Genomic DNA, 288,358 nt, shown 5'->3' with positions numbered 1-288,358 from the left:
CCCTGGGCCAGTGTTGTTTGGGGGATACCCGGAGCCGGATCAGATGGGGGTTGTAGTCTCCGAGTGGCGGTGACCCGGTCCGTGCCCAGGGTGTCAAGCTCAGTGTGTGGCAGTCCTACAGATGTTACTGGATGTTCTTTAGTGTCGACTACGCCACCCGTTGATTTGCGGTCACTACGGCCGCCGCTGCAGCAGGGTCCGCTGAGGCTGGTGGTGTGTGTGCAGCTCAGGTAGTATAACCCCCAACGGGAGGGGTATAGCCTCAGGGGGTCAGTTGCAGAGGATGGTGGTTGTGGAGGTGCAGTGAGGATGGTAATGAAACTCTGAGTCGGGCTGTGCAGTTCAGGGTTTTTACTTACTGCTTTTGTGTTGGTCACTCCGGCCTTGAGTGACCACCTGAGCCGTGCTGCGTCCACCAGGTCCTGGACTCGGCCAACCCCCAGGTGATTCTGGAGCGTGTTCCTGAGCTCCCTTTCTGACTTGTCCTTCTCTCTGGCCTTCCCCACCAGGGATCCACCTAAGTCCGGCTCCCTCGGGCCTCTTGTTGGTAAAACCCTTGTCTCTGGGTTCCCTGACCCTATTCTTGGTTTGCCTTCCGGGTGGATTTAGTGGGTGGTCGTGGCAGATCCTGCCCACGACCTCCGGTCTCTGGCTAAGGATTAGTGCCCTCCACCAGCTTGGGATCCGGTACCCTTGTGCCAACTCTTCACCCTCTGGTCTAATTTTGGGTTCTTGGAGTTCCCTCTTCTCCCCCTCTGGGTCCTTCTTTTCTCCTCTCTCTCACTCTCTTGGCCTTGGAGCTGGCTGAGCTGCTCTGCTTGTCGGACCAAACCTCTACAAAAGACCCTGTTCTAAGATGGTTCCCACCTTATATACTCCCTCTATGTGTGAGCTCAGGTGACCAGCACCCAATGAGCTCCTAGCATTACCCAGACTGCTCCCCCTATCTGCCCCTACACTACTGGGATGTTCCACCCCCCTCCCACTCCAGCCAGGGACAGACGCTGTCGTACCTGCACATTTCTCTAGTGGGAGTACCATTGGTCTGTCCCCCGGAAATGGGATGTATGTAGTGCATGCAGCCTACTGAGCTCAGTTCCACACTCCATCCTTACCCGGGAGTGGAATACCACACCTCTGGCTTGAGGTGTAATACCCCTGTAGCAGCCGAATACTCAGGGTGCTACATAACCACTCCCTTCTTCCTCTTGTACAGAGGGTAACATGAGAGAAACTGACCATCTCTGGCTAAGCATCCTCTTTTCACCTGTTAGACGTGCCAGATTCATGAAGAGACAGACCACTCTTAATGAATTTGGTGCTTGTGAAAAGTGGAATACGCCTCTGTGTGCCCTCACCACAAATCTTACTCCAGTCAGGGACTAGATTAAGATTTCTTGCATAAGGCAGACAACAGCTCATCATGAATTAGACAAGATGTGGCATCATGCCCAGGTTCCAGCCTCATCCCTCCCCAGCTCCGTCGACGTTGGCAGAGCTGGGCTAAACAGGCGTAAAAGGCCAAAAGTTGTGAAAGTTTTGCACAACCCCCAGTTGTGCTGTTTTAGACCTTCCTTGAAGTGTTTTATGCCCGATTTCTGGTTAAAACATTTTGATGAATCAGGGCCTATGTGTCTAGGATGACTAGTTTGTGGCAAATCTCCCATGGCTTCTCCTTGTCCCATTCATTTGACTGACAAGTCTCTCCCCATGTGTGTGACCATCGCAGACATCAGATTGTCAACAGATCTTGACAAAGTTAAATGATTCTGCCAGTGACCTGCAGACAAATATCTTTAAGATCAGAATAAGGCCAGGTTCAGGCTGTCGTATATGACCATAATGACCGGACTCTGACTTATAGCCTCAAAAGCAAATATGAGGTCATAAGTTCAGCCAAGCATTGCTTTCCGTGTATGGACCATGAAATACAGCCATCCGCCATGTATGCCTATGAGGCTCTTGAGCTCAGGTGAGGAGACTCGTACTGGTTCATGCATTATGGGCCGTACAAGGATAGAAAACATGGATGTGTGAATCTGTCCCAATACAGATGAGATTTCCAATCGGCAAACGTTAAGACCAGAAGGTATACGTAATCTTAATGCATTGCAGCTCCTTCCATTTAAAAAGGTGCTAGCTCACAGTTTTCCCCCCATTTTAATTTTCTAATATCTATGACAGTAGAGGATTTTCTATTGAATTTTCTCTTTAAAGGGAATTTTTGTGAAAGAAGCTGCTATTATTTTTTTTGCACTCCTCATTAGTTGTTATCCACAAGATCCAAGTGCAAAAGATAAGAAATATTTATTAGAGCGTTAATAGGGTATACTGAAGTCAGATGATGAGGGAGGAAGGTTTCAATAGGAAAAAAAACTCACTTGGAAATGTACTTGTCCTTCCCGCAGGGAACTAGTGATGGGTCAAGAAAATGCTCCATGTGTTCATCCCTTGGTTTATGGGAGGGAAAGCCTGAAAGAGAAAAAAGTATTATAATATAATTAAGGTCAGGAACATTCATCATTAAAGACTGGTAAAATCAAGTGATGGCAATGGAAGAGGGATCATGGTCATTCGGCCGCATGACATTTATCAGAGTCACCATAGTGCCGCCATAAAAAGTCACAACTAGAAAACCAGTATCACACATATGAATTATACTGCATTGCATGAGTGATGAGATTACAAAAAATCTAATTAAGATGAAGTGAAATCGCCTGAAACTGGGCGAGATCTCTCTAAGAGCAGCAATATTTGTAGTCTTGATAAAAGTGGAAGACTCAACTAATATACATAGTACTGGTATACTGGATGGAAAATGCCCTTTAAAGAGTTGTCCTGCTGTTAGCAGCAGAGCATCAGTCTGACGAATACACTCGTTTTTAACTATGGCCCTTTTACATCCATTTTTGTCTTCTCACAGTCATTGTACCCAGTGAGTATTACAACCTAATTGTACAATTATCTCTTGTCCTGTCACATTGGCCACAAAGACCAATCTGAGGACAGCAGGTTATAGGGTAAAAGGAGCTCAGCAGATAGATATATAATGGGAGAAGATACTGTATACATTTTTTTAGTATGTTTTTTTTCTCCTTTAATCCATATTTATTTTGGACTTGGAACAGTTCAGTGCGTGGTCTTTTTTCTGACATACAGAACTGTGCAAAAGTTTTAGACAGGTGTGGAAAAATACTGCAAAGTAAGAAAATATAGGTGTTCGTTTATTTTTATTCATAAACAAAATGCAAACTGAATGAACAAAAACTAAATCAAATCAATATTTAATAAATTGCACACAGTTTTTGAAGGAACTCGGTAGGAAGGTTGTTCCAAACATCTTGGAGAACTAACCACAGATCTTCTGTGGATGTCACTTGCACGAATATCTCCATGTAATCTCAGACATACCCGATGATCGTGAGGTCAGAGCTCTGTGGGGGCCATATTATCAATTCCAGGACTCATTCTTCTTAGCACTGAAGATAATGTTATTAAGAATTGTTTGGGGCCATTGTTGTGTTGCAGAATAGTTTTTTGTTTTTTTTTACAGACACCTACCTGATGGTATTGCATGATGGACAAGTATATGCCTATATTTCTGAGCATTATGGACATAAAAAATGGGTAGTGTAGAGGACTGTAGATGCAGTGGTCGCACAAAAAAAACAGTACAGCAGATGAAAGACACATTATGCTTACTCCCATTGGAAATCGGAAGCTGTCCAACAGAGTCATTAGCTCAAAACGGACAGCAATCAGTGGGAGACAGTTACACTATGGTTCAGAAAAGTCTGGTCAGAAATTATGTTCATGGAAGAGTTGTGGCCAAAGAACTTTGACATTGAAATAAAGCCAAGCGACTTAACTATGCATGATAACACAAAAACTGGGTGCAAGACTGGATGGGTCAAAATTTGAAATATCTGACTGTAACAAAAGCAGTTTATTCACTGAAGAGCGCTACAAAAATGAGCGTCTGCAGTAAGAGTGAAGCATGGTGGAAGTTCCTTGCAAGTTTGAGGATGCATTTCTGCAAATGAAGTTGAGGATTTGGTTAAGATTAATATAGTCCTCAAGGCTGAGAAATAAAGGCAAATACTTATCCATCATGCAAAACCATCTAGCAGGTGTCTGATTGGCTTCAAATGTATTCTACAGCAGGACAATGACCCCAAACATCCAGCCAATCTCATCAGAACACAAAAATATGGCAGTCACACAAAATATTCATTTGATTTAGATTTCTCTTTTGTTCATTCCCTTTATATTCTGTTTATTTTTTATCAATTAACACTTGTATTTTTGAAAGCATTATTACTTTTCCACACCTTCCTAAAATATTTGCACAGTACTGTATAACACCAATAAGACCACCCATTGGACTCCTAAACCCAGAGAAAGGTGGAATTAAAATAACAAATTAAAAGTTACACTGAACCTTTAATGACAAACCAACATATCAATCTGTTCATCTCTTCCTGCTGTGTAGCAAACTGACCACATATCGGACTGTGTAACGGTAATACCGGCGCCCCTATGTGGTTCCCTGACTGCCTCCATGCAGGGACACCAACATAATCACTGCTCCGGCCGCACGTCATGGTCTCTGTCATTGCTCCCTGCTTCCTGGTCTATGCACGTTGCACAGGCTTCCCAGCGGCGTGCCTAGTGCAAGCACACGCTCCACTGTTCTTAAAAACGCAGCACGTGCACTTTGAAAATGACCCCAGCCAATAGCTGAGAGGCATCTTGTATATAAGGCACCCTCCCCAGTAGGGAGGTGCCTGAGCAACCCCTGTAGTTCCGTACATTGAGAATATATGCACCTATATGTTGCCAGGTCCCCTGCCCTAGTATCTTGTGTAGTTTGTTTGTGTTCCCATGAACCTTTTCAGTCTGAAGGCTACCCTGTATCCTGAGGTGTTGGAACCAGAATCTGAAGCCACTTTGACAGTACCTGAATCTGTTTTGGAGTGGCCATCACAAAGTCCTGATCTCAAATCCTATTGAAAATTTATGGGCAAAGCTGAAAAGGCAGGTGGGAGCAAGGCGACCTACAAACCTGGATCAGTTACACCAGTTTTGTCAGGAGGAATGGGCCCAAATGCCATCCAACTATTGTGAGAAGCTTGTGGAAGGATATCCCAAACGTTTGACCCAAGTCATTCAGTTTAAGGGCAATGGTACCAAATACTAATGAAATGTATGTAAACTTTTGACTTTGCAGTAAGTGATAAAAATGCCTTAAAATATTCTCTCTCTCTCATTATTCTTTAAAAATTTTGGTAATCCTAATTGACCTAAAACGGGAAAGGTTTATCCTGATTTCATGTCAGATATTGAGAAAAACATTCATATGTGTCTTTTTATATAGTGTATGGAAACTTCTGGTTTCAACTGTATTTTCAGCCACTAAAGCACATTCCAATAAGTAGACAATGCTTTCAGCATATTGCTTCCAGTGGCTAGCAATGTATGGATTGCGCAGCTCCAGAAATTATTTATTGCCGAGCGCCGTAGTTCATCTCCCATACTAAACAATGTATGGCACTGCGATGATCAGTCCGTCCATTGCTTACATCCGGCCGCTGCCAGAGCAGATATCGGCTGATCGGTGGAGGTGCCAGCTGTCAGACCCCCATCAATCTCATACTAAAAATAGGTCATCAATAGTTTAGTCCCAGGCAGCAACTTTAAGAATAGGAAGAAAATGAAAGAAAATATATTGCTAAAGTTTCAGAGCCTTAATGTACCATAGAGAGAAAAATGTAAAAAGTATTAATAAACTAATAAACAATTCTATTGTAGTTATTTCCAGAAATCCTAATGTAATTACCTGTCCCGAGCTCATGTGGCTGGCTGGAAAGCCTCAGTCTAATACACTCCACAGATGTGCGGACTGCAGCGTGTCGCTACAATATTAGAATTTCTGGGCTTTTTTTTTTTTTTTTTTTTTTTTCGAAATTGTATTACACTTCCTGTTTTCAGACATGAAACCATAGATGAGGCCTGTCATCGAGCCCTGTGATAGTCACTTCCTTCCTAAAGTCGCAGAGTTTCCCTTCTTACATGCTGATGAGGGAGCAATTGACAGAGAAAAGGGTGAAAATGTTGTAATAGTTGTCGCAATGTTATCTTTTCACCTTCTACCTGGGTAAGATGACGTACAATACATCATTGTCAGTAAAGGTACATTTAAAGGAGTGGTCCACTAATTGGACAACTCCTTCTCATACCCCATGCTTGGCCCGATAAAATAAAGAAAGTCTATGCTCACCTCTCGTGCCGGGGGCGTTCCATCGGCGTCGGCACTCGCGGTCCCGGGGCTCCCGTGCTGTTGTTGTGACAGGTGAGCCCAGAGCCCAATCAGTGCTGGTGTCACTGGCCCCGACTTCGCACAAATGGAACATGAAGAGGAAGTCAGAGATCAGCTGCAGCCCGGACTTCCTTTTCATGTTCAATTCGATAGAAGTCGGGGCCAGTGACATCGGCGCTGATTGGGTGCAGGGCTCACCTGTCACAACAACAGCACGGAAGCCCCGGGACCGCGAGTGCCGACACTGCTGGAAAGACCTCAGCATGGGAGGCAAGTATAGGCTTTATTTATTTTATTGGAGCCAAATATTTAGATCAAGAAAGGGTTGTCCTAGTAGTGGACAACCCCTTTAAGCACCCCAATGCACTTTAGATACCTGCTGACCCTACGATGGTTAGCAGCCGTCTCCCTAACGGTGGCTCGGTGGTTAGCACAGCAGTCTTGTAGCGCTGGGGTCCTGGGTTCAAATCCCACCAAGCACAACATCTGCAAGGAGTTTGTATGTTCTCCCCGTGTTTGTGTGGGTTTCCTCCGGGTTCTCCGGTTTCCTCCCACACTCCAAAAGACATACTGATAGGCAATTTAGATTGTGAGCCCCAATGGGGACAGTGCCCATAATGTCTGTAAAGCGCTGTGGAATTAATGGCGCTATATAAATGAGTAAAATAAATAAATAACTCTGCCATATACAGGAGCACTCCTGCGTTCTCTGCTGCTAGACCTCTGGTGGCGGCTCATCTCTTAAAGAACAAAAGGATTGGTCATCCAAAATCGGACATGCTGTATTCTGATCTCCCCCACCATAACCTATCAGGGAAGAAATGGGGGCCCCCATACACATTACACTGTCAGCCAAATCAATTGATATTACAGAGTTCAGTCGACATTAGTCTACTGTATATTTAGACTTTTAACCGTTTTAATGCGGCCAGTCGGCTATATGCAAGCTGACCGGCGGTCGTTTTTTGGTCTGCTTACACAGGGCGGTGAACTTTCTACGCACACAGTTCGATCGGCTCGTCCTGTTTACATGGAGCCATGTGTTGTCGATGAACGAGTGTTTGGCATTACCGGCATGTTTAGACAGGCCAATAATTGGGAAACTAATCCCGATTATCAGCTTGTGAAATTGGGCCTTAATGCCGGGTTCATCAAGCTATCACTGTGCGCAAGAAAACACGCACCGACAACCCAGTGAAAATTTGTGATTTTCCACAAGGTATAGCGCAGGATTCTGGTCCATTTTTTGGACAAGAATAGTGCATCTAATGACAAATAGACCCTCCACCCGTCTGTGGTATAGTTTAGCACACGGACTCAGTCATGTCTGCAATTTGTGTACTTGCACAATAATTTCAACCTTCCTCTTAATCTGGCCTAAAACTTTCCCTCCCGAAAGTTAGTTTCAGTCAATTGAAATCTATAATTGTGACTTGGTATGTGGTAGTGACTAGGAAGGGGTGGACACAGAAAGCAGCGGTGTGCACAGATCACACCACAAGTAATCCATACTTGCACGTTGTGCAAATACCTCTAAAGGGAATCCGGCACCAGGTTTTTGCTACCTCATCTGAGAGAAGCATGATGTAGGGGCAGAGGCTCTGATTCCAGAGATGGGTCACTTACTGAGCTGCTTGCTGTCATTTTGATGAAATCACTGCAGATCTAGCAGTTCTCTGAATGCTGAGCTATGTATAACCTCACCCACACCACTAATTGGCAGTTTTCTTGGTACACTGTGCATAGACAGAAATCTGCCAATCAGTGGTGGGGGCGGGGTTATACATAATGAATATGCTTGACTACCTGGCAAAACCAAAGAAATAAGCCAGAGCATAAGCTGGTATATGTGCAATGTGTAAGCGCATGTTCACACTGTGGCCATTTCACAAACCCAAGACAAAAACAAAATCAGCAAATACCGCGTAGTACGTAAATGAGTAAATAGTAAAAGTACATGTAAATAACATAGGGTACTTAGTTAATACTATTTTGATCAAAAAAGCATAAAAACCATCCCACCACGAAGAGGTGCACCCACTATCAAAACTACACTAAGAAGTCCAGTAAGTGACACATCACTGGAATCAGTGTCTCTGCCCCTACATCATGCTGCTCTCAAAAATCTTGTGACAAATTCCCTTTAAGAAATGTCTACTACTGTTCTTGCTCTGTTATCGTAAAGCCATAATCTACCCTAGACACAAAATTTGACTATACATTGATTACTCCACAGTGATGGAGGTGAGGGATGTGGTTCAGACTTTCTACAGATCTTCTTAAGTGACTGTAGTGGCTATTGTGGACACAGAGAAAAAGGCCACCCAAGTTCAAAAGGAAGGCACCAGGTATGGCGACTACACATTTGTAATGTTTATGGTGGAGAATTGTTTAAAGTAGAATTGTGTGAATATGTACCGCATGGAAGGGTAGTGGAGTTGGAATCGTGGAGTTGGAGTCAGTGTCCATTTTGGTGGAGTCGAAGTTGGTATAAAATGGACACCGACTCGGACTCCTAATCTATATAATAAATTGGGTACAGTAGTTCAATGCAGTTTGTGGGGAATATTTTTTCATAAGAATTTGGGAAAGTTATGAAATATCTGTCCTATTCCTGATATAAGGGTCTAGACTTTTAGCTGAGATGAATCTGTGCTGCAGTTTATGTGCATGATAAGTAGTGAAGCTGCTCCTCTACAGATAAAGGGAAAAAAACAAAAACACACAGGGAAAGAATGCCTGCACTCATCTCAGAACTGCTAGAGTGAACAGGAAAGCAGGATTAAGAACAAAAAAGAACAGGTTCTTGCTATTATAACTGATAATGCTTCAAACATGATAAAGTACAATTAAATTGATGAATGAGCATAATGAAGGTGAACAGCAGCTAGAAGAACATTTCAGATTTAGTAAGTTTGAGCTGGAAGGCCACAGTCCTGTTCCCATAACGGAGGAACAAATAGATATTACTACAGAAGAACCGCAAAATGATTCTTTACAATTAGATGATCTTGTTGAAGCTGCTTCACACCTCTCTCCTATTCATCACATGCGCTGTGTTGTGCACACGCTGCAGCTGGCAATAAGAGATAGTCTGCAAGAGGGACATGCTGCAACTCTGATTAGCAAAGTGAGGAAATTGGCTATTGCTGCCAGAACCCCTAAAATTGATTCCATCTTGAAGAGACGTGCTGGAAAAGGGGCAATTGTGGAATTACAACATTTTTCACTTGCTCATAAAAAAAAGAAGAGTTCAATCGTTCATCAAAACTGACTGTGCACGAGGCAATTCCTTTATACCCTGAAATTGTTAGAGATGTTGCCCATGTGGTTACTGCTTTGCCACCAACCCAAGTTAGTGTAGAGAGATTGTTCTCTAGTCTTAAAATAATAAGGTCAGATTTGAGGTCATCTATGAAGGAGGTTCTGATGGAGGTGATACTATTTCTCATAACAAATTCATAGACTGCACAAATGTTATTCAGTATGTTTTTGTTGAAAACTGTTTTTTCCCCACTTACTGCATAGTGTATAATAATTTTTTTAGTCCAAAAAGTGAAAAGCCTATTTGGCACAATACTTCTATTCAACAAACACCCAATCACGTCAAAGAAGTATAGATGCACAAGTTTGATAAAAAGGTTTGGAACTTTTATTGAATTATTTAAAAGACATTTATAAAAACATACATAAAGGGGAAGTGAACCAATGAAGGTGCCTGCAGTGCTAGTAACAAGGATAATCAATCATTTATTCTGTTTAACAAGACTAACAAAAGGAGATCATATCAATGAACCCAGTAATAAATATATGAAGAATTCAATAAATAAGTAAAAGGATCAGTATCCAAAATGCATTCATCTAATAAGCATTAGTGGATAACAAGTACACACCTTAAAGTATTCAGCATAGAACAATATAGTCAAAATGCCATGAAAGTATATATCTATAAATATGTCAATAGATCATCTAGAGAAAAGCCATAAAGCCCACAAGTGGTAGACAAGTGTCAATATAGGGCAAAGTCAATTATAGCCCACAAAATACAGAAGAAGAAGCGATTGCGAAATGCGCATTGGGGCTGTCCTTACCTGCAGCTGAAAGGTTGTATTGTCTTTATTTACATTCTGCTTATCTCCATGCTTGGTGATACCATCTGTATTTTGTGGGCTATAATTGACTTTGCCCTATATTGACACTTGTCTACCACTTGTGGGCTTTATGGCTTTTCTCTAGATGATCTATTGACATATTTATAGATATATACTTTCATGGCATTTTGACTATATTGTTCTATGCTGAATACTTTAAGGTGTGTACTTGTTATCCACTAATGCTTATTAGATGAATGCATTTTGGATACTGATCCTTTTACTTATTTATTGAATTCTTCATATATTTATTACTGGGTTCATTGATATGATCTCCTTTTGTTAGTCTTGTTAAACAGAATAAATGATTGATTATCCTTGTTACTAGCACTGCAGGCACCTTCATTGGTTCACTTCCCCTTTATGTATGTTTTTATAAATGTCTTTTAAATAATTCAATAAAAGTTCCAAACCTTTTTATCAAACTTGTGCATCTATACTTCTTTGACGTGATTGGGTGTTTATAGTGTATAATAAATTGTAAATATGCAAAAGTTTTTTTGTTCTAAGGCTGAGTTCACACGATGCGTATTTAATGCGTTTCCGCGGCGTTTTTGCAGTTGCGTAAATGCCGCGGAAACGCATTAAAAACGCATGGTAGAAGGGCAGCAATGTTCCCCAATTGAAATCCGTATGTGCTGTGCCCATGATGCGGATTTTTACGCAGCGTAAACGCTGCGCTCAAAAATCCGCAACATGTCAATTAATTTTGCGTAAACGCGGCGTTTTCGCCGCCATTGACTTGCATTAGACCGCGCCAATTCCACAAGACTGCATCTGTACTTGCGTAATTGGTGCGTTCTAATGTGCGGATGGTACCCGGGTGTGGAGGAGAGGAGACTGTAAAACAAGAATAAAATAAAAAATATATATATACTCACCATCTGTCGGCCCGCGCAGCGCTCCTGCTTGGTTCCCGGCACTTGCAGTGAGTTGAAGGACCTGCGCTGACGTCAGAGTCATGTGACGGGTCACGTGACGCTGACGTCGGCAGGTCTTTCAATTCAAAGTTGCCGGCAGCCGGGAGAACGGAGTGAGCAGGACAGCGCGGGCCATCAGAGAGTAAAGTATACATGTATTTTTTATTTTTACCATTCTCTTGGGTCACACTATATAATTCCATGCTGGTTGCATGGATTTATATAGTGTGACCTAGTTGTCAAGCACTTTCCAAGTGATGCTAAAATCACCTGGAAAGCGCTTGTCAATCCACATGTGGAAACGCATGTGAATCCGCATGTATTCCGCAGGAAAAAAGCATGCACAATCTGCATGCGTTTTTTTCTGCCAGGGAGATGCAGAAATGATGCAGAAATTTTCTGCTTCATTTCTGCATCGTGTGCACATACCCTAAAGTTGTATTCCAATAAATATTTTATGTTCTATCTAAACAGCCTGATTATTGTATCATAATAATGATTAAAAGTCTGATGTTACCATTTTACTACAGTAAATTTATCACTTAAACTTAAACATGAGCCATGTATGAGGGAGTTGGAGTTGTAGAGTCGGAGGTGGAGTCTGTGTCATGGAAATTGAGGAGTCTGAGGTATGGCTTACCGACTCCACAGCCCTGCCGCACGGTTCACTTGTTAGGCTGCATTTGCTACAGGCATCTGCACTGCTACTCCAGGAGGTGCCATGCCTTGAATGATCATTTGGCACCAGAAATATTGTTTCTGGGTCTTATTTGCAAAACTGTCAAAACCATTTGATTAGCTGCAGCAATAGTAAAATGACAAAAGCACAATTCTAACAAAACATTGGACTGGGATTGTTTCCTGGATGCCAACTTGCAATAGAATGTATGTCAGTGGGGCCAGTCTACTAAGATCTTATGCTGATGAATCTCTGATTTTACATGGAACAGGTGGAGGATTTACTTCGGTCAGATTCCATAGGAAACACGCACTAGAAAATTATAGTATGCTCTAGTACTTCTCTAACATGTGTGCGCTTTGGCTAAGTTCACCCCAGCTTTGTGTTAAAGGGAATGTGTCATGAGAAAATGACCCATTGTTTAAATCAGATTTTTTTTTGCAATAATTGTGCGTGTGTGTGTGTGTGTGTAATATATATATATATATATATATATATATATATATACACACACACACACACACACACACACACACACACATACACACACACTATAGACCAAAAGTTTGGACACCTTCTCATTTAAAGATTTTTTCTGTATTTTCATGACTTTGAAAATTGTACATTCACACTGGAAGGCATCAAAACTATAAATTATATACTTAACAAAAAAGTATGAAATAACTGAAAATATGTCTTATATTCTAGGTTCTTCAAAGTAGCCACCTTTTGCTTTGATGACTGCTTTGCACACTCTTGGCATTCTCTTGATGAGCTTCAAGAGGTAGTCACCGGAAATGGTTTTCACTTCACAGGTGTGCTCTGTCAGGTCTAATAAGTGGGATTTATTGCCTTATAAATGGGGTTGGGACCATCAGTTGTGTTGTGCAGAAGTCTGGTGGATACACAGCTGATAGTCCTACTGAATAGACTGTTAGAATTTGTATTATGGCAAGAAAAAAGCAGCTAAGTAAAGAAAAACGTGTGGCCATCATTACTTTAAGAAATGAAGGTCAGTCCGTGCGAAAAATTGGGAAAACTTTGAAAGTGTCCCCAAGTGCAATTGCAAAAACCATCAAGCGCTACAAAGAAACTGGCTCACATGAGGACCGCCGCAGGAAAGGAAGACCAAGAGTCACCTCTGCTTCTGAGGATAAGTTTATCAGAGTCACTAGCCTCAGAAATCGCAGGTTAACAGCAGCTCAGATTAGAGACCAGGTCAATGCCACACAGAGTTCTAGCAGCAGACACATCTCTACAACTGTTAAGAGGAGACTTTGTGCAGCAGGCCTTCATGGTAAAATAGCTGCTAGGAAACCACTGCTAAGGACAGGCAACAAGCAGAAGAGACTTGTTTGGGCTAAAGAACACAAGGAATGGACATTAGACCAGTGGAGATCTGTGCTTTGGTCTGATGAGTCCAAATTTGAGATCTTTGGTTCCAACCACCGTGTCTTTGTGCGACGCAGAAAAGGTGAACGGATGGACTCTACATGCCTGGTTCCCACCGTGAAGCATGGAGGAGGAGGTGTGATGGTTTGGGGGCGACACTGTTGGGAATTTATTCAAAATTGAAGGCATACTGAATCAGCATGGCTACCACAGCATCTTGCAGCGGCATGCTATTCCATCCGGTTTGCGTTTAGTTGGATCATTATTTATTTTTCAACAGGACAATGACCCCAATCACACCTCCAGGCTGTGTAAGGGCTATTTGACCAAGAAGGAGAGTGATGGGGTGCTACGCCAGATGACCTGGCCTCCACAGTCACCAGACCTGAACCCAATCAAGATGGTTTGGGGTGAGCTGGACCGCAGAGTGAAGGCAAAAGGGCCAACAAGTGCTAAGCATCTCTGGGAACTCCTTCAAGATTGTTGGAAGACCATTTCCGGTGACTACCTCTTGAAGCTCATCAAGAGAATGCCAAGAGTGTGCAAAGCAGTCATCAAAGCAAAAGGTGGCTACTTTGAAGAACCTAGAATATAAGACATATTTTCAGTTGTTTCACACTTTTTTGTTAAGTATATAATTCCACATGTGTTAATTCATAGTTTTGATACCTTCAGTGTGAATGTACAATTTTCAAAGTCATGAAAATACAGAAAAATCTTTAAATGAGGTGTGTCCAAACTTTTGGTCTGTACTGTACTGTATGTATGTATAAAAAAAATTTTGCCCCTTTTTTCAGACTTTAATTTTCTATTGTTTCAGGAAAGAACACATGTATATAGTCACAATGGACAACCCTATCTTTTGTACTGAAGTTTCAAATGAGTTTGTGCTATGGCAGGGGAGCAGGGTCAGATGTGACACCATCTATTGTGATTGGTGGATCCTGTGTTATCAGCTGTATACAGAGGTGCAATCAGTCATTGTAATAGTGCCTCTGATAATATGGAGCCTTGCTAAAAACCCGTGTGGAATGGAATCTGTCACCAGGTATTTTCTACCTCATCTCTGAGCAGCATGATGTAGGTTAAGAGACCCTGATTCCAGCAATGTATCATTTACTGGGCTGCTTGCTGTCATTTTGATAGAATCATTGGTTTATCTGCGGCAGATCTAGCAGTTCTCTCAATGCTGATCTCTGTATAACCCTCCCACACCACTGATTGACATGTTTCTGTGTACACTGTAGATAGGCTGAAAGCTTCTGATCAGTGGTGTGGGCAGGATTATACAGAGCCCTTGAATATGGAGGACTACATAACAGCAGGTTTAGTAGTCCTCTAGGATTAATCTGCTGATAAAACTATGACACATAGCTGGAATCAGGGTCTATGCTGCTCTCCGATTAGGTGCCAAAAACCTGGTGACAGATTCCCTTTAAGAAAAAATTCTGCATACTGTGCTTTTTCTTCCATTCTACAAACGGACACCAAAGAAAGACCAAAAGGAGCCCATAATAACCAAAGGGCCCCTATGCTTCTGTCTACATTATTTGAGCATGGATTCATTTTGTCTGTTCTGTTTCAGGAAAAGACTCAGGCTATGTGCCCACGATGCAGAAATGCTCTGGATTTTTACTGAGCGTTTCTGCATCTCCCTGGCAGAAAAAATGCATGCGGATTGTACATGCGGATTTTACATGCGGATTTTACATGCCAGGGACATGCAGATGTGAAGCGTTCTTCACTTCCATTTCCGCATGCGGGTTGTCAAGCGCTTTCCAAGCGATTTTAGCATCACTTGGAAAGTGCTTTTCAACTTGGTCACACTATATAAATCCATGCATATAAATCCAAAATATTTTTTATTTTATTCTTTTTTTTACAGGTACTATGGTACCCGGTTCTGGAGGAGAGTCTCCTCTTCTCCAAACCCGGGTACAATCCGCACATTGAACCGTATTATATCCGCTTGTGCAGATGCAGTGATGCGAATGTCATGCATTCCAATGTAAGTCAATGGCGGCGAAAACGCCGCGATTCCGCAAACTAATTGGTAGTGCTGCGGATTTTTCCGCAATGATAATCCGCAGCGGAAATTTCCGCAGCATGTGCACAGCACATGTGGATTATCATTGGGGAATATGGCAGACCTTCTACCAAGCATTTTTTAAGCGCTTCTGCAGCGAAATTGCCGGTGCGGAAACGCTTAAAAAACGCATAGTGGGCACACAGCCTAACAGAATTCCCAAATGAAAATGTAGATGTGGCACCCCAGGGGTCCGGTTGCCACAGTGGCATTGCCTCCCTCACAAGAGGTGATGCCATGTCTGGAAGCAAGCAGGGGTCCCCTAATCAGGTTTTACTAAGCATGCAACACTTTCCTGGCTCCAGACCAGCAAGGGGAGTTACTCCCCTTGGCAACTGGGATCTGGAGGCGGGGTTAGTTAGTCTTAGTGTGAGGAGTTGAAGTGAGGATGTTGATGAGCAAGGAGCTGGGGAGTGAAGCTGTGCAGCAGTTCACCCCAGAGGGACACAGAAGAACCGGACATCGGAGTCCGAGGCTGTGGGGCACTGAAGGCCCAGCAGCAGAAACCGGAGGGCAGGAGACTGCAGGTCTCCTGGCCCCATCAGACGCCAGGAGGCTCAGCAGCACCGCAGGGCCCAGCACTGCCACGTGGGAGCGACGCACCAGCAAGGCCCGAGCTGCCTGCCATACGGGTGAGCACAGAAACATTGCACTCAGGGACGAGGGCCACCGCACAGCTACAAGCAGCAGGGCCAAAGAGTTTAGTGGAAAGGGAAGGCCTCCAACTTCACTTGGCAAGGAGGATTCTTTACTTGCTTCCAGGCTGCCCGGACTTCCACTTCTAGCCAGTACCCTAGTCCCGGCTTGTCTAATCACCACCAGTAAAGAAAAGAGGAAACAGCCATTAAGTTGTGGAATGATTATTGCTGCACCATCAACCCCTGCACTACAACGCTCAGCATAACCCATAACATCTACACTGCCCTGGAGCTAAGCTCTACCTGCGGAGAGCCACATCATCCCTGCTGCAGTAACATCATCAGCTCCAGAGGACTGCTCTGCAGCAGCGGCACCCCTTAGCCGCATACCACAGGTGGCATCACAAACTTTATACAATCACTATAAATCCCCTATCAATAACCCCTTTTGATTGACCGCCCTGGGTCACCACCACTGTGACATCCCCCAGCATCTACCAGCCTGGCACCGGGTACCCCACGGCCCAGGGGGCGCGTCATAGACACGCTAAGCAGTGAGCTGTAGGTTTCTGAAATATTAGTGATGTATATGTTGTATGCATCTAATATGTGAGCGGTGTATACTGTATGTGTCTAATATGTGAGCGGTTTATATTTTGTTCCCATCTAATATGTGAGCATTGTGTGTGCTCTATGTGTATAATATGAGTGGTGTGAACAGTGGTTGTACTGTATGCATCTAATGTGTGATATATATATATATTATATATATATATATATATATATATATATATATATATATATATATATATATATATATATATATATATATATATATATATATATATATATATATATATATATATATATATATATATAATGTGGAATAGGGCTGCAGCCATTGGCGAGGTACTCGTGCTTCACGCCCCGGCATGCTACATGGAAATGGGGGTCCTGGTTGGGTGTGTGGACTTTAGCTGTGCTGGCAATGCGCCCCTGCAGACTGCATGATGCCGTTGTATTCGGCCTGCTAAGGAAACTGTACTGTTTGTCAATGGAGCCTGTTGATCATAAGGCTCAACTTGCACTGGCTGTGCGGCTTCTTATTAAATGCTACTGTTCTAGTGTTTATGAGGACTCTTATCAAGTGTGTCTGATCAGCAAGTGAAACAACCTATGTGTCTGTGCCTGAGGGTCAATACCCCTGTGTGCCTGAGAGAAGCTACAGCACACAGTCTATGATCACCCTGAGTAACGGTTACCCCAGGATTCCAAAGAATTCATGCGACCTATCTCGCCCCTATCTGAACCTAGCGGCGTGCTTGTAACACTAGCGTCACCCTGTCCTCAACTACCATCCCTATATTGGCTCTTCACCAATCGCCGCACACGTGCCTCACCCTGGCGTATGGCTAAGGCTAGGGATGGGAGGAGATGAGTACTAGTCAATGTCCACTAATCTCTATAGACAACAAGGGTAGACAAACAGGGGGGATTGCTTAGCTTTAGACGACTCCAAATGTGCACATGGCCTCAAGCACCAGAGAGGACAAAGTACTGCTCTTGCTAAAGCCTCACAAGTAGTAATGAATAAAGCCAGCACCTTCCTCTCAGACACACCAGGTATTTATACACCCAAGCTAGGGAGCTAACTAACCAGAGGGAGGTATCCACTAGGTCCTAGAGACAGCCTCTCATCTAAGAAGATGTCTGTAATGCCAAACGTAGAGATCTACTACAAACAACTGCAGTGCCACTGTGTCACCTCTGATACACCCATGACAGCAACATCTCCACTTCCTTACATGTGCATCTAATATGTGAGCAGTGTGTGCTGTATGCATCTAATATGAGTGCTGTATTTATTTATTTTATTCACTTATATAGCGCCATTAATTCCACAGCGCCTTACAGACATTATGGGCACTGTCCCCTTTGGGGCTCACAATCTAAATTCCCTATCAGCATGTCTTTGGAGTGTGGGAGGAAACCGGAGAACCAGGAGGAAACCCACGCAAACAAGGGGGGGAAATACAAACTCCTTGCAGATGTTGTTCTTGGTGGGATTTGAACCCAGGACCCGCATCTAATATGTGTGCGATGTGTGTGCTGTATGTGTGACGCGCCCCCTGGGCCGTGTGTGGGGGAATACCCGGAGCCGGGTCTCTGTGTAATGTCAGGGGTTGTAGTCTCCGTGGTGGCGACCCGGTCCCGTGGCTCAGGGTGGTCAAACCAGTGGCGGATCTGTTTATTTGGTTTTTAATGTTTAAATGTCCGACTACGCCACCTGTGGATTGCGGTCACTGAGAACCGCCGCTGCGGGGCAGACCGCTGAGGCTGATGTTGTGTGCTCAGCAGAGGGTAGTATAACTCCCCACGGGAGGAGTATAGCCTCAGGGCAGTGAGTGCAGATGGTGGGGGTGATGGTGCACGGGAGCAACAGTAATGACTCAGAGTCCAGTGATGCAGTCCAGGGTCTTGACTCACAGTTTTATACTCCATGCCACTTCTGCAGGTAATGGCTGCCCACCAGTTGAGGGGCTCGGCCAACTCCCAGGTACCTTTGGAATGCTTTTCAGGACCCCCTTCGTGTGTCCTTTCTCTGGCCTGTCATACCCCACAATTGACCACGTTTCTGTCCAGCTGCCTCGGGCCTTGGCGGGCAAACGTATGTTCTGTTTCCCTGGGCCCTATATGGTGCCTTCCTAACGGGAGTAGTGAGGGGCCGTAACACGTGCAATGCCACGGCCTCCGGTTACTAGCTGAGGGTAGTTGCTCTCCTCCACTAGATGAGGGATCCGGTTCCCTTTCTTGGCCTGACCCCCCTTACTCTGGTAGCGGCGGGCGTACGGTGGCGACTGGCCGATCCGCACCCCTGGGGTCCCTTCACTCCACTCCTGGAGCCTCCTCAGTTCCTCTCCTCTCCTTTCTTCTCCTCCAGGCCCAGGCCTTGTGACAGAGCCCCTGCTCCCAGTCTTCTTCTCTCTTTTCTCCCTCCTCTCTCTCTGACTCCAAGATGGTGCCCACCTTATATACTCCTCCTTCCAGTGCACCCTGGATCTACTCTCCCCACCCACACACTACTTGGTTCCCCCTTTCTAGGTGTCCCCCCCTCCCCACTCCAGCCAGGGACAGGGGCAGTTGTGCTCACTCTTGGGAGCATTGTCGCCCTGCCCCCCCCGGAAATGTGGTTTAGTGCATGTAGGTGTTAGGGTCCTGAGCCACACTCCATCCTTACCTGGAAGTGAGATATCACACCTCTGGGTGAGATGCAATACCTCTGTAGCGACCGAACCCTCGGGGCGCTACATGTGTCTAGTAGGAGAGGCAGGGGCCAAGATGCCTTGGCTGTATAGGGCCTAGAAATTCCCAATGGCTGCCCTGAGAAAACATCTGACAGTGGCCACAGTCTGATTGATACCTAGGCATCCATTCCATAGGGAACAATTTAAAAAAAAGAATATATACATTATTTTTTAAAAAATGGTTCCCTATGGGAAACGGATGCTTAGGTATCAGACTGTGGCCACTGTCAGAAGTTTTCTCAGGGCAGCCATTGGGAATTTCTAGGCCTTATATTATATATATATATATATATATATATATATATATATATATATATATATATATATATATATATATATATATATATATATATATACACACACACACACACCACACCCATTTTTTTTCTCATAACCCTCTAATTAGAAAAAAACTAGTCTTTTGTACTTTCTTATACATTTAAACCAATAGTATGTAGATGCATACCGACTTCACAGAGCCCAGGAGAACACACTTTTGCCTCCATCTGGTAAGAAGTGGCCTGCAGTAATATTAGTAATAAAGTTTATACAAGAAAAGATCCCATGGAATACATTAGGCTAAGTGCACAAACGCAGTTTTCACTTAGGCTAAATCTATAAACTAGCACCTGGCAGAGCACAATACAGCAATATGGAGTACTATTGTTGGATTATACAACAGCTACAGACTTGTGGTAAGGGACTGATATGAGCAGGCAGCGAGATGGCGCTTCCTTAAATGTTCTAGTTGGTTAATACTCTACTATTCTATGATCCCTCTGGTTTGTTGGTCTCAGTTCCTTTCCTGTATCCTCCATGTTGTTGATGAAGATAATGGTTACTGTATGTCACGTGTCCTTCTCCCACAATGTCTGAGTGCAGAATGATTCTGCTGAAAGCTGAAATCTGCAACACATATGGCCATGCTGTTAGCATGAAACCTTTCTCTCATCCGCCATATATTTTTCTGCCATAAAGTAAGATTGCAAATAAATCTTAGAGAAATAGTGAAACCTTTCATTAGGTTTTCCCATTTCTTTCTGATGGGATCGAACCGCAGTGTTAACGAGGAGGAAACATGGACCACAAGTAACAGTGTAGAATATCTTCCATCTCACATTTTAACGGCATATGTCTAAAATCATAACAGAATAAAAAGACTATGGATTTATATAAACGCAGGTCATTTAAGCATTTAGAATAATCATTTAGATTAGCCAAGGAAACTATAAAAACAATAAAAACTTTTGTGTACATACGTGTAAGTAAGAAATGAGAGTTACAACATGGAGTGACGGTGACAGCGGTGGAGTGTTGACAGGAAACCACATTACACAGCAAGTACTACAGAAGGAAGTGTTCACAGGTCACAAGCTCCATGTACTGCAGCTGCCGCAGGCCTGTTCTCTGTGTCTCATTATATAGTGAATATCATGGGTTTTTTTTTTTTTACATAGAAGTATATGGTAGAGTGAAGATTAAGAAAAAGAGTCTGCCCCACAAAGACAGCACCACTCTTGTCCATTGGCTTTGACAGTTATTGCTGCTCAGCCTCTTTAAAAGGAAAGATTGGCATGCAATACCAGACATGGCCCATCGCATTGACTGTGGGGAACAGGAAAATAAAATAAAGAGAAGAGCCTGTTCACACATTGCAAATTTTGTGGTAGAAATTTTGTGATTGAAAACAATCTCCATTCATCTGGATGAGGCCGTAAAACATCAATGGGACAGATGCAAATATCTGTAGCAAATATGCACCATGATGTGATTTCATCCTTATTCTCTGCAGCGTTTTTTTTTTTGTATTTTGGTTTTTTTTTGTATTTTTTTTAATTCATGGGTGAACTGGCACATGAATAACTGTTCCACCTGGTTTTGTGGATGAAACATCTGTTCTTCTGCGAAACAAGGCTCCTTTTTTTTAAAAAAAAAAAGAATCAATTGAAAAACAATCAAAACAAAGCTCAGCAGCTGTCAGCCAAATCGCCCTTTCACCACTGCCCCTCTGTGTGGCCAAAGGGCTCATGCAGACGTCCGAGCGCATCGGTCCAAGCACGGACCATTAATGCACGGATTTCTATGAAGCTGTCACAATCTGTGCATTGTGGTTCGATCTCGGACCGATTGCACAGACGTCTGAATGAGCCTTTACTCTGAAATTTTTTAAAAAATAACAGCAAGGTCCACATCACTTGGGCCATACATCATGGCTTCATCTAAATCAGGATAAAAAAAATCTGGATTCTTTTTAGGCAGACACAAAGGCGTACTCTTACACACTTCTGTGAACAACTTAAAAAGAAAATGGACATTGTTAGAATGGAGACCAAATAAAGTACAAAGTGACTTTGTCTGCCTCAATATAGTGACGATCTGACTTAACCCCTGATGAAGTCTTGAACGTAATGTGAAACAAAACAGTTCAGTTTTCTACTTATGACAAGCAATGAAACATGTTATAAAGCAATTACAGCCCTCATATCGACTATCAGGCTACAGTATGATCACGAGTGTATAAAAAAAAATTGTCAGTGTTTCTTCCAGAAAACTATTTTTCTTCCTCATTTGTCATCCGTATGCAATCCATTTTATACAGCAGCAGTTATTAAAGATTTACAAGACTAAATACAGTTTATGTATGTTAAAGAATTGCAATGTATCCGGAAAACTCAGAAGGTACATGGTGGCTCTGGATGGAATCCGATTTTTTTTTTTTTGTTTATTCAGACTTAAATGGGCGAGTCCCATCCGACATACGGAAGAAACGAGTGCATGCAGCACAGACATAAGGGCCGTGAAAAAATGATATATAAAAATCGCTCTGTGTGTGCATGTAGTGTTGTGTGAGTGTAGTAATATATTCCCCCACTATCGCCGCCGTTCTTCTCAGCTGCTCACTGAAGTCACTGCAATTATCACTACCTGGCTCCTTCTTTGCTATTGTGAGAGTGTGAACTGTGATAGCAGCAGGAGAGCATTAGGACCCTGTGAGTTTTGCCTGGCTGAGCTCAGTACAGGGGCAGATCAGGAGACCCTGTGTGTTCTGAGGGTGTCTGCTGTGGGGGGGGGGGGGGGGGAGTCTGAGGAGAGCTGTGAGGACTGAACTGCAACAAGATGCTCTCTCTACAAGCTTTCCTGTGGGGGCTGTTAACCCCTGGCCCTGGTGAAGCTGTGTCCCTGCTTAAGAACCAGTGCTGAGCTGGGGAAAGCTGTGTGGCTCTTTGGAGTTTTGTGGAAGTCCATGCTGAGTGACTAGAGACTTTGTGCTGAACGAGCCAAATGTCGAGTGAGAGGGAAAGAGACTGAGGATATCATCTCTGTGACGGAGCGCATGGTCGGTGGCCTGGAAAACAGTGAGTGACTATGAGAGGAGAGACGGGGTCCGATGTCATTCACATTGAGAGGATACTGACAAGCCTGGTGAAGAGTTCTTCCCAGACCTTAACCCGAGGCTACAGGACTAAAGTCTCCGGTGTGTTGGTTCGGCATTGGCCGACAAGACAAGGAACCTTTGCTGTTTTTGTGAATGTTGCTTTTTATTTGGCGCGAAAGTTTTCCCGGGACTAGCTGCAGCCACCGCGATTCACAGGCCTCTGATAGACCACGTCTGAGGTTAACGGTACCGTAACTGTAAGATACCCGGGTATCCCTATACTAGGGGTATAAGAGCAATTGGTATAGTTTCATGCATTGTTATGGTTAATAGTGGTAGGATTGTACTCAGTGTGCCATCTCAGGGGTCCCTATAGAACACCCCCATTAGACTGACAGTGTTTAGGTAAAATTGTTCCAGATTTTTAGTACTGTATAATTCACAAACTGGAAACCTTGAGATTGGCACATTGATTTCAGCTTTTGATGATTGTGTGTATTTAGTAGAGACAGTGTCCCAGATAGAACCCGAGATTGATTCATGCAATACTGAATTTTAGTCTAATCCGTTTTAGTAAAGAAAGTGTAGTTTACTTCTGTCTTTGTCTGTGACTCACTGGATCTCTCTCGGACCTCCGGTCATTACACTATTCAGGAGCCGGAAGTCAAAATTACAATGAAAGTCTATGGAGCCTTGTACTGATGTTCCATAGATTTTCATAGTAGTAGAGACTTCTGGGTCATGCAGAGTGCAGCATGACCATGACCAGTCTCCAGAACGGTGACGTCAATGAGCAGCAGAGAAGAACGGCGCTGGATCCTGGACACAGTGGCGGTAGGCGAGTATATTACTACACTCACACTACAAACACATTTACTACATAAAAATTATTGTGGGCTAATGCTTCTCTAAGTAACATTGGTCTGAGTGTTGTCCATTATTTCTCACACAGTACTCAGAATTAAAATACCATCATGTGAACTAGGCCTCACCAAGGGTGAGATTCAACAGGGTCACCTCAGTTCTCCCGACTCGAATGCTAAATTAATAGCCAGCTCGGCAAACTAAGGGAGCTGAAGACTCCAATCTGGTTTCCCAGTGGGTATCAGTGTCTGTAAGGGCCACAGCTTAGGACTTATTAACACCACAATATGGCAGATATTATTTTCTTGGGGCACTATAATGACACCGTACTGTGCTGAGATGTGCTGCAGAAGGCCGGAGAAGATAGAAGTCTGCAGAGACGAGCTGTGAATGTGATCATTGCGTCTGGACAAGATGAAGAATAAAAGGATGAGAATAACTGCAATAAGAGAAGATGTCACCTATAAGGTACCTGCAGGTAAAGGTCATGCTGGGAGCTATAAGTTCATGCAATACAAATGGAACAATGGAAGGGGCTGACCTGATATTGCAATTCACTACTGTACTAAGCACGATGCTGCGTTTGTGTGCTGGTGGCGGTTCCGGGGCTGCGTTTGTGCGCTGGTGGCGGTTCCGGGGCTGCGTTTGTGCGCTGGTGGCGGTTCCGGGGCTGCGTTTGTGCGCTGGTGGCGGTTCCGGGGCTGCGTTTGTGAGCGCATGGTGGTTCTGGGGCTGTATTCGTTTACTAGTTTTCATTTTGTGTAAATGTAAGAATTCTTGTGAGATGAATTGCTATGTGGCTATGTTAATAAAATAGTGTGATGACTGAGAATTTAGTCAGAAAGATGGGAGCAGATGTTTTAATATATTTTAAAATTCTGTAATCTTATGACATACTTTTATAACACCTACTACACAATCTGTACTCAGAGAGGTTCCACTGTGTGTTATTTGTGGCATTAAGTAGGACTGTAGTGAACATTTACCACATTACCTGCAGGAAAATGCGCCTTTGAATGTCAGTTACCATTACTTTTATATTATGGATGAAGGAAGGATGTGCATAAGAAGGCAGATTGGCAGTTTCAGGCCTTGGAAAGTAGGTGACAGGTCCTCATGAACGCTGCATTTTCAATACCTGCTATTCCTTAGTTTTGTTGAACCAAAAAGAAAAAAAACACAATAGTATTTACTGAAGTGGAATCCTGTTAAAAAAAAAAAAGTTGCTTCTTTCTGTCTCTAAATATCTCTATATCAATATACCCTTAGGGTGTGCGTGCACAGTAGTTTTGACATTGTTGTGCACCATGTTCATTTTATGAGGGGCTTTTGTTCACATACTCTGACAGTGTTCACAGCGACCTTACACCTCCTTCAGACTTTATTTTTTCATGGATAGAAGCTGTACCCTTTATTTTTTCTGTGGCTCTCCACAATTCCATATATCTTTTTTTGTGGACTGTTTCCACGAAAAAAAAGTTACAGAGACATGTCCATTTTTTACCATGGATAAGATCACCCATGAGTCTATGGGTCCGTGAAGATCATGGACAGCACACAGATGCCATTTGTGTACTGTCCATTTATAGGCTCAGGACATACATCCCATGCTACACTGTAGTATATGGAAGGAAATCAGTCCATTTTCTCACGCACTTGAAGCCTTACGCCACTTTTACACTTTTGTATTTTGCATGAATATTTGTAAACCAAAACCTGGAGAGGATCCAAAGCATAAAACAAAAGTACAAATCTTCCCATTATAGTTTTTCTTTTTATGGGACCATCCACTGACTTTGGTGTTACAAATATTGATGTAAAATACTAATGTGTGAATAAGGTTATAGGCTATACTCGCATGACATATTTTCGAGCAACACACTGACCAATGAAATGTAATGGTACAAATGAGCAATTTTCCACATGGACCAGGGGCATACATAGAAATCATGGGGCCCCATAGCAGAAGTTCTAATCCCCCCCCCCCACAGTAATTTTCCTCCTGCTGAAGTCCTAGATTCCTCTTTCATGGCCCCCATATAGTATGATGCAAACAAAAGTGCCCCTCCCCCCCAAACACAGTATGATACCCCCATGGTGCATTCCTCCACATGCACAGTATAATGACCCTACTGCACCCTACCTCAACTCCCAAGGCAAAGTGTGGTGACCCCAACACAGTATGATCCCCCAACTGTGACCCCCACACAGCTCCATGCAGTATAATGGCTCCCACTAGCCCTCTAAACAGTATATTGGCCTCCACATAGTATGAAGTATGAAGAACCCCACACAAACCTTCACACTGTATAATTGCTTGCATACAGTATAATGGACCCCCACATATTATAATGGCCCCACATAGCCTTCCATATAGTATAATGCGCCCCCCACGGTCCTCCATACAGCATAATGCGCCCCCCACGGTCCTCCATACAGCATTATGCACCCCCCACGGTCCTCCATACAGCATTATGCACCCCCTACGGTCCTCCATACAGCATAATGCACCCCCCACGGTCCTCCATACAGCATAATGCACCCCCCACGGTCCTCCATACAGCATAATGCACCCCCCACGGTCCTCCATACAGCATAATGCACCCCCCACGGTCCTCCATACAGCATAATGCACCCCCACGGTCCTCCATACAGCATAATGCACCCCCCACGGTCCTCCATACAGCATAATGCACCCCCCACGGTCCTCCATACAGCATAATGCACCCCCCACGGTCCTCCATACAGCATAATGCACCCCCCACGGTCCTCAACACCCCCATACTGTATTATGGCCACCGATAATACACTGGTCACTGATTTAAAAAAAAAAATAAATACAGTAAGGACACACGGATGGTAAAACGGACACATGGATGACACACGGATGATAAAATGGACACATAGATATCATTGATACCAGTTTTCCACGTATGCATTTTATATGGATGGTGAATAGATTATATAATTAGACCGTGGCATATTTACCGTGTATTTTAGGTAATATTACTATTTTCATCTGGATTTGTAGGAAGGAGCATAATGGAGGTGTGGTTGTGGTTGTCATGGCACATAAAATGCTTGTTATTTCTAAAAAGCTACATCTGCTTGACAGGGCCGACATTCACACACGTCACATGGAAATCTAATAACTATCCTGCCCACCTGTTCATACTATATCAAGACACATATGAACTATTAACACAATGTTTCTATGAATGTGCCCATTTTACACCCCCACATGTAGCAGAGATGGATTTGTAATTTATAGTTTTGTTGGGGGTATCACGGTTGGGTTCACAGACAAACCGAATTAATGGATCCGTTGCATAACTGGAGCAGAGGGGCCCCATTGATTACTTCGGGGGTCCATCTGGGTTACATTATGTATCAGGTTTTAACACAAAAAACAAAGTTGAGTATTATGCGCTTTTTCTTCCATTGTAAACACGTGACACATGGCGGAGCGCAGCGTACCCTGTAACAGCCCGTGGAGCCCCTCTGCATCAGTTATGCAACAGATCCGTTTTTGACATTAAAGGCCCCAGCCCCACAATCAGTATTTGGTCAGTATTCAGTCAGTATTTTTTCTCAGGAGTGGGAGCCAAAACCAGGTGAGGAACAATCAGAGAAAAGGTATAATAGAAACAAGTCACCAATTCTGCATTTATCACCCACTCCTGAGAAAAACTACTGACCAAATACTGATAGTGGGGCCGTGACCTAATTCTGGTTGTCTGTTTCTTAGAAAGGAACAGGTCAATAACGGACTATCTGATTAGAAGTATGAACTGGGTCTTATTTCTCTGCCATCCTGATATCATTGTGATGCGTGTCAGATGAACAACTCACCTCTGCTACATCTGCACATCTTTTACGGACGCTTATGCAGCTTTCAGCGAACATCAGTACAGGGGTTAACGCAGAATGAGCAGTGCCGGGGAATGTAGGAAAGTTGCTGTCCTGCCAGCAGAATGCATTTTGCTCACATACACAGCCTGCGTGCCAAGAAATCAAGTTTAACCCTTTCTACCGGCACCGGGGTAAAATGATTGAAGCATACAGCTGGCTGTATACCAGTGTATATACACAGCAGTGCAGCTGGGTACGTTATTCGGCGCAACTCGTCATATGTCGCGGTTTGCGATCGGCAGATTTACGTAGGATTGATGGTAAACCGAATGCATTATCGAAGCGGCGAAACGTGCTGCAAACGATCAAGTGACAAACTCAACTCTGCTACATCTGTATGTTAGAACAGTTTAATGAAACACGAGAGGAGGTAATAGAGCAGGAATAAATGTAGGGTTAACGGCAGACAATAAGAACATGGGGTAACGGGGAAATTAGGAGAATTGGAGTGTTCTCACCTGATGGTGTCCTCCGCTGTGTGTGTCCTCACGGGGTGCAGCCACTGCCCCTCTCCCCATCAATATAGGGAAGTGAGTGTATGGAGGAGCACTGTCTATACAGCACTGTGATAGATGGCTCAGTCTTCCCTCCTGCTGCCCAATGACAGCTGGTGGTGGTGCCGGGGCCTGACAATCATTGGAGAGCCTGGGCTCGGTTGGGCGTACCCTCTTATAGACAATGCTAAGAAAGGGAGGGGGTGTGCTGGTCACAGCATCTGTCTGAGGAAGCAGCCCAAATACTGGTGCAAGCAGGAGGAGATGGAGGGGGCGACAGCCTTTGTCGTACTTCAAGGGACGTGGGAAAGTTGCTAAGTGATACACAGGCCATCCGATATACCGCGAGCCCCAGAAACATGGGGACTACCCAGCCAAGAAGTAAAGCCCACCACCAGCACATACAGGGGCCGGCGAAAAGAGAAGATGCCATTACACACGCAGGAGTCCATTGAATCAAAGAAATGTCTATTGGTGTCATACTAAGGGCTCATTCACACACAAGGCCTCATTCAGACGTGCGTGATTGTTGTTCATCAGTGTTTTGGATCTGACTTTCATCAGTGTTTGGTCAGTGTCAGTTTTTGCCATCAGGATTTCATCGGTGATTTTCATGAATAGATAACATGTTCCTGCAAGGAAAATGTCTACATTGCCACATCTCCTTTCCCTAGTAAAATCAACTAAGGCCACGGCCCCACTATCAGTATTTGGTCAGTATTCGGTCAGTATTTTTTCTCAGGAGTGGGAGACAAAACCATGTGAGGAACAATCAGATAAAAGGTATAATAGAGAGAAGTCACCAATTCTGCATTTATCACCCACTCCTGGTTTTGGCTCCCACTCCTGAGAAAAAATACTGACCGAATACTGACCAAATACTGATAGTGGGGCCATGTGCCCATGATGAGTATTTGGAGAGGTTTTGTCCTTGCGTATTTTCTCTGTGTCAAAAATGCAGGCCACGTTCACATTATCAGTATTTGGTCAGTTTTTTGCCTCAGTATTTGTAAGTAAAAATCAGGAGTGGAAAATCAGAGGAAAAGTATAATAGAAACACGTCACCACTTCTGTATTTATCACCCACTCCTGGTTTTGGTTTACTAATATTGAGGTAGAATACTGACCGAATACTGAACGTGTGAATGTGGCCTTACAGTTCCAGCAAAGTGGATGTGTCTAAGGCTATGTGCACACTGTGCGTTTTTTTTTGTTGTTTTTTTTTCCGAGCAGAATTGGCCCCAAAAACGCATGTTAATCCTTACGCCAGCATTGCCTATGAGCATTTTGAAGTTCTGTGCACATGATCTGGAATTTTCCTGACAGGATTTCATCTACAGCATGTCAACTCTGTGTGCGTTTTTTTTGGCTGCATCTTTCCTATGTAATGCATTGGAAAAAAACGTATCAAAAAGCGTGGAATTTCCGCAGGGTTTTTTGCTGCCAAGAGGTGCAGAAATTTCTGCACAAAATACTGATGGCGCGCACATACCCTAATAGAAATCTTATGGCCTCTGTGCTTTTATTTTACGCACCTGCGGTGCGTGTTTCAAAGCCGCAGCATGTGAATTTCTCTTGCAATCACGCTGAGGTTTATGTGCAGATTTTTACCACAGATTTACCGCTATCCCCATGACCATTCAGTGCTTCCGCATGCGCGTAGACTGGCCACTGCCTCCTAGTACACCAATTGTTTATATTCTCAGAAAATCCGCCACTAAAAAATGCACGTGTGTTTTTAGTGCTGGATGTTGAGGTCCTGGGCTGCTGTGTTTACACGTGGTCTGCGGTTGTGAGGCCAGGTGGATGTACTGCCAAATTCTCTGAAACACCTTTGGAGATGGCTTATGGTAGAGAAATGAACATTCAATTCACGGGCAACAATTGACGGGTGGACATTCCTGCCGTCAAGATGCCAATGGCACGCTCCCTCAAAACTTGTGACATCTGTGGCATTGTGCCGTGTGATAACTGTACATTGTAGGCTGTGTGCACACGGTGCATATTTGCTAGCAAAACCTGATGCCAACAAAGTGAATGAGAAGCTTTAAGTGTCATGCGCACACTGAGTATTTGTGACTTGCAGATTTGGTGCAGAAAATAATCTGCAGCGTGGCAATTCTCTGTGCGTTTTTCACCCATTGAATTCACTGAAAAAACGCAGCAAAGATGCAAGGTTTTTGAGGCTGCGTTTTCCTTCCAACAGATGCAGAAATGGTGCAGAAATGTGTGCATCAAATACTCAACATATGCACATACCCTTAGAGTGGCCTTTTATTAGTTTCAATGGTTTTTATTACATTTATACATAGGGAAGGAAAGCGAGGGGAGGGAGGTTAAGGAAAAAAGGAAGGAGAATTTATTAGGGTAGGGGTAATAAGGAAAGGGCGGTGAAGAAAAGAAAGGAGAAGTCAGATTATATAACAATATTGCATTGTGTCCTGCCTAAGGCTCACCTGTGCAATAATCACACTGTCTAATGAGATTCTTGATACGTCACACCAGTGAGGTAGATGGATGATCTCGGCAAAGCAGAAGTGCTCACTAACACAGATTTAGACAAATTTGTGAACAATATTTGAGAGAAAAAGGCCTTTTATGTACATAGAAAAAGTCTTAGATCTTTGAGTTCAGCTCATGAAAACTGGGAGCAAAAACTAAAGTGTTGTGTTGATATTTTTGTTCAGGGTATAATGGATGTCTATCTATATCTTTGCACATCTTTAACACGTAAGCATCTGTAATTTCTATTTTGCATTTTATTCCGGTATGTGTCACACAGACGGCACTCGCATGTCACACTCATGTCATCCGTGTGTATTGATATCGTGCTGCCAGAAAAAAATGGACATGTCTACGTGTGTAAAATCACGGATATGTGCGCAGCCTTATAGATTATAATGGGGGTGTGTGGCTCCCCTGGGGGTTCAGTCGCCACAGAAGTACTGCACCTCACCCAGAGGTGTGGCGTCTCCCTTCTCTCAGGTAAGGAGGGAGTGCTGCACGGAACCCCAACACCTGCATCCAACACTACACTGCTCCAGGCCGGCTGGAAGGGCAAAATACAATGTGTTTTCCTGCTGAGCCCTGTCCCTGGCTGGAGTGGGGGGGAACCAAAGGTAGGGGGAACCAGTAGTGGGTGTGGGTGGAGGAAGTAGTTAGAGGAAGCACAATCATAGTGAGGTATATATAGGGAGGCCATCTTAGGGTGGCAGGAGAGTTCAGAATGTAGATCAGTTGTGAGGGAGCAGTTCAGAAGAACAGCTCGGTACAGTTCAGAAGAACAGTCTGGGAGCAGAGGCTCGTTAGGAGCTCTGCTCCACAAGTAGGGCCTGGTCTGGAGGCCCAGGAGGGGAGCAGGGAGTAGGCTCCATTCTTAGAAGGGATCCTAGGGGGTACGGCGCGTGCAGGACGGCACCCGTACGCCCTGCATCTGTCAGAAGACAGAGGGATCGTAAGCCGCATTCTAGTCCCCTGAGGGTCAAGCAAGTCTGTGTAACTTCGACGGACAGGAGTGACTTCAGAGTACCCGAACAGGATTCAGAGTGGGCAGCGCAGGGCAGGAGGGAGAAAGACCCAGTGTGAAGACGGTCAAAATAGGAACATGAGAAAGTGGGGTTCTGCGAGGTATTCCCATGCTGCCTGAGGAAGGATTGAACCCCTGCCCGGTGAACACAGCGCGACGCGGGAGGCCTGCACCTGTACAGTGCACCTGTGGACTGTCTTAAGAACTGTGAGTAAAATCTCGGATGACTGCACTGTACTGCCTCCGTCCATTCTTTCATCGGCGCCATTGTTCCCAGTGCACTACAACGCCCAGCGCAACCCACGCTCTCACTTCACTGCCCTGAGGCCTGCTCCACCTGTGGGGAGCCGTCCCATCACAAGCTGCCCTAACATCTGCCTCAGAGGACTGTTGCAACGCTGGTGATCCTCACCAGGCACCATAAGTGGCGTTACGAACTTCCAAAAAATATTCCCCTTTTGCACTCACCGCCCTGGGTCACGGACCGGGCCAGCCACCGTGATCTCCCCCAACCGGCATCCAGAGGCCCGGCTGCCGAGTACCCCACGGCCCAGGGGGCGCGTCAGGTGCGTGTGTACGTGTCTCCGGTACATGTATAAACAGACACCACACGTACCCGAAAAATGGACGTGTAAAGGGGATACATACTCCGGCATTGTGTCCTCTCTAGGCTAGGTTCACATATTGTATACATAGTGCAGGTTTTATGTACATAAAATGCAGATTTTACAGTACCAGCAAAGTGGATAAGTTTTAAAGAGTACCCATCATCAGTCTAGGGCTGCCAAGTTGTGGGATTTCTGCATGCAGAGCAAGATCCCACAACCCTCCGTGCCAATATGTGATAAGGGTCCATGCAATTGCCATATCTATGTACATAGTCAGTACAATAGCCTTCTCCTTTGAACATATATACATAGGTTTACATCTTTTTAATCGCCTTTTAGAAGCATTGTCTTCATTTCTCTGTAAGGCCGGTTTCACATGTCCTGATTTTTCCAGTACCGGAAAAAACAGTACTGGAGATATCCGTGTCCGTGTGTGGCACATGTGTGCAACCGTGTGCCGCATCAGGATCACACGTACCGGCGCCTGGGAATCAGCTCTACAATTAGAGGTGTTCTCAAGAGCTGCCCTCATCACTGGCCCTTGCTCATGCTGTGATCAGCATCAGCAGGGACAATGTTGGGAGTAGTAGTCTGCTCCCGCAGTGTCCATGTGTAAAAATGAATAAAATAATAAAATCCTTATACTTACCTGTCTGGAGATGTCCCCCACTGTAATCCTCTGACCGCTGACACCGGGGAGAATGAGCCGCTCCAGTGAGCGCCGGTACGTGTCACACTGATGACAAACAGATGTCGTCCATGCGTGTTCAGCGTGAGACATTTTGCGAACCATGCAGCGTGTGGAGCAAATGGACTCAATGTCCGTGTAAACACACTGACCTATGCACAGATCCATAAATTTGAATGGGTCTACGTGTGGAAACAGTCACCACATGTACCGGACACACTGACGTGTGAAAGAGCCCTAATACAGCATGCAATGGATGCATCACACCTCAACTCTGTTTCCGATCCAAAGAAACAAAAATTATCATGTGGACCCATAGCAGATCCAAAATACCGCCACATGTACAGTATTTATTTTTTTTAAAGAGCAATAGTTTAATCATAATCATTGTTTTACTCCATTGTATCTGCTCTGTGGGTATTCTACTCTCCAACTACAAGTCATAATGTCCATTATTAACACAGCACTGGTCAGGATAACAGAAATCTAACACACAATCTACCGGAAAAAGGAACCCTTATGTACCAAATACTTCTTTGACCCAGTAAGGCACACCAAGGTTAGATAGAATTATACTTAAGGCCATGGCCCCACTATCAAATCAGCTGTCATGTGCCGGAAAAGATGCGGGCTCATTGCCGGAGCCTGCATCAAATAGGGGGAGGCAACCTTGGACGTACCTATGCAACCAAGGCCATAAAGGGGTTAAAGGGTTTATCTGAGCACTGGGCCATGAACAGTACTTCATGGCTGTCCTAATATTTAATCCCCATCAACCAACTTTTTGAAGAGATTTGTAGTGTTCCTACGTATCATTTTTGATCTCCCCATGATTTCATATGGCAAGCAAAAAAATAATGATCACTTTTAACACTAGAACTACCGCATGTTTCATAATACCTATAACTACCATTAGGGGTCATTTTGACCCCCATTCAAAAGTACTGACTGTGGAGTAAAAATAACTTTTTTTTGCCAACAAATTAAAGAACATTTATTTTAATTTAGTAGGAACAGTGTTAAGATCAAGTACAGCAGTTTAAACGCATTTTCCTTTTACATGGTCATAGCATGCGGTGTCCAACAGTTAACACCTACAGTACTTTCTTCCACTTTCCCAGTGCATTTTCAACAAACTGGTTTGTTACAGCTTGCGCAAGTTTTAATTGTTTTGTTTTTGTTGCATCTTCCAACTCCACATTTTCGACGCTGTCGGATTTCTTGTCCTTTTGTTTGTGGTTCAGACATTGCGGATGATGGGCCACTTCTTGATTCCAAATAATTATTGTGAAGGTCTAATGCCAGCTGAAGAATGAACTCCCGTCTGCTAATTTGACTCCCAGTTGCTGTTTTATAGAGTATTGTTGCGTTTATAGCTGCTAAATCAAGTACATTACAAAACACCTGAACAGGCCATCGGCGGCTTCAAGATTTTGTGGTGTACTTTCGAGCCATCTGGTCTACTGTGTCCACTCCAACCTTTTGTTTTATTGTAAAATTTTACCGTTTCCGTTTTTTTTTCTTGTCGTTTCCAACTGCTACATCTGGGTGAAGACTACTGAGCAAAATGACATTCTTATTTGGTTTACCTTGGTAAACTGTAAGAGTGATGTCACCATTCTTCATCAGAGTAGTCTCATATGTATTTGTTCGTAGGTTTTTTGCCAAAGATGGAATCTCTTTTCTTTCACGGTTCATCGTTCCCACAATGCTTGTTCTCTTGGCTTTCAGTGTATTGGCAAGTTTCAATGAAGTGAAAAAATTATCTGTAGTAACATTTCTTCCCTTGTTCAAAAATGGATCCATTAGTTTGAGAACAATGTGTTGTGCAAGAGACCGATCAGCCGGTCGTTGTTCATCTTTTCCCAAATATGGAAACCCGTTGCAGAGGTATTTGGATTCTACGTCAGCTACCAGCCAGAATTTTATTCCAAATTTGTCCGGCTTATTGGCTATATATTGGGTGAAAGGACATCTTGATTTAGTTGGAAAAAGCTGTTCATCAACTGTCAGGTTTTGTCCAGGTTTGTAACACAGTATACAATTTCCAATGAAGCGATTCCACACTTCAGAAAATAAAGCAAACTTGTCATTCTTGTCATCGACAAGCCTACAACCTGCAGTAACCACCGCTCCACCATACCGCTGCACGACCAGCTCTACCCTCACCTACTGTATCCTCACCCATCCCTCGTAGATTGTGAGCCCTCGCAGGCAGGGTCCTCGCTCCTCCTGTACCAGTCGCTGTCACATTGTGTTCAAGATTATTGTAATTGTTCTTGTATTATACCCCTTTTTCACATGTAAAGCGCCATGGAATAAATGGCGCTATAATAATAAATAATAATAATAAATAATAATTCTTCAATGTATCAGATCGGGTGGATTTGATGTCAAATCGTACAAATCGCATCAATTCTTCGAACCTACTTCTCGGCATAGTGTCTTGAAAGAAGCGAGGACCCCAAGTTCTTGACCACAAGGTTTTTACAGAAAGACCATTTGCATTATATGCGCCCCTCGCATATAATATTGCAGTAAATGCATCAAGCTCGATTAGAGAAACTGTCCATTTATCATCTTCAAGTTTCTGACGAGCCTCCATTTCTGTACACTTTTTTATGTGGCGAAGTATAGGTTCATCAATTAGCAACCTCCATGCACTTGATACATTCCCATTGATGATCTCCCGTTTGGCATAAGGGGTGGGTCCAGCTGTTTCGGATAGAATGTTTTGTTGGGACAGTCGGCCAGTAGATGCAGAAGCAATTGGGACAACTTCCCACACAGTTCCATCGTGACAAGTCTCTTTATGACCCACAGCAGGTGGAATGTCCACTGTACCTTTCTTTCTCCCTCCGTATCCAAAATATTGTGGTTGGGTCCCTCTTCCTCTACCTCTCCGCAATTGTGGTGTGGTCGTACATCTTGTTGACGTAGTAGGACGTCCATCATCCTCTCCAGAATCTTCGGTATCGTCAATTATATCACTGTTACTGCTTGAATCTGATTCTTTGGAAATATCATGAGGAAAATATTCTTCATCAGACTCTGAGTCTATTTATTCCTGATTTTCCTCTTCTGACTCATTTTCAGATAAATTCTGAAGACATTTCAAAATTTCATCACTTGTCAGACCCCTCTGCTTACTCATGGTTCAAATATACGTCACAAAAAGGGACTTGTAAGATCGCAGAAGTAATAAAACGACACTGTACAAACATGCAGAGTTGTAGCTTCAACTGTAATGTTTGCTACTGAAGTGCAGACAGAAATCGCTAGAAGAGACATGGATCAAACATGTTCAGACAAGTTTAGACAAAACAAAATTCTGAATCATCCCTGATATGCAAAGACACAATTACACTCTACAACTAGGGAGAAGCACTGTGATTTTCTGTACTCTGTAATATTAGGTGACTTGCCTATTACTACTTTTATGTATGGGGTCAAATTGACCCCTTCAGTACTTATAGGTATGAATTGTAAAATCCGGGCCCCTGAAAAAATTACAATTCATTTTTGTGTCCTAAAATATACACTACCATGAATAAATAAAAGTCACAAAAACTCAGAACTCATTTGTTAAAATTTTAGAAATTATAGGAAAAATAAATAGCAAAAGGGTCAAAATGACCCCTCCGGTAGTTCCAGTGTTAAAATTGATGCAAAATGATGCATTTATATCTGTTTTGTTTCTACATATATTCATTTGCATCCTTTATAATAAAAAAAAAAAAAGTAAATAAAAATTTTGGATCCTTTTTTTTTAAATGACATGGAGGAGGAGTGTCAGGTTATCATGCGACTTGTTTTTTTTTTATAAAAAGATGGATGAAAAAAAGAATGACAATATGTTTGCATTCGTCTTGCGTAGACTGCAGTGTAATAAAAAAAAATCTATTTTTTTTCATTAGTTTTTTTTTTTAGGAAAAAGTGCAGAAGATTGCATTTTTTTATATCATGTAAAATAATGGATCGGAATGGATATGTGCACAAACGTATGTCAAACGGATACTAATTTAACATCTGTTTTTCCCATTACGTTCTATGTCATACAAATCTATACATTCAAATATTTTTTTTTTAACCTGACAAACAGATACACCACGTACCGCACAAAAACGTGGTGTGGAACAGACATTAGCCACGGATGTTTTCACTATTAGGCTATGTGCCCACCATGCAGAAATGAAGCAGAAAATTTCCGCTTCATTTCTGCATGTCCTTGCCCGGAAAAACACGTGCGGAATTTGACACGCGTTTTTCACGCGTTTTTGTAGCGTTTTGCACATGCGGAATTGCCTTGCGTTTTCTAATGGACATGCTGCGGAAATTTCCCCACATCAAAAATGCTGCGGAAAATTCCGCAGCATGGGCATTGAAATTGCGGATTTACATTGGGGACCATGGGAGAAGGATTACCAAGCGTTTTACAAGTGTTTACACTGCAAAAATTCCGCCGCAAAAATGCTTGAAAAACGCATTGTGGGCACGGACCCTCACAGCTCAGGCTCGTTCACTAAGCTGCTCTCAGCCATACCAGGACCAGCCAAGTACTGAGCTGTTCCTAGAAAACTATGATGGGGTCATTGCTAATTGATGGGGGGTCCTGAAAGGTGGACTTCCCCAAATCTAAGATTTACAACTCTGAGGACAAGCCAACACCAAATGCCCTGAAAACCAAGACAAAACACAATAGGCCCCATTTATTAACACTGTCTAACAGAAAAACTGACTTTGTTGCCTATAGCAACCATTGACCAGTTCTTCTGTTAGACGGTTTGGAATAAATGAGGCTGAAAGTCTTCACTTATCCTTGAGGTGCATGAACACAACACACACGCACAAAGCCTGACTTTGCTGTAGTACGCAATCATCTGTCTCTGTATTTAACCCCTTAGTGACACAGCCAGTTCAGGCCTTCATGAGCCCCATTTTTCAATTCTGCTATGTGGTAATAACTCTGGAATGTTCCTACATATCCCAGTGATTCTGTGAGGGGTTGGTTTTTTTTGGTGTCACATTGTACTTCACGTAAGTGGTAAAATTAGGTTGAAATATTTTGCGTTTATTTATAAAAAATTTGATGAAAATTTTAAAAAATTTGCAGTTTTCAAACTTGTAATTTTAATATTATTAAACCAGACAGTCATACCATGCAATGCAATATAATTTTAAAAATACCATTTACCGTATGTCTACTTTACGTCAGCATCATTTTTCAAACATCCTTTTATTTTGTTATGATGTTAGAAAGATTGAAAAGAACCTGTCATGTAAAAATTTTTCATTAACCTGCAGGTATGGGGTTAATCTGCAGGTTAATAGCGTTCTGAAGCTGCCAGTGTCCGTCCGCACTGACAGCCCCGCTGCTGGGAAATGCAAGAAGAAGATTCATGACAAGTTGAAGAGACGGAGAAAACGAATGGTAACCAAAGAGCCCAAAACAATTTCCAAAGAAGTTAGAGGTGAACTCCAAAGTCAAGGTACATCAGTGTCAGATCGCTCCATCCATCACTGTCTTAGCCAAAATTGACTTTATCAACCCAAAATAATGATAAAAATTAACTTTTATTCATAAATAGTATAAAAAGTTACTCCATAATCAGTATAAGGCACAGTACAAAAAATACAGAAAAACACATATCATGTAGAATGACCATCTCACTGAAGGGACGATCCGGTCCACATATTATAGGGTTCGAGGCACCACAGCAAAAAAACATATATGTAGTCCTTCATATGACAGACCAATAAAGAGGATTATCAAATGACCACAGTATAATACCCATAAACCTATCCTGTCAGGGTGCCATATACCAGCAGCTAGGATATACATTCATCATATCAAATGCCACATAGAGGACACTAGTAATAGCCACTATAGCCCCCTGAAGAAGGCAAACGCCGGAACGTGCGTTGGGGTGGACGAGCGGTCCACGTGAGGGTGCCCTGACATCACAGCTTGTGGCCCAGGTAATTCTCCCCTATATAACGCAGCACTTGCTTTTTACTTACCTATCGTTATATTTGTCTGGAACACACTCTGCCAACATAACTTTATTAGCTGAACTCTCATAGCTGTCATACCCTGACTATAATAATGCTATAGTGGCTATTACTAGTGTCCTCTATGTGGCATTTGATATGATGAATGTATATCCTAGCTGCTGGTATATGGCACCCTGACAGGATAGGTTTATGGGTATTATACTGTGGTCATTTGATAATCCTCTTTATTGGTCTGTCATATGAAGAACTACATATATGTTTTTTTGCTGTGGTGCCTCGGACCCTATAACATGTGGACCGGATCGTCCTTTCAGTGAGATGGTCATTCTACATGATATGTGTTTTTCTGTATTTTTTGTACTGTGCCTTATACTGATTATGGAGTAACTTTTTATACTATTTATGAATAAAAGTTAATTTTTATCATTATTTTGGGTTGATATGGTCATATTTCTCTCTTCAAGTATTTATCTATGTTGAGCGACTTAACCTATATTTCCACCATTAGGTGCTAGCCATTGAGCAGTATATATTATCTTTAATATGCACCAATTGAGAAACTTATATTGGATTCCAAAATTGACTTTGTGGAAGACGGCCAAGGAGGAAACAACTGTTGAAAGCGAATCAGATAAAACCAAGACTGGAATTTGCCAAAATACATATTGACAAGCCACAAAGCTTCTGTCAGAATGTCCTTTGGACAGATGAAGCGAAATGTGCTGCCCAGTGTCAGAAAGCTTGGTCTGAGACGCAGGTCATGGGTTCTCCAAAAGGATAATGACCCTAAACACATCAATCATAACATCCAAGAATGGGCAAAGAGTAAAGCATTGCACTATTCTAATGTGTTTCTATGAGTCCTGATCTAAATTCTATTGAATATCTGTTGAACGAGCTGAAATATGTCTGTAGAAGGCGCCTTCACACCTGAGACAACTGGAGCAGTTTGCTCACAAGGAGTGGGACAAAATACCTGTGGATGGGGATAGAAGTCTCATTTCCAAATCATTTGGTTGCAGAGATTGCCTCAAAAGGTTGTTCAAAAAAATATAAAAGGAGTTGTCCACTACTTTTTATTATCCCCCTAATGTATTCAGCCAGTGCCCATAGGGTTTTTGTAATTACCTTGCTGTGTCCTTATTGCCTGTGAGCGGCGCTATAGCAAGCCGCTCACAGGCATCACGTGAACCCCGGCTGCAGCCGACTCGGACATCCGCTGATGTCAAGTTCCGGATGCAGCCGGGCGTGACTCATTGCTGCGTTCCACGGTGGATCCTGGGCTCTGGGTGAGGTTACCCTGTGCGTCACACCCAGCATCCACCGCGCGCTCTCCCTCTCCTGATTCATTGGGAAAACGCGCTGTAGATGCTGGGTGTGACACGCGGGGTAACCCCACCCACAACCCAGCAGCCACCGCTTGGACCGCTTCACTGATGTCACGCCTCACTTGACATGACATCAGCGGGGGTCACGTCATGCCTGTGAGCGGCCAGCGATAGCGCCTCTCACAGGCAAAAAGGATAACTATAGGTAATTACAAAAACTCTTGGGAACACCGGCTGAATACTTTAAGAGGATAATAACAAGTTGTGGACAACTTCTTTAAGTTAAGGAGACGATCATTTTTGTCCATTTTAATTTGTTTTTAATACACAAAAATGGATATATGGACTAATTTTGATTAAAGTAATTTGTTATGAATTATGGGGATATCCAATATTTGACATATCAAGACTAATGCTATATTTAAAATCATGTTTGTCCTTAATCAACTAGAGGCCATCTATACCAATGTTGCCACTTAATATTATTATCTTGAACCACACTGCCCAATCTTTTTAAATTTGGGATTTTTAGGTTTTTTTTTATAGGGTATTTTTTGTTTGTGTGTGTCTTTTTAATATAATAAACTTTATAAAATAATAATCAATACTAGATGTATTTTGTATATTCTTATTTCTAAATGGTGGTATTAGTCTTGATACATTTTCATTTGTTTGTTTGCTCTTTCATTTAAAATGAAAATGGCTTTTGTCTGTTTCACATTATTTTAGGGACCGTTGTGGGTTTTTCTAACTGTAATAAAAGGGTACCAACAATTTTGTCCATGTGTGTATCTAGTGGAATAATGAGCATTCTGACAACACAGGTCAGGGCCGGTGTCACCACCCAACGCACAGGGCAAGTGTCGGAGCCCTGGACAAACAATGGGGCCCACTCGCCATCGTGGACAACGGCAGGCTATGTGGCCCATGAGTCGGGGGGCCCTGTGCCAGCGCCTGCACTGGACTCCCTGCATCGTACTTTCAACTATGTTAGCATCCTGGATGTTGATACAGTTGAAAACAATGATGGGAGAGGGAGCTGTCAGCTGCCGTCATTCCCCCTCTACATCTGAGCTCGGTGATGTCTTAGCACAGCGGGCGCAATGACGTCACTACAGAGTGCCCTCTGTGCCGAGTAGGCAGCGGGTCAGAGGACGCTGCGGTGACCGGAGCAGCAGGGAATGGGGAGAGGTTAGTATATGATTATTTTGGAGCACTATGTGGGGCCATTATACTGCATGGAGCACTACATTGGGTCCATAATAATGTACGGAGCTCTATATAGGGCCCAAAATACTGTATGGAGTACTATGTGGGCACCATAATACTGTATGGAGGACTGTGTGGTGCCCATAATACTGTATGGAGGACTGTGTGGTGCCCCTAATACTGTATGGAGGACTATCAGTGAAAGTAAAAAATAGTTTTCCAGCACACGATGTAGAAAAATTACAAAAAGCCTTTATTTAATCCATCGTTAAAAAAATACAATTCCAACAGAGATAAAAGCGTGTGTAGGCTTACGCGTTTCGGATCATATTTGACCCTTAGTCATACTGTATGGAGGACTATGTGGTGCCCCTAATACTGTATGGAGGACTATGTGGTGGCCATAATACTGTATGGAGGACTATGTGGTGCCCATAATACTGTATGGAGCACTATGTGGTGCCCATAATACTGTACGGAGGACTGTGTGGTGCCCATAATACTGTATGGAGGACTGTGTGGTGCCCATAATACTGTATGGAGGACTATGTGGTGCCCCTAATACTGTATGGAGGACTATGTGGTGGCCATAATACTGTATGGAGGACTATGTGGTGCCAGTAATACTGTATGGAGGACTATGTGTTGGCCATAATACTGTATGGAGGACTATGTGGTGCCCATAATGCTGTATGGAAGACTATGTGGTGCCCATAATACTGAAGGAGGACTATATTGTCCGGTCTAAAATGATAAGTCTGCAGTCACTCTGTGTGACTGCAGACTTTTGAATCACCCCAGGTCACGCACTGTGCGCTGTGAGGATTCCCCGGTTTCTGAGCTATTGTAGAATTTACAATAGATATCACTCGTGTAATGTAAGAAGTAAGTGAAATCCTTGGCATTGCACTATACCTATATTTCTCTGCCTATCTGTGCATCTTGAATCGTGGTACAGTGGCATGTAAAAGTTTGGGCACCCCTGGTCAAAATTACTGTTATTGTGAACAGTTAAGCAAGTTGAAGATGCAATCACCACTAAAAGGCCCAAAGTTAAAGATGACACATTTCCTTTGTGTTTTAGGCAAAAAATAAAAGTAATTATCTGGTGCTCAATGGAGATATATTCCTTCCAGCAAGTGCTTTTCACACAGGTAAACAGCAGAGAAGGAGGTCAAGACTTGACCTGGACCTTCTTTGCTATTCCTGTTTTTTGGGGCAACACCCAGATTGCAGAACTGCAGGTCTAAGGACAGCATAAATAGCCAGAACTCCTCAGTGTGTTGGTGAGTGGGAAAGAGCTGAGAGGTGTTTTGTGGCAATATCAGACCTGTACGCACTGGCACGTCTGGGCCCTAACCCATGTGGTTGCAGCCCTGGTATTTTAAAGCACACAGCCCCATGCTGTCCCCGCCCCAGATGGGGATATCTTTATGTTACACAAACGCCGCTAGGTTCAAGTAGGGGCGAGACAGGTTACATGAATTCTTTGGAATCCTGGGGGAACCGTTACTCAGGGCGACCATAGACCATGTGCTGCAGCTTCTCTCAGGCATACAGGGGTATTGACCCACAGGCACAGACACGTAGGTTGTTTCACTTGCTGACCAGACACACTTGACAAGTTCTCATAAACAGTAGAACAGTAGCATTTAATAAGAAGCCGCACAGCCAGTGCAAGTTAAGTCTTATGATCATCAGGCTCCACTGACAAACAGTACAGTTTCCTTAGCAGCACAGCAGTTCACAGTCTTCCCAGTAGTACAGGACAGCACAGTTCTAATGCAAAGGCACATTAATGAACACTGCATTCTTTACAGAACAGTGAGATGGAGGAGAGGGGGGGGGGGTTGCTGAGGGAGATGATCCCTATGACACCATTTCTTCCAGTCCTTATATTTCTGCTTGACAATACTCTGCACTGCTAGTTCAGAAACTCTACCTGACCTGTGCTTAGCTTCACTCCTGACTTGAATCCTTTTTACTTGCAGGGTCGCTTCTGTCAGATGCAGAATGCACACACCACCTTTCTATTCAGCTCAGGCAAGACAGTAAACAACTTCCCCACAATCCCCCTGGGGCTCTGCTAAAACACTCCCCTTCTCCTGTGACTGTGTTAACCCCTCTAGTTGCTGGATGCTTCTGGAGCACAACACTTCTTGTCTCATGTGCTTGTGTTACTTCTAACAGTTGCTGAATGCCTTTAAAGCAACAGCACTACTTCTGCATGTCACACTCTACAACAGCACTACTTCTGCATGTCACACTCTACAACAGCACTACTTCTGCATGTCACAAATAACTAATGTTACCCTCCCTGGAGGAAATCAAGATTTTCAATATTTCAAATACCGCTATATAAGATTGAATAATAACAATATTGCAATACAAAAGACAAATACCAACAAATTATAACCAAATATTATAGCATATTCCATAGTGATAATACCACATTACTGATTGTTAAAGGGGCAGTCCAGGCTTGGTATTAAAGTCTATGTGACTTAAGACTTCTGAATCCTCACAGCGCGCACTCTCAGGATTAAAAAAGAGCGAACTCGTTCGGAAAATGTTCACCAATCTCAAATTCATTGCACATTTGTTTGGATTCCTGTTCGGTTACCCAAGCATTTTCCTCAAAATTCGGCTACAGTTCGGAAAATGATTGCGTTTTCACTAATGCTTTTGTTAGGACTTTGGCCAGGATAGTAGTGCTGTATGATGAGCCAGGGGGGCGTGTTTGATGTGGGAAGGGTGTGGGTCAGCCAATCAGGGCGCAGAAACTATCCACAACGTTCAGACACAAGGGCTTGTGTCTTTGGCTGCCGAAGTCACATGTCCCTCTCCATATAAAGAGCGAGCATGTTGTTTTGGCGCCATTTTGTCAGTGTAACAGCACAGAAAGGCTGATCCTGCTACAGGATAGTCAGATAATTAGCTAGGCGGTTGATTGTGAGCCAGCTAGTTCAGATAGATAGGATCCTGTGTGGCTGTGAAAAATCGACTATCCAGCAAATCAATCCTTTTTTCTTATTGTGTGGTCCGGAAACACCAGGCCACATTTCAGCATATAATTATTTTGTGCTCATATTTTTGCTCCAGCCAGGAGTCCACACTTCAAAATCTAAATTCTTTGTGTTAATAGCATGCTCCAGCCACACTATCTCAGTAAATAAATTCTGATTGGTAATGTAGTGACAGGTGACTGACAGGTCTGGACCTAGGGTTGTGAAACATCTGGTTAAAAGAGGGGCAGGGTACATCCAACATGAGTGAGAAAAAGCGAGGTCGTGGTGGAAGAAGGAATAGGCTTGGTGTTCAAGGTGTATGTGGGGTAGGTGGTAATGTTACTGAAAGCTCTACTGAACAAACACCGGCTCGTCCTATCCAAAGACAACTGACAACTGCTGTTTCTGGATGGGCTACTCTACTCCCTTTCTTTTGCAGCCGCACAGTGGTATTCTTTCTATATGAGGGACAGAAAGAGTATGTGCTCCAGTGGATGGCAAGCGCTGCATCAAGTGGCCTCTCCTCCTCTTCCTCCACCTTAACATTACACACAGTACAGCCCTCAGAGGTGTCACCCCAATTACCCCAGTTTCTTCCACGTCACAACTCTCCAACTGCCCTACCGACTGTGGGGAACCACAGATGTAGGGTCCGAGCCGAATCCAGACCTTCGTCACCAGACGTTAACCCCCGGGGGTGGAGGTGATCCTGATGAGACTTAGATACCTGAGGCGCACGCGGACTGTACTGTGCTGTCAGAGGAGGAAGAGGAGGAGGGTGACTCTCAGGGTGAGGAGTGCGAGAACAGAGAGGATGATGATGAAGTTGTAGATCCCACTTGATGTTTACCCAGAGGAATGCAGCTGAGTAGCTCAACAGATGAAGTGACGGAGGAGGATGAGGAGGTTACGTTGCGGCTTCCCACACAGACACAGAGTGATGCAACCCAAGCACTGCACCCTCAGCCACAACTGTGGCTGTGGCCAGCTGCAGTCACGGGTCTGCAGTTCACAGGGTCAGTAAGAGTTGCCTTGCCTAGGCCTTTTTTTGAGACTGCTAAGGATGACCCAACTCACAATTTCTGCCAAGTTGGTAAAAAACGACTCAGTAGAGGCAAAAATTGCAATAATTTGACTACTACATGCATGAATCGGCACATGCACGATCAAAATGCATTACTCTGAAAATCTCACTGCTCTAAAATGCGGACTAGCGTGCCCCGTCAACCACTGGCCGCCCCATCAACTGCATCTTCTGCTTCTTGATCCTCCGGCACCGTGGCAAATGTTCTCACACAGGTCTCCGGCTGCAGAACCTCCACTTGTTTACCCACTCCAGTCAGGGTGAGTGAGAGCCTGTCAGCTGTTACGGAAATGGACATGCCTGCTGTTTTGGTTTCACCGAGCACACCACCTCTTCCTCAATCCACCGTAATATCTCCTCCTGCTCCTCATTCACAGTACAACAGTTTATCATGTTCACCCTACTCCACCCTCTCTCAGCACAGCAGCCAGCTCTTGGTCGCGCAGTTGTGGTCATGTAAAATGTTTCCTCCCACACATGCCAAAGCTAAGAGCTTTAACTCCACCATCTCTAATCTGTTGGCCACGGAAATGCTGCCTTTCCGCCTGGTGGATACAGACGGTTTCCGAAAGCTGATGGCCGTCGCAGTCCCCCAGTCCCAGTTGCCCAGTCACCATTACTTCTCTAAGAAATCTGTGCCTGCGCTACACCAACATGTCACAGACAACATCACCCGTTCCTTGAAAAAATCTATGTCTGACAGGGTGCATTTCACCACTGACACCTGTACGAGCAAGCATAGCCAAGGACATTACATCTCGCTGACTGGGCACTGGGTGACTCTGGTGGATATGGGGGCTGGCGAGAAAGGGGCTGCTCAACAAGTCTCGGAATCCCCAAGGCTTGTGGCACAATCCTTTGTATCGAACACTTCCTCCACTGCTTTTGCTTCCTCAATCTCTTCTAGGGCCTCCACCTGCACCCTCAACCTCTGCCTTAATGCGACACGCATTCCAATAGTGCAGAGAGAATCCCCCCCATCTCTGTACTGCATAGCCAGGACTCACCGCAATCAGGCAGTGTTTATATTAATATGTCTTGGAGATTGCAGTCACTTAGCTCAAGAGTTGTGGACGGCTATTTAGGCCGAGTTTGAGCAATGACTGTTTCCACTGAACCTGGAGCCAGGGAAGACCGTGTGCGATAATGGTGTGAAACTGGTGGTGGCCCTTTGCCAGGGCAACCTCACACACGTGCCTTGCATGGCTCACTTCCTCAACCTGGTGGTACAGAAATTTCTCCGCCACTATCTCGGCCTGAATGCGCTGCTACAGAAACCACAGTCGCTGTGTGCTTACTTTTGCCATTTGCACCCCGCGGGTCATTGACTTCCATTGATAAAGAGATCTTTGGGCCTGCTGGTTAATATGCAATGTGTCGACAGGGTGGAATTCCACTCTGCACATGTTGCAGCGACTGTGGCAGCGGCGACGAGCCCTGGTGCAGTATGTCATTTTGCATTACTTGGGCCAACGCAGTATGGACGTGGTGCAAATCATGCTTGTGGGGTGGGCACAGATTAAGGACCTCTGCACCCTTCTGCACAGTTTTGAAATGGCTACTAAAATGGACAGCGCTGACGATGCCATCATCAGCATCCCTATTCAGGTCATCTACATGCTGGAGCACACTTTGAATAGTCTGCGGGAGGAGGTGGTGGTCCCAGAGCAAGTGGAGGAAGCAGAGGAGGATGGGAAAGGGATAGCAATATCTCTTAAGTTCCAGACTGTCGCCTCACAGGCGGGTGTCAAGGGAGGGTGGATTACAGCGATCGAGGGGGGCTTATGGTACCAGACAAACTGTTAGTGAAGGTGCAAAAGCTGAGGAACAAATGGAGGGGGATGAGAAGGAAGAAGTGATGGGCGCGCAGCAGTCAGGAGATGAAGAGGATAATGATCCCCTCTCTGTTGTCCGTGGTTGGCGGGAGGGGACAGAGGGAGCAAGCTTGAGTGTTATCTCGCCACCAACACACCATGGATTTGGACCTCATGGAAGAGCCCGAGACATGAGCGCCTTCTTGCTGTACTATATGCAACATGATGCCCGTATTGTTAGGATTAGAAATAGTGCTGACTAGTGGGTTGCCACTCTGTTAGATCCACGGTACAAGAGTAAATTTTGCCAGATGCTTCCTCCCCTGAAAAGAGACACGCGCATGCAGGAGTATCGAATCACGCTTGTAGACAATCTTAAGAGTGGTTTTCCCCAAGACAGCAGTGATGCACACAGTGTGCATCTCAGTTCTACACTTCCAACCCCGGGAACGTCGAGTCGTCAATGCAAAAACATTAGCAGTAGCAGCAGTGTAAGTGGCAGAAGCAATTTCTGTGAGTTGTTTCACACATTTTTTAGACCAGCTCGTGCACCAGCACAACAGAGTACAAGTCTGGCACGTAGTGAACGACTGGAGAGGATGGTGCAGGAGTATCTCAAGCTCAATATCAATGCCATCAAAGGGGGTTTGGACCCTTTTGCATTTTGGACTTCAATAATGGAAGAGGCCTGAGGTCGCCTGTCATGCCTTGGAGGTTTTATCATGGCCGGCAGCCAGCGTTCTCTCAGAACGTGTCTTCAGAGCTGCTGGTGGTGTCCTGATGGATAAACGCATCCAACTGTCCCCTGAAATTGTAGACCACCTAACTTTCATCAAGATGAACAAGTCATGGATCTTCAATGACTTTTGCATCCCATTCGCAGACTGGGCAGACTAGACGATGGTGTAGTTTTTGGTGTGCAGCATTGATCTCACATTATTGCAGTCTGTGACACCTTTGTCTTGGCTTCTGTGCTTGCTATTGCTACTGATTTTACTAAAAAAAAATGTTGTAATGTGGAGACTCCAAGTTGGGTCTCCATCTGGTGTGTTGCCTGTAGTGGAAGGGCTGTCAGAGCCCCATTATAATATTTCTACTCTAGGGAAATTGATGCCACTTTAATGGTGTGTGGCAAACATTTTTTGAAATGTGGACACTCCAAGTTGGGTCTCCTTTATGTATGTTGCCTGTAGCAGTAGGGCTCCCAGACCGGAAGGCCTGCACTTACTGTACTTTCAGTCAACTATCTGTGTTACTATCCTTAAATTTTTCTACCAATAGTAGTCTACAATACTGATGTTTGTGCCACCTGAGTGTGGCTGAGCAGAAAAGCAGTTTTAGCTGTTGAATGAGGTATCATGGCTCCCAGCACAGCAAGCCTACACCCATCCCTCACCCACCTCTTAATTTGAACTTAAAGAGGTTCTCCACTATTACAGTATATAAAATTCGTCAATATATTTAAACAGTGTAGAGAAGTGTTTTTGCAAATACTTTGCGTTGTTTTTATTGCCTGTGAGCGGTGCTATCGCTGACCGCTCACAGGCATCACGTGACCCCCGGCTGCAGCCGGCTCTGGCATCCGCATACGTCACATCAAGTCAGGCGTGACTCAGTGACGCGCTCCCCGCTGATTGATGGGCTGTGGGCGGAGTTTCCCCCGCGTGTCACAGCCCAGCATTCACCACGCGCTTTCCCAATGAATGCAGGAGGGAAAGCTCGAGGTGGATGCTGGGCTGTGACGTGCTTCCCCACCCCGCCCACAGCCCATCAATCACTGGGGAGCGCGTCACTGAGTCACGCCTGACTTGATGTGACGTATGCGGATGCCAGAGCCGGCTGCAGCCGGGGGTCACGTGATGCCTGTGAGCGGTCAGTGATAGCACCGCTCACAGGCAATAAAAACAACGCAAAGTATTTGCAAAAACACTTATTTACACTATTTAAATATATTGAGGAAGTTTATATTGTAGTGGACAACCTCTTTAAATTCAAAGCTGTAAATTCTGGCCCAGACCCTGATACCTCATGCATGGCCCATGCCTGACTGCTGTGCCATTATAAAATTTCTACTGTGGGTCAATTGATGCCATTTTTCCTGGTGTCTGCCCCTAATTTTTGTAAATGTTTGGACTCCAAGTTGGGTATCCGTCATGTGTGTTGCCTGAATTTGGCTGGGCTCTCAGAGCACCAGACCTACACCTGTCACTCATCTACCTGTTACTGATCAATGTTTAAGCTAGAAATGCTGGTCCAAGCCCTGTCCCATGCATCCATGCTGCACAATTATACTATTTGTACTCTGGGTCAATTGATGCCACTTTTCCTGGTGTCTGTCCCTAATATGAGCTGTTTTGGCAGCTTTTGGGCCCCCTGAAGGTGTTGTCTATGTGTTTGGTTTTGCCTCCCATTGAATTCAATGGGGTTCCGATATGTTCGACAAATTGTTTGGCAAACATCGGGAAGTTCGCTGATCCGAATTTTGAAAGGTTCGCTCATCTTCAGTTAGGATTCTCCGATGCCAGCATTGGGAGTGGCTGTCATGTGACCACAAGCATGGGATTTCCACAACTCCGGCCACATTCCCACTAAATGTACTCTGCTCTGTCAAATTCACTTGTATCGAGGGAGGCCGTGCACATCTAGTCAGCATGTGACCACATGAATTCAAATCATACTTGTGGTCACATGACCGGCCTCTCCCAACACCGGAGAATCCTCACAGCACGCGATGCACACACTGTGAGGATTCAGAAATCTGCAGTCAAAAAGAGTCACTGCAGACTTTGACATCAAACCTGGACAACTCCTTTAACCAAAACCACTGCACTAGGACTGATATCACCACCATATAATGGTAATATCAGATCTACACCAGTGCTCTGCAGACCCTATATGTGTGTACTGTGCGGGATCTCACCAGTGACTTTCTCGCTGATTGTTGTCATTAGTTTCCCCTTTTCTTTTTCATTCGACCCAGACCGCCATGACCTCTTCTTCTGACCATAATTCATCCCTGTAAAATATAACACAGAGACATCTTTATTTTACTGCTGTTCCAAGACCCTCCTCTCATTCTACCACCTCTACACAAACCACAATTTGTGCTGCCTTATAATAATTCCCCTTTGCCTCATTTAATAATACTCCTCTTGAACCCTTATAATAATGACCATGCACCTAGTTATAATAATACAAACAACCCCTGTGCTTTCTTATATAATAATAATGCTACCTAGCTTCCTCATAATGATAACGACCCCCCTTGGGCCTCTTTATAATAATGACCCTCAGTACCTCTTTATTGTAATAAATCTCCTGAGCAGAAGAGTACATAGGACTTTCTATGGAACCTGTTATTTCTATCACGACACAGTCAAAGAATGGCATATCTCCCAACTTTCTAAGAAACGGTGGATATGTATTGCAGCACTTACATTTATTTTCCTTCTACTAAAGCCCCTAAGTGGTCTCACCCACTATGATACCCCTTTTGTGACTCTCGTAGAGTATTATGCCCCAACACGGTATGATAACCCCACAAACCCTATACAAAGTATGTTTCAGCACAGCACCCAAATATTAAGATGGTCACCACAGACCCCCATATATAATGGTATTCACCACAGCCTTTAATATATAGTATGAGGTGCACCACAGGCCCCTATATAAAGCATGATGTCCCTCATAACTACTCCATTAAGTTTGAGGTCCACCTTAATCACCCCATACAGTATGAAGGTCACCACAGCCCACCACATAGTATAATGGACCCCATAGACCTCCACACGGTATAATGTCCACCACAGCCCCCACGGACCACTATATAGTATTATGGTCCCCCAAACAACCCCCATATAGTATGATGGTCCCCCACAAACATTCCCTATGTAGTATGATGGTTCCCCACAAACAGCCCCCAATATAGTATTATGGTCCCCCACAAACAGCTGCCATATAGTATGATGGCCCCCCCCACAAACAGTCCCCTATATAGTATGATGGTCCCCCACAAACAGTCCCCTACATAGTATGATGGTCCCCCACAAGCGGTCCCCTAAATAGCCGGATGATCCCCCACAAACAGTCCCCCATATAGAATGATGGTCTCCCACAAACAGCCGCCATATAGTATTATGGTTCCCCACAGCACTCAAAAATAAAAAAATTCTTTATACTCACCTAATCATGGCTCCTCGTCCTGCGCAGCATCCATCACCTCTTCTGTCCCGTCTCTCAGTGGACACTGGCAGTGCGATGCAGTGACATTATCGCACAGCCGACGTCATCTGCGAGCGACGGCCTCCAAAAGGGCCCTGGCAGATGGGATGCCTGCGACCTGCCTGAGTAAGTGATGGGGCCTGCGGCTCTGTGCTCCATCACAATTACTAATAGCAGGTAATGCAGCCCATGGCTGGACCGGCCCATCTGGCATTTGCCAGAACTGCCAGAAGGCTGGCCAGTCCGGCCCTGCTACGAGCACAGAGCCCTCTGATGATGAGGTGTGACTGCCAATGTCATGCTGATTGACAGCTGGCAAACTGAGGGGAGCTGGCCAACTGCGGGGAGCCAGCTGTCAATTAGCATGATTCAAAGCGGAAAAAATACCGCACTTCTGAAAAGAGGTGGTGCACAAGTAGAATACCAAACCCATCATCATTATTGTAAAAACACTTGCCACTCGTTTTGGCGTGTTCAGCAGGATTATTTATTTTACAGTGGCAAAATCCAGAAAGAAAGTATAGAGACGTTTTGATCACTACAAGACCTTCATCAGAACACCATTTAAACCAGGGGTCTCAAACTCAGCTGGGTATATGGGCCGCACACGGAAAAACATTTAATTTGGGGGGCCGCATGATTTGCAGGACAAAGTGACATTTTTAGTGATACCATTTTTTTTTTATACACCTTTTGAACTGGTCCTCATCTTGTAGTAATGCCCCATGCTGGTCCCTATCTTGTAGTAATGTGCCCCATCCAGAACCCCATATTGTAGATATGTCCCCATCCAGGTCCTCATCTTGTAGTAATGGCCCCATCCAGGTCCTCATCTTGTAGTAATGGCCCCATCCTGGTCTTCATCTTGAAGTAAAGTCCCCATCCTGGTCCCATTCTTGTCGTAATGTCCCCCATCCAGGTCCCCATATTGCAGACATGTCCCCCATCCAGGTCCCCATATTGCAGACATGTCCCCCATCCAGGTCCCCATATTGCAGACATGTCCCCCATCCAGGTCCCCATATTGCAGACATGTCCCCCATCCAGGTCCACCCCTCTCCCATACTGCGGACAGGTGTTCCCCCCCCCCCCATACTGCGCACATATGTCCCCCCCATACTGCGCACAGGTGTCCCCCCCCCCATACTGCGCACAGGTGTTTTCCTCCCCCCCATACTGCGCACAGGTACTCCCCCCCCATACTGCACACAGGTACCCCCCCATACTGCGCACAGGTGTATTCCTCCCCCTCCCATACTGCGCACAGGTGTATTCCTCCCCCTCCCATACTGCGCACAGGTTCCCCCATACTGCGCACAGGTACCCCCTCCATACTGAGCACAGGTGTTCCCCCCCCCCATACTGCGCACAGGTGTCCCCCCCCATACTGCGCACAGGTGTTTCCCCCCCCCCAAACTGCACACAGGTGTTTTCCTTCCCCCCATACTGCGCACAGGTACTCCCCCCCCCCCATACTGCGCACTGGTACCCCCCCTCATACTGCGCACAGGTGTTTTCCTCCCCCCCATACTGCGCACAGGTACCCCCCCCATACTGCGCACAGGTACCCCCCCATACTGCGCACAGGTGTATTCCTCCCCCTCCCATACTGCGCAAAAGTGTATTCCTCCCTCTCCCATACTGCGCACAGGTTCCCCCTCCCATACAGCGCACAGGTCCCCCCATACTGCGCACAGATAACAGGTACCCCCCCCATACTGCACACAGGTGTTCCCCCCCCCATACTGCGCACAGGTGTTCCCCCCCCCATACTGCGCACAGGTGTCCCCCCCCAACTGCGCACAGGTGTTTTCCTCCCCCCCATACTGCGCACAGGTACTCCCCCCCCCCCATACTGCGCACAGGTGTATTCCTCCCCCTCCCATACTGCGCACAGGTGTATTCCTCCCCCTCCCATACTGCGCACAGGTTCCCCCTCCCATACAGCGCACAGGTCCCCCCATACTGCGCACAGGTGTTTTCCTCCCCCCCGTACTGCGCACAGGTCCCCTGTGCTGTATTTCACATAGACATGACAGAAAAAAAAAAAGATTCTTCTCACCTGTCCTCCGTTCCCTCGGTGTCCTTTCTGTACCTGTGGCCCGCAGGCACCATAGACCCCTTGATGATCGCGGCCCCGTCCTGCAGCCTCCGACATCAGTGCTGTAGTGCAGTGTATTGCCACACAGAGACCGGCTCTCTGCACAGCAATACCAATGCCTGCCGCCGGCCTATCAGAGGCCAGCAGCTGACATCTGCGTCCCAGCGCAGCGGCGTATTACGTCACTGCCACGCGCAGATGTCAGCTGCTGACAGGCCGGCGGCAGGCATTGGTATTGCTGTGCAGAGAGCCGGTCTCTGTGCGGCAATACACTGCACTACAGCACTGATGTCGGAGGCTGCTGGACGAGGCCGTGATCGTTACGGGGTCTATGTGCCTGCGGGCCGCATGAAGCAGCCAGAGGGGCCGCATGCGGCCCACGGGCCGCGTGTTTGAGACCCCTGATTTAAACAGTTATGTCATAAAGTATAAAGCAAAACATAATCATAAATATATACAATAATGACAGTACATAGCAGAAAAAAGGAACTTTCACACCAGCATCATTACGGTGTTAGCTGTTCTGTCAGTCATTCAGATAAGAACAGAAAAAAAGGGGAAGAACTGGAAAAGAAAGACGGGGAGAAAATCAGAATCCTACAGATCAAGTAACATCATACCAAAGCTGTGATGTCTGTATTATCATAGTGTCATATAATAGAAAATAGTATATGGTGCTTGAAGAATCCGGGGTGAAGTCAGATTAAATACTCAAAGATCCACTGGCTAGGACAATGCTGTTGTACATTACATATATAGTCTAGGAAAGCATAACCAGAGAAAACGTGCTAACAAATGCTTAAATACAGTAAGCTAGAAGGTGCAACTAAAGAACATTCCCAGTGGCATACCGCCAATGGTGGCAGGCCACTCGACTGCTATGGGGCCCATGAGCCGGGGGGGGGGGGGTCCAATGTCAGCGTCTGCACTGCGCCCCCCAGCATCTAGCCCCCGCTCCGCTTTCAAATGTATTGGCTGATGCCAATACAGTTGAACGCAATGATGGAGGAGAGAGCGTCATGTGACGCTCTCTCTCCCATCATTCCTCCTCTGTGCCTGACGCAGCGGGGCGATGATGTCACTTCATCGCGCCACGCTGGGTCAGACAGTGGAGCTGCTGAGGAGAGGAGAGGAGATGCACTGCAGAGACTGAAGCAGCAGGGGAATGAGGAGCGGTTAGTATGTTTTTATTTATTTTTTAAAATCAGTAAGTACATGGTGCCTGTAGCATCGGCGTCTCTGCCTCCTGCTAGGCAGAGACGCCGTCCCTCTCACCTTCCTGTTCAGCGCGTGGCGTCCTCCTGCGCTCCTTCCCTCGCTGCTGCCGGCGCGCACTCCTTTCCGGGCACTGTGCTTAGGGCACGCTCGCGCGCACTCCCACTCTCTTTAAGGGGCCGCACGTCCTAAGGAGTCCCGGGTCAATTGCCGGTGGACTTCCCATATATAAGGCACCTCCTTCAAAATGGAGGTGCCCGAGCAAAGTTGTTAGCACTGTGTCTCACCTGTGCTTCAGCCCTCAGGTTCCGCTGCTAGCCTGACTTCTGTTCCTACCTGCCTCGTCTGTCAGACCGCTCACCTGGGAGCGTCCACCAGTTACCTGCCTGTTACCTGCCTCGTCTGTCAGACCGCTCACCTGGGAGCGTCCACCAGTTACCTGCCTGTTACCTGCCTCGTCTGTCAGACCGCTCACCTGGGAGCGTCCACCTGTTACCTGCCTCGTCTGTCAGCCCGCTCACCTGGGAGCGCCCACCAGTTACCTGCCAGTTACCCGCCTCGTCTGTCTGTCCGCTCACCTGGGAGCACCTGTCTGTTTCCTGCCAGCCTGCCTGGAGACCCTGCCGTCACTTGCTGTGACCATCTTCCTGGTAAACCTAAAGACTGCTACCTGCCCTGCTTTCTCGAACTATGACCACCTGCCAGCTACCAGAGACTTCCGCCTGCTTGCCGTGTCCATCCGCCATACCGGTCAGTCCCAGCCATCTGACCCGTGGGAGCCACCTGCTCTCTTACAAGGTCGTCCCCAGAGTAGCACCTGGTCCCTCAGCCCGGATCCTCCCTGGTCACGGTGTCGTTAGCTACCGTACGACCAGGGTCGGTTCGGGTAGATACTTAGTCACGCCCCTCTGGGTCCCTCCTTGCACCTCGGCACAGAGGTTCCAACACCCGGCCCCGTAACAGTTTGCTTGGGCCATGGAACCCGGTGGCACCCAAGCTCCCTCGCTCTCTGACCTATACCAGGAAGTCTCCCGTCAGAGATCCCACCAGGAGTCCATCCTGAACCACCTGCGGAATGTCCACTCCCGCCTGGACACACTGACTGCTCCACCAACAACCACCGCTAGTTGCACGACTCGCACCCCGGTAGCGCCGCTGCCCATCAATACCATGGCATCCTGCTCCGGACCCCGGCTTTCTGCACCTCCTCGTTTCGGAGGCAACCCCGCTCAAGCTCGGGGCTTCATAAACTCGTGCACCCTGCACTTTGAACTCTTGGCACATCACTTTACCACCGACCGGGCCAAAGTGGCTTTCATCATGTCCCATCTCACTGGAGAGGCACTGGCTTGGCTAAATCCCCTGTGGGAGAGAGGGGATCCCCTAGTATCCAACTTGTCAGCTTTCCTCACTGCTTTCCGGAAAGTCTTCGATGAACCGGGACGAAAGACCTGGTCAGCCTCCTCTCTGCTACGTCTCCGCCAAGGGAGTCTCACCGTAGGCCAATATGCCATACGGTTCCGTACCCTCGCTTCTGTGCCTGAGATAACGAGGCCCTGCTGTCCATCTTCTGGGAGGGTCTTTCCAGTCGGATTAAAGATGAACTTGCCGGTCGGGACATCCCTACCACCCTGGACGACCTAGTGTCACTTGCTACCCGGATTGACATCCGGTTCCAGGAACGTACCAAGGAAACCACCCGTGAGAGAAAGTTTCCCCGCCTTGCTCCTAACTTCCAGAGACCTGTCTCTTCTTCAGTCACTCCCCGGGCGCACTCACCCGAGCCCATGCAGGTCGACCAGACCAAGTTGGTCAAATCCCACCAGGAGTCACGCAGGGCCGAGGGGAGCTGTTTCTATTGTGGCAGCAAGGAGCACCTGATCCGTTCCTGCCCGGAGAGGCCGGGAAACGCCGGTGTCTAGGATCGCTCGGAGAGGTCGTCCTAGACAAAAGTAAGTCCTCTCCTTCCCTGACTTTGTCTGTCTTTCTCTCCTGGGGAGAGGATCGGCACTTTGAAAACGCTCACCTGGACTCTGGAGCGGCTGGGAACCTCATCTCCCAGTCCTTAGTAGAGAGATACTGTATTCCCACCAAGCCTCTCACTGAACCTTTGTCAGTTGCCTCCGTGGATGGTAAACTCCTTCCAGTACCCATCCTGCTCGTCACTGAACCCTTAACTCTGCAGGTGGGAATGCTGCACTCTGAGAAGATCTCCTTCCATGTGCTATCCGGACTCTCTCACTCCCTGTTGCTAGGTCTACCTTGGCTCCAGACACATGAACCCGTATTGAACTGGCGATCCGGCGAAGTACTCCGGTGGGGTCCAGACTGCCATAGGACCTGCCTGGTTCCGGTCCGCCCAGCTCGCCCTCCGCCTACTCCAGCTAATCTTCCCGGTCTCCCGGCTCCATACTGGCCCTATGCGGACGTCTTCGGTAAAAAGGAAGCAGAGACGTTGCCACCCCATAGACCATATGACTGCCCGATCGACCTGGTACCTGGTGCCACTCCTCCCCGTGGGCGTATCTACCCGTTGTCTGCGGCCGAAACCCGGGCCATGTCTGAATACATTGAGGAGAATCTGGCTAGGGGATTTATCCGAAAATCTACCTCCCCGGCTGGAGCTGGATTCTTCTTTGTCAAAAAGAAAGACGGCTCGCTACGTCCCTGTATTGACTACAGAGGACTCAATCTAATCACTATAAAAAACAAATACCCCCTGCCGCTCATCTCCGAATTGTTTGACCGTCTCAAGGGCGCCAGGATCTTCTCCAAGCTGGATCTACGAGGGGCATATAACTTGGTCCGTATCCGTCAAGGAGACGAGTGGAAGACAGCATTCAATACCCAGGACGGTCGCTATGAGTACCTTGTGATGCCCTTTGGTCTCTGTAACGCCCCCGCTGTCTTTCAAGAGCTGGTCAACGACATCTTCCTTGACCTCCTGTACTCCTGCGTAGTGGTTTACCTGGACGATATCTTGGTCTTCTCTCCGGATCTCCCCACACACCAGAGGGATGTTCGTCAGGTCCTGCTTAGGCTCTGGCAGAACCACCTCTATGCCAAATACGAGAAGTGCCTCTTCGACCAGACCTCCCTTCCATTCTTGGGCTATGTTATCTCCCAGACAGGTCTACAAATGGATCCGGAGAAGATCTCTTCTGTTCTAAAATGGCCCCGTCCAGGGGGTTTGAAGGCGATACAGCGATTCCTGGGCTTCGCTAATTACTATCGTCTTTTCATCCCACACTTCTCGTCCCGAACTGCTCCCATATCTGCGCTTACCCGTAAGGGGGCAAATCCCAAGGTATGGTCGCCTGAAGCCGAGGAGGCCTTCCTTTCCTTAAAGAGAGCCTTCGCCTCTGCCCCGTCCTGCATCATCCGGACTATAATAAACAATTCTACCTGGAGGTTGATGCCTCCTCCTCCGGAGCCGGAGCGGTACTCACCCAAAAATCTTCTACCGGGAGAATGGTAACCTGCGGCTTCTTCTCCAAAATCTTCTCCTCGTCTGAGCGCAACTACTCCATAGGAGACCGTGAATTGCTAGCCGTCAAATTGGCACTGGAGGAGTGGCGCTATCTGCTAGAAGGGGCTCTCTACCCGGTAATCATCTACACGGATCACAAAAACCTGGCATATCTCCAAAATGCCCAGAGACTCAATCCTCGCCAGGCCCGGTGGTCGTTGTTTTTTGCCCTCTTCGACTTCATTCTTCATTTCCGCCCGGCGGACAAGAACGTCAAAGCTGATGCCTTGTCCCGGTCCTTCCTGTCCTCCGATCAAGAGGAGGAGCCTACGCACATCATTGACTCCTCCAAGGTGATAAATGTGGCTCCCTTGGATCTGACTCGTCTTCCACCCGGTAAGACGTTTGTAGCAGTATCAGATCGGGAAAGGGTTCTTCGCTGGGGACATTCTTCTAAACTAGCTGGCCATGCTGGCCAAAAGAAGACCTTCCAGTTCATTTCCCGGCATTACTGGTGGCCTACCCTGCGTAAGGACGTAGTAGACTTCGTCGCGGCCTGTTCATCCTGTGCCCGTAACAAGGTTCCCAGACATCTACCAGCTGGCCATCTCTTGCCCCTGCCCGTACCTGCTGCTCCATGGCAGCACATTGCTATGGACTTTATCACTGATCTTCCTGTTCTGCCGGTTGTACAGTCATTTGGGTGGTCGTTGACCGCTTTTCTAAAATGGCCCACTTCATTCCCCTGCCTGGTCTCCCATCTGCACCCGAGCTGGCTAAAGACTTTATCCGCCATATCTTCCGTCTCCACGGCCTACCCCTCCACATCGTGTCCGATCGTGGGGTTCAGTTCACCTCACACTTCTGGAGAGCCACATGTAAGCTGCTAGACGTCACCCTGGATTTCTCCTCCGCTTACCACCCACAGTCCAATGGTCAAGTGGAGCGAATCAATCAGATCCTGACCAGCTACCTCCGGCACTTCGTTAATGCCCACCATTCAGATTGGGTGGATCTCCTACATGGGCCGAGTTCTCTTATAATAACCATGAGAGCGAAGCCTCTTCCCAGTCCCCGTTCTTTATTGTCTATGGCCAGTACCCCCGGATTCCAGTTCCTGTCTCCGCTTCTGTGGACAACCCTGCCGCAGAGTCTCTTGTCAGCGAGTTTTCTACTATTTGGGAGAATACCAGGTCCGCTCTTCTTCTGTCCTCCGAGCGGATGAAGAGATTTGCTGATAAGAGACGTCTGGATCCTCCTCAATTCCGTCCGGGAGACAGGGTTTGGCTCTCTTCCAAATATGTGCATCTCAAAGTACCCTCCTACAAGTTGGGCCCTCGGTTCATCGGACCCTTCGAAGTCCTCAGGCAAATTAACCCAGTGGCCTACAAATTAAAACTCCCGGCCACCCTACGCATTCCCAACTCCTTCCACGTATCCCTCCTCAAACCCGTTGTCCTTAACACTTTTTCCGACAATCCAGGTACTCCTCCTACTCCGGTTTCTGCTGAGGACGTCTTTGAAGTGGAGGGTATCCTGGCCACCAAGAGGGTAAGAGGGAGAACCTTTTTTTCTGGTGGATTGGAAGGGGTTTGGTCCTGAGGAAAGAACTTGGGAACCCAGGGAGAACATCAACGCTCCGCTTCTCCTTGAGAAATTTCTCTCTGGCTCCTTCCCTCGCTGCTGCCGGCGCGCGCTCCTTCCTGGGCACTGTGCTTAGGGCGCGCGCCCGCACTCCCCCTCTCTTAAAGGGGCCGCGCGCGTCGTCCTAAGGAGTCCCCGGCCAATTGCCAGAGGACTTCCCATATATAAGGCACCTCCTCCAAAATGGAGGTGCCCGAGCAAAGTTGTTTGCACTGTGTCTCACCTGTGCTTCAGCCCTCAGGTTCCGCTGCTAGCCTGACTTCTCATCCTGCCTGCCAGCCTGTTACCTGCCTTGTCTGTCAGACCGCTCACCTGGGAGCGTCCACCAGTTACCTGCCTGTTACCTGCCTCGTCTGTCAGACCGCTCACCTGGGAGCGTCCACCAGTTACCTGCCTGTTACCTGCCTCGTCTGTCAGACCGCTCACCTGGGAGCGTCCACCAGTTACCTGCCTGTTACCTGCCTCGTCTGTCAGACCGCTCACCTGGGAGCGTCCACCAGTTACCTGCCTGTTACCTGCCTCGTCTGTCTGCCCGCTCACCTGGGAGTGTCCACCAGTTACCTGCCTGTTACCTGCCTCGTCTGTCAGACCGCTCACCTGGGAGCGTCCACCAGTTACCTGCCTGTTACCTGCCTCGTCTGTCTGCCCGCTCACCTGGGAGCACCCGCCTGTTACCTGCTGTGTCCGTCAGCCCGCTCACCTGGGACCGCCCACCAGTTACCTGCCAGTTACCCGCCTTGTCTGTCTGCCCGCTCACCTGGGAGCACCTGTCTGTTTCCTGCCAGCCTGCCTGGAGACCCTGCCGTCACTTGCTGTGACCATCTTCCTGGTAAACCTAAAGACTGCTACCTGCCCTGCTTTCTCGAACTGTGACCACCTGCCAGCTACCAGAGACTTCCGCCTGCTTGCCGTGTCCATCCGCCATACCGGTCAGTCCCAGCCTTCTGACCCGTGGGAGCCACCTGCTCTCTTACAAGGTCGTCCCCAGAGTAGCACCTGGTCCCTCAGCCCGGATCCTCCCTGGTCACGGTGTCGTTAGCTGCCGTACGACCAGGGTCGGTTCGGGTGGATACTTAGTCACGCCCCTCTGGGTCCCTCTTTGCACCTCGGCACAGAGGTTCCACCACCTGGCCCCGTAACAGTGCCCTAATACTGGATGACTGGTGGCTGCATTTTACCCTATGGGGAGTGCATTTTACTGTGTGTAGGACCATGGGGAGTGCATTATACTGTGTACAGGAGCATGGGGAGTGCATTAAACTGTGTGGAGGACCATGGGGAGTGCATTATGCTGTGTGGAGGACCATGGGAAGTGCATTATACTATGTGGAGGACCATGGGGAGTTCTTTATGCTGTATGGAAGACCATGGGGAGTGCATTATACTGTGTGGAGGACCATGGGGAGTGCTTTATGCTGTATGGAAGACCATGGGGAGTGCATTATACTGTGTGGAGGACCATGGGGAGTGCACTATGCTGTATGGAGGACCATGGGGGTGCATTATACTGTGTGGAGGACCATGGGGAGTGCATTATACTGTGTGCAGGACCATGGGGAGTGCCTTATACTGTATGGAGGATCATGGGGGCGCATTATATTGTATGGAGGACCATGGGGAATGCATTATACTGCATGGAGGACCAATGAGAGTGCATTATACTGCGGAGAGGACCATGGGGAGTGCATTATACTCTGTGGAGGACCATAGAGACTGCATTATACTCTGTAGAGGGCTACATGGGGGGTCATTATATTATATGCAAGCAATTAAACAGTGTGAAGGTTTGTGTGAGGGCCATTATACTGTTTGGAGGGCTAGCGCGGGCCATTATACAGTGTGGGGATATTATACTGCATGTAGGCCCATTATAGTGCATGGAGGGCTGTGTGGGGGACACAGTTGGGGGATCATACTGTGTTGGGGTCACTATACTTTGCCTTGGGAGTTGAAGTGGGACACAGAAGGGTCATAATACTGTGCATGTGGAGGCTAATGTGGAGGAATTCACCATGGGGATATCATACTGTGTTTGGGGGGCACTTTTGTTGGCATCATACTTTATGGGGGCAATGAAAGAGTGATCTAGGACTTCAGCAGTAAGAAAATTACTGTGTAAAGGCTGGAAAGTTGTGAGATATGCTCTTCTGTGACCCCAACAATTCTTTTTTTTATTTCTTTTTTCTTTTGAGTGGGGGGCAAATTAGAACTTCTGCTAGACTTCTGTATGGATAATAGGAAGCTGTCACCGCTGAGCACGCCCCCTCTAATGTGATTGATCTTTCTTCTGATGCATCATCGCTGACCATGCCCCCTATTGGTTTGTTGCTCTCACGCCTCTCTTCTCTAAGATCATCCACGCTTGTTTGGAACACGCCTCCTTGCTTTCCATTGGCTAATTTTGCTACACACCTCCTGGCTCCCGGGTCTTTTAAACTTGCATACCACAAGCTGTGGTACCACTTCCAGTCCCATCGGTGGACACCACAGACTCTCACCTGGTGCCACAGCTCATAGTTTCCTACTATCCAGACGGTACTGAATGCGGAGCAGGGGCCTGATGGGGGGTGAGGGACGCTGACACGTGGCCCCCCTGGCTCACGGGCCCCATAGCAGTCACGTGGCCTGCCACCATTGGCGGTATGTCACTGGGTATGTTGTGTAGTTGCACCTTCTAGCTTACTGTATTTCAGCATTTTTCAGCACGTTTTCTCTGGTTATGCTTTCCTAGACTATATGTGTGATGTACACCAGCATTGTCCTAGCCAGTCAATCTTTGTGTATTTAATCTGACTTCACCCCGGATTCTTCAAGTACCATATACCACTTTCTTTTATATGGCATTATGATAATATGGACATCACAGCTTTGGTACGATGTTACTTGATCTGTAGGATCCTGGTTTTCTCCCTGTCTTTCTTTTCCCGTTCTTCCCCTTTTTTTTCGTTCTTATCTGAATGACTGACAGAACAGCTAACACCGTAATGATGCTGGTGTGGAAGTTCCTTTTTTCTGCTATGTACTGTCAATATTGTATATAAATATGATTATGTTTAGTTTTCCACTTTATGACATAACTATGTAAATGGTGTTCTGTCTCGATTTCCTTTTATTGTACAGTTGTTTTTTTGTAACAGACTGATGATGGTTTTGTAGAGACCGAAACTTCTCTATATTTTCTTTCTGGATTTTGCCACTGTAAAATAAATATTACTGTTGAACATGCCAAAACGAGTGTCAAGTGTTTTTACAATAATATCAATTAACATGATGTCGGCAGTCACGCCCCGTCAAGAGCAGAGCGGAAGAGAAAAAGCTGCTCTGTTGAATAGCCGGTAGGAGCGGTCAGTGACTGCTCTGTGCCAGCGCCGGGTATAACAGGCAGGTAGTTAGAGGAGGTAATTATAAAAAAAGAGCTGCTCAAAAAAGAATCCAAATGGATTTTTTCACTTGATACAATGGCACCAGGAGGTCTTAATGAAACTATTAGCTTAAAACCTTTTATTTAGGGCGCAAATTTTATTTCTTTACACTTAGATTTTTAGCCATTGTGTTTTGTTCTTCTTGGGTCAGAAGTTCATGTCTGTATTGTTTTGTCTTATGTAATACTTACTTTGGTTTCTATCCTATTCCATTATTCCTTAGAGGTTATCCTGAGAAGCTTCTGGGAGTACGTCTGATCATGCTGGCTGGATCTGGTTCCATTGTTTTGATGCTGGTCTCATTGTACTTCTCAAAAAAATAAAGGGAACACTCAAATAACACATCCTAGATCTGAATGAATGAAATATTCTCATTGAATACTTTGTTCTGTACAAAGTTGAATGTGCTGACAGCAAAATCACACAAAAATCATCAATGGAAATCAAATTTATTAACCAATGGAGGCCTGGATTTGGAGTCACCCCCAAAATTAAAGTGGAAAAACACACTACAGACTGATCCAACTTTGATGTAATGTCCTTAAAACAAGTCAAAATGAGGCTCAGTATTGTGTGTGGCCTCCACGTGCCTGTATGACCTCCCTACAACGCCTGGGCATGCTCCTGATGAGGTTGTGGATGTTCTCCTGTGGAATCTCCTCCCAGACCTGGACTAAAGCATACGCCAACTCCTGGACAGTCTGTGGTGCAACGTGACGTTGGTGGACGGAGCGAGACATGATGTCCCAGATGTGCTTAATCAGATTCAGGTCTGGGGAATGGGCAGGCAAGTCCATAGCTTCAATGCCTTCATCTTGCAGGAACTGCTGACACACTCCAGCCACATGAGGTCTGGCATTGTCCTGCATTAGGAGGAACCCATGGCCAACCGCACCAGCATATAGTCTCACAAGGGCTCTGAGGATCTCATCTCGGTACCTAATGGCAGTCAGGCTACCTCTGGTGACCACATGGAGGGCTGTGCGGCCCTTCAAAGAAATGCCACCCCACACCATTACTGACCCATTGCCAAACCGGTCATGCTGAAGGATGTTGCAGGCAGCAGATCACTCTCCACGGTGTCTCCAGACTCTGTCACGTCTGTCACATGTGCTCAGTGTGAACCTGCTTTCATCTGTGAAGAGCACAGGGTGCCAGTGGTGACTTTGCCAATCCTGGTGTTCTGTGGCAAATGCCAAGCGTCCTGCACGGTGTTGGGCTGTGAGCACAACCCCCATCTGTGGACGTCGGGCCCTCATACCACCCTCATGGAGTCGGTTTCTAACCGTTTGTGCAGACACATGCACATTTGTGGTCTGCTGGAGGTCATTTTGCAGGGCTCTGGCAGTGCTCCTCCTGTTCCTCCTTGCACAAAGGCGGAGGTAGCGGTCCTGCTGCTGGGTTGTTGCCCTCCTACGGTCCCCTCCAAGTCTCCTGGTGTACTGGCCTGTCTCCTGCTTGCGCCTCCAGCCACTGGACACTATGCTGACAGTCACAGCAAACCTTCTTGCCACAGCTCGCATTGATGTGCCATCCTGGATGAGCTGCACTACCTGAGAAACTTCTGTGGCTTGTAGAGTCCGTCTCATGCTACCACGAGTGTGAAAGCACAACCAACATTCAAAAGTGACCAAAACATCAGCCAGAAAGCATTGGTACTGAGAAGTGGTCTGTGGTCCCCACCAACAGAACCACTCGTTTATTGAGGGTGTCTTGATAATTGCCAATAATTTCCATCTATTGTCTATTCCATTTGCACAACAGCATGTGAAATTGGTTGTCAAACAGTGTTGCTTCCTAAGTGGACAGTTTGATTTCACAGAAGTTTGATTTACTTGGAGTTATATTCTGTTGTTTAAGTGTTCCCTTTATTTTTTTGAACAGTGTATAATGTTGCAGATCCTGCAGGGGATGCTACACAATTATAAACTCTTTCAATGCTGTATTATGTATATTATATGATTATCAATTATGACTCTTTGGTTATATATAGTAATATTATGTATATATTTATGGTATTTCAGTCCAAATAAGTGGACATCAGTATTCATCTGTTAGACATTAATAGTATTGATGGCCTACTAGGTACCCAGTATATTAAGGTTGATTTATAGCCTGCCATTGGTTTTAAGAATGTATATCAGTAGCACGTTAACATATATTATGTGGGAACAATTTAGCATTCCTTATAGATAAATACATGCACATGTCACTTTATTTATGGCACAGAATTAGTGAGGGTTATCTATATGCACTTTATTGATCAATTCAAAAACTAAATGTGTGTCTTTAAATTCTTAGTGGGGTTTTTCCTAAAATTGGTCAGCCTTTGGACTCACTGCATACCCTATAACTGTGTAGCAGACTCTCTCCTTTCTAATGGGAATTTGTCGTTACTGTGGCCCAGCTCTATGTGTCTTTAAATTCTTAGTGGGGTTTTTCCCAAATTTTGGCAGCCCTTGCAGTCACAGCATGGGCATTACCACTATAGGAGACCCGCTCCTTTATAATGGGAACATTTTTTTTATTGAGACCCTCCTCTATGTCTCTTCAAAGGGGTATTGGGTTGCGTCCAAATTTTTGGCAGCCCTTGCAGTCACTGGATACGCAATAGCAGTATAGGAGACCCACTTGTTAATAATGGGAACAACAAAGCATAGCCGGCTGATGGCTCTCTAACAATAGCGAGGGCCGACTGCTGGCCTTTTAAGAATAGTAAGGGCCGTCTGATGGCCCTATAAAAATAGGCTTTATGACTTTCAGAGTCCCTCCATCATAAATAAAACAGGATGCGTCTGATGATGTGTCACACACCACATTGCCAGATAAGGTTGTAAAATGTTAAAATGACATTTCCCGGTGAATGCATTTGTCTTAAAAAAATAACGTAAAAAACCCCAAAACAATAGGATCTTTCTTTAGTACAAAAAACAGCGTCGCCAATTTAACCTCAATGATATCACATTGTTCAGCTCCTGCACCTCCTCCTCCATCTCCGAAATGACCACATCAGTCACAAGCGGACAGCACTGCCTTGGCCAAGAGGCAACAGGCTGTGCTGAAGATAACATGCTTAATGCTTAACTGACAAACCGCCCAGCGCTGCAGAGTTGTTGAAAGCTGTAACACAGCAGCCTGATCTCTGTCTCTCACCGCTGAACATACAGCCAGGCATGGTCGTGTGTGACAATGGGCGGAACCTGGTGATGGAGAAATGACACCCAGGGTAGATACGGTTTCCCTCTATGCCAGTCCTTTCATCGAGCTAAATACAACTCTCAGCAAAAAAAAGTTGTGGACTGGCTCCGTACTGTCCCTGGCCACATTCACCTGTCCACGTGTTTGTGGTTAGGTGGTCCTTCCCAGTAAGTGCACTGGGGATGGCACGGGTAATGTTGTGGGACCCGTGCTTGTGGAAGGCGGAGACGATACCGGGAGAAATAGTGGCGGCTGGGGACCAAGTATGGACACCCGGTCGCCGCCGGCATGAGGTTATGAAAAGCTTCCACCTCCACGAGCCTAAAAAGCCACATTTCAATTGCAAGCAGCTGTCAAAAATTTGGCAGTATAGTATTGCAGCCTGTGGGTGGGTGGGTGGCTTGCTGCATACTTGCGCTTGCATTCCAAGGAATGGGGTAGGGACAACTGAACGCTGCACTGGGACAAGGACGGTGATTGTTGCAAGTCTGCAACGACAGGTGCATGGCGAGAGGCATCTTCGCATGCGCCAAAGATCACTTATGATGGGCACAGTTTTAGGCAGTGACCTGGGAGTCAGAGATGCTGCGAGAGGTTTTCCCCATGCTGTTCCCATGTCTGATGATGTGTCACACACCACATGGCCAGATAAGGTTGTAAAATGTTAAAATGACATTTCCCGGTGAATGCATTTGTCACGGTTGAAAGCAATGCAAAAGTGAAAAAACGCATCAAAAACGCTACGTGTGAACATAGTCCAAGGTGTGGAGGAGTATTTTTGTTTTTGGTTATTTATTTTGCCTTATATACAAGTCATTATCCTGGAAAGGATGTTCCTTAATTTATTTCCCAGGAAAATCCATTTTGGTCTCGTTTTTGTATGTTTTATTGTGAGTCCGTAAAAGTGGTGTAATACTCTGACAACGTTGTTGACAGCAGTGACCTGGGAGTCAGAAATGCTTCCAGGGGTCTTCCCCATGTCATTTGAGCACTGTTCCCATCGATTTGGGCAATTTTTAGGCCCTCTGCAGACCGCCTGGGGAGCCGCCTGAAAAATGCTCGAGTTTCCCATAGACTTACATTGGGCTCGTTGCTCGGGTCGAGCACCAGAGTATTCCAATTTGCTCGACCCAAGCAACGAGTACCTGAGCAATTTAGTGCTCGCTCATCACTTGTTTTCACTAGCAGAAATTTTTGGAACATATGTGTCATGTCATCCTAAGAGGCCTTCTTTCGCAAGTTGCTTGATTTTTTTTTTTTACTTTTTTTGCAAATTTCTTGGAATTATTTTTACGTGCAATATATTAATAGAGTATAAATTCTAATTTGGTGCAATTGTGCCTCCCAGTTTATCATATTAACATTTCAATGGTAAACATAAGTACTTAGAAAAGGTAAATTAAAAAACAAACCTGGATACAATACTGTAGAAAAATCAACTTTCCTATAAAAGGAAAAGGTGTAAATACAATTTTGCAGTACAATATCATACACAATATCACTAATCACCTACATAGTACAGAATCTTTAAAATACTCTTTTTAAAGAAAACCTGTAAGGATATGTGCACCTAGAAACCTCTTCAGGAACATGGGCATGCAGGTCATTGAAAGCGGAATAAAAAGGACACCTTGATATCTGCAATCCAAGGTCTTATTCCAGAGTAATCCATTTTTTTTTTTATATGTAAATGAGCTGTTAATATCTATGGGCCGGACACTGATCTCCCTGAGAATCTGCCTCCAGAGTTTATTTTAAATGAAGGGGACGTTACCAGTGTGATGGCCACTCTCTGCTTTCCTGATCTCACTGCAGAGCTGTATGTGATTATACCTGATATAATGTAGTATTTATATAATTAATTATACTACTCAACTTCAGCTTCCATCTCACAAGGAGACAGGATTACTATACAGCAGAGCTGTGAGAGCTGCAGCAAATGTGTTTGTAATGAGACAAAGTTCAGTTCTACTGTTCTATTTTACACTGGTAACTCTCCTTTTATGTAAAAGCAATCTCTGGAGGCCAGATCTCAGGGAGATCAGAGCCCGGGCTATACTCCTAAACAACTTATTTAGGTATAAGAAAAACGTGGATTTCTCTGGAATAATATCTGATCACAGATATCAAGGTACCGCTTTATTCAGCTTCCTATGACCTACATGCCCATATAGATGGCTCAGGAGGGTTGATCCTACTGTCAGATTCCCTTTAAGCATTTCCAGAAGTGGTTTTAATTTTTTTTTTATCCCAAAACATTTTTTGCAGCCTTCTATAGGTTTGAAATACAGTAGCTCCTGATGGAATCCACTCCAAAGAAGTGACATGCACTCTCTTTCCCACTATGCATTTTTCTGAACCTGAAGAAACATTCAAAAAGGTATATGCACAGTCATTTTGCTGAGTTTCTGGCACAGAAACTCCAAGTTTTTGAGGAGAATTTGGAGAGTTTCCATTCAAAAAAGATTACATGTGAGCATAGCCAAATGCCCAAACATATGAACTGCCAAGTGATTGCACAATAGAAATTAATAGGAAGATTAATTTTAGTGTTTTTGAAACGGTAAGGCTCACTCCAGGGGGGATAAAAACAAAAAAGAAAAACAACTCCATGTGCTCATACCTTTAGCTCTCCAGACATGCAAGTTCTTAGAAGTTAGCATTGTGCTATTCCAACATTACTCCTCCTAGAAATGTATTGCCCACCATTTGTCAATAGGGTGTGCGCTACACAGTCTCCCTATAAGAGGGACAGTGTCAAGGTATGTAAGGACAGACCCCACTAATAAAGGGTCTTTACCCTTAACATGGACTGATATTCTTCTGAACAAGCATTCGTAAGACCCCTCGGTCCCAATCATTGGCCCATGGAAATATGTAAGCAATTTTGTCAGCTAAAGCCTAAAAAAATTTTTTCTGGATGTTGTAAGGACAAGCTCCTGTGTAAACAGGGGATGCCCTGCAGACAATATGCCAACTGTATTGGGACAAATGTAAAAAAAAAAAAAAAAAGCCTTTGAGCTCACCTCAGTTATAAATATTCTTGATCGGTGGTAGATGTTGTTGCAAGTGAAAAGGAACCTATGATTTAAGGGGTTGTCCGGTCTCAAATATTACTAGTCCACAGGCTCAGAAACATGTAAAATATACCCCGCTTTTAACATCCCCTGGTCCAACGGCACCTGTTCAACACTGCTTCAGTCTTTGTTGATTTTGTTGCAGAGCAGTGGACATGTCACCGCTGTAGTCTAATCACTGAGCTCTATTATGGCTTTGCCGATGTAGAAGGCACGAGCTATTGAGTCCAGTGACTGGCTGAAATATTGATGTGACGTGATCGCTACAGCCCATCAACAAAGATAAAAGTAACGGAGAGGTATCGCTGGACCCAGGGAAAGCAAGGAAAAGCTCAGTTTATTTCATACTAGCTATTGAACCCGTTCTACGCCCGGGTGGCGAGCATTTTTATTAGTATATGGTCTCCAATGCTGGTATGTGCTGCCCCCATCCTGTCCCCACCATCCTATCTTGGTAGGCATGGCACCCCTCACCCCCATCCTTGTAGGCATGGCGCCCCTCACCCCCAATCCTGGTATGTGTGGTACTCCTCATCCCTATCCTGGTATGGATGGTACCCCATCCCTCATACCTATCCTGGTATGTATAGTATCCCTCATCCTGGTATGCATGGGCCCCTCATCCCTATCCTGGAAGGCGTGGCACCCCTCAACCCCAATCCTGGAAGGCGTGGCACCCCTCAACCCCAATCCTGGAAGGCGTGGCACCCCTCAACCCCAATCCTGGAAGGCGTGGCACCCCTCAACCCTATTCTGGTATGTATGGTACCCCTCATCCACATCCTGGTATGCATGGCACTCCTCATCCCTATCATGAGATGAATGGGCCCCTCATCCCCAATCCTGGTGTACATGGTACCCCTCATCCTGGTATGCATGGGCCCCTCACCCACATCCTGGTATGCATGGCACCCCTCACCCCCAATCCTGGTATGCATGGGCCCCTCACCCACATCCTGGTATGCATGGCACCCCTCACCCCCAATCCTGGTATGCATGGCACCCCTCACCCCCAATCCTGGTATGCATGGCACCCCTCACCATCAATCCTAGTATGCATGGCACTCCTCATCCCTATTCTGGTATGTATGGTACCCCTCATCCCAGAAACCTGGTATGCATGGCACCCCATCCCTCATCCTGGTATGCATGGCACCCCATCCCTCATCCTGGTATGCATGGTACCCCTCATCCCTATTATGGTATGCATGGCACCCCTCACCCTCCAATCCTGGTATGCATGGTCCCCCCGTCCCCCAATAATGTTACGTGTGGTACCCCCCAATCCTAGTATGCATGGTCCCCTCACCCCCCAATCCTGGTATGTGTGGCCCTCTCATCCCTTACACACACACACAAAAAAACACTTATACTCACCTTTCTTCTCTGTGCTCCAGCGCTGCTGTGTCCTGTTCTGCCGGAGGAGTGCGGCGACGGAGCACCGCGCTGTCCGGCGCCATTTTGCTGAAGACACACTGCAAATGTGTCTTCAGTAAAATGGTGCCAGATAGTGCTATGTGCATGCGCCGATCCGACGCCTCACTCCTGCCTCGGCGAAGAGAGGCGCCGCGGCAACACTCCTCCCAGTCAGGGAAGTATGTAAGTATGGAGCCGGAGATCGCGGTATGCGTTCAGTGTCTACGCATAACGCGATCTCCAGCGCCATACACTCCTCTTACCTGTAACGGCTGGATGCGGTCTTCTGTCTAGAGCCAGACTGCGCGTCGCGCATGAGCAGTCTATAAAGGCTTCAGACAGAGACACGCATCCCCGGTTATATTATAGATGTCTCTGAGCCTATTTGGAAAGGGAAACTCATAAATCAAGTTGTCACTTTATTCATACATTTTTTAAAAGGAGTAGCAAAAGATCAGCTCATTGTCATTAAAAGGATTTGTGCCAAGCACTTAAATTATCCTGGTTGGACCTCCCCATCCCACCGTTCTCAAGAACTCCGAGCCCAGTCTGAATTGAGTAGAGGATACGCATGCTGTACCTCCACTCCATTCATTCTCCAAGGAACTGGAAGAAAAATCTCAGTATAGTCCCTGGCTATCTGACAGTCCCATGAAGCCTGTATGAGCATGCCCGACTTCCATTCTATAAAGACAGGGCCCTTCAAAGCCTTGTTCTGAAGATCAGTAGATGTCTCCCAAGACAGGGAGAGCTCTGTGCTGGTAATCTATGGATGTCTCCAGGATGGATCTATTCAGAACCCTGTTCAGAGGATCAGTGAGTGTCCCCAGGAAAGGTCTAATCAGAGCCCTGGGCTGGAGATCGGTGGGTGTCTCCAGGAAAGATCTGTTCAGAGCCCTGTGCTGAAGATCGGTGGGTGTCTCCAAGAAAGGTCTATTCAGAGCCCTGGGCTGGAGATCGGTGGGTGTCTCCAGGAAAGGTCTATTCAGAGCCCTGTGCTGGAGATCGGTGGGTGTCTCCAGGAAAGATCTGTTCAGAGCCCTGTGCTGGAGATCGGTGGGTGTCTCCAGGAAAGATCTGTTCAGAGCCCTGTGCTGAAGATCGGTGGGTGTCTCCAAGAAAGGGCTATTCAGAGCCCTGGGCTGGAGATCGGTGGGTGTCTCCAAGAAAGGTCTATTCAGAGCCCTGGGCTGGAGATCGGTGGGTGTCTCCAGGAAAGGTCTATTCAGAGCCCTGGGCTGGAGATCGGTGGGTGTCTCCAGGAAAGGTCTATTCAGAGCCCTGTGCTGGAGATCGGTGGGTGTCTCCAGGAAAGGTCTATTCAGAGCCCTGGGCTGGAGATCGGTGGGTGTCTCCAGGAAAGGTCTATTCAGAGCCCTGGGCTGGAGATCGGTGGGTGACCCCACAGTAGGACCCCCAGCAATCAGGAAGTTATCCTCTATTATATGAATAGGGAATAACTGCAAAACTTAGCATAACACTTTAAGGTGAGTGCAAGTACTTACTAAAATATGCCAGGAGAGAAGACAGGTCCTCTTCAAATATATTTCCTACTTCATAACAATATAACATATTACATTTACATATTAACATTTCTAAAATGTATGTATTTAACATGTAATACGCTGCCCCCACTAATGTTGAGGGAGAGAAGAAAAAAAATTGACCAGCAGGTATATCAATGTTTATTATTTATATTCAACAAGCTTTAAAAATACAGAATAAAATAGCTTTTTTTTCTACTATTATTCACAACATCTGGTCCAATATTACATATTTATCTTAAATATATATTTCAACAATAAATGAAAGCCATGTTAGAAAAACAAAAACACTAAATATGAAATCATTTCTTTAAAAAATTGTAACAAATTACATCTTGGGAGAAGAAAAACAAAACAAAACGTATGTTACATAACCAAAAACATCCAGCAAATGACTCAATAACTCCTGGAAGAAATGCAAAGAAATTCTTTCCAGAAATATTTATACATACAAATCACCTTCAACTAGTGAAAAAGAAAAAAAAAAAAAAGTATTAAAATAAAAAGTTAAAAAAAAAGAAAAGAAAATAATTTAAAAAGGTTTATATTTTCTTAGTTTCAACTTGATACATCAGCAAAAAACATCCCATTAGTGCATGTACTAGGTCAGTTACACATTTTACAAAGTTTGTCCATTGCGAGATATTTAGGAATGTATGAAATGTTTATCATGGCACAATATTTTAGGTTTATTCATTCCCCAGCTCCAGGTGCCAGCAACAACACAAATGATGAGAGGTCGGGCTCCTCAGATTTCCTGCATCAGGCAGCCAGATAATTATCAGGATTGGTGATGAGCGCAAGTGCTCGTTACTCGAGTTTGCCGAGGGTGCTCTGGTATTCACAGAGTATCGTGGAGATCGAGTGACATGTTCAAATCTCCGCGGCTGTTAGACAGCCACAAAACATGCAGGGATTGTCCGTGAATGTCAGGCAATCCCTGCATATTTTGTGGCTGTAACAGCCGCGGGGATTCGAACAGGTCACTCGAGCACCGCGATACTCTGTGAATACCCGAGCACCCTCGGCAAACTCGAGTAACGAGCACTTGCGCTAATCACTAATCAGGACATAGAGCATTTTGAAAGAACGTGAAAAATAAAAATTATAAATACCCTCAACAGTACAGTAAAACCTGCTCTTTTATAGATGTGGTAGTAATGGACTATGGTTCACAGTTTTTTTAAAATCCTTTTGAAACTCGACTGGTGGGAAAAAAAAAATATATATATATACACATATCACTGGAAGTGGATTACATCAGGATCTGCTGCTAAACTAGGCAAAGTCATTTTAAAAAGCTGTCGAAAATCACTTTAGGGGGGAGAAAAAAACAAAACACCTGTGTGCGCACAAACCTAGACTTGGCTACCGGATAATTTACTATTAAATAATAAATTATATAACTTGCAAATTCTGTGTTACAGAGGTTCCCTCCTTTCTGGCTAATTTTCCAAAAAGCCCTATGCAAAAAGATCATAAATACCCTTGCCCCCGGCCTAGCTCCACACTGCGGCGTTGCATAACTATTGGATGGCAACCGCAGCCATAACTATAATACTCAAAATTGAGGCCATTACTCTGGTGCATTGAAACAGCGCATGGGTTTTGCTTGTACCCAAGTGTTTAAAACTTTTTAGAAATTGGGCCAGAAAGTTGCAAACTACCCTTTAAACAGAGCTGTATCTCCAGTTCATGACTCCACTATTAGCCAGAATACGGAGATGCTACAAATTGACTCTTGCTCTTTAGGACCATGTATGTTCAAGGACAAGTCCATTGATTTCAATGTCCTCTGTGTAATACTTCATTTCCCCTGCGGAGGAGCTGTAGGGAACACAAACACCAGCTACTGAGCACCCACTGTAATCAGCGTACTCAGAGGATCCTCCTAACAAAAATCATTTATTTTCCCAAACTAAATTACCCTTTAAAAGGGACTTTGAAAATAATCTGGTTTAATGTCTACACGATAACACTTCCTACCTCTAAGTATTGGCTTAGAAGGACTGGGGTCAAGTGAACCAGTCATAACATTTGTCCTAGAAATTTACAGGGGTTGTCTAATTCTCTATCTCCTGGTTGAGTCACTGGTCTGAATTGTGCAACTAGGGTCAATCTAACCTCTGCATCCTCGGAGGAGTGCACGGGCATCAAAGCGGTCCAGACCCAGCCAGCTTCTGCACAGTGATTGCAAGTGTTTCTGCACCTTGCCTAGGAGACCAACCACCTCTGAAGAGGATTTTTACTTAAAAGTAAACTGCAAAGTTGATGGTTTTTCAATTCTACCCATTTACGAAGACAAAACAACCCCTTTAAATCCGCATACAGGTAAAAAATCCAAATACAAGCGTTAACACCACAGATGCAGCGACTAGCACAAAAAGTTTCTAAAGGGGTTGTGCAAGATTACAATCAGTAGCATACACGTCCATAGGTTGGGTCTGGTATTGTATTGCGTAATAACTGGAAGGGTTAATGAGATAATGTAAGGGTTTTAATAAAGATTTTTTCGGCAGCTGTCCTTTCTACAACCGCATCTTAAAGGGGACATAGACCGTAATGTGTAAACTCTTCGAAACATAGTAAACTGGGATGTGTATAATTAGTTGGGAGCCTGAATACTGACACACTACGCGGTAGTTTTATATAATACTGCACTTTTTTTTTCATATAGAAGACGTTAGGTTTGCACATGGAAACAGGAGGACACACCGGCCGATCGGCTGCAAAGGTAAAGTGTATTGAGCCATGAAATGAATGGAGGACACCGCTCTGAACCAATTGTGCGTATAAACAATAGAATCTCAAAGGTCGGGCAGTACACGATTTCACAAGGAAGAGGGTCAGTGAATGAAATTCAGTCATAACCATTAGGGTATTCGGGGGGGATTAGCGCGGGCAGGCAATGGCATTGTTCTACTTGACATTCTGCAGTAAGCGGCCATGGATGGATCTGGAGTTATAAAGCCACTGGTGCCCAGCAACAGAAAACGTCAATCTGGAAGAGAACCGAATAAGGTCCCGGTAAAGGCAAGGGTACGACACGCTGAGATCTGCTATATATAAAAGGCAGCGGATGGTAATGTGGAGATGGAGAAATAATATCTGTTCCAGAAAGCCATGTCGGCTATGGTAATATAAGGCTATGTTCACACGGGGAGTTTCTCCTGCTTTTTTATTTTATGCAAATTAAAAGCTGCTTTTTACTGTACCAGCAAAAGCTATTTTAGGAATCTCATGCACATGCTGTTTTTTTTTTTTTTTTTTTTTTTAAAAAACTGCTGCATTCTTTTTCTTTTGCAGCGTTTTTTTTACTCATAGAAAGCAATAAAAATTTGCAAAAACAAATTTTTATTAAAAAAAATGATGTATGCGCTTTTTTTTTGTTGTTTTTTAAGTTTATTGTTTTAAAGCAATCCTTTCGTGTCTCCCCACTCCATGCATAGTTTAATTAAATTAGTAATAATTAAATCAGTGATACGTGGTAAAGTAAACTATGTCCGACCAATCCAACTTCCCCCGCTGTTTTTACATTTGCAGTTGCCTATTTTTTAATACACTCAATGTTCGTTCATGGCCGTGCTGCATACAGCTTTTTTGCTCAGAATAGTCACTTCTTTTTTCAGACTTTTTTTTTTTTTTTTTAAAGGAATCCTTTTTTTTCTCCACACATTAAGGTATAGTGTAACTGAATTAGTGATAATTAAATTAGTGATGTGTGTTAAAAAGTAAATAATGCCCTACCTAACATAAAAAAGCTTTTTTTCCCCCCTTAGGTAATTTGATCAAATTGCCCTTTTTTTTGCAAAAATGCTTCTCACATGTGTCTTCCATCGGTGACCTAACACCTTGTATTGTTACGCTTGCAAGGTGGAAGCAAAACGGAACTTTGGGATTCTGAAAAAAGCAGCAAAATGCACAGATAAAACGCAGCAAAAATAAAAATGAAGCATTAAAAAAAAAAAGGAACAAAACCTGCATTTTGGCTGGAGATTTTTGACTGCTAAGAGATCAGGTTTTGGCTGTAGAAAAAATGCAACGTGTGAACTTAGCCTTAGGTGGTTTTCCCAAACACAGATTAGACAAGGGCTGCACTACAACTATGGTCGCGTGACCAAAAATCAAAGTATAATGTGGCTACATCGCAGAATAATGCAAGTCAACGAGGTCGCATTGCATCCCGCACACTATCGCGAGCAGCAAGTTGCAAAAAAAATCAGACTTATTGTGACTTGCGATGTGATCATTCTCATTGGGTAAGCGATCTTTGCTGCCTTTAGCAACCAATCACAAGTTATTCGTAATAAAGTTTAAATTTGTTAACTTTTTTGTAACTCTGCCCCAAGGTGTGTCTGTTCTTAGTGAGCAACCATTGTGTCCTAGGTTGTTGTTTTTTTGCTGATGCTGCCTTGTAACTGAATAATCCCCAAGTATACAGATATATCGGGACTTGTATCAAACCGGACTTGGAAAAAGTGTCCTGATTGCCCGCAGCAATTAATTTCCACCAAACAAATAAAACATGCGTTTTGATTGGTTTCTATGGGCAACAAGGCGGCTTTTTCTTTGAGACGATATTGATAGACGAGGCCCATTCTATAAGAAACCATAAATTACTGTATGTCCGTCCTCTGGTAGGACCGGAGAGAACATGTCAATTGTAAATCAGAATCAATTACCTTTTAAAGTGTACCTGCCACCTGCCCAGAGCGAGCGCTGATCCGCTAATATCGAGGACAATGAATGGGGTGATATCAGTGGTCCTAAGGCCTCTTCACTATTTGCTTTGGCTACTGATTTATGCATTAGGCTGGTTTTCGGGTATAATTGCATTACAAAAAAGGATGGCACTAGTAGCTAATGCCATATTTATAAAGCCTTCAACACCCAAGCAGCTTTTTAAGATTTCGGTTCCAAAAAGTTAAGTAATGGTAAGTACAAGGTGCACCGTATTAGCGGCAGGAACGCCCCTTGGTAGAATCCTCCTATGTTCACATGGAGAATTTTGAAAACTTTTTTTTTTGTTAGCAAATCAGCTCCAAAATCCTTCTCAAAAACACTTGGTAACCTCTGCCTGTTCTTATAAAAAAGTTTTTTTCTTGAAGAAGTTTTGAAAGACACCTGGTGGAAACTGCTCCAAAAGGACGCAAAAACACTTCGGGAAAGGGTTTCTAGGGAAGTTTTTCTACATTTTTTTTTCCTGAAGTATTTTATGCTTGAAAAATGTGCCTTTATTTCCAAAAAACTTGATGTGAACATAGCCATAGGGAAAATTGCACACTTGACACTGCAAATCCTTAAATAATTCACTTCTGTTGTGCCTTTTTTCTTTTTGTGTTTAACGGGAAATTTTTGAAAATCTTGGGGGAAAAAAAATGTAAGTAGTCAGTGAGAAAAGAGAAAATGAAAATCAAAGTTTCTAATATTTTCCTTGTCAGTGTAAACCCCTCCCCCCCAAAAAAACACATTTTAAATAGAAAAAAACAAAAATAAAAAAAATGTTTAATTATTTTCTACAATACTTATTTTTAGTGTAAGATAAAATTATAGTATATGTAAAAAAAAAACACTTTCACTGACTGTACAAAATAATCAGTATAAAAAGGTAAGATTTTGTAAGATGTAAAAAAAAATTATATACACATTATATTCTGCATGTACCATATTTTTTTTTTAATCAGTGTTTAAAAAAATAAAAAATAAAAATTGATTTAAGATTTTCAAAACGTTTCCTCATCAGCCTCAGCCGTTCTCCGGCGGTCTATGTGCCCATCCGGCAGTCAGTCATTGGCTGCACAGGTCACCTGCACATGGTCATCCCTGAAGGGAACCATGAGAGCGTCAGCGGATTTAAAAAGTGATTTAGGAATTTTTTTTTATTATTTTTTGCTGCAGTTTGGGATTTTTTTGAGGCCTCAAACAACCCTTTTAACATGGGTAAAAAATGCAACTACAAAAAGTGCAAAGTGAATGTATAAAAAGTTTTTTTTTTTTGTAATGCAGCATTCCACCACTTCAGGTGAATAAAGCCTTTATTCTTCAGTGATATCACTTGTTCCTCACATATTGTTAAATATGAATATTTAGCCAATATGGCCATTTCTATTACATGTCAGTAACATGTACACTTTAAGAATACTATCCCATGCGGATGGGACTGAACGTAGTTTCGCAGTTTAAAGTAGAATTTCACTGGATATCTTAATAGTTGCACAGGTATGTACTATGGATTCCAAAGGGTTTTGCAAATTGGAAACTCAAATCCCTAAAAATCCATGACATATCATTGAAATATCATTAAGGCAAATGGAATCCAATAAATAGGATTTAAAAAAAAAAAAGAAGGAAATAAATATTACAAGAATTTTGCTGCGCTGGTAAACCAGATAAATGATATGAAAGGTAAGATGGCTGTGCAAACGACAACATAAATAAATGTACATATACTTCAGAAGTCATCTCCATTTACATGGCCGATGGCCAGAAGTGAGCACCACCTAGTGGCTATACTGGCCTCTACACAAAGGAAATTAAACCCAGTCCCCTCTCCGCAGCTTTAGTCTCCTGGTGGAAAGATGGGTTGATGGGAAGGACAATCTTCATATTAAACATTGCACTTTAGGTTTTTTGGGAGGAGACTGGTGGAATAGAAAGCTATTGAAATATTTCAGAACCGAGACAGAGGGGCAACGTGCCTACAGCTGGCATGGTACCCGTTTAAGCCGGCCATGCACAGAAGAAGGATGAGTTGGCAAAGGTCAGGCAGGACATATTGCTTTTAAAGATTAACAAGAGTAAAATGGGGTTTTAAAAAAAATTGGGTGAAAATGCAGGAAGAGAGGCACAAGGTCAAGGCGGTCCAAGGGATAGGCCCACAGTACACCCTCATGTCTCAGCCCTGGAATTTTTCCATGTAAGTATACGGAGTAGAACACACAACTTCCGGTTCAAAACTTGGGGAATCTGGCAAAGAGATCGCAGAGACATTACTGCACGACAAAACTGAATGTGGAGGCCGGGGTTATACTGTGGGCTCGGATTCCTCCTCCCCTCTCCGACTCTTCCGGCTCTTCTTCGCGGCCTTCCACTGGTATCCTGCAAACGTGGGACTGATGGGAAGGTAGCTGAAGCACTTGTACTTCCGGAGAAAGTTCATAATGAACGGCAGGTCGTAGGAATCCATGCCTTCACCAGCAGACGCTCCTTTGCCTACTCCACGCTTCCATTTCCGGATCCCCCTTTCTTCAGGCGTGCCTGGAAGGACAATGATCTGTAGTTATACAGTGCTACTCGTATTAAAGACCCTTTAGTCTTTGTAACATCAACTCTGTAGCCCCTGCCCATAGGGGAACGCACAGCATGGCATGTTTCCTGGGCTAAACTGGTCATATAATGATCTGCTAAAGGGGTTGTCCCATAAACATACATCAACCTATCCACTGAATAGGTCATAAATGTATAACTGTTGAGGGTACAATCGCTGGGACCCCCAGGAAACAGGGCGGTGGAGTCAGTGTCCATTTTAGTGGAGTCTGAGTTGGCATAAAATGGACCGACTCCTAAAATATAATAAATTGGGTTCAGTAGTAAAATGCAGGATGTGCTGGAAAAGTTTTCATAAGAATTTGGTAAAGTTATGAAATGTACTATAAATGTCTGTCCTATTCCTTTTAGTGGAGATGAATCTGTGCTGAACTGAATGTACACGCTCAGTAGTGAGGCAGGGCTGTGGAGGTGGAGACAGAGGTTTGGCTTACCGACTCCACATCCCTGCCAGGAAGCCCAAGAGCAGCGGTCCAAAATCCTCTGTGTGAATGGAGTGGTAGCGAACAAGTGTGACCTCTGCTCTATTCACTGTCTAGGTATGGTGATCACTACACCTTCATTCAAATAGAGGACTTGGGACCCCAGTTCTAGGGATCAGTGGGTGTCTCAGCAGCCAGACCCCTGTAGATCTTAAAATTACCATCTGTTCTGCGAATAGGTAATAAATGGTGATTATTAGTGATGATCGAGTAGGTTTCATTAATCCTTTCAACGAGCACGCTCGGGTGCTCGCCGAGTATTCTGGCATGCTCGGCATTTCTTTTAATGTCGTCGCGCCTGCAAGTGTCACGGCTGTTAGACAGTTGTGACACATGCAGAGATTGCTCGTCGAAAGGGTTAATGAAACCTACTGGATCACCACTAGTGATTATGAGACAACTCCTTTAATTAAAGGAAATGCATCAGAAACATAAACCTGGCTCATATACACGAGTTCTGAAATTATCAAAGTTTAGAAATAATAATTCATACAAATAAACTAGATCTGCCCAAAAATAGCCCCTATAACTGAAGTGTCCAGCACTACTTCTAAGTTTCCGGAGTCGAGCTTGCACAGTAAAAAACAACCCCTTCTGAATACATGTTTTTCCCTTGTAAAATAATAACACCTATACTAACCTCCGGTGCCGATGTCGTTCCAGTGGTGCCAGCACTGGCTCTCCCGGGGATCACGTAGCATTATGTCATGCAATCCCTGCAGACAAGCAGAGCTGGCTTCACTCTCCCCTCTTTTTGACGTATCAAATACATACAGAGGAAAGTAGAAAGCAGCAGCTCTGACTTCTTCTGAATGTATGTGGTTTGTCTGAAGGTGGGGAGACTGAGGCCAGGGCTGATTAGATCCCTGCAGCCAATGTTACGTGATCCCCGGGAGAGTCAGTGCAGACACCGCCAGAACGGTGCCGGAGGTTATTATAGGTATTATTTCACAAGAGTGAAACATAGTGATTGAGAAGGGCTTGTCCGAGTAGTGGACAACCCCTTTAAAGATTGTAAAGCTCGCTATGCTTTAGGGCTCAGTCAGATGTCAGTGATTTTCCTTGGACACAAAAAATGAAAAAAAGATCGTCTTCAGTGTTTAAGATCAGATTTCCATCATTATTTGGGTTGTGGCAGTCCTTACCAACAGAATTCCATCTGTTTTTCTCATATGGGAAAAAAAAATGGAGGTCGCTTTTCTATCAGTCAGTGAAAAATGGTGAACACGTAACACAAGGTTCCCAAGTTATGTAGAAGAGGGACGGGTGGAGGCACATCACAAGTATTAATCAGGACCTGAGGTTTTGTTGCAGTCCCCTCAGTAGATGCTTAGCCAGTGCAGTTGTGAGCTCTTTATTCTTTCTTTCTTTGGACACAGCCTGAGATCCAGTCACAGAAGTGGATAGAAGCAGATATTAGCCAAAAGCCATTTCTGCTCCTTGCAGTAGGAGCTTTAACATCAGTTCCATCAGGAAACCACTCACCAGGAATAGTGTTATCCAGGATGAACGCCACACAGCCTCCCACAAACATGGCTGTGGTAAGCAGCACATTTAATACTTGATCAATCTCAGCAATACCTGGAAAAGGGAAGGGGACATGTCACTAAATTCCTTCCCTATAAAATGCAATCACGTAGGTACTTAAGTAGGATCCTATCCCATAAATCAAATGGAGAAAACTTGGCACAAGATGTATACTGGAAGCAAATGTATTGGCTGCAAACAATCTAACATGTAGATGTTCCGGTCAATCAGTGACCTTCATCAGTAGTGCGGATTGCAGTGAAGAGGGACAGAGAAAAAAACGCTGTAGAATAGCAGTGCGTGCTGAAGTAACGCTACCCTCTACTGCAGCACGCACTGCTATTCTACAGCGTTTTTTTCTCTGTCCCTCTTCACTGCAATCCACACTACTGATGAAGGTCACTGATTGACCGAAATGTCTCACCACCCCGATGCAGTTTCGCCTTTTGCTTCTTCCGGGGGCAAGTCAACACACACCTGGAAAGGCGAGAGGTGAAACTGCGTCGGAGTGGTGAGGCACAGATCCTGGGACCTTTTCTGGTAGCACATTATTTAGGTAATATACCTTTTATGGATTGGTTTGATGTATGCTACCTTTAGGTAACGTTATATATGAGACCGGTGTACAATAAACCTTTCGGTCGGCATTATACCCTACTAATAATATAGCACTTTAGCAATCTATACGCTCGGCTCCCCTTTGTCTACGGATCTATATATTGTACTTTATAGGATATTCTGTCTCTCTCTTTGGAGGTTTATTTTCCATGTCATTTCTATCAGTATGTTATTTTAGGATTTATTTAATAATATATTTTTCATCTATATTCCTGGAATCTCTTCATCCTGAGAGATGCAATTATTTTGTCACAGGTTATTTTGTTGTACAATTTTCCTAATGTCTCAAGTGTTCTTTCAGTTGCCATGTGTCATAGGAACCTCACCATACCGATCAGGTGATTGATGGGCTGCAGCGCTCGTCAATGCTGTGCACCCTACATTTACTCACACAATACTTTTTTTAGCGATGACTCAACTACGAATTAAAACATGGGAACTGTGGAGCAGTAAAATGACATCAGGTGCTCTGAACTAAGGAGTCAAAATGTGAGTTATTTGTTAACAGTTTGCTGAAGAGCGGCACAATAATGAGTGTCTGCAGGAACAGGGAAGCATGGGGTGGAGGGTCCTTGCAAGTTTGGGGCTGCAGGATTTTTTGGGATTAATGGGGTATTCAATATTGAGAAATACAGGCAGATATTTCTCCATCATGCAAAAACATCAGGGAGGCGTCTGATTGGCTGTATGTTTGGGGTCGTTGTCCTGTTGCAGAATAAATGTGGAGCCAGTCATTAATAACTAACTTCAGTGTAAAGAACAAGGAGTCCTAGAAGTGAGGATATAATCCTCACACAGCCCTGATCTCAACCTTATTAAGTCCGTGTGACATTACACGAAGAGACAGAAGGATTTGAGCAAGCCAATATCCATAGAAGATCTGCGGTTAGTTTTTCAAGATGTTTGGAGCAACTTCCCTACTGAATTCCTTCAAAAAACTAAGTGCAAGTGTACCTAGAACAATGGATGCTGCTTTGAAGACAAAGTTCGGTCAGACCAAATATTGATTGGATTTAGATTTCTCTTTGGTTCATTCATTTTGCATTTTTTTTTTCAAAAAATAAAAAAAAGTATTAAACACTTCTATTTTGGCCAGTCTGATCACAGACCGTGAATTGCGGACATGTAAATCCAGCCTTACCCTGAGCTACAGTACCATGCTCAGCCATTACAAAATGTACAGAGCGGTGCCTTATACCAACTGAAGGGGCACGGTGCTTGCCGAAGCATCGCGGCTCAATCATTTGATCAGTAGGGGTACCAGGAAGTTGGACCCTTTCAATCTGATGGCCTATCCTAAGCCCAGGCAATCTATATCACAGTCCCAGAAAACCCCTTTATTATAATAAATCTGTTAGATCGGCACTTACCAGTCACCAGTGGGTTCTGCTTTAAATAACTAGGAAGCATGAGCCCAAAGAAAATAGAGAAGCCGAGAACAAATAGGTTCCTGGATGAGTTTAGGTCCACAAACTGAAGGTTAGAGAGTCCCACAGCGGTGATCATGCCTGCGATGGAGAACATACGATGGGATAATCGCTACAGGACTTATTAATCTTACTTCTACTGTATGTCACGTTTCACCATCTTACCAAATAAGGTGCAGAACAAAGCACCGAGAACTGGATCCGGCAGAGAGGCAAACAGGGCACTGAATTTCCCAATCATGCCCAACAGCAGCATGAAGGCGGCACCGTACTGAATAACTCTGCGACTGGCAACCTGTGAAGAAACACAAGATGGCCGTGGTACTAAAAAGTCTGCATAAAAGACACCCAAAGATGTCACTACGAGTCCACGTATCTGCCATTATTTGTAAAGCGGACCTACTAAATCTGGATATACCAGAGCCTGTAGGACTCAGCACTTTTAAACTCTGCAAATATGGATTTTTCTTCTTCGAATAACCATTAATACTTACAGGCTTCTAAGGAAAACAGTTGTCGTTTCTAGCTTACAGATAATCTCCTTAAATTAGGGCACGTAAGCTGGTGAACGGTCCGGGCTGACGGGAGGAGGCGGAGGGGGTTATGTAACCAGCCGCACCGCACGGGGCTAGTAAGTCATAGAAGGACAAGCTCACAGGAGCAAGGCCGGCCGTCCAGTATGTGCAGCACCCGCCAGCTATTGGTTATTAGGGCGTGTAACAGATACGTTCATTTCCACATGGCCAATAGATGGCGCTACAACAGATCTCACTCACAGAGCTCCTGTTCGCAGTCTAACCCAGAAGCATTGGCACACTTCTGCATCGGAGTAGACGTGTAACCAGGTTCTCCCCCAAATCAGGGAGTATTTGGTTTGTGGCCCGATTCCGGTTTGTAAATGCCCAGAATAAGACCGTTACCCCTTACTTTCTCTCCCAATCCAAGAGCGAGCCCCGACAGTCACTGTCAGAAAGGAGGATCTCTCCATTAATTTCTAAAGGAGCAACAAAATTGCCATGCGAGTGCTCTCAGCAATTCTCAGCTACAATTTCACACATCCGTCTGGATAATGCCAGGATATTCTGCACATATACATGTATGGGAATTGCAACAGATACCAAATTCTAGATTATTCCCAATCCGTTCACTTCTCACACGCTCGGCAAGCAGCTGGGGAGGAAGGGGGAACGTAGTATTGCAATTAAAGGCTATGCACACCTTTGACAACAACATTTTTTTTACCTATTAGCAACTGCATTCGGTTAATGACATTGCATTAAGTTTCATTCTACAATCTTTCTTTCATTCATTTTGCAGTTTGCAGCCTGATCCAAGTTTCAGATTTATTCTCGTGGGAGTGTCTCTCTCCGTAATACAGGCTGGACGTGAGGTTTAAGTGTATTCAGAGTGCTGAGGTCTTCATTAGTTTATATATCAGCACATCTTCTATCCTGCACTTAATTGTTCTCCAGGTGGTTTCTTCCCTTTCTATAGCGACAATTCTCTGCCCTCCACGATACGCTCTCCCCTCTCCACTGCAAATTTGTCTACAACTCCTTCCCCCTCTCTGTTGCTACTTGTAGCAATGAGAAGGGAGAGCAGAGAATTGCCAGAACCATGAGATAAAGGACTTACAGACACTCTGCAGTAGCAAAACGGTAGAACATTTTTAAAGAGGTTTATTTAGAAAGTATTATTATTACTATTATTATTATAAGAAAGTTGTTTAACTTTGCACTTAGGAAACAAATAAACAAAAAAAAGGTGCAAAGTTATACATAGTCTTACATGGGTAATGCAGTACTGTAGTCCATGTATTCAGCCGACCTTACCTTGGTTATCCCCAGAACACCAATGTTGGGACTGGACGACGTGGATCCATTTCCGGTACCGAACATCCCATCCAGCACACAAGACAGGCCTTCTATGAAAATCCCCCTGCCATGCACACAATAGGTCAGTTAGTAGACATAATACATCAATATATACACTCACTATGCGATTGTTGGATAACCTGCATAATACACTGCAATATCCGGCCGTGCAACATGACTTGAATACCAGACGGAGCAGGAACCCATATCACGTGAGAATGGGATAAGAAACACAAACTTACAAGAGTGAAAGAAAATTATTAACCTATTAATGGCATGTATAGGAGGAGGCGGAGCACAAGACAGCCGGGCACAGGCATAGTAATCGCCAATAGACTCGATGATACTGGCCACCACCGCGCTCAGCATTCCAATCACCCCCGCAGCCGACACTGTCGGGAGACCCCACTGAACTGCAAGAGAACACATGGAAGATCCATTACAGACAGGACGCTAAGGGGTTAAGGTTTACAGATGATGCACAGTCATAAACCAGTTTCAGTATGATCCTATTACCACCAGGTGTAATTCAGTGCTGACCCACGTCCCATTGACCTTGTTCATGGAGCAATAGCGGTTACGGTTGGTAACATTCACAATGTATTGTAATTCTGAGGTTTTCCCGTCACCTACAAGACGTTAGCATTTACCAGACTAATTGGTGACACACGTGACCCTCATAACTAAGCTGGAGCTAAACCTGATGATTCTTAGAGGGGTTTTCCCACTAAAAGTTCATTTTAATCAATAGATCTTGGAATAATAATTATTTCCACAATTGGATGTGTTTAAATAAAATGTTCGTGTGATGAGATAATCTTAGAAATATTCCCCTGTGTAATGGTCGTGTCTGACCATACAGGGACATGGTCTGATCATACCACAGCTCCTGGGCAGGGGAGAAAGAAACAGTATACAAACATTGCACCTGGGGATCACAGATGATTCTTTCTGGGAGGTAAAACATTGCTTAAAAACAGGCAGGGAAAGGTTTTGCCTCACAAAAAGAATCAGCTGTGATCCCCTTCTGTCCTGTCTGTATACTCTTTTGCTTCCTCCCCTGCCCAGGAGATGTGGTATGATCAGACCATGTTCCTGCACGGTCAGACACGGCCATTACACAGTACACAGCAGGGGCACATTTATAAGATTATCTCAGCACAGGAACATTATTTTTTTTTGACACATCCAATTGTGGAAATTATTTGTATTCCAAATCTATTCATTAAAATTAACAGTTTGTGGGAAAACCCCGTTTACAGTCCCCTGTTTCTGCAGTGCGGCCCTGTAGAGATAACGTCTTGCACTTGGCGCCCCTGCTGTTCGTATACATGCATAAGAAAGATGCCTGAATGCATCAGACCAGCAAACAGACACAACTTCTGCTCTTAGAGAGGTCGTCACATGCAGGTGAACAAGAAACCAGGGGAATAGGATGAACAATAAATCAAAGGGAATCTGATCAGAAAGCACCTGGCTGCTACTTACTACTCCGTACGCTCTCAAGTCCTATGAAAGCAGTTAGGGTGTACTTAATTTTTCACACACTGCTTCTGCATTTCGGCCTAGTTTTTGTTAAAAAAAAATAATAATTTGTCATATAATGTTGCTCATCGGAAGTTGCATATTTTAAAACCTAAGGACCAGACAGATTTTTTTTCCTTTTGAACATTCTGATCAGTAAAATTATAACATGCAAACACAGTATGTCACATACCGGCAGGAAGCTCAGACTTTATACCTGGCTACCATAGTTAGGAATGACTAGTCATTTTGGGAAGCAAACCAAGTGTACAGTTGTAATTGATTCACATTGCCTTATAACAGAACCATTACAAGCAAACAGAGCATGTGTAAGGGATCAGTATTAGGGTCTGGTATGTCAGGACAACCTATCTGGGCATATGGACATCACCGATGAGGGTCCCCTGTGTAGGATCGGTTCTGGAGGACTCAAGTCATCCCGTACCCATCTAATACTTAATTTCCCCTGCGGAGGCCTCTGTAGGTAAAGTACATGGCTGGCAGTGGCTACCTTCAGCCAAATCAGCTGTTTGCAGGTGATGCGAGAGGGTGAATGATCGCCCCAGGGGGTGCGTTCTGCAAAGGGATGTCTCTGATGAGACTATTGCTTTAATCAGGACTATGGACGCAGGCTTCGGCGCTGAGCCTGCATCTTTCCTTGCACATGACAGCTGATCTGATCAGCGGTCATATGCACCAAACACCCGCGGCTGTCAACAGCAGCATTTAATTTGCGCCAATAGGAAGCGAATCACAAGACCCGTCCATCGGCGTCCCTGTCACGTGATTGTAGGGCACCGATGGGTTGTCATAACAGACGGGGATCTGCAGAAAACCCCCATGCCCGTCATTGTAAACCTACTATGAACGCCAGCCCGTGGTTGGCATTCATAGTAGGACATGATTTATGCTTCACATAGCAGGGCTTAACAGGCAATCAGAAGATCGCAGCTTCAAGTCTCCTAAGGGGACTATTGAAGCAATTGAAAAAAAAAAGTTTTAAAAAAATATATATATATAAAAAAAAAGTTCAAATAACCCCCTTTTTTTGCTCCCAAATAAAAAAATAAATAAATACACATTTGGCATCGCTGAGTTCAGAAACGGCCAATCAAAATATAAAGTAAATTAGTCCGATCGGTCAATGGCGTAACGAGAAAAAAAATCAAAACGCCAGAATTCCGTTTTTTTGGTCACCGCAACATTGCAATAAAATGGAACAACAGGCAATCAAAACATCGGATCTACCCCAAAATGGTATCCGTAAAAACGTCAGCTCAGCAAGCAAAAAGCAGGCCCTCGAAAAACGGAGAAGCTACAAGTCTGAGAAAATGGCAACTTTGTTTTTCTTACAAAACTTTGGATTTTTTTTTCACCAATTAAATAAAAATAACCTAGACATGTTTGGTATCTGCATACTCGTAATGACCTGGGGAATCATAACGGCAGCTCAGTTTTAGCATTTAGTGAACTTGGCAAATAAAAAACATTGTAGAATTGCACTTTTTTTTACAATTTCACCGTACTTTAAATTGTTTTCCAGTACACTATATAGTAAAATCAATGGTGACGTTCAAAAGTAGAACTCGTCCCGCAAATAAGCCCTCACATGGCCATATTGATGGAAAAATAAAAAAAAAAAGTTATGGCTCTGGGAAGAAGGAGACAAAAAACAAAAATGCAAAAAAACGGAAAATCGCCCGGGTTAAAGGCGCTGTCCAAAATTAGAAAAACATAACTGCTTCCCTCAAAAACTATGCAAACCCTGACCATGGATTATGCATGGTATTGCAGAGCTTGGCTCCATTCACTTCAATGGGGCTCAGCTATAATACTACACACAACCCATGTTCGGGAGTGGTGCCGTTTCTGTAAGAAAGTAGCCATGTTTTCTAGTCTTGGATACCCCCAGTAAAAGGGGGATCACAGGAGAAATGTAGTAGTATGAGACGGCAATTCAGATGAAGAGAAGGCCAGGCAATGTCGGCCATAGCAGGAGCAGTACTCTCATCTTCCTTATAGTGAAGGATCCTGACAGAAAGACCCTCCTCTGTGACCTCCATATGCCATTATAGTGCTTACAAAGTGGAGCTGTGGTGGCAGGACAACCCCTCTAAGTCCATGATTATAACATGAGCACCTTCTGTGAAATGCCCACCAGGTGGCAGATAGCTTGGCATTCTCTATGATTTGCGAGGCTCCCGACCACCTCGTTATAGGATAACCCTTACCCTGTATAACCTAATTATAATGACACAGACCTCGGAGTTTTCATTTTGTTACAAATCTATACAGAAATGTTACATCTGATCCAGCTGAATGACAACCACTACGCCCAACGTCATCATTTTCACAGGGGTTGTCATCGGCTTTTGTTTTTAGTCTCATTCTTAGTTATGCAGCGATACTTCAACTACGTCCATACAACTTATATATAGGACTAAAGGAAAGCTGGGTGACAACTCACGTAGGAGCAATACTAGAAGTCACCCAGTAAGGGTGGACACTGAAACCACAGACCCCCCCCCCCCCCAATGCAAAATTTAGAATGAGCCCCATCTCACACTTAAAGGGAATCTGTCAGCAGGTTTTTGCTATGTTACCTGAGAGCAGCATAGTGTAGGAGATGAGTCCGTAATTGCTGTGATGTGTCATTTACTAGGCCATGTGTTGCTGTTTCAATACAATCAGTGTTTTATCAGCAGGAGATTATCACTACAGGACAACTTGGCACGTGCAGAGTAGTCTAACCCCACCCCCAGCACTGATTAGCTGCGCTGTCACTATACAAGGTACACAGGAAACTGTGGTGCGGGCGGGGTTATACAGGGCTCAGCATTCAGAGCTCCGCTAGATCTGCAGCAGAGAAATCAGGGATTCTATCACAACTGCTGAACCCAGTATACTAAGTGACACATCGCCGGAATCAGGGTATTTGTCCCCACCTCATGGTGCTGTCAGATTACACAGCAAAAATCTGTTAACAGATTCCCCTTAGTAGAAAATAGCAGGACCTGGGGTTTTCTAAAAACAGAAGCAATTGTTGATACGCTGTGTCTCTGATGTCAGAAAAAGTGGCTCAGCGGCTGTGCCCTCCTATAAGAGGCTATGTCTGAGCAGGAGTGCGTTGAGGCCAGGGCTGGGGGATGAAGGGGGTGCGGGTTTAAAAAAGTCCCTAAAATGCCAAACACAAATGTTGGTAACTGCAACCCCAGAGAAGTCTGTGGTCTGCCTCACTATGCCGCTGTCACCCAGGTTTCAATTTGATTTATACAGAAAAGGTTAATCATTCTCTGTCATTGTTATCACAGGGAAACTGTAACCAGGTTTTTGCTATCCTGAGAGTAACACGATGTAGGGGCTGAGACCCTGATTTCAGTGATGTACTTACTGGGCTGCTTGCTGCTGTTTTGATAAAAATCACAGGCTCTTCTGCTGCAGATTAGCGGCTCTCTGAATAACCCCGCCCACACTACTGATTGGCTGCTTTCTGCCTATGCACAGTGTACACAGAAGGCTGCCAATCAGTGGTGGGGGCGTGATTGGCTACCAGGCAGCAGGCCAAGAAAGTCCTCTAGCGATAATCTCCTGCTGATAAAACGTAATTCTATCAAACAAATAGCACGCAGCCCAGTAAGTGACACGTTGCTGGAATCAGGGTCTCTGTCCCTATATTACACTGCTCTTTGATTAGAAGGCAAAAACCTTGCAATTTCATCAAAGTACAATTTTTTTTTGCAGTGACCAAAACAACAAATTAATGGAATATACAATGTTACCTTGATTTTTACAAGAATCGTTGTCATAGACTGATGCGTCCTGAAACCAGCTTTCGAAAACACAAGATATGCAAGCCCCTGTGTACACTGCTCTAATGGAGGGAAAGCCACAAGCGGTGAGATTAACGCTGTAACGGCAAAAGTACAAGATGATTTCTAAAGGGCTTAAGCCTAGGTGTTCTCTTCTCCAGTACAAATCCCACAACAGCCAGTGGGGGGCAGTAATAAACACGTCAACATTATTATTACTCCCCCTTCTACCATCAGTGGGGTCTAAGCACGCACAGTATGGGGCAGAGCAGTGTACACAGAGTGCGGTCTGGGGGGAATGGCACCGCTTAAAGGGGTTGGCCATTTCCAAATTTATTTTACAAATATCGATTTAATCCGGTTACTAACAATGTAATATTCTGGTCCAAAACACAGGCACTAATGGAGGGGAGTGAGACCAGTCTGCACACGTGCAGCGGTTATTCTATAGGAGTCACATGATCTCCATTAGAGCCCCCCCCCCCTCGTTACAAACATCAGCGCCACCTAGTGTGAGGGGGGCGACACTGTGGTAATCACATATTAGTAGCTGGATTAAGTGGAGGAGTCCTGGACACCTGTAAAACCAATTAGTAAGTAGCCCACCCCTTTAACTGTGGCCGTTGTCAGTATCAGACATGCTTATGCCAACACACAGCAGTTGATGGGGTACAAGTTAAGGCGGTTCCATGTTATATGAAGACGAAAATCAGACTTTTTCCACTTTGCATTACATATATTGGGCTCTGTTCACACAGCGCTCGAGACTTACGCCAGGAGGTTAACCTCTGATGCATGCCACTATACGTACCATCAGAGACATTAGGCTCATGTCCACTTTGATTAGGCTATTCCAGAATGTATAAAAATGCATCCCCAATAAGGCACTGGTGTAATAATGCCCGGTGAAGCTTTCCCTGAACATACGCATGACAATTGTTATGTGAACAGAGCCCTACATTGCTTCTGCTGACAAATATGCGCTTTATTAGTAGGCATGAGGAGGTAAAGCGTAGCTCCAGATTTGCCCATCACTATATAGTCTACAGCTCAGTATCATTACACAATAATATCCTGTAAACTCTGCTGGCTGCTAGTCAGCACATCCCTCCCATCTGGAAGCATGCCCTGCTTGTTCAGGGTCTGCACTTAGGATGCCAGGATCATTGCTATTGTTGCTACAATTAGATAAGCGTCGGCTGAACCTGTCGATATCCGTGGGAGCAGCAGAGTGTCGAAACGTGTATTTGGGTCTCCTGACTCAACCCCGACAGACGATGTTCAGGCAAGAAAGACCCAGCACGTCAGACTTCTGATAGTTGACCCTTTTTCTTTCCCTCTGGGAATCTATCAGCGTCTCTCGCATAGAGAATACTCAGCCGAGCCAAACGTTCCTGTGTATAGAGGAGTAGCGAGAGCTGAACGATTGTTCAGCTGACAGCCATCTATTGCCTACATGGCATGTCAAACTCCGGTCCGTGGGCAAAATCTGGCCCACAGGGTGGTTTTATTTAGCTCTGCGACACCAGAACCACCACGGAGCCAGTTATTCTGTATGGACGACTCTACGGGGCCCATTCTGTACGGAGGACTATGCGGGGCCCATTATTCTGTACGGAGGACTATGTGGGGCCCATTATTCTATACGGAGGACTATGTGGGGACCATTATTCTATACGGAGGACTATGTGGGGACCATTATTCTGTACAGAGGACTATGTGGGGCCCATTATTCTGTACGGAGGACTATGTGGGGCCCATTATTCTGTACGGAGGACTATGTGGGGCCCATTATTCTATACGGAGGACTATGTGGGGACCATTATTCTGTACAGAGGACTATGTGGGGCCCATTATTCTGTACGGAGGACTATGTGGGGCCCATTATTCTGTACGGAGGACTATGTGGGGCCCATTATTCTATACGGAGGACTATGTGGGGCCCGTTATTCTGTACGGAGGACTATGTGGGGCCCGTTATTCTATACGGAGGACTATGTGGGGCCCGTTATTCTATACGGAGGACAATGCGGGGCCCGTTATTCTGTACGGAGGACTATGCGGGGCCCGTTATTCTGTACGGAGGACTATGCGGGGCCCGTTATTCTGTACGGAGGACTATGCGGGGCCCGTTATTCTGTACGGAGGACTATGCGGGGCCCGTTATTCTGTACGGAGGACTATGCGGGGCCCGTTATTCTGTACGGAGGACTATGCGGGGCCCGTTATTCTGTACGGAGGACTATGCGGGGCCCGTTATTCTGTACGGAGGACTATGCGGGGCCCGTTATTCTGTACGGAGGACTATGTGGGGCCCGTTATTCTGTACGGAGGACTATGTGGGGCCCGTTATTCTGTACGGAGGACTATGTGGGGCCCGTTATTCTGTACAGAGGACTATGTGGGGCCCATTATTCTGTACGGAGGACTATGTGGGGCCCATTATTCTGTACGGAGGACTATGTGGGGCCCATTATTCTATTATGTGGGGCCCATTATTCTATACGGAGGACTATGTGGGGCCCGTTATTCTGTACGGAGGACTATGTGGGGCCCGTTATTCTGTACGGAGGACTATGTGGGGCCCGTTATTCTGTACGGAGGACTATGTGGGGCCCGTTATTCTGTATGGAGGACTATGTGGGGCCCATTATTCTGTACGGAGGACTATGTGGGGCCCATTATTCTATACGGAGGACTATGTGGGGCTCATTATACTGTATACTGGTTGTCCCATGAGTTTAAGTTTTTCATTTCGGAATCGCTGACCTATTGTGTATGGGAAGCTTTACTATGCAGTAACCAGATCTAGAATTATCAAAGGAGTTGTCTACCTATGGGGGTAATTTTTCATTTTTATATTTATTTAGAATGCATGCGTTTGGGGCTAAAAATCATTTTTGCAATTTCACAGTTTGGCTTTTACAGCTTCTTTTTTTCTTGAACATTCAACTTTGATGTGGTCTGTGGTCATAAATCAGCTGGGAAGAGCTCAGAAAAAGACCGAAAAAAGGTTACAAACTCTGTGTCAGACCCTCATAGTGGGATTACTGACTGATTCTCAAAACTCATTTCGCAGCCAGCAATAGACAGTGTAATGTAATACAGAGGCTATAGGAGGCAAACGGTGCGACATTCTTAATGAAACAAGTGCAAAAAGGATTTTTATCCCACAAAACATGCATTTAAATGAAAAAATAAATAAAATAGTCCCCAAAAGTGGACAACCCTTTATATTAGTAGGGCGATCTTCAAGGTATCTATCACACACTCGGAATAAACTATGAGACAGGATGAAACACAGGAATTCAAACTTTTTTGCTGAAAAAATGCCATTATCTATGTCCCCGAAGTTTAAACTACCTACATGTGCCCGGATCAGGACTCCAAGCCGGAGTATTAATATGCCCAAGTGTCCCTGTAAGAAATGCGCCACCTGCCGTTTAGTGCGCAGCACAGGGGAACTGTCCCCTATATTGTCTATATGAAGTCACAGCCCTCAGTGGATAATACCGGGGCTAGAGAAAGACAGCAAAACAATAAAATACTATTTTAGGAGCATATAGAGAGCCGTAATCTGTGCAAATGTTACTTTAGAGGTTATATAGACGTAGACTACAAAGTGATCTACAAACAGAGCTACGATTTCAAGAAAAATAGGCAAAAATCATTAAAAACAAATAAAAAAATGAAGCACCACTTTTCTGATAAAATAATAAATCCTATGTAAGGGATACTGTAAAGAACCATACTTACATGGATATGGGACATTGAACCAAGGGGCAACTGCTAAAACCCCTTGCCTGGCATCAGTGCGGGCATAAAAGCCATACTTGCTACTATCTGGTGGAAAGACATCGGTCACAGTGAATATGAAGCAGAGCAGCCAGGACACAAGGATGGCCATGATGATCTGTATGGAGAGAAGGAGAAACACTTACAAGCTGGTTACATTGAGGTAAGGGTCTCATGTCACATTTTCACATGTTTTTTTCTCTAGCTTCCCCCCCCAGCTGCAGTGACAATCCATCAGCTCTGTGCAAACCCCTTTGTAAACTACCTAGCGTTTCCATTTTTAATGGTAACAGAATCCAAAGGGTTAAAACAGCCGTGATGGGAGATTCTTCCAATGTTAAAGCCAAACCAGAATCTCAATTTGCAGACACATGTTTTGGGGTTTTGCCCCTCGTCAGTGCAAAGTATAAGATCTGATTTGCCTGGGTGAGAGGCTTAAGATTGGGATCTAAGCGGTAAGGTTTCTCCTTGTGGATAGTGACAAGCAGTTACCTCCGTAGATCCCAGTCTTAAGCCTCTCTCATACTTTGCACTGACGAGGGGGCAATACCCCAAAACACTGCCTGCAAATTGAGATTCTGGTTTGGCTTTTATCCTATGTCATGTGACAAGGCTCGTTAAAGGGTAAATAGTGACTTTTAGGATTGCTGCTTACAATAGGTGGCACTACAGTTTTAGTCCTCTTCCTCTCTAGAGAGGCAATTTGCATATTTGATTTCCCAGGAGAACATTGTATGGCCTAGACGTTTGCTTACACCGGCATGCAAGGCCTGGCTTGTCGCTCTCCACAAAGAGAAACGTTACCCCTTAGATCACACTAAAAAAAAGCATTCAAAGCTCAGCTAACATGTCCTATCAGATCACCCAACAAGCACACGTCCATGTCCGACACATGAAGCGGTAACTTACAGGAAACATTTTGAACAGCTGTAACTTGTAAGCCGTCCATCCCTTCTTAGACTTGTACACGGGAAGAGGCAGCTTGACGTTTCTGGCATATTGCGAGAAAAGAAGGACCAGGAATATGGTGCTGAAGGAAGAAGAAAACATTGTGTTATCGCACGGGTAGATAGACGTACACAGGCGGCAGGGCTCGGAGGCCCAGAACATTAGACCTCAGCACCTACTGTGCCCTGTAAGTCAATAAACGGCACAGAAGGGCGGTCGTGGCCATTTATCTACGGTATTAATAGCTCAATATTAATCACTTTCCATATTCTCCAGCACAAGGATCAGCGTCATCACAGAACTTGCTGTATAAACAGAGAACGTTATGCTGGTGAACCCAAAAGGAAAAAAAAAAAAAAATGACATTAAGACATAAGATTATAATGTGTATTTAACGGCCTCACTGTACACATTAGGATTATTGCAGTGCGCCTCACGTTACCACCCGCAGATATAATGCTTATTGAACTCTTGCTTGCAACTATCTTGTATAAATTGCCAACCACACTGCAAACACAGAGCAGAGTCTCTGGGGATGGAGGTGACCATACTGGAATTCATTAGGTGGGTACAATTGAGGTTTGGAGTGTTCCAGGCAATGCTCCATGGGAAAAATGTATGTAAATTACCCTTAGGAAATAAAAAAAAAAATTACTCTACAGCACCACCTACAGGCAGCTAATCTGTAAATCAATGTCTGACCCATAAGAGTCATGAAACCTGACAAGGGAAGGGATCTAACAGCAGGTTTTTGCTACCTCATCTGAGAGCAGAATGATGTAGGGAAAGAGACACCGATTCCAGAGAGGTATCACTTAGTTTTTAGTTGTAGCAGAGCTCAAAAAGCTGCCTCCGCCCCCACCGGGCTCTCTATGTACATGGTCTATAGACCGTAAGCTTCTTATCACAGGAAGGGGCATAGTCAGACCACTTGGCATGGGGGAGCTAATCTGGGCAGTGATAATCTCCTGGTGATGAAACATTCATTGTATGGAAACAGCAGCATACAGCCTAACAAGTGACACATCCCTGAAAGCAGTGTCTCAGCCCCTACATCATGCTGCCCTCAGATTACATAGCAAAAACCTGCTGACAGATTTTCCAGTCTCAGATGAAAGGTCTGCAATGTGATGAGCAAGCGTGCTCGATTAACCCTTTCACCAAGCACGCTCGGGTGCTCACCTAGTATCTTCGGCGTGCTCGTATATTATGTCCAAGTCCCTGCGTCTGCATGATTTACAGCTGTAAGACAGCCTCAACACATGCAGAGATTGCTTGTTTGTTAGGGAATCCTCGCATGTGTTGAGGCTGACTAACAGTCATAAATCATGCAAACGCAGGGACTCGAACATAATATACAAGCACACCAAAGATACTCGGTAAGCACCCAAGCATGCTCGGTGAAAGGGTTAAATGAGCACGCTCGCTCATCACTAGTCTGCAGTCCTTCTGTGTGACTGCATACTGCTGAACTGTGACAGTCTGCAATGCACTCTGCTGTGACTCGTTTTCATTGTGTGGGCAGTCACAAAGTATATATGTGATTTCCATACTTGCAGTTAGACTCACCCGGCTTCTCTCAAGAGGAGAGAACTGGGAGAAATGCCGGAGTCTAGTTGTCTCATGGCCGCAAGTGTGTAAATCACATACATGAGGTCACGTGAGCGCCCCCCCCCTCTCCATAGGGAATCATGACAGTGAATGGATCACACACTGTCATGACTTACCATCCTACAGTCACACACTGACTGCAGACTTCACTTCTGAGATACAGTACAGACCAAAAGTTTGGACACACCTTCTCATTTAAAGATTTTTCTGTATTTTCATGACTATGAAAATTGTACATTCACACTGAAGGCATCAAAACTATGAATTAACACATGTGGAATTATATACTTAACAAAAAAGTGTGAAATAACTGAAAATATGTCTTATATTCTAGGTTCTTCAAAGTAGCCACCTTTTGCTTTGATGACTGCTTTGCACAGTCTTGGCATTCTCTTGATGAGCTTCAAGAGGTAGTCACCGGAAATGGTCCTCCAACAATCTTGAAGGAGTTCCCAGAGATGCTTAGCACTTGATGGCCCTTTTGCCTTCACTCTGCGGTCCAGCTCACCCCAAACCACCTCGATTGGGTTCAGGTCTGGTGACTGTGGAGGCCAGGTCATCTGGTGTAGCACCCCATCACTCTCCTGCTTGGTCAAATAGCCCTTACACAGCCTGGAGGTGTGTTTGGAGTCATTGTCCTGTTGAAAAATAAATGATGGTCCAACTAAATGCAAACCGGATGGAATAGCATGCCACTGCAAGATGCTGTGGTAGCCATGCTGGTTCAGTATGCTTTCAATTTTGAATAAATCCCCAACAGTGTCACCAGCAAAGCACCCCCACACCATCACACCTCCTCCTCCATGCTTCACGGTGGGAACCAGGCATGTAGAGTCCATCCGTTCACCTTTTTTGCGTCGTACAAAGACGCGGTGGTTGGAACCAAAGATCTCAAATTTGGACTCAACAGACCAAAGCACAGATTTCCACTGGTCTAATGTCCATTCCTTGTGTTCTTTAGCCCAAACAAGTCTCTTCTGCTTGTTGCCTGTCCTTAGCAGTGGTTTCCTAGCAGCTATTTTACCATGAAGGCCTGCTGCACAAAGTCTCCTCTTAACAGTTGTTGTAGAGATGTGTCTGCTGCTAGAACTCTGTGTGGCATTGACCTGGTCTCTAATCTGAGCTGCTGTTAACCTGCGATTTCTGAGGCCGGTGACTCGGATAAACTTATCCTCAGAAGCAGAGGTGACTCTTGGTCTTCCTTTCCTGGGGTGGTCCTCATGTGAGCCAGTTTCTTTGTAGCGCTTGATGGTTTTTGCAACTGCACTTGGGGACACTTTCAAAGTTTGCCCAATTTTTCGCACCATTTCTTAAAGTAATGATGGCCACTCGTTTTTCTTTACTTAGCTGCTTTTTTCTTGCCATAATACAAATTCTAACAGTCTATTCAGTAGGACTATCAGCTGTGTATCCACCAGACTTCTGCACAACACAACTGATGGTCCCAACCCCATTTATAAGGCAAGAAATCCCACTTATTAAACCTGACAGGGCACATCTGTGAAGTGAAAACCATTTCCGGTGACTACCTCTTGAAGCTCATCAAGAGAATGCCAAGAGTGTACAAAGCAGTCATCAAAGCAAAAGGTGGCTACTTTGAAGAGCCTAGAATATAAGACATATTTTCAGTTGTTTCACACTTTTTTGTTAAGTATATAATTCCACATGTGTTAATTCATAGTTTTGATACCTTCAGTGTGAATGTACAATTTTCAGTCATGAAAATGCAGAAAAATCTTTAAATGAGAAGGTGTGTCCAAACTTTTGGTCTGTACTGTAGGTGTCTGTTTTTATTAAATCTGTTGTTCTATCTGTAGATATGAGATGACGAAGGGCAAGAAACCAAAGCTATTTAGCAAAAAGCTTGCAAGCACTGAGCTCCATCCAGGAGATCGGCCACCACTAGGGAGGAGCCGGGTAATCTGGACAATGAGCAGGAAATCGAGAACATTAAAAATCCACTTTTTTTGATAAAAGAAACTAAAAAAAGCGCCATCTTGCTCCTTTCTACAAGCACTTTGCAGTCTTACCAATTTAAAGATGTGAGAATACTTTTTAACACAGTTTGCCTTTTCTAATCGCTGTGTTGCCCGGTCTTACACTGGCTAAAGAATAAGGTCATTGAGAATCCGTCACTAAGCGTCATCTCATGGGAGAATTAGGAAACTAACTGGAAGCCATTATAACAAGCAAAGAAAAAAAGTTACCAAGTCCTATAAAGGACACAAAGTTTTCTGTACTAGTACGGCATCACACATTAGATACACAGATTCAGTGCACTTACAGCATAGCAATGCCCCAGTGTTTGCCCGCTCTCTCCCCGGCAGCCTGGAATCCAGAAAGGCCGATCAGAGAGACAGTAGGAGTTATGGTCAGCGGTCCTATATATCTCAGCAAGGCTCCAGGAAGACCAAGGAAGCCGATTACCACTTCTATGAGCGACGACATGATTATGGCCCCTTGTATCTACAGAAGAATGGGACCAAGTGAAATGGTTACACCAAGGTTATACCCCGAGAACCTACCTAATTCATAGGCAATATGGCTGCACACATCAGAATAATGCTGAACCTGTACGTTTCGGTGGGACTGGCCAGTCATTGATGTATATATACAGGGGCACTGAATCTGGTAGTGTATGTACCAGCCCCAAAATGGCAAAGCAGGGTTGGGCTTTTGGATTTATAGATACCAGATACTCTTCTTTTAAGGGAAGATACCTCTCTCTATTTAGAAAAAAAAAGGACCCTTGGCCAGAGCGGAGCATGCACGTGTATCAAGAGGGGGGTCTGGAAAAATAGCCAAAACAAAAAATACAAATAAGGCCAGTATGGGCATCAACAGCAAGGTGCCTCCCCTACTACTAGATGATGCGCGTTACCTCACGTATCCTCGGCTGCCATATGTGTCCAGTGTCAAACGTCTCCGTTCCATTAGAAAAAGTTATATCTACAGGAAGCAAAGAGAGTCAATCAAAATCTCATAGGCCTGACAGCCGTCAGCACATCTGCTTATGCCTGAATATCGGGAATTACAAGGGTTAATGTTACACATAATGTCACCATCCTAAAATAATAACAGCCATACAGAAAAGTCCTACAAAATTGGGGTCTTCCTACTGTATATAATGCCGCTGTGCCAATACTTGCCAATAAACACGTAGCCTAACAGTCATGGCCTTACAGGGGGTCTTGTCAGGGCAAAATGACATTATTAAGTAAGTACACCTCCATTTAGGGCAGCTTGCTGGAAGATAAATTGTATATTATGTTGCCCAATTTGTAGGCTAGCTAGAATTCAGGAAAACCTTTAAAGAATCCACCAGATTCGGTGTAAAGTGCAGCGGGGCACCGCTCTGCCCCCCTCTCCATGATTGACACCACTGGCTTCACTTAGGCCAACGCGGTCTCGAATGAAATGCTGCGCACATCGCCTGTGTCCGCCCATGCACAACACAAGGAAGAGGCCAACTCCGGGAGAAAGGACTGCACTCGCACCCATACAGGGGCAAAGACCGCGCTGACACAAGCGCACCAAGCACCTCAATGTGTTAAAGGGAATCTGTCACCGGGTTTTTGCCACCTTATCGGAGAGTAGCATAATGTAGGGGCAGAGATGTGTCACTTACTGGGGTACTGTACTTGCTGCAGTTTTGATAAAAATCTCAGTTTTATTAGCCCCCACCACTGATAGGCAGTTTTCTGCCTATGAACAGAGCATGCAGAAAGTTGCCAATCAGTAGTGTGGGCGGGGTTATTCAGAGCTCAGCATTCAGAGAACTGCAAGATCTGCAGCAGATAAAACCGGGATTTTTATCAAAACTGCAACAAGCAGCCCAGTAAGCGATATATCACTGGAATCAGTTTCTATGCCTCTAGATCATGCTGCTCTCAGATTGTGTAAAAAAAAAAAAAAAATGATGGCAGATTTCCTTTAAGAGAAGGTTTTCTTGAAGTCTAGCACATACTGAGATCTTGGAACAAAAAGTACGATGATTCTTAGGTCAAGCTGCTCTACACGGAGATGTGCTTACTTTATAACAGCATTTTGCCCTTGACATACTGCCTTTAACGTGATCAAAAAAAAAAAAAACACACTAGATAAGCTTAAAGGATCATTATAAAAATTGTACACATTACTTTTTTTTGTCTGAAACAGATTGTTAAAAAAGGTGAATAAATGCTATATAATGCTAATAAAATATTAGATCTAAACTTTTGCTCAGCAACAAGTACTTACAAAAAATGAAGGTTTTTATCGCAAAAAATTGGCCAATTCATATGTGCCCATCAACCACGGCAAGGTAACCTCCCCCTGATGGGTAACTACTCTGCCGTACATGCCACTTTTGTGGGGGTGTAACTGCCTCTTGCCTGATTCTGCACTCCTCCCATTATCCAGCAGGTGTTGTATAAACAGCTCTGCTTGCCCTTTAAATGTAGGTGTTTTTAGCCCAGAAGACGACATGTTTGTCTGTTTAGTTGTAGGCTTGTAGCCCAAAAGTGGCATGTGAGGCAGAGTAGTTACCCATCAGGGGGAGGTTACCTTGCTGTGGTTGATGGGCACACATGAATTGGCCAATTCTTGTGCTAAAAACCTTCGTTTTTTGAAAGTACTTGTTGCTGAGCAAAACAGTTTAGATGTAATATTTTCATTGTTAAGATGTATCTTGGCCATATGGAGTGCTGCTGCATTCTTTTGATATATTTTATAGTTACAGCAGCTGGCACCAGTTCACATTAGGAGGTGCTGGTCAGGTTTTTCTGTTTTGTATGTATACACAGTGGGAGCCATTATCCACAAATGGTGAAAACATGGAACAGTGGTGAACCTTCCCAGGAGTAGCCGGCCAATCAAAATTACCCCAAGAGCGCAATGGCGACTCATCCAAGAGGTCACAAAAGACCCCACAACAGCCAAAGAACTGCAGGCCTCACTTGCCTCTGTTAATGTCAGTGTTCATGACACCATCATAAGAAAGAGACTGGGCAAAAATGTCAGCATGTCAGAGTTCCAAGATGAAAAACAGTGCTGAGCAAAAAGAACATAAAGGCTCGTCTTAATTTTGCCAGAAAACATCTTGATGCTTGCCAAGACTTTTGGGAAAATACTCTGTGGACTGACGAGACAAAAGTTGAACTTTTTGTAGTGTATGTCCATAGATGCTCATGAGGAGAACATAATTTTACCTCTATACAAGTCATTAGTGCGACCACACTTAGAATACTGTGTACAGTTCTGGTCTCCGGTGTATAAGAAAGACATAGCTGAACTAGAGCGGGTGCAGAGAAGAGCGACCAAGGTTATTAGAGGACTGGGGGGTCGGCAATACCAAGACAGGTTATTACACTTGGGGTTATTTACTGCGGAAAAAAGAAGGCTTAGAGGTGATCTTATTACTATGTACAAATATATGAGGGGACAGTACAAAGACCTTTCTACTGATCATTTTACTCTGAGGCCTGAGACGGGGACAAGGGGGCATCTTCTACGTCTGGAGGAAAGAAGGTTTAATCATAATCACAGACGGGGATTCTTTACTGTAAGAGCAGTGAGACTATGGAACTCTCTGCCGCATGATGTTGTAATGAGTGATTCACTACTAAAACTTAAGGGCCTGGATGCCTTTCTTGAAAAGTATAATATTACAGGTTATATACACTAGATTCCTTGATAGGGCGTTGATCCAGGGAGCTAGTCTGATTGTCGTATGGAGTCAGGAAGGAATTTTTTTCCCCAATGTGGAGCTTGGTGTTTGCCACATGGGTTTTTTTTTGCCTTCTTCTGGATCAACATGTTAGGCTATGGGTTGAACTAGATGGACTTAGTCTTCCTTCAACCTTAAAAATACTATGTTACTATGTATGTTACTGCTGATGTAGAAGTAACAGCATTTCAGAAAAGGATCATACAAACAGTAAAATATGGTGGTGATAGTGTAGTCTGGGGCTGTTATTCTACTTCAGGACCTGGAAGACTTGCTGTGGTACATGGAACCATGAATTCTGCTGTCTACCAAAAAATCCTGAAGGAGAATGTCCGGCCATCTGTTTGTGACCTGAAGCTGAAGCGCACTTGGCTTATACAGCAGGACAATGATCTAAACCACACAGGCAAGTCCACCTCTGAATGGCTTAAGAAAAACATAATTCAGACTTTGGAGTGGCCTAGTCAAAATCCTGGCCTTAATCTGATTGAGATGCTGTGGCATGACCTTACATAGGCAGTTCATGCTCGGAAACCCTCCAATGTGGCTGAATTACAACAATTTTGCAAAGATAAGTGGCCAAAATTCCTCCAGAGCGTTGTAAAAGACTGATTGCCAGTTATCACCAACGCTTGATTGCAGTTGTTTCTGGTAAGGGTGGCCCAACCAGTTAGGTTTAGGGGGAATCATTTTTTCACACAGGGCCCTGTAGGTTTGGATTTCTTTTTCCCTTAATAAAGACCTTCATTTAAAAACTGCCATTTTTTATTTACTTGTGTTAGGAAAGGGACAAACGCTTTTTCACACCACTGCATATGCATGAGATATAGATATATATTATCTATATACATACATACGAGATATATACACATTGTGCATGTGTGTATATATGCAAGACCGGCACTCACTTGTAAGTTTATAGATACAGTGGGTACGGAAAGTATTCAGACCCCTTTAAATTTTTCACTCTTTGTTTCATTGCAGCCATTTGGTAAATTCTAAAAAGTTCATTTTTTTTCTCATTAAAGTACACTCTGCACCCCATCTTGACTGAAAAAAAGAGATCTGTGCCTTGCCACAATTCTGTCTCTGAGCTCCTTGGGCAGTTCCTTTGAGCTCATGATTCTCATTTGGTCTGACATGCACTGTGAGCTGTGAGGTCTTATATAGACAGGTGTGTTCCTTTCCAAATCAAGTCCTATCAGTTTAATTAAGCACAGCTGGACTGCAATGAAGGAGTAGAACCATCTCAAGGAGGATCACAAGGAAATGGACAACATGTGACTTAAATAGGAGTGTCTGAGTAAAGGGTCTGAATACTTATGACCATGTGATATTTCAGTTTTGTTTTTTTTTTATAAATTTGCAAAAATTTCTACATTTCTGTTTTCTTTCAGTCAAGATGGGGTGCAGAGTGTACTTTAATGAGAAAAAAAATTAACTTTTTAGAATTTACCAAATGGCTGCAATGAAACAAAGAGTGAAAAATTTAAAGAGGTCTGAATACTTTCCGCACCCACTGTACATATATACACACACCATCATATTAAACATAGGTGATACATGTAGAAAGTGGATCCCAAAGTCCCGGCTATAAATACAGCTTTGTGCATACATAACCACTGCTCCATTAACTTCTATTGGACTGGGATCGATGGGGCCCGTGGTCACGTATAGGTCCTACCACTCCATTTACACAAGGGACATTGGGACTCCCGTTCCTGTGATCAGATCCCCACAGCGATCATACATATAACACCTAGAGGATAGATGTATTTCGAGGATAAATCCCTTTAAAATCCTGTAGATAAATCCTGTTGGAACATTTACATGTCATGAAAATTTGCTAAATCCTGAAGAACAAAGAACAACTCGTCATGTGTCTTCAGCACCAACAGGGGGCGACCTGAACTATATAATCTTGTCCTATGTTACCATACAGCCCTCAAAAGCAAGGAGATTGCAAAATCCAAACACTGTTAACATTTTCCTTTATTTCAAAAGGTCAAAGACGTCCGACCTGTGAGGTCGGCAGCGAGTTAAAGAATATTACACTAATATATACTACCATGGGTGAAGAATTAGTAATGGTAGTAACTGTCAGACACTGGGGACATCTTCTCTAATCAAAATCTATAATTAGAGAATAGAATTAGAGCTCAGGACAATCTACATACAGCTACAAGCGTGCTCATTCTACAAAGTAAGAGCTATTTAATAGGATACAGTCACAGAAAGGAGAACACAAAAAACAACTTTACTCACGATCATCATCGTGGCCACAAATCCAAATACGTAACACCCTGCCGGCTGGAAATTTCCATTCAAGAGATTCCCAGGGATGGCTCATTACAACTAATCTGATCTTTGACCTTTTTCCATAAAGCAAATATTTCCCCTTTATCTTTGATCCAGAAAGGATATGGAAGATTACAAGGGATAGGACTTCATCTCAGGCCATAATTGTCCATTCTCTTACCTACCCCAAGCCGTACTACAACATTACTGCTACCAAGGCCAGTCCATAGTCACTTGTATGGTCACTAAAGAGGAGCTTTCAAAAATTGTATTAAAATACATATATACACACTTTTAGGCTTGAGGCTGGTCATCTTCACTAATGTCGTAGAATTGACAGCTCCTCAGTGTCCCTCCTCCCTGCTGCTGCGGAGATATCTCACTGCTCAGTACAAGCTGCAGCTGTCAGTCAGGCTGGGTGGGTGGAGACAATACACTTGGACTCATGAGCTCTCACCATAGCTAGACTCATAAAATGCTCACTCCACTAAGTATATGGTTTGTATAGCAATTCTGACCTGGATTTCTAAGTACACATCGGGTCCAGATCTATTTAATGATGTACAGACTACCATAAAATCAGCCGACAAATCCACTTTAAAAGGGGTTGCCCACTACTGACCCTTCTAATGGGCCCTAGGAGAGAAGAAAAAAAAAAAAAGTTTCATACAGACAACTCATCTGTAGGCAGCGCTGTGCTTCCCTCCGTCCTGCTGGGATAGACATCTGGCAGGAACTTCACATGAGAGCAGCAGCAGCCAGTCAGGGGCTGCAGCAGCCAGTCAGGGGCTGCAGCAGCCAGTCAGGGGCTGCAGCAGCCAGTCAGGGGCTGCAGCAGCCAGTCAGGGGCTGCAGCAGCCAGTCAGGGGCTGCAGCAGCCAGTCAGGGGCTGCAGCAGCCAGTCAGGGGCTGCAGCAGCCAGTCAGGGGCTGCAGCAGCCAGTCAGGGGCTGCAGCAGCCAGTCAGGGGCTGCAGCAGCCAGTCAGGGGCTGCAGCGCTCATATTTTGTCTGAGCTGAACTAGAAGTTCTGGTCAGTATCAATTTTTTTCTCACCGCTTGTTAAGGGCTTCTCCCCAATCATAAAACGTTGTTTTTTTTTGTTTTTTTTACAATGAACGGAGTCGGAAGGCAAACAAACCACACTTTAATTACCCGTCCAAGTCCAGAACAGTGTCTCCACAGCTGCCCCGGTCTCTGATTAGCTGCAGCGGTTACAAACTGCACTTGAGCTATTCAAGGAGTTCAGTGGTTTGTGCAGTCCATATTGGCAGAGACGGTGAGCTTAACGATTGGCAGTAGCACCATCAATGTGATGTCCTACAAGGTGCGCGATTGTTTATCCAACTCTGCTGCTCCTGAGTGCTAACTACACATCTAGCTTTATGAGTGCCATTTGCACTCTCAAGTCTGCTGCATCAAGGTGACCTGCCCATCTATTAATCTCTGCAGATTCTAGGTGTTGTCCATAGACTCAACTCTACTGCTCCAAAGTACATGCTTGCCTACTCTCCTCCGCTGATCCGTGGAGCTATCCGCACACTGCTCTGCTGGCACTACAAGCTCCACTAAGCCACGTGCCATCCAGCATATCCAGCTCCACTGGTCCATCTGCCGGCTGACAACCCCAGTTCCACTTTATTGCCCTAATCCCTGCTGCTCCCCTTGATCTACTACTTAGCGAATATACCTCCTCAGGTGAGCCGCTAACCATATCAATCATGAACCTTGAAACGAAGCTCTACCTTATTATTCCAACGCTTTATTGGTTTAGGATCTTGCAATTAATTTCTTGATATATCTTTATTGCAGGCGGACATCGGTGTTATACAAGTTATAGAGATCTTCTCCAAGACTGAAACAAGCTCAATACAAGGCGCCTTTGAGCTTGTCTTCATTCCCGGAGTAGAGCAACCCTCGGCTCATCACTTCTACTCCTTTGTTCTAGTGATCATTAAAAGATAAATGCATGAGTGCTATAAAGATCTATTAAGAAGATAACACAGAAGTTTGTATTACTTTGTTAAAAGAAAAAGTTAAGATGAATATTTACATTACAGCCCCTGCTCTTGAATATTTGATAATATTCCATAGTTTTAGTCCCCATACAAAGTTGAGTGTCTTTATGAATACTTTGCCTTTCTCCCTGTGTACCGTGGTGTAATTGCATATTTTATTGGCGTTAAGTACAGAATTCTCTTGTTTTCCTGATATCAGAAAGCAATGCATAGTAGGAACGCTCATAATAGATGCAAGCCACAGCAAATGGCAAGGTCGCATGTCACACAGCTTCATGGAGCTGTCTGGGCTAAACAAGAGTCTTCAGAGGAATTGTTAGTGTCTATGGTGGACATAGTACATATATCATTATAGGGGTCATCACAATAGTCTTTTTTTTTAAGTAAAAGCTCTAAAAGGCTATTAATAGTAATTTGCTGTGATTAAAGTATCAACAAAAATAAATTTTTTTCTTCCCCGCGCTGCTAGTGATGGGCTCTCGACAGAATCAAACAGAAAAACTGACCGGCACATCCAAACTAGTGTGTACAGGTGCCAGCAAAGACAATAATTCTATGAGAAAACATAGCTGCACTCTGAAAGGCTAAGAATAATACATTTAGAAAGTGAACTGCATAACTTCCATAGGAAAGAGGTAAATGTTACATTTTTTGCATATGGAATATTGGAAAAATGGAACTGCCATATTGGCAATAAAAAATGACAGTAAAAAGAAGGTTGTTGGCGTATAGATTGGCCAGGTGGCTTATCAGGTTTAGGGACCCAACAATAAGGTACACCTTGTCGATGGCTCTTGAGCTCACATATATTGGCCAGTGAGCCCAACAAGCATTGACAAGGTGTACCTTATTGTTGGGTCCCTAAACCTGATAAGCCTTTTGCCAATCTATGTGCTATCTGGTTTAGGGACCCAACAATAAGGTACACCTTGTCGATGGTTGTTGGGCTCACTGTCCAATATATGCGAGCTGAACAGCCATCGACAAGATGTACCTTATTGTTGGGTCCCTAAACCTGATAAGCCACCTGGCCAATCTATACACCAACTACCTTCTTTTACTGTAATTTTTCTATAGCAATATTGCAGTTCCATTTTAATAATATTCCATATGCACAAAATGTAGCGTTTACCTATTTTCTATAGCAGTAATGCAGTTCATTTTCTAAATTTATTCTTTTTAGCATTTCAGAGTGGAGCTATATTTTTTCTTGACAGAATCAGTCTACTTCCCCCTCTGGCAGCTAACTACATAGTCCATTCTTGCTTATTCCGCAGAACAAGTATTCTCAGCTATAATGCTATGCCTTTATTCCTCTCCTGACTGTCAGGAAGACGACCATTTTTATTGGCTCCTGCTATAAATAGAGAATCACTATGAAGTGAAATGGATGTGAGTAGAGCGACTGGGCATGTATGTCCACCCGCACTCATTAGGGGGACGTGAACATTGCCATTTTATTTTTTAACTGCATGTAAAATGGAAAATCATGGTCATTTATGATCTATACATCTGATATTTCATGGCGGGACAACCCTTTAATGCTAGGCAGTATCTTCAGAAGTAGACCGTAACCTGCCTAGAAGCTTCCACACCACAACAGCACTGTGACTATACTGACTCTCTGCAGTAACTTTGACCATGAAGAAAGAGACCCTCCACGATCAGCTAAGGCTTCCTAAGTTCGATTCCTGAGAGCGTGACCTCCAGCTCTCGCACATTTCTTTCCCTGACTTTATGGTTTTCAGTACAATTTCAGCTTAATTTCTTTCCGCATCGGGTTAAACCCAAAGGCTCCAGTGTCAGATTATATACATTCTTCTCTTCACAAAAGTTGCCCCCGCTCCCTGGGGAGTAATGGATTAACGAGCTGCCAGCCAGGAAAATAATCCCAGGAGAGTCTCACGCCAGTTCTTTCCAAAGTTCTGCTCTCCTAGACGGGTGCCCGTCCAAAAAAACAAAAAGATAGCAATAGGATGTGACAGGGAGTCTCAACATCACATGGCTTAGCTCAGTTGGTTATTTACCTGTAGTATTACATTTCCACTTCTCAAGGGATAGGATGGCACGGGCTGGAGCAAGGAAAGCAAATGCACTTGCCTGGAACAAGGGTAACCTGCAGAGTCCCCATAGAAGAAAAGGGAAAACACCGGTCATGCACACGGCCGTAATATCTACAGATGTAGTGACAATTATATGGATGCATGGTACCATACGTAGGAAAAAGCCGAGGAGCAAAAATCTCAATAGGGTCTTATCCGATAATAAAGGACAATAAGGTGAAAGAAATTGCTCACCTGGTAAAGTTGTCTATCACACAACAGAGATCAGCTTAAAATCTGTCAGCTCCTGCAGTCCCACGGGTTAAAAAACTATTGAAATGCCAGAAGAGAAACAATAGGTGGGTCGTCTGCGCTGCTGATGGAGATCCGAAAGAATGGTCCAGGATACAAAGTAGACTTGATGGAGTTTTATTATCAACGTGTTTCAAAGTCTTCAGACTTCTTCATCAGGATTAAACACATAACTACTTGTGCGGTTATATTCGGAAGAAGAAGTCTGAAATCTTAGAAACGTATTGATAATAAAACTGCATCAACTACTTTTCATCCTGGACCATTCTTTCGAATCTCCATCAGCAGCGCAGACGACCCACGTATTGTTTCTCTTCCGGCACCATAGCGGTATGGTGAATACATGGGCCATGATCACCACTGCCGTAAACCATTTTGACGTAAATCAAGCATTTAAGGGATTATCCTGGATGTAAAAAAAATGCCAGCACAGGATAGTAAATCTACATGATAGATTTAATAAAGGCATTCTACTTCCATCAACCTTCTGCACTTGCCAATTCTTAATGCTGGTGCAGTGGTATCGCAGCACAGAGCCATCCCATGTATGTATCATGTCGTTAGTGATGGGATGTACATTGGAGGTGTAATTAGGAGGGAATAGACCACTACTCACAAGAGGTTGACATGACTATATCCAGTTTAGTGGTCACCAATACACAGGACAGGTGATAGATTGATGATAGCTGGGACCCCAACTGCTGGAATCCCCACTGATCTTGAGAACAGGGCTATGAAATTCTCCCACAGGACGGAGTGGAGGCCACTGCTCTATCCCTAATCAAGGGGACTGATGGCGATAGCCAAATACAGCACAGGATTAGCCCATTCATAATGTCGAGACCAACAGAGAAGACCGACTCATCTTCCCTGGATCGGCACCTCCAGAAGTTTCCCGCATTAAATGTTTTCTAATCGAAAAACATCATCACAGGTACACGTCTTACCTGCACCCAAACGTTGTCTGAAGCAAAGTAGTGATTCCTACACAGAAGAAAATGGTCCCAATTAGTTGACTGGTAGCCCATTGGTCAAAGCCAACGCACATGGCTTCTGCAAGCAGGAAGGGGACAGCGACCGTCCCACTGAAGCATGTCAGGTAGTGCTGCGGAAAACAGATACAGACATTAGATGGGTCACAAGCCACCGCTCACTTTTTTTCAAAAAGGTGGTTAAAATAAAAAAAAAAAAAAAAAAAAAAAATAAGGAAGAACAAATTAGGTTTTATACACACACAGGTACAATTTATCGTTCACAGTGAAAAGTGACTGAGGTTGAACATCTAGGATTATACAGCGCAGAACAGGTATGGGCTGAGTCTATGGCTGCCTGTAGGACACTCAAGGCTAAGGGATGGATATCACGTCCTGGGAGATCATAAAATCCGGTCTTAAAGAATGCTGCAGGCACCTAATATCACAGGATGGGATCCGATGCCACCCTTAGTTTTCGAGCTCATGCACATGGCCATATAAAGCCTTCTTCATGAGCCATAGATCCAGAGCTAAGTCCACATGACATAGACCTTAAAAGGAGTTTACCACTTTCTGCTCAAATTTAAGAAATGCTGTATACTGGCACGTGATGGCATAAGGACCACTAAAATGATTCAAGCCTAACCTCAGCCCACACTTTTAAGAGTTCCTGTGTGCCCATCCTCCTAAAAGAACCATGAGGCCATAGCTATTCAAGATGGCAGCAGCCAAGTCCTCTAATGAGCAGGTGCAGATACAAGGCATCCATGGCTCCACAAGACGTCTATGGCTACTGCACTCACATAGAGGCAAGCTGAAAAGTCTCCTGCTCTAGCAGTCGTCGCCACCTGGGGAGCCATACACGCTGCAGTTGGTTTCGCTGCACAAAGGAAGCTTCACTGGGGGAGCCTAAACCGTTTTAGTGTTCCTAATTCCAACAAACATCAGTGGATGGTATTTCTGAAATAGGAGCAGAAAGCTGCCGAACCCTTAAGATTACACTGCATGATTCCGAATGACTGCCAAGAAAAGCATTAAAAAAAAACAACAGTTAGAGCTGTGTGATCAGCGGCAGGTTGAGACTTCACCAACTACTATACTGATATGAGCATCAATAGTACAGGCGTGGCGTAGTAATGATCATATTGCATCACGCACCATTCACTTTACACACAGTGACCTGAGGACACCGGCTTATACGCCTCCGATGTGAGGAAGATTGGCTAAGTCACACACAAGATGCTGGGAAATTAGATTATACAATTCCTTCCCAGCTTTCCTGTACTTCGTTTCAGATTCCTCATATTTACTTATGGAATATCCATTGCAGGCTTATGCCCATCTTCTTAGATGGATATGGTTGGATAGAGCTTGTAAAAACAAGCACTTTTGCAATTTACTGTTTACTAAAATTTGCAGCCATTCTTGAGATATCAACAATTGGCCAGCTTCAAAATAGTGTTTACAAGCTCAATAGCAAAGAGCTTGCAAGCTCTGCGCAATGTTTGCTAGCTAACAAAAGTGGTTGGTTTCCAAACCAACCAGCTGTAAACAAGCAGAAGAAAAGTATTACAGTATAATACATTTTGAGATAGTATCAGAGAAATTTGCTTCTTTCTACTCCTGAATTGATTCTTCATTCTGAGTTCATGGGTAAAGTCTGTAAAATTTGCATTCAGTGAAGACAGATTTTGAATTTCAATGACCAGCGCACAGATAAGCCACGGCCAGAAGAGTTTAGAAGGGGCTGTCTCAAAAATCACAGGCACGCTCAGCAGGTCTCAGCGTTCATGTGTATGGGGAAGCCATTCAGCCAACAGCTATCTAATGTGTATGGGGGTCTTTACTTTAATCCCAACGTGCCGATCCTTCTCATCCCCAACAGTGACTGCTTTGGCCAAGTATTATCTACACTGCACAAAAAAATAAAGGGAACACTGAAATGTTAACAGGTAAATAAAGGTAACACATCCTAGATCTGAATGAATGAAATATTCTCATTGAATACTTTGTTCTGTACAAAGTTGAATGTGCTGACAACAAAATCACACAAAAATCATCAATGGAAATCAAATTTATTAACCAATGGAGGCCTGGATTTGGAGTCACCCCCAAAATTAAAGTGGAAAAACACACTACAGGCTGATCCAACTTTGATGTAATGTCCTTAAAACAAGTCTAAATGAGGCTCAGTAGTGTGTGTGGCCTCCACGTGCCTATATGACCTCCCTACAACGCCTGGGCATGCTCCTGATGAGGTTGCGGATGGTCTCCTGTGGGATCTCCTCCCAGACCTGGACTAAAGCATCCGCCAACTCCTGGACAGTCTGTGGTGCAACGTGACGTTGGTGGATGGAGCGAGACATGATGTCCCAGATGTGCTCAATCGGATTCAAGTCTGGGGAACGGGCGGGCAAGTCCATAGCTTCAATGCCTTCATCTTGCAGGAACTGCTGACACACTCCAGCCACATGTGTCTGGCATTGTCCTGCACTAGGAAGAACCCAGGGCCAACCGCACCAGCATATGGTCTCACAAGGGGTCTGAGGATCTCATCTCGGTACCTAATGGCAGTCAGGCTACCTCTGGCGAGCACATGGAGGGCTGTGCGGCCCTCCAAAGAAATGCCACCCCACACCATTACTGACCCACTGCCAAACCGGTCATGCTGAAGGATGTTGCAGGCAGCAGATCGCTCTCCACGGCGTCTCCAGACTCTGTCACATCTGTCACATGTGCTCAGTGTGAACCTGCTTTCATCTGTGAAGAGCACAGGGCGCCAGTGGCGACTTTACCAATCCTGGTGTTCTGTAGCAAATGCGAAGCGTCCTGCACGGTGTTGGGCTGTGAGCACAACCCCCATCTGTGGACGTCGGGCCCTCATACCATCCTCATGGAGTCGGTTTCTAACCGTTTGTGCAGACACATGCACATTTGTGGCCTGCTGGAGGTCATTTTGCAAGGCTCTGGCAGTGCTCCTCCTGTTCCTCCTTGCACAAAGGGGGAGGTAGCGGTCCTGCGGCTGGGTTGTTGCCCTCCTACGGCCCCCTCCATGTCTCCTGGTATACTGGCCTGTCTCTGGACACTACACTGACAGACAAAGCAAACTTTCTTGCCACATTCTTCTCGCATTGATGTGCCATCCTGGATGAGCTGCACTACCTGAGCAACTTCTGTGGGTTGTAGAGTCCGTCTCATGCTGCCACAAGTGTGAAAGCACAACCAACATTCAAAAGTGACCAAAACATCAGCCAGAAAGCATTGATACTGAGATGTGGTCTGTGGTCCCCACCTGCAGAACCACTCCTTTATTGAGGGTGTCTTGATAATTGCCAATAATTTCCATCTATTGTCTATTGCATTTGCACAACAGCAGGTGAAATTGATTGTCAATCAGTGTTGCTTACTAAGTGGACAGTTTGACTTCACAGAAGTTTGATTTACTTGGAGTTATATTCTGTTTAAGTGTTCCCTTTATTTTTTTGAGCAGTGTATATACAGTGGATTATGAGCATAATTCATTCCGGGAACGTGCTCGTAATCCAAACCACTCGTATATCAAAGCAAATTTTCCCATAAGGAATAAATGAAACACAGACAATTCGTTCCACAACCCATAAATGTTTATTCATATACATGTACAGTACTGTAAAGTTATTATTACAAAATACAGTAAAACGTAAAAAAAATTTAACAGCACTTTTCCCCACACCAACGATTCTATTGTAAGGTAGATAAGAGGGATGGCATGAGAAGGGTTATTGTGAGGCACGACTTGCACTAACTGAATCACTGCTAACTGTTGACTCATCAGATTTTTTTCCTTTCGAGGAACTTTAATGAGGAACTTGTCCAATGACTGTTGCTTTTGCCTCTTTTTGTGGATTCCACAGAAACGTAACATTGCTTTGTTGTTGAACAGATTAATAGCTCGTACAAATACAGCCTGATTTAGGTGTTTTTTTTGCACAGTCTCCCACATTTTTCACATCTCCCAAATCTCATTTGAAATGAGTGACTCCTCTGACTTTCCTCCTCCTCTTCCCCAGACTAGATCACCTCCATAACCTCCTTCTGGTGCGCACGATGCAGATCAATTCGTTTGTTGGTGGTTAGCTCCTGACCATGTTACTCCACAAGCTCTTCAATATCGGCCCCATTCACCCCCAGCCCCATTTTCTGCCCAAAGGACACAATTTCAACAATTGGCTCAAACCCAGCAAACCCCTCAACGTAATTTCCAAGGACGTTGTCACACCACAGTTTGCCCCAAGCAGAAGTGAGACCCCATACCATGCTTTATCGATGATCTTGAGACAGTTAATGTTGAAATGATTTCTCCAAAACTCTCGCAGAGTAAGGTTTGTTCCTTCTGTCACTTTGCAGCATCGCTGAAACAGTGCTTTGGTGGACAGCTTCTTAAAGTTCGAAATGACCTACTGATCCGCAGGCTACAGTATTGGAATGGTGCAGGGAGGAAGGAACTTGACCTTTATGAACGTGAATTCCTCAAGTAAGTCGTCCTCAAGGCCTAAAAGGATGGGTAGAAGCATGGTCCATACCCAGAAAGACTGAGTGGTATATTCCATTCTAAAAGATATTTCTTCACTTCAGGACCGAAGACTACATTCATCAACTCAACAAATAAAATAGGAGTTATCCAAGCCTTAGTGTTAAACCTCCGCATAATGTTTAACTGGCTCTTCTGCACTTAACATTTCTTGAAGGCTCCTGGATTCTCGGACTGATACACGAGCAGTGGCTTGACTTTTAAATCTCCACTTGCATTAGCACACAAGAGGGTGAGATGGTCCTTCATGTGCTTGTGACCGGGCACCGCTTTCTCTTCTGCTATAATGTAGGTCCTCCTTGGCATCTTTTTCCAAAAAAGTCCCATTTCATTGCAGTTAAACACTTGTTGCGGCAGGTAACACTTGGAATCAATGAGCTCTTGGAACTCCGCAGTGAATGCCTCAGCAACCAAACTTGCAGCCTCTCCATGCCTCACCGCAATCACTCAGCGAGAGAGGGAGATAGACGGGTGGGGAGGGCTCACGTGATGCTCGTATCGCCAAATCTTGCTCGTTTACAGAGTTACATTTTTTAAAAAACATTAGCTTGTCTTGCAAAACGCTCGCAGACCAGGTTACTCGTAATCCGAGGTTTCACTGCATAGGTGTCACCTGTCATTGTAATCCTGCCAATGAATATAATGAGATGGACTGCTTAAAAGTGTTATCAGCAGGAATCATTGAGACATTATTATGAGGATCAGTGACCAGTGAGAACTGCAATTTTTCAAGACACTTTAAAAATATATAAAAAAAAAAACAAAAAAAAACTGCAATATTTCTTAAAGTTCTAAGGAACTCTTTCCCATTTCTTAAGAACATAAAAATGATTTAAACCATGTCATTTCCTGGTGACACACTGTTTCATGCAGAATTATCGAAATTATATCATTGCATCTTTGGTGGAGATTGTAAAGTGGAAGGGAAAGAGGTCAGTTAGTCATATGGAAACCTAATATTCTGCACAGTAATTACAGGCGCACAGGAATAAAAGTAAAGGTGATGCCATCAGCACCAATAGACTCATTTTTCCTTAAGGTGCATGACCAGACTGCTCCACATGGAGACGGATCTCCGCCCGGCTTTGTCTTAGGAGTCAGCACGTCAGTATTCATTTTGCTGATGTAAAGGCTCCAGGGATGATTTAATCTGAGAGTTGCTAGACCTCTTCAGTGCAGCTGCAGGACAGCGCTCAGCATAAATATATATCCCAGCACCCATTAAAACTTGCCTTATAAAAGAGTGGAAAGGTAAAAGTGAGTCAGCACGTCCTAACAATGTAAAAGAAATGGGCAGGTGCAAATCAGCTATGACTGCGAGGCACCCAACAGCACAACACGGGCAGCAGCACCATGTAGGCGTGAACAATCTAACAATGTATTATATATTTATCCTTTTATTATGCAAATTACCTCTTCAGAGAGGAAGACGACTTGAACTCAAGTTTTACCTATTGGAAGTACCAATATCGAGCCTTGCCACATGACTTCGGATAAAAGCCAAACCAGAATCTCAATTTGCAGACAGTGTTTCGGGGTGTTGCCCCTCTTCAGTGCAAAGTATGAGATCTGATTTGGCAGTATGAGAGGCCTCTGACAGTGATATAAGGGGTAACATTTCTCCTTGTGGAGAGGGACATGTCTGGCATGCCAGTGTAAGGAGACTTATATGCCATGCATGCTCCTCTGGGAAATTAAATATGCAAGCGGCCTCTTCAGAGAGGAAGAGGACTTGAACTCTAATGCCAAGTAATGGAAGTAGCAAGCCTAAAAGCTAATATCGACCCTTTAACGAGCCTTGCCATATTGACTTGGGATTAAAGTTAAACCAGAATCTCAATTTGCAGACTGCAAATTGAGATTCTGATTCAGATCTCATACTTTGAACTGAGGAGGGGCAACAACCCGAAACACCGTGCTTGCAAATAGAGATTCTGGTTTGGCTTTAATCCCGTATGGCAAGGCTCATTAAAGGGTCGATATTGGCTTTTAGGATTGCTACTTTCAATAGGTGGCGCTAGAGTTCAAATCCTCTTCCTCTCTAAAGAGACAATTTACACATTACGCCTCCATACACTGGTATGCTAGACATGTTAATCTCTTTAAACGAGAAATGTTACCCCTTAGGTTATATACTTTTATAGCACATTTTACACTTCAGTGTGATTGCTTCATTTTTCATCTTACAACAAACTTCATACAATCCCATAGATTTATCATACTTTACTGGAGGCTATAAAATCGCTTTCTACAGTACATGAAAATGGCTGTCCAAAAGTAACAGAAGTCTGATGGAAACGTAGTAATGGAGGAACCTGAAGTATAAAATTATACTGTGCGTCAAGACACATAAGGCAACTATTGAGAAGTTGGAGCACAAACAACAATTTTTTGGTCCAAGCAGATCGACAATGTAAAGGTCTATCTAGCGCCTCCCACTTCTGCATCGGTCGGTGAGACGCCCTAATGATGAAGAGTTTGTCGGCCATTCGTCAATTTGTGGGTACAAGATGCGCCCGACAACACCTTTATAGGGAATGGATCATCAGAAAGTGACCAAATTGTTTAAAATCAAGTTTTCTTGGTAATTTTTTTATTTTTTTTTCACATCTTAATTCAAATTCAAGTTAAAACAAAAACAAATAACAGTGTAACTTACACATGACTCTTCAGCAGTCTCATTATCGCTACAGACTAATTACACCTCTATTACACAATACGGTGATGACATAGGTTACCTCCTGCAAAATAACTTTTGCCCAGATCAGATGTGAACAGAAAATAGTTCTATACAATTCCCTACCTAATTGAAATAGACCATTTTATGAGGATACATTCCTTAAACTCTTGTGGCACAATGTAAAATCTATTATAAATCATGAGCCAACCATTTGCCATTTATAAAATGTCTTCTTACAAAGTAGAGTGTCTTTTGAGCTAGACCTTAGGTGTGACTGCTATTTCGGCAAGCCCTATAGCCATGTCCCTGGTTTCCAACTGCAGAGCTGCCCAGGCTGGGTATCAAAGACAATGGCCCAGATTCATGAAGATCAGCGATCTTCTCGCCAATCTTGATGAGGGGACGCTTAGGAGTCAAACTGATTAATTAACAGATGCACGCCTCATACCACTAATCAGTGGCATGAAGCCCCGTGTGACAACAGAAATCTTACTCCAGTCCCTGACTGGAGTAAGATTTCAGATGTTTAAACAAGCTGTGGTATCCCGTTCCTGCAGCAGCTCTGTCCATTTTGGCACAGCTGGGAAAAACTGGACTGAAAACACGAATATTAGCACCATTTTTGCGTGGATACGAGCGATGCCAAAATTTTAAGACTTTTTAAAGCTACTCGCACCAGAATTCTGGTGACATTGCTTTGGTGAATCGAGGCCATGGCTTCCATGAGTATTCGTAAGTACACAGAAACTTGGTTATGATAATTTTGCAAAGCCTGGCAATCGCTCAGTGTGATCTCGGTGGACCTGTTACCAGAAAGTAACAGTAATAATGAATACAATATCATACCTGTAAGCCTAGGAAGATGCAGAGATACCAAGGAGGCACATCCTCCACCGTATAGATCATGTCCATCCGCTGGCGGTCTAAGCTTCCGGTGCTATCCAGGGTCTCAGCCAAAGAGCTCTGCAACACACAAACATGTAGGATGTGATATAAAAGACATCTATACAAGCCGAGAGCGTCCCCAATGTCCAGAAGGTTTCCTCCTCGATATTCTGCTGATGATTGACCCAAACAGACAAACACCATCCAAGATCGTAAAACGATCACTTGGTACAAAGGTATCTGTGCTATAAAATCTGCTGCACTAACATAGTTTGTAAAGCCGAATAAAGACTTGCGTCCATCAAGTTCGACCTGTTAGTTCTGTAATTGCTAAAGTTGATCCAGAGGAGGGCAAAAACCCCAAATGATTTAGCCAATCTTCACCTGAGGAAAAATTCCCTCCCGACTCTGAAACCAGCAGTCAGAATAAATCCCTGTATCAACCTACTATTTTATTTTATTTTTAAGTATATGCTGAAATCTGCCTGGTATCTAGAAATGCATCCAGTCCCCGCTTGAACTGGTGTAGTGAATCCGACATTACCGTCTCCTCCCTCAGTGAATTCCATATTCTCACTGCTCTTACCGTAAAGAACCCCTTCCTATGCTGGTGCTGAAACCTTTTCTCTTCCAGTCTTAGTGAATGCCCTCTTGTTACCGTAATATCCCTCCTTTTGAACAAATCCCTGGCAAGGTCTCTATACTGTCCCCTAACATATTTGTACACATTTATTATGTCCCCCCTCAACCTTCTCTTTTCCAGGCTGAATAGTCCTAGTTTTGCCAACCTCTCTGGGTATTGCAGTCCCTCCATTCCCTTTATTAATTTTGTTGCCCTCCTTTGTACCTTTTCAAGCTCATTTATATCCTTTCTATATATTGGGGCCCATAACTGAGCACAGTATTCCAAGTGTGGTCTGACCAGTGCTTTGTACAGTGGAAGAACAATGTTCTCATCCTTTGCAGCTATACCTCTTCTGATACATCCCATTACCCTGTTTGCCCTTACAGCAGCCGCCTGACTTTGGGCACTCCAATTTAGTTTGCTATCAATCAAGATGCCCAAGTCCTTCTCCATCTCTGAATTCCCCAATGATTTCCCATTCAGTGAGTACTGGTGACTTCCATTTTTCCTTCCCATATGTATGACCTTACATTTCTCCTCGTTAAACCTCATTTGCCAATTAATGCTCCACCTACCCAGCTTATCCAAATCCCTCTGTAGGTCTGCACTGTCCTCTTTTGTATTAATTGTTTTACATAACTTTGTGTCATCTGCAAATATTGATATTTTACTATTTATCCCATTGACTATCCTCCATCGAGGAACGTAGAAATCCTTGATATTCTGTGTAAATCTTTGACATAATTACAAAAAAACATTCCTCCAGCTCCTAAAGGCCGTTGCATTGCCTTGCTCAGACAGCGAGCCTATGCCCTCATGTTCGACATTGGCAACCCCCAAACAGCCTTGTCTGACGAGATTAAGACATTCTGTTCTGATAACATGATTTCCAGACGGCTCTGACACATTTCTATTACTATCAAAGCATACTGAGGGGAAAAAAAAAAAAAGGATGGACAGCGGCAGGGTGGTGGAGTCTGTAAACCAAACCTCCGACTCCTCAATTTCCCTGACTCCACAGCCCGGCCTCACTACTGAGCGTGTACATAAAGTGCAGCACAGATTCAGCCCAGATCCTGAGATCAGAAACAGAACAGACATTTATAGGACCTTTCAGAACTTTCCTAAATTCTTATAGAAACATTTGCAGCACATCCTGCATTGTACTACTGTACCCACTTTAGTATTTAATTTTGGGAGTCAGAGTCTGTCGATTTTATACCGACTCCACCAAAATGGACAGAGACTCCGACTCCACAGCCCTGGATAGCGGGAGCTCACCACATTTTCCCCATGAAAATTATACAGAAACACAACCCAAAAGGAAACTCTGGAACCATTCCGAAAATAAATGAACCCGGGAGGACTAGGTGTGGGTGTGGGTGTGTGTGTGTGTGTGTGTGTGTGTGTGTGTGTGTGTGTGTGTGTGTGTGTGTGTGTGATCAGAATAAATTCTGTCCTTCAATTATTTGCATAGTAATTGTGCTAGAAGCCAATAGCTAATAGAGTGTCATATATACAGCCATAACTTCAGACTGGACCATAGGAGACCGATCCAGCAGATGATGTTCCCAACTCTATTCCACCATAGGAGCGGCAAAACAGAACAGAGCAGAAATTTTATAGGCGGCCATTAGTGATCAACATGAATAGTCCCACAAAATGTGTATTCTGCCTTGAAACCTGTGTGAAATCCACCAAAGAGAAATCTGCGTAGTCAAAATGTAAAAATGATAGAAAAATAAGTGACATATCACATATAGAAGCAGATTGCGCACAGAATCTGGAGCGGGTTAGCAACACATGGATTAGCCCCGCAGTATGAGACTACTCCAGGGCAGATCTACAGTATAAAACAGCAAAACCGCAGAACAAATCCGAGCATTTCTACTACGGATTATTTTGCAAATCCGCATCATAATCATGGCCTTACAAAACTTCCACATGGAAGAAATGCTGCAAATTAACTGCAAAGCTCACGTTTTTGCTAAATTTGCGCTGCGCAACTTACTCAGCAGATTTTCTCTGCAGCGTTAGGGATGAGATTTAGTAAAGTCTTATCTACAATGCATGCTCGATCTCCACCTCTATTCATTGTCTGGAGAACTGTGCTCAAATACTACCTATAGTCCCATAAATGGAGTAAGGCTATGTTCACACGTTGCGTTTTTGATGCGTTTTTTAAGCAAATTAAAAGCAGTGTTTTACAGTACCAGCAAAAGCTATGAGATTTCAGAAAGCTCACGCACGCATATTGTTTTTTTTCCTGACCGAGTTGGAAATCTGCTGCGTTTTTGAAAGCTGCAGGATGTCACCCATAGAAAGCAATGAGTAAGTGCAAAAACGCAGCAAAAAAAATGCAGATATCAGGTTTTGCTGCATTTTTAGTGAAAAAAAGAAGGTACAGCAGGATGTGAAACCCTTTTATTTTTGTGATTTTCCCCAAATTTAAACCATAATGTCTTGGTGTTCTCACCTGAGAATGGCAGTTGGGATTAGTACAGTTTAATTAAATTAGTGATATGTGCAAAATAAACATTGGCTGACCAAGGTGTGAAATTGAACAATACATTATCAACTCAAGGGCTGGTCAAAGTGTGAAAGTAAAACAGTGTCCTACAAACTCAAAGCACTGGCAATGTCTTAGGTAAACTATTCCCAACAAATTCATTTCCCCCCGACGTTAGATTTGTAATTGTGTCTTTTTTATGAATGGATATGAACTTTTTTGATTAGAATAGTCATTATTTTTTCAGACAAAAATCTTTTGCCTCTAAATAATTTGGTCAAATGTGAAACCATTTGTTGGAAAAAGGGCAATATGTCTTGCATTGGTGTTCATGCTTCTGTGGTGGAAACCAAACTGAACTTTGGTATTCTGAAAAACGCAACAAAACCTGCTTTTTGTAAGCAGCTTCTTTACTGCCATGAGAGCAGGTTTTGCCTGCAGAAAAAAAGACAGCAAAACCACAATGTGTGAACATAACCTAAAGCGGACGAGGAGCATATGCAACTCCTTTTCCTTCAAAAATATCTCAGGATCGGTGACAGATGTTACTTTGGAGATAGATAGATAGATAGAGATATATATATATATATATATATATATATGGAAGCGAAGGGTTTCTCTATAAAGTGTGTGAAAGGATGAGAACTGAAACATCACTATTTATTATGCTGCAAATCCAGGGCCCATCATGGATAAGAAAACCCAAAGGATTCTGGCTGAATCACAATTACTTTTACTCCTTGAGGTATTCGGTCAAAAAGGGCAAGTCAACAAAAAGATAGGAATAGAAAAATAAAAATGTCGCTCAATTTGATTTTGAAATTTAAAAAGGAGGGGGAAAAAAATGAACATTTTCAATGAAAAATGCAATTTTTTTTTACTAATAAAAAGTTATACTATTACTTGACCCTTCTCGAACAGCAACCTTTCTAAGGCGTCTTGTTGAATCAGTCAAGACAGCCGGGAATTTTCCCAGGTCACGAAGTATTTGTGTAAAGTTCTCAGAACTATTTAAAAGTGGATTAACATCAGATTTTCAGCCCTGCATGCATGTCGCATTAATACAGAAACAGGCTTTGGACATCTGCCTAACTAAGACACTGACCTTAAACTTTGCAATCTGGTCAAAGACTCTCCAGATTAAAACAATAACTTCTGTCTGCCAAACTGACCAGACATTTGCCAGATTTGAAATGTGCACTAAATCCCGTATTATGTGGATCAGGTGCTTTTAGACACGGCATGAAAATGTAATCTCTAAAAAATTCGAAAAAACAAAACCCAAGGTTGCTCACCTTTCGGACCCGAGCGATAACCTGCCGGGAAAGGTTTTTAGGGCAAAAGGGAATCAACATAAAAATAGTATATATAAGAAACTGGCTTCTGCTGCAGTAGATCCCCCCCGATCACCTTATGACCATAGATTTACGAGACATTTACTGTATGTGAAGTGGTCATGGCTGTTTCCATAACTCACATTGGAGTTAGCATTAATGAATTTGGAAGCAAAAGTGAGGAGATCATCGTTTTTAACAGGTGAGGGTTCACGAGATGGGACCAGCATCTATTAGGCGCCATCTCAATTCTTATTAAAGAGATTCAGCCAAATGGTGGAGTCTTACAAGCATTGCTCCATGGGAAAAAGATGCAAACCGACGCTCCGCTCCTCTACTGCCAACAACTGGAGACAGCAACGCTACAAAGTCAATGTCCAACCCTTACCATACAACATGGCCAAGGGTATCGGTCAAACCCAAAGTCTTACTAACAACCAGTACTACCAGAGCTGCATCAAAGGCATCTCACCTAGCCAACCAGTAGAGGAGTTGAAAACACCCCCAAACTGCTGTCTATAGATGTCCTTTGTGTGGCCTTACACAACTCGATTTTGCAGTGTTAAATGACCACTATATCGGTAAATATTTACTGATCGGTGATCATTAAGAGCGTTTACACAGGTAGTCCAGGCGATCACTGAACGATAGGTAAGAGATCATTCTGTGCACATAGGCTGCCACTCATCTTGGCAGCACGAGTCCTGTTTACACCCGGCAATGCGCTGCCGAGAATAATGATCTTTTGTTATCACTTGTTCACGATAACCTCGCACTGTAAGCGGCCCTTTGGGAATGATGCAATACTTGTCAAATAGTTGGACATTGACTTATCGGGTAGCCAACTTCAACGGGTGGCACTAGACCTCTTCCTTATGGTTGAGGGAGAACTTTTTAGCAGGTAAACGCAGTAAAGAAAAATGAACAGTTGCCTGCCTGTAGCTACCACTAGAGGGAGCTGACTGCATACTGTGAAACTCAATTAGTAAGCATCCTCTGGTGACAACTAGGGATTTGCTACCCTGTATCACCACTGAGGTTTCACCTTGGGACATTCACGGCGCACACAGAGCGACAGCTGCAAACAGATAGCAAATGGCACCCAAGGGGGGGCCTAGTGACCCCAGTGTCTGCCATGTTTGTGTATCTGTGAAGTCTAGCCCGGGGATTCAGAGCAGATTGGTCATTTTAAAGTACATGGTAATAGTACAGTATTGCAATGTATTGTGCAAACAATCAATTTCAATGCATGTTCAAGTTACCTAGAGGGGACAAATGGAAACACACAATCATACATAGAGATATATATATCAAAAGAATGCAGCAGCACTCCATATGGCCAAGATACGTCTTAACAATGAAAATATTAGATCTAAACTGTTTTGCTCAGCAACAAGTACTTACAAAAAATGAAGGTTTTTAGCGCATAAATTGGCCAATTCATGTGTGCCCATCAACCACGGCAAGGTAACCTCCCCCTGATGGGTAACTACGCTGCCTTCCATGCCAATTTTGGGCTACAAGCCTACAACTAAACGGACAAACATGTCTTCTTCTGGGCTAAAACACCTACATTTAAAGGGCAAGCAGAGCTGTTTATACAACACCTGCTGGTTAATGGGAGGAGTGCAGAATCAGGCAAGAGGCAAAAAGTGGCAAGGAAGGCAGAGTAGTTACCATCAAGGGGAGGTTACCTTGCCATGGTTGATGAGCACACATGAATTGGCCAATTTATGCGCTAAAAAACTTCATTTTTTGTAAGTACTTGTTGCTAAGCAAAACAGATTAGATCTAATATTTTCATTGTTAAGACGCATCTTGGCCATATGGAGTGCTGCTGCATTCTTTTGTTATATTTTATAGTTACAGCAGCTGGCACCAGTTCACATTAGGAGGTGCTGGTCAGGTTTCTATATGTATATATATTATATATACATAGAGAAACCTGACCAGCACCTCCTAATGTGAACTGGTGCCAGCCAGTATATATATATTATAACCGGGGATGCGTGTCTCTGTCTGAAGCCTTTATAGACTGCGCATGCGTGACGCACAGTCTGGCTCCAGACAGAAGCAGGTATCCAGCCGTTACAGGTAAGAGGAGTGTATGGCGCCGGAGATCGCGGTATGCGTAGGCACTGAACGCATACCGCGATCTCCGGCGCCATACTTACAGTACAGACCAAAAGTTTGGACACACCTTCTCATTTAAAGATTTTTCTGTATTTTCATGACTATGAAAATTGTACATTCACACTGAAGGCATCAAAACTATGAATTAACACATGTGGAATTATATACTTAACAAAAAAGTGTGAAACAACTGAAAATATGTCTTATATTCTAGGTTCTTCAAAGTAGCCCCCTTTTGCTTTGATGACTGCTTTGCACACTCTTGGCATTCTCTTGATGAGCTTCAAGAGGTAGTCACCGGAAATGGTTTTCACTTCACAGGTGTGCCCTGTCAGGTTTAATAAGTGGGATTTCTTGCCTTATAAATGGGGTTGGGACCATTAGTTGTGTTGTGCAGAAGTCTGGTGGATACACAGCTGATAGTCCTACTGAATAGACTGTTAGAATTTGTATTATGGCAAGAAAAAAGCAGAAGCATGGGGAACATTTCACGGGAAGAATAGATTCAATTAAATTTCCACAAATTCTTGATGCAAACATAACACCATCTGTAAAAAAGCTGAAGTTTAAAAGAGGATGGCTTCTACAAATGGATAATGATCCTAAACACACGTCAAAATCCACAATAGACTACCTCAAAAAGCGCAAGCTGAAGGTTTTACAATGGCCCTCACAGTCCTCTGATCTAAACAGCACTGAAAATCTGTGGCTCAACCTCAAAACAGCAGTGCATGCAAGACGACCCAGGAATCTCACAGAACTGGAAGAATGGATGAAAATCCCTCAAACAAAAATTGAAAGACTCTTGGCTGGCTACAAAAAGCGTTTATAAGCTGTGACACTTGCAAAAGGGGGGCTACTAGGTACAACCCAAGCAGGGTGCCCAAACTTTTGCTTCGGCCCATTTTCTTTTTTGTAATTTATAAAATGTAAAAGATAGAAATATACATTTTTTTTTGCCTACAATACACCGGAAAGGTGTCATCTTTAACTTCAGGCCTTTTAGAGATCATTTCATTTTCAAACTGCTTAACTGTTCACAATAACAGTAATTTTGACCAGGGGTGTCGAAACTTTTACATGCCACTGTATGTATATGTATATGTATATATATATATATATATATATATATATATATATATATATATATATATATATATATATATATATATATATATATATACACACACACACACACACACACTTATTTATGTTATTTTTTTTCAAAATAGAAAAAGTTCTTAAATCATCACTTTTTTTCCGCACAGCACACACACAAAATCTGAAATAAATAAAACATATTGGGAATTGTCACATGCATAGATGTCCGAAATAAAAAAAAGTGCTCATTTTTATTTACTTTGCATCCCAAAATGAGAATTGAAGAAAAAAAATATAAAAAAGTTATAGCTATTGGAAGGAAAGAAAAAATAAATAAATAAATAAATAAAATGAAGAGACCAAGGGTCCACATAAACATGGAGTCCTCAACACAAACAGTATAGTTTATTCCTACAACAAAACCCAAGAAAGTTAGCATATACCCTACAGAAAGTAAATCAGTAAATATTGATAAGTATTATGTTAATTTTATGTATTAAGTTAAGTACATAAGATACTTTAGTTAATGCTATTTTGATCAAAAAAACATAAATGCTATCCCACCACCACAAGGTGACCAATCTGGATGGTCCTAAACTAAGAATAAGAAACTAAGAAACAGTCTTAATAAAATATCAAGACATGTTGGTCATAAAATACTTAAAAAAAGAAATAAATAAATGAATAAAATTTGCACCAGTCAAAGATAAATAATAGCTGTGCAATGTTTTTTTGTGAAGACTGCAGGACAGCAAACTCTTCCAGTCGGAAGAAATGAAGACGCGCTTTTCAGGCCATAGCACATCCAGGCCTTGAGGTGTTGAAATGGGCAAACATGGCAGAAAGAAGCAAGACTGGCAGCTAGCGAAAGACGATTATTAACAAAGGCAGAGATGTCATGTGACTGACAAGACGGAGAACGCCGAAATAAACAAATTTAAAGTTAAGAAAACAAAATGAAAGCAGGGATGCAAAACAATCAATCATTCATTAATATGAAAAGGTCAAATGCTAAAAACTGAATGTGTCTATGAAACATTTAAAAGGGAATCTGTCAGCAGAATTTCACCCCCAAACTTTTTATATGCACATATAGCTCTTTTAAAGACAAGTCCAGCAATACCTTCACATGGCCGATTCGTCCCTCTGTTACTGGGAAATCAGCGTTTGAAAGGATATGCAAATGAGGCCATAGTGCTTTCCTGTGTGGAAGCCCTTCCCAAGCCTCTGTCACTCCGGCTCTTTTCCCTACCCAGTGCTGCCTCCTCCTGCAGGATTGACAGTTCCTTTGCTGGGAGATTTCAAGCAAGTGAGCTGTGAGTCAATGAGTCAAACAGAATGAGGCAATGCTGGGCGGAAAATAGAGCTGGAGTGACAGAGGCTTGGGAAGGGCTTCCACACAGGAAAGCAATAGAGCCTCATTTGCATATCCTTTCAATCACAGATTTTTCAGTAATGGAGAAACTGACAGGCAAAGTAAAGGTATCATTGGACTTGTCTTTAAAAGAGCTATATGCACGTACAAATAGTTTTGGGGGGGGATCCTGCTGGCAGATTACATTTTTAATGGGAAAGTTTATGTAGCTTCTGGCTCAGCTCCGCTCCGTTTTTCCAGCCATTCAAGCAGAGCTGTGAGGGGTAATCATCTTCCAGACACAAATCCTTTTTAAATTCCTTTGAAGAGGTCAGATCAAAACTTCTATCCTACTGATTAACCCTTCAGAAGCATTGGCTTCAGCTCTGATGATTGTATAGACGTCGTTCCTGTTGACTGATCCCTGTTTGCTCCTTTTATCTAAATAAATAAAAATCAGCTTACGAGACCAAATACTTTGCTACTCTGAAAATTGGTCCTTGTGGGTATGGGTCTGTCTGATAGGAAAATTGGATTGTGAGCTCAAGAGACTGATGGAAATCACTGTACTGCGCTGCAGAATATGTAGGCTGTGAGGGAGTGCCCGGGATCGTATACGAGGGACGTTATATATCCCTCAGAATGTGTACAGAGACCTATTAAATCCATTGGAGTGTATTGCAGTCACAGACACACCTGTGGCTGCAATGCAGGAATGAAGGTGAGCAATGACCTGGTCAGGCTATCTGGCTAAGGCAGACTAAGTAAAACCGGGCAGGGCCTTCATTTCTTGGAGGAGGTCACAGGAGGCAGTGGGGCGGCCTCCTTCCTCCAACCCGGGTTTTCCAGCAGCTCTTGCCACAGGTCCTTTAAAACCTCTGCACTAAGGATTAGTGTTGTTCTATGTTGGAACCTGCTAGGAGCATAGCAGGAAAGTTCAGGAGGATTGAGGGTGGCTGAACCCACGCCTGGGAAGGCTCTGCACCTGTCAGGCTCTGAGCGGCCCGGCGCGGCCATTGCCCATGGCAACCGTTGTTTAAAGACTTGTGTTAACCCGGCTGCAAACCGGAGGACTGTCCTGTTTACCCGTGAGTTGCTGAATAAAGCTGTTTATGTTGGACTTGCTTGGGTCACTGCCTCAGTTACTGCACAGTGTGAACACCGCCGCCTTACAAGGCACTATACAAAAAGGAAATAAGAAAGAAATGGGCTGATATGCCAAAATTCAAATTTGGCAAATTCACTTTATTTCACTTGGGAAATTCAATTTTGGTGAAAAATTCAGCAAAACTCAAAATCGCTCTGAAAGAAGTTTGAAAAGGGAGGGAAAAAAACAAAAAAAAAAAACACCACGTCTCATTGACCCACCCCATAGGTCTCCTGCTGCTCCCGGTCCTCCAATCAGCTCCTCTGTCTTATCCTCTTCTTTCTGGGCCTCCAGCGCTGCCATCCGTCACTTGGTCACATGCCCTCGTATTGAGCACAATGTACATTCATAATGAGAAGACGGATGAGCCGATGGGAGGACCGGCGGCAGCAAGAGAGCCACAGGGAAGGGCGAGGACAGGAGACAAATGTGCGAAAATCGGATCATGAAAAATGAGGAACAACTTGATTAGTTACAAATAAATGTTATAATATATTTGAGGAGTCCGTTCCATTTTAGCTTGTAACTGAGGATATTAGTATAATATAATATAAATATATATATACACACACACCTATCTAGAGCTATACATCTATCAGTTACAAGCTAAAATGGAACTGACTCCACAAGTTGGAGAGTTACTCAACGCTCGGTAAACAGATGATCACAACCTGTTTTTATAATTTTCTAAAAGCCCTAGTCGCTTTGTCACAATTTACTTAATTTCAATAGTTATTCTCCATGGTTACTCCTGACCCAAGTTCTATAACAGAGCCGCGAAATGTGTGAATTATCATCATTTATAACCAGAGATGAAAGGAACGTTGTCAAGTGTAGCCAATGTAACTGCATACAAACAAGCCGGGGGCAAAGGAGTGATGCCTTGTGGATACAAAGACAAACATAATCTATGAAAATAAGAGTGACAAGGATGACAGGGTGACAGCACCGGAGGGAAGAAGCCTGATGTTTCTGTAATGACATGGGGGCTAAGCAAACACACGGATGACACAAGACCAGTTACACCTTGTGTAAGAGGACGGACATGTTGCCCACTTTCCCCCTTGAAGAAACAAGTTTATTGTTGTAAAATGTTATGTGATGCAATGTGAACTGTGATGTGCGTTAAAGGTATTAGTGATATTAATAGTGTGTGTAGTTTGACCTTAAGGACAGTTAAAGTTTATGTTTGGGACTAACCCAGAGAGGGAGGGGCTGAGTTGAAGGGAAAATGACAATTTCCTGTTAGAGAGTGAGATGGGGCCTGGAGTGCATAGAAAAAGGATCTGAGGTCCATTGTGAGCAGTGCCGAATTCTGGGGTGTCCCTAAAGAGAGAGGAGACCAGAGGAAAGGGATAGTGAGATCTGGAGCAGAAGTGACTAAGAGACAGCGTGATTGATTGGATACAGCTCTTGGGATAGGACACCTAGCAGAAAGGTCCAGGGTTTACAACTCTTGATGGTAATGGGCCTAGACAGGATGGAGTACGTGAGACGATTATATTGTCCCGGGCGGGAGTTCCAGAGCACCAGAGAGCTTGAAGCCAAGTCTGGCCATATTGGCACCCTAAGGGGAAATAAGACTCAGAACTGCAAGACGAGTAGAGTACTCTTGCTAACTGGACTGTAAAGTTAAGATGGGTTGAGGTGAAGTAGCGAGAAACGGTGGAAACCGAGGACAAGTATAAAGAGTAAAAAGAAGAAAGGTGAAGATGCAGAACAATAGAGAAGAAAAGGAAGAAAACTTTGCGTTGTTAAGGAAACGTTCAGAAGACTGTGTACCCGCTATCTCTTGTATAATCTCCCTACCAAGTTCCCGTTCAGTAGAAGGTTTATTTTTGAATGGTGGTCTCCTTCATTGAGCTACCCAGCATCTGGTCCTAGCAAACCAACAACATTGGTTACATGCAGCCTGCACGGGCGTAAAGCCCTCACAGCACAGGTCCAAACACCTAGTCAGGACCCCCACCTTCATGTAAAGTGCCGGGGCGCAAGAGACTAGCACCTCGCCCACGGCTAGCGCCCTGCTACACTTGAGCCCTGCTGCCACACTGAGTAATCGCCTGGTGGCATACCTTGTTTCACCCTTGTGTAGAGGGAAGCACTGCACATTGAGTTAACGTTTTCAGTGGTGCCTGGTGAAGGGGATATGGAGAAGACGAGATAGGCAGCCCCCCAGCACTTTTACAACTGCTACAGGTGTAAAGAAAGCTGCAGATCAGGTGGGTAAGAGAATATATTACAGCGGCTTATCTGATCCTTGATTACTATGAATATTATACCCACTCAATACTTTTCTAGGTGCCACTAACAAAATGCCTTATTTCTGGTAATGTGGGCACCAGCAGGGTATTAAGTGCCAGCTCCTGATCTGGCAGCACAAAGCACATTTCTACATCCATAAATAAGCGCTACCTTCTCAGCGATCACGCTCTCTGTTGTATAAATTGCCATCAGTTCTGTGTCTTCTGTATCTTGATCCACGCTTGGTGTGGCTCCTCCATTTATCACCACCTACAATGAAAGGAAAAAAAATATATATATATTCATACAGTGCATGAAGCATTAACATGGATCAGGGTTTATACATGTTTCATGTAACAAGGCAGATAATATACAATGACTGACGAACAGTGGATTTAAGGGTTGCTCTAATCTTCTGTCTTCAGGAGTGCGTTGGTCTTCTGTCTCAGCTTCCTGATTGGTAGGGGAGCGGTGCGCTCCTGAAGAATGACAGTTCGGATCAGTGGATGTTCGCAGCGCTGGTCGGAGCGGTGCGCTCTCCGCTGTTACAAGAGGAGGCAGCTTTCCCCTGCAGGATCGGAGGAGCGCAGGGAAAGTTAATGCAGGACGCTCCAGAGAAAGGTTTGCAAGAGCTATATAAAAGAACTAGTAAGCACTGTGCTCCTTGCCTAGGAGACCGACCATCTCATGACACATTGCAGAGTTGGCCGGTTACCTAGACAACAGGCAGTACACTATTTAAAGTACCTCAGAGTAAAAATATTCTTTATTTTCATGAAGAGATAAAAGCAATTTTTTCAATTTTAATCATTTAGAAGCAGACAACCCCTTTAAAGGCTGGCACTATATGTAGGGGTTTTTTTTGCAATGAAACAAGCATTCTACAGGAAAAGAGGAGCTAGCGATTGCTTCCTTCACTGGATCTTCTTGCTGTTGTGCGTCTGACTGCAGTTACCAGTCTGCAGGGCCACACATTGGAGAAATCACTGAATGTACGAGTATCCTCAGACGTAATAGCTGGCAGTCTCCAGCACTCACTGAGTCGGAAATATTACAAGTGGTGCCTGGAGAACAATTCATAAGCCATCACCAAAAACAGAATCCTTGTAACATTCACTCCCCCCATCTACTGTAATCTAATTAAATAATGCCATCTTTTCACGATTGCTAGAGACCTTAGGGACCCTCGCAGAGAACAAAAGAACCCACAGCACCACTTCAGTGCTACATCCCCTTCAGTTATCACCTGCACAATGGCTGCAGAGAGCAGTAAAAGGAAAAACCATCTCACCGAATCTGTGCCCATGTGGTTCTGGAGCACAGGAAAGCGTCTTTGCTTGAACGCAGTAATAGGCTCCATAGGAAAAAGATCCAGCTCCATGGAGTAAAACTGCATTAGTGAGGGCTAAATGTCAAATTAAAGACATAGCATAGCGTGGCTATGAAGTGCGAAGTCCATGACTCGATAGGCAAGTGATCGACCAGGCGATCTACAATTTCCGGTGTAATGAAGCAGCGCCCCTACACATACCTCTGAAAATTCACGCTTACATGGTATAGATAAAATGGGGAAAGGTCCTCGATTTTAAGTCTTTGGGCAGATCAAAGGGGATTGTAACTTTGAAATGATCACTTTAATTCTGCTAATCAGTGGTGGTCCAAGAGGATAGACTTCACCAATGTGATCTTCTAATATTATATACTTAGAGAGCGGAAACCTCTTAGCCTATTGTTCATGATAGAAGAACGTCATACAAGGAAACTCCTTACTTTCTTACACTCTAGAAATCAATAAAAAGTAGACGTGGGTTGGACAACATGAAGGCGACCGTGTGGGTTGGACAAAATGAAGGCGACCGCGTGGGTTGGACAACATGAAGGCGACCGCGTGGGTTGGACAACATGAAGGCGACCGTGTGGGTTGGACAACATGAAGGCGACCGTGTGGGTTGGACAACATGAAGGCGACCGTGTGGGTTGGACAACATGAAGGCGACCGTAACCGTTGGACAACATGAAGGCAACCGTAACCGTTGGACAACATGAAGGCGACCATGTCCGTTGGACAACATGAAGGCGACCGTATCCGTTGGACAACATGAAGGCGACCGTATCCGTTGGACAACATGAAGGCGACCGTAACCGTTGGACAACATGAAGGCGACCGTATCAGAGGACACAACCGGCTTAGCTGATCTTTGCGCGAGTTCTAACAAGCAGTATAAAACTTAATAATTTTTCTCCCTTTAAATCTACTCCCTTATTCGGAGCTGCCCTTTGGAAATCCAACATTTACACTAAACTAATATTTGTTCTGGAACCATATAAAAGGTCCTGACGGCTCCACATGACTTAGTGTTTTGTACTTTTATACCTTCAGATTAGGAGGTTGGGAAGTCAGTGTTATAAAGGTGGTTAAGCAACCACTGACCGAATGATTGCCTGGCGAGCACTCGCCTCATAGATGCAGTCATTCTCGCCATATGCGTTCACTATGACGGCGAAGATGAAATCTTTCTGGAAATTTTCGTTTGGGAAAAATCTTTTGTGAATTAGTGATTATTTAGCGGAGATTGAAAAAAAAAAAAAAAAAAAAAAAAGAGTCCTTTTAAAGAATAACCGTTGTCTTAGATTATTATTTCTCTTAAAATCAATAGGTCCCATGAAAATCCGATTCTTTTTCCTCCTGGACTTGATCATTCATTACCAATATTCTTAATTCATGAGTAAAATCAGTCTACAGTTAATACAGACCTTCCCATTATGGAGATAGAGGAGAATAGCTGGTGCTCAAAGTTTTGTGGAACTTGCAGTAGAATGTCTGAATCTGATTTTAGCTCCTCCCCTCTTCATAGAATTATAAAAGTACTAACTGTCATTTATCCCAGTAATGGGAAAAAAAATAAAAATAAAATCTCTTTACGGAATACTGATTTTACCCAAAAATTTAGTGTGAACTCTAGAATCAACCAGCCGTCACACAACATTGTTAATGTCAGGAGACAGGCAGGACCACAGCGCTGAAATAGAGAGATATAGACTATATTATACATACAAAAACAATATTTGGCCATATAGGCTGTACCGTGGCTCAGTGGTTAGCACTGCAGCCTTACAGCGCTGGGGTCCTGGGTTCGAATCCCACTAAGGACAACATCTGTAAGGAGTTTGTATGTTCTCCCCGTGTTTGCTCCCACATTCCAAAGACATACTGATAGGGAAATTAGATTGTGAGCCCCAATGGGGACAGTGATGATGATATCTGTAAAGTGCTGCAAAAATAGATGGCGCTATATAAGCAAAGCATAATAACTAATAAAATAGACGCACATATCCAATCATGTACAATCTTGTGTAATCATAGAAATATTGATTAATTCATTTTGTGTGTCATTCTTGTAACACATTTTTCCGAATTGAACCTATCCCACCACCTACCATTCAAAACTCTAACCCCTTTTGAATAGGAGGAGGAGGGGGGAGAATAATTTTCTCTGGCCTACAATATTACTAGGTCAGGTGTCTGAGCGTGTGCAGTGGGAAATCCCTCTGCTGTGACTTTAAAATGTTATATCCCATGTACTGTCAAGCTGTCTCCAGGTCACAGCAGCAGAGCGTCACACTGCATATGCTCACAGGCACCACACGTTTCTCCCAGCCTAACTAAATGGCAGCCCATTTAATGCCCTACAGAGATTGCCACTCCCTAGACAAAACATATGTGTTTTGCTAATTAAAGGAATTTATTCACAATGACATTTCATTTGTTTTCTATTCAAAGAGAAACCCTTTAAAAGAAACAACAGTGGTCTGGCCCATCCATGGACTACATAATTTACCATTTAAATGGCCGGCAAATACCAACAGATTAGCTGTCCCAAATTTTGCAGTTTAAGTGTAACTGCCATTCCAGGAGAACTTAGAGCAGAAGGTCTGCGTCTAGCTCCTCCTCCTCCATAGACTATTATGAGCACCAACTGTCACCTCCTAGCTAAGTCATGGGAAAGTCTGACTTCATTTAATACAGATTTTACCCTTAGGGATCACACTCCTCGGCATACATAAAATCGCTCTGATGTGGACCCTGAAAAGCTGGACGAGTGTCATGCAAGTACAATGCAATTCTTGTCAAGTAGCAACCGTATGAAATCGGTTTTAAACATCATCTTTTACATACTGTAATTCTCTGTCATTTAAAGCTAGTTTACAAACTAATAAAGCAATCTTATATACATAGATAGATAAAATAGGATAGATGTCCTGTAGATATTTAATGTCACAAGCCCCCTACATAAAATAAACTAGCACCCTTTAGTGCCTTTCATTTTAATTATTAAATAATTTGTTTGAAAAAAATGGTGTGGGATTCCCCTTAATAACCAGCTGAGGGGAAGCCAGAGGCTGGTGTTATTCATCTGGGAAGGGGCCACTCTCCATGGAGCCTCCCAGCCTATTAATAACAGCTCACAGCTGTCTGCGTAGATTTACTGGTTATCAAAAAAATTATGTGGGATCCCCCCACACCCATCTTGAATAACCAGCAAAGGCTAAGCAGACAGCTGCAGGCTGATATTAATAGGTTGGTAACCTTACTGACGCTGCTGGTTCTCGCGCTGCGAGCGGTGACGTCATTAAGGTTACCACAGTTCATTGGCTATGAACTGTGATAACCTTAATGACATCACCGCCCATCACAGCAGCCGGATTTACACACTACTCTGTGTGTTCCAGCAGCCATGGTGAGTGGTCATGTTTCTGATGTCATCGCTCATCACAGCCTCTGCATGTAGCAGAGTCGGGGATCGTAGTGAGACGCCCATATTATAGATTTATGGTGCACCCCTTTGGAATATTTAGCTTTTTATGGTAATAAATGGGTAAAAAGACGGCAATTGTCAAGGAGTGCTTTGTACAATTAAAGGACTGTGTGTGTGTGGTGTGTTGTGGTGTGTGTTTTTATTTCGTTTGACTACGGTAGTAATGAGTTGTTTGACAGCTGCCTCTCTGTTACTAACCCCTGGGCTTGATGTCAGCTAACAAACTCCAAAACCATTACCCTGATTGCCAATGCACCAAGTCAAATCAGGAAGAGCTGAGGCTAAGCGCCAGAATTGCCGCATCTAATGGATGCAGATGTTATTAGCCTGGGAAGGGGCCAATATCCATGTCTCCTTCCCAGCCTATTAAAACAGCCGGCAGCTGTCTGCTTAGCCTTTGCTGGTTATTAAAAATAGGAGAGACCACACGTCATTTTTTTTTGGGGGGGGGGGGGGGGGGGGTGGAGGTTCTCCCTTTTAAATAACCACTAAAGGCTTTGCAAACAGCTGTGAGCTGTTAATAGGCTGGGAAGATGCATGAATACTGGCCCTCTTCTCAGAATAACAAGAGCCTCCAGCTGTCTGCTTCCCCTCAGCTGGTTATTAAAAATAAGGGGGACCTCATGCCATTTTTTTCATTAATTTAATTATTAGCTAAATACAAGTACAGAAAACCACACATGCAAAGGACTGATTATATAGCTCACTGACATATTTCTATCTATTCTATTCTGACAGTTCGGGCTGTGAATTTACTGTACTTGGCTGATGAGATGTCAGGTTTCCTTTGAGATGTGTGCGGGAGGGGGGAGAAAAAAAAAAATCGGACAGCACACGCAATTTTTTTTTCGCACTTATTGACTTGCATTGGTGAGTCTCGTCTGATATACGCAGACACTAGCAACATGCTGCGATTTTTTTTTTCTCAGTCCGAACGGAGCCGAGAAAAAAAACTCACAGATGAGCATTGGATCATTTAACAACATTAGTGAGAGTGCAGTCCGATTTTTTATCAGATTGCACTCGTCCGATTTATACACAGATGAGAATGAGCCCTTAGAGTTAAAGTGTTGAATGAAAAATTAGTCCAGGAGGAGAAAGACGTGGATTTCTCTAATAAGACATATTACAAAGTTTCTTACTTAGTGTACTATTGATTTATGGGAAAAACGATGGTTACTCTATAAGTACCCAAAAGACCCATCAGGGGACAGTTCTACTAAACCCCACCTATCCTACCCAGTTTGCAAGACAGTTGACAAAAGATGGCCAACGCTTTCTATGGCAGTATCAGCTGATCGCTAGGTCGGCTCCAGTTTATAAAAGTGTTAGTTTCCCTAAAGCGACATTTACATATAAATGGCCAAAACATCATTTTCCCATTGAAAAACGGGAAAGTGCTGTTTATACAGTATAGGAAGAGCTGTCAGTGCTCCCCCCAGTGATCATGGGAAGAGAACAGGAACTGCAGGGACCCAAGACACAGTCAACACGATGCATCACCACTGTAACTGGGGCGAATATACCAACCCAAGTTACAGGGAAAACCAGCAATAAAAATGTATTAATGTGATAAATGCCCTCCAAAAAGGTCTTAAATTTATGGGAACATCGTGGGAAATAAATTTAAAAAAAAAAAAAAAAAAGAAGAAGAAGAAGAGAAAGATCGACACGTTTCCCCATTTTTTAATCCAGGGTTCAGCAACTTGCAGTACTTCAGCTGTTGTGAAACTACAACTCTCAGCATCCCCAGAATTGCAATTTTACCCTAGCCCTAGTGCCAGTGGTTTCTTACCCAGCTCTACTACATCACTAGGGATACACTACATCTTTTTGGCTTGATCGCACTAGTGAAATAACGAAATATGTGTAGATCCTGAACGCTGGAGGTGACGCTGTCGCTTTAAGCGAGACATCAAAAATATTTTCACATTGTGCTTGGCAAACAAACAAACAAAAAAAAAAAATTGGGAGTAAAGACCTTAGGCTACAGATAAGCAAGAGCTTGCTCAATCTGATGGAGTGTCACGAGATGGACGTCACCGAACAGGGACAAACCGGCTTTTCAGCGTACGCCATGACTTCCAGTGACTCAGCAGCTTTCGGGAGAGTAAGCGATCTGTTCTGAGAAGCGGGGGAAGAATCTACAAGGAAATTGGACTGTCACATACAATGAAATAAAAGCCAAAGTAATCAGTCCTTTCAAGAACAATGTCAGCAGCCGCATTACATCACTGGTTTAAAAGAACATCCCCTCTGTTTTATTCATTGTATCCATCACATACATATTCATGGGGGATAAATCCAGTGCATCACGAAGGAAAGCGGCTAATTGTCCCCTGAACAAGACTTCTCCAATATCACTTGGGGTAAAGCCATGCAAAATTGTCTCTTCAGAGAGGAAGAGGACTAGAACTCTAGCGCCACCTACTGGAAGTAGCAATTCTCAAAGTCAATATCGGCTCTCTAACGAGCCTTGTCACATGACTTAGGATAAAAGCCAGAATCAGAATCTCAATTTGCAGACACAGTGTTTTAGGGTACTGCCGCTCGTCAGTGCAAAGTGTGAGATCTGTTTTGGCTGGGTGAGAGGCGTCGGACTGGGATCCAAGTGGTAACGTTTCTCCTTGCGGAGAGTGACGTGTTACGCATGTCAAGGTGAGGAGACTTTTAAGCCGCAGTGTTCCTCTGGGAAATATCCAAATTGTCTCTTCAGAGAGAAAGAACTATCATAGAATCATAGAATGGTAGAGTTGGAAGGGACCTCCTGGGTCATCTGGTCCAACCCCCTGCTCAAAGCAGGATTCACTAGATCATCTCAGACAGATGTCTGTCCAGCCTCTGTTTGAAGACGTCCATTGAAGGGGAACTCACCACCTCTCGTGGCAGCCTGTTCCACTCATTAATCACCCTGTCAAAAAGTTTTTTCTAATATCTAATCTGTGTCTCCTCCCATTTAGTTTCATCCCATTGCTTCTAGTCTTTCCTTGTGCAAATGAGAATAAAGATGATCCTTCTACAATGTGACAGCCCTTGACATATTTGTAGACAGCTATTAAGTCTCCTCTCAGTCTTCTTTTTTGCAAGCTAAACATTCCCAAATCCTGCAACCGTTCCTCATAGGACATGGTTTGCAGACCAGTCACCATTCTGGTCGCTCTTCTCTGAACTTGCTCCAGTTTGTCTATGTCTTTTTTAAAATGTGGTGCCCAAAACTGTACACAGTATTCCAGATGAGGTCTGACCAAAGAGGAGTAAAGACCGATAATGACTTCACGTGATCTAGACTGTATGCTTCTGTTAATACATCCCAGAATTGTATTTGCCTTTTTTGCTGCTGCATCACACTGTTGACTCATGTTCAGTCTATGATCTATTAGTATACCTAAGTCTTTTTCACATGTACTGTTGCTTAGCTCTATTCCTCCCATTCTGTATATGCTTTTTTCATTTTTATTGCCCAGATGTAGTACTTTGCATTTTTCCCTGTTAAAAACCATTCTGTTGGTTGCTGCCCACTGCTCCAGTTTATTTAGGTCTTTTTGAATCCTCTCTCTCGCTTCTCTAGTATTAGCTATCCCTCCTAGCTTTGTGTCATCAGCAAATTTAATCAGTTTACCCTCAATTCCTTCATCTAAATCATTGATAAAGATGTTGAACAATACAGGTCCCAGGACGGAGCCCTGTGGTACCCCACTTGAGACATTCATCCAGCTGGATGTGAAGCCATTTGCAACCACCCTTTGAGTCCGATCACTAAGCCAGTTATGAATCCACCTAACAGTTGCCTGGTCCATTGCATACTTGGTCATTTTTTCAATAAGGATGGTGTGAGATACTTTGTCAAATGCTTTGCTGAAGTCAAGATATACTATATCTACAGCATTTCCCTGATCCACCCAGTCAGTGATTCTGTCATAGAAGGAAATTAAGTTAGTCTGACATGACTTGTTAGTTACAAACCCATGCTGACTCTGGTTAATTACTTCATTCTTATCCATGTACTTACATACATGTTGTTTAATAATTTGTTCAAAGATCTTTCCTGGTATAGAAGTCAGACTCACCGGCCTATAGTTCCCTGGGTCCACCTTCTTACCCTTTTTGAAGATAGGAACAACATTTGCTCTTCTCCAGTCTCAAGTCATGTGACAAGGCTCGTTAGAGAGTCGATAATGACTTTTAGAATTGCTACTTCCAATAGGTGGCACTAGAGTTCTAATCCTCTTCCTCTCTGAAGAGACAATTTGCATTCTTCCCAGAGGAGCATTGAGGCTTCAAAGTCTCCTCACCTTGACATGTCACTCTCCGCAAGGAGAAACGTTACCCCTTGGATCCCGAGGTAAATCCATGAAAGGCATAATCTTCACGTATAACCCTATCCATTGCAGAGGGTGAAATCCGTAAAGAAAATACACAGTATAACCTGATATACAATGTGACCCACTTTTCTGGTACTATAGCATTGATATGCCAACCCTCCACCTGGGAATGAGTGGTGGCGACCTGGTTTTATCTTGTGCCAATCGGCAATAATTACAATAATATTCTAAATAAACAAGAAGATAAGCACAATATTCTTAGGTTACTCTGCCAACATACAGAATGACTGTTCAAACCAAGCACAGGCACTCGGTGCTTCACGGCGCGGCCAATCATTTAGATACACCATCCCCAGCCGCTTGATTTCCATCTATCTCCAACCTTCTCGTGCTGTACGAAGCCAGAGCTGTCAATCAAATAAAAGGGGGTGGAGATGGAGGTAAAACAAGCAGCTGGGAAGGTGTATAAATAACTGGCTGCGCCATGAAGCACTGAGCGGCGGAACTTCACTTCAACAGTCATTCTGTGCCGAGTCCCAGTGTATCCACCTTTAGCGCTATATATAAAATGTGCAAATCTACAGCAACAAAAAAGAATGAGTCTCCGTGGTAACAGACTACATATACTGTGTAGTCGGACAATGCAGTTCCTCTCACATGTAAAAAAAAAAAAAAATGAATTTTAACTAAAAAACTGTTTGCAGAGTTGATTCATTACATATTTTTTATTAAAACCCAAATAAAAAAATGGAAATATTTTAAATAGCTTTATTTATAAAAATGTAACACATTATATTTCATATAATCCTACTTAAGCCTTTTGGCTACGTTTCCACGATGAGTATTTAGTGAGTTTTTGAAGTTGTAAATTAGGTTGTTTTTTTTCATTGCGTTTTTTAACATACGTTTTTATCACTTTTTTTTTATGCTGCGGTTTTTCTCTTTTGTTGATATGCCAGGTTTTAAATAAAGTTACTTTGTTCTTTGTTTTTTATACTTCCGGGTATTTGGTTTGACAAAACGTTATTGATACCGTCATGTGCGAATTCCATACATTTTTGATGTGTTTCTGTTATGGAAAAGCATGTTCATTTGCATGTGCATTTTTACTTGTGGATTTTCCACATCTAATGCAAGTCTATGGGAAAAATCTGCACATAAAACTCAGCGTACCCACAAGAGAAATTGACATGTGCAGTTTTGAAACACGCACCGCAGGTCAATTCACACAGAGTTTATAAAAATGAAAGGAAAAAAAAGTGGGCTTGAGATATCTATAAATCCCATCCACTTTGCCGGAACAGTAAGACGCTGCGTTTATGATGCAGTGGAAATACGCAGAGTCAAAAAGTCACAAAAAAACTGAGCCTAAAAAGGGGTTGGCCTTTCTCTAAACTTTTCTGACCCAGAAATACCCAGATTGCTTGCGCCCCTGTGCAACAGGTTCATGCCCCCTGCTGGTCAGAGTTGAGTGGTGTAAACTGTGGACAGACGTGCAGCCACATCCATAGCAATCAAGATGGCGTCAGTCACGTAGGTAATCACATGGCTCCTTCCCTGGCTCTGCTTTTTCTGCACAGGTGCAATCGTCATATATGTATGTACAGACAGCAGAAGTCTTCTGCACAGGTACTATAGGCAATCATCACATACGTATGTACAGACCGCAGATGTCTTCTGCACAGGTACTATAGGCAATCATCACATACGTATGTACAGACCGCAGATGTCTTCTGCACAGGTACTATAGGCAATCATCACATACGTATGTACAGACCGCAGAAGTCTTCTGCACAGGTACTATAGGCAATCATCACATACGTATGTACAGACAGCAGAAGCTCATGCATCTGTTCAATGCGGAGCCTGGAAAGCAGTCAAGAGATTACGCACAAGAGCGCTGCCATGTTCAATGCTATAGATGCCATCAAAGTCCAGAGTTTACACCACTGATCCCTGGGCAGCAAAGGGCCCCAACCAGCTAAGTAAGAGCACACAATGGGCACTTACAATATATATTAGTGGGTGGGAAAGATGGGCATCTTATCAGCCCTCAGCAGACAATTGGGAATTCATTCAGAATGATGTAGACTCTGCGGCCCCTCTGATTCCTAGGTACTTTATTCTTATCTCAGTTTTACAATCAGCTCCTCTGAACTCTTACCCAACAAACTACAGTAAACAGTACTGACCCTGATTGTAGCCAAAGCTGAACTTTCCTCCTCACAAGATAGGGACAACAGTCATTTAACCTATACTATTACAGAAAAAAGGAGATTTCCAGCTCCAAAACATAACCTTGAACATAGCGACAGAAAATCCATTACCAAGTATTAATTTTATGGCTGATTTGGTGTATATTAGGGTTTTAAAATTCAGTAACATACAGTACAAAGCGGAGCCGCCACAAAAAACACGACAAAAACCGCCAGAGAATCGGCTTCAGGAAAAGGACAGCTGTGAGCGAAAACTCCGGCGGCTGCGCAGGCGTCCCAAACGCCGTGTGCACAGAGCCATGATGAAGCATTTTGGAAGGAGTTTTGCAGCCTTTTGATTGGCTAGTGCCTAGTTTGAAGCAGATTTGAGTTTTTCCATGTACTTTTTTTTTCCCCCTGCCAGCATTTTTTTAAATTTTTTTAAGCCTGAGGCAGAAAGAAAAATGCTAAAAAGACAGGACATGTGAACAGCCAAGTGGTTATACTATAGAAATGAACGAGAAGAGTATTTCAAGTGTTACTGAAGCGGGCCTGCTCAAAAAAACAAAAAAACAACTGTGTGCACACACTCTTAGCTGATGGACATTTTTGGCTTGTAAAAGTTGCTCTCCATAGACGTCAATCTTTCTGGAGGAGACGGTCCCTTCCCTATGGTGATCTACCCTTGCTGGGACGGCAAACTCTGCTGCAATCTCAGCCAGACACAGCCCTGAACACATATGAATATAATATACAATATTATATATACACACATACATGGATGCAAGCGATGAGTTATTACTGCAGAAGGGCCGCACTCCAATGATGTCCGTTCCGGCCCCATAACGACAGCCTCACTAGCATACTCGTAAAGTGTCACATTTTGGGATATAAGAATACGGGATGAGGCGAGGGGTGTGCGATCTTCTCCCCAAACCATAAAGAATGCTACTTTAATGAGCGGCAAGGAGCAGGTTTCCATAGTAACCAGACAGTTGGATAAGAGCGGCAGATCTAGGGCATGCAGCAGATCATTAAAGACTTTTTTTTTTTTCCACCCTTTTTAATAGAAGATTTTAAATATCAGCGCTCCATGTTGCGTGCAGACGCAGATAACCTTTTAATCAGCAGCATCCAACAAAACAAATTAATGACAAAGCCAATGCTTTCGCACAGTGCGGTCTTGTGCATCATTTGGAGAAATCGTACCCTCGAGAATCAGGCTCCGCAGCCGGCAAGGGAAAAGAGTCAAGACGTCCCAATGACTGCCGGGAGAGCCAGTACATCACCGACCCCGGCGTCATCAAAATGGACGAGATGTTCATCTCTATTCAGTGTAATATTAGGTATGCTGATGCACGCTGCTGCAGGCAGAATATCCTGGGTGCATGGGGCCGATGGCTGTTGTCCCCATGGTAGATTTTACCACGCCAGCAAATTGATCTATGTTGACTGCCTTTATCTATACGCAGACATATAATGGAGTAATTGCATATATAGGAATTACAACTTCTACACTTTCCAAGACAAATCGTCAAAGTGACAAAAGGGCATCAACGACCGCTACGTTTTCTTTGAAAGGTTTATCCAAGTCTATAAAAAGGTTTCACAAATGCCCAATTAATAAAAAGGAGGGGTTTTTTTTTGTTACCTTACCACTTCACCGTGATATCTGTGCCAAAGTTTCTCCAATACCTACCAGTCTTTATCGGTCTTCAGCTTTGGCATGGCGACACAGGACCGCTGCAGCCAATCACTGGTTGTATCAGTCATGTATTTACACCCCGAGGTGACTGCAGTGACCAACCACCAGATGAAATGGTCACACGTCATACTGACATGGCATCCCTAGACCTGGTAAACAGACTGGCAGGGGACAAGGCTGGCATAGGAGAGATTGGTAAGGAAATATTCATTTTGTTATTTTATATGATTATTAGCTCTTGGGAAAGACATCAAAATGCAGTTAAAGAGATTTTCTCAAGTTTGGAAGTTATACCCCATCCTTAGGGCAGGGAATAATCGCTGGGGGTCAAACTGTTGGTACTCCCGTTAATCCAGATAAGCGGGTCTCTGAAAAGCCCTGTGTGAATGAAGTAGTGGATGTTCATGAGCACTTGCGCTCCATTCACATTTAATGGAAGTGCCAGAGATAGCCGAGTGCTGTTCTTGGCTTGTCTTCAGCACTTGCACTTAAAAAAAAAACAAATTAAGCAGTTGTGTACTTTATGGACCACCGCGCCATTCCCACAGGGCTCTTCAGAAGACCAGTTCTTGAGATCTGTGGAGGTCCTAGAGGTTGGACCCCCAGCGATCAGGAACTTATAGATGATAGCTTCAAAACCCCTTTAAAGTGATTATGGTTCTTCCGGCAGTTGATCAAATAGACAAAAAACAAAATAGTTAAAAACTTTCTCTGCCTACATCTTCCACGATAACAATGGAGTTTCTCTATGGAGAACCAGTACCCCTTGGACCCCAGTCAGAGGCCGCTCATTCAGCCAAATCAGATCTCCTGCTTTGCACTGATGAGGGGCAATCCCCTGAAACAAGAGTCAACAAATAGAGATTCTGGTTTGGCTTTTATCCAAAGTCATGTGGTAAAGATTATTAAAAGGGTCAATATTGACTTTTAGGATTGCTACTTCCAATAGGTGGCGCTAGAGCTCAAGACTTCTTCCTCTCTGAAAAGACAACTTACACTATAAGACGCTGTCATAGACACTCATCGTGAGTACTTAATGGACACACTTCCTAGAAAAAAAATCCACAGCTTCTCTTCGGCAAATCATTGCGAACATCAAAAGGAAAAACTTAAAACACATCCGAGTAATAAACTACGCCTTATCAGATTTAAGGTATTTTGACACTGCAATGAAAAGAAAGAGAACCTTCTTTGGCCGGCAGGTGAATGCAGGCTGTTGAGGTTATGAGCATTGAGAAACAGTAGATAAAGAACCATTTCCGGTAAGACTATAATCTTAGAAAGCGCGGGCATCATCAGATTGCCACCTGCAATACAGACCTAGCAAGTGAGCAAATCCTACTCACGTGTAATCCTCCTCCTGATCTAGAAGACGGGACAACTGTGATAATCTGCATGGCTCAGGTCCCAATAAGGAGGACAATATACCTGCACCTCGGATCCTAACAGCGGCTCTGAGAAACGTAGAGAAGAGGAGGAACCTTGTACAGCAGCACTTATGGGGCAGTATTATAGGCACCGCGAGCGCTCGTAATACACCGTACACTGCTCCATGTCAAAATTTTATTTCTAACAAATTCTTATGGATTTAGTAAGAAACCGCAGTTTGACTTTGAATCGCTAATACGGTCTCGTAGCCCAGAGAGCAGGCTTCAATAGTATGGCCAAGCCCTGAGGACTTGTGAAAAAGGGAGTCACATTTGACACTAATTAAATTGAAGAAAAGTAATCCCATGCTATCCTGCTCCGTGATAATTTTACTATGGGAAGTGTCACCGCCATAAAGCGCCAAACCATTAACAGGAGTTGTATTTTGGATTAAGAGCTGTTGTTACGCCTTTACAAGAGGAGCTGGTAAGATTACAGCCCATTTATAGCTAGAAATTGCAGACTGGGTGCTCACTAAACAAATAAATCTAAAAAAAAATCCAGTTGTATAAAGGCTAACATGCAATACAAGACTGATTTTCTGTAGAATGACAAATGGAAAATTACTCTGACTCCCGAGGTTTGGCGGAGGGCAGGGGGGCCGGGACAAACAAAACATTTCCCATCACATGGGTGGTATTATATGAGTTATAATTAATGACTTAAAGGGTAGTTGTCATTTTATAAATGTATCCCCTTGTGAATAGATGTTATCTTTCTGAACGCTGGGGGTCCGACCACCATGGACCACACCGATCCCGAGAACAGAAGCTGAATGGAGCGGAGGTCGATCATGTGCACTACCGCTCAATTCATTCTTAATGGGAGTGATGGAAATTGCTGAGCGTAGTGCTCAGCTGATATTTGGTGCTCCTATTAGAAGAAATGGAGAGGCAGGGCACATGATTGACCCCTGCTCCATTCAGTCTCTGTTCTCAGGATCGGTGGGGGCCACTGCAGTCAAAACCCCAAAGACCGGAAAGTTATCCCCTTATCCTTTGGAGATAAAGGGGTGTTCACAAGTTTGAAAATTAAGTCCTAGGTTAGCCAACAACTGCAAACCAGTCCATGAACTCAATCCTACCCTTATGGCAAGAGGATGCTAGGAAGATAGTAAAAGACAACAATCTCTACGCATCGCCCTTACCGGTAGAGTGAAGAAGGTTGTGTGTTTTGGTTCCTCCTCGTACTTCCCATCGGTTGAGTTTGTGGATTCCATTGCCTTAGATGAGGGATTCCGACCAATGCCCATCTCTGGAGCAGTGTCCTCTTCTGTCTTGCCTCGGCTACGCCTGGCTCAAGGGAAGTTTCCAACAATACAGTCTTCTTGTGTTAAGGGAATGTGGTCTCAGGGATCAGAGAGATGTGTCTGCCACCCTGAACATACGGACTGACAAGAACAGAGTGGACGGTCTTCAATGATACCTGGATGTGCGATAAAACAAATGAGAGATAACGTCAAAAGCTGTTTTTGCACTACAAGAACATATTTTCAGGACTGCAGGGGGACGAGTTATGTGACTGAAGAGTCCCCTCTGTAGAATGGGTCAGATGGCATACAGGAAGACTCACCATGTATACCAAGCTAGTTTCTAGACACCTAATAGACCATTTGGAAATTAGTGCCCTTGTGACTCTCTACAAGAGTCAGTCTGAACACTTTCTCCAGCAGGCGACTATTCTTCATCCTACAGAAACTTTACCAGTATTTGGGGACAACATATCATCTGCCAATCTTGGGAACATGGCCACTAGCCACAGTACTGAACAGTTAAATATTAAGTAATTGCTACATATATTAAGTATGTCTTAGCATTATAGGATGCGGGGTGTGACTATTATAACTGCATGTCCACACGGGACAGAAAAAAAATGTAAAAATCTGTTGTAGAGTTTCCAGAAAACTCCTAGTTGAGTCTACACGAAAACCTGCATATATCCCATATGGATTTTTTCACCTCCCTTTACTGGAAAGGGCTTAGAAGAATACAGGACTTGCTGGATTGAAAATCTGTTGTTGGAAAACACATTCATAAAGATATTTTTATTGGGAGATTATCATGGGTATCCAACAATACTAATATGCCCAACGTTTCGCCCCCTTCCTGGACCTTTCTTGTATCCCAATTTGCACAGTTTGCTTTCTTGTCACCGCGTATCAATGGAAAAATGCAGTTTTTATTGCAACATGTAGAAACTTGTAAAAAGTTTCATCCAAACTGTGTAATTTTCACCTGCAAATCTAGAGACGGAGAATCTGTAGCATTTCCTCTACGTGTGGATGTATCCTAAAGGCTGCTATCCTGGTTTTAACCACTAACCATAAATTAATTCTCTGAAATATGGGCTTGGACGTAATGATAAGTAATTAATGTGGTTATAACTAGCCTCACCCTAAATGAAGTGCACTGGTAATGTATTAACCCCGGCAGAACTTACTTTACCTACTGAGGGGGCAGGATATTGATTCGTGTTACCGATTCCTCAGGAATGATTCACTGTTGCTGCAATCATTGCATCATTACTACATAATACATTATAGATTACTGTCACACCGTCTCCAGGGAACGCAGAAAAATCTCCTTTATAAATACATCTTGAGTAATGTGAGACTAGAAGAATGAGGCAGGATCTTCTATAAGGTGATCGGGGATGTAGAAGACGCAGGGCGTTACCTGAGCCTCATACCTTCACCTAATCACACAAAAGAAAGACATTAATCCCACTTTATTCCCATGTCAGAACTCAAGTGTTCCTACATGTCGTGGATCGGCCAAGTATGAGGTCTCATTGTGATACTCAATGTATTCGAAGAGCTTGAAGATTCCAGTTATTAACCCTGTAACCACAGAAACAGGTCTTCAGACATTATTTTGGAACTGGGGTGGGTTAGTATCTGGACTTTCTATGGCATTAGTTCTTGAAGATCATGGAGATACAGCAAAGATCAGTCAAGAACCAGCCTGGAGATAAGTAGTCAAAACGGGCAACCTAAAGAAATGCCAACACGCTGCGAAACTAAAGACAGCAGAAGCTTAGCTAAAGCAGGTAGAAGCAAATATATATGATCCACCCCATAAGGTTAAAGGGGTTGCCTGGTGACATGAAGTCATCACCTATCCACCAGATAAGTGAGAACTTATTGATCAGTGGTGGTCCGAAAGCAGGGACACATCTATCAGGAGCATGGGGAACTTTTATCCCCAAAGGGGCACTAATAAAGAATGGAGTAGTAGACGGGACACCCGACCGCCGCTCCATTCATTCCCTATGGAGCTGCTGGAGGAGTTAAGCACAAGGCTCGGCAGCCCCATAGGGAATGAATTGAAGTCTGCAAAGTAGATGAGACTAGGAAATGCTCAGTCACACGAATCTCACAATTGGATCCATGATTTCAAAGGAAGTGTGAATACATCTGTTCTACTCTATGGGTCAGAGTGTTGTCAGAAGGAAAAAGAAAAAAAAGCACCTGGAAGTGTCAGACGAATGTGTGAATGTAGCCCAACTCAAAAGGTTTTCTTACATGAGCTCGATCTGTTATAACTGTGTAGTGTTATGAAGACAGTAGAAGACCCCACTTATTAGAGTCCAGTCACTGACAAAAACCATGCAGCAAAAGTAGCCAATGCCTATAAAAATAAATTGTAGGAAAATAGTGGATCTCATAAAATGTACCAAATCAGTATTACCAACATTAGGTATTCAGGGTTTAGCTGCCCAAGTTGCGCAAGATTTAGTCTACAATTCAGAGGCGTCAAACTCGAGGCCTGTGGGCCGAATCCAGCCCGCCATATCATTCAATGTGGCCTAAGAGGTGAGGACACTTCATGACTACTCCAACTGGTTCTTTGGACAGGGAAAGAGGAGAGTTGGTAGGAGCAGTGTTGAAATGTGTGCCGGAGCTCAAAATCCAAGATAGCACCCACCCCCTGTGCTAGCGCCACCCCTTCTACGGCAACACTGCCAGTACAATCTTGGAATCTGAGCGGATGCAGCCAGTGCTTAGTAGAGGGGGTGACGTCACACAAGGAGCAGGTGCCATCTTTGTGAGTGAGCAGTGCACGCCATGATTGCAGCCGGACCATCCAAACCATGAAGGCGGTCAGCCAGTACTTTTGTGTGGTTCCATATTTGAATCAGAGCAGACACAGCCTGCGGGCCCAGGGACAGCTAGTCTTCCAGCCCTACTACACCAGGGACAGCTAGTCTTCCAGCCCTACTACACCAGGGACAGCTAGTCTTCCAGCCCTACTACACCAGGGACAGCTAGTCTTCCAGCCCTACTACACCAGGGACAGCTAGTCTTCCAGCCCTACTACACCAGGGACAGCTAGTCTTCCAGCCCTACTACCCCAGGGACAGCTAGTCTTCCAGCCCTACTACCCCAGGGACAGCTAGTCTTCCAGCCCTACTACACCAGGGACAGCTAGTCTTCCAGCCCTACTACACCAGGGACAGCTAGTCTTCCAGCCCTACTACCCCAGGGACAGCTAGTCTTCCAGCCCTACTACCCCAGGGACAGCTAGTCTTCCAGCCCTACTACCCCAGGGACAGCTAGTCTTCCAGCCCTACTACCCCAGGGACAGCTAGTCTTCCAGCCCTACTACCCCAAGGACAGCTAGTCTTCCAGCCCTACTACCCCAGGGACAGCTAGTCTTCCAGCCCTACTACCCCAGGGACAGCTAGTCTTCCAGCCCTACTACCCCAGGGACAGCTAGTCTTCCAGCCCTACTACCCCAAGGACAGCTAGTCTTCCAGCCCTACTACCCCAGGGACAGCTAGTCTTCCAGCCCTACTACCCCAGGGACAGCTAGTCTTCCAGCCCTACTACCCCAGGGACAGCTAGTCTTCCAGCCCTACTACCCCAGGGACAGCTAGTCTTCCAGCCCTGCTACCCCAGGGACAGCTAGTCTTCCAGCCCTACTACCCTGGGACAGCCGTCTTCTACCCCCTGGCCAGTCCATGCATTGCAGTTTGTGCTCGTACTGTGTTGTACAGACGTCTGCATAAGCGTTTTGAATTTCAAGTGGCCCTTTGAAGGAAACCATAATGCTGATGAGGCACTCAGTAATATGTCTCCAAATCTCATAAAAAGGGTACTGATGGATTTTACAGGCTAAAATAGGAGGGGATTCAGCCTTTTGTATATATTAGATGCAGAAGAGAAAAAAAACAAAACCACAGATTCAGGACACACAAAGATATACAAACAAGTTATACAAAAAGTTATCCAGAAAATTAGAATAATTGAGGCATCTGACCGATAATGGGCAGCCAGCCCGGATAACCCAATGTTATTCCAAGCAAAACATAAGGGAGACATTATACATTTCAATCTGACTTTGCTTCATTTTTTTAATTTTAGACATGTCATATGATGCCGGATCTTGACAAAGTATTCATAACAGAAAAATTACAGGACAGAGTCAAGTGGCTTACGTGCAGGATCTTATCTAACCGGAGCTGCCATTCTCCATCATCTCCACACTAAAAATATTGTAATATATATATATATATATATATACACACACACACACACACACACACACACACACACACACAGTAGGTGAAATGCGTATGGAACACGTCACCAATTTTCTAAGTAAATATATTTCTGAAGGTGCTATTGACATGAAATTCTCACCAGATGTCAGTAACAGCCCATCTAATCCTCACAGGCAAAGAAATCACCATAGATGTCCATAAACTATGTGTAATAATGAGAAATGACACAGGGAATAAGTACTGACCACACGAAGAAAGAGGTGCAAAAAGCCATGGAAAATGATGACATCTGCTGAAATCTATCAGTACGGTGATTAGAAAGCAATCCTGCCACTTAGTGAAAAATAATATCAGCTGGTTCACCTAATGGGCCAGAAACACTTATATCACCCGCTGTAGGTCCTGATTTTATCCCTGGTCTTAATGAGGGCAGCAGCGTCTGAAGAGTGGCAGTGTCTCCGTGCTGTATGCCAGAAATCTTATTCCAGTCAGATACTGGAGTGAGATTTTTGGTGTAGAGAGCACCACAGCTCACCATGAATTAGACAAGCTGTGGCATCACGCCCCGTCATACCCTCATCCAACCCCAGCTCTGCCCATTTTGGCAGAACTGGGAGAAACTTGCCTGACAATGGCAAAAGTCTCAAATTTTTGATCCGAAATGTTGCGACTTTTTAAAGCTTTTACACCACTTTTTTTGTTAAAAGCTTTGATTAATTGGACCAGTAAAGTTTAGACCCTCATGTTCCAGAATACAGAGGTGATGGCTGCTAGACTCACTTTTGCATTTCTTCCCCCACAAATATATAACAGGGGTCCACAACTCATGGAGACATGATGTGTGGTGCATGGTCGTGTGCCAGTTTGGCGCAGGAGCACCAGGTGTAACAAACTGCTATGAAAAGGTCTCTAGATGGTGACCTGTGAGCAGCCCTGCACAGAAGAGCAGATCGAGATGTCCATATACTGGCGGGGCGCAGAAATATGTCTGACTGGAGAAGGGATGATCGAAGCTGGATGGAATAATGTGGCGTGTTTGATGTGAGAATACTGAATAGGGATAAAGTGAGAATCCCTGGATGCATGCAGGTATACTGCCTATATGGGAGGGGCACAGGGTCTCTCTGTGCTTTTCGTAGGGAATATTTGGCCATCATTATGCGAGTGTCACTACTGTGGGGGTCGGTGGTGTTGGATGTGGCTCTAAACAAGTTCTCGGAGAAGTAAGTGGCTCTGAAAGTAAGGCCACATTCACATGTTGAGTATTTGGTCAGTATTTTACCTCAGTATTTTTAAGTCAAAACCAGGAGTGGAACAAATACTCAAAGTGTGCACGTGGCCCAAGAAAGGTTGGCGATCACTGCATTAAAGCTTACACATCCAAACAGGCATACTGACAGAAGCATTGAGAGACCTAAACAGGGAACGCCCACTGAGCACTGAACTTGCAGCTCCACAAGCCAGCAGAACAAGAAACTCTTCACTCTTCATGCACATGTGTTTTAACAAATAGGAATCGGTTATAAAATAGCGCATTGCCAACAACCGGTTAGGTCAGGATGACAACATTGATGAAGATTACATCAATGTTTCAATAGAAAGTAATTAACATCACAGGAAGGCTAATCTGACTGGGGAAGCAGGAGGGATTTAGGGATTATTATAATCTGTCCAGACTGCCCCTCTAAGGAAGGTAAAGATGGTGGACATGATCCCATAGAAGTATAGTCACTGTCTAATCTGAATGTAATACACAAACTAAAGAAAAACATCCAGCCCCACGATCTCTAGATAAAGTCAGACTGTACTCGCCCCAGTATCAGCAGTGCTAGATCTTCAATCTACAGCCAAGGACTAGTGGGAACTAAAGGTAAGGAAACTAAATAAACACAGTGACTGAACCAGAAGCATCATTTTCCATGTTTTCTCAATCTTGGAGAGGGTTTATTCTGGGTTCTATAGTTTCCACTCACTCTAAAAACGCACTAAAGTCAATAGACTGGAAGGCTTCATCGAAGAGATCGCGGGGGCGTTCTAGGAACAGCTCATTAACTGGTTTCATACACAAGAGGGTTTTTTTTTTTATGGCCAAAAACATAAGTAATGGAAAATATATAGAGATCACATATACTTTTTGCAAGATAAACTTGTGGGATTGGTTCACAAAAACTCCAGCGAGTTAAAAAATTATTACTGTATATTACATACAAATGTATATAAAATATATATATATATATATATATATTTATTACATACATACACACACATACACACACACATATAAATCTATATATATACAGTACAGACCAAAAGTTTGGACACACCTTCTCATTTAAAGATTTTTCTGTATTTTCATGACTATGAAAATTGTACATTCACACTGAAGGCATCAAAACTATGAATTAACACATGTGGAATTATATACTTAACAAAAAAGTGTGAAACAACTGAAAATATGTCTTATATTCTAGGTTCTTCAGAGTAGCCACCTTTTGCTTTGATGACTGCTTTGCATACTCTTGGCATTCTCTTGATGAGTTTCAAGAGGTAGTCCAAACTTTTGGTCTGTACTGTATATCCATACATACATACACACACCTATATATCTATATCCATACATACACACACACACATCCCCAATACCCCTAATTATTGTGGGAAAACGTAGGACGCTGGTTGCACACACTGGATAGGCACCGCAGGGGAAGTGGAGACTAGAGCAGTTTACATATGTCCCAAGATGGGTGATCGCTTTCTGATTGCTGGGGGTCCCGCCAGTCGGACCGCCACCGATTATGAGAACAATGCTTTGGGGTGTCTTGTCTGAAGCAATAGTGCACGTGTGACCATCAATCCATTAATTGAATATGGGACTGACCGGGACAGCAGAGCACACTGCTGTCACATGAAGCGTTGTTGTGCATGTGAGAATATCACTCTATTAAGACGGGGTACTCAGGACCAGCGGAAGTCCCAGTGGTGGGACCAAGCATGATGTCACCTATCAGCATGGTCTTTAGCTCTGGCAGTAAATTTTAAAACACATCCAAAACATGTAGACCAGCACCACTGCCCCGGTTCTAAATGTTGCTTGATTACAGAACCAAAAGAGATATTTATGACCCATTTAGACAGTCTGATAATCTGCACAGAACAGTAACAATTGTACTGCACACATAGAAGTGTGGTCCTCCTCTAAACTGGCTATTAAATGACCGCCGACTGGTATGTAGCTGATCTGCGACTGTTGGACGGCTGGGATCGGGCAGTGTAAATGGGCCCATAAACATATACACTGATGAGAACGAGGAGTGATGCGAGTCTCCAGGGCTGCAGGAGTTACAGGACAGACCCACTCCTCGCCTTGTAAAGTCTCCACTGCAGAACCACCAGTGTTTTCAGTCTACACAGGGGTCAAGTGCATACAATGAACAAGGTGGTACTCTGTGTAGGGCTCACACTTATCCCATAGACTTTTCACCCAAAATGACGTAAGAATGACACCGCAAAAACACAGAAGTAAAAGCAGCAGAAAGACTGACGAGGGCATATTTATATCAGTACATCAGCACACTCCTGTAGATATGGCACACAACACATCCTCAGGGTATTATTCTGCAAATACAATGCCAAACTACAGTGACAACTGACACTTAAAGGAATCGGAGCCTTTTTCTGAAGTCAATGAGACAGGTCATATATTTTAAAAAAAAGGTGAACCTTTTCTTTAACAGGGTTGTCTCATATCAGATATTAATTACATATCCTGCCTGGATGATCGCTAGAATGGCTGCCCCCGGCCCCCCACTCTTCCTAGCTGTATTTGACAGTCTGAATCAATCCCATAGACTTCGCATAGCAAAGCACCATGCAAGAAGGGGGGACAGTAGGGTCCCATACCAGAGATTAACTGCTGGGGCCAGCAGAAACAATTAAATGCTTTTTGCAGTTTCGGAAAACCATTTTCCCCTGCCTGTAGATTTTTATTTTTTTAAATTTTTAAAACAAAACTTAAGAAAAAAAAAAAAGAAAAAAAAAAAAGTGCTTTACTCACTCTTCCCAGGTCCAGCAGTCACGCCTCCACCAACAATGCTGCAACCAATCAGTGAGCTTAGGGTCTCTTGCTGTCCACTCAGGCAGAGCTGGTGAGCTCAATGATTGGCAGCAGTGCGATATGAGTGCTGCAGACAATAACAGACACTGGGAGCAGCGGTGAAGACTCGGCTGCTGGACCTGGGAAAGGAGAGTAAGGTCACATTCACACGTGAAGCATTTGATCAGTATTTGTAAGCCAAAACCAGGAGTAGAACAATCAAAGTTAACGTATAATAGAAACTCGTCACCACTTCTCTATTTTTCCCCCACTTCGCATTGTGGCTTACAAATACGGAGGTAAAAAACTGAACATGTGAACGCAGCCTAATGTGTTTTTGTGTTTTTTTTAAAAAATTTTTTAAACAAACCCAGTGGACAGGGATTGTCTTAAACCAGAAAACACCTTTATCTATCCTGTTTATGGGTGATAAATTGCCATTTTAAGCATGCACATCAGCAGGACGGAGCAGAATCAGGGATGCAACTCAAGTTTATCATGTAGATTCAGATGGCATTCCCCCTATAGCACTGTGCAAAAGCCACAAATTAAAGGGGTATTACCGTCTACAAGATCCTATCCCAATATCTAGTAGGTGTAATAATAATAAAAACATTTGGAAATACCGCTAATTAGAAATATAGTATAGTTCTTCTGATTCGCTATGTCGCTTACCCCATGTGCAGGGCATTGCAGGACCTTAGGTGTCCATGGTTATGACCACTAACAACTAGCTAACTGTCACTAGAACAGTGGTCAGAACCAAGGACACCTAAGGTCCTGCAATGCCTGCAAATGAGGAAAGACATAGCAAATCAGAAGAACTATACTACATTGGAGGTATTGGCTAATAATATTATTATTACACCTACCACATATTGTGATAATCTTGGAGATGGGAATACCCCTTTAAGTCACAAAAAAGTCCTGAGACAAGAATGCTAAAAAAGTTTAAACCTTTCAGATCGAGAGATTTAATCCAGATTTGACGCTCTTGCACAGTTTCCTAATCGAGGCGGTGCCATTAAAGCGTATAAATTCCCAGATTTCACAATACAAATGTTGTAGATTACTACACAGATCTCGCAGGCCAGGTGATTGAAGTTTGAATATCATGACAGAATTGCTATATAATCCTTAGTAAAAATATACCTCAAGCTCCTTTCACCTAGTCTGATTGACAGCTCCTCAGTGTCCCTCCTCCCTGCCAAGATCTCAAGGCCAGTCCATAGTCAATTGTATGGTGACTAAAGGGGATCTTTCACCAAATTGTATTAAAATATAAAGCATATATACAGTTGTGCTCAAAAGTTTACATACCCCGGCAGAATTTTTCCTTTCTTGGCCTTGTTTCAGAGAATATGAATGATAAAAAAAACTTTTTCTCCACTCATGGTTATTGGTTGGGTGAAGCCATTTATTGTCAAACTACTGGGTTTTCTCTTTTTAAATCTTAATGATAAACAAAAACATCCAAATGACCCTGATCAAAAGTTCACATACCCCAATCCTTAATACCGTGTATTGCCCCCTCTAACATCAATGACAGCTTGAAGTCTTTTGTGGTAGTTGTGGATGAGGTTCTTTATTTTCTCAGATGGTAAAGCTGCCCATTCTTCTTAGCAAAAAGCCTCCAGTTCCTGTAAATTCCTGGGCTGTCTAGCATGAACTGTGCGCTTGAGATCTCCCCAGAGTGGCTCAAAGATATTGAGGTCAGGAGACCGAGATGGTCACTCCAGAACCTTCACTTTGTTCTGCTGTAGCCAATGACAGGTCGACTTGGCCTTGTGCTTTGGATCGTTGTCATGTTGTAACGTCCAAGTACGTCCCATGCGCAGCTTCCGGGCTGATGAGTGCAAATTTGCCCCCAGTATTTGCTGATAATGTGCTGCATTCATCTTTCCTTCAACTTTTACCAGGTTTCCTGCGCCTTTGTAGCTCACACTTCCCCCAAAACATCAGCGATCCACCTCCGTGCTTTACTGCAGGAATGGTGTTCCTTTTATCATAGGCCATGTTGACCTCTCTACAAATGTAACGTTTATGGTTGTGGCCAAAAAGTTCTAAATTACCTTGTTCCTGACGTTTTGAGGCTTGTCTCTGTGCTGTTTGACATATTGTACGCAAGAACACTTTGCGGCATTTGAGCAGTAATGGCTTTCTTCTGGCGACTTGACCATGCAGCCCATTTTTCTTCAAGTGCCTCCTTATTGTGCATCTTGAAACAGCCACACCGCTAGTCTTCAGAGAGTCCTGAACTTCAGCTGATGTTATTTGTGGGTTTTTCTTTGCATCCCAAACAATTTTCCTGGCAGTTGCGGCCGAAATTTTTGTTTGTCTACCTAACCATGGTTTGGTTTTTACAGAGCCCCTGAGTTTTCATTTGTTAATCACAGTTTGAACTGGCATTATCAATTCCTTGGATATCTTTTTTGCATCCCTTTCCTGCGTTATAGAGTTCAACTACCTTTTCCCATAGATCCGTTGACAATTCTTTTGCTTTCCCCATGACTCACAATCCAGAAACATCAGTGGCTGGATGAAAGATGCAAGAGTCTGTCTGGATCCCAGAAACTCACTCAGCTTTTATGTACACTCACTGATTACAAGCAAACAGGTCACAGGTGAGGATGTTACCTTTAGCAGCCATTCAAAGCCATTTGTGTCAAATTCTGTGCATGTTATCAGGCCAAAATCACCAGGGTATGTGAACTTTTGATCAGGGTCATTTGGATGTTTTTGGTTGTCATTAAAATTTAAAAAGAGAAAACACAGTAGTTTGACAATAAATGGCTTCACCCAACCAATAACCATGAGTAGAGAATAAGTTTTTTTGTTATCATTCATATTCTCTGAAACAAGGCCAAGAAAGGAAAAATTCTGCCGGGGTATGTAAACTTTTGAGCACACCTGCATAGTAAATAGACTTTTAGGCTTGAGGCTGGTCATCTCCACTAATGTCACCCTATTGACAGCTCCTCGGTGTCCCTCCTCCCCGCTGCTGCGGTGATATCTGAATGCTCAGCACAAGCTGCAGCTGTCAGTCAGGCTGGGTGGATGGAGACTGAATACACTTGGACTCATGAGGCCTCTAATTTTTTAACTGATCTCCTAAAATGCAACTTTAATATCGGGATTATTCAGCCATTCTGACATGGCTTTTCAAAATAAGTACACCAGCTCTATCCGGTCCAATAAATCGATTCTGTATGCAGTTTGGATTGTGAAATCTGGTAACAGACCCGCAGAGGAAGGAATCAATAGCTTGTAGTCCTGTAAAATGTAAAATCAGGAATTGTCGCTGACTTATCACAGAAGGTCAGAGTCACGGTGCAATCAGTGCTGACGTGCAGAGCAATACAGTTTTCAAATTTACTTCATTTTTTGAGGTTTGTTTTTTTATTTCTGTTATGACATTTCGCACGGTTGTTCTTCCTGCTGAACGTGAATTTGTGGAGAGAGGGCTTAGGGTAGAAAATGCAAGGCATGTGTAAATAAGTACACCCGCTGACCCCAAAAAACGCTGCAAACACACCACAAACCAACCTAAAGCTGTGTCTGTAGACTTTACAGAACATCTGGCCACAACAGATGTGGAGGAAAAGAATGAATATATTAAAAGCCGCCTTGACGTCAGCACCGGTTACAAGCTGAGCTTGCTGGGACTTGTTGTTCCCGAGTCATCACAATGAGCTACCACTGGGTTGCACATACAAATCTGATGGTAGAGGTAGGAGGTGCAGACGGCCGGTGAGAGAATGTCTGATCCGCAGATTAGCACCGAGATCTCATTAAGTGCCTTGCGGAGCAGAAGTCTTGTGTGTGAAGGGTGCACGGCGTGAATAGGACCAGCCCCCTCCATCCAGGAGGATCCCTGCCCGCTGCAGGAGGCAATATCCTGGCCTTTGTGCAGCTGTACAAGAGAAGACATCTGGTGACTCATGATCAGGATGAATCAGTGGCCTAAAAATGGCCATTTCCTATTTCACAAGTGCGGTGACAGCGCGACTTAACCCCGTCATCACCAACAGGAGCATTGATTCACTTTAGCTACAGGACTGGTTCTATATAAAATAAATCGTATTTTCGTATGTGATTTCTGCTCCGAAGAGCAGTCCGCAAATCCAAAATCTGCATTGGCCCTTGTTCAGACAACGGTTTAATATAAAATAGAAGACATGTCGGATTTTGAAATCGACAATGCAGGTCTATGGGTCCGTGAAAAACACTGTCAAATGACATCTAAATGTGGTGCAGTTTTCATGGACTGACAGAATGGAGAAGGTGGAGACGTTTTTTTTTTTTTCCCTCCACGTCTGAGAAAAATTGCCGCATTGATCAGAAGAACCGGACCATGAAGGAGAGAGAATGTCCGTGAACCCCTACCCTATAAAGGAAAGCACAAGAACCAGTGCAAGTCAATGGCAGAGTTGCCACACAATCCCTGTGTCTTGTCAAGTCCGTTTATGGACAGCAGAAATCAATGGGCATGTATATACAAAGAAAAAAAAACAAAACACATACACTATCAATATGGTATCTGTTTTTAAGGGATCCATTGAAAAAAGGGGTATTTAAAGCCCAACATATTTTCTAGACCTTGGGGATGTGTGGCAAAACAGAAAATGGTGTCAGTATTAACTGCATTTCTTGCATTGCATTCATGATCCAGGATGTAACGCTATTGAGGAGTGACACCATGGAAAGCAAGGGATTGTGAAACATATTTCTTTATTATATATAGAATATCCAATACACTTGACCATATGTGACTGTCTCCTCAGTGCACTTTCTATTCTTTTATTCAATCGAACGCCATCTCATGGATCTGCAGGGCTGTAACAGCCTAAATCAGCAGCCAAAACATCCTGGTCCTATTCTGCCAGATTAAACATGTCCGTGCCAGTGGAAGCTGGAGAAGGCGCTGCGCACATGGGGGTGCGCACATGGCGGTGCAGGAGGTGCCGCTGCCAGTTACATATGGTGTACATATAAATAAATCGCGAGGCTGCCGTCTGCTGGAGTCTAATCTAATAGTCAGGAAATCCATAAGCTGAATCCATCTATTGATTTCGATGGGAAAACTGCCTACGATGGCGCATGGTGCTTTTCTTTTTTTTTTTCTCGTACATGTTTCTTTTGATGTGGAGAATGAAGCAACATGTCCATAGAGGCATTTCTGCCTCAGGGGGGTTGAAGGAAAAAACACGTGTGTGAACACAGCCTGACATGAATTACCTAAACCCTTAGGCCACGTTCACACGTTGAGTATTTGGTGAGTTTTTTACCTCAGTATTTGTAAGCCAAAACCAGGAGTGGAACAGAAGTATGATAGAAACACGTCACCACTTCTGTATTTATCACCCACTCCTGGTTTTGGCTAACAAATTCTGAGGTAAAATACTCAAATACTGAACGTGTGAACGTGGCCTTATGATCATGGAGTATTTTTAGTATCAGCGCCTCTAAATACAGGAACAAGTCTAATTCTGCACGGCTGTGAATTTGATGGAGCCACAGAAATGGAAAGGTGTAAGGAAAGGTGCGAGTCTATCAGCAGTATGTGATTCATTTACCAGAGCAGCGCTCGCTCTGTCGGGTGTTGCCAGGAGACAAGGAAACCGGAAGTGAGGAGAGACTTTACAACCGGCTGTGCGGAGGCACATGGAGAGATGGGAGCCCACGACATTTACCTCAAAAGGTGCAATAAAAAGACAAAAATACACATTTTTGATTCTGAGCAAAATTCATGAACCCTGTGCACAATTTTCAAACATTTGGTGCAAAAAACATTAACGAATACCACAAGATTAAAAAAAAAAAACCCACACATGAGGAACCAGGGTCCAAAGTCTTCATGAAGGTCACTTGAAGTTTTTAGTTGTTGAAACATTAAAAAAAAAGATGTCCTATGGATGTCAAAAATGGATGTGCGGTTGGTGTGTGAGCATCAAAAATATGGGCAATTTTTCATACAACCATCTTGTTCTCCGCTGTATTTTTTTTATAAGTTTTGCAGATAGGAAAAAATTTTTTTTAGCAGGATCAGCAAAGTGAATACGACATCAGAAATCTCATGCATCTGATGCTTATTCTTTCCTTGCAAATTTGAACTATGAAAGCATTTTTCATATCGGCATAAGTCATCTTTCAGCGTTATGAAGCATTTTTCACCCATTCAAAAGAATATATAAAAACCGTGTGCATTTTACAGCGTTTTTCCTGCCAGAACACTTTTTTTGGAGAAGAAAAATCTGCTGCAAATACACATGTGCACACAGCCTATGGCAACATTTATAAATCTATTTCCGATTGTATTACAATCAAAAATAGGCCAATTTCCGCCCATTTATCTTGATCCACAAAATACTGATGAGAATAGGACGTGCTGTGACAAAGGTTGGGAAACCAGCTCACCTCCTCGGTCCTAGACATGCAGGAGGAGGGAAATCGAGTGACCACACGTGTGTTAACAGGAAAAATGAAAAAAAAATTCCAGCTCCTGAAATTCCAATATTAATTTCAAAATATTAAAAACATGAATCTACAGTGAGGCGCAATGCGTTTTGAGCGCACGCCTGCGTGAGGACCCCCCAGCAATCCCAAGAATGGGTCAGAGCTGAGCAGAGATGGAGCATGTGCACCTCGGCTCCATTCATTCTCAAGGAGTCCGCCGGAGAGAGCCAGGCGCTGCATTCAGCTGTCTCCATCACGCCCATTAAAAATGAATGGAGCCAATTTTGGGATCTGTGGGGGCCCCATTCTATTTTGCCATCAGAAACGCTGATGCAAAGTTTGGTGCGTTTTTGATGTGTTTTTTTCACCACCCATTACCTCCTTTGGGTGACAAAACGCTGAAAGAAGGGACATGATCTATTTTCCAAAAACACAACCAAGGCACAAAATACGCAACAACAACAAAAAAAAAAAACATGATATGTGAACATAGAATTCTGGTTTCTCACAGACTTTGCTGGTACTGCAAAACGCAGCTGAAAATTTGTATAAAAATCTGCAGCAAAAAAAACGCTGAAAAACCCACCATGTGTGGACATAGACTTACTGTAGATACATACAGTTTACACTCTATGGGTCAGCGTGCTCTGCCTTACAGACGCAGAGGAGAAAACCGGATGCAGACTAATAAAGCAGATCTCTCCTCTAACAGGCGGGACCTCGACTAATCAAACCTCAATGGACAGGTCAAAGTGAAATATCCAATACGGTGTTCCAAAATGGACATTGAGAAATGATCCATTCATTCGGGACATTACAATTTGTTCCAACCTGATCCCATATAAATGCCAGATTGGACACACAACACAATCCCGGCACAGAGGACCCTTGTACAAGCACTGCACTCCTTCCTACAGTGCATACATGTCCAGGAGCTGGGAGCTGAATGTAAGTCATTGTTGCCCAAAAGTCATTTTAAGTTGAACGTATGAAATGACAGGAAAACCATAAAAATATCTGAACCCATGATAACTAGTTTATGTTGCATATCTCCAGTTTTTTTTAGGAGTCTGTTTCGTACTGAAAATGTCAGAGAGCCTCATTTCTGCTAACTGGACACATCTATACGGGTACAATCCTTTGTATATCGGCAGCAAAATGCAACACTTATTATTATTAGACTATGCTGACGACATACTGTAAAAGACTGTGCATTAGCCAATAAAGACCAACTCAGGAGCGCCTCTTCTCTGCTGCCCCTGTTATTACTCTCGGGAGCGCCTCTTCTCTGCTGCCCGTTATTACTCTCGGGAGCGCCTCTTCTCTGCTGCCCCTGTTATTACTCTCGGGAGCGCCTCTTCTCTGCTGCCCCTGTTATTACTCTCGGGAGCGCCTCTTCTCTGCAGCCCCTGTTATTACTCTCGGGAGCGCCTCTTCTCCGCTGCCCCTGTTATTACTCTCGGGAGCGCCTCTTCTCCGCTGCCCCTGTTATTACTCTCGGGAGCGCCTCTTCTCTGCTGACCCTGTTATTACGCTCGGGAGCGCCTCTTCTCTGCTGACCCTGTTATTACGCTCGGGAGCGCCTCTTCTCCGCTGACCCTGTTATTACGCTCGGGAGCGCCTTTTCTCTGCTGCCCCTGTTATTACTCTCGGGAGCGCCTCTTCTCCGCTGCCCCTGTTATTACTCTCGGGAGCGCCTCTTCTCCGCTGCCCCTGTTATTACTCTCGGGAGCGCCTCTTCTCTGCTGCCCCTGTTATTACTCTCGGGAGCGCCTCTTCTCTGCTGCCCCTGTTATTACTCTCGGGAGCGCCTCTTCTCCGCTGCCCCTGTTATTACGCTCGGGAGCGCCTCTTCTCTGCTGACCCTGTTATTACGCTCGGGAGCGCCTCTTCTCCGCTGACCCTGTTATTACGCTCGGGAGCGCCTTTTCTCTGCTGCCCCTGTTATTACTCTCGGGAGCGCCTCTTCTCTGCTGCCCCTGTTATTACTCTCGGGAGCGCCTCTTCTCCGCTGCCCCTGTTATTACTCTCGGGAGCGCCTCTTCTCTGCTGCCCCTGTTATTACTCTCGGGAGCGCCTCTTCTCCGCTGCCCCTGTTATTACTCTCAGGAGCGCCTCTTCTCCGCTGCCCCTGTTATTACTCTCGGGAGCGCCTCTTCTCTGCTGCCCGTTATTACGCTCGGGAGCGCCTCTTCTCTGCTGCCCGTTATTACTCTCGGGAGCGCCTCTTCTCTGCTGACCCTGTTATTACACTCGGGAGCGCCTCTTCTCTGCTGCCCGTTATTACGCTCGGGAGCGCCTCTTCTCTGCTGCCCGTTATTACTCTCGGGAGCGCCTCTTCTCTGCTGACCCTGTTATTACACTCGGGAGCGCCTCTTCTCTGCTGCCCCTGTTATTACTCTCGGGAGCGCCTCTTCTCTGCTGCCCCTGTTATTACACTCGGGAGCGCCTTTTCTCTGCTGCCCCTGTTATTACGCTCAGGAGCGCCTCTTCTCTGCTGACCCTGTTATTACGCTCGGGAGCACCTTATTTCTGCTGTCCCTCTGTTATACCTCCTGGAACTTTATAAATAAACTAAAAACATGATGCAGAATGAAATTATTGCACAGTTGTCAATTATTACAGTTCCTAGAGGATTAAAAAAAAAAAAAGGGAGCTTCCAAGCTCCAAAAGGACTTAAGCCTCATTTGTATATTGATTAAGCCAAGGACTTCTTGGTAATGGAGGAATGGACTGTAACTAAACGTATGGATGGACTGGTCTTTGCAACAGCAACATGTACATAGTAGTTTTAGGGGTGAAATCCTGCTGACAGATTCCCTTTAACTCCACTGACAATAAGTCTGGAGCTCCCATACACACATTAGAGAAAGGATGTGTGGCACTCTTTAAAGGGAATCTGTCAACAGGTTTTTGCTACCTCATCTGAGAGCAGCCTGATGTATGCAAAGAGAAGCTGAATCCAACGATGTATAACTTAGATTACTGGGTGCAGCCATTCTGATACAGAGTTTTTAGATTTAACAATACAGTAGAGCTGAAGAAGCTAACCCCGCCCACACCAGGCTCTGTATATACAATGTCCATAGACAGTGAGTTGCTTATCACAGGAGGGGGCGGAGTCAGACTAGCATGCACGCACTGCTGTGTCCCAGCTATGATAAGCTCCTGGTGCTAAAACAATCATTGCAAGCAAACAAAACCTCAGAGCTTGAGAGGCATCACTGAAATCTGTGCTTTATCCCCTGCAGCATGCGGTCTTCAGATTATATAGCAAAAACCTGCTGACTGATTCCCTTTAAGAGTAAAAGGATGCTCAAAAGTAGGATTTCATTCCAAATACAGAAAAGAACAACTTTGCTCTCCAAGATAGATGTAAAATTATAGGGATTTTATTTCAGAATAGAAATGAAAGGGTAAAGCACGATGATCACAAAAGCTAGGGATCAACGAGTACAAAATGCAAGGAGATCAATAATGCTGCATAGAATAAGTCATGGTCACATCATCCACTCCAGGGTTCACAATAGAACATAAGATGAATGGTGTTAAAGGAATGAACAGGGTCATGGCATAAACTCACCGGATTGCAAGATATAGGCAAAGAGCAAGAAGAGCAGGAGAAAGGCGCATGGTGCATTGTAGAAGAGCGCTGCCATAATGGAAGCCAAGTGACATCTTCCACCTTGTTTTGAGGGGATTGTACACTACAAGAAGGAACACAAACAAAATGGGGATAGGAGGATCCCTAATCCCCATTTTGTCTTCATGAATCTAAATCTGTTATATAACGAGATATCTTGTAAAGCATTTACCACTTTATCCTACATATTGTCTGGAGTTTATGTTATGTATTTCACTTTTTGCATATACAAACGGAATAATTAGCATGTGCCATCTTGGTTGTTTGTTGTTATTTTTTGTTTACCCTTAGTTCCTGATGAAGGCCCGAGTAGTGGCCGAAATGTAAGTGATATATACAGAGGATTGCTATTCTGAAATCAAATCCCCATTCACTATCAGGTGTCGGGTGAACCAGTCGATGTCGGCGGGCTCGGCCAACGTTAATCTAATGTGTATGGGGGAAGGGGGGGGCCTTAACCCTCGGAAATGTTTCATAGAAAAATTTGGCAGCAAGATCAACTCCACCGCCTCCTCCCACAAACTGCATATATCAGCATGGTGGTCTTTTAAATGTAAGGGTGTATGCACACAGTGTATTTTAAGGAGGATCCGCTCTGAAACATGCCTGAGAAATCTCCTAACACCGTAAAAAAAAAAAAATAATAATAATGAATATATGCACTGCAATGTTATTCACTTCAGGCTTCGAAAGCTGCAAAGTGGTTAAAAGACGCGACTTGACCATTCTTGCGCTTCGAAGCTGCTCAATATTTCATACATAAAAAAAATGAAAAAATAAACACTACATGGCACAGAATATACAAAAAAAAACAAACAAAACAAAAAAACACAGCATGTAAGGTTTGTTTTATTATAGCAGATTTCCCCAGAGATCAAAATGGCTTTGCACAAAAAAAAGTGACAATTTATGTAGTTCATCGGCCATGCTTTTTTCATGCAGGAAAGAGAAAAAAAAAATATAAGTACGAAAAACGATTCACGAAAATATTTCATGGCAGTTTCCCCCCTATGATGAGTTTATGGTGACTTTTTGACAATGTGTAAAAAACCCAGTGACCAAGGCCATGTTCCCACACGTTGGGTTTTGCTGCAGATTTTTATGCAAATTTTCAGCTGTGTTTTGTAGTACCAGCAAAGTCTGTGAGAACCCAGAATTCTCTGTTCACACATCTTGGTTTTTTTTTGTTGTGTATTTTGAGTCTTGATTGTGTACTTGGAAAACAGAGCATATCACTTCTTAGGCTATGTGCCCACGATGTGGAAATGCTCCGGATTTTTCCTGAGCGTTTATTCATCTCCCTGGCAGAAAAAACGCATGCGGATTGTACATGCGGATTGTACATGCGGATTGTACCTGCGTTTTCCTGCCAGGGACATGCTGATGTGAAGCGTTCTTCACATGCATTTCTTGGACGATGGCCCCCGGAGTCTTTATTCAATCCGTCCTGGCTGTCAGCAGCTCGCGGTACACTGAAGGACCTGCCGTCACATGACCAAATTACGTCAGCGCAGGTCCTTCAGTCCACCGTGATCTGCCGGCAAGCGAAGACAAGCACACCGGGGGCCATCAGAAGGTAAGTATAATGTATATTTTTTATTTTATTCTTTTTTTTACAGGTTCTATGGTACCCGGGTCCAGAGGAGAGTCTCCTCTCCTCCACACCCGGGTACCATCTGCACATTGAATCACATGGAATGCACATCTACAGATCGTGATACGTAATCCATGCGGTCTAATGAAAGTCAATGGCGGCGAAAATGCAGCGCTTCCGCAAAATAATTGGTAGTGCTGCGTTTTTTTCCGCAATGATAATCCGCAGCGGAAATTTCTGCAGCATGTACACAGCACAGGCGGATTATCATTGGGGAACATGGCAGACCTTCTACCATGCGTTTCTGCAGCGCTTAAAAACGCACCGTTGGCACACAGCCTTACAGCATTTTTCACCCATAGGAAGTAATGGGTGGTGAAAAACATGCATCAAAATTTTTTCAGCGTTTTTGATGGTAAAATAGAACGGGGTTCTTTTTTTTCACAGAACTTTATGTACATGCATAAATAGAGACAGAAGGACAGTGAAAAAACGCATCAAAATCTGCAGATTTGACACAGCCAATTTCCTGCCAGAGATCAGTTTTGCTGCAGATTTCTGACTGAAAAAAAACACAACGTGGGAACATAGCCTTACAGTTATAGCAATTTATAGAAATCTCATGCCCACTGGGCTTTTATTTTTTTATACGCAGCATAAACTGTGGGGCGAGTTTGAAACATGTTAATTTCTCTTTCCAGTGCACTGAGTTTTGTCCCATAGAACTGCATGAGAAAATCCCTGCGTGGAAAATCCCCAGGTAAAAAAAAATAAAAAGGAGGATGTGTGTTTTTAGTCTGTTTCCACAGCAGAAATGCACTAAAAAAAAAAAAAACATTTTATCTTCACAGGAAGTTTTGTCAAAGACAAATACCTGGAAGTATCAAAAACAAAGCAGCTTTATTTGTAACATGACACACCAACAAGAGACAAAGACCCCAGAGGCAAAAACGCAACTACCCAATTTATATATTAGATGCAGAAATACTGCAACATCAAAAACTCATCATGGGAACGGAGCCCAAGTGTCCTGATCCACAGCACTTCATTATTACTACTTGTCAAGAACTGAGGTGACCATATCCCACAGCCCATAATTGCTGCTGCATCACCAACTAGATTATACATTAAATATCTACAGTGACTAATGGATATAAAAGATATATATTAATCACAATCCAACCTAGAGAAGACGGCTGATAGTTTTCAGCCATCGTCTGGTGAACATTCCACCAACACAGCCAAAAACATAACCCATAATGGCGATAGATGTACAAACTGGTCATATACAGCCAGCACGGGCGACCGACAGCCAGCACGGGTGACCGACAGCCAGCACGGGCTAAAATTACTGAGGATGTGTTGGTGGAACGTTCATCAGATGATACTCTTCAGCCTTCTTGTATAGGTTGGATTGGATAGATAGATAGATATACACATACACACACAGGTTGATCGTGGAGCCTACTGAAACAGACTATGGGACCTTTTTAAACGCTTAGGAAGCCTTTGCAGATGTTTTTTGTTAATTATTCTAATTTACTGAGATAATGACTTTTGTGTTTTCATTGGCTGTAAGCCAGAATCATCAACATTAGCAGAAATAAACACTTGAAATAGATCACTCTGCTTGTAATGACTCTATATAATATATGAGTTTCACTTTTTGTATTGAAGAACTGAAATAAATTAACTTTTTGATGATATTCTAATTTTGTGAGATGCACCTGTATATAGCTCCATATCCTGTGATGTTCAATGACACAAGAACAGACAACCTTTCTGACAAGTCATTTGATAGACTAGTGACTACTGTGTGCGGAGCGGATCAGCACGACCCCATACAATGTTTTGTGGCTGTTGATGGGTATTCAAATATTAGGCGCTTATCTGCAGTACTTGGCAGCAGCCACGAAACAAAATGTGGCGCTGTGCCGCTCTTCTGTACACCTCTTACACCCAACCAACGGCCATGGATAACAGCTGTACGGTTGGGGTGCCAGATCCCACCAATCTGGTACTAATGACCTATCCTAGGGATTGGGGTCCACATGGGCGTATTTCACGGGCCATATATGATCCTTAATGCCCGGACTGTCCAGACCTGAACTTACAACCTCAGACACATATGAGACTGTAAACCCGAGTGGGGAGACCGGCGGTTAGTCTGGGTACTGCGATCCGTATACAGACTGTGGCATGAAAGACCACAAATAAATGTGTGTACACATATAAGGATAGATCAGACATATAAGGATAGATCACATTAGACATCATAAATGAAAGCTGGTATACCGCTAGGAAAGACTGGTCGTAAAACCGTGAGAAGCGTTTTTTTAAGATGAGTAGGTTATTATTATTAGGGGACTTTTTAAAGTCATTCCTCTGGGTCCATGTTGCCATTATTTGCGCCAAAATTATCAAAGTGTCGCACGAAGTCTGATAAATTAGGCTCCTCTTACGATACGACACTCCTGTCTAGAAAGGTTACTGCACTTTTGACATCTCGCCCTCACTGGAGCTTGAATCTCATTTTTAGAAAAGTAAAATAATAATAAAAAAAAATGAGCTTTTCATAAACCTGGCTTAAAATCTCGTTTGCATAATTAAGTGCACCCTCTTTTGAAAGGTGACATTAAATCGCAAAAAGTTGGAAGCAGATTTTTCATCTATTTTAACTGGCGCAAAAGCCTGGATACATGGCCGACTATTAGGCGGACGTCAATGGCGCTCGGACCACAATACAAGGGCTGACCTCCGGGCACGTGCCCTGGACTGCCTGCCCTATAGGCAGAATTAATCATATATGGGACATTACATGTCATACACACAGCACAGTCCTGACATCAGTACAGGTATACAGATAGGTATATGCCGGAGACCACGAGACGCCTCCGGGTTATTACCCATATGTAGTAATGGGCAGCAGTCAGGTAGAGACGTATGGAGAGAGTACAGGAGCCCGAGTATCACGGCAATGTGTGGGCTCATATACTACCATAATATACATGGTATATAGGTAGGGCAGAAACTGGGCGAGCGATACAGGGAACATGCCGGCTCCGAGACGTACCCACTACAGAGAACAAAGGCAGTGCCCAGACACACCACTGCCAGCTCTGCCCACCCCACACACCATCAGCCAGCAACATGCACAAGACACATGGAAATAGCAAAAGAAAACAGAAATAAATCTAAAATATTCAGAGCCGGTAGTAATGGGCTAGAAGAAAGCAGAGGCCATGTGTGCAGCGCCGCCTGGGGACGCGCTCTCACCTTGACGGCAGGTCACGGCGCGGCGAGGACGTGTGTCTTCGGTGGCGCTCGCTCCCTGTCTGAGCTCCTCTCCAGCAGGTCTGTGTCATTATACAATAGCACAGCATGCTTATTTAACATGCCGGAAGACTGCTGCATTGCATAAGAGGCCAGGCGTCCTGGAGAGCCAACCTCACTGCAGTCTGACTACATTCATCTAAGAGTGCCCCCAAGTGGCCAAAGCTCAGAACTGCGGTGATCTCAAGAGAATGGCATCTACCCTGATCACTTATTCTGATGTAAACGCAGTGAAACCCCTACAAAAGACCACCACTAAGAGACCACCAGCCCTTTATCCAGAACAGATCTCACTGTAAGATGTAACCATTGCATGAAGAACCATTGTCAAGATCAATAAAGGCCGATGTTCTTACACCAACCCTCCTGCAGCCGAAACTTCTCACGGGTGAAACTTTGCTGCAATTATATCCAGGCTAGAGAATACTGTGAGCAAATGGAGGCCTGCACGCAGGGCTGGGGCTGCACACCTGATCTGTCTGCACAAAACTGCTTCCTCTTCACTGACAGCAAACATCTTACAGGAGGACGATCATAAACTAAGTCTATTAAGAAAAGGGAGAACTTGTCGTTATGCAATCAGAAGAATACAATGCAGAGTGCAGAGGCAGCATCGTCCAAATATACAGTGTATTATTTACACGTACAGAGAGCAGCCGTCATCGCCCCCAACGTGCCCGCTTTAGTAGGGAATTGTATTGTCTAGAACAATCCAGGAGCATCTTCTCACCAGACTTTGTGCAGTGGCGTTCCTCTGTTATTCCTCCTAGAAATTTACAAATAAATTGGCAATTGGGTGTTGCCATTCTTTGTCAAAAGGGATGTGGCGCTAGGTAGTCTGAAATCAGCAGCACTGACTGGACAGTGTCGGTATGTACACGGACACCCTTATGTGTACAGGGTACACGGACACCTCTGGACACCCTTATGTGTACAGGGTACACGGACACCTCTGGACACCCTTATGTGTACAGGGTACACGGACACCTCTGGACACCCTTATGTGTACAGGGTACACGGACACCTCTGGACACCCTTATGTGTACAGGGTACACGGACACCTCTGGACACCCTTATGTGTACAGGGTACACGGACACCTCTGGACACCCTTATGTGTACAGGGTACACGGACACCTCTGGACACCCTTATGTGTACAGGGTACACGGACACCTCTGGACACCCTTATGTGTACAGGGTACACGGACACCTCTGGACACCCTTATGTGTACAGGGTACACGGACACCTCTGGACACCCTTATGTGTACAGGGTACACGGACACCCTTTCTCCCTTGATTAGACAGTGTCAGTATGGAAACCCTTTCCCCCAGTCGACCACAAGAACACCCTACTGTTAATGTATTTATTACATTTCCTGGAGGAACAACAGAGAAACAATAAAACGCAGTGTTCTAATAAAAGAAGATCCTGAATTGTTCACTAGGCATAAAATAATTTACTAAAATAGAATTCAGGATAGGCGACCAATCCTTTTTAAAGGGTGCAGCAAACATCTATGCAACTTAACACAATAAATTTAAGCTTTGTGACAGACATGGTGCCCGGAGTAACTAATCACAGCCAAGGACAGATATAGATCTTAGTCGCAGTACACAGATTTTTACCAGATCCGGCATTTAAAAGGGGTGTTCTTAAGTTTGTAGGAACATAACCACTTCTCAAATTTTGAAGTCATCTATACAATAAGGGATTATATTCCAATCGATGGGATTAGCTAGAACACCCAAAAATCCTGAGAACTGGAGCGGTGGCCGATCATGTCCACTCCATTCATTCTTATGGGAGTGCCAAGGTCAGCCGAGTGACGCGCTCCACAATTAGTGAAGATGCCCATGATCGACCGCCGCTCCACTCACACAGGGATCTGCACAGCTTCGGTTCTCAGGATTTTTGGGTGTTCCAGAGGTCGGACTCCCAGCAATCGTAAAGTTATCCCCTATCCCATATATAGAGGATAACTTCCAAACTTGAGACAACCCTTTTAAATGCCAGATCCAGTGAAAATCAGACTACTGGGACCAAGTCCTCCAAATCCCCCTCGCAAATTTAAACATGCAACAAATTCCACAACAATTCCCTAGCGTGAAAAAAAACACAATCACACTGACAAGTAGCAGATTTCAGTGCAAACATACAATTGTTTGCTGTAACAGACAATAGTAGGCTTTTCATCAGCCCATGTCATTCTGACATCACATGGCCGTCAGTGTCACCGGCTCGTTCTGTGGCCTCGCCTTACAATTCCGATACTGATCTCACTGAGTATTGTGCCTGCAGGACAATCCTAAGAGCAGTGGTAATACATATCCAGGAGGCAGGAAAAGTCCTAAAAATAGATGGTGCATTAGTTACCAGCCACCTGAGGCCGTCGGAGTAAATTAGGTCTGGATTACTGCCAAAGCATGTGAGCTAGAAGAGATAACGCAGCGCAGCATGTATACTTCACCAAGTAATACGTCTTACATCCAAGTACGGCACTGCTTGCAATGCAAAGGTATACCAAGAGGGACATGGCGGTTTATACTATTGCCGGACGACCCCTTTAAATATTTATTTTAATGAATAAGCTTTAAAAAAAAAAAAAAACCTTGGCGTCACAGCTGAACCCAGGGATTGGCTGCTCATCCTACACAACATGGCAGCAGGAAAATGTTTGTGTTCTTATGTTTTACCTAACAGGATGGATTGAATTAAGCTGGCCAAAAGGAGCGCTCGCTCGGCCGACTCGCCCGCGCTAAAAGGAGTGCTCGCTCAGCTGACTGCTCCTATCTTGTTCATGAGAAAGTTGCCGACTAATGTGTTGTCCAGCGACTGACCTCAGGGAGAACAGGACGACTCGCAGTCAGAAACTGGACATGCATGATCGACATCTCCTTCAACCATCAGTTGACCTTACAACAATAGACAGACAGTCAGCCGAACCCGTGGATAAATGGCAGGTTCAGCCAACATTAGTCTAATGTGTATTTGGGCCATTCGAGTGGAGTGGATTATTCATTTCCATACACAGAGCAGCCATATTGCTAAGCCTTAAAAATGCTAACCTCAACTTCTGAAACAGTTAAAAACAAGCAACTTCGATACTCTCAATACTCAAAAGTGGAGGGATATTTAATTCTGTAGTTTACTACTCGTTGTCTAGATTACCGTCCATTCTGAAAACTCAAGCGTGGTCGGCTACCTAGGCAAAGAGCACGTGGTGATTGCAGGGTCTATGCTCACCGCTCTGAAGTTGGGAGGATGGCTGAATGTGGCTAGCTTCAGTCCCCCCGCACTTCTGCCATACAAAGCTATCACTTCTAGCAGCATGGGAGAGCGTCGAGTTCAGACCAGCAGCGCAGCTATGCCGCTGCTCCGAACTGTCAATCTTCAGGAGCAGGAAGCTGGGAGTAAATGTGCCGAGAGTTACAAAAATTTTGAGACATTGTAAACAGTTTTACACTAGAATTCTGGCAAAACTGGTGAATCGGAGACAGCATTTGCTGTTAGTTATTTTTGTAATTTGTTAATTTTTTTCATAATGCGGTATATTCTCAGTGGTGCTTCTAACGCCATTTACCCATTAAAAAATAAATTGCAGAAAAAAAAAAAAAAAATCCTTCTTGTGTGTGACATGAAGCTTACAAGCCATCCATGGCCTATAAACCTCCTTACACTGGCATGCCAGGCATGTCACACTACACAAGAAACCTTACAACTACTCTGAGGACAAATGGTTGGAGAAGTCAGAGCTAGTAGGGAATGTTACTTAGGCCACGGCCCCACTATCAGTATTCGGTCAGTATTTTTTCTCAGGAGTGGGAGACAAAACCAGGAGTGGGTGATAAATGCAGAATTGGTGACTTGTTTCTATTATACCTTTTCTCTGATTGTTCCTTACCTGGTTTTGGCTCCCACTCTTGAGAAAAAATACTGACCGAATACTGATCAAATACTGATAGTGGGGCCGTGGCCTTATAGTAACTAATTACAAAGTATTTTTGATATACTTCGGTTTACCAATCCTATATAATGGGTTAATTACGAGTTGCACCCTAGCAATTAGTCCTAACATAATTATCGTGACCATAAAAGCCAGGCTCATCTGATAATTACACTTAACACACTGCTCACCATTTAATCCCAGCCTCTGACGAAAGCTTGCCTGGGACAAGTGTGGTTTTCGCAGCTTCTTTCCTGCAGATCCCATTTAACCCATTGAGAACAAGATATTTTGAAGATCAGAATATAACCGTATTGAGGAGATCAGTTTTCACTAGGTCCCTGTAGAAAACTGTAAAAGTGTCCAATGCATTTCTGCATTTTTCACCCACTCTTGGCTTACAAAAACTGATGTAAAATGCTGACCAGATACTGAATGTGTGAACGTGGGCTAAATGTCACATGCACTTCACGTCAAAAATTTCTAAGTGTTTTTTATTAAATCAGTAGCAGATAAAACTAAGGGACAACAAACATGGCTCCATTATTTCTCTAGAAGGAGTTGTCACCTGGTTTTCCAAGACTCCTCAGTAACAAATCTGAAAAATTAAAGCAGTTATCTGGTGGAGAAAACAATTGGGCCCAAGAATCAAAAACGCAATAAAAAGCAGATTAAAAAATGCACTGAAACACAATGAAATTAAAAAATTTACCCAATCAACAATATCAAAACCTCACAAAATATTCATTGTGGGAACGTAGTCTAAGAGATACATGGACATCATGGATGGGGTTGGGATGGTGGTGACCCTTTCTTTAAACCTCATTAAGAAGCCAATTATTGAAACCAAATAATTGACCAGACATGAGCGTCCGCTGATCATCAAGGGTTAGAGAGGCCGCAGACTTGTATTGTGCCAAGGAGCTGTCCAAGTCAGACGCCATGGTTGTGTGATGGGATTTACAGCTCTATTGGAAGACCCTTAGGACACATTCACATATCACTTTTTCATACACAGTTTACTGGAACTATTCACATATCTGATTTTATTTTTCCTGCATATCACACCCCATGACAGCACAACAGGAGGTTGATCCCACACCTAAATTAGGAACCACAAACAGGTTAAATAACCCCTCCCCATCTCCACTCCTCAGTGACTTTGCTGTCCCTGTGGGGAACGAGCGAGGTTAGGTGGTAAAATTATGCGGCTGGTGGCAGTGTGCCGTTAACCTGAAATTGTGAATTCACGAGGCGGCAGGGGTCAATTGGTATACTCCTTTGTGCCGCTTCTGTCCGTAGTTGACGTAGTTGATGCACGTCAGAGAGCACATTGACTGTTGGCACCATAACAGTCTACAACCTGTTGTCACATACATCAAAATCCAGTTTTACGTTGTCCAGGATGAAATTTTCACAGGGTTTGAGGTCCAAGAAGTAACAGGAGTTTCTAATACATGAGACTATACAGACTCTAATTCAAGAGAAAACCCTAAAATTGGCATACAAGTGGCTAAAACTGTGAAGAAAACTACTCTTCCATTCATTTGAAAATAGGGACTGAAAAACTAATGGCCTAAAGAAATATTGGGAAACCTCTGTGGGTATATTATAATCTCATGTAGCCTCTAGATGTTTGCCCATGTCTAAGTTCACTGGATTGGGCAGCTGCAAGACCATCTGAGACAGAAAATCTTACATGGACCTTGGGGCTGCAAATGTGGACTGGTGAGATCTTCTCCAAATCTAAACTTTGCTCCGCTCCATTCCATGGTGAACAGTTTTTCAATCCAGCCATGAAAGAATTACTGGAGAAGGCTACCGATAAAAAGAAAGCCATTCCAGAGCCCAAGTTTTCTAAAATTATGTTGTCCTTTCGTCCCCAACAAAGTGGACCACCTCATAGGTATAAAGGGAAGAAGAGAAGTTGAAGCTACAATAAGGCCCCTTCACATGTGTGTATAACACGTACGTTAGAAAATGGTATCCGGGTCAGTGTTTTCCATCAGTGTTTTTCCGGGATAGATAAAGAAATTATCAAAATACAAAGCTTCTCCTATACTGGCAATGTTATACACATGAAGCACATGTGCTGTATTTTTTTCACTGACCCATAGACTTGTATGGCCCCTATCATCCATGCTGCCGGAAAAAAACGGACATGTCTCTGTGTGTTTTGAACACACACCATCCTCTTGGACGGGTAATCAATGCACAGATGTCTGACCTATATCTGTCTACAAGGAAGATTTTTTTTTTGGGGGGGGGGGGGGGGATCCTCTAGATTCTCAAATGTCTTTCCTAAACAAGCAAAGGCATCGTTAAGATTCGCCTCATCCATCATTGGCTCCATAATGGTATGTGTTCAGGAAATGCCTTTGGCTCAAACACACAGGGCCTCTTATGTCCTTCATTTTTTCCTGTTGGACTGATCTACGTTGTCACTGGACAAGAACATCTCCCTCTCCAGTCATGCACATTCCTCGCACGTCTGGTGGTTAAAGAAGCAACTTAAAAAAGGAATAAGCTAGCAACAGTTCTGTGTAATTACAATAACCATAAGTGCCACCAGAAAAATGGTGGAGTGCTTTTGTCGCTCTTATTTAGCTCCAGAGTACCTGGTCCTAGACAGGAGGCCAACAGTTATCAAATTTCCAAGCCTGATGGAACACCAACCTCAGGACTCATGTCAGAATTCACTGACAATGTGAATACAATGGCTTATGAGACATCAGGGTTGAACAAGACAGAAGAATCTTGAATTTGTCAGACAGATTTTTTTTCCTGGATGGAAAAACATCCTTTCTCCATGTCTGCACATCACCTCAAAGGATCATCCAACAAACAAATCGACTTTCTCAGCTGGAAGGACTCTCTAGATCAGGGGTCTCAAACACGCGGCCCGCGGGCACAGACCCCTTGACGATCCCGACCTGGTCCAGGAGGAGCCGCCGACAGCAGCGCTGAATTGCCACACAGAGACTGTTTCCCAGCACTGCATTTCCAATGCCAGCCGCTGGCCAATCAGAGGCCAGCAGCTGATATCTGCGTGTCGGCGCAGCGAGTATGACGTCATTGCCATATGCAGATGTCAGCTGCTGGCCTCTGATTGGCCGGCGGCTGACATTGGAAATGCTGTGCTGGGAGACAGTCTCTGTGCGGCAATGCAGCGCTGCTGTCGGCGGCTCCTCCTGGACCAGGTCGGGATCGTCAAGGGGTTGGACTCTGTGGTGCCTGAGGGCCACATCTGCAGGAAGGAGGACAGGTGAGAATCATCTTTTTTTTTCTCTATTTTATGTGTGTGAAGAACAGCACAGGGGGCACAGAGCCACAACATGGGGACCGGGATGGGGCACATAGCCACAGGATGGGGACCTGGATGGGGCACAGAGCCACAGGATGGGGACCTGGATGGGGCACAGAGCCACAGGATGGGGACCTGGATGGGGCACAGAGCCACAACATGGGGACCTGGATGGGGCACAGAGCCACAACGAGGGGACCGGGATGGGGCACAGAGCCACAAGATGGGGACCTGGATGGGGCACAGAGCCACAAGATGGGGACCTGGATGGGGCACAGAGCCACAAGATGGGGACCTGGATGGGGCACAGAGCCACAAGATGGGGACCTGGATGGGGCACAGAGCCACAAGATGGGGACCTGGATGGGGCACAGAGCCACAAGATGGGGACCTGGATGGGGCACAGAGCCACAAGATGGGGACCTGGATGGGGCACAGAGCCACAAGATGGGGACCTGGATGGGGCACAGAGCCACAAGATGGGGACCTGGATGGGGCACAGAGCCACAAGATGGGGACCTGGATGGGGCACAGAGCCACAAGATGGGGACCTGGATGGGGCACAGAGCCACAAGATGGGGACCTGGATGGGGCACAGAGCCACAAGATGGGGACCTGGATGGGGCACAGAGCCACAAGATGGGGACCTGGATGGGGCACAGAGCCACAAGATGGGGACCTGGATGGGGCACAGAGCCACAAGATGGGGACCTGGATGGGGCACAGAGCCACAAGATGGGGACCTGGATGGGGCACAGAGCCACAAGATGGGGACCTGGATGGGGCACAGAGCCACAAGATGGGGACCTGGATGGGGCACAGAGCCACAAGATGGGGACCTGGATGGGGCACAGAGCCACAAGATGGGGACCTGGATGGGGCACAGAGCCACAAGATGGGGACCTGGATGGGGCACAGAGCCACAAGATGGGGACCTGGATGGGGCACAGAGCCACAAGATGGGGACCTGGATGGGGCACAGAGCCACAAGATGGGGACCTGGATGGGGCACAGAGCCACAAGATGGGGACCTGGATGGGGCACAGAGCCACAAGATGGGGACCTGGATGGGGCACAGAGCCACAAGATGGGGACCTGGATGGGGCACAGAGCCACAAGATGGGGACCTGGATGGGGCACAGAGCCACAAGATGGGGACCTGGATGGGGCACAGAGCCACAAGATGGGGACCTGGATGGGGCACAGAGCCACAAGATGGGGACCTGGATGGGGCACAGAGCCACAAGATGGGGACCTGGATGGGGCACAGAGCCACAAGATGGGGACCTGGATGGGGCACAGAGCCACAAGATGGGGACCTGGATGGGGCACATAGCCACAAGATGGGGACCTGGATGGGGCACATAGCCACAAGATGGGGACCTGGATGGGGCACATAGCCACAAGATGGGGACCTGGATGGGGCACATAGCCACAAGATGGGGACCTGGATGGGGCACATAGCCACAAGATGGGGACCTGGATGGGGCACATAGCCACAAGATGGGGACCTGGATGGGGCACATAGCCACAAGATGGGGACCTGGATGGGGCACATAGCCACAAGATGGGGACCTGGATGGGGCACATAGCCACAAGATGGGGACCTGGATGGGGCACATAGCCACAGGATGGGGACCTGGATGGGGCACAGAGCCACAGGATGGGGACCGGGATGGGGCACAGAGCCACAGGATGGGGACCGGGATGGGGCACAGAGCCACAGGATGGGGACCGGGATGGGGCACAGAGCCACAGGATGGGGACCGGGATGGGGCACAGAGCCACAGGATGGGGACCGGGATGGGGCACAGAGCCACAGGATGGGGACCGGGATGGGGCACAGAGCCACAAGATGGGGACCTGGATGGGGCACAGAGCCACAAGATGGGGACCTGGATGGGGCACAGAGCCACAAGATGGGGACCTGGATGGGGCACAGAGCCACAAGATGGGGACCTGGATGGGGCACATAGCCACAGGATGGGGACCTGGATGGGGCACATAGCCACAGGATGGGGACCTGGATGGGGCACAGAGCCACAGGATGGGGACCGGGATGGGGCACAGAGCCACAGGATGGGGACCGGGATGGGGCACAGAGCCACAGGATGGGGACCGGGATGGGGCACAGAGCCACAGGATGGGGACCGGGATGGGGCACAGAGCCACAACATGGGGACCGGGATGGGGCACAGAGCCACAACATGGGGACCGGGATGGGGCACAGAGCCACAACATGGGGACCGGGATGGGGCACAGAGCCACAAGATGGGGACCGGGATGGGGCACAGAGCCACAAGATGGGGACCGGGATGGGGCACAGAGCCACAAGATGGGGACCGGGATGGGGCACAGAGCCACAAGATGGGGACCGGGATGGGGCACAGAGCCACAAGATGGGGACCGGGATGGGGCACAGAGCCACAAGATGGGGACCGGGATGGGGCACAGAGCCACAAGATGGGGACCTGGATGGGGCACAGAGCCACAAGATGGGGACCTGGATGGGGCACATAGCCACAAGATGGGGACCTGGATGGGGCACATAGCCACAAGATGGGGACCTGGATGGGGCACATAGCCACAAGATGGGGACCTGGATGGGGCACATAGCCACAAGATGGGGACCTGGATGGGGCACATAGCCACAAGATGGGGACCTGGATGGGGCACATAGCCACAAGATGGGGACCTGGATGGGGCACATAGCCACAAGATGGGGACCTGGATGGGGCACATAGCCACAAGATGGGGACCTGGATGGGGCACATAGCCACAAGATGGGGACCTGGATGGGGCACATAGCCACAAGATGGGGACCTGGATGGGGCACATAGCCACAAGATGGGGACCTGGATGGGGCACATAGCCACAAGATGGGGACCTGGATGGGGCACATAGCCACAAGATGGGGACCTGGATGGGGCACATAGCCACAAGATGGGGACCTGGATGGGGCACATAGCCACAAGATGGGGACCTGGATGGGGCACATAGCCACAAGATGGGGACCTGGATGGGGCACATAGCCACAAGATGGGGACCTGGATGGGGCACATAGCCACAAGATGGGGACCTGGATGGGGCACATAGCCACAAGATGGGGACCTGGATGGGGCACATAGCCACAAGATGGGGACCTGGATGGGGCACATAGCCACAAGATGGGGACCTGGATGGGGCACATAGCCACAAGATGGGGACCTGGATGGGGCACATAGCCACAAGATGGGGACCTGGATGGGGCACATAGCCACAAGATGGGGACCTGGATGGGGCACATAGCCACAAGATGGGGACCTGGATGGGGCACATAGCCACAAGATGGGGACCTGGATGGGGCACATAGCCACAAGATGGGGACCTGGATGGGGCACATAGCCACAAGATGGGGACCTGGATGGGGCACATAGCCACAAGATGGGGACCTGGATGGGGCACATAGCCACAAGATGGGGACCTGGATGGGGCACATAGCCACAAGATGGGGACCTGGATGGGGCACATAGCCACAAGATGGGGACCTGGATGGGGCACATAGCCACAAGATGGGGACCTGGATGGGGCACATAGCCACAAGATGGGGACCTGGATGGGGCACATAGCCACAAGATGGGGACCTGGATGGGGCACATAGCCACAAGATGGGGACCTGGATGGGGCACATAGCCACAAGATGGGGACCTGGATGGGGCACATAGCCACAAGATGGGGACCTGGATGGGGCACATAGCCACAAGATGGGGACCTGGATGGGGCACATAGCCACAAGATGGGGACCTGGATGGGGCACATAGCCACAAGATGGGGACCTGGATGGGGCACATAGCCACAAGATGGGGACCTGGATGGGGCACATAGCCACAAGATGGGGACCTGGATGGGGCACATAGCCACAAGATGGGGACCTGGATGGGGCACATAGCCACAAGATGGGGACCTGGATGGGGCACATAGCCACAAGATGGGGACCTGGATGGGGCACATAGCCACAAGATGGGGACCTGGATGGGGCACATAGCCACAAGATGGGGACCTGGATGGGGCACATAGCCACAAGATGGGGACCTGGATGGGGCACATAGCCACAAGATGGGGACCTGGATGGGGCACATAGCCACAAGATGGGGACCTGGATGGGGCACATAGCCACAAGATGGGGACCTGGATGGGGCACATAGCCACAAGATGGGGACCTGGATGGGGCACATAGCCACAAGATGGGGACCTGGATGGGGCACATAGCCACAAGATGGGGACCTGGATGGGGCACATAGCCACAAGATGGGGACCTGGATGGGGCACATAGCCACAAGATGGGGACCTGGATGGGGCACATAGCCACAAGATGGGGACCTGGATGGGGCACATAGCCACAAGATGGGGACCTGGATGGGGCACATAGCCACAAGATGGGGACCTGGATGGGGCACATAGCCACAAGATGGGGACCTGGATGGGGCACATAGCCACAAGATGGGGACCTGGATGGGGCACATAGCCACAAGATGGGGACCTGGATGGGGCACATAGCCACAAGATGGGGACCTGGATGGGGCACATAGCCACAAGATGGGGACCTGGATGGGGCACATAGCCACAAGATGGGGACCTGGATGGGGCACATAGCCACAAGATGGGGACCTGGATGGGGCACATAGCCACAAGATGGGGACCTGGATGGGGCACATAGCCACAAGATGGGGACCTGGATGGGGCACATAGCCACAAGATGGGGACCTGGATGGGGCACATAGCCACAAGATGGGGACCTGGATGGGGCACATAGCCACAAGATGGGGACCTGGATGGGGCACATAGCCACAAGATGGGGACCTGGATGGGGCACATAGCCACAAGATGGGGACCTGGATGGGGCACATAGCCACAAGATGGGGACCTGGATGGGGCACATAGCCACAAGATGGGGACCTGGATGGGGCACATAGCCACAAGATGGGGACCTGGATGGGGCACATAGCCACAAGATGGGGACCTGGATGGGGCACATAGCCACAAGATGGGGACCTGGATGGGGCACATAGCCACAAGATGGGGACCTGGATGGGGCACATAGCCACAAGATGGGGACCTGGATGGGGCACATAGCCACAAGATGGGGACCTGGATGGGGCACATAGCCACAAGATGGGGACCTGGATGGGGCACATAGCCACAAGATGGGGACCTGGATGGGGCACATAGCCACAAGATGGGGACCTGGATGGGGCACATAGCCACAAGATGGGGACCTGGATGGGGCACATAGCCACAAGATGGGGACCTGGATGGGGCACATAGCCACAAGATGGGGACCTGGATGGGGCACATAGCCACAAGATGGGGACCTGGATGGGGCACATAGCCACAAGATGGGGACCTGGATGGGGCACATAGCCACAAGATGGGGACCTGGATGGGGCACATAGCCACAAGATGGGGACCTGGATGGGGCACATAGCCACAAGATGGGGACCTGGATGGGGCACATAGCCACAAGATGGGGACCTGGATGGGGCACATAGCCACAAGATGGGGACCTGGATGGGGCACATAGCCACAAGATGGGGACCTGGATGGGGCACATAGCCACAAGATGGGGACCTGGATGGGGCACATAGCCACAAGATGGGGACCTGGATGGGGCACATAGCCACAAGATGGGGACCTGGATGGGGCACATAGCCACAAGATGGGGACCTGGATGGGGCACATAGCCACAAGATGGGGACCTGGATGGGGCACATAGCCACAAGATGGGGACCTGGATGGGGCACATAGCCACAAGATGGGGACCTGGATGGGGCACATAGCCACAAGATGGGGACCTGGATGGGGCACATAGCCACAAGATGGGGACCTGGATGGGGCACATAGCCACAAGATGGGGACCTGGATGGGGCACATAGCCACAGGATGGGGACCGGGATGGGGCACAGAGCCACAGGATGGGGACCGGGATGGGGCACAGAGCCACAGGATGGGGACCGGGATGGGGCACAGAGCCACAGGATGGGGACCTGGATGGGGCACAGAGCCACAAGATGGGGACCTGGATGGGGCACAGAGCCACAAGATGGGGACCTGGATGGGGCACATAGCCACAAGATGGGGACCTGGATGGGGCACATAGCCACAAGATGGGGACCTGGATGGGGCACATAGCCACAAGATGGGGACCTGGATGGGGCACATAGCCACAAGATGGGGACCTGGATGGGGCACATAGCCACAAGATGGGGACCTGGATGGGGCACATAGCCACAAGATGGGGACCTGGATGGGGCACATAGCCACAAGATGGGGACCTGGATGGGGCACATAGCCACAAGATGGGGACCTGGATGGGGCACATAGCCACAAGATGGGGACCTGGATGGGGCACATAGCCACAAGATGGGGACCTGGATGGGGCACATAGCCACAAGATGGGGACCTGGATGGGGCACATAGCCACAAGATGGGGACCTGGATGGGGCACATAGCCACAAGATGGGGACCTGGATGGGGCACATAGCCACAAGATGGGGACCTGGATGGGGCACATAGCCACAAGATGGGGACCTGGATGGGGCACATAGCCACAAGATGGGGACCGGGATGGGGCACATAGCCACAGGATGGGGACCGGGATGGGGCACAGAGCCACAGGATGGGGACCGGGATGGGGCACAGAGCCACAACATGGGGACCGGGATGGGGCACAGAGCCACAACATGGGGACCTGGATGGGGCACAGAGCCACAACATGGGGACCTGGATGGGGCACAGAGCCACAACATGGGGACCTGGATGGGACACATAGCCACAAGATGGGGACCTGGATGGGGCACATAGCCACAAGATGGGGACCTGGATGGGGCACATAGCCACAAGATGGGGACCTGGATGGGGCACATAGCCACAAGATGGGGACCTGGATGGGGCACATAGCCACAAGATGGGGACCTGGATGGGGCACATAGCCACAAGATGGGGACCTGGATGGGGCACATAGCCACAAGATGGGGACCTGGATGGGGCACATAGCCACAAGATGGGGACCTGGATGGGGCACATAGCCACAAGATGGGGACCTGGATGGGGCACATAGCCACAAGATGGGGACCTGGATGGGGCACATAGCCACAAGATGGGGACCTGGATGGGGCACATAGCCACAAGATGGGGACCTGGATGGGGCACATAGCCACAAGATGGGGACCTGGATGGGGCACATAGCCACAAGATGGGGACCTGGATGGGGCACATAGCCACAAGATGGGGACCTGGATGGGGCACATAGCCACAAGATGGGGACCTGGATGGGGCACATAGCCCCAAGATGGGGACCTGGATGAGGCACATTAGTACAAGATGGGCGCCAGGATGGGGAACGTTGCTACAGGATGGGGACCTGGATGGGGCACATAGCCACAGGATGGGGACCTGGATGGGGCACATTAGTACAAGATGGGGACTTGGATGGGGAACATTACTACAAGATGTTTTCCATTATTACTATATGATGCTAATTGTAAGACAATATTACTGTATGTGGCCAATTGGGGGAAATAAAATTGTAAAAAAAATAAAAAAATAAAATAAAGCATGAAAAAATATTGGGCACTAAAAATGCTGTTTTATATGTAAACTAAAGCAAACACAAAAAAGTGCACGTTTATTATCGCCACATCCATAACGACCCAAGCCATAAAAAAATAAACACGGCAAAAATGTTCAAAAGGTGTATACAAAAAAAAATGGTATCACTAAACATGTCACATTGAACAAAGAATGCGGCCCCCCAAATTCAAATTTTTTCCATGTGCGGCCCATATATATATATATATATATATATATATATACGGAAAGGACACCATTGTAGGCATTTACTACAGGCCACCTGGGCAAGCTGAAGATATGGATGAACTCTTTATGTATCAAATGACCAAGTTCTCCAAAAAATATGACGTAGTGGTCATGGGAGATTTCAACTATCCAGACATTTGTTGGGAATCTCTCTCAAGTAAAACTAACAGGTCAAGCAAATTCTTATCCTCTCTTGCTGACAACTTTATCTTCCAAAAGGTAGGGGAGAAAACAAGGGGATCTGCTACTTTGGATCTAATCCTTATAAACGGGGAGGAAATGGTTGAGGAGGTAAAGGTGGCTGGGACCCTAGGAGGCAGCGATCATGCTATTATAGAATTTTGGATAACTAGAGGAGGAAGACATGTGAAGACTCAAACTTCAAGGTTAGATTTTAGAAAGGCAGATTTTAAGAGACTCAGAAAGAGAATAGGAGGGATCCAATGGCTGGATGTCCTTAAGGACAAAAATGTCCAGGAAGGATGGGAAATTTTTAAAAATGAGATTCTCAAAGCACAATCGTTAACAATCCCGAAAAGTACTAAGAATGGGAAGCATTTAAGGAAACCAGGATGGATAAACACAGAACTTAAACACATGCTAAAAAGAAAGAAAGAAATGTTTATTAAATGGAAAGAGGGAGGCATATCTAAAGAAGATTATAATGCAGTCTGCAGATCCTGCAGGGCACGTATCAGGTTAGCTAAAGCTGACAATGAATTAAGGCTTGCAAGAGATGTCAAAAGCAATAAAAAAGGATTTTGGGGGTATGTCAAAAGTAAAAGAAAAGTCAAAGATGCTATAGAATTTTTACAGGATGAAAATGGAGAAATGGTAAGAGGATGTTGAGAAGGCCGAACTTTTTAATTCCTATTTTGCATCTGTTTTCTCTCAGAAAGAAAATGTAACATCAACTGATCTTCACTGTCCTTTTAAAGGAATAGAGGAATCCAAGTTATCTGTAAACAGAAAGATTGTGAGGGAATATTTAGCTAACATAAATGAGTTCAAGTCTCCAGGTCCAGATGAATTACACCCCAGAGTACTGAAGGAGATCGTAGAAGAAATTTTAGAACCACTCTCCATAATCTTTGAAAATTCTTGGAGAACAGGAGAAGTCCCAGAAGACTGGAGAAGAGCAAATGTTGTTCCTATCTTCAAAAAGGGGAAGAAGGTGGACCCAGGGAACTATAGGCCGGTGAGTCTGACTTCTATACCAGGAAAGATATTTGAACAAATTATTAAACAACATGTATGTAAGTACATGGATAAGAATGAAGTGATTAACCAGAGTCAGCATGGGTTTGTAACTAACAAGTCATGTCAGACTAACTTAATTTCCTTCTATGACAGAATCACTGACTGGGTGGATCAGGGAAATGCTGTAGATATAGTATATCTTGACTTCAGCAAAGCATTTGACAAAGTATCTCACACCATCCTTATTGAAAAAATGACCAAGTATGCAATGGACCAGGCAACTGTTAGGTGGATTCATAACTGGCTTAGTGATCGGACTCAAAGGGTGGTTGTAAATGGCTTCACATCCAGCTGGATGAATGTCTCAAGTGGGGTACCACAGGGCTCCGTCCTGGGACCTGTATTGTTCAACATCTTTATCAATGATTTAGATGAAGGAATTGAGGGTAAACTGATTAAATTTGCTGATGACACAAAGCTAGGAGGGATAGCTAATACTAGAGAAGAGAGAGAGAGGATTCAAAAAGACCTAAATAAACTGGAGCAGTGGGCAGCAACCAACAGAATGGTTTTTAACAGGGAAAAATGCAAAGTACTACATCTGGGCAATAAAAATGAAAAAAGCATATACAGAATGGGAGGAATAGAGCTAAGCAACAGTACATGTGAAAAAGACTTAGGTATACTAATAGATCATAGACTGAACATGAGTCAACAGTGTGATGCAGCAGCAAAAAAAAAGGCAAATACAATTCTGGGATGTATTAACAGAAGCATACAGTCTAGATCACGTGAAGTCATTATCGGTCTTTACTCCTCTTTGGTCAGACCTCATCTGGAATACTGTGTACAGTTTTGGGCACCACATTTTAAAAAAGACATAGACAAACTGGAGCAAGTTCAGAGAAGAGCGACCAGAATGGTGACTGGTCTGCAAACCATGTCCTATGAGGAACGGTTGCAGGATTTGGGAATGTTTAGCTTGCAAAAAAGAAGACTGAGAGGAGACTTAATAGCTGTCTACAAATATGTCAAGGGCTGTCACATTGTAGAAGGATCATCTTTATTCTCATTTGCACAAGGAAAGACTAGAAGCAATGGGATGAAACTAAATGGGAGGAGACACAGATTAGATATTAGAAAAAACTTTTTGACAGTTAGGGTGATTAATGAGTGGAACAGGCTGCCACGAGAGGTGGTGAGTTCCCCTTCAATGGACGTCTTCAAACAGAGGCTGGACAGACATCTGTCTGAGATGATCTAGTGAATCCTGCTTTGAGCAGGGGGTTGGACCAGATGACCCAGGAGGTCCCTTCCAACTCTACCATTCTATGATTCTATGATATACCCAGCCGAGTTTAAGACCCCTGCTCTAGATGATGTTTTAAGTATGTCAGTCTTCCACTTGATATCTAGAAGATGAAGGTATCGAGATCTCGAACCATTTGCCTCTTAAAAGAATACAAAGACACCACTCTTCTTCACCCTGAATCCGAGGACCCATGGTCAAGGGTAGATGCTCTGATCCATCCCTAAAAATTCAACCTGGTCTATGCATCTTATTCCTCTTCTTACAAGAATTTTACTGATGTGTCAGAAGAGCTCAAGACAATTCTGACTGCACCTCTGTGGCCACAAGGGACTGGTTCATACTGCGGAACAAGATGAAGGCAGAAGAACTATTTATTTTTTCGATCATCTCAGATCTTCTTCAACGGGGACCCATTTTCTATCCAAATTCAGAAAACTTATGTCTGGCAGTTTGGCTTCTGGAAGCCTAATTCTTAAAACCAAAAAGGTCTCTCTGGGTCCATCATCCTTACTGTACAGTAAAGTAGAAAGAAAATCACAAATATAATTTAACACATTTTTGAGAACTTTTGTATCCCGGTGATTCTACACCTTACCCTTTACATCCACACATCTCCAAAATCCTGGATTTTCTCCAAAAAGGGTTGGAGAAAGCATCTCACAAGTCTCTGCCTGAAGTTTATACTTTGACGAGGACCTTTTTATTCAGCGATGATTCACAAGATAATGACAGCTGCTAGCCATCTATTTCCTAGGGCCTCCGATCTGCTTCCTTTTTGGAAGGTAAACATTGCTCTTAAAGGCCTAAACATTTCTGTAAGTTATAAACTTGACCAGTGTCCTAGCTGCATTCTTAGTAGCCAACACAACAGCAAAAAGAGTAAGAAATCCTCTACTAAATAACCCTAAACAATTTTTTTTCAATCACTGGATTGATCTTCACCTAAATCCATCCTTTCACCCAAGAGTGGTTTCAGAGTTCTGCATTCTTATTGCCAAAAATCCTACAGCAAAGAAGAAGAATTTCTTTCTTTCCATCTGTTACCTGGGCTGAAAGGACAAAGGCCTCCATTGAGTATATCTGGAGCCTTCCAGGCATCGAGTTCAAGATTTGCGAACCCTCACAGCACGTGCTGTCAGGATTGTCCAGTGCCGGCCGGGCTATGGGTGCCCGAGGACCATATAGGGGTTGTCTGATTTAAAGGTTACACACAACATAAGACTTCTCTCTTGAGAACTACAGAGACCAACCATGTGTGGACCAGTCTATCCACATTGGGCATTCCCCAAACCACTACAAGTACCTCCTAGTGGTAGTCACAGAAGTGTCCTCCTGTATAGTATTCACAGCAGCCTTTACCCCAACAGGCAGATCACAACTCAGACCCCTCCATCAAGCAAACCCCTTTCCACCAGCATTCACTACTCTACTCCCTTAAATTTTCACCAAGACTTGCAGCAATGCCTCCCCGACCGTCCCCACTAGCTGCAACAATGATACGGCTCTCCTTGCCCCCTACTTGTCACAGCAAGCTCCCACTCATGGGGAGGTTACATGGTTGTCACCCTTCTGCTGGTAGTAGTCACAGCCTTCTCTCTAATGCTGCAGTAACAGCAGTGCCATGAGGGTTTTTTTTTCCACTCTGTTTCCCCCCTATAGTCACATCAGGTACTCTCTCGCTTCTGACGGATGTGAACTTTTGACAATCTTTTTGCTACAAGGGTGTTGGAACCCAACATGGACAATATCTATGACTTAACTCTGTATTGAATTTATGAGTGCTGGATATTTCCAGGACTCTATCAAGAGAAACTAGATACAGGGTTGTGAACCTGCTAGGAGAGAAGGCTGGTTTTCTTTGTGTGATGTCCTTTGTTTAAGTGATAAAGTAAAAGGTTGCATCTACATACTGAATGAGATGATACAGGTACACACACCTTCCGTGGTGATCTTGAATGCAGATCCTGTTTGTCACCTAGTGTAATCTACATATATACACTGCCCCTGTGGATTTGGATTGTATACCATTGCTCCTGAGATAGACATCCTGTCTCTGGCCTATGGATATGTATATTGGTACACAATGCTTTTGATGGACATCTTGGAGCCAGCCCAAATGGAGTTGAACCTATCCTCAGGACACTTGATACAAAGACCTTTTGGCTATATACCAGATGCCATCAGCAGGAAGATGAAGACCACTGCAATCATGTATGACCTCTGATACTCTTACCCATTCTAAACCTAAGAGCGCCACCTTCAGAAGAGTGCCTGCATCAGCAGCCATGTGTATGTTTCTGGAGAACTTCAAAGACTGTGACCTGATTGGATGGTACCATTATTTGGAGGTGTTACAGGGATGGGCAATGTATGGGTCATGTCTGACTGTGTAACTGATATATAAAGGTAGCACATCAAACTAGTTAGGCAGTATTCTTCTTCTTCTTCTTCTTCTCACTTCCCATCTTCTACCACCCTCTCCTTTTACCTTTCCCTTACATTGTTCCCTTGTCCCTTAGTTAGGTTTCCCTTATGTATGTTATTGTAAATATCCTATTTGTAATAAATCCCCTTTTAAAGATCCAGTAGCTCTTGTTAATTAATATTAACAGGCACCCCAAAACTCCGCAGATTCTACAAAGGGTATCTAGAAAATAAGCCAACCGTAGGGAACGAGAACCCCACCACTACTAGGAACTCCCGCAATCAGCCGTAATCTGACAGAAAGTGTTCAACTACTCTGCAGCGCCACCTCAGCAAAAATGAAGCATTGCATTGTTACTGATTAAGTCAATGAGCTGACCATGTAACCTTAATAAACGTACTGTTTACCCAGTTAACATAACCTTAACACCCATATATGATGCATGCACTAAATAAATGAGCTTTTCCTGGGTTTACACCTAAGAGATTGGTAGCTGCCTTCACATGGGGATGACAGCGGCACGGGCAGAGGAGCAGCTCACCAGCTGTGGGCCAAGATCAATATTAAACACTAACACAGAAACTTAGATTTTTTTTTATATTTTGGGTTAACAGTAAGGGAATGTGAAAACCTATTCAAAAGGAGGAACTGTGGTGATGCCTCGGGGACATCGGAGATTAGCTCCAGTCTTTGCGTCCATTCCATGTGAAGTAGCGGCAGATCCACATGTCTTTCATCTCCTCACACAAAACAAGGAAACTTTGCGTGTGCAAACTACATACCATGCAAATAGTTCCCTGCTGGAGTAAGCGTGACACCGCCATAATGTGACAGTGAGGTCACAGGTGCGGACACCCACAGGTGCACCGAGCTGAAGTACAACAAGTCAGTGACTCTCTGGTAATCTATATGGATAATTCCTTCTCCACCGCTGAGAAATTCTAAATGTGTGTAGAGAAAGCTCAGCCATGATGAATCACAACCCCTGATCCTTGTGTTCCCATGATAAGTCAGCAGCTGGCACAGGAGCTGACACCGGCTTCAACACTCTTCCCAGCAACGACACGTGCACCCCCAGTGCTACTGAGCGGACATGTGTTCTGGGAGGTTGCGAGAAGGGTGATGGGATAGTCACCAGCCAGCTTTACATTGCACAGACTGGATACCATTGTAACACTCACAAATATGAGGCCTATGCAGGTTTTCAGCCATGAACAGCAAGCAAAGAGCCTGAAAATGACAAGAAATTGGAGCAAAAACTCATATTGGAGTTTATTTCTTCCTTCAGCAACTAATTTAACCCCTTTACCCTCGAGGGTGGTTTGCACGTTAATGACCAGGCCAATTTTTACAATTCTAACCACTGTCACTACGAGGTAGTTACTCTGGAACGCTTCAACGGATCCCCCTGATTCTGAGACTGTTTTTTCGTGACATATTGTACTTTATGACTGTGGTAAAATTTATTCGATATCACTTGCGTTTATGTGTGAAAAAAAAAATCGTAAATTTGGCAAAAATTTAGCAATTTTCAAAATTTTAATTTTTATGACCTTAAATCAGAGAGATACCGTACAGACAAAAAGTTTGGACACACCTTCTCATTTAAAGATTTTTCTGTATTTTCATGACTATGAAAATTGTACATTCACACTGAAGGCATCAAAACTATGAATTAACACATGTGGAATTATATACTTAACAAAAAAGTGTGAAACAACTGAAAATATGTCTTATATTCTAGGTTCTCCAAAGTAGCCCCCTTTTGCTTTGATGACTGCTTTGCACACTCTTGGCATTCTCTTGATGGGCTTCAAGAGGTAGTCACCGGAAATGGTTTTCACTTCACAGGTGTGCCCTGTCAGATTTAATAAGTGGGATTTCTTGCCTTATAAATGGGGTTGAGACCATCAGTTGTGTTGTGCAGAAATCAGGTGGATACACAGCTGATAGTCCTACTAAATAGACTGCTAGAATTTGTATTATGGCAAGAAAAAAGCTGCTAAGTAAAGAAAAATGAGTGGCCATCATTACTTTAAGAAATGAAGGTCAGTCAGTGCAAAAAATTAGGAAAACTTTGAAAGTGTCCCCAAGTGCAGTTGCAAAACCCATCAAGCGCTACAAAGAAACTGGCTCACATGAGGATCGCCCCAGGAAAGGAAGACCAAGAGTCACCTCTGCTTCTGAGGATAAATTTATCCGAGTCACCAGCCTCAGAAATCGCAGGTTAACAGCAGCTCAGATTAGAGACCAGGTCAATGCCACACAGAGTTCTAGCAGCAGACACATCTCTTCAACAACTGTTAAGAGGAGACTTTGTGCAGCAGGCCTTCATGGTAAAATAGTTGCTAGAAAACCACTGCTAAAGACAGGCAACAAGCAGAAGAGACTTGTTTGGGCTAAAGAACACAAGGAATGGACAATAGACCAGTGGAAATCTGTGCTTTGGTCTGATGAGCCCAAATTTGAGAGATCTTTGGTTCCAACCACCGTGTCTTTGTGTGATGCAGAAAAGGTGAACGGATGGACTCTACATGCCTGGTTCCCACCGTGAAGCATGGAGGAGGAGGTGTGATGGTGCTTTACTGGTGACACTGTTGGGGATTTATTCAAAATTGAAGGCATACTGAACCAGCATGGCTACCACAGCATCTTGCAGCGGCATGCTATTCCATCCGGTTTGCGTTTAGTTGGATCATTATTTATTTTTCAACAGGACAATGACCCCAAACACACCTCCAGGCTGTGTAAAGGCTATTTGACCAAGAAGTAGAGTTATGGGGTGCTACGCCAGATGACCTGGCCTCCACAGTCACCAGACCTGAACCCAATCGAGATGGTTTGGGTTGAGCTGGACCGCAGAGTGAAGACAAAAGGGCCAACAAGTCTCTGGGAACTCCTTCAAGATTGTTGGAAGGCCATTTCTGGTGACTACCACTTGAAGCTCATCAAGAGAACGCCAAGAGTGTGCAAAGCAGTCATCAAAGCAAAAGGTGGCTACTTTGAAGAACCTAGAATATAAGACATATTTTCAGTTGTTTCACACTTTTTTGTTAAGTATATAATTCCACATGTGTTAATTCATAGTTTTGATGCCTTCAGTGTGAATGTACAATTTTCATAGTCATGAAAATACAGAAAAATCTTTAAATGAAAAGGTGTGTCCAAACTTTTGGTCTGTACTGTATGTCACACAAAATAGTTAATAAATAACATTTCCCACATGTCTACTTTACATCAGCACAATTTTGAAACAAAATTTACAAAAACATTTTTTAAGAGACCACATCACATTTGACGTGACTTTGAGGGGCCTTTATGACAGAAATACCCAAAAGTGACACCATTCTAAAAACTGCACCCCTCAAGGTGCTGAAAACCACATTCAAGAAGTTTATTAACCCTTCAGGTGCTTCACAGGAATTTTTGGAATGTGGAAGAAAAAAAATGAACATTTAACTTTTTTTTTCACAAAAATGTTACTTTAGACCCAAATTTTCTTATTTTCGCAGGGTAACAGGAAAAAATGGACCCCAAAATTTGTTGTGCAATTTCCCCTGAGCACGCAGATACCCTATATATGAGGAAAAAACACTGTTTGGGAGCACGGCAGGGCTCGGAAGGGAAAGAGCGCCATTTGACTTTTTGAATGTAAAATTTGCTTGAATAATTAGCGGACACCATGTTGCGTTTGGGGAGCCCCTGATGTGCCTAAACAGTAGAAACCCCCCACAAGTGACCCCATTTAGGAAACTTATTTAGATGTGTGGTGAGCATCTTGAACCCCCAGGTGCTTCACAGAAGTTTATAACATTGAACCGTAAAAATAACATTTTCACATTTTTTCAACAAAAATGTTTTTTCAGCCCCCAATTTCGCATTTTCACAAGGGTAACAAGTTGCGTTTGGGGAGTCCCTGATGTGCCTAAATAGTGGAAACCACCCCACCCTCCCCCCAGTGACTCCATTTTGGAAGCTACACCACTCGAGGATTTTATCAAGGGGTATAGTGAACATTTTGAACCCAGAGGTACGACACAGAATTTGATAACATTAGGTCATCATATTAAATAAGTTGTCATTAGTCTTGAGTGCAAGTGCTCGCTATTTTAGTTTGCGTCAGGTACTAAGGTATGCACCAAGTATCGCGGGTGCTCTAGTGACATGCTCGAGTCCCTGCCCCGCATGTTTTTTTTATTAGACACCCAAAAAAAAAACATGCGGGGATCGCTCGTGCATGGCAGGCAATCCCCGCAAGGTGTTTTTGGCTGCATAACAGCTGCAAAACATTTGGGGAGGAGACTCAAGCATGTCACTCGAGCACCCGCGATACTCAGTGCATACCCAAGCACCCGATGCAAACTCAAGTAGCGAGCACTTGCGCTCACTAGTCGCCATATTGTCATTTTTTTTTTCTTTACTTCTGAAAAAATCTCAACCCCAACCTTAGCCTAACCCTAAAGTTTATTTTTTACGCCGTTCCTCGTGTGGTATAAGTGATTAGACGACGTTATTCTTCAGGTCGGTGCAATTATAGCGATGCCAGATTCATATCGGGTTTTTATGATTGACAGCTGTCACACACTAAAAGACGCATTTTTTTTGCAAAGACTAGTTTTTGCATCGCCATATTTTGAGAGCTATAATTTTTCCATATTTCGGCCGACAGAGTCATGTGACGGCTTGTTTTTTGCGGGACAAGTTGACGTTTTTATCGGTATCATTTTCAGGCAAATGACATTTTTTGATCGCTTTCTATTCCGATTTATGGGAGGCAGAATAAACAAAAGCAAACAATTCAGGATTTTTTTTTTTTTTTTTAATTTAATTTTTTTTTATGCCGTTGTGCGTGTGGTAAAATTGATAAGGTAGCTTTATTCTTCGGGTCAGTACGTTTACAGCTGTACCGCATTTTTTTTTTTTTAATATTTTGGCGCTTTTACACAATAAAAACTATTCTATAGAAAAAGGAATTGTTTTTGCATCGCTTTTTTCTGAGAGCTATAACTTTTTTATTTTTCCGTTGTTGGAGCGGTATTGCGGCTTGTTTCTTGCAGGACAAGATGACGTTTTCAGCGGTACCATCTTTATTTACATTCGTCTCTTTGATCGTGTATTATTCCATTTTGTATTTGGCCCCTACACCAGAACTGCAACCCCTGTGTGGGGGGCTCGTTATTCTGTATGGAGGGCTGTGGGGGGGGCGACGACATTACTCTGTATGGAGGGCTGTGTGTGTGTGGGGCCCATTATCCTGTATGGAGGGCTGTGTGTGTGTGGGGCCCATTATCCTGTATGGAGGGCTGTGTGTGTGTGGGGCCCATTATCCTGTATGGAGGGCTGTGTGTGTGTGGGGCCCATTATCCTGTATGGAGGGCTGTGTGTGTGTGGGGCCCATTATCCTGTATGGAGTGCTGTGTGGGGGGGGGCATTATTCTGTATAGAGAGCTGTGGGGGGGGGGGCATTATTCCGTATGGAGGGCTGTGGGGGGGGGGGGCATTATTCTGTATGGAGGGCTGTGGGGGGGGGCCATTATTCTGTATGGAGGGCTGTGGGGGGGGGCATTATTCTGTATGGAGGGCTGTGTGGGGGGGCCCATTATTCTGTATGGAGGGCTGTGTGGGGGGGCCCATTATTCTGTATGGAGGGCTGTGTGGGGGGGCCCATTATTCTGTATGGAGGGCAGTGTGGGGGGGCCCATTCTGTACGGAGGGCTGTGGGGGAGGGGGGCATTATTCTGTATGGAGGGCAGTGAGGGGGGGGCATTATTCTGTATGGAGGGCTGTGTGTGGGGGGGCATTATTCTGTATGGAGTTCTGTGGGGGGGGGCATTATTCCGTATGGAGGGCTGTGTGGGGGGCCCATTATTCTGTATGGAGGGCTGTGTGGGGGGGGGCATTATTCCGTATGGAGGGCTGTGTGGGGGGCCCATTATTCCGTATGGAGGGCTGTGTGGGGGGGGGGCCCATTATTCCGTATGGAGGGCTGTGTGGGGGGGGGGGGGCCCATTATTCCGTATGGAGGGCTGTGTGGGGGGGCCCATTATTCCGTATGGAGGGCTGTGTGGGGGGGCCCATTATTCCGTATGGAGCCCATTATTCTGTATGGAGGGCTGTGTGGGGGGGGGCATTATTCTGTATGGACCCCATTATTCTGTATGGAGGGCTGTGGGGGGGGGCATTATTCTGTATGGAGGGCTGTGTGGGAGGGCATTATTCTGTATGGAGGGCTGTGTGGGGGGGAGGGCATTATTCTGTATGGAGGGGGGCATTATTCTGTATGAAGGGCTGTGTGGGGGGGCCTATTATTCTGTATGGAGCCCATTATTCTGTATGGAGGTCCGTGTGGGGGGGGCCCCATTATTCTGTATGGAGGGCCGTGGGGGGCATTATTCTGTATGGAGGGCCGTGTGGGGGGGGGCCCATTATTCTGTATGGAGGGCCATGTGTGGGGGGGGCCCATCATTCTGTATGGAGGGCCATGTGTGGGGGGGGGCCCATCATTCTGTATGGAGGGGCTGTGTGTGGGGGGGCCCCATTATTCTGTATGGAGGGGCTGTGTGTGGGGGGGCCCATTATTCTGCATGGAGGGCTGTGTGGGGGGGGGGGCATTATTCTGCATGGAGGGCTGTGGGGGGGGGGGGCATTATTCTGCATGGAGGGCTGTGTGGGGGGGGGGAGGCATTATTCTGCATGGAGGGCTGTGTGGGGGGGCCATTATTCTGTATGGAGGGCCGTGTGGGGGGGTCCATTATTCTGTATGGAGGGCCGTGTGGGGGGGTCCATTATTCTGTATGGGGGGCTGTGTGGGGGGGGGTGCATTATTCTGTATGGAGGAATATGTGAGGCCCATTATTCTGTATGGAGGACTGGAGTATACTGGTTTGCCCCCGACTTATTACAAGTTTTTCGTTTTGGCCTTCTGTGAGTTTAAGTTTTACATCCCTGGTCTAAGCCAATGGGAGACGTCACCAGGGACTGACCTGAGACTAATCATCCAGAACACACAGGCGCAGAAACATCAAACCTGGAGTAGCGCACGCTCACACTATGCTAGTCTTGATTGAGTAGAAGAGGTGCCAAATTCATTAAATGGAATCTGTCAGTAGATTTTTGTCATGTAATCCGAGGACAGCTTGCTGTAGGGGTTAAAACACTGAATTCAACGATGTGTCACTTATCAGGCTGTGTACTGTTTACTTACAATGAAGGTTTTATCTATAGGAAATGATCATTGTGGTAACTAGGTGCCATGTGAGCCCTGGTTCGACCACACCCCCTCCTCTGATAAGCAGCTCACTGTCTAAAGACAATGTACATACAGAGCCTGGTGAGGGAGGGGGAAGCTTTCTCAGCTCTGCTGCATCCAAGATCTCTGATTGGGTCACAACTGCTGAACCCAGTAATCTAAGAGACACATCACTGGAATCAGGGTCTCTCCCCCTACATTACACTGCTCTCAGATGGGGCAGCAAATACCTGCTGACAGATCCCCTTTACTTGGCGCACACCACTTGGTACATTCAGCCCCTCTTCTAAGTGGCGTGCGTCACACACCCGGTGTAATAAACACCAGCACTTTATGATACGGACCTCGCCCGGCTCCAGCTCTGCCAATGTCAACGGAACTGATCCAAAGTGATGTGAAAAGGCCAAACATCACAAACCCACAGCTCCACGCTGCACGGCCTGTCCACATACAAGGCTTTTACCACTGGTCCAGGAAGAAAGACCTGGACTCATATGAATGGAGGCAGCGAGCACATCCTAAATACCAGGGTGGCATCACCCTCCAATAACTGCACACAGTCAGGAGAGGAGGGCAGTGATCCCCAGATCCTGCTGCACCACAACTCCCAGCAAGTCAGCTCCTGCTGGGAGCGGTAGTGCTGGAGGGGCACAGCCTGCAGAGATGGCTCAGGCAGGTGTGTGGAGGATGCCATGCAGTGTGGCAGTGCCAGGCTCCCCCATCAGTGCCCTGCAGGCCCATGGCGAGGTACATGCCACCATTGCCCCTGCAACCCCGTACACATTACCTGCCATCACCGGCTCCCGATGGCGACTCCCTGCAGCGGCCTGTAACCCCGGGCTTTGTCTGCCAGCCCCTGTGAGGAGGAGCTGCAGCAGCTGCGGCACTGCCAGGGGAGAGAGGCGGACCTCACACACAGCAGAGCGCCATTGACAGTTCAGAGTTAACCACGCCTCCTTACGTCATTACGTAACGCTCTGGCATGAAGCTGGGATGCGTGAAGCACTGCCAGCACCTGCAGGTCACTTCCTGCTCAGAGGCCGCCTGCAGTCATGTGCTGGAGCTGCTCACACCCCGGGAATGTCAGCCAGCACCGCCTGCCCAGCACCGCCTAGTAATGGGCGGTTATTGTAATTATTGCTGGTCTGGGGTTATACAGTCATCACGTCAGGGGATGATTTTATTGTAAAGGGATTTTCCATGATATTTTTCCACTTAAAGAACCCACAAATAAGAAAGGACGTCACCAGTGTACTGCCCCGGACACAGGCAGAATAGGGCCGCTGTGCAAGCGCACTAGATGGGCTTTATGCATTCCACTAGCTCATCACAATGCCACATGTTTTGGAGGGGGCAGTGGCCCCCTTATCGCTTGGGACCCTGAGCAGCCACACAGGTTGCACCAATCACATGTCCGCCCCTGGCCCTAGAGCCCTGACTGGTGTAAAAAACATTTGCCACTTCCTTGGGAATGTCCGCTACATTTCCCGAAAAAATATAATGTAATTACATTAATTATATCAAAAGTTTTTCATACTTACCACTCATAGGATCCACTGCAGGCGAAGCTCCACTTCTGGACTGACATCCTGGCGCTCAATGAGATCATCGCGTACACGCCATTTCCAGCGCACCACAGAAGAGGCGGAAGGACTCCCTTGGAGCTGCACTTCCAAGGTTGAAGCTCCCTGCGCTTAGATGTAAACCACCAGCACGCGATGCCCCGGAGCCCGGTGAGCAGAAGCACAAGAGGGGGGCCCGGGCCCCGCTCTTTTCTACTGTTGACTGGGCCCCATACTGCAGTAAGGGAAATAATGCCCTGATGGCGTCCCTGCTCTCACATACCCCACAGATTAGTGGGAGACTGAAAGAGAACTGTCCATACAGACTTGCCAGCTCATTATGTTCCCTGCATCCCTCACCTCAAGACCCTGAGCTATACGGCTGTCACCCTGGTTATGGGGTCCTGCAGTTACAAAATGTAATTCTAATACTAGAGGTGAGCACAGGGTTCTGCGGCAGATCCGGATGGCACCACGGACATGGAGTAGTCTGGTGATGTCACCCTCCTTCACTAGTGAAGGCCTATGGTGAGCGATTACTTGGGAGTGAAGCTGCACCACAATAATCTAATTCATGACGAGCAGTGGCTTTACCTTACACCCCAAATCTTCCTCCAGTTCAACAAGCAGGAGGAGGCAGCGCTGGCCAGGGAATAGAGCCGGAGTGATGGAGGCGTCAGATCTACCATAGTTTTTCAGACTCATTTACATACAAAATTCAAACCCTGATTTCTCTGTAATGTGGGAACGGACCAGCTATGTAAATGTATTGCTGGACTTAAGCTACATATGCATATAGTTTGGGGGCAAGGACGCAACGATCGCAGTCACAGAGGTCACTAGCGGCCCATGCGGGTGAGGGGCCCGCTGACGCCAGTGCAAACTTCAACTGGATGTGCGTCCTCGAATGCACATTTAGCTGAAGTGTATAGCGGCGCAGAGACCCGCAGGGTCTGTGCACTGCAGTACACACTGCCGGAAAATCAGAGGCCAGCGGCTGATGTCCGCATATACGTGACTGAGGACACATGGCAGTGACGTCATGTGCTCCCGTTGCTTGCACGCTGAAGTCAACTGCTGGCTTCAGAAGAGGATGCCGCGCAACGGAGGAGCGTAGGGAAGGTGAGTATAATTGTTAATTTTTTTTCAATGCAGTAAAGAACAGCAGCAGAACATGGTACATATACCAGGATGGGAAACTTATATACCAGGATGGGGGATATATAGCGGGATGGGGATATATATCAGGAAGATGGATATACAGTCATGGCTGAAAGTGTTGGCACCCTTGAAATTATTCCAGAAAATGTAAGTATTTCTCCCAAAAAATTAATGCAATTACCTATGTTTTGTTATACACATGTTTATTTCCTTTGTGTGTATTGGAACAACACAAAAAAAGAAGAAAAAAAGGCAAATTGGACATAATTTCACACAAAACCCCAGAAATGGGCCGGACAAAATTGTTGGCACCTTTCCAAAATTATGGGTAAACATCATTGTTTGAAGCATTTGATGCTCATTCAAACTCACCTCTGGAAAGTAACAGGTGTGGGCAATATGAAAATCACACCTGAAACCAGATAAAAAGGGGAGAAGTTGACTCAATCTTTGCATTGTGTGTGTGTGTGTGTGTGCCACACTAAGCATGGAGAACAGAAAGAGAACTGTCTGAGGACTTGAGAGCCAAAATTGTTGAAAAATATTAACAATGTCAAGATTACAAGTCCATCTCCAGAGATCTTGATGTTCCTTTGTCCACGATGCGTAACATAAGACGTTTACAACCCATGGCACTGTAGCTAATCTCCCTGGATGTGGACAGCAGAGAAAAATTGATAAAAGGTTCAAATGCAGGATAGTCCAGATGGTGGATAAGCAGTCCCAATCAAGTTCCAAACAAATTCAAGCTGTCCTGCAGGCTCAGGGTGCTTTTGTGTCAGTGCGAACTATCCGTTAACAGTTGAATGAAATGAAACGCTATGGCAGGAGACCCAGGAGGACCCCACTGCTGACACAGAGACATAAAAAAACTAGACTGCAGTTTGCCAAAATGTACGTGAGTAAACCAAAATCCTTCTGGGAAAGCATTTTGTGGACAGATGAGACCAAGATAGCGCTTTTTGGTAAAGCACTTTATTCTACTGTTTACTGAAAACGGAATGAGGCCTACAAAGAGAAGAACACAGAACCTACAGTCAACCATGGTGGAGGTTCAATGATGTTTTGGGATTGTCTTGCTGCCCTTAGCACTGGGTGCCTTGATTATGTGCAAGGCATCATTAAATCTGAAGATTACCAAAGGATTTTGGGTCACAATATAGTTCCCAGTGTCAGAAAGCTGGGTTTGTATCATAGGTCATGAGTATTCCAGCAGGACAATAACTTCATATACACTTCAAGAAGCACCCAGAAATGGACGGGAACAAAGCGCTAGAGAGTGGCCAGCAATAAGTCCAGATCTAAATCCCATTTAACACCTGCGGAGAGATCTTCAAATTGCTGTTGGGAGAAGGAACCCTTCAAATATGAGAGGCCTGGTGCACTTTGCAAAAGAAGAGTGGTCCAAAATTCCAATTTGAGAGGTGTAAGAAGCTTGATGATGGTTATAGGAAGTGATTGATTGCAATTATTTATTATACAAATATTAAGTTGAGGGTGCCAACAATTTTGTCCAGTTCATTTTTGCTATTTTGTATGAAATTATGTCCATTTTGCTTTTTCTTCTCTTTGTTATATTGTTCCAATACACAGAAAGGAAATAAACGTGTATAACAGCATATGTAATTGCAATAATTTTGTGGGAGAAATACTTTATTGTATGGAACTATTTCAAGGGTGCCAACATTTTTGGTCATAATAGTAAATATACCAGGTTGGGGAACATATACAGTTATATGAAAAAGTTTGGGCACCCCTATTAATCTTAAGCTTAATGTTTTATAAAAATTGGTGTTTTTGCAACAGCTATTTCAGTTTGATAGATGTAATAACTGTTGGACACAGTAATGTTTCTGCCTTGAAATGAGGTTTATTGTACTAACACAAAATGTGCAATCTGCATTCAAACAATATTTGACAGGTGCATAAGTATGGGCACCCTTATTATTTTCTTGTTTTAAATACTCCTACCTACTTTTTACTGACTTACTAAAGCACTTTTTTTGGTTTTGTAACCTCATTGAGCTTTGAACTTCATAGCCAGGTGTATGCAATCATGAGAAAAGCTACTTTAAAGTGGCCACTTGCAAGTTGTTCTCCTGTTTGAATCGCCTCTGAAGAGTGGCATCATGGGCTCCTCAAAACAACTGTCAAATGATCTGAAAACAAAGATTATTCAACATAGTTGTTCAGGGGAAGGATACAAAAAGCTGTCTCAGAGATTTAACCTGTCAGTTTCCACTGTGAGGAACATAGTAAGGAAATGGAAGAACACAGGGACAGTTCTTGTTAAGGCCAGAAGTGGCAGGCCAAGAAAAACATCAGAAAGGCAGAGAAGAATGGTGAGGTCAGTCAAGGACAATCCTCAGACCACCTCCAGAGAGCTGCAGCATCAACTTGCTGCAGATGGTGTCACTGTGCATCGGTCAACTATACAACGCACTTTGCACAAGGAGAAGCTGTATGGGAGAGTGATGCGAAAGAAGCCGTTTCTGTAAGCACGCCACAAACAGAGTCGGCTGAGGTATGAAAAAGCACATTTGGAGAAGCCAATTTCTTTTTGGAAGAAGGTCCTGTGGACTGATGAAACCAAGATTGAGTTGTTTGGTCATACACAAAGGCGTTATGCATGGCGGCAAAACAACACAGCATTCCAAGAAAAACACTTGCTACCCACAGTAAAATTTGGTGGAGGTTCCATCATGCTTTGGGGCTGTGTGGCCAATGCCGGCACCGGGAATTTTGTTAAAGTTGAGGGACGCATGGATTCCACTCAGTATCAGCAGATTCTTGACAATAATGTTCAAGAATCAGTGATAAAGTTGAAGCTACGCAGGGGATGGATCTTTCAGCAAGACAATGATCCAAAACACCGCTCCAAATCTACTCAGGCATTCATGCAGAGGAACAATTACAATGTTCTGGAATGGCCATCCCAGTCCCCAGACCTGAATATCATTGAACATCTGTGGGATCATTTGAAGAGGGCTGTCCATGCTCGGCGACCATCAAACTTAACTGAACTGGAATTGTTTTGTAAAGAGGAATGGTCAAAAATACCTTCATCCAGGATCCAGGAACTCATTAAAAGCTACAGGAAGCGACTAGAGGCTGTTATTTTAGCAAAAGGAGGATCTACTAAATATTAATGTCACTTTTCTGGTGAGGTGCCCATACTTATGCACCTGTCAAATTTTGTTTGACTGCAGATTGCACATTTTCTGTTAGTACAATAAACCTCATTTCAAGGCAGAAACATTACTGTGTCCAACAGTTATTACATATATCAAACTGAAATAGCTGTTGCAGAAACACCAATTTTTATAAAACATTAAGCTTAAGATTAATAGGGGTGCCCAAACTTTTTCATATAACTGTACAGTAGTGTGAAAAAGTGTTTGCCCCCTTCCTGATTTCTTATTCTTTCGCATGTTTGTCACACTTAAATGTTTCAGATCACAAAACAAATTTAAATATTAGACAAAGATAACACAAGTAAACACAAAATGCAGTTTTTAAATGAAGGTATTTATTTTTAAGGGAAAAAGAAATCCAAACCTACAGGGCCCTGTGTGAAGTGATTGCCCCCTAAACCTAATACCTAATACATCCTTAGCTGCAACAACTGCAAAGAAGCGTTTGTTATAACTGGCAATGAGTCTTTTACAACGCTCTGGAGGACTGTTGGCCCACTCATCTTTGCAAAACTGTTGTAATTCAGCTACATTGGAGGGTTTCCAAGCATGAATAGCCTTTTTAAGGTCATGCCACAGCATCTTAATCGAATTAAGGTCTGAAATTTGACTAGGCCACTTCAAAGTCTTAATTTTGCTTTTCTTAAGCCATTCTGTCAGGATTTCTGTTGCCCTTCCACAGTTTTACCACTAGTGGCCGCTTTTGTTCATTTTAAAAATTGTGCTGCAGTTTCACTCCTTGGGAGGCTGCTGTTGTGTTCTGCAATTGCCCTTTACCAAGATGGCGGATTCTGAAGCTATGGAATCCATCTGTTTGGGCCTACTTAAAGCCAAATGGAACTCTCACTCATTGCTTGAGTATGGTGTCAAGCTATTAGCCTAGTTTCAGTCTCCAGCTCCTGAACATTCTTACCCAGACTGTTATTTAAGTCATTTACGGATTGTTTCCTACAACTTCTTGCTAACTTCAAGAACTTCTACTACTGCTTGCTGTTCCTGCTTGTGCTCCTTCGGCTACTGGTTTCCAGCAGTACTACATCAGTATTGTAGCACATTCAGAGGTGGACTTGCTGATGTGTTCTGGATCATTGCCCTGCTTCATAGCCCAAGTGCACTTCTCACGAACAGATGGCCAGACATTCTCCTTCTGGATTTTTTGGTAGACCGCAGAATTCATGGTTTCATTTATCACAGCAAGTCTTCCAGGTCCTGAAGCAGCAAAACAGCCCCAGACCATCACACTACCACCACATTTTAATGTTGATATGATGTTCCTTTACTGAAATGCTGTGTTACTTCTACGCCTGATGTAATGGGACATACACTTTCCAAAAAGTTCAACTTTTGTCTTATCAGTTCACAGAGTATTCTCCCAAATGTCTTGGCGATCATTAAGATGTTTTCTGGCAAAACTAAGATGAGCTGTTATGTTATTTTTGCTCAGCAGTGGTTTTCATCTTGGAACTCTGCCATGCATGACATTTTTGCCCAGTCTCTTTCTTATGGTGAAGTCTTGAACATTGACCATAACTGAGGCGTAGGAGGTAGCGGGAAGGGGAATAGTTGGGATCTCATCACGTGGGAAATTTGTATTGGTCCATTGCAGTGAAAAATTCAGGGAGGGTGCCGTACCTGTTGTAGTTTGCAGTTTGGAAGACTTGAAAGGAAGGTAATTCTCAGCACAACAATCCTATTAAAATCCAATCTTTTATTGTAGATGTAGTTAAAACATATTTAAAAGAGAAAGACGCCAAATGTGAATACGAACAAATGTGATTGGTTCAATGTAACTATATATATCTGGTGAATATCTCATAGTGATATCCTATGACTAAGGGTTCCACAGAGTGGCAGAAACATGTCAGGCCATGAGGTTTCTTTTTCTCTTTTAATTTTTTTTTTTTATTACGTCTACAATAAAAGATTGGATCTTATTAGGGCCATTGTGCTGAGAATTACATTCCTTGCAAGTCTTAACTAAGGCAAGTGAGGCCTGCAGTTGTTTGGATGTTGTTGTGGGGTCTTTTGTGTCCTCTTGGATTAGTCATTGCTGCGCTCTTGAGGTGATTTTGGTCGGCTGGCCACTTCTGGGAAGGTTTACCACTGTTTTATTTTTATTATTTATATAGCACCATTGAGAAGGGGTTATATACAAAATACAGATATCACTTACAGTAAACAAACTAACAATAATAGACTGGTTCAGAGGGAAGAGGACCCTGCCCTTGTGGGCTTACATTCTACAGGATGGTGGGGAAGGAGACAGTATGTTGGTGGGTTGCAGCAGCTCCGGTGTTGTTGAGGTGGCAGCAAGGTCATGGCAGGCTGTAATCTTGTTTGAAGAGATGGGTTTTCAGGTTCCGTCTGAAGGATCTGAATGTGGTGGCTAATCGGATGTGTTGAGGCACAGAAAGCACTGGTGAACTCATCAATGCAAAAAGACCTGGGCGCCCATGGAAGACAACAGTGGGGGATGATCGCAGAATAATCTCCATGGTGAAGAGAAACCCCTTCACAACAGCCAACCAAGTGAACAACACTCTCCAGGAGGTAGGCGTATCAATATCCAAATCTACCATAAAGAGAAGACTGCATGAAAGTAAATACAGAGGGTTCACTGCACGGTGCAAGCCACTCATAAGCATCAAGAATAAAAAGGCTAGACTGGACTTTGCTAAAAAACATCTAAAAAAGCCAGCACAGTTCTGGAAGAACATTCTTTGGACAGATGAAACCAAGATCAACCTCTACCAGAATGATGGAAAGAGAAAAGTATGGCGAAGGCGTGGTACAGCTCATGATCCAAAGCATACCACATCATCTGTAAAACACGGCGGAGGCAGTGTGATGGCTTGGGCATGCATGGCTGCCAGTGGCACTGGGTCACTAGTGTTTATTGATGATGTGACACAGGACAGAAGCAGCCGAATGAATTCTGATGTATTCAGAGCCATACTGTGTGCTCAGATCCAGCCAAATGCAGCCAAACTGATTGGTCGTCGTTTCATACTACAGATGGACAATGACCCAAAACATAAAGCCAAAGCAACCCAGGAGTTTATTAAAGCAAAGAAGTGGAATATTCTTGAATGGCCAAGTCAGTCACCTGATCTCAACCCAATTGAGCATGCATTTCACTTGGTAAAGACTAAACTTCAGACAGAAAGGCCCACAAACAAACAGCAACTGAAAACCACCGCAGTGAAGGCCTGGCAGAGCATCAAAAAGGAGGAAACGCAGCGTCTGGTGATGTCCATGAGTTCAAGACTTCAGGCAGTCATTACCAACAAAGGGTTTTCAACCAAGTACTAGAAATGAACATTTTATTTACAATTATTTAATCTGTCCAATTACTTTTGGTCCCTTTAAAAACAGGGTGGCACATGTTAAGGAGCTGAAACTCCTAAACCCTTGATCCAATTTTAATGTGGATACCCTCAAATGAGAGCTGAAAGTCTGAACTTCAACTGCATCTGAATTGGTTTGTTTAAAATTCATTGTGGTAATGTCTAGAACCAAAATTAGAAAAATGTTGTCTCTGTCCAAATATATATGGACCTAACTGTAAATCCATGCAACCGGCATGGATTTATATAGTGTGACCGTAAAAGAATGGTAAAAAATAAATGTATACTTACCTTCTGATGGCCCCCAGAGTCCTTGTCTCTGCTTGCCGGCATCTCACGGTAGATGTAAGGACCTGCCGACGTCAGCGGTCGCGTGACCCGTCACATGACTAAATAATGTCATGGCAGGTCCTTGAGTCCACCGCGAGCTGCCGGCAAGCAGTGACAAGGACGCCGGGGGCCATCAGAAGGTAAGTATAATATTAATTTTTTATTTTATTCTTTTTTTTACAGGTTCTATGGTACCCGGGTCCAGAGGAGAGTCTCCTCTTCTTCAAACCCGGGTACCATCCGCACATTGAAACGCATGGATTCCGCATGTACAGATGTAGTGATGCGGATTCCAAGCGTTCCAATCAAGTCAATGGCGGTGAAAACGCAGCACTTCCGCAAAATAATTGGCAGTGCTGCGTATTTTTCCGCAATGATAATCCACAGCGGAAATTTCCGCAGCATGTGCACAGCACATGCGGACTATCATTGGGGAACATGGCAGACCTTATACCAAGCGTTTTTTAAGTGTTTCTGCAGCGAAATTGCCGCTGCGGAAACGCTTAAAAAACGCATAGTAGGCACACAGCCTGAGGCTAAATACCCTGTCTGACATGTGATTCTGACAAGTGATTTTGACAAGTGACTTTTACAACTGTAATAATAAAAAATTTCACTGTTCGCTGTTGGGACTTAATCCCAAAATTTTATGTCCAGAAGCCAGTGCACTAACCACTGAGCTGTATACTTAGTTATAAAAACCTATTTGGTTATATGATTTTCAGTGCAAACCTGATTAAAATTCATTGGGACTTATGCATAGACGGCAAGCAAGCCAAATTCAAATGATGTTTGATTTTGATGTGTGAGTCTAATGTGTGACTTTCTTCAAACATCAGAATCACAATGACTTTTAGTCACCCTGAGTATTTTCATGGTTGATCTCATAAGACAAGAAAGCTGCTAGCTACTATCACTTGATTGGATAGCGCAATGGTAAAGCATCAAACTCTGAAACTACAGTGTCAGAGTTCAAATCCCAATAGGAATAAGAATTATTATTTTTTAATTATTCCTATTTAGCACACAAACTACAGGGATGTTTTACTTTTAATATCTGACATTCTGATTGTCATCCTGATGTGTTAAGAGTTTACGACACGCTGTCTATTTGCATAGCCACTGTGCCTCTTTTGCTTTGAGGAGGTGTTCTTTCACAATGAGCATCACCTCTGCAATCCTCTCTTCCATCTGGGCCACATGTTCGATTATACTCCTGTAGGGTGTAGACTCCGTCTTCCAGGTCTCCTTTGCTACATGGGGTTGTCGGCCATATAACAGCTCAAATAAGGGGATTCCAGTAGAGGCCTGTGGGACTTCTCTAATGGAGAACAGAAGGTATGGCAGTAGACAGTCCCAGCCCCGGCCGTCTTTCTCTACGACCTTTAACATGGCCTTCAAGGTTTTATTAAACCTCTCCACTAAGCCATCTGTCTGGGGTGGTAGACTGAGGTCCTGAGTTCTGTGATTTGCAGGGTTTTGCACAACTCCCTCATCACCCTTGACATAAATGGGATCCCTTGGTCCGTTAGGATTTCCTTAGGCAACCCCGTTCTAGAGAAGATGTGTACCAACTCCTGGGCTATACATTTGGCAGAAGAGTTATGTAGTGGTACGGCCTACCGATACCATGTAGCATAGTCCAGTACCACCAGGATATACTGATGTCCTCTGGCGGATTTGACCAGGGGTCCTACTAGATCCATGGCTATGTGATCAAATGGCACCTCAATGATTGGCAACGGCACTAAGGGGCTCTGGACAACCTGGCTTCCTCCCTTTCTCCCACAAGTCCCAAAATAAGGCAAAGTTCCGAACTACAAGGTACAGCAATAGGAGTTCAAGAAAACCACACAGGAAAAATAAGTATTTAAAGCGAGTGTAGTGCTACAAAGAGTTAAAACTTAACATTTATTACAACTGAATAAAAAAGTAATACACAAGTCCAAAGGACCTAAAAACAAGTATAAGCCTGTCTGAACAAGAACCTTAATACATTTACACAATTGATGGTGAGCCTTTAAACACCTATAAATATGTTAATGGAACGACCTCACCAGATAGAATGTTGGTTCTTGCTCTCTGGCTTTAAGACAGCTCCATGTGATGGGGCATCCAAAACCTTATTCAGCCTCCAGCAACTCACAGCACACCGCTCCCAACGCGTTTCATTGCCTCAGCTAATCATCAGGGGAGAAGAGGGTGTCATGCGGTATAGAAGCTGGCATCAAACGCTCAGCTTATCCATTAGACAGTGCCCTGTCTAATGGATAAGCTGAGCGTTTGATGCCAGCTTATCCATTAGAACCAACATTCTATCTGGTGAGGTCGTTCCATTAACATATTTATAGGTGTTTAAAGGCTCACCATCAATTGTGTAAATGTATTAAGGTTCTTGTGGGCTGAGACACGATACGTTTGAGACACTGTCTTGAGAGCTCCGTTACTATTTTCCCGCCATTTTCTGTGTGATGTTACAGGTAGACTATGTTGGTATCACATATGGTTATATTCCTGGACATAATGAGCCATTGATTTTTAGGGTCACTCACTATCACAGACAGGCTTATACTTGTTTTTAGGTCCTTTGGACTTGTGTATTACTTTTTTATTCAGTTGTAATAAATGTTAAGTTTTAACTCTTTGTAGCACTACACTCGCTTTAAATAAAGTTCCGACCTATTATAACAGGGTGCAACCGGTCCTTGACTACGCCCACCTCATGGGACTAGGCGCCACAGTTTGTGTTTATCACCACTCGGGCTACAGGATAGACCTTAACGTCCCCATAAATACAACGGACGCCGACCTTTTTCCCCGGAACCAGCCAATGAGGAATTGTGGCCCTTAGTAGGGTTACCAAACTCTCCAAGTCTAACAGAGCAGTCACTCACACTCCATTCACTGACACAAGGCATGCATGCGGTCCTTCGCCTGGTTGAGGGACAGCACTACAGGCAGGATATGCAAAGTACGAGCAGCACCTTCCTGTGCTGCAGTCCATTGGCTCGTTGGTAATGGGGCAACAGGCGGCTATGTGACCTGGGGTGTGACATCTCCAACATACTATGCTATTGGGCGGGACCTTTGGCAGCAACTAAGACCCCTCCTGGGCTCTAGGACGCCCCCATATGTGGCTCTAGTTCCTCTCTTTTGGGTGTCCTCCCCCTTTTGGGAACCCCAGTATGAAAACTCTATGACCCCTGGCTTCCCCAAGGAATTCTCTACCGCCTGGTATCTTTCCATCAACCCCACCAGGTCATTGACATTATGGGGATCTCCTTGGGCCACCCAGGCTTGCACCGACCTTGGCAGGGAATGTATGAACCTGTCCATGACGACCCGCTCCACCATCTGCGCTGGGGAGAAAGATTCAGGTTGCAACCACTTTTGGACCAGGTGTAGGAGGTCGAACATTTGGGACCGGGGAGGTTTGTCACTGCAATAGGCCCAGTGGTGCAGCACATGCGCCCTGACAGTCAGAGTCACTCCTAAGCACGCCAAGATTTCCGTTTTTAATTTGGCATACTCTTTTGCGTCCTGCAAGGCCAAGTCATAATTGGTTTTCTGCGGCTCGCCTGTTAAATATGGCACCAAAACCTCTGCCCACTGCTCGGAGGCAATTTCTCCCGCTCTGCCACCCTCTCAAAGACTGTCAGGAATACCTCAAAATCATCATCCGGGGTCATCATTTCTAATGCTCATCTTACCGAAGTCTCCACACCACCAGCCACAGACACTGAATGAGACACTCGGTCTCCATTTTATACACATGCCCTGGGGTGGGGATATGTGAGCAGCCAATCCCTCCCGTCTCTTATGACTGCTCGTAAAAAACGGCCCTGATTCGCCCTATTAACCCTCTCAACACTGTGTGCTGGAGCATGCTTTCCCGGTTTTACATCACTGAAGCTACCGGTGGCCATCTTACAATACCCATGAAAAAAAATCCCTCACCCCAACCCCAAACTCTTCCCCCCACCCTATTTTCACGGGTGTGTCAGAAGTGACAGACCGTCGCCCCGCAGTTGGTTGCAGGAGATCTCTTCGTTTGGCATTACAGACACCTTCTTAGAAGCTGTCTTTCTAGGACCCAGCGTCTACCTTCCTCTTGCTAATTAAAACTCTGGCCTGGGTGTATAAATACCTGCTGTTTGCTAGAGGGAGGTGCCGGCAATACTCACATGACCCCTTATGAAAGCTTGGAGCTAGTGCAGTACTTCTCCTCTCCGGTGCTAAGAGGACGTGTGTTCATCTCTCTGAAGTGGATTAAAGCTAAGCTATCTTCCCTAGTTTGTTCCCCCTTGTTGTCTTTAATTGTCAATGGGGATCGAGTAGCGATCATCCCCTCCCTTCCCTAGCCAGGGCCAAACACCAGGGATAGACAGGGCAAGGTTCCTGTGCGACGATTGGTTTGGAACCAATATAAGGACGTTAGGGGAGACAAGGTGATATAGGTCAGCCTAGGAGGTCTCCACTACCCCCTTTCCCTAGGGTCTGGGCCCCTTTCCCCCTTCCCTTTGTGTTGCACTTAGTCTTTCCTACACCTTGCGTGATACCGATCCAGCTTAAACCTACCCTTACAAGTAAGGGATGGGGTACAAAAACACATTGAACAATTTATTATGCTCTCTTACTTTAGAAACACAAACACTTGTTTACCAAATGCAGGCAACTCCAGAGCAGTGCCCGCTACATTGCTATAAGGATAAAAGACAATTAAATACATGCACAGAACTACACTGGAGCTCCAACATATACATTCTTATACAATCTTGAACTTTCAAGGAAACCCGGGGCTCCAGGCTGAAAATCCCTAGTAAACTTTTCGCTTCCACCCACCAGAAGATTTAGTGCAAAAGAATTCTTCTTCCATAGACTCCTTTCCTCTCAAGCCCTTCCAGCTCTCATCTCCTGTTGGATCTGACGCTCATGAGTGCACAAACATCTCAGGGCATCCTTAGGGGTCTCAAAAAAGGTAGTAGTACCTACGGCAACCACTCTCAACTTGGCAGGATAAATCATGGAATATTGTACTGCCAGTGTTCTCAATCACCTTTTCACGTCCAGAAATATGAATCTCTTCTGTTGAACAGCCACTGAAAAATCCAGAAAGAATGAGACCTTCTGCCCACCAAGCCTAAAGTCTTGCATCTCATGGGCCTTTCTCAAAATGATGTCCCAATCTTTGTAATGTAATATTTTATTCAGAATAGGCCGGGGAGGTCTGCCCACAGGTCCTGGTCTGGTAGTGAGTCAGACCCTATGGGCTCTCTCCACCGCAAATAGATGGATAAGTACTTCATTGCCAAAGGTGTCGAGCCATTTTTCAAAGAAGCTGTCTGGGTTTCCAGCTTCCACTTTCTCTAGGACTCCCATGTGATGCTTCCTTTCTGAACCGGGTGACTAAGCACATGGCACTTAATTGCACTGTGTTAGTGAAGAGTCAGATATATAACTCAGACGAGGATCAAAACTCAATGCTTGGACTAGCTGTCGGCTCTTCCGACCCGAGCGCGACAGCTGCATAGTGAGCCGACAGCCAGTACAAGTATTGTGTTGCGATCCTTATCCGAGTTTTACGGCCGTGTGACTCATGCCTTACTGGTTATGGCAAAAGAGAAGAAATGGATATCAGCTCACCCACTTAGAAGATTGCAGCACGGATCCAACAGTGCGACTGGGAGGATAAGTAGAAAACCAGGGAAGTCCAGCTGAGCAAATCTTCTAAAAATAATTTCTTTATTAGGTCATGAAAAAAAATGTTAAAAGAACCTTAGGAGGACATCAGCAAACGCGTTTCGAGCTATGAGGTCTTAATCATTGCATAGTAGAAAACCGCATGGAAATGGCGTTATATGTCATATCCTGCTGATCACATGTTCAAAGGTAAGCCAATCAAGATTACACACACAATAATGGATACAAACATATGACATAATAAAATGCTTTTTTTGCAATATACCAACAGCATAAAAGTTATAACACGGGAATTATAAACATATTTAATAGTATCTACTTATATGTAAGGAGAGAAAAAAAGGGGGGAGAACAGTGCTCATTCATAATGATACATCAGATCGTATCTGATGTTCATGTCGGCCGGTGCGCGTGTGTTCAAAGTATAGATCCACCAGCTTTCTCTATTAAGGAGTTTTCTCCTATGATCGCCACCCCTATGTGGTCTTATAACTCTCTCAATGACAATTATACTGAAAGCTGTGGTATCCCCATTGTGACACACCGAGAAATGCCTTGAAGCCGCACAACATTTTGTAATTAATTTATTATGGGCGTCTAACAAATATTGTCTGATGCGTACTTTCAGGGGATCGCAAGTACATCCCACGTATTGTAAACGGCATGCATTACATGAAATGACATAAATAATATAGGTAGAATTACAATTAATAAAAATTTTTATATTATATACTGCATTAGTAGAAAAAGATGTAAAAGTTTTTGTGCTAATTATGTGGGTGCAGCACGTGCAAACAGAAGAGTTAGATATATAACTCAGACGAGGATCAAAACTCAATGCTTGGACTAGCTGTCGGCTCTTCCGACCCGAGCGCGACAGCTGCATAGTGAGCTGACAGTCAGTACAAGCATTGTGTTGCGATCCTTGTCCGAGTTATACTGCCGTGTGACTCATCCCTTATTGCTTACTTCTTTTAAGTTGTTTTGATATTGTGTTATTTAGGTATTACCATCCATACATATGTATTGCACCTTTTTCATTATTGATTACTATTTGACATCACTTTATATATTCATATCTATTTCATTATATTTATATGGCTATATTGATTATCATGCCCAAAATATGTGTCACGCAAGGTGTGGGAAAGACTTAGTGCAACACAAAGGGAAGAGGGAAAGGGAGCCCAGATGCTAGGGAAAGGGGGGAAGTGGAGACCTTCTAGGCTGGTCTAGAGTCGCCCTGTCTCCACTAACATCCCTGTACTGGCTCTTCACCAATCGCCACATGTGTACCTCGCCCTGTCTTTCTCTTGCATATGGCAAAGGCTAGGGAAGGGAGGAGATGAGCACTAGTCGAACTCCACTAAACACTATAGACAACAGGGGTGGACAAACAGGGGAAAATTGCTTAGTTTTAGACGACTTCAGACAAATGCGCACACGTCCTCAAGCTCCAGAGAGGAATAAGTACTGCTTTTGCTAAAGCCTTAATCATAGAATCATAGAATTATAGAATGGTAGAGTTGGAAGGGACCTCCTGGGTCATCTGGTCCAACCCCCTGCTCAAAGCAGGATTCACTAGATCATCTCAGACAGATGTCTGTCCAGCCTCTGTTTGAAGACGTCCATTGAAGGGGAACTCACCACCTCTCGTGGCAGCCTGTTCCACTCATTAATCACCCTAACTGTCAAAAAGTTTTTTCTAATATCTAATCTGTGTCTCCTCCCATTTAGTTTCATCCCATTGCTTCTAGTCTTTCCTTGTGCAAATGAGAATAAAGATGATCCTTCTACAATGTGACAGCCCTTGACATATTTGTAGACAGCTATTAAGTCTCCTCTCAGTCTTCTTTTTTGCAAGCTAAACATTCCCAAATCCTGCAACCGTTCCTCATAGGACATGGTTTGCAGACCAGTCACCATTCTGGTCGCTCTTCTCTGAACTTGCTCCAGTTTGTCTATGTCTTTTTTAAAATGTGGTGCCCAAAACTGTACACAGTATTCCAGATGAGGTCTGACCAAAGAGGAGTAAAGACCGATAATGACTTCACGTGATCTAGACTGTATGCTTCTGTTAATACATCCCAGAATTGTATTTGCCTTTTTTGCTGCTGCATCACACTGTTGACTCATGTTCAGTCTATGATCTATTAGTATACCTAAGTCTTTTTCACATGTACTGCTGCTTAGCTCTATTCCTCCCATTCTGTATATGCTTTTTTCATTTTTATTGCCCAGATGTAGTACTTTGCATTTTTCCCTGTTAAAAACCATTCTGTTGGTTGCTGCCCACTGCTCCAGTTTATTTAGGTCTTTTTGAATCCTCTCTCTCTCTTCTCTAGTATTAGCTATCCCTCCTAGCTTTGTGTCATCAGCAAATTTAATCAGTTTACCCTCAATTCCTTCATCTAAATCATTGATAAAGATGTTGAACAATACAGGTCCCAGGACGGAGCCCTGTGGTACCCCACTTGAGACATTCATCCAGCTGGATGTGAAGCCATTTACAACCACCCTTTGAGTCCGATCACTAAGCCAGTTATGAATCCACCTAACAGTTGCCTGGTCCATTGCATACTTGGTCATTTTTTCAATAAGGATGGTGTGAGATACTTTGTCAAATGCTTTGCTGAAGTCAAGATATACTATATCTACAGCATTTCCCTGATCCACCCAGTCAGTGATTCTGTCATAGAAGGAAATTAAGTTAGTCTGACATGACTTGTTAGTTACAAACCCATGCTGACTCTGGTTAATCACTTCATTCTTATCCATGTACTTACATACATGTTGTTTAATAATTTGTTCAAAGATCTTTCCTGGTATAGAAGTCAGACTCACCGGCCTATAGTTCCCTGGGTCCACCTTCTTCCCCTTTTTGAAGATAGGAACAACATTTGCTCTTCTCCAGTCTTCTGGGACTTCTCCTGTTCTCCAAGAATTTTCAAAGATTATGGAGAGTGGTTCTAAAATTTCTTCTACGATCTCCTTCAGTACTCTGGGGTGTAATTCATCTGGACCTGGAGACTTGAACTCATTTATGTTATCTAAATATTCCCTCACAATCTTTCTGTTTACAGATAACTTGGATTCCTCTATTCCTTTAAAAGGACATTGAAGATCAGTTGATGTTACATTTTCTTTCTGAGAGAAAACAGATGCAAAATAGGAATTAAAAAGTTCGGCCTTCTCAACATCCTCTCTTACCATTTCTCCATTTTCATCCTGTAAAAATCCTATAGCATCTTTGACTTTTCTTTTACTTCTGACATACCCCCAAAATCCTTTTTTATTGCTTTTGACATCTCTTGCAAGCCTTAATTCATTGTCAGCTTTAGCTAACCTGATACGTGCCCTACAGGATCTGCAGACTGCATTATAATCTTCTTTAGATATGCCTCCCTCTTTCCATTTAATAAACATTTCTTTCTTTCTTTTTAGCATGTGTTTAAGTTCTGTGTTCATCCATCCTGGTTTCCTTAAATGCTTCCCATTCTTCCTACTTTTCGCGATTGTTAACGATTGTGCTTTGAGAATCTCATTTTTAAAAATTTCCCATCCTTCCTGGACATTTTTGTCCTTAAGGACATCCAGCCATTGGATCCCTCCTATTCTCTTTCTGAGTCTCTTAAAATCTGCCTTTCTAAAATCTAACCTTGAAGTTTGAGTCTTCACATGTCTTCCTCCTCTAGTTATCCAAAATTCTATAATAGCATGATCGCTGCCTCCTAGGGTCCCAGCCACCTTTACCTCCTCAACCATTTCCTCCCTGTTTATAAGGATTAGATCCAAAGTAGCAGATCCCCTTGTTTTCTCCCCTACCTTTTGGAAGATAAAGTTGTCAGCAAGAGAGGATAAGAATTTGCTTGACCTGTTAGTTTTACTTGAGAGAGATTCCCAACAAATGTCTGGATAGTTGAAATCTCCCATGACCACTACGTCATATTACTCCTTCACAAGGAGTAATGAATATCCCTGGCACCTCCTTCTGGAATACAGCAGGTATTTTTATACACTCAGGCCAGAGTGTTAATTAGCCAGAGGAAGGTAGCCGCTGGGTCCTACAGACAGTCTCTAAGAAGGTGTCTGCAATGCCAAATATAGAGATCTCCTACAACCCACTGCAGGGCGACTGCCTGTTACTTCTGACACACCCGTGACAATATGGGGTCTAACCCATTGCCAAAAAATCTTTTTATTTGTTTTGTCTAGGCTTTTACGTTTTATTTAAAAAAAAGATTCATAGACAGGCAGTCCCCTGTTCATAAACTTGATAGGTTCTGTAGGTTTGTTCATAACCGCTATTTGTATGTAAGTTGGAACAGGGCCAGCAAAAAAACAAAAAAAACAAATACGTCATCGCTGACCTCTACAGCTGTTCGCCATGCTGACGTCTTCTTTCCGCCGTGGTGGGTTGCATCTCCGGCTTCTTCTCGTCCAGGCCTTGGAAGTCACTGCATGGTGTAAGGTCGCGACGTCGTATTATTTTTTTTTTACCAATACCTCATCGCTCACCTCTCCGGCCACCTCGCTGCCCGCCTATAGTGAGGAGGCCAAAGATACAGCAAGTAACAGTGAAAAGAAGAGGACCGGACAGTGGGCAGCAAGCAGCAGGGCTGCCAGAGAAGTGAGTGATGAGGTGAGCATTCGTTGTATGTTTTTAACATCTTACGTTCATAACTAGGAGTCATACGTAAGTCGGATGTTCATAATTCGGGGAATGATTGTAGTTAAAATTTAGGAGGTGTAAACAAGTCTTTTGTAGGTATTGTTCCTCTTTTTTTTTACTTAGGCCATGTTCACACATTTAGTATTTGGTCAGTATTTTACATCAGTATTTGTAAGCCAAAATCAGGAGTGGGTGAAAAATGCAGAAGTGGTGACTTGTTTCTATTATACTTTTCCTCTGATTGCTCCATTACTGGTTTTGGTTTACAAATACTGATGTAAAAAACTGACCAAATACTGAAAGTATGAATTCAAAGCATATAGTGGGGAAAATAAGTACCGTATTTGATACACTGACGATTTTGCAAATTTTCCCACCTACAAGAGGTCTGTAATTTTTATCATAGGTACACTTCTACTGTGAGAGACAGAATCTAAAAATAAAAAACAGAAATCACATTGTATGATTTTTAAATATTAAATTGCATTTTATTGCATGAAATAAGTATTTGATCAGCTACCAACCAGCAAGAATTCTGGCTCTCACAGACCTGTTGGTTTTTCTTTAAGAAGCCCTCCTACTCTGCACTCATTACATGTATTAATTGAACCTGTTTGAACTCGTTACCTGTATAAAAGACATTTGGCCACACACTCAATCGCACTCCAACCTCTCCACCATGGCCAAGAGCAAAGAGCTGTCTAAGGACACCAGGGACAAAATTGTAGACCTACGCAAGGCTGGGATGGGCTACAGGACAATTGGCAAGCAGCTTGGTGAGAAGCCAACAACTGTTGGCACAATTAATGGAAACTAGAAGAAACGCAAGATGACTAACCATCTTCCTTGGTCTGGGGCTCCATGCAAGGTCTCGTCTCGTGTGGTAAGGATGATTCTGAGAAAGGTCAGGTCAATGACCTGAAGAGAGCTGGGACCACAGTCTCAAACATTACCGTTAGTAACACACTATGCCATCATGGATTAAAATCCCGCAGGGCACGCAAGGTCCCCCTGCTCATGCTAGCACATGTCCAGGCCCGTTTGAAGTTCGAAAATGACTATCTGGATGATCCAGAGGAGGCATGGGAGAAGGTCATGTGATCAGATGAGACCAAAATAGAACTTTTTTGTATCAACTCCACTCGGAATGTTTGGAGGTAGAAGAAGAATGAGTACAACCCCAAGAACACTGTCCCAACAATGAAGCATGGTGGAGGAAACATCATACTTTTGGGGTGCTTTTCTGCAAAGGGGACAGGATGATTGTACCGTATAGAAAGGAGGATGGATATCGCAAGATTTTGGCAAACAATCTCCTTCCCTCAGTAAGAGCATTGAAGATGGGTCGTGGCTGGGTCTTCCAGCATGACAATGACCCAAAACACACAGCCAGGGCAACTAAGATGTGACTCCGTAAGTAGCATTTCAAAATCCTGGAGTGGCCTAGCCAGTCTTCAGACCTGAACCCAATAGAAAATCTTTGAAGGGAGCTGAAACTCAATGTAGCCCAGTGACAGCCCCGAAACCTGAAAGATCTGGAGAAGATCTGTATGGAGGAGTGGGCCAAAATCCCTTCTGCAGTGTGTGCAAACTTGGTCAAGAACTACAGGAGACATCTGACCTCTATAATTGCAAACAAAGGTTTCTGTACCAAATATTAAGTTCTGTTTTTCTATTGTATCAAATACTTATTTCATGCAATAAAATGCAACTTAATTATGTAAAAATCATACAATGTGATTTTCTGGATTTTTTTTGATTATGTCTCTCACAGGTGAAGTGTACCTACCATAATAATTACAGACCTCTCCATTCTTTGTAGGTGGGAAAACTTGCAAAATCGGCAGTGTATCAAATACTTATTTTTCTCCCTGTAGGTCTCCAATAGTAAAGTCCCAGAAGACCACTTTAAAAGAATACTTCATAAGTAATTCATACAGCAAATGCTTCGCAATCCTTTATGGTTTTTCTCTGTTGCACGGATTAAATCTGTCCAACATGTCTGAACTTGAAGATCTAATCCTTAAAAATGGCAACAGTAGTGGCCAAAGAAATTCTCCCGCAAGGAAATCCTAATCCTGTGTTGAGGACTTTAGAAAGAACAATGTTTTTTATATATACTCTCTATTAAAAGACGAGCAAAGTGTATTTATTAAAGAGGGCTCACAGACCTGACATTGACAAAAATTAGTACAAATTCCCTCAAATTCTCTGATAAATTCTAAAAGGTTCTGAAGTCTGAGTTTACGCATACACAGGAATATTTCACATGTATCCACAGGATGTATAATCATTGTCTCCTTCAGCCCTGAAGAGTCTGAATGGAGCAGCAGCTGGAGACTCGAGATCTTCTGCCCTAGTCATCTTTAGGGTACCAGCAGTGGAGCCTCCTCGTGATCATACATTTATTATAATAAAACCCCTCTAACCTTAGCTCACAAGAGGTGGTAGTGTGCCTCAACTTTGAATTTTCAATACATCAGTTCTCCACAATTTTATCCATCAGCACCCCCATTTTTTTATATTTTACTCATTCATATAGCCCCATTAATTTCCACAGTGCTTTACCTACCTCATCATCACTGTCCCCATTGGGGCTCACAATCTAGATTCCCTATTAGTATGTCTTTGGAGTGTGGGAGGAAACCGGAGAACCCGGAGGAAACCCACGCAAACACGGGGAGAACATACAAACTCCTTGCAGATGTTGTCCTTGGTGCCAACTACTGAGCCACGGTGGGTTTGATTAACATGTGTTCAATACGGCTGATAACAGACATCATTCAAGACCCTGGGGGTGGCGCTAGGTGAGAAATAGTGCAGAGTATTGATGCACTAGGCGGGGATTGGGGTACTCACATTTATACAAAGATTTACAGAAAGTTGATTACCTTACTATACATTGTAGCGCAGCTGGTATATGCGAGCTTGTCATTTACTTTCCTACCAAACAGTGTAATTAAATAGGTAATCCTATTGTTCCTCATAAGTTCCCGTTAAAGGGGTTTTTATAGGATAGGTCATCAATATCAGACGGACACCCCCACCAATCAGCTGCAATTAACTCAGGGAGCCGCCGCATGTAAACACATGGAATATAGCTGCACAGCACAACTCCATTCAATGTGTAGTGGCCGCTCCTGGGTCCTGCAGAACAGCTCCTATTCAACAGAAGCAGCAAAATAATAGGAGCGGTCCTGCTGCATAGCTCTGCAGTATTCAGCTGCGACCACTACACATTGAACGGAGTTGCACTGTGCCGCTGTGTTCCATGTGTTTACATTAGGTCACCACCGGAGCTTGTAACAGCTGATCAGTGGGGATACCGGATGTCAGACCCCAGCAATCTGATATTGATGACCTATAACATGGATAGTTCATCGATACAGTAAATCCTGACCAGAAAACCCCTTTAAGCTACACAGATTTTTGCCTTGGATTCCCATACATTTAACAATTGTATTCACCTAAAAGTGAATTTTTGTTAAATTCTATGCCCACATGACTATTATTTTGACAGATGTATCCATATTTCTAAAATTCTGTTAATCACATTGAGTGTCTTATCATTGATAAGATCAACTAACTACTCGCTAGGGCTACTTGGTGATTGTGCTGCACAATGGGTACTTAATACTGTCACACCACCGCTGCCCACCGCCAGAGCAGTGCCAAGTAGAGCTCTCTGGTACAATGTGTGATTAGTCCTGATGCTGAAGCAGAGATTCCACCAGTGGGGTCACTGTGGGGATAATGGTGGATCACCGTGTAGCCCTAATCTTAGCGTTCATTGTGATTACTTGTACAGAAGAGAATGCTACAAATATTCCGCGCTATGTAGTCAGCAAATTCACTGACTCCCACAAAAATGCTTTTGTCTACGGATATTTCTGTGGAAGTCAGTGCATTTGCTCACCACATAGAAAGCATAAAGCCATAAGATGACCTATAGTGACCCTCTGCAATTTCCTGTAACCTGGACATATACCCTAGAAAGAGAGACTTGATGGTAACATAACATAATCTGATGCTATCTGTTGGATACAGAAGTCATTTACTTTGGATTTACATATCAGACATCAGGTTACGAAGATGAGGAAGGTGAGAAGAGCGCTACTGGATGTTAACATGCATCTCTCTAATCATAAGGTCTTTTCAAAAGTACATCTTTCCATAAAAGGCTAATCTTGGCCAATAATAACTACTATACAATGTGCAGCTTCCACCTATTTAAAGGGAAACCGTCAGCAGGGTTTTGCCATGTAATCTGACAGAAGCATGATGTAGGGGCACAAACCCTGATTCAAGCAATGTATCACATAGTATACTGGGTGTAGCAGTTGTGATAGAATCACAGTTTTCTCTGCTGCAGATCTAGCAGAGCTCGGAATACTGAGCTGTGTATAACCCCGCCAACATCACTGATTGGCTAATTTCTGTGTACATTGTATAGTGACAGAAAGCTGCTAATCAGTGCTGGGGGTGAGGTTGGACTAACAGGCACCAGGCAGCTTGTCCTGCAATGATAATCTGCTAATAAAAGACTGATTTTATTGAAACAGCAAAACACAGCCCAGTGAGTGACACATTGCTAGAATCAGGCTCTCAGACCTTACATCATGCTGCTCTCTGATTTATTATGCTTACTTATTTAGCGCCATTAATTTCCACAGCACTTCACAGACATCATCATCATCATCATCATTGTCCCTGTTGGGGCTCACAATCTACATTTCCTATCAGTATGTCTTTTAGAGTGTGGGAGAAAACCTGAGAACTCAGAGGAAACTCAAGCAAACACGGGGAGAACATACAAACTCCTTGTAGATGTTGTCCTTGGTGCTAACCACTGAGCCACTGTAAAGTTGATTAACTTTTGGTCAATTCTGCTGATAACAGCAACATAGTGGCACAGAACAGACATCATCCAAGACCCTGGGGGTGGCACTAGAAGAGGAATAATGCAGAGTATTAATGCACTAGGCGGGAATCCGTTTACCCTCATTTACAGTCATGGCCGAAAATGTTGGCACTCTTGAAATTGTTCCAGAAAATGAAGTATTTCTCCCTGAAAATTATTGAAATTACACACGTTTTGTTATACACATGTTTATTTCCTATGTGTATTGGAACAACACAAAAAAAATGAGAAAAAGAGGCAATTTGGACATAATTTCACACAAAGCCCCAAAAATGGGCCGGACAAAATTGTTGGATTCTGCCCAAAATTGTGGGTAAACAACTTTGTTTCAAGCATTTGATTCTCGTTCAAACTCACCTGTGGCAAGTAACAGGTGTAGGCAATATGAAAATCACACCTGAAACCAGATAAAAAGAGAAGTTGACTCACTAAGCATGGAGAACAGAAAGAGGAGAACTGTCTGAGGACTTGAGAACCAAAATTGTTGATTGTATATAAAGATTTACACATATTGCAGAAAAAAAAGCAACGCATTTCGAATGCTCTCCGGCCCAGGTAAAGACCGCCGGAGAGCGTTCGAAACTCGTTGCTTTTTTCCATGCAATATGGAATTCAGTTTTATTAGTTATCAATAAAGGACTGTTTTTAATGAAACTGGAACCACTTTCACTTTTCTATTGGAATATTTAGTGCGGTCAACACAGAGGTTCCCTGATTTTACACATATTGAGCCGACATGGTGAGCTGGTTTCACCCCTTTTCTGCAATTTATTTTCCCACAGTCAATTTGTGACCCCTCGCTCTTTTATCACAATCATTCAATTATTTTTAATTATGCCTTCTTGTCATATTGCTTTTAGTTTTTATTTTATATTAATAAAATCATGATTATTGATTAATATTGATTATTTATTGTATCAAACTGTTTCGGATACTCTTACTCTTATTTGGTATACTTTCTGTATTTTTTAATTTTTGGTATTTCCTTCTTTGGATAGGTTTATATTCTAAACAATGTTAGTCTAGACTCATTTTCCATACGGATCTAAGGTATCTGTAAAAAAAAGATTAATTGCTACATGCACTAATCTTGTCTGTTTTACAGACGGAATAATGTGTGTAATAGCAGGCAGCATCGGCACCCATCTCCTAAGCGGACAGACTGCTGTTGCCTCCTTTATTGTGGATGTGGCTGGCCCGACAATTACACCTTTCGTCTGAACCCTCATTATGTTGAGTAATGTAGTGTATTATATAAGTAATTAGGCTAAAACTTATTTATTTGTTTAATGATCTGACATGCATTTTCCTCATATGTCACTAAGGAAAAGTATGAAGCTGGCTGAGGAGCTGTGCCTGTTTCATACGCAGCAGATGCCGGCTGTATTACATAGCCGGCATCTGCCCCTGACTACAGGGACAAAAGCTGATCACTGCAGTTTAACCTTTTAAATGCTACCTTCAGTCTCTGACAGCGGTATTTAAATAACTTAATTGCCTGTTCACATGTGCACCAGCTCTCATAGGGCCCCCCCACGATCACAGGGAGCTCATGGGTTACCATTGCAGATGTGGGCCCACTGACGGTCCCCATTAACTGCCATGTTAACCCTCCTGTGAAGTTCAGCCACAATTTCACTTTATACTTCAATACTTTGGTATTTCAGGATATAGTATAAGTGATCGCAGGTTCAAGTTCCCTAAGGATGACTAACAAATGCAAAAATGAAAAAAAAAAAAAGTTTTTAAAAAATAATTCATAAAAAAAATATATAAAAGTTTAAATCACTCCCCTATCTCCTCTTCAAAAGTAAAGAAATCCCAAATATTCCTTGTCATTAAAGGGGTTTTACACTACTATTGCATTGATTACTTATCGTTATGTTAGGCCATCAATAACAGATTGTTAAAGGTCCAATACCCAGCACCACTAAAAATTTTCAGTCATCAGCTCCAATCACAGTCAAATGTAAACTGTGTATAGAGCAGGACACCACAGCTTGGTATTTTGATTAGTGGCTGCTCATGGGTTCTGCAGATCAGATCCTATTCATAGTGAGCGGCAAACTATATAGAGACGAGTCATGTCAAAGAAAAGTCATCATGGCTATTTGGGATAACGGAGAACAAAGAAGAGAGAATAACTTCAGTCAGAGACGACTTCACTGAATATCATTGTTTTCTCTACCTCTGACTAGTCAGATCAGTACTGCATTCACTGTATATTATGCAAAGAGGAATGGGTTTAATCATTCTTGCTTGCGGTAACAACAGATCTAAGCATACCCTTATTATTTTGGTTGTAGTGAAAGCAATTATTTCATATGATACAAACTAATTCACCAAAAGCTAACCTTATTTTCCAATTTATATCTGTACTGAGCTTGGTTCTGTGCTGTATTTATGTACTGAGCTTTAAACTGGTTCTCTATTTATGCACCAACATTGGTTACTATGCTGCATTTAAATAGTGAGCTTGCTTCTGGAGATGTACAGTGGGGGACATAAGTATTTGATCCCTTGCTGTTTTTGTAAGTTTGCCCACTGACAAAGACATGAACGGTCTATAATTTTAAGGGTAGGTTAATTTTAACATTGAGAGATAGAATATCCCCCAAAAAAATCAAGAAAATCACATTGTATAAATTAGATAATTTTTTTTGCATTTTGCAGTGAAAAATAAGTATTTGATCCCCTGCAAACCATTATGAGTTATGGCTCCTACAGACCAGTTAGACGCTCTTAATAAACTTGTTACCTGCATTTAAAGACAGCTGTCTTAAATAGTCACCTGTATAAAAGACTCCTGTCCACAGACTCAATTAATCAGTCAGACTCTAACCTCTACAACATGGGCAAGACCAAAGAGGTTTCTAAGGATGTCAGGGACAAGATCATAGACCTGCACAAAGCTGGGATGGGCTACAAAACCATAAGTAAGACGCTGGGCGAGAAGGAGACAACTGTTGGTGCAATAGTAAGAAATGTAAGAAATACAAAATGACTGTCAATTGACATCGATCTGAGGCACCATTCAAAATCTCACCTCGTGGGGTATCCTTGATCGTGAGGAAGGTGAGAGATCAGCCTAAAACTACACGGGGAGATCTTGTTAATGATCTCAAGGCAGCTGGGACCACAGTCACCAAGAAAACCATTGGTAACACATTACGCCTTAAAGGTTTAAAAGAAGGCACATGTGCAGGACCGTCTGAATTTTACCAAAGAACACCTGGATGATTCTCTGAGTTATTTTGAGAAGTTGCTGTGGTCAGATGAGACAAAAATTGAGCTCTTTGGCATTAACTCAACTCGCCTTGTTTGGAGGAAGAAGAAGGAGTACAGCTCTAAGAGCATCGTCGCAACCGTGAAGCATGGTGGGGGAAACATTATACTTTGGGGGTGCTTTTCTGCAAAGGGGACATGACGACTGCACCGTACTATAGGGAAGATGGATGGGGTCATGTATCGAGAGATTTTGGCCAACAACCTCCTTCCCTTAGTAAGAGTATTGAAGATGGGTCGTGGCTGGGTCTTCCAGCAAGACAATGACCCAAAATATACAGCCAAGTCAACAAATGAGTGGCTCAAAAAGAAGCACAGTAAGGTCATGGAGTGGCCTAGCCAGTCTCCAGACCTTAATCCCATAGAAAACTTATGGAGGGAGTTGAAGATCCGAGTTGCCAAGCGACAGTCTCAAAATCTTAATGATTTAGAGATGATCTGCAAAGAGGAGTGGACCAAAATTCCTCCTGACATGTGCACAACCCTCAATGTCAACTACAAAGAATGTCTGACTGCTGTGCTTGCCAGCAAGGGTTTAGCAACCAAGTATAAAGTATTGTTTGCTAGAGGAATCAAATACTTATTTCTCACTGCAAAATGCAAAAAAAAATATCTGATTATTATTATTATCTAATTTATACAATGTGATTTTCTTGATTTTTTTTGGGATATTCTATCTCTCAATGTTAAAATTAACCTACCCTTAAAATTATAGACTGTTCATGTCTTTGTCAGTGGGCAAACTTACAAAAACAGCAAGGGATCAAATACTTATTTCCCCCACTGTATATGTAGGTTGGATCATAAATTGGAAAAAAATCAGATCTGACGCTGGGAACTCAGTCAGATGGGACAGAATTCAATCCTATCAGAAGAGGTACACAAGGTAAACAGGGTATAATAAGAGAGGCAATGAAGATTCTAGGCTTAATGACATCATGGATACAGTGTGTACAGTGGAGTCAGTCCCACACAATTTCTTCAGCAATGGATCCTTTCTTCTTGGAACAGGTGGCCCTTCAGTCTACACTGGAGTATAAAACTCCAAGCAAGTGTTATGAACATAGCACACACTCACAGGTAACAGAAAAAGGGAAGACGTTCTACATGGAGATGCCGCACCCACACCCAACTGGTCCCTGTACAGACTAGAAAGACCCTAGAAGCACAATTCAAAAACAACGCCTCGGATCTGGCTCCCTAAAAGGCCATCAAGGGGTTTTTCATACCTCCTGAGGAGCCAAAGGGGAGGCCGCAACACACTGCCAACAAGAGGAGAGGAAAGTGTACAGGTGTAAAGGACATATTGATATTCATGCTATGGCAACTCCATTTTGTCAGCTTGCTTCAAAATCATGTTATTATACTCTTTGCATAACATACATTCTTTCCTTCTTTCCTCTTGATTCACAAGCAACTTTCCCACACTAACCTTTTCTCCCAGGAACATTCTATGAGACACCCCGCTCCTGTTATCTAGCTAGTCTGAGCCGGGATGTACGACCTTGTAACTTTCCACCATGCACCGAACTAACGATAACATGACCATATGTGTATTTCCGTAATAATTGTACTAACATTGGTTCAAGCTTGTAGTATGGGTGTAGGTGATTGGCCATTAATAAACTCAAAACAATATAAAATGCTAAGTAGAAATAAACAGGGTTAGAGAGATTCTTGAATCCCCCCATATAGAGCTTTGCCTCCGTCTGGTTTTCTATTGGATTGCAATCAACCTTGTAAAATAATTTGACACTCACTTGGTCAACCGTGAAGGGTCATTACTGCCCTCCCTCAACACTCACTAGGTCAACCGTGAAGGGTCATTACTGCCCTCCCTCAACACAGGAAGATACGAAAACCTAGGGTGAGAAAATTAAAACATATTGAAATAGGGTAGAGAGGGAAAGGTAAGGAAAGCCAAAAGTAAACAGAACCTCCCAGAAACCTAAAGAGGTGAAAGGAAGAGGAACTGGGAGGAAAACAGACTCGCATCAGGAATTCAACTGGTGTTAACCATGCAAGGTAATCCCCTTGGCTGAAGGGATCATACTCCTAAACCCAAGTCAACCTAGAGGAATAGCCAGAAAGGAACTGCAGTGAAGGGTGAACATATAAAATCCAACCCAGAATGTGATAGGGCAGATCAAAACAGAAAAATGGAAAACTCCTGGAGGGGCACAAACCAACAAGGGTGAACAAAGACAATTGGAACCATCAACATTTGGACAGGGAAGAAAAGGCAATAGCTCAGCAGATAGTGGGACCAACCATGGAGCAACAAATCAGCAGATCGAATCCCCAAACTGAGCCATGACAGCAGTCACAAAAAAATCTCTCGGTTGGTGGATTTCTCCCATAAACCTTCAAAAAGGATCTTATCACTATATGTGACAGCCACTACGGATTCAATCCACAGCGGGGAGCCAAGTGGAAAAACAATACTTTCAATGCTCCTGGAAACCATAAATTCACTGAATGTCCACAAAATTACAGAGAATTGAGGGCAGTGTGAAAAACATTGCAGAAGTGTCATCTTTACCTACGAAATCGACATGTCAGGGTACTGTCTGATAATGCTAGAACAGTGTCATTTCTCTGTCATCAAGGGGGATCAATACATTATCATCTTCACTTATAGGCATCAGAGATATTTCAATGGACAGAAAAAAAAGTTTTCTATTTCATAGGTGGGTCTGAAAGGTCCAGAGAATCTAATGGCAAATTTTCTCAGTTGATCCAGCAGAATGGGCTTTAAACATAAACATATTCTACCAATTGACTTGGCGCTGGGGTACCCCTCAAATAGATCTTTTTTCTTCCAAAGGAAATGCAAAAGTGGAAAAACTCTTTTCTCTAAAATCAAAGGAGTAGATGCCTGCCGGAGTAGATGCCTTATCCCAAGACTGGAATATGAATCTAACATACGACTGTCCACCAAATTCTCCTGATTACGGTGGTACTGCGTAAAATTCAGGAAAATCTGACTAGAGTAATCCTGGTAGTTCCATTCTGGCCAAAAAGGAGCTTGTTTCCCCTGCTAAAACAAATGGTACTGGAAGGTCCAGTTTTTCTACTACTAATAGAAGATTTTTTGACCCAGAGCCCCCTCTGTCACAACAATATAATTTTCTTTAACCCCTTTTAAAGCGCAAGACGTACTAATACGTATCTGCGCCCTGGACTTTAAGAGCCTGATACGTATTAGTACGTCTTTGCGATCGCGCCCGCACACAGGCTGACACCCGGTACTATGTGCAGGGAGCGGTCCCGCACCGCTCCTGGCACATTAACCCCCACAATGCGCCAATCTCAGCATTGCGGTGGCAAGGGGAGGTGATCGCAATATTCACCTCCTCTTCACGCCTCCAGCGCTGTCTGCCGCGGCTTCCCGGATCTTGCCATGACGACCTGATGTCGTCATGACAACATCCGGGTCACCAGACAGCAGTGCATGACCAAACTATCTTCTGCATCTGCAGCGCTGACAGCCTGCATAGCACAGGGATGGTGCTCCATCCCTATGCTATGCAGGCGATCAGAATAAAAAAAGTGAAAGTCCCATAGTGGGACAAAGTATAAAAGTAAAAAAAGTGTCAGAAATTGAAAAAAAAAAAAAATTGTAAAAATATTAAAAATAAAATAAAAAAATAATCCACCAAAAATAAAAATATAATGTACCCATCAATAAATATTAGGAAAAAAAGAAACAATAAAAGTACACATATTTGGTATCACTGCGTCTGGAACGACCTGACCTATAAATTTGTTCCACTAGTTAACCCCTTCAGTGAACACTGTAAAAAAAATAATAAAAAACGAAGCAAAAAACAATGCTTTATCATCATACCGCTAAACAAAAAATGGAATAACACTCGATCAGAAAGAAGAATATAAATAAAAATGGTACTGCTGAAAGTGTAATCTCGTCCCACAAAAAACAAGCCACCATACAGCTCCATCAGCCGAAAAATAAAAAAGTTATAGCTCTCAGAATAAAGCGATGCAAAAAAATATTTTTTTCTATAAAATTGCTTTTATTATGTAAAAGCGCCAAAACATAGAAAAACAATATAAATGTGGTACCGCTGTAAACGTACTGACCCGAAGAATAAAGCTACCTTATCAATTTTACCACAAGCAGAACAGAATAAAAAAGTTTAAAAAATAAACCAATTCCTGAATTGTTGGTTTTTGTTTATTCCGCCTCCCAAAAATTGGAATAGAAAGCGATCAAAAAATGTCACGTGCATGAAAATGGCACCAATAAAAACGTCAACTCATCCCGCAAATAAACAAGCCATCACATGACTCTGTCAGCCAAAATATGGAAAAATTATAGCTCTCAAAATATGGCGATGCAAAAACTAGATTTTACAAAAAAATGCGTCTTTTAGTGAGTGACAGCTGTCAATCATAAAAACCCAATATGATTCTGGTATGACTGTAATCACACCGACCTGAAGAATAAAGTCGTCTAATCACTTATACTGCACGAGGAATGGCATTAAAAATAAACTCTCGGATTAGGGTTGTGCTAGGGTTAGGGTTGGGGTTAGTGTTGTGCTAGAGTTAGGGTTGGGCTAAAGTTGTGCTACGGTTAGAGTTGGGCTAGGGTTGTGCTAGCGTTAGAGTTGGGGTTAGGATTGGGCTAGGGTTAGGGTTGGGCAATGGGTTAGGGTTGAGGTTGGGGTTAGAGTTGGGCTAGGGTTAGGGTTGGGATTTTTTTCAAAAGTAAAAAAAAAAAAGATAACGATATTACGACTAGTGTTGCTCGCTACTTGAGTTTGCATCGGGTGCTCGGGTATGCACTGAGTATCGCGGGTGCTCGAGTGACATGCTCGAGTCTCCGCCCCATATGCTTCGCAGTCAAAAAAACCTCGCGGGGATTGCCTGCCATGCACGAGCGATCCCAGCATGTTTTTTTTGGGGTGTCTAATAACCGTGAAACATGCGGATGGGGACTCGAGCATGTCACTCGAGCACCCACGATACATGGTGCATACCTGAGTACCCGATGCAAACTCAAGTAGCGAGCACTTACTCTCAAGACTAATGAGAACTTATTCAATATGATGACCTAATGTTATCAAATTCTGTGTCGTACTTCTGGGTTCAAAATGTTCACTATACCCTTTGATAAAATCCTTGAGGGGTGTAGTTTCCAAAATGAGGTCACTTGTGGGGGGTTTCCACTATTTAGGCACATCAGGGGCTCTCCAAATGCAACATGGCGTCCACTCTCAATTCCAGCCAATTTTGCGTTCAAAAAGTCACACAGTGCTCCTTCCCTTCTGAACTCTGCCGTGCGCCCAAACACTGTACTTTCCCCACATATGGGGTATTGGCGTACTCAGGAGAAATTGCACAAAAGTTTTTGAGGTCCATTTTCTCCTCTTACCCTTGTGAAAATAAAAAAAATGGGGCTAAAACATAATTTTTGTGGAAAAATGTTTTATTTTCATGGCTCCATGTTATAAACTTCTGTAAAGGACTTGGGGGTTCAGGGTGCTCACCACATATCTAGATAAGTTCCCTGAGGGGTCTAGTTTCCAAAATGGTGTCACTTGTGGGGGGTTTCCACTGTTTATGCACATCAGGGACACATCCGCTAATTATTCAAGCAAATTTTACATTCAAAAAGTCAAATGGTGCTCCTTCCCTTTCGAACCCTGCCGTATGCCCAAGCAGTGGTTTTCCCCCACATATGGGGTATCTGCTTACTCAGGAGAAATTGCACAACAAACTGCATGGTGCAATTTCTCCTGTTACCCTTATGAAAATGCAATATTGGGGGCTGAAAAACATTTTTGTGGGAAAAATGTGAAAATTTTATTTTTACGGCTCAATGTTATAAATGTCTGTGAAGCACCTGGCGGTTCAAGGTGCTCACCACACATCTAGATAAGTTCCCTGAGGGGTCTAGTTCCAAAATGGTGTCACTTGTGGGTGGTTTCCACTGTTTAGGCACATCAGGGGCTCCCCAAATGCAACATGGCGTCCGCTAATTATTCAAGCAAATTTTACATTCAAAAAGTCAAATGGCGCTCCTTCCTTTCTGAACCCTGCCGTGGGCCCAAACAGTGTTTTTTCCCCACATATGGGGTATCTGCGTGCCCAGGGGAGATTGCACAACAAATTTTGGGGTCCATTTTTTCCTGTTACCCCTGTGAAAATAAAAAAAATTGGGTCTAAAGTGACATTTTTGTGAAAAAAGTTAAATGTTCATTTTTTTCTTCCACATTTCAAAAATTCTTGTGAAGCACCTGAAGGGTTAATAAAGTTCTTGAATGTGGTTTTGAGCACCTTGAGGGGTGCAGTTTTTAGAATGGTGTCACTTTTGGGTATTTTCTGTCATAAAGACCCCTTAAAGTGACTTCAAATGTGATGTGGTCCCTAAAAAAAATGTTTTTGTAAATTTTGCTGGAAAAATGAGAAATCGCTGGTCAACTTTAGCTGGTTAACCCTTATAGCTCCCTAATGAAAAAAAAATTTAGTTACAAAATTGTGCTAATGTAAAGTAGACATGTGGGAAATGTTATTTATTAACTATTTTGTGTGACATGACTCTCTGATTTAAGGGGATAAAAATTAAAATTTTGAAAATTGCTAAATTTTCAACATTTTCACCAAATTTCCATTTTTTTTCACAAATAAATGCAAGTGATATCAAAGAAATTTTACCACAATCATGAAGTACAATATGTCACAAAAAAAAACAATCTCAGAATCAGGGGGATCCATTGAAGTGTTCCAGAGTAATTACCTCATAAAGTGACAGTGGTCAGAATTGTAAAAATTGGCCTGGTCATTAACGTGCAAACCACCCTCGAGGGTAAAGGGGTTAACCTGTCAGCTTGGATTCCTGTTGTGCCCGGCTCCATTCTCTGGTAACACAGAACGGTCACAGACTGCTCTGGCCGGCGATTCAGCAGCTTCTCCTGATGTCACTGATGTTACATTCTGCTCTGTTGACGGGGTTTGACTGCTGACATCACGCTGTTTTGCAGTCGGCTCCCTGCTGCCTAATTGCAGGGAGCTGATTGTCAATCAGCACGATGTCAGCAGTCACGCACTGTCAACTGAGAAGTCTGGAAGAAGAAGAGCTGCTCTGTTAACGTGGAGCTGTACCAGTAACACTAGGTTACTGAGAAGGTTTAATGTGACTGGATTTTGGGTCTCGGTTTTTTTGAGTAACCAAAAGAACCAGCCTGGGAAAAGTCAATCCTCTGATCCAGTCTTTGTCTACGTTCACACATTGCGTATTTTCGCGCGCTTCTTTGCGCGCGCTTTTTGAAAATACGCAATGTGCTTTGTGTCTGCCAGCAAAGTGAATGGGAAATTCACTTTGCCGTTCAGACACTGTGTAATTTTACGCAGCGGGAAAGCGCAGCTGCGTAAAGAATTGGCATGTCAATTCTTTACACAGCTGCGTCCCGCGCTTTCTCCTATTGTGCCCATTATAAGCGATGGAATTACGCAACGGTGTTCACACACTGCGTAATTCCATCACTTTTTTACGGAGGCGCAGGATGGATACTCACCTACTCGATGTCAGGGGAGAGGCGTCCGGTCCGGTCCGCTCCAATCCCGCGCTTCCAGCATCTGCTGGTGAGCCGATCAGCTGTTAGCTAACCGGCTTGTAACCGGCCGGTCAGCTGATTACAAGCCGGTCAGCTGACAGTCTGCTGATCGCTTCACGGCAGATGCTGCAAGCGCGGGACGGAGCAGACGCGTCTCTCATCCATCAGGTAGGTGAGTATCCATAGTCTGTACATACACTGCTAGGGACACACACGACACATAGACACACAGGACACATAGACACAGACAGTACACACACGACACACAGACACAGACAGTACACATGTCACACTGAAATGAAGTGTGACATTACACATGTCACCCTTCCTTTTCACACTGCGTTTTTTGCTGCGCTTTTTTACGCAGTGTGTGAATGGAGGTGCTTTTTTTACCTGCTTAAAAAAACGCAGGTAAAAAAAGCAGGAAAATACGCAGCGTAAAAAAACGCAGGGAAATACGCAATGTGTGAACGCCGCCTTTACATGTCTATTAACAGCAGCTAAGTTAGCTCAGCAGTGTAGAGTGTGTTGAGACTGAAGAAAGGCTGGTTAGTCTGCTTTGCAAAGAGAGGTGTGCTGGAGCCAAACAGAGAGGTGTTTGTCTGGTGAACACGTTGTATACAAGTGTAAACTGTTGCTGGGAATACCGAGGTTGGTGAAGCTGTTAGTTATGTTGTTTCATTCTACCTGTAGAAAAGGACTGTTTATATTATCCATTGATACTGAAGAAAGGTTGTTTTGTTTTGGAGCTGTAAAGTTTATGATGGACAGTAAACTACATGCTGTTTTGATATAAAACCCTGTTCTACATATATCCAAACAGCTACCCGAGAGAGTGAACCTCTACAGCCCATAGTAAAAAAATATATAATAGTCCTGTATCACCCCTTTAATGATTTGTAATTTTTCCATGTTATATAAAAATGCATCCATCAAATACTTATCTTTATTTATGTGTTTGACTGAATGACAAGAGGAACAAAGGACATATGGTTCCATTTGACTGATCGTTCCTATTTACCATTTGTTTGCTCTTTATCCTAGCTTTTCTATCTATTGCGTTCTACCAGTTATTAGTTGTTTTAAAGTTTTCAGTCTCCGTTTTGGGCAATAGCTTTCAGTTCCTTCGCTTTGTATCCAACCAGAATGATGTATTGAAAGGTGCCTTGCAGATTTGATTAACTCTTCATGTCATGAATAGCCATTTATTTTACGAGGGGCGTACATTAAAGATTTCCCCTGACCCACTTCCTGTGGACAGAGAGCAATGAAACTTGGCACCGTTATTAGTCCTTCTCTACATAGGTGCCACCTAGGGACACACACTTCTCCCATTTCTTTAAGTAACTGTAAACACCTCGCTTGTAGAAGTCGACAGGTTGCTCCAAAAGCCACGTTGTGACTTCGGAAATCAGAGTCTCATCATCTGGAAAATGCTTGTACTTCATAAAAAAACCTTCACTGTTGGAAAGAGGTGGAAGTCCGATGGTGCGAGGTTGGGTGAATAAGGGGGATGCTGTAGAATTTCAAAGCCACAGGAGCATGCTTCCATTTGGGCAACATGTGAGTTGTGAACTGGCGCATTGTCTTGCAGAAGGAGGACACCTTTGGTGAGTATGCCACGTCTCTTGGTTTTGATGGCCTCCCGCAATTTCTGCAGCAGTGAAGCATAGTATGCCCCAGTGACCATGGTACCCTTTGCTAGGAAATTCATCAATACTACTCCGTGCTGGTCCCAAAATACTGTGAGCATAACTTTGCCTGCCGAGGGTTGGGCACGTGCCTTCTTTGGAGGCGGTGAGTCATGATGCTTCCATTGCATCGACTGGACTTTAGTCTCAGGATCATAGTGATGGACCCAGCTTTCATCCTGTGTTATTAGTCTGTTGAAAAAGTCCTCCTGACTTCCATGGCACATTGTCTATAGAGCCTGAGAGCATTCGACTCGTTCCTCCTTCTGGAAAGGTGTGAGCAGCTGGGGAACCCAGCAAGCGGATACCTTATGCATGTGAAGATGGTCTTGGATGATTTTTTCCACGGACCCCCACACTCATCTTGATATTTTGGGCTAAGTGGCGAATGGTTATGCCGTGATTTTCCTAAATGACGACTCCACTTGCTGGATGGTGTGTTCATCAATAGCAGAGTGGGGTCACCCTGGAATTGGAACTGTTTGCACCGAAGTCTAGCCACATTTCAATTGACGATGCCAGTTCTTGACTACAGTGCATTGTGAAAGTATTTGCCCCCCTTGAACTTTTCTACCTTTTGCCACATTTCTGGCTTCAAACATAAAGATATAAAATTCTAATTTTTTTGGGAAGAATCAACAACAAGTGGAACACAATCATGAAGTGGAATAAAATTTATTGGATATTTTAAACTTTTTTAACAAATTAAAAACTGAAAAGTGGGGCGTGCAATATTATTCGGCCCCCTTGAGTTAATACTTTGTAGCACCACCTTTTGCTGCGATTACAGCTGCAAGTCGCTTGAGGTATGTCTCTATCATATTTGCACATCGAGAGGCTGAAATTCTTGCCCATTCTTCCTTGCAAAACAGCTCAAGCTCATTGAAGTTGGATGGAGAGCGTTTGTGAACAGCAGTTTTCAGCTCTTTCCACAGATTCTCGATTGGATTCAGGTCGGGACTTTGACTTGGCCATTCTAACACCTGGATACGTTTATTTTTGAACCATTCCATTGTAGATTTTGCTTTATGTTTGGGATCATTGTCTTGTTGGAAGATAAATCTCCATCCCAGTCTCGGGTCTTAGTCAGACTCCAACAGGTTTTCTTCCAGAATGGTCCTGTATTTGGCTCCGTCCATCTTCCCATCAATTTTAACCATCTTCCCTGCCCCTGCTGAAGAAAAGCAGGCCCAAACCATGATGCTGCCACCACCATGTTTGACAGTGGGGATGGTGTTTTGAGGGTGATGAGCTGTGTTGCTTTTACGCCAAACATATCGTTTTGCATTGTGGCCAAAAAGCTAGATTTTGGTTTCATCTGACCAGAGCACCATATTCCACATGTTTGGTGTGTCTCCCAGGTGGCTTGTGGCAAACTTCAAACGAGACTTTTTATGGATATCTTTGAGAAATGGCTTTCTTCTTGCCACTCTTCCAAAAAGGCCAGATTTGTGCAGTGTACGACTGATTGTTGTCCTATGGACAGACTCTCCCACCTCAGCTTTAGATCTCTGCAGTTCATCCAGAGTGATCATGGGCCTTTTGGCTGCATCTCTGATCAGTCTTCTCCTTGTTCGAGATGAAAGTTTAGAGGGACGGCTGGGTCTTGGTAGATTTGCAGTGGTCTGATACGCCTTCCATTTCAATATGATCGCTTGCACAGTGCTCCTTGAGATGTTTAAATCTTGGGAAATCTTTTTGTATCCAAATCCGGCTTTAAACTTCGCCACAACAGTATCTCGGACCTGCCTGGTGTGTTCCTTGGTCTTCATGATGCTCTCTGCACTTGAAACAGAACCCTGAGACTATCACAGAGCTGGTGCATTTATACGGAGACTTGATTACACACAGGTGGATTCTATTTATCATTACCAGTCATTTAGGAATTTAGGACAACATTGGATCATTCAGAGATCCTCCCTGAACTTCTGGAGTGAGTTTGCTGCACTGAAAGTAAAGGGGCCGAATAATATTGCACGCCCCACTTTTCAGTTTTTTTTTTTTTTTTTAAAGTTTAAAATATCCAATAAATTTCGTTCCACTTCACGATTGAGTCCCACTTGTTGATTCTTCCCCAAAAAATTAGAATTTTATATCTTTATGTTTGAAGCCAGAAATGTGGCAAAAGGTAGAAAAGTTCAAGGGGGCCAAATACTTTCAGAATGCACAGTTCATTATATGATGGGGAATCATCACCATAAACCTCTTTCATCTCATCGAACGTCTCCTTTGTTGTGTGGCCTTTCAAGTAAAGGAACTTGATGACTGCTCTGTATTCCACTGGGTCCATTATCAATCCTCACACCACTTCAGCACCTGTAAAATCAAGACTGTTATGAGTTCGGAGTTGCAAATTGGCAGGTAACCTATAGAGACGTATATCATTACACATGTGAAGTTTCAGCGCCCTGTGATAAATAGAAGTGGGTCAGGGGAAATCTTTAATGAACCCCCCTCGTATCTTAAAAGGACATCAGGTTTTTTTCGCTTATTTTATTACTACTGCTCCGAGATTTTTTTTTTTAATCCGCCATGTGGTTCTAAAGATAAGGGACTGTGATGAACCCGTAGCCGCCATCTTGGTAATGATAAATCATATCCAGGGATGGTCACACTTCAGCAGCCCCCACCCTTGGGACCTTCTGTTAAAACGTCAACTAGATAGTTTCCCCCATCCAGGCTCCTGTGAGATAAGAAGCCCCAGGGCCTACTTAACACTTGAATGCTAGGAGCTTCAAAGACTTCGAGAGGAAACACAGCCAGCAGGGGGGGGGGTGCTTCGTCCATCTGTAACTGACCATTTGTCCCATAGGACTAGTTTCTTTGTCTGTCACAAGCATGGAGGCATAAGATATAGAAACATGAATAGTACACGCATGTTGCGTGGGATGGGCCAATAAAAAAATATATCACGGCGTCCCGGAGCCATTGCGCACACAAGCCTCCGCGGTAGACGTTTGTACGTGCTCTGGAAGCCAAGATATAGCGCTGAGCCATTCCTGAGGACCGTATGGTATCATAATTGATATCAAAAGGTCGGTTACGGCGGCCCGAATCCATGGGAACCCCTGGGGGTATCCTGAGACCATCCCAGAAGAAGTTATTGGGTTCCTTAGAATTTGGGCTTCTGATCGAAGTTAGACCTGAGGGTGGAGACTGAGCCAGCTGACCTCACCAGCAGTGGGCGGGACGGGGCAGGTAAGATAGCAGGACAGACAAGAGATAAGTCAGTCTTGACCCAAGAGTGGTGTGCTGAACATCTGAGCACCAGCTGAGGCCACCAAGGGGAGGAGCAGTTTGACCATGCGGTGGTAGGCCTCAGCCTGTAACAAAGAACCGTGCCTGAGACCGCAGAATCCTCTCACTGCGTCACAAGAAAATCAAGAAACCGGTAACTGATATGCTGTGGTGATTCTGTGTGTTGTATTCCATTGTTGTATAGTTTAGCCTGACCTTATACCTGTGTATATTTAGTTGTATATCGTGTATCTAGTGTATTATTATAATCAATTACCTCAAGTAATTGTGGGCCTGCCTTTTATTCTGCATAACGAACGCACGTCCGTGTGAGCTCGGCTCAAGCCAAAAACGCTACCCAGGGTTGGTTCCTGACCCGATATAGGCCCATTCACGGACTGGGCGTATATCTAAAATAGGGACTGGTGGCAGCATACCAACTGGGGATTGGGGAAGGCTGGTAGTGACGGTCGGAGGTTCAGATATATATATTCCTGGCGCGGCCAAGGAAGATATATATACCGCCCTCACTACAGAGGGCCCCGATACCCAGTAGGTTACAGGACAGTCTCTCTGGCGACCGCTTATCCTAGGTGCAGTTCCTTGACTGACCTGAGGCTAAGAGGGCGCTAGCGAGTTGTGCTGTGTAGTGACGTTACGGTTTAGTGACGTTGAAGGGATAACACTCTACCGTGTTCCCTGCGCTGGTTGCAGCTACCTGGCACTACTTTCTCTAGGTGCAGTACCTTGACTGACCTGAGGGGTAAAGGGGCGCCAGAGAGCTGCACCCACCGGCCGGCTTTCATCACATTGGTGGCAGAGCGGTGGGATTGCAGAATAATAGTGTTGTGGGACCCCTACTCCCAGGCACTAAAGACTGCCAGTGGTAACTTCCACTGCTGGAGTCTTAAGGTCAGCCCAACGTTAGACGGTCAGGCTAAAAGTATAACAAGGTGTGTGCAAACTCAGGGTTGCAGCGGTGTCGGTTACCAAGATGGCAGACGGCACCAGGAGCAAGACCCTGCAGGAGGCTAATGCTACGGTCCGTGTGGCAGGAGGGGAGGACATTGTTACTCATGGCGAGGAGGAGTCCAGCCCGGGCACCTCAGGGAGCCAGTCCCCAGTATACGGTTCCGCAGTGGGCTGCCCACCACCTACCCAGCCCAGCCTGTCCAGATCACAAGCCCTTTTACAAGCGGCTATGGCAAGTCTCCAGTCTCATGGCGATGCCGTCTACAAAACCCTCCTGGCAGCATCAGAGAAGGCAGCGGAGGAGGAGCGTGCAGAGCGGGCTGCGGAGCGGGCTGCGGAGCGTGAAGCTGCAGAGCGCCGGGAGGCTGCGGAGCGTGAAGCTGCAGAGCGCCGGGAGGCTGCGGAGCGTGCAGAGCGAGCTGCGGAGCGCCAGCACCAACTGGACCTGGCCCAGCGGGGGCTTCCGCTAGAGCAACCAACCCATCAGGAGACCAAGTCGTCCAAAGTCCGAGCTGAGGACTTCCCTCTACTGGAGAAGGATGGGGACCTGGACTCCTTTCTGGTGGCATTTGAAAGGACCTGTCTTCAGCACCATCTGGCCCGGGATCAGTGGGCCAGATACCTGACCCCCCGTTTGAGGGGTAAGTCCCTGGATGCCTTGGGGGACTTACCTGCCGGGGAGGTACAGGACTACGACTGCATCAAGCGGGCACTACCCACGGTCACAGCGGTCATAGCCGCTGTCACCAGGAGTGGGAGCGCCGGAGCCCAAGGAGCCTTGCAGAGGTCCGACGGCTTCCCCACTTCTGACCAAGTGTCTGCCGGGTCAGACAGCGGCCAGGTGACATGCCCGGAGGGGCTGATGGAGGATGTGGCAGTTTCGTCGATTCTGGCCACATCAAGTCAGGAATTTCAGGCTGCGTTGGAAGCAGACGACAGCCTGAAAGCTCTCAAGGAACAGGCGGCACAGCCTCCCATGGAGTCAGACTGCGAGCGTGTGGTCTGGGACCAGGGACGGCTGTACCGGGTAACGGTCCAGCAGGGTTCACCGGAGGCGTGGCCCAGGGACCGACAGTTAGTGGTACCCTATCCGTTCAGGGCGGAATTGTTGCGGATCGCACACGAGATTCCGATGGCCGGACACCTAGGGATCGCTAAAACCAAGGCCAGGATAGCTCAGCATTTCTACTGGCCTGGGATGGGAGCCGCGGTGGGTGCCTACTGCCGTTCGTGTGACACCTGTCAGAGGGTGGGGAAGGCGGGGCCGCGCCCCAAAGCCCCACTGGTAACTCTGCCAATCATCGAAGAGCCTTTCTCGAGGGTCGCTGTGGATCTTATTGGACCTCTGTCCACTCCCAGCCACTCCGGGAAATGCTTCATACTCACGGTAGTGGACTATGCCACCCGGTACCCGGAAGCGGTAGCTTTGTCGTCCATTCGGGCCGACAAGGTGGCTACCGCCTTACTGGAGATCTTCTCCAGAGTGGGTTTCCCCCAGGAAATGCTCACCGACCGAGGGACCCAGTTTATGTCGCGGCTGATGGAGTCCCTCTGTAAGCAAATGCAGGTGCAACATCTGGTGGCCAGCCCGTATCACCCACAGACTAATGGCCTGTGTGAGCGGTTCAATGGCACCTTAAAGCAGATGCTTAAGATGTTGGTCGACTCCCACGGGAGAGACTGGGAGCGTTACCTCCCACACCTCCTATTTGCTTACCGGGAGGTTCCGCAGGCCTCAACGGGGTTCTCCCCCTTTGAGCTCCTGTACGGGCGACGGGTACGGGGCCCCCTGGCTCTGGTGAAGGAAGCATGGGAAGGGGATTTGGCCACCCCCGAGGTGTCGGTCATCGAGTATGTCGTGCGCCACCGGGACAGGATGATGGCCTTGGCAAAGCTGGTGCAGGACAATATGGCCCAGGCCCAGGCCGACCAGAAGCGGTGGTACGACCAGAATGCTTGTGAGAGGACCTACCAGGTGGGTCAAAAGGTGTGGGTACTGGTCTCCGTACCACAGAACAAGCTTCAGGCAGCCTGGGAAGGTCCCTACTTCGTGCACCAGAAACTCAACGCCGTCACCTATCTGGTCACCCCGGATCACGCCCGTGGAAGGAGGAAGGCCTTCCACGTGAACATGATGAAAGCTCATCATGAGCGGGAAGCGACTGCCCACCCAGTGTGCAACCTTCCCGAGGAAGGAGAGGTAGAAACCCTCCTGGATCTGCTCACCCAAGCCAAGGCGGGTGGGTCCATCGAGGATGTGGGGGTTGGCCACCAGCTCACGGAGGACCAACGGTCCCAGCTGGGGACCACCCTGCACCCCTTCCGGGGGCTGTTCAGCAGCCTGCCCGGAAGGACTGAGATGGCTGTCCACGACGTGGACACTGGCGATCATCCGCCGATCCGGCGTTCAGCATATCGGGTCTCTTTCGAGGTGCAGGGAAACATGCGCCAAGAGATAGACGAGATGCTGGGGGTGATCCAGGCATCCAGCAGCGCGTGGGCCTCGCCTGTAGTCCTCGTTCCAAAAAAGGACCGAACTACACGGTTCTGCGTGGACTACCGGGGGCTCAACGCTGTAACGGCCACCGATGCGTTCCCCATACCACGCATCGATGACCTGCTCGATCAGATGATCAGATAGCCGGGGCTAAGTACCTGACCATCATGGATCTGAGCCGGGGGTACTGGCAGATTCCTCTGACCCCCGCGCCAAGGGAACGCTCTGCCTTTATCACCCCTTTTGGACTGTACGAGTACACAGTGATGCCATTCGGCATGAAGAATGCCCCTGCCACTTTTCAGCAGATGGTCAATACGCTGCTTGAGGGACTTGAAGGGTACGCGGCTGCGTACTTGGACGATATTGCAGTCTTCAGTCCCACTTGGGAGGATCACCTAGAGCACCTGCGGCAGGTGCTCGGTCGGATCCACCGGGCAGGCTTGACCATCAAGCCGGAAAAGTGCCAGCTGGGCATGAGTGAGGTCCTCTACCTGGGTCACCGGGTAGGCGGGGGGGTTCTGAAGCCAGAACCTGGGAAAGTGGATGCCATCGCATCCTGGCCCACTCCTAGGACCAAAAAGCAGGTGATGTCCTTCTTGGGGACCGCCGGGTACTATAGGAGGTTCGTCCCACACTATAGCACCCTGGCCAAGCCCCTGACGGACCTCACCAAGAAGAAGCTGCCCGTCGTAGTCGACTGGACAGTCGCCTGCGAGACAGCTTTCGGGGCACTCAAGGCCGCCCTAAGTAGCTCCCCTGTACTGCAAGCTGCCGACTTCGACCGGCCGTTTGTGGTACAGACCGACGCCAGTGACTTTGGCCTCGGTGCTGTGCTAAGTCAGGTCAACACGACAGGCCAGGAACATCCTGTCTTGTACCTGAGCAGGAAGCTACTGCCCCGGGAGGTGGCTTACTCCACGGTGGAAAAAGAATGCCTGGCAATTGTTTGGGCCCTGCAGCGTCTGCAGCCCTACTTGTACGGGAGCCATTTCACCGTGGAGACGGACCACAACCCCCTCAGCTGGTTACACACGGTCTCTGGGTCGAATGGCAGGTTGCTACGCTGGAGCCTCGCTCTCCAGCAGTACCACTTCTCCATTCGCCACAGAAGAGGCCGTGACCACGGTAACGCTGACAGGTTATCCCGGCAAGGGGAGGGTGCAGAAGGACGCACGGGGGAACACAGGAATGTGCTACCCCCTCGCGCCCTCGTATAGGGGGAGGTGTGATGAACCCGTAGCCGCCATCTTGGTAATGATAAATCATATCCAGGGATGGTCACACTTCAGCAGCCCCCACCCTTGGGACCTTCTGTTAAAATGTCAACTAGATAGTTTCCCCCATCCAGGCTCCTGTGAGATAAGAAGCCCCAGGGCCTACTTAACACTTGAATGCTAGGAGCTTCAAAGACTTCGAGAGGAAACACAGCCAGCAGGGGGGGGTGCTTCGTCCATCTGTAACTGACCATTTGTCCCATAGGACTAGTTTATTTGTCTGTCACAAGCATGGAGGCATAAGATATAGAAACATGAATAGTACACGCATGTTGCGTGGGATGGGCCAATAAAAAAATATATCACGGCGTCCCGGAGCCATTGCGCACACAAGCCTCCGCGGTAGACGTTTGTACGTGCTCTGGAAGCCAAGATATAGCGCTGAGCCATTCCTGAGGACCGTATGGTATCATAATTGATATCAAAAGGTCGGTTACGGCGGCCCGAATCCATGGGAACCCCTTGGGGTATCCTGAGACCATCCCAGAAGAAGTTATTGGGTTCCTTAGAATTTGGGCTTCTGATCGAAGTTAGACCTGAGGGTGGAGACTGAGCCAGCTGACCTCACCAGCAGTGGGCGGGACGGGGCAGGTAAGATAGCAGGACAGACAAGAGATAAGTCAGTCTTGACCCAAGAGTGGTGTGCTGAACATCTGAGCAGCAGCTGAGGCCACCAAGGGGAGGAGCAGTTTGACCATGCGGTGGTAGGCCTCAGCCTGTAACAAAGAACCGTGCCTGAGACCGCAGAATCCTCTCCCTGCGTCACAAGAAAATCAAGAAACCGGTAACTGATATGCTGTGGTGATTCTGTGTGTTGTATTCCATTGTTGTATAGTTTAGCCTGACCTTATACCTATGTATATTTAGTTGTATATCGTGTATCTAGTGTATTATTATAATCAATTACCTCAAGTAATTGTGGGCCTGCCTTTTATTCTGCATAACGAACGCACGTCCGTGTGAGCTCGGCTCAAGCCAAAAATGCTACCCAGGGTTGGTTCCTGACCCGATATAGGCCCATTCACGGACTGGGCGTATATCTAAAATAGGGACTGGTGGCAGCATACCAACTGGGGATTGGGGAAGGCTGGTAGTGACGGTCGGAGGTTCAGATATATATATTCCTGGCGCGGCCAAGGAAGATATATATACCGCCCTCACTACAGAGGGCCCCGATACCCAGTAGGTTACAGGACAGTCTCTCTGGCGACCGCTTATCCTAGGTGCAGTTCCTTGACTGACCTGAGGCTAAGAGGGCGCTAGCGAGTTGTGCTGTGTAGTGACGTTACGGTTTAGTGACGTTGAAGGGATAACACTCTACCGTGTTCCCTGCGCTGGTTGCAGCTACCTGGCACTACTTTCTCTAGGTGCAGTACCTTGACTGACCTGAGAGGTAAAGGGGCACCAGAGAGCTGCACCCACCGGCCGGCTTTCATCACAGGGACTTTTTATTTAGTGCTACTTTTCTGGCCTTTACCAAGGGGTCGTTGCTCACAGGCTAATAGTGAACAGCAGCATAAAGACACGCCCTCAGAGAGTCCTGTGAGCCACACCCACTTCTTAATGAACACATAAATGAGCATTAAATAAAAAGGCACATATCTCTGCAAGTGTACAGTAGGTGTAGAAAAGAGAAAAGCAGAATACTCAGAGGAGCAGCAGGAATAAAAAGTAAGAGCAAAATCGGGACACTTTTCATCTGGTGGGAGGGCTCCTTTAAACACGTGTAGGCACAGACTAAAGGAATTTGCATCACCAGCTTTCTGTGCCCTAGATCCCGGTGTAATATAAAAAGGGATCAAAAGATTAATGAGAAAATCCAATCTGCATTTAATTGATAGAAACTGCAGTGAGTTTTCCCTGTTGTACTTAGATTTCATAAATTTACAATTTGTGAGTAAATTAATTATATGTACAACAGGAACAACTGTTTCTTATGAACCATTAGGGGCCTGTTTTGTAAAATCGTCTAAAATTAAACATTAGATAAGTTACCATATGAAAAACGTTCACATACACACATACCGAACCATACACACATACAGAACCATACACACATACAGAACCATACACACATGCATGCCAATTTACATATTATACATGTCTTTTGAGTAGGAACAGCCACAGAGCCCTCATGAGAAACAGTCAGTGTCCTCTAACACATGGTAGGCTCAGTGCTTGGCTATCACCGTCAGTACTATAGACTTTGAATGTAGCGGCATTATATATGCCAGACTGGCAGGGGACCAATCTTGGTCCAAACCTCTTTACCTCAGATGAATGACTGAATTAATAAATATGGTAAAAAGGTGTCACTTTTTTTTCCATTAAATGCCACATGGGATGGGAATTGCTGAATTGTAACACAAAAGGGAAAATTGCCACTGGCCACTTTTCATCAGCACCTTTAAAGGGGTTGTCCAGGACTCTAACATTGATGGCCTATCCTTAGGAAAGAGTCAGACGTCTGTATAACTCAGACGGAGATCGCAACGCAATGCTCGGACTGGCCGGTGGTTCTCCCGACCTGAGCATGACAGCTGCACATAAATATGTGCTATCACGCACCAGGTAGAGCCACTGGCCAGTTTGAGCGTTGCGATAGCCGTCCGAGTTATGCAGTTGTCAGACTCTTCCCTTAGGATAGGTGATCAATGTCTGATCAGTAGGGGTGCGATACCCGGCACCCTCGTCGATCAACTGTTTCTGGTGTTGGGGCCGCCAGAACTGCTCAGTTACAGTAAAAAAGAAACCGTTGAAATGAGTATACATACAAGAATATCCTTAGTATATGCTTTAAGGATGTAACAGAGGGAGGCAGCACGTTTATAAGACTCAAATATCCCTAATCAGAGGGTACTTTTTCAATATACCAGAAAAAGTACTATAGATTTCCCATGTTTTTCTTGTGTGACCAGGGCTGCCACTAGGAATATTGGGGCCCCATACTGGCAAAATTTTTGGGACCCCTTGAGACCCCACGCCAGCTATGCCTCCACCCTTTGAAGTTTCCACAGTCCCACCGCCCACTCTTGGAAAAACTCTACTTTCTGCACCACATCTTCACCAATCACACATTAACAGTTCCCATTGAACACCATATCACATATATTGCCAGCAGCTTTTGTTTTGGCCAAAAGATTTTTTAAGCCGCCACTATGACAAGGAGACTCTTCTGGCCGGACCTTACTCTACTCTAACCTATTAAACATTTCTTATAATACCCAATACTCTTTTAGGTATATTTTTATTTATGGGAATGTGTAACATCCATTTTTTAAAATGACCAATAATACCACATACAAGGGATAAATACCACCACACTATGACCATATCACATATTACCACCACATAGTGACCGAATAATACCCCATGCAAGGGACAAATACCGCTACACCATGACCGGACTACATATTACCACCACATAGTGACCGAATAATAACACATACAAACGACAAATACCGCCACACCATGAACAGACTATTACCACTACAGTGTCCGAATAATACCACATACAAGGTACAAAAACCGCCACACCGTGACTAGATCACATATTACCACCACATAGTGACCGAATACTACAATACTGATCATTAATTGAAAACAATACTAATATTATCATAAGTACCATTATACACAGGATCTCTGTACATTGTATACAGTGTACAGTGTCAGTATACAGATAACACACTGACTCACCGGTGACGTCTCTAGTTGGAGTCTTTCATCTTCGCTTTTCCTCTTCATCCAGTGCAGACCGCCACCACTTCTTCCAGCCAGGACTCGTCTCTGCATAAAATTCTGGCAAAACTGAACAATCAGCGATAAGGGAAATTTTATTATATTACATAAAGCGACAATAAAAATGTAAGTTTTATTAATCAAGAAAAAAAAGAATTATATATAACAGTGTAAAAAAATCATTTTTGACTTGTGATGTTTGCTCCATTAAAAACCTGAGCAATTGCATAAGAAAAACATTAAAAAGCCAGAAGAGGCGACTAGACAGCAGTGAGTTTGAGGATCCTGGAATCTACTCCGATCTAGTGGTGTCAGCGCTGAACTGTCTACATCGGAGGGGATTACTGAGGCCCTCACTGCAGCAACTCCGATCTAGTCTCCTCAGCAGTGAAGCTTCTAGATCGGAGGCTAAAGTGAGGAGCAGAAAAATCACCTCCGATCTAAACACAGCCTTGCCGGGAGCAATATTCAAATACATGGGTGGCACCAGCAGTGACTGAATGCGGGGCTGCCCATGACTGCTTGAGAGAATCACACCCCTATGACTGAATACAAGCAGGTAGGATCTAAGTATATATAAAGTTATAAAATCATTATACTACCACTGATTTTAATGAAAAAAGCTTGTTAGTGATGCACATTGCATCACTAACAAAGCAATGGGGGCAGTGTAGATAGCAGCTAGGATGTGACAGGTTCCCTTTAATTAGCCCCATCAGTAATAATGTCCCACATCCTGGCTCCATGTCTCCATCCTGCCCCCATTTTCTCCATAATTAGCCCCTACAGTAATAATGTTCCACATCTTGCCCCCATGTCTCCACCCTGCCCCCATTGTCTACATAATTAGCCCCTACAGTAATAATGTCCCACATCCGGCCCCCATGTCTCCATCATGCCCCCATGTCTCTCCATCCTGTCCCCATGTCTCTCCATCCTGCCCCCATTTTTCCATTCTGCCACCCATGTCTCTCCATCCTGCCCCCATGTTTCCATTCTGCCCCCCACCCCATGTCTCTGCATCCTACCCCATGTTTCCATTCTGCAACCTATGTTTCTCCATCCCGCCCCCAATATCTCACATTCTGCCACAATGTGTCTCCATTCTGCCCCCCATGTCTCCATAATTAGCCCCTACAGTAATAATGTCCCACATCCTGCCCCCATGTCTCTCCATCCTGTCCCCATGTCTCCATTCTGCCCCCATGTCTACATTCTGTCTCCATGTTTTCATTCTGCCCCCCATGTCTCCATCCTACCCACATGTTCTCATTCTGCCACCCGTTTCCATTCTGCCCCCAATGTCTCGATTTTGCCCCCATGTCTCCATTATGCCCCCCCATATCTCTCCATCCTGCTCCCATGTCTCTCCATCTTACCCCCATATCTCTCCATTCTGCCCCCCATGTCTCCCATTGTGCCCCCATGTTTCCATTCTGCCCCCAATGTCTCACATTCTGCTTCTGTTTCCATTCTGTCCCCAATGTCTCACATTCTGCCCCCAATGTCCCCCATGTTTTCATCCTGCCCCCAATGTCCCCCGTGTTTTCATCCTGCCCCCAATGTTCCCCATCCTGTCTTTGTGCGGCTTTAAAAAAAAAAAGTCTCTTCTTACCTTGTGGCGATCCCACGGTGTCCTGCTCTGCCATTGCCGGAAGCACGATCGCTGGCGCATGGAGGCAGGGGTGGATTAAGAGTGGCAAGGCCCCCGGGCAGTTTAGAAGGCGCGGGCCCCCCCCCCCTCCACACACCTGATGTATCACATGTCACATGATCCCCTGTGATAGATCATGTGATAGTTCACGTGAAATAAATTTGGCACAATATTAATTATAATAATTTTTTTTAGGCTGTGTGCCCACTATGCGTTTTTTAAGCGTTTCCGCAGCGGCAATTCCGCTGCAGAAACACTTAAAGAACCCTTGGTAGAAGGTCTGCAATGTTCCCCAATGATAATCCGCATGTGCTGTGCACATGCTGCGGAAATTTCCGCTGCGGATTATCATTGCGGAAAAATCTGCAGCATTACTAATTATTTTGCGGAAGCGATGCGTTTTCGCTGCCATTGACTTGCATTAGAACGCATGGAATCCGCATCCCTGCATCTGCAGATGCGGAATCCATGCATTTCAATTGTGCGGATGGTACCCAGGTCTAGAGGAGAGGAGACTCTCCTCCAGACCCAGGTACCATAGAACCTGTAAAAAAAAGAATAAAATAAAAAATAAATATTATACTTACCTTCTGATGGCCCCCGGTGTCTTTATCCGATGCGTCCTGGCTTGCCGGCAGCTCACGATGGTCTGAAAAGGACCTGCCGTGACGTCATTTAGTCATGTGATGGGTTACGCGACCGCTGACGTTGGCAGGCCATCAGAAGGTAATTATATATTTATTTTTTACCATTCTTTTACGGTCACACTATATAAATCCATGCTGGTTGCATGGATTTATATAGTGTGACCAAGTTGTCAAGCACTTTGCAAGTGATGCTAAAATCGCTTGGAAAGCGCTTGTCAACCCGCATGCAGAAATGCATGTGAAGAACGCTTTACATCCGCATGTCCCTGGCACGAAAAAAGCATGTACAATCCGCATGTAAAATCCGCATGTGTTTTTTCTGCCAGGGAGATGCAGAAACGCTCAAAAAAAATCCGGAGCATTTCTGCATCGTGGGCACATAGCCTTACATTAATTGTATAACTCAATATTGAGCACACATAGCCATCTATACACGGCGGGAGGCCGCACGGCGCCATCTATACACAGCGGTAGGCCGCACGGCGCCATCTATACACAGCGGGAGGCCGCACGGTGCCATCTATACACAGCAGGAGGCCGCACGGTGCCATCAATACACAGCAGGAGGCCGCACGTAGCCATCTATAGACAACAGGAGGCCGCACGTAGCCATCTATACACAGCGGGAGGCCGCACATAGCCATCTATACACAGCGGGAGGCCGCACGTAGCCATCTACACACAGCGGGAGACCACACGTAGCCATCTATACACAGCGGGAGGCCGCACGTAGCCATCTATACACAGCGGGAGGCCGCACGTAGCCATCTATACACAGCGGGAGGCCGCACGTAGCCATCTATACACAGCGGGAGGCCGCACGTAGCCATCAATACACAGCGGGAGGCCGCACGTAGCCATCTATATACAGCGGAAGGCCACACGTAGCCATCTATACACAGCGGGAGGCCGCACGGTGCCATCTACACACAGCGGGAGGCCACATGTAGCCATCTATACACAGCAGGAGGCCGCACGTAGCCATCTATACACAGCGGGAGGCCGCACGTAGCCATCTATACACAGCGGGAGGCCGCCCATAGCCATCTATACACAGCAGGAGGCCGCACGTAGCCATCTATACACAGCAGGAGGCCGCACATAGCTATCTATACACAGCAGGAGGCCGCACGTAGTCATCTATACACAGCACGGCGCCCCCCCCCAGAGACAGCGGGAGGCCGCACGCAGTCACGCACACACAAACATATACAGACATATACATACACGCATAAACACATTTGAAACACAAAACTACATATAAACAGACATCACACAATGATATCTGCCTGCACGCGCGCACACACACACTCACACACACACTCTCACACACACACCATCCCCTGGCTCCAGTCCTCCTGCTCCTCTCCGGTGCAGCAGTGCAGGCCGGGCGCGCACTGCGTGACGTCACAGCTAGGGACACGGCCGCGCACAGGGCCGTGTCTCCTAGCTGTGACGCGGCCGGGCCAGCACAGGGAAGTTAACAGCTGCAGTGCTGGCCCGGCCGAAGAAGTAGCGGCCGTGCACCGCTGCTGGGGGAGCGGTCCAGGGGCCCCCCCGCCACTGTCTGCCGGTATGTGCGGCGGCGCCGCACATATAATGAGGGCAATCTGGCCACAGACACCCTGGAGGCCAGGGGCCCTGGGCGGTAGCCCAGATTGCCCTCAATATAATCCGCCTATGCATGGCGGTGACATCATACGCCAGCGACGTGCGTGCTGATGTCAGCCATGTAACATCCCTGGCGGCGTGCTTGCATGGCTTACCATCTCCCACCATGCAAGACCGCAATCTTACCTATCAGGCCAGGCTGCACACTTTGCTCCAGTACCAGCTGTTTGTATGTCTCTTGTCTGCTGGCTTAGGGCGACCGCGCTGTTGCTTCCTGATTCTTAAAGCTAAAGTGTGCGCAGTCCTAATGCGTCCCCAGCCTATTGCTGTGAGTCACTGGATACTTAACCCCCCTCCACCCAGTAGGAGGTGCCTGAGCAACACTTTCTTACATTGTGTTCTGTGCAACTGTGAGTTGTCAGGTCCTGTCCTGACGCTAGTCTGTTTCCGCCACCCTGGGGGCTGAGTACCCAGGGCCGCTACCTGTATCTCTGACTTCTAGTCTGTTTCCGCCACCCTGGAGGCTGAGTACCCAGGGCCGCTACCTGTATCTCTGACTTCTAGTCTGTTTCCGCCACCCTGGGGGCTGAGTACCCAGGGCCGCTACCTGTATCTTGTTCCCGGTTCAGTTCCTGTCTGAACTGTGTCCTAGCCCGTTACCTGTTGTAAATGGCTTCACATCCAGCTGGATGAATGTCTCAAGTGGGGTACCACAGGGCTCCGTCCTGGGACCTGTATTGTTCAACATCTTTATCAATGATTTAGATGAAGGAATTGAGGGTAAACTGATTAAATTTGCTGATGACACAAAGCTAGGAGGGATAGCTAATACTAGAGAAGAGAGAGAGAGGATTCAAAAAGACCTAAATAAACTGGAGCAGTGGGCAGCAACCAACAGAATGGTTTTTAACAGGGAAAAATGCAAAGTACTACATCTGGGCAATAAAAATGAAAAAAGCATATACAGAATGGGAGGAATAGAGCTAAGCAACAGTACATGTGAAAAAGACTTAGGTATACTAATAGATCATAGACTGAACATGAGTCAACAGTGTGATGCAGCAGCAAAAAAGGCAAATACAATTCTGGGATGTTATTAACAGAAGCATACAGTCTAGATCACGTGAAGTCATTATCGGTCTTTACTCCTCTTTGGTCAGACCTCATCTGGAATACTGTGTACAGTTTTGGGCACCACATTTTAAAAAAGACATAGACAAACTGGAGCAAGTTCAGAGAAGAGCGACCAGAATGGTGACTGGTCTGCAAACCATGTCCTATGAGGAACGGTTGCAGGATTTGGGAATGTTTAGCTTGCAAAAAAGAAGACTGAGAGGAGACTTAATAGCTGTCTAGAAATATGTCAAGGGCTGTCACATTGTAGAAGGATCATCTTTATTCTCATTTGCACAAGGAAAGACTAGAAGCAATGGGATGAAACTAAATGGGAGGAGACACAGATTAGATATTAGAAAAAACTTTTTGACAGTTAGGGTGATTAATGAGTGGAACAGGCTGCCACGAGAGGTGGTGAGTTCCCCTTCAATGGACGTCTTCAAACAGAGGCTGGACAGACATCTGTCTGAGATGATCTAGTGAATCCTGCTTTGAGCAGGGGGTTGGACCAGATGACCCAGGAGGTCCCTTCCAACTCTACCATTCTATGATTCTATGATTCTGTTTGTCTCTATGTCCGTACCTTCCCTTTTCCTGCAGTGTCTGAACCTGCACCTAACTCCAACTCGTTGTCTCTGTACTTCTGTTTGTGAGTTTTGTGTCCACTCGCTACTTCATTGTAAGTACCTTGTGTGTATCTGGTTCTGCTTGTCCCCTTTCCCTGCCTCCGTATCTACCTCCTTTGTTTTAACCATCTTCCTGTATTTTCCAGTCTGTTCCATGTGAACAGAGCCCTGTCCTGTCTGCCTGCACCTTCTGTTCAGCTCTGCTCTGCTTGTTCACCGCACCTGCGGTTCTGCTCTACTCTTCTTGTTCACCGCACCTGCGGTTCTGCTCTGCTCTGCTTGTTCACCGCACCTGCGGTTTTGCTCCGCTCTGCTTGTTCACCGCACCTGCGGTGTTGCTCCGCTCCGCTTGTTCACCGAACCTGCGGTTCCGCTCTGCTCCGCTTGTTCACCGCACCTGCGGTTCCGCTCTGCTCTGCTTGTTCACCGCACCTTCGGATTTGCTTCGCTCTGCTTGTTCACCGCACCTGTGGTTTTGCTCCGCTCTGCTTGTTCACCGCTCCGGCGGTTCTGCTCTGCTTGTTCACCGCACCTGCGGTTCCGCTCTGCTCCGCTTGTTCACCGAACCTGCGGTTTTGCTCTGCTCCGCTTGTTCACCGCACCTGCGGTTCCGCTCTGCTCCGCTTGTTCACCGTACCTTCGGTTTTGCTCCGCTCTGCTTGTTCACCGCACCTGCGGTTTTGCTCCGCTCTGCTTGTTCACCACTCCGGCGGTTCTACTCTGCTTGTTCACCGCTCCGGCAGTTCTGCTCTGCTTGTTCACCGCATTGGCGGTTTCGCTCTGCTCTGCAGTCCACCGCACCTGCGGCTCCGTTCCTGTGTCCCAGTCTGTCCTGGTCCCTATCCTGCCTGCGTTCCTACCTGCCAGTACCCGCCTGTCTGCATACCAGCCGTGCCCACCTGTCTGCATACCAGCCGTGCCTGCCAGTCCCCACCTGTCTGCATATCAGCCGTGCCTGCCAATACCCACCTGTCTTCATACCAGCCGTGCCATCCAGTACCCACCTGTCTGTATGCCAGCCTAACCTGCCTGTTCCTGCGTTCCCCAGTGTGGGTCAACAACTGTGACAGGGGTCTGACCTGGAGTAGCACCTGGTCCCTCTGCTCGGTTCCTCCCTGGTTCACGGAGTCGACTGAGCAGCTGTGTGACCTTGGTCGGACCGAGTTGATACTTAGTTACGCCCCTCCAGGCACTCCTTGGTTCATGGTCCAGTGGGATCACTAATCACGCTCACGCCAGTCTGCCCAGGCGTGTGAGTAACAAGCCACTGGCCAATCACTGTGATTGGCTGGCGGCTGTTAACTATTGCCATGCGGGAAGCTTCCAGAACAGCAATAGATTTAAAGTGAACCGGCGTCCAAGGACGCAGGTTCACTGAACCGGCAGATTACTGTCGCTTGAGCCCGGTGAGTTAAAGAACGGGGCCCTGACCGAGCCCTCTTTGCTCGCCGGGCCCAATACACCAGTAAGGTCAGTAATGCCCTGATGGCGGCCCTGTGTGTGACAATCAAAACAGTCTTACTGAAAGGTAATTCAACTTACCAAAGATAATGTTCATGGAAAGTGCATGACTGCGAGGAAAAGACTTTAATCCATCCACTGATTCCTCCACTCACTAGAATTAGAACAGATCAGTCCGTTCTCGGACTCCAAACAAGAAGCATAACCTGGGCTTTACCTGATCTGTCCAGATTTTATGCCTGTTTTCTAATCTAAACTAAAAGGCATTTACAGGACTTTACCGGCTTTACCACACTTCAGTGCCTTCTTTAATCCTTTCTAACTGACAAATATTTCATGGAGAGGTGATAGGAAACAAATTAACCTACATTAAAGAGTACAGCCACGCTCGGACCTTCCTCAGTGTCTGATTGTGCCACATCTGATGACGATTATCATTTATGATCAAGGGACAAAAACTTTTGTCCTAAGCTGAGCCATTAGGCTCAAATGTGTGAAGCGAAGAGGTGTGGGGCATTGGTCCAGAGGCGTAAGTCAGAAGCAGGCTAGGCCAAGCCAAGCCGTGAGGGAGCAGGCTTGTCATCCTCCAAATTCAATCCCTTGAGTTTCTGTTCTGTGGTCGGCTTCTTTTTCAGCCAAGCCACAGGAGACACACCTTTTCTCAGGGTGCTTGGGTTCTGCTTTTCTAGCTGCAGTCTTAGCTTGAAACAGGTGTTTTCATTTGTGTGCCTATCACCTTTTCGGTGCAGCTGAATATTCTGTCCCCCTGCTGGTGTTTCCTGCTGGTGATAGATTCTTTTGGATGTTCTGACATTCTATTGATATTTGGAGCTGAGCCAGTCTATGAGATTCCAGCTAAGGGTTTTCGCTTTACTGTTTCTTTGCTATACTTTGCACCTATATTATGTTTATCATGAGGAAGTAGGCAGTATATTTGTTAACAGTACTAGCTTTATTCTTTTGTTTTTCGTTATTTACTTTACTCACATTGGGTTCTTTTCTTTGTTCAGCATAGTTCTCTTATAGGCAATTCTCACTCTGCTCTGCCCTCCGGTTCTTTAGGAGGAACGTGAATCAATTCATAGTCTTCCTTCAACATTAAAAACTATGTTACTAAGTCCATCTAGTTCAACCCATAGCATAACATGTTGGTCCAGAGGAAGGCAAAAAAAAAACCATGTGGCAAACACTAAGCTCCACATTGGGGAAAAAAATTCCTTCCTGACTCCATACGACAATCAGACTAGCTCCCTGGATCAACGCCCTATCAAGGAATCTAGTATATATAACCTGTAATATTATACTTTTCAAGAAAGGCATCCATGCCCTTCTTAAATTTTAGTAGTGAATCACTCATTACAACATCATGCGGCAGAGAGTTCCATAGTCTCACTGCTCTTACAGTAAAGAATCCGCGTCTGTGATTATGATTAAACCTTCTTTCCTCCAGATGTAGAAGATGCCCCCTTGTCCCCGTCTCAGGCCTCAGAGTAAAAAGATCAGTAGAAAGATCTTTGTACTGTCCCCTCATATACTTGTACATAGTAATAAGATCACCCCTAAGTCTTCTTTTTTCCACAGTAAATAACCCCAAGTGTAATAACCTGTCTTGGTATTGCAGACCCCCCAGTCCTCTAATAACCTTGGTCGCTCTTCTCTGCACCCGCTCTAGTTCAGCTATGTCTTTCTTTTACACCGGAGACCAGAACGGTACACAGTATTCTAAGTGTGGTCGCACTAATGACTTGTATAGAGGTAAAATTAATGCATCCCATTATTTTATTTGCCTTTGCAGCAGCTGCCTGACACTGGCCACTAAACGTGAGCTTGTCGTCCACCAATACACCCAGGTCTTTTTCAGTGACAGTTTTGCCCAGTGTTTTACAATTAAGCATATAATTATACATTTTATTTCCCCTGCCCAAGTGCGTTACCTTACATTTATCCCCATTAAAGCTCATTTGCCATTTATCAGCCCAAGCTTCTAGTTTACATAGATCCTCCTGTAATATAAAATTGTCCTCCTCTGTATTGATTACTCTGCAGAGTTTAGTGTCATCTGCAAATATTGAAATACTACTCTGTATGCCCCCTACGAGGTCATTAATAAATAAGTTAAAAAGAAGCGGGCCCAATACTGACCCCTGTGGTACCCCACTGTTAACTGAGACCCAGTCTGAGTGTTTTCCATTAATAACCACCCTTTGTTTCCTATCACTGAGCCAGTTCTTAACCCACATACATATATTTTCCCCTATCCCCATTGTTCTCATTTTATGTATCAACCTTCTGTGTGGAACCGTATCAAAAGCTTTTGAAAAGTCCATATACACAACATCCACTGCATTTCCTTGGTCCAGTCCAGAACTTGCCTCCTCATAAAAACTGATCAGATTAGTTTGATAGGAACGGTCCCTCGTAAACCCATGTTGATATTGGGTCATGAGGTTATTCTTCTTCAGATACTCTAGTATAGCATCTCTTAGGAAATCCTCCAGGATTTTACCCACAGTAGAGGTTAAGCTTACCAGCCTATAATTTCCAAGTTCAGTTTTTGTCCTCTTTGGCACCACATTTGCTATACGCCAGTCGTGTGGTACAGACCCTGTTATTATGGAATCTTTAAAGATTAAAAATAATGGTCTATCTATGACGTTACTTAATTCCTGCAGTACTCGCGGGTGTATCCCATCCGGGCCTGGGGATTTGTCAACTTTAGTGATTTTTAGACGCCGCCGTACTTCCTGCTGGGTTAAGCAAGTGACATTTACTGGAGAATTTTTGTTATCACTGATCATGTTTTCTGTCATGCGATTTTCTTGTGTAAATACGGTTGAAAAAAAATCATTTAGCATATTGGCTTTTTCCTCATCTTCATCCACCATTTCACCCAGACTATTCTTAAGGGGGCCAACACTATCGGCCTTTTAGCCAGTTTAGGCCAGGGTTTCCATCTCCTAGTCTGTGATAAGGTAAATCTCTGCACCCACAGGAGTCACTAGGGACTGCGGAGTCGAGATATCTAGTCTGTACAGGAACCTGCAGGATCAGTTCCAGTTTTTAGTGTATAACCTATTTTCCCGACTGAGTTGCTACACAGGCATAGCTATAGTAGGAGCTGTTAGAAGCATTCAGGGTGAGCCGCTGTTGAGTGGGGGCGCCATTGCATTATCTTAGGGTGCCAACCTCCACAGTCAGGTAGGGACAGAACAGGGATGTCAGGTTCAGGTATTTGCCCCCCGGGTTTGTTCGCTACGTGTGCGCGTGTGCTTTCATAACAAAGCCAAGCCGTGAGGTAGCAAGGCAAGGCAAGCCAAGCCGTGAGGCAGTAGGCCAAGCCAAGCCATAAGACAGCAGGCCAAGCAAGGTCATGAGGCAGCAGGGCAAGCCTTGAGGTAGCAGGCCAAACCAAGTGGCATGAGGGATTATGCAGCAATCCAAGCCATAAAGCTGCAAGCCAAGCAGAGGCATGAGACAGGACGCCAAGCCAAGCTATGAGGCATGAAACAGTAAGCCAAACCTTAAGCATGAGGCAGTAGGCCATGTGAGGGGAGGGATACCCAGACTGCTGGACTGGTCGTAGTGGAGTTACAGTGGCTTGCGAAAGCATTCACCCCCGCCTCGGCTTTTTACCTATTTTGCTACATCACGACCCCCACCCCCATGCTGTGGGAATGTTTTTTTGGCAGTAAGGACAAGGAAAATGGTCAGAGTTGATGGGAAGATGGATGGTGTGAAATACAGGGATATTCTTGAGCAAAACCTGTTTCAGTCGGTCATTGATTTGAGAATTGGCTGGAGGTTCACCTCCTAACAAGACAATGACCCAAAGCATACTGATAAAGCAACACTCGAGTGGTTTAAGGGGAAACGTTTAAATGTTTTGGAGTGGCCTAGTCAAAGCCCAGACCTTAATCCAATTGAGAATCTGTGGTCAGACTTGAAGATTGCTGTTCACCAGAGGAAACCATCTAACTTGAAGGAGCTGGAGTAATTTTACCTTTAAGAATGGGCAAAAATCCCAGTGGCAAGATGTGGAAAGCTTATCCAAAGTGATTTTAGCTGTAATTGCCACAAAAGGAGGCTCTACAAAGTACTGACTTTAGGGGGGTCAATAGTTATGCACACAGAAGTTTTCAGTTATTTTGTCCTATTCGTTGTTTGCTTCACAACAAAAAGAAAACCATATATTCACAGTTTTAGGCATATTCTTTACATGAACTAATGCAAACCCTAAAAAAAACTGCAAAATTCCAGGGTGTGAGGTAGAAAAACACAAAAAAATGCCAAGGGGGTGGATAATTTCACATGTTTTATAGCTCAACTTGGTTGACATATTTAGAGCAGTTTTGCTGGAGGCCGCTCAGTCACAGGCCCCAGGCTTCTCTATTCAAAGGACAGGAAATCACTGAAGGAGGAATTCGTCTTTTTATTTGCTCTTGGCTTCCTGTCCAGCTTTAGGGCTCGGACCTCCTCTCAATTGAGGTCAAAAATACGATACAAAAAAGGGGGAGGTTTGAAATTTGTGAACATAAATTCCCTTTAAAACATTTTAAAACAATCCGTTCTTTGAAGCCTGTATTTATATATAATACACTTAGAGCCCACATCCTGGACGCTGACCACCGCTATGTAGAAACGTACACAACGCAGAATATATTCCCTGTAGCCTCAGCCTACAAGTCATATGTTGTCGGCTTCCTCATTCTTAACCCGGGCTACGAGACAAATGGGAAGTATCTGTCACAGGAATGAAAAGACGGCTCCACACGTATTGTAACACGTCCACCTGCAGCTTATGTTTAGGGAAACAGAAATCTTTAGTCCTGATCTATGAAAGCCCTCAGATAAAGAACAAGCACACATATTCAGGTATTTTACTAATATCATATATTTGAACTAAAAAAAAAATAATTCAGGAATATTTATCAAGTGCAAATGAAATGTGTAGACGTCCCCTGTATAATAAGGGTTGGAAAGTCACTGCTTGTTCTGCTCCACGCTTGCAATAGTTTTCCCCATTGCTCTATGCCAGTGATGGGGAACATCAGGCCCGTGGGCCATTACAGCTCGCAATGACCTTTTCTCCGGCCCCCTGGCAGATTCCTGGAGACCACAGTGCTTGGACCGTCAGCTGTGTTTTGATGGCCGCTGGCCATTTAATTTCTTCTTGCTGCGTGAGCACATGCACGCAGCAGTCACTACTGAACGTTGAGGGGTCGGCAATGAAAGATTACGTCCTGACACCAGTGCCAGCGACAAGACTTACTATGTGGGCAGAGTTAATGCACAAATTGTGCGGCCGCCGAAGGATTGTAATTAATTATCCAAATGGCCCTTGACAGAAAAAGGATTCCTCACCCCTGCTCAATGCTTTGGAATTACAAAGTGAGAACAACAGCGCCACAATATTTAGTGGACACAAAGTGAACTGCACCTAACCAGTATGAAAATTAATCTTGTACAATAACAACTCTTTACCAACTCTTCCAACAACATGGCGTTCCTCCGGCTGGGTCGTCAAGTCTTCCGATAGTATTTGCCAATTCTGTATTGCTGAAGCACTTAGAAAAGTATGGAAGCTGTAACAGGGGCCCAAATAGAAATAAAAGGTAAGTAGAGACTGATCTGGGAAGAAGTGGATGATTTTCGGACAAGGAAATGCTAATTTCATAAGGATTTCTACATCACCATTGTATGTATTTGATACTGAGCAGGATGTTTAGAGACTTTTCAAGGACAAAGCTGATAAAGAGAAAATCCTCCTTTGACCGACCTTGTAGAATGTCCAATTAATATCATTCATTTAGTTAAGATTCCTCTGCTAGCTTTACTACACGTCTTCCAGGGGCAGAAGAACGATATTGTGCAAGCAGATATTTTGGTATAAGCAACATTAAAGCCATCTTGAGAACATACATCTTCTCCATTGTACTATTTCTTCCCAATGTGCTAAAACAATAATCCCTTCCACGTCTTAACCCAGCAAGTAGGAAGCATGACCTGACGATAAGACGAGGCTGCACGTTATACATTAGTAAGAGGTAAAAAGTGGCACCACCAGCCTATCCGGCAGTCACGTTGTATGTACATGGGTGTGCCAGGCATCTTCTCCACCTGGTCCGACAGGTGGTGCACAGGTAGAGCAGGATCCTCTGTGCAGCCTCAATGGCCACAGGCAACGGATCAGTCGTCAAAGTCCGGGATGTCATCGTAGGAGTAACCTCTGTAGCCCTTAGATGCATAGTATGCAATCCGGAGGTGATAAAAGCCAGGCAGGAAAACCAGGATCCCAATGATCAGCACAGGTATGGCACGCTCATTGCCCTGGAATAACAGAAAACAGGATCAGAATTGTCAGCGTCACCACCGTCTAACCTCCTAGTTATGGTTTAAAAATTCAAGCCTGACTGCATGTGAAGGGGTCTACATTGGGGTCTCTGTAGACACTCGGTTTCCAAAGGTTTCTAGATACAGGAGTAGTGTAGCACCTTCCATTAACGCATCGGGGATTGAAAGACGCTGCTGGATGCCGGACAGGACAGTCACATGACAGCTATCAAGCACATGTCCTATCTAACTAATAGGATACATGCACAGTTCCTGCCAAGTTTTTAATGGTGTCAGAGCAGCTCCTGGTGGCTCAGTGGTTAGCACCATTGCTTTGCAGCGTTGGGATCCTGGGTTCAAATCCCACGAAGGACAACATCTGCAAGGAGTTTGTATGTTCTCCCCGTGTTTGTGTGGGTTTCCTCTGGGTTCTCCAGTTTCTTCCCACATTCAAAGACATACTGATAGGGAATGTAGATACTGAGCCCCAATGGGCGGAGGGATAATCATGTCTGTAAAGCGCTGCAGAGATTAATGCTGCTATATAAGCAAAATCAATTAAAGAAGTTGCCCATTACTTTTCATTGATGCACTATCCATAGGATAGGGCATGAATGTTTCATCGGCCGGGGTCCTGCACTTGGCACCCCCGCTCACTGATCAGCTGTTTTCGGTGACGGCGGCCAGTAGTAGGTACTTGTGGTGCTTGGACGTCTAGCTGTAGTGGATGTCGCGGGACACTGCACATCCACCTCCTTTGAAATGAATAGGAGACGGATGTGCAGTACCCCGTGGCAGCCACTAAAGCTAGACTGCCAAGCTCAGGAAGTAAGCACTTCGGGCCAGTGGCCGCCGACACCGGTAACAGCTGATCGGCGGGGGTGACGGGTGCGGGAAACCAGCTGATCAAACATTGATGCCCTATCCTATGGATAGGATAGGGCATCAATGAAAAAGTATTGGGCAACTTCTTTAATAAACTTTCACACTGAGCATGAAGCAGTGTATGTTAGCGTCTGATATGGAAATTAGACACATTGCAGAACCCCTTTAATTGAGAGTGGTGTACAATTTGGTACCCTCCACGAAAGCCTTTTACACAAGCCGACAATCGGCATAATCATTAAAAAGCAAATCACCAGACAAATGAGCAAAACGGTCCTTCATCAGGTGATGGCATCGGAAATAAAACCATTGTTATCAGCAGCACGTTGCCCTGTATATACAGTCATATGAAAAAGTTTGGGCACCCCTATTAATCTTAAGCTTAATGTTTTATAAAAATTGGTGTTTTTGCAACTGCTATTTCAGTTTGATATATGTAATAACTGTTGGACACAGTAATGTTTCTGCCTTGAATTGAGGTTTATTGTACTAACAGAAAATGTGCAATCTGCATTCAAACAAAATTTGACAGGTGCATAAGTATGGGCACCCTTATCATTTTCTTGTTTTAAATACTCCTACCTACTTTTTACTGACTTACTAAAGCACTTTTTTTGGTTTTGTAATCTCATTGAGCTTTGAACTTCATAGCCAGGTGTATGCAATCATGAGAAAAGCTACTTAAAGTGGCCACTTGCAAGTTGTTCTCCTGTTTGAATCGCCTCTGAAGAGTGGCATCATGGACTCCTCAAAACAACTGTCAAATGATCTGAAAACAAAGATTATTCAACATAGTTGTTCAGGGGAAGGATACAAAAAGCTGTCTCAGAGATTTAACCTGTCAGTTTCCACTGTGAGGAACATAGTAAGGAAATGGAAGAACACAGGGACAGTTCTTGTTAAGGCCAGAAGTGGCAGGCCAAGAAAAACATCAGAAAGGCAGAGTAGAAGAATGGTGAGATCAGTCAAGGACAATCCTCAGACCACCTCCAGAGAGCTGCAGCATCAACTTGCTGCAGATGGTGTCACTGTGCATCGGTCAACTATACAACGCACTTTGCACAAGGAGAAGCTGTATGGGAGAGTGATGCGAAAGAAGCCGTTTCTGCAAGCACGCCACAAACAGAGTCGGCTGAGATATGCAAAAGCACATTTGGAGAAGCCAATTTCTTTTTGGAAGAAGGTCCTGTGGACTGATGAAACCAAGATTGAGTTGTTTGGTCATAAAAAAAGGCGTTATGCATGGTGGCAAAAAAACATAGCATTCCAAAAAAAACACTTGCTACCCACAGTAAAATTTGGTGGAGGTTCCATCATGCTTTGGGGCTGTGTGGCCAATGCCAGCACTGGGAATCTTGTTAAAGTTGAGGGACGCATGGATTCCACTCAGTATCAGCAGATTCTTGACAATAATGTTCAAGAATCAGTGATAAAGTTGAAGTTACGCAGGGGATGGATCTTTCAGCAAGACAATGATCCAAAACACCGCTCCAAATCTACTCAGGCATTCATGCAGAGGAACAATTACAATGTTCTGGAAAGGCCATCCCAGTCCCCAGACCTGAATATCATTGAACATCTGTGGGATCATTTGAAGAGGGCTGTCCATGCTCGGCGACCATCAAACTTAACTCTACTGGAATTGTTTTGTAAAGAGGAATGGTCAAAAATACCTTCATCCAGGATCCAGGAACTCATTAAAAGCTACAGGAAGCGACTAGAGGCTGTTATTTTTGCAAAAGGAGGATCTACTAAATATTAATGTCACTTTTCTGGTGAGGTGCCCATACTTATGCACCTGTGAAATTTTGTTTGAATGCAGATTGCACATTTTCTGTTAGTACAATAAACCTCATTTCAAGGCAGAAACATTACTGTGTCCAACAGTTATTACATAGATCAAACTGAAATAGCTGTTGCAAAAACACCAATTTTTATAAAACATTAAGCTTAAGATTAATAGGGGTGCCCAAACTTTTTCATATGACTGTATAAGAAGTGCAGATAATGATGGTATTGTAATCGTATTACTGACTGTTCTGTGCGCAATACAATGCTGGTCAGGGGGTCTTCACATCGCATTAAAGACAGCCGATCAGCTTGTATATAGCGTGTATATAGCTGACCAGCGATAGTTTATCAGCCGCAATTGGCAGGTGTAAATGCATCTTAGGCCAAGTTCACACGTTCAGTATTTGGTCAGTATTCTACATCAGTATTTGTAAGTCAAAACCAGGAGTGGAACAATCAGAGGAAAAGTATAATAGAAACACGTCACCACTTCTGTATTTATCACCCACTCCTGGTTTTGGCTTACAAATACTGAGGTAAAATACTCACCAAATACTGAACGTGTCCTTAAGGGAAGATTCAGACAATCATATAACTCGGACGGGGATCGTAATGCAATGGTCGGACTGGATGGCGGCTTTCCCGACCCGAGCGCATGTATTTCTATGCAGAGGTCACGCTCGGTTGGGTAGAGCGCATGCCAGTCCGAGCATTGCATTATGATCCTTGTCTGAGTTATTCGGCCGTCTGAATCTTCCCTAAGGCTGAAGGAAGACTACAAAGAGGTCCAAGCATCTAAGTGCATTACACAGATAGTCCACTGATTTCCATAGGCAGTGTGTAATGCTTTACTTCCCCTGTGGTGGCGCTGCAGGTTCTTCCACAGATTGCAGCTGACTGCTAGGGATCAAAACAGCAGAACAATCTGTGATTACTGTATCACAGGAAGAGGTTCTCTGTAGTGGCGGCCCTGTTACATGTAGCACATACAACACAGGATCCACCATCAGCAATAGCTGTGACTGAGCTCAATGGAAAGGGGCTGTCAAAGAAGCTGTCCACTACTTGGACAACTCCTTGTCATCCCCCACGCTTGGCCCCGATAAAATAAAAAAGCCTATACTCCCCTCCCGAGCTGGTGCCGTTCCAGCGGTATCAGCACTCACGGTTTCGGGGCTCTTGTGCTGTTGTGACACGTGACCCCGGCACCCAATCAGCGAAGACATCACCGTCCCCGCTTCCTGTCGAATTGAACAAGAAGAGGAAGTCAGATAAGCTACAGCCCGGACTTCCTCATGTTCGATTTGCTGGAAGGCGGGGACAGTGACGCCAGCGCTGTTTGGCAGAACAACCGTATGGGAGCCCTGGGACCGCGAGTGCTGTCACCGCTGGAACGGGGCCGGCAAGGGAGGTGAGTATACGTTTTTTTATTTTATCGGGGCCAAACACTTAGATGAACAAGGGGTTGTCCTAATAGTGGACAACCCCTTTAATTAAAGGAGTTGTCCACTACTTTCACATTGATGCCCTATCCGTAGAATACAGCATCAATGTATGATTGGCCGGGGTCCCGCATGCAGCACCCCCGACAGCCAGAAGTCCTTACCTGCACTGCTTGGCCGTAAAGTTGCAGTGGCCGGCGCTTGTTATTGCACATCCGCCTCCTATTCAATTCAATGGGAGGTGGATGTGCAGTACCCCGCAGCGGCCACTACAGATAGACGGCCAAGCACCGCAGGTAAGGACTTCCAGTCGCGGCACCGATGACAGCTGATCGTCGGGAAATGTGAAAGTAGTGGACAACTCCTTTAATGGGTTGGCCATAGCTTCTTTTTTGCATGTAAATGCATCTATTTGAGGCTAAATCATTTTGCAATTGGGTTTCATTACAAATTTTGCAGTCTGGCTTTTAATCCACTATTTTCTTTTGCTGCACAGTCAACTTTGATGTGGTCTGTTAACATAAATTATCAAATGGAGGAGTTCAGAAAAGAGAGTTACAAGCTCCCATTATTCAATGTGAATGAGCTCGCTAACAGATTCTCAATTTAAAAAGGTTGTCCACTTCTAGGACGACCCCTTCTCAATCAGAATGTTTGCTCCCGTTAAAATAAAAACAGCCCTGCGCCCAATCCGTGCCGGCATGACTGTCCTCGCCTTCAGATGAATAGATAATTAAGACTTCAGGGCTGCGGCTGCCCTCTCACCTCCTCTTGATTACTTATACATCCGAAGATGGGGACAGAGGCTGTCGAAGGTAAATTTTGTAAAATTTTTAATGAAACCCAATTACAAGTCATTTTTAGGCCCAAATACATATATTTACATTAAAAAGATAAGTTGTCCCCAAAGGTGGACAACCCCTATAAGAGAGCTTACTGAAAGAAGCCCTCCCATGAACATTTCTTCCTTTAAATCTGTGTATATAGTGTAGTGTAGTGTCAGTGTATTAATATACTCACCTACCACCATCTTCAGCGCCGATCTTCTCCTCTTCTCAGTGATGTCACCACTCTGCAGACTCTCTAGGACACGCTGTGCTCCGCGTGACCCGGAAGAGGCTTTTTTAGTGTAAGTCTATGAAGTGTCAGTACAAGGCTGTATAGACTTACATTGTAAAAGAGACTTCTGGGTCACACAGAGCATAGTGTGACCCGAGAGTCTGAAGAGCGGTGACGTCACTGAGAAGAGGAGCAAAACGGCGCTGGATCACAGAGGAGGTGGAGGTAAGTGAGTATATTAAAACACTAACACTACAGCACATAAACAAGTTAAGTGAAATGCCAATTCTTTAATGCCCAGGAATTTTTTTTCATAAAAGGGGCTTTTAAACATTTTAATATTAATAACCTATCTCCAAGATAAATGATTGATATCTGCTCAGTGGGGGTCTGACTATTTCTACTGACTTAGGAACAGGCCGTAAATGGTACTGCTGCTCTCTCCCTATCAGAAGACTTGGAGAACAGTGCAATATTCAGGGCTGTGCTAGTTCTTGAGACCCCTTCAGCCAGCTGATCTGTGGGGGTTCCCGGGATATGGACCCATGCAGAGTCAACATAAAGATGATTGAGAGACAACTTACCCCACTGCCAATGTGCCCAGTAAGCAGGAGAGACCCGATCACAATCAACAAAGTGCCAATTAAGAACAGAATGGTGGCCAAAGCAATGGCTTTGTATGGAATTTTTGGAGGGCTTCTCTTAAACTGTAAAAAAAAATAAAAATTGTGTTTAGTAATCACGGACCCTCTGCCCTGGTAATCTTACAGATCAGAACAAGCGGGAGATGCATGACAGTCATTGGCGTTATCACACTACTGGAGTTGTCATCATAAGTCAGACAGGGGAATCGGGTTGTCCTGTATCGTTCCCCTCAGTGCTCCCTATGACTGTACAGCTTCCAAGTCTTCTCAGCCACAGCTTCTATCTGAATTTGTCTGTAGATTTCGCTGTTTATCTTGGCTAATGGCTGGTTTTTCTTGGCACTGGTAATATTTCTACTTGTCTGTAGCCGTATTGTACATAATTAGCCGCTTGCGCCATCTAGTGGTAATAGGGTAGCACTACAATCAAAATGACGTGGGAGGATGAAGACCTGAGAGACTGGACAGGCTGAGGCCTCTCCTACCACTCATTTTCCCCCAAAAAATAGAGGGGCTACTTCCAACATGTCGATCCTTGTGTCCCCCAATGTTAGGAGAGAATATGGCTAAGATCTGTGAACCTGTTAGAAATTGAAGGGATCGACCAAGAAATATCGGATATGAATGGTCAGCTACCTGGTGACGTCCACTGGAGTAACATCTATACAACCAAAGATACCTTACACCTGTGGGCGATACGGGATTGTGCTAAATAATGGAAAATTTTTATTAATTATTGCAATAAAAAAGGGGATAATATGGAGGGGACAAATTTATTATATCTTTGTGCGTACAATAAATCATATCAGCTATAAAATGTGACACCTCAGTAAGGGATCACATCATTTCATTCATGATTGCTGAGGGACCGACCTCTGGGACACCCCACTAATCCTGCTGCTCTCACTTCATCCAGATGTCAGTTACGTCTGTGGGAGAGTGAATCCATCGCTGATTGGCCGCAGGGATCGTGTGACATAATGTCAAGTGATCCCTGCAAGAGTCAGTGTCCACACTGCTGCAACGGCGCGGGCACAGGAGGTGAGAATACGTGTTAATAATTGACAAGGGGGACACATCGGGATTGAGAAGGGGTTGTCCGAGTAGTGGACAATCCCTTTATTCTTGTTATTTGTGGGGGTCTCAGAGCAATGTACCATCATTTAGTAAGATGAGATAACCCTTTACAGAGGCTTGGTGACAATAATGTGATGATTAGTTGTGTAGTCTCTTACCTGAAGGTCAATGTAACCGTCATCGGTATCGGAAAGCTTGGAGTACTTCACCTTGCTGTTCGGCATGGTGGCAGCATTGCTGCGTGAGGGCATCATAGCATATATCGCTTGGTAGACACCAAAGAGAACCTAAATGCTAAGAAAACATGAAGACAAAATATATGTAACAACTCATCTCTTGTTAAGAGGAGTTGAGAAAATGGAGGATGCTCCATCCGATGCTGGATGTACGAAGCTTTTCTTTAAAGGGGGTATTCCCATCTCCAAGATTCTATCCCAGTATGTAGTAGGTGTAATAATAATACTATTAGCAAATACCTCCAATTAGAAATGTAGTTCTTCTGATTCACTGTCTCTTTCCTCAGGTGCAGGCCCTTAGGTATCCATGGTTATGACCACTAGATAACTTGCTATATCAGTGGTGGTAACCATGGATATCTAAAGTCCTGCAATGCCTGCACATGAGGAAAGAGACATAGAGAATCAGAAGAACTATACTACATTTCAAATTGGAGGCATTTGCTAATAGTATTATTATTACACCTACTACATATTGGGATAGGATCTTGGAGATGAGAATACGTATGACATCACTATCGGCGTTTAACACTTTGTCCTCATGCCCTGCTACCACATATGGACTCCAGGGCCAGAGTGAAGAGCTGCTGTGGCTGACCCCGTGTGCCCAGGCATTGCACCAAGAATGATCAGCATGTAATGTGCAGGATCTTCCAAGGTGCAGGAGGCTAAAATGTTGCGTCCTGTGATCACCATTGGTCTGTCGTTATTAACCATTGGGTATCAGGTGATGGCGGCCGTGGGCTCTGAGAGATGTATAAATGATTTGTTTAGAAAGTCAAGCAGCATAGACGATTTCTTACACTGTCTAACCAGAGATACACCAAAGTGTACAATGCCCTGTAATTTTGCCCACACAGGGTCCGCGCTGAAGATGAATATATTCAGTGCCAAGGACACAATACAAAGCTGAACAAGTGCAGCACTGAGCCGTATTACAGCTGGAATCTCAGAGCCTTTAGGCTATGTTCACACGTGTTTTTTTAATGCAATTTTTCAGCTGCGTTTTACACTACCAGCAAAGTCAACAAGATTTCGGAAATCTCATGCACACACATTGTTTTGTTTTTCCTGACTGATTTGGAAAACTGCTGCGTTTTTGCAAACTGCAGCATATCACTTCTTTCAGCGTTTTTGCAGCGTGTTTTCGCACATAGAAAGCAATGGGTAAGTGCAAAAACGCAGCAAAAAACGCAGGTATCAGGTTTTGCTGCATTTTTGGTGCCAAAACTTGAGGAAGTTGAATTAGGTTATTTTTTTCTGCACTAAACTTTATCAGCATGCACAAGAGACAAAATGATTACGGACAAAACTGCAGTAAAAAAAAACGCAGCAAAAACTCAAGTAAAACCTGCTTTTTTGATGCTGCTTCTTTACTGCCAAGAAAGCAGGTTGCCTGAGGGGGAAAAACGCATTAAAAACGCAACGTGTGAACATAACCTTACGGTGCAGGATAGAATGCAGATTTTTCCAGCAGAACGTCTGTTACGTACTATAGCAGCTCCATTGTGGATGACATTGTAACATATCTAGCCACACGCTGCATAAGAATCAGAAACAGAACTGTGGTGCAGATTGTCAAGAATATCAATGTATGGGATCGTACCCCTTTGTAATTAAGCTTATAGCTGTTGTGCAAAGAAATTGGCAACAAAAACAACAGGATTTGGTGCAATTCTCGCTGCTGCGACTATTCAGTAACTTTCATTCATTAGTTCGTTCATTGAGTGTTTATTGTGTTTTTGATGCTGCGTTTTTTTTTATCTCTTGTTGTTGTGTCAAGCTGCTTTGTGTTTGATACTTCCAGGTATTTGGCTTTGGTAATAATTTATTGATACAGTCATGTGCGGATTACATGAGTTTTTTTGTGTGTTTCCATCATGGAAATGCATGAGCATTTTTTACCTGTGAATTTTCTGCATCTAGTACAAGTCTATGGGGAAAATGTGTGCCCCGCCTAGTAGTAAAGTGGTTGTCTACCCTCAGAGACATTTTTTTTTACTTAAACGAACGCAATTGGGGCTGAAAATCATTATTACAATTGTGATTCTCACTTTTCCTCAATGGTCTGATGGGGAGTTTTTATCTCTTATCCGTTCTTTTCTCCTCAGATGATTTCTGACACCAAAGTTGAATGTGCAGATAACCAACGAGCCAAACTGAGACTTTTTTTTTCCTTTTTTTTTTTACGAAACCCAACTGCCAAAATTAATTTAGTCCTGAATATATGCATTTAAGAAAAAAAAATATCCCCAAAGGTGAACAACCCCTTTAAATAGCAGCCATTTAATTCAAAAGACAAATATCTCATACTTGAGCAAGGGGACAGGCAGTTTGCAATTGCCCCCCTGGCTACTGGAATGGAAAAGCCCCTTTAAAATAGAGAAACAGGAGAGAGGGTTAGGGAGCGGCAACGTTAAATCCAAACAGGGTGAAGATAACCCACTGAAGGGTGCCAGTCCCGCTGGTGAGCACAGCCATATGAAGAACAAGAAAAGGAGAAAATTGGCAGTCCAACGGGTAAAATATGAAAAAACTCTACTGGATCATTTAAAAATAGGGAAAAATGTAAAATTCTTAAGCGTTTCTGGCGCTAGGGTTGTGCCCTTAGCCATAGCACTATGGCTAAGGGCACAACCTTAGCGCCAGAAAAGCGTAAGAATTCAATATTTTTCCAAATTTTTAAATGATCCAATAGTTTTTTCATATTTTACCTGTTGGACTGCCAATTTTCTCCTTTTCTTTTTCCCATTAAAATGGTCTTTCTATCCCATAAAATTATGGCATATCACTAGGATATATCATTACGTCATGACCTATGGGGTCACTCTTGGGCTCTGCGTCCAGGCTGTGCAAAGAACTGCACCATGGCCAATTCAATGGGGCTGCAGTGCTGCGCACAGATGGGAGGTCAGGGGGTGGTGCTGCGCACAGACGGGCGGTCAGGGGGTGGTGCTGCGCACAGACGGGCGGTCAGGGGGTGGTGCTGCGCACAGACGGGCGGTCAGGGGGTGGTGCTGCGCACAGACAGGTGGTCAGGGGGTGGTGCTGCGCACAGACGGCCGGTCAGGGGGTGGTGCTGCGCACAGACGGCCGGTCAGGGGGTGGTGCTGCGCAAAGACGGCCGGTCAGGGGGTGGTGCTGCGCACAGACGGCCGGTCAGGGGGGTGGTGCTGCGCACAGACGGCCGGTCAGGGGGGTGGTGCTGCGCACAGACGGCCGGTCAGGGGGGTGGTGCTGCGCACAGACGGCCGGTCAGGGGGGTGGTGCTGCGCACAGACGGGCGGTCAGGGGGGTGGTGCTGCGCACAGACGGGCGGTCAGGGGGGTGGTGCTGCGCACAGACGGGCGGTCAGGGGGTGGTGCTGCGCACAGACGGGCGGTCAGGGGGTGGTGCTGCGCACAGACGGGCGGTCAGGGGGTGGTGCTGCGCACAGACGGGCGGTCAGGGGGTGGTGCTGCGCACAGACGGGCGGTCAGGGGGTGGTGGTGCTATGCAAGGGGGAATTAGAGGGAGACACCGCTTCACCTTCCTCCTTAGAATCTTTGGGGTCTCAGATGTCAGACCTAGCTGTCATACAGTAACAGCCTAGCCCGGCAGTGTACATCACTTTTTAGCCTCCTCATCACACATGCAGCAGTCAGGCGTGGAGGACTAGACCTGCTATGTACAGATGTGCGATACAGCTGTGATCAATAGGATTTACTGGTCGCCCTGACCGCTACAAGAATGGCTGATAACAGAGAACAATAGCCGGCAATGACCAGAGATGTTATTAGGCCCCTTGCCTGTACCACCAGTAGGTAGCATTGCCCCCGGGCACTGAGGTGTGGGCTGCAGGCACTGACATGGCTCCTCCATAGACCGCACTGTACAGGCAGGTGACTACGGAGCCCCGCAGAGGACACACAGGCCGGGCTCAGTGCTGCTCTCCCACAATCCAATCTACCTGATTCGTGAGACCATAGTGCGGCTGCAAACCTCCGGGTTATAGTGCTGTGACAGGAAGTGACGTCATCAGTCACGTGTGTATGAGGAGCTGCTGGGATTGGTGCAGAGTCGAACTTGGATTTTCTGTGTCTGTCAGTTTCACTAAGCTTTATTAGCAGCTTTATTAGTATGCACAGTGCAGATATGGTGCACAGGAGCCGCGCATTCTCGCCATTGTCCCACAGCATCACCCTGGCGTTCCTTTTGCCAAGGAACAAAATATTTTTGAAAGGGGTTTTCCGCTCTAAAATGACAACTCTGCAGCCAGACTATGTGATGCGCCGCGTGCTCTGAGGAGTCGCTGGTGTCAGGGCCGGGAACGACAGTCACGTGACTGCAATAATGTGCTATGCTTACTCCTGGCGACTAGACTGCTACTGCGGCGCTCAGTACAGGTGAGGCCGAGAACAGTCTATAGTGGGGTTCTGCCCGGGAATATGCATAGTGCATAACTGCAGTCACGTGACCGCCAGTCCTGACCCCGGAGAATCCTCACAGAGCGCGGTGCGTCACATAGAGAGACTACTGACGTCATTCTGCACTGGACAAACCCTTTAAGTCCTCAATCTACACAGAACATGGCAGTGTTATTGCACAGGAAATACGTCACTAGGGTCCAATAAGTTATAAATTAACCCATAAGTATTTAATGGGAACTTATCACTTTTTTTTTTTTACATCTCTTGAACTCTTCCCATCACATTTTATAGTGAGCAGGTGGGGTTCCTACAATCCTTTTATACCCCCATAGGTGCCCTGCATAACTCCGAAAAATTCCTGTGCTGCAGGCAAATTGCACAAAGAGACAGAGTCGCTGGACCGCGCCCATCAGCGCCTCAATGCCGGCAAACACTATTTGATGGGCAAAGTTAATAAGGGGAAAATCCTGTGACAAGATCCCTTTAAACTCTTAGTGACGGAGCTAATTTTGACCTTACAGAAGTTCTCCACTACTGGAACAACCCCTAAACTAAATGTTTGGCCCCCATAAAATAATAAAGCCTCTCGTGCTGGCGGCACTATCGGTCCCGGAGCTCTCATTCGGTTGTTGTGACACATGAGCCCGACGCCCCATAAAGCGCTGGTGTCATTGGCCCTGCCTCCCATTAAATTGAGCAAGAAGAGGAAGTCAGATCAGCAGCAGTCCTGACTTCCTCTTCATGTTCGATTTGTCCGAAGGCGGGGAGAGGGACTGTGATTGAGCACCAGGGTCACGTGTCACAACAACCGCACGAGTGCCGACACCGCTGGAACGGTGTCAGCACGGAAGGTGAGTATAAGCTTTTAATTTTATTGGGGCCCAACATTTAGATCAAGAAGGGGTTGTCCCAATATTGGACAACCCCTTTAATGACCAGGCCAAATTTTACAATTCTGACCACTGTCACTACTCTGGAACGCTTAAACATATTGCACAGATTCTGAGATAGTTTTTTCGTGACATATTATCCTTCATGATAGTGGTAAATTTTGGTCAATATGATTTGCGTTTATATATGAAAAGTTTGAAAGTTTGACAAAAAAATGTGAAAATTTTGCTAATTTTAAACTTCAAATTTTTCTGCCCTTAGATCAGAGAGATATGCAACACAAAATAATTATTAAATAACATTTTCCACATGTCTAATTTACATCTGCATCATTTCTTAAACATATTTTTTTTTGTTAGGATGTCAGAAGGGTTAAAAGTTGAGCAGCGATTTCTCATTTTTTCAACAAATTTACAAAACCCGTTTCTTTAGGGACCTAATCAGATATAAATGGATTTTGCAGGGCCTATATATTGGAAATTTCCCAAAAGTGATACCATTTTAAAAACCGCACCTCTCAAATACTTCAAAACTGTCGGCAGGAAATTTTTTAACCCTTCAGTTGCTACGCAGGAATTAATGCAAAAAAAATATTAAAATTTTAAATTTCTCACTTTTGCAACAGGCAGCACCAAAAAGTGGACACCACCGTTTGTTACCCACTTTCTTACGAGCGCGATGATACCCCACATGTAGTCAAAAAGTTCTGTTTGGACAAACGGCAGAGCCCAGAGTGGAAGGAGCAATGTTTGAATTTTGGACACAAATTTGTCTGAAAGAGATGGCAGGCGACATGTTACATTTTCAGGGCCCCTAAGGTGCCTAAACAGCAGAAATCCCCACAAGTGACCACATTTTGGAAACTACACCCATCAAGGATCCAGGGGTATAGAGAGCATTTTGAACCCAAAGGTACTACTCAGAATTTTGTAACTTAGGTCATCATATTGAAAATATGCGTATGGCAGGCAATCCCCGCGTTTTTTTTGGGCTAACAGCTGTGAAACATGCGGAGCGGGAGCTCGAGCACCCACAATACTCTGTGTATACCTGATGCAAACTCGAGTAGCGAGCACTGTGCGCCAGGGCCGGCGTCAGCACCTTGTGCACCCGGGCAAGTGCCGGGGCCCTGAGCAGACGGGGGGGCCCACTCACCATCGGGCACCCCGGCGTGCTATGGACGTGTGAGCAGTGCAGTGCTGGTGTCAGCGCCTGCTCCCCCCTACTTACCTCTCCCCGTGCCTCCACAGCAGCTCCGGTCTCTTCCGCGGCTACTGCACTGTGACGCCTCAGGTCAGAAGGCGCGGTGACGTCTTTACACCGTGCTCTCTCCTGAGCCGTCACAGGCAGTGCAGAGCGGGAAGACGCTGGCGCCGGTGAGGGGTCCGGAGCAGCGGCAGCAGGTCAGAAGTGAGGTGAGTATTTGATTTTTTTTTTTATGTATGGAGGCATGGAGCATTATATGGTGGGGGGAACAAGTGACTTCCTGCATGGGGCATTATATGGGGGGGAACAATTGACATCCTGCATGGGGCATTATATGAGGGGGGGTGACATGCTGCATTATATGGGGGGGAGATGACATGCTGCATGGGGCATTATATGGGGGAGAGGTGACATCTTGCATGAGGCATTATATGGGGTGGGTGACATCCTGCATGGGGCATTATATGGGGGAGGGAGGTGACATCCTGCATGGGGCATTATTTTGGGGGGGAGAGGTGACATCCTCCATGGGGCATGGGGGGAGAGGTGACATCCGGCATGGGGCATTATATGGGGGGAGAGGTGACATCCTGCATGGGGCATTATATGGGGGGAGAGGTGACATCTTGCATGGGGCATTATATGGGGGGGGGAGCGGTGACATCCTGCTTGGGGCATTATATGGGGGGGGAGAGGTGACATCCTGCATGGGGCATTATATGGGGGGGAGAGGTGACATCCTGCATGGGGCATTATATGGGGGGGTGACATCCTGCATGGGGCATTATATGGGGGGGGGTGACATCCTGCATTGGGCATTATATGGGGGAGAGGTGACATCCTGCATGGGGCATTCTATGGGGGGGGGAGGTGACATCCTGCATGGGGCATTCTATGGGGGGGAGGCGACATCCTGCATGGGGCATTATATGGGGGGGAGAGGTGACATCCTGCATGGGGCATTATAAGGGGGGGTGACATCCTGCATGGGGCATTATATGGGGGCCAGTATCCTGTATGGAGCAATATATGGTGCCCATAATACTGTATGGAGGACTATACTGTCCGGTCTGCACTGTGCACCGCGAGGATTCGGCGGTTTCTGAGCTATTGTAGAATTTAAAATAGATATCACTCGTGTAATGTAAGAAGTGAAATATTCGGCATATATTTCTCTGCGGTATCTGTGCATCATGAATCATGGTATGTATTAAAGGGGCCACTGAGACTCTTTCGCCCGGGGCCCAGAAAAACCTGGAGCCGACCCTGCTATGCGCTCATCACTAGTCGTCATATCGTCATCTTTTTTTTTTTCTCCTGAAAAACCTCCAACCTTAAGCCCAATCTTAACCCTAAGCCGAAACCCAAAGAATGAAAGAAATAAAATATATATTTTTTATCTTACAAAGGGGATGATTTAATTAATGGCTTTTGATCACTGTGATCAGAAATAATGATTTTTTTAAATAAATAACTTATTTGGTATCGTCATGTCTGAAAAAGTCTGGTTTATAAAAAAAAATAAAAATATTTCAACCGTTCATTAAACTGCAAAAAAAAAATAAAAAATTAGAGGGCCAGAACTGTCATTTTTCGGTTAGCACACTTCCCCAACAAAATAATAAAAAACAATGTATGTATCCCAAAATGGTATTAAAAAATATCAGCTTGGGGCATAAAAACCAAGTCCTCACACAGCTCCATGGATGCTGCTGCGAGTGTGACCCAAGTGTCAGTGCTCTGATTGTCTTGCATGAGAGCATCGCAGCGCAGGTGAAAGTAATTTCTCCATCTCCTCCATTGCTTGTCTTGGCGTATATCAGGCTGCACTGGGCCAACATCTGAGTGCAGTCTAATACAGAGGAAGGCAGGGAAAAAAACTGTACTGCCAGGTCACAAAAGAATGGCTTCTGGAGACTAGGGCACAGCAGGATTTTTCTTCCCAAGTTCCCTTAATTGCTCATAAAAGACAGCCCCCAAAAAGATGCCATGTAAGCTTTAAAAACAGCATAAGAAGGGACATATGGTATCAACATGATACATGCTCTGACATGCTGGACATCCAGGAATGTTTTCCTGTGTATCTCACTTCCATACATTACCACTTTATTTGTACTTCTGTTTGGGTCCTTTAGACTTTCACTTACTAATTAATTTATTTTTTATTTATTTTACTCACTTATATAGCACCATTAATTCCACAACACTTTACAGACATTATGGACACTGTCCCCATCGGGGCTCACAATCTAAATTCCCTATCATTATGTCTTTGGAATGTGGGAAGAAACTGGAGACCTGGGAGGAAACCCACGCAAACACGGGGAGAACATACAAACTCCTTTCAGATGTTGTCCTTGGTGGGATTTGAACCCAGGACCCCAAGTGCTGCAAAGCAACAGTGCTAACCACTGAGCCACCATGCTGCCCTACATAGAATTTGTTTTTTTTCACCACTGCACTTAAAATTATTGTTTTTTTTTATTTTGGTACACTATGTGGTTAAGTATGTGGTAAAGTGAACTAGTCTGGAGAAAATAAAATAAAGCCCTCATGGCTATGTTGTAGAAAATTAGTTATGACTATTTGAAGAAGGCAAGAAAAAAAAAATATGGAAAGCTTTACGGCCGCGTTAGTAAGATGCTAAAAGGGAATAGAATATGCCTGTACAATGGGGCGCAGCACATCATTATCAGCACTGACAACTAGCCACCTGAAAACATGACGGATGGGCGCACCACTGATCTGTTATTAACCCATCATGACAGACATAGTAAAAAGTAACACATCTATATACAGCAGACAACACCTATATACAGCAGATCATTTCACAGCTCACTTTCACATCCCTTCGTCCTTTATAGGAACATGCTAAAATTACAGCATCCATGTTCCCTTGGAAGAGGTTTCATTGAATTTAAAGAGGACCTGTCACTTCAGAATGAGCTTGTGGGTCATCATGTAACACTATCTGGCCAATATAACTTGTAGCCTACATTTTCCCCACTTTCCCTCCTCTACAGGATCTTTAGTTTTCAGTAATGTGATTTAGTGTGAGAAGCCTAGCTGCTGTTTTCCTTATACGTCTATGGAGCACACGTCCAGAAGAGAAGCATAAAGGATTATACAGCAGTAGTGATCAGTGTAGGTGGGTATTATACAGACAATTAGGGACCATGTCTTATTGCATTTCCACTTTTCTGGCAAGAATATCTTTAAACTTGTTTTTTTGACAGACTCCGTTTGTGTTTTGTTTTTTTATTCTTGTGGTTTAGTAATCTGATTTTTTTGATCAATGGAGTTTTTTTTAGATGTTTTACAGATTTATGAAATGTGCCTTTAAAATAAAACATGTGTAAATATTCTTTATACCCATTAGTCTAATTGGTTTTTTTTTCTGAGGGTACTTTACTTTGAGACTCGCATGCATTCATGTTTTAGTAATTTAATAAAATATGTACTTTAATTTGGAAATGTCTCACTCCATTCACTAGAACTGAGGCGGCACTCAGTTTTGTATTTGTAGGTTGATTGATTTGGGAGAGTGTTTCCAGTCACTTTGGTGGATCTAACACAGGCTTTCCTCTCCATTTTATTTATTTAATATAATAAAAAAAAAGTTGCAAAATCCACTGCAAATGTACTTCAGCCCCACCCTGTACGAACTTTATAGGTACACTACTTATTTTGCAAAACATGCATTTTTCCACTAAAACTTTACAAAACCAATTAAACAGAAAAAAGACAATTATAGGCTTCGCAAAAAAATTAGCCATTTTTGATGAATTTGGCACATTTTTTTTTGTCCAAAACTAGAAGAAAAAAAAAACCCATAAATGATAAATCAGACAGACCATTTTGTACAAAATGTTTCTGTAGTAAAAACTTTGATATATTGGCCCCGATTCATCAATTTCCACCAGATTTCTGAAATAAAAGTAATGCTGCTGCTGATATTAAATAAATGCGCAATCCATATAGCATTGTACATACAGCAGGTACGCAAAGTATTCAGACCCCTTTAAATTTGTCACTCTTTCATTGCAGCCATTTGGTAAATTCTAAAAAGTTCATTTTTTTCTCATTAATGTACACTCTGCACCCCATCTTGACTGAAAAAAAAACAGAAATGTAGAAATTTTTGCAAATTTATTAAAAAAGAAAAACTGAAATATCACATGGTCATAAGTATTCAGACCCTTTGCTCAGACACTCATATTTAAGTCACATGCTGTCCATTTCCTTGTGATCCTCCTTGAAATGGTTCTACTCCTTCATTGGAGTCCAGCTGTGTTTAATTAAACTGATAGGACTTGATTTGGAAAGGCACACACCTGTCTATATAGGACCTCACAGCTCACAGTGCATGTCAGACCAAATGAGAACTATGAGCTCAAAGGAACTGGCCAAGGAGCTCAGAGACAGAATTGTGGCAAGGCACAGATCTGGCCAAGGTTCTAAAAGAATTTCTGCAATACTCAAGGTTCCTAAGAGCACAGTGACCTCCATAATCCTTAAATGGAAGAACTTTGAGACCACCATAAGTCTTCCTAGACCTGGCCATCCAGCCAAACTGAGCAATCGTGGGAGAAGAGCCTTGGTGAGAGAGGTAAAGAAGAACCCCCAAGATCACTGTGGCTGAGCTCCAGAGATGCAGTAGGGAGATGGAAGAAAGTTCTACAAAGTCAACTATCACTGCAGCCCTTCACCAGTCGGGCCTCTATTGCAGAGTGGCCCGACAGAGGCCTCTCCTCAGTGCAAGACATATGAAAGCCCGCATAGAGTTTTCTTAAAAACATATGAAGGACTCCCAGACTATGAGAAGGTGGGCATTAGACCTACCGGTAATGGGATTTCCAGGAGTCCCTCATGACAGCACCCTCAGGAGGACATCCTTCATATCTCTGATAGGGACAGGAAACACAGAAGAGTTTAAAAGCCCCCCCTCCACCCATACCTTCAGTGATTTTCCAAGTACCACACCACGATGGATGCAATGCTCTTTTATTTAGCTTCCTTCTATCTATGTTAACATCACACAGCAGAATGGACTATAAGGGAGGGAATATAATACTTGCTGTCATGAGGGACTCCTGGAAATCCCATTACCGGTAGGTTTAATGCCCACCTTCCAGGACGTCCCTCCTGACAGCACCCTCAGGAGATTACCAGAGTATATATTCAGGGAGGGATTATAGTTTGGAGGACCTTCCTTCCGAAGCCATTTTCTGGTTAGACAGAATGTCCATCTTATAGTGTTTGCAAAAGGTGTTTAAACTTGTCCATGTTGCAGCTCTACATATTTGGTCCATAGATGCACCTGCTCGTTCTCCCCATGATGTGGCCATTTCACGGGTAGAATGGGCTCTGATATTACCTGGAGGGGGTTTCCCCTCTGAAGAATAGGCTAGATGTATCACGGATGTGACCCATCTTGCCAGAGTCATTTTTGAAGCCTTTCCCTTTGTTTTTACCTGCAAACTGTACAAACAGGTTAGAGTCAATTTGCCAGTCTTTTGTTGTTTCTAGATACTGAAGAACTACCCTCCTGACATCTAAGGAATGAAAGGGTAGTTCTTGCTCATTTCTATAGTCCTGATAGAACGAGGGTAAAACTATTTCTTGATTCATATGGAAAGGTGTTACTACCTTTGGCAACAATGCTGGATCCAGTCTGAGGATGATAGAGTCGTCCAGAATCCTTAGGTAGGGATCTTTTATTGAGAATGCTTGTATCTCCCCAATGCATCTTGCTGTGGTTATAGCCACTAGAAAAACTGTTTTGAAGGAGAGAATTTTTTCACTTGCCTCTCCAAGGGTAAGGATGTTTGCACAGATTACTTAAGACTGCAATCAAATCCCAAGGGGGGATATGAGTTTTTACTGTCGGTCTCATTCTCATTGTGGCTTTCATGAATCTCTCAATCCAAGGATGATGTGCTAGGGGGAAGTCCATAAAAGTACTTAAAGCTGCAATCTGCACCTTTAGAGTGCTAGGTCTTATACCTTTGTCAAAACCAGTCTGCAGAAATTCTAATACCTCTGGGATGTTACGACTCGAATCTTCCATTGCAGACTCCCCGTATAGTGTACAAAACTTCTTCCCTATTTTTGTGTAGATTGCTGATGTTACAGATTTCCTACTATTTTTCATTGTTGAGATTATTGCGTCTGAGAGTCCTTTGAACCTTAGGACCTTCCTTTCACAGGATCCAGGCTGAAAGTTGTACAAATTTTACGTTGGGGTGGTATAAAGGTCCTTGGAAGAGTAGATACTGTCTTTCTGGTAGAATAATTGGATCCTCCAGGGCCATCCTCTTCAGTAAAGGAAACCAGCTCCTCTTGGGCCAGAAGGGGGAGATTATTATTACCCTGGTCCGATCTTCCTGTATCTTTCTTAACACTAGTGGAATTAAGGGTAGAGGAGGAAATGCGTAAGCCAGGTCCATGTCCCACTTCTGGGACAGAGCATCTACTCCGGCTGGTCTGTCTCCTGGGTTGAAGGAGAAAAATTTTCCTGTTTTTGCGTTTTTCCGGGTGGCAAATAGATCGACTTGAGGGGAACCCGATCTGAGTTCTATGCGACGGAACTCCTCCCAATTCAGCTCCCATTCTGTTTGTTGTAAGGTTTTTCGACTGAGGAAGTCGGCCACCGAATTCTGAGACCCTTTCAGATGTATCGCTGTTATTGAAAGTACTGTTTTTTCTGCCCACTGAAAAATCTTGTTCGATAAGGCTTGCAGCTGGTGATGTCTTGGCCCCCCCTGATGTCTGCTAGGAGCTCTTTTAGGTTCGATTATCCAGGAAGGTATTGTGCGTGCCAGGTACCTTGTAGGTACTGATCTTCCACATGCGCTCCCCAGCCTCTGCTGCTTGCGTCGGTGGTAAGGGTGATGAAGGGGATCAACTTTCACATAACTCCCTTTTCCAGGTTGGTTCTTGAAGTCCACCACTTCAGAGATTTCTTTGCTGTTCCTGACAAGGTTATCTTCTTGTCCAGACTCTCTATCTTCCTGTTCCAGGATTCTAGGATCTGATGTTGAAGGGGCCTTGAATGAAATTGGCTCCACCGAACCGCAGGTATGGAGGCTGTCATCAGACCCAGGATCTTCATGCACTCTCTGATTGTCACCTTCGATTTTTTCCTGAAAGCGATTCTGTTATTGAGAGCTGTTCGTTTTTGTTCTGGAACAAAAGACATCTGTTGTTCTGAGTCCAGAAGAATCCCTAGAAAGATCTTTCTTCTTCCCAGTAACAAATCTGATTTCTCCCAGTTTATAATCCAACCTAGATTCTTCAGAACTAAAGTGGTTGAGGATAAACTGGCTCTTAATTGCTGAGGAGAGTATGCGATTAGTAGGAAATCGTCCAGGTATTGGACAATTCGAATTCCTTGTTCTCTTAGAAACGCCATAATCTCGGCTACAAGTTTGGTGAAAATGCGTGGGGCCGAGGAGAGACCAAACGGGAGGCAGCTGAACTGATAATGTATGTTCTGCCCGTCCTTCAATGCGAATCTTAGACATTTCTGGCTGTGTGGATGAATGGGTACATGATAGTAAGCCTCTGAGGTCTAACGCGCACATCACCATGTTCTCTCTGATCAGAGGAATCATGGATCTGATGGATTCCAGTTTGAATTTTTTGTACACCACTGATTTGTTTAATGACTTTAGATTTATAATAGTGCGGTAATCGTCTCCTGGCTTTTTATCGAGAACAGGTTTGAATAGTACCCCGAAAACTGTTCGGCCACTGGCACCGGTATTACGCCTGCAAGTAACAGCTTCCCGACATCTGTCCGTAATCTCTGTGGAGACTGAGCAGACGTTAGATGGAATCTCTCTTGGGGAACTTTTACCATCTCTATCTGGTACCCATCTGCAATTAACTGGAGTATCCATGGATTGCTGGATACCCCCGACCATGCTCCCATAAAATGTTGGAGTCTCCCTCCTACTCTCATGGCGTCATTGTCTACACGAGCTATTTCCCGTACCAGAAAAGGTATTCTTACTTCTACCCCCCTTTTGGTAGCTCCATCTACCCGATTTTCCCTTTCCTGTGTATTCCGATTTCTGTTGGGGATATGGTCTCCGAAAGGATGTTATTTTCCTGGGTTTTTCCTCTGGAAATCCCTTCTTTTCGTCCGAGGCCTTTTCCAGCATATCATCTAGAACAGGACCGAACACTCGGAGGCCAGAAAAGGGGATGGAGCACAATTTGTTTTTGGACTGGTTATCTCCAGACCAGGTTTTTAGCCATACTGCTCGCCTGGCTGCAGTAGATAATGCGTCATTTCTCACAGCAAACCTAATTGATTCGGCTGAGGCGTCGGCCATAAACTCTGTTGCCATTTTTAGCAGAGGGATGGAGTCTCTGATCTCCTCTCTGGAAGTTTTGTTCCTCAGATGGTCTTCCAACTGCTCCATCCAAATGATCATGGATCTTGCTACCGAGGTTGCTGCGATGTTTGTTTTAATTACCGCAGCTGCAGTTTCCCAAGTTTTCTTAAGGAGGTTGTCTGCCTTCGAGCCCATAGGGTCCTTTAGGCACGACGAGTCTTCAAAGGGGATCGATGTCTATTTTGCTACTCTAGCTATTGGGATATCAATCTTTGGGATTTCCTCCCACAGCTTGATTTCCTCTGGCTCAAAAGGCAAACGGGATCTGAAACTTCTGGGAATTACTAATTTATTCTCCACCTCCTCCCATTCCTCTAAAATCATGGCTTTAATGTGATTATTGACAGGGAATACTCTGTTCATACGGGTTCTCAACCCTCCGAACATTTCACCTTGTACTGAGGAGGGTTGGAGGGTGTCTTCCACTTTCATAGTGCTCCTTACTGCCGATAAAAGTGGTACAGTGTTTTCCCAAGAAGAGATATTTCTTCTGGGGAAACTGAAATAGATCCCTCCCTTTCATCTTGTTCAGGATCGGAGTAAACGGATAGTTCTTCCTCCTCCTCTGAGCTAGGTTCCATCTCCCACCGGGGTCTCTTTTGCCTAGGTCCGGGTTGGGAAGTTTGTGTGGGGATCATATTTGCGACTGACCTTTGGACCTCCTCTCTTATTATGGATCTTATGTCAGACATGGACCGCATGCCAGTTACTAGAGGCAGGCACTCCACTGCCCCTGTAACCGGAAATGCCGCTCACTCCTTCTCCCCTGTGCATAGGATCGCAACCAGGGCTGCAGCAGCATGGACCCAGAGCCCCCTTTGTGGCAGAAACCGGTCCACCTCGGGAGCCACCTACTCAACCGGTCAGGCTGAGGAACCCCTTGTCAGGCGGGGTGTCAGCCTCTGGACCGTGGCAGAAGGGGAGGAGTGCGAGGACCCCATCCAGATTCTCCTGCGTCTGGCTTCAGGAGCTCCTGCTCACAGGAGGTAAGATCTTCTGCGTCCTGTCTCTGATAGGGACAGGAAAAACACTGATGGTATGAGTGGAGGGGGGCCTTTTAAACTCTTGTATTTCCTGTCCCTATCAGAGATATGAAGGACGTCCTCCTGAGGGTGCTGTCAGGAGGGACATCCTGGAAATAATATTCTCTGGTCTGATGAGACAAAGATAGAACTTTTTGGTGATCATTCTAAGCAGTGTGTATGGAGAAAACCAGGCACTGCTCAGCACCTGCCCAATACAATCCCAACAGTGAAACATGGTGGTAGCAACATCATGCCATGGGAGTGTTTTTCAGCTGCAGGGACAGGACGACTGGTTGCAATTTAAGGAAACCTGAATGCGGCCAAGTACAGAGATAACCTGGATGAAAAACTCTTCCAGAGTGCTCTGAACCTCACAGTTGGCCGAATGTTCACCTTCCAACAAGTCAATGACCCTAAACACACAGCTAAAGTAACAAAGGAGTGGCTTCAGAACAACTGTGTGACCATTCTTGACTGGCTAGCCGGGGCCCTGACCTAAACCCAATTGAGCATCTTTGGAGAGACGTGAAAATGGCTGTCCATCAACGTTCACCAACCAACCTGACAGAACTGGAGAGGATCTGCAAGGAAGAATGGCAGAGGATCCCCAAATCCAGGTGTGAAAAACTTGTTGCATCATTCCCAAGACTCATGGCTGTACTAGCTCAAAAGGGCGCTTCTACTCAATACTGAGCAGAGGGTCTGAATACTTCTGACCATGTGATATTTCAGTTTTTCTTTAATAAATTAGCAAAAAATTCTACATTTGTTTTTTTTCAGTCAAGATGGGGTGCAGAGTGTACTTTAATGAGAAAAAAAAAAGAACTTTACTATTTACCAAATGATTGCAATGAAACGAAGTGAAAAATGTAAAGGGGTCTGAATACTTCCCGTACCCACTGTACATGTCCTATCTGTGGACAGCACAGTATAAAGGAGAAGCTGAGTAGGATATGTAGGTTTGTTGAAAAAGATTCAGTGTAACTTGTATTTTATTTGTTGAAATAGTGTTTATATACAGGAGTCCAGTGGGCGGTTCTACTAGTGACTGACTGCGATCCCAGTATACAGTGAAGATTGTCAGTCACTGATTAAAACCACACACTGGGATTTTAGACAGACAACAGGGAATTCAATGCACAAAATGCAATTTTTTTTCTGAAACTTCCCACCAAAAACACATCTGGATCAGCTCCATAAAATCCATCCTGCAGATAAGGTACCATTTTTAACACAACCAATCCCCTTTAACCCTTTTTAGACATTGTCAGTAATAGTACGTCTTACTGACCTTGGCCTATTGGGCCAGGGACGTACTATTACACACAATGTCATGGCACCCACACAAGCAGTGTGGGGCGATCGGTGCCGGATTTCAGCTGATTGTCACAGCTGACACCCGACCCCGGCGCTATATGCCAGGAGCGGTCCCACACCGCTCCCATCACTTTAACCCCTGAAATGCTACGATTGAAGTAGATTCCAGCATTTCTGGAGCAAGGGGAGGCAAGTGCTGCTTACTTTCCTCTGGCGTCCTGTGCCGGTTCCCTGTGGTTGTCATGGTAATCCGATGTAGTCATGACAACATCCGGGTCACCAGACAGCAGTAAGTTAGTTAGATTGCGCACTGAGCACGATCTAACTAGTGTTTGTAGGGCTGCAGCCTGCATAGCATAGAGATGCTGCTGCGGCATTTCTATGCTATGCAAGCGATCAGGGTTAAAAAAAAATGGAAGTCCCATAGTGGGACAAAGTATAAAAGTAAAAAGATTCAGAAAATTAAAAAAATAAAGTTGTAAAAAAAAATTATATTATATACACACACACATATATATATATACAAATGTATTGTACCCATAAATTCTGAAAAAAACAAAAGCAATAAAAGTACACATTTGGTATCGCCACGTCCAGAGCGACCTGACCTATAGAACGGTCCCAGAAGTTAACCCCTTTAGTGAACACTAAAAAAGAAAAAATTATATATATATATATATATATATATATATATATATATATATATATATATATATATATATATATATATATACACATATATATACACATACTTAACCCCTTAAGCCCTGGAGCATTTTTCGTTTTTGCTCCCCTTGTTCCCAGAGCCATAGAGTTTTTATTTTTTGGTCAATATGGCCATGTGAGGGCTTATTTTTTGCAGGACGAGTTGTACTTTTCAACGCCATTACTAGTTTTACCATATCCTGTACGGGAAAACGGGAAAAAAATTCCAAGTGCGGTAAAATTGCAAAAAAAGTGCAATACCACAGTTGTTTTTTATTTATTTTTTTTACCACGTTCACTGAATGCTAAAACTGACCTGCCCTTCTTATTCTACAGGTCATTACGAGTTCATAGACACCAAACATGTATAGGTTCTTTTATATTTAAGTGGTGAAAAAAAATTCCAAAATTGGCTGACGTTTTTATTGATAACATTTAGGGTAGATCCGATGTTTTGATCGCCTGTTATTGCATTTTATTGCAATTTTGCGGCGACCAAAAAACGTAATTCTGGCGTTTAGAATTTTTTTCTCGTTACGCCGTTTACCGATCGGATTAATTCTTTTTTTATATGGATAGATCGGGCAATTCTGAACGCGGCGATACCAAATATGTGTATGTGGGTTTTTTTTTTATATATTTTATTTTGAATGGGGCGAAAGGAGGGTGATTTAAACTTTTATATTTTTAAAAACTTTTTTTTTTTTACTTTTTGCATGCTTCTATAGTCTCCATAGGAGACTAGAAGCAGCAACTATCCGATCGCCTCTGCTACATACAGGGGACGAGCAGGTCCCCTGCATATAGCAGAAATGGTCCTGTGCTATGAGCGCCAACCACTAGGTGGCGCTCATAGCGACAAGATCATGACAACCACAGGCGTCTGCTGCAGACCCTGGGTTGTCATGCACGCCCATCGGCGACCCGCGATAACGTGACGGGGTCACCGGTGGGCGGGGCTTATGACGCGCTACCCGGAAGCGCGCGTTAAATGCTGCTGTCGGAGATTGACAGCAGCATTTAACATGTTGTTAACAGCCGCGGGTGGATCGCGATTCCACCCGTGGCTGTTGCGGGCACATGTCAGCTGTAAGAATCAGCTGACATATGCTCCGTTCAGTGAGGGCTCAGCGCAGCAGCCCTCACTGAACGGAGGGATCGCAAATATGCGTACTAATACGTCCCCGGTAAGTAAGGGGTTAATCATACCAAACAAAAAGCGACCAAGAAGACAAACTTAAATAAAAATGGTGTCACTTGTGTGTGTGTGTGTGGGGGGTACATCAGGGGCTCCCCAAAAGCAGCATGGCGTCCGCTAATTACTCAACAAAATTTTACATTCAAAAAGTCAAATGGCGCTCCTTCCCTTCCAAGCGCCCAAACAGTGGTTTTCCCTCACATATGGAGTATCGGTGCACTCAGGAGGAATTGCGCAAAAATTGGCCCAGTCATTAACGTGCAAACCAGCCTCAGGGGTAAAACACAATCCATGTCTTGGCCATCTCCCTGCTCCTCTTCCAAGGGCTGAGTGTAATATTTGTACCTTCGTATCCTTGCTTGTGTGTAAAGCTTTTTAGCCAAGGATATTACAAAGTTTCCTATATTAGGTTTGCACACTATCCCTTACCGAGGTATTTGCCATCCACACTGGTGCAGGTAAAAAGAAACAATCACCATCAGTTTTTACAAAGATTTACTTGGTTTCATATGGCAGGTATTACAAAGATTGTTGAATATTTACAGAAATATCTACAGACATGCCTAGAAACACAGCCAGAATGTCATATGGTTACGTTCAATACAAGGCAATTCGGAAAAGCACAAGTTTAGTTGTCTTTAGCACATAAAATAAACTATACTATAGTTTAAGAAGCTTCTTCATCCTCAATCTTTGGAGCCAGGTAGTATTTCACATGGCCCATATCTGCAATTTTGTATTCCACCACTGAAACAAAAGGAAAATAGAGAATTAAATAAAACATGGAAACCTATATACACACACTGAGGTAAGACGGTTTTTACACCCGGAGCACGGCTGACATTTACAATAGCAGGAGCAACGCTCGACAAAATTTATCATTATAACTTACACTCCGTGGGTCTACAGTGGTGTCAGAACCACGAGAGCTATATTTTGAGAACCACGGCCATTATGTCCAACAATGGGCAGTATTAATCTGGTGTTCCTTTGGCAAAGCAAAGATTTTAAAATTCTAATCCTCAATCTACACAGAACATTGTACTGTTATTACACAGAATATATATCATTAAGGTCCAATAAGGGTGCAATTCAACCCATAAGTAAATGCTGAAACCCTGGCACTAATTGTTTGGCTGCAATGTCTGGATCTTCTGCTTGCATTGTGTCCTAGGTCCACTAGAATTGTGAAGATCCTGTGGTGGGACATTTACAGCTTTCAAAAGTGAACAGAAAACAGGGGTCTTAATGCTTCTGTCACTAGCGGCCGCTCGAGAGAAGAGGTATGAAAGTGTGCCCACGCTGACAGGGCCAGGGATTCAGTTCAACCAGCGCTGACAATTAACGGAAGGGTCAAAACTGAGCCCTTGCACCAAACATGTACTGGAACTCCCTCATTTGCATAAACAAAAAAAACACACTTTCTTCAGAAAAACTACACTAGAGGGCTGATTGTTATGGGGGCTAAGTCCCCTACAC

The 288,358-nt window shown here is 44.6% G+C and overlaps 4 protein-coding genes across 7 annotated transcripts in view; all 4 read right to left on the bottom strand.

The window, feature by feature from the left end:
- Window positions 1-28,353, bottom strand: part of RASSF2 (Ras association domain family member 2) — a 69,349-nt gene extending 40,996 nt beyond the window's left edge. Inside the window, exons 1-2 of one of the 3 annotated variants that reach the window (XM_073653655.1) lie at window positions 28,101-28,353; window positions 2,382-2,472 (exon numbers count right to left, since the gene is read on the bottom strand). In XM_073653655.1, coding sequence (XP_073509756.1) covers window positions 2,382-2,440 — 59 coding nt within the window. In that variant the 5' untranslated portion in view covers window positions 2,441-2,472; window positions 28,101-28,353. Of the gene's footprint in view, window positions 1-2,381; window positions 2,473-5,839; window positions 5,964-6,280; window positions 6,414-28,100 lie in introns of those variants that run through there. The other 2 variants (XM_073653654.1, XM_073653656.1) reach the window with 2 other exon arrangements.
- Window positions 28,354-76,123: 47,770 nt separating this feature from the next.
- SLC23A2 (solute carrier family 23 member 2) lies at window positions 76,124-198,948 on the bottom strand. 2 transcript variants are annotated; one of them, XM_073653653.1, is made up of 16 exons: window positions 198,762-198,948; window positions 147,210-147,487; window positions 131,767-131,865; window positions 119,110-119,226; window positions 110,987-111,144; window positions 109,713-109,801; window positions 100,546-100,613; window positions 99,949-100,130; window positions 96,015-96,135; window positions 95,067-95,223; window positions 86,243-86,390; window positions 85,936-86,041; window positions 84,269-84,398; window positions 84,047-84,184; window positions 82,017-82,112; window positions 76,124-79,980 (listed from the first exon to the last, which is right to left on the bottom strand). In XM_073653653.1, the coding sequence occupies exons 2-16, from the start codon at window positions 147,312-147,314 to the stop codon at window positions 79,748-79,750; spliced, it is 1,947 nt and encodes a 648-aa protein (XP_073509754.1). In that variant the 5' UTR covers window positions 147,315-147,487; window positions 198,762-198,948; the 3' UTR covers window positions 76,124-79,747. The 2 variants fall into 2 exon arrangements, with proteins under 2 accessions (XP_073509754.1, XP_073509752.1); XM_073653651.1 differs by lacking the exon at window positions 198,762-198,948 and adding an exon at window positions 170,630-170,839.
- Window positions 198,949-259,132: 60,184 nt separating this feature from the next.
- Window positions 259,133-271,807, bottom strand: TMEM230 (transmembrane protein 230). The gene is made up of 4 exons (XM_073653650.1): window positions 271,673-271,807; window positions 267,646-267,781; window positions 266,351-266,473; window positions 259,133-260,586 (listed from the first exon to the last, which is right to left on the bottom strand). The coding sequence occupies exons 2-4, from the start codon at window positions 267,739-267,741 to the stop codon at window positions 260,446-260,448; spliced, it is 360 nt and encodes a 119-aa protein (XP_073509751.1). The 5' UTR covers window positions 267,742-267,781; window positions 271,673-271,807; the 3' UTR covers window positions 259,133-260,445.
- A 15,550-nt stretch (window positions 271,808-287,357) lies between these two features.
- PCNA (proliferating cell nuclear antigen) overlaps window positions 287,358-288,358 on the bottom strand; it is a 6,075-nt gene continuing 5,074 nt past the window's right edge. Inside the window, exon 6 of the mRNA XM_073653649.1 lies at window positions 287,358-287,626. Coding sequence (XP_073509750.1) covers window positions 287,547-287,626 — 80 coding nt within the window. The 3' untranslated portion in view covers window positions 287,358-287,546. The remainder of the gene's footprint in view (window positions 287,627-288,358) is intronic.

This window comes from Phyllobates terribilis, unplaced genomic scaffold (genome assembly GCF_046119375.1).
Source record: "Phyllobates terribilis strain yellow unplaced genomic scaffold, ASM4611937v1 Scaffold_11__3_contigs__length_659146591, whole genome shotgun sequence".
In the NCBI taxonomy this organism is placed as follows: domain Eukaryota; kingdom Metazoa; phylum Chordata; class Amphibia; order Anura; family Dendrobatidae; genus Phyllobates; species Phyllobates terribilis.
The sequence above is the reverse complement of the archived record's forward strand: the minus strand, read 5'-3'. Positions and strand labels throughout refer to the sequence as shown.

What these genes read in the sequence shown, in the direction of transcription:
- SLC23A2 (XM_073653653.1), bottom strand. Translation starts at nt 147,314, where the DNA reads ATGGGCATTGGTCGGAATCCCTCATCTAAGGCAATGGAATCCACAAAC. An exon ending in GTTCAATGTCCCATATCCAT is followed by an intron (nt 86,391 to 95,066) that starts GTAAGTATGGTT and finishes GTTCTCTTGCAG; the next exon opens with TTCAGTGGGGTCTCCCGACA. An exon ending in CCTGGATAACACTATTCCTG is followed by an intron (nt 79,981 to 82,016) that starts GTGAGTGGTTTC and finishes TTGTCCTTCCAG; the next exon opens with GCACGCCTGAAGAAAGGGGG.
- TMEM230 (XM_073653650.1), bottom strand. Translation starts at nt 267,741, where the DNA reads ATGATGCCCTCACGCAGCAATGCTGCCACCATGCCGAACAGCAAGGTG. An exon ending in ACGGTTACATTGACCTTCAG is followed by an intron (nt 266,474 to 267,645) that starts GTAAGAGACTAC and finishes TTTTTTTTACAG; the next exon opens with TTTAAGAGAAGCCCTCCAAA. An exon ending in CTGGGCACATTGGCAGTGGG is followed by an intron (nt 260,587 to 266,350) that starts GTAAGTTGTCTC and finishes CTGTTATTCCAG; the next exon opens with GGCAATGAGCGTGCCATACC.